A 235,876-nucleotide genomic window follows, 5' to 3' on the forward strand; every position below is an offset into this window, starting at 1 on the left:
GATTGGCATGTCTCTTTTATACAGTAAGTGTAAGACGTCTTCGAATTGAATGCGATCGAAAGCCTTTGTCAGGTAAAACATAGATATGCTGGTTTATTGTACTCGATGGCCTTTTCTGTGGTTTGTCTTAGTACAGAAATAAATAGTACAATACTGGCGTCTACGCTACAAACGCATTCAATATGCTAAGGAAAATGTGGTCTTCACATCAGATGACAATTAAAACCGAAAGACTATTCAACAGCAACGTGAAGACTGTATTACTATATGGAGCAGAAACTTGGAAAGTGTCAAGAAAATGTATTAGACAGATGCAGGTATCCATAAATAAATGCCTAAGGAAGATTCTTAACATTTACTGGCGAAACCGTATATCAAACCAAGAGCTATGGACAAGAACTAACCAGAAACCTATGTATATCTAAGATAATATGCAAAAGGAAATGGAGTTGGATGGAGCACACACTAAGGAGACCTGACACAGACATAGCGAGGCAAGCCCTAGAATATACACCACATGGAAAGAGAAGACCAGGTAGACCCGTAGAAATGTGGAAAAGAAGTGTTGAAAAAGAAATTAATGCTATAGGGCTTTCCATTGATTGTCATTTGCTTCGAGCTGCTGTCATATGTTGTATAATCTGTGTATAATACTAATATACACAGAGATATGTCAACAATAGATCAGGCTAGTCATATGCCACTCAATGCATCGGGGAGTAACGCTGATATCAAGTACGGTGGTCTAGCTATCTTTGTCTGTCGTGCGAGTGTGAGCGTATCTACCAAGAGGTGGGAGTAATGGAACGACAGTTACACAGAGGCGGCAGCCATCATATGCTAGAGAGAGAGAGAGAGCTGAGCGCCAGTAGAGAGAGAAAGATAGACCACCGACCCAAACTGTTCCGCGTTACGCTATTTTTCGAACTGGCCTAATCTATTCTGTTATATCTATGAATATACACGGATTATACGACATATGACAGAAGCTCGAAACAAATGACTGTGAATGAAAAGCCCTATTGGGAAAACCTGGATAGAAATAAAGATCAGTACAAAGGATAAGACAGAATGGAGGCAGACAGTTGACGCCCTATGCTCCGCATGGAGTGAAGAGGAATAAGTAATTAAGTAAGTACTGGCGTAAGTAAGATGTCTTGTCAAAAGGGCTAATGAGAAAACTAATAAGAGGACTTTTCTATAGAGGAAAAAAATAATAATACATTCGAATTATAAATTATATTTTGAGAATTTCAATTTTATAATACCAATTTTATTTTTACAGATATATTCCCTACAAGCATTTCAAATTCATCCTTAAAATAAAGTTTAATAGGTACATAAAATGAACTTACAAATTTCTGTTGAAAGGGTTGTAGATGCTCATCTATACCTACTCAGCATTATATTGAGAAATCACAGAATCGTAAATATACAGTAATGAGCACTCACACTAATAACCGGCAAAATAACGCAAAAGATGGAAAACATATTAACTTGTGAGATAAAAAGAGATGAAACTGGTAGAAGTGGAACTTATCGTTATAAACGAATAAATTAACATAACCTTGGATAAGAGTTTTAACCTGCTAACTCCATTTTTCACTTTGAGTGATATTGGGCTAGTTTCTGGGTCTGTGTATTTTCATACACCACCCCACAAACCCGCCGACACCAATGTAGTTTAGAAATAGCTATCTCTAAACTACAGTGGAACCAGCGGGCTTGTGGGACATGGTATGAAGGTACACAGACCTAGAAACTACCCCAATATCACTCACAGTGAAAAATGGAGTTGGCAGGTTAACACTCTTAGCCGACGATAACATTACATAGTTTCCCACCTTTGTGACAGGAGTATTTTATAAAATTCTCCGTCACAGTGACAGTTCTCATACTCATCTGATACGTCTCAAGGTGGGAAACTATGTAATGTAATGTTAATTTATATGTTTATATCGATAATTTCTCTCAGTTTCATCTCTTTTTACTTCAGAATGCATCCCATGTTTCCCATCTTTGGCGTTATATCCCATATTTTGCCAGTTATTAGCATGCTCATCACTGCATATTGGACTTTTTACACATGGTATCTTAGAATCCCTTGGAAGTAAATAAATCATGTACCTAGTTTTATTTTCATCAATAAATTCATGAAAGTATGACTGATGTTGAAAATTCATTTGACATACTGGCAAATAATTGTAATTCCTTCAGAGGAGATGTCCCTAGAAAGAATAACATATGTTTTATATTAAAATATATCAAAATCATATTGATTAGCAGAATAAATAGAGTTTTTAGGTTTAATTCTCCTCATTCACATAATTTAATACCAGATAATGTCGCCCTACTTCCATATGCTAATGACCTAGTTTTTTATATAACAGCCTAAACCCCATTTTGGACTCCATTCACATTAACCAATATTATCAGATATTCATAGATAGTGTCACCACAATCTTCTTTAACAACATACTATTCTTTCATAGATCTGGTCGTTATCACAATATAATCCCATATATACCAAAAATTCATGCTCGAGTGAGAAATTGGAAAGCCAAGCAAAGGATAGGAAAGAGTGGAAGCTGATTCTGGAACAGGCCAAGACCCACCATGGGCTGTAGAGCCAATGCTGATACCTAAAAATGAACTCAAATATTTAGTGGTCTTTTTATCCCGCAATCTTAACTAGAATAAGCATATTGAAAATATAATTGGAAAAGCTATTAAAGGCATGGCTGTGCTGCCTAGTAAGACCCATAGGTATAGATTTTTGAAGCATCTTTATGAAACCAGCACGTAAACAATTATTATAGATTTAAAAATTAGACTCACTATGGATAGGGTAGTAAGATGATACAACAAATGCAGAGGTAACCGTCTATATTTGTTATCAATGGTTTCTAGGAACATGGTTTTTCAAAACAGATGTCAATGGTTTTTAGAGTTTAGATAAAGACAGTTATGTACCAAATTCATGAAAAAAATTTACACTTTCTCAGAATCATCCAACAATTAATTTGAAACATATACTCATACCTTCAATTATATATGTCATAGATTCCCTTAAGGCACTTTGCCACTGGTTGTAACTTCTCAATAGATGTGCCTAAAGAATTACAAAATTATCATTCCAGTTTAAGGAAGAAAGAACACACCTTCAACTTGAATGTTTAATCTCAAGACATATTTCGTTTATTTTATTTTGCGTTTTTTCAGTATTTCTGCAAAGGCCTGCTCCTCAAGATGTAAAGTGCATATTTAAAAGTTAATGTAACAATATTGAGGACTGTTCATAGAAAGTTTATCACATTGAACAATTTCTTTTCATTCTGCAAACCTAAAACGACAGCAGGTCAAAAATGATATTAAATAGAATTTACGTTCTTACCGATTTTCATCCATGGGCAACAGGAAGAAACTCAAATTTTTATGGTGCCTGGAATTTTGCCACATAAATAAACACACATTGCCTTTGGGTTAAATTCATCATAATCCCAATTCAAAATCACCAACCTTCTTAGAAAACTGGAGAAATACCACAGTAATGCATATTAAATTCGAAGTAAACCAACTTAACAATTGCAAAATATGAGAAAACAATAATAAATAACTCTAAAATAAACAACTGTTTGTTTATAAGGTTATGTTTGGAACACTCTTCTATGGTTTGGAATAAACATACTATTAGGCAATCCAAACAACCACGTGACCTCTGGTTGGCACACAAACTAAAGAAGAGGTTAGGACTTCTGTATGAGCTTTCGTAACGTTCGGTTGTGTGACAGTTCAGTGTGGAAGTGATAATTCAAAAAAAACGCAGGCGACAAAAACAAAATAGGAACTACATAATAGAGGTAACTAACAAATTTCCTATCTGTTGAATTCCTAAATTTCCTGTACTTTCTTTGAATAAAATAAATTATACATTATCTAGTTAGGTAAAAAAGAGACAGCTTTGCATTACACGGTTAATTATGGGGGATACTACCGGGGGTGCTAACCCCCCCGGTGATGAGGAGATGTTAGATAATATAGAAAACACTGAAAATAATAGTAGTTTAAAGAATACACCATTACTTGATAGCAATGCTAATTCAATCACTAATAATAACAATGAAATAAAAAAAGGAAAAAAACATTTCTATTATCAGTACACTGATACCGGTCCCTTTGAGGTATTTATGGAGTCAAAAGGCGATAACGTCGGTAATTATAGTTTTTTGAAATTAGCAAAATACATAAATGACAAAAAAATCGAGAATGTACTTAAACTTAGCAAAAAAGGAAAAAACCGAATTAGCGTTGCTTTCAAGAAATGGGAGGATGCTAATAAATTTGTTTTAAATGACGTGGTCAGAAATGATGGATATGAATTGTTTATTCCGGCAAATAACGTAACATGTAGGGGAGTCGTTAATAATGTAGATACTAGTATATCGGATGCAGATCTAATCAAATTTTCGGGATTGGCTTCGGCCAACATTAAAGTACTAGAAATAAGACGATTTAAACGGAAGTCTAAATATGACACGGAGAAATATATTGATACAGAAACGGTCGCATTTACCTTTTCGGGAAAAGTAATCCCGAAGGAAGTGAATATATATGGGATCCCTTTTAGGGTAAAACCATACATGATACCAGTGGTTCAATGTTATCGGTGTTTTCTTTTTGGACACACAAAAAATCTTTGTAGAGGGGGAGAAAAATGCAAAAACTGCGCGGAAAAAATACATGAAGGGGATTGTTCGATGAAATGTTTACATTGTAATAGCAGCTTTCATATAAGTACCTATGAGGAGTGTCCAGAGTATGTGAGACAGCGGAATATTAAGGCTGTCATGTCTCTGGACAATCTTTCATACTACGAGGCATGCGAGAGATTTCCTTATGTTTCTACTAGAAAATCGCAAGAGAATAATATATTCAGAATGAGCCAGGAGGAATTCCCAACATTACATAAAACTCAAACAAATAATTTAGAGACAATTCCCATCAATATGCGATGGATAGAAAATGTAAAGAGTAACCCTGAACACCTGTTTAGTAGAAAAATTGAGAATAACTCAAACAAAAATAAAAGAAAGGCTAATGAAACAAATAAGACATACAATAAAGAAGTACACAATCAATATTTATTATCTCCAAATGGGAGAAGCGAAGAGAGAGCTCGTGCAGTAAACAATGAGACTCCTGGATGTTCCCGTACAGAGCAACTAGAGAGGGACACAGAAAAAACACTGAATGCGATATTAAAAAAACTAGATTGGAAACATAAGGAACATATAATCAATTACTTGAACCAGCTATTTATACATGAAAGCTCATCGAACCAAAAGTTGCTAGATTTAGATGGATATCAAGAATCCACTTATTATCCAATGGAACATAAAAAGTTTAAGCAGTAACTATAACAGTCTGAAATATTTCATAAGCGAACATAGACCCAAATTAATTCTATTAAATGAAACTTGGCTAAAAAATAATCATCACTTCTATCTAAGAGGATATGAAATACATAGGTTGGATCGAGGGGATGGTTATGGTGGCCTAGCTACTGTGGTTCATAATAGTCTGGATCACAAAATAGTATATAGGTATAATAATAATGTTAGTAAAATTCAAATTTTAGCAATAAAAATAATAGATTGGGACATTACAGTTATTAACATTTATATCCATCCTAGGGCAAAAATAAATTTAAATAGTTGGGTTGGACGCATAAATAAAATCAGGGGAAATAAAATTTTAATGGGGGATATGAATGCACATAATGCACTTTGGGGAAGTCAAGTGTCTGTTAATGTTAATGGAAGAATAATTGCTGAATCCTTAGAGGATTTGGATCTAGTTTGCTGCAATGATGGGAGACCCACGCGGATTACCCTACCTGGACAGAATGCCTCAGCGGTAGACCTAACACTAATTTCCTCGGAAATTGCAAATATATGCCAATGGGATGTGTTAGAGGATTCTGGAGGCAGTGATCATTTTCCAACTTCTTGCAAAATCGCAATTGTAAATGAAAATATAGTAACACAAAAAAGTCATAAAAGAAATACAAAGAATGTCAATTGGGAGAATTATGCTTCAAAAATGGAAGACTTGATGAAGAATGGGTGTGAAGACTATAATTCATTTACACAAATTATGGAAATGGTGAGTGATGAGGAAATACCTCTCTTGAAAACAGAAAAATCTATAAGAAAAAAGAAAAGCCCTCCCTGGTGGGATAAGGAATGCTCTAATTTAATAAAAACAAGAAAAGAAAAAATTAAAAAATATAAGGAAGAAGCAAGCAATGAAAATTATATTGAAATCAAAAAAATATTTGCATACAGTAAAAAAATATTTAAAACAAAAAAAAGAAATAGCTTCAAAAGCTTTTGCAATGGATTGACAAGGGACACTCCTCTATCTGAAATATGGCGAACAGTTAAGCTATTCTCCACATATCAAAATGCTGTAATCCCTGCTAAACTTCCCAACAAAAACATAGCTCAGAACATATTAAATAATTTGGCAATTGACATAACAGATCCTGAGTTCATGGTTACCCTAACTAACGAGGATGTGGAGGACATTTCAAGGCAAGAAATAATAAGTGTCATAAATAAAAAGGATAAGGCTACTGGCTTAGATCTTGTAGCATATAGCATGATAAACAGACTTCCCCTGGTGGCGCTAGATACATTGTCAAAAATATTTAATCAAATAGTTAAAAGAAACACAGGTTTTCCACAAGAATGGAAAAACACCCTTGTCATTCCCTTTTTAAAACCCAATAGAGACCCTTTATGTGAGGATAATTATAGAAACATAGCTCTAGAGTCATGTGTAGGCAAAATTTTGCAAAATATAATTAAATTAAGAATAGAACAAATAACGGAAAAAAAATCGATACTAAGCCCTAAGCAGTTAGGTTTCAGAAGAAACAAAGGGTGCAACGATAACTTAGCTTTAACAATTAATTATATTAGAACTGGATTTAGTAAAAATTTAAATACAATTGGAATTTTTTTGGATATCAGTAGGGCATATGATACAGTCAATATATATTTGCTATATAAATACTTATTAAAGTATGACATCCCAATAACTTATGCAAACTTGATCTTGCAATTTTTGCTCAACAGAAATATCTACGTTAAAGACAAATCAAATAATATATTAGGCCCAATGCAAGCATCCACTGGATTGCCTCAAGGGTCTCCACTCAGTCCAATATTATTTAATCTCTATACTAGATCCCTACATGATTTAATAAACCATGAGATGGAGTGTTTTCAATATGCAGATGATTTTGTAATTCTGGTGCAAGGATCTGATATATACAAGCTAATTAATTCCTTAAATACCCATATAATAAATTTACAGGAGTGGTTTGAGAAACACAACTTTAAAATTTCAGCACACAAATCAAAAGCAATAATATTTAGAAAAAGAAGTCAGGCTTATAACTTCCCACATTTGATATATCAAAATATGGAAATTCCATGGAAAAATGAAATAAAGTATCTGGGATTTCATTTACAGTGCAATTTGAATATGACAATTCAAATTAACGACATGATAACTAAAGCAAACAAAGGAATAAATGTCATGAGAGCAATTTGTGGTACAAAATGGGGAGCTGACCCGAACATTCTTTTGAGTTTATACAAAGGAATAGTTAGATCTCATTTAGATTACGCAGCCAATCTTTTAAACCCCTGCAGTAAAAGTTTGATGATGAGGTTGGAACAAGTACAGAATGTTGCCTTGAGAATCGTAACGGGTTGTCTACGTTCTACACCCATCTTAATATTGCAAGCAGAATGTTCAGTAACAACGTTACAAGTTAGAAGGGAGATACTAGCACATAAATATATACTCAAACAAATGCCGGAAAAAAACAATATCATAGTAAAGAGTCTAAATAAGCTAAACGAAGCAATAAATGCAAACAATAGATTCTGGAGGAACAAGGTCATACCTGATTACTCACTAGCATATACAAATATACTCAAAAAAACAAAAAACATAATTAGATATAAAATCAATCCTATATATGAGGTAGAAAGAAAAACTCTTCTATACCCCATTACAATTAAAAGTCTAGAATTTGAAAAATATGAAATTGAATCGAACGAAAGGTTCATAGCTAAATATGGTGGAATATATAATAATCATACCCACGTATATACAGATGGATCAATAGACCCACAAACAAATCAATCGGGATTTGGAATTTACATCCCAAGCATCAATTATAAATATTCGTCACGACTCCATAACTACACACAAATCTGCACAACTGAAATAATAGCGGTATACAAAGCCATGTCGGTATGTATTGAAAAGGAAATCATGAAAGCAGTGATCTTTGTAGATTCAAAAAGTGCCTTATCCAAAATATCTAGTCACAAATGGGACCAAATGGATTATGTAACTATAATGACCAAAAAACTACTGGTAGATGCAAATAATATGGGATTTTCAATAGGATTAGAATGGGTACCGGGACATCAGGGGATTAAAGGCAACGAGGTGGCAGATAGCTTGGCCAATATTGGGAGAGAATTAAGAGTACCATATGATGTAAAAAACATCAGCACAGATATCTTTTGTGTTACAAAAAAGAACATCTTGACTCAATTTTACAATAACTGGTATTCCCAAATTAAAGGTAAATATCCGGACTATTATGGACTGCAGGATAGTTTCCCTATAAAACCTTGGTATAACAAATGTGGATATTTGGGTAGGAACAATATTACTAACCTTAATCGTTTACGAAGTGGACATTGCAAAACTCCTTGTTATCTCCACAAAATAGGCAAAACGGAAACACCGATATGCGAATGCGGTACTATGGGAACATTGGTACACATCATCTTTGAGTGCCCCATAAATAAACATAAAGATATGGATTTGTATCTAGAACTAATAAAAGCTGGAACAGACAGTCCAATATCTTTACAGAGCATTTTATATAAACCCTCGAATAAAGTTATTAAGATAATCAATAAATTTATCAAATTTTTTCAAGTAGATCTATAGAATTTTGAAAAAATAATAATAATAACAATAACAATAAATAAATACTTCAGAAAATACAGGGAATCTCCTAAAATGTCAAAAATTATATTTGTATCCTTAAAATCCTTAATCCTAACCGAAGGTAGCCAGCCCTAAACCTATGTGAAAATGTTTGGAAGCTACCCCCAAACGAGAAAAGTCTTAAGTTAACCTTAAATGTTGTAACACTTTTCCCCCTCTAGCTACAGAAAAACAAGAAGAAGGACAAGGACCACATAGGACCAAAAAAAAAAAATAGATCTGAAGTTGACAGGACACCTGACACCTGGTTGTGCATTGCCTTGAGCAAGACGCGCATAACCAATAACATGTACTGGGTAAATGACACGGTTATTAGACCTTATTACGGTTGTCTTGTCCGACGGTGGTGGGGAGACTTATATTTTTGACTTTACGTCACAAGAGTTTACATTCCCATATTTTTAAATTATTTTCGATCATTGAATGTGTGTTATTGTGTATATATGTGTATTATTTGTGTTATTATGAAATAATAAGACAAATAGTACACATTTTATCTTATACCGGGTGGTGAATCGTAAAAAGGGCCATAGGAAACTCAATGTAAAATTCTGAATTGTTGAATTCCTGCTTCCCTAATTATTCTACATCAAAAGTCATGAGAGAATACTTGTAGAGAATTAAAATCTGTATTCAAATCAAAAGTTAAAATTGTTCTACGATTTAAATGCATTCCAAAATTTTGAAAAATATGATACATTTGCTACAATAGGTATGCGTGTAAAAGTAAGGCCACACGTTACTATTTAACTGACAGTGCTCACACCATTGACTGAATAAAAAAATCTTTATTATTAATCCTTTCTCCGCAACTGAGGGTATCTTATTTTTTTTTAAACAATAGATGATAAAATAAAAATATTGACAGTTCAAAAATGTGAACATTATTGCATTGTGTGTGGCCTAAGTTTGGACTGAAAACTAAAATGTATTACATTTTTACAAAATTTTGGAATATGTTTAATTACATAGACCAATTTTAACAGTTATTTCCAATACAGATTTCAATCCTCTTCAAATAGTTTCTAATGTCTTTTGATGTAAAATAATTATTAGGGAAGCTGGAATTCAACAGTTCAGAATTTTACATTGAGTTAATGCAAAACCTTGACGCATGTCAAAATTCCCAATGTGTTTTAATTGTATTCATTTTTTTCGAATCCTGAGAAAACTAATAAATATTTTTGAAAAATTTAAACTCAGAATGAAAGACTACATTATTACCGAGGGCTGAAAGTCCCTGAAAACTTCTATAATGTTTATTTTAATAAGTTACAGGGCTGAAAATAAAAGAGAAGTGTGATATTTAATTTCAAATATTTCATTCAATAGAATCTGCTTGTTTATTCTAAGGGGCTTTCCGCCCTCGGTAATAATGTAATCTTGCATCCTGCGTTTAAATTTTTCTAAAATACTTGGTTTCCTCAGGATTCGAAAAAAATCATATTACGATTCAAATGACAGTAAACTCTCGTGACGTAATCTCACCCTTAATGTTCATTGGTTAGTCGATTTAGGCTACCGTAGTAATGTCTAAGAACCGTGGGTAAATGATTAAAAAAAAATCGAAACCCAAAAAAAAGGAAGAAGAAGAAGAAGAAAGAAGAGGTTATGTTTGTATCTATTTTTCAATGATTTTTCATTGTTTATCGTCGTATTTTGGATTCATTTGGATTTCGTTTCCTGTTTTTGTGAACTTTATAAACTTTACCACAATGCGAACTGATTATTTAAGGAAATTATTATTGGAAACTCCAGATGTTGCGAGAAAGGTAGGCGAAACAATGTTTATTTACTGTTCATTTTGCCCCGATATTTATCAATAATGATGAATTTTGCAAGCAATAACATTATTTCTTTTATTGTTTTAGATATTTATTGAAGCTGAAAATAATTGGGGATTTAGATCCATACGGAATTCAGTCAGAATTGGATTTTACAGTAAAGTGCAGTCCATCAAGTTACTATTATAGATATGTATTTATACAGATCTGGTGGAGTCTCACAGTTGCTACTCTAAGCAGCAGATGAAAGCATACAAAAGCCTTCAGGCACATAAATATTTTACAGCTGGATTTGTTTTGAATGGAGTAAAAATTGTTAATGATTTCCTGATTTCCATATTATTGTTGGAAAGGTATGCCTTTATTTTATTTATTCACCATTAAGAAATATATGGATAACAGTATTAGTGTCTTTTGGATAAATTGGTTCTAAATATTAGATTTATTTACGTTTATATATCTGTATGAAACCAGACATATTGTCGTCCTAATCTGTAAACTGCGAACTCCATAATTCTCTGAAAATGATTTATTACTGCCATCTATTTGAATTACTGTCATGATTGTTCTAAAATTATATTATATGAATGTCTGATTTTAAATAAAGTATTCTCAATCATTGTAAAGAACGCAAATACTCTAATAAAAATAAATTTTTGTAGTTGAAGAATTTCCAAAAAAAATAAAATATTTTTTTTAGGTGAAGCATTTCCAAAAAGCTAATGCTAAACGACTAAATGCTTGGGTGGGGTGATAGCCAGTTCTGATGACATAGCAAATGCACATTGTATGCGTATGGCCGGTAATAGTGAAGTCTGCAGCCATATTGCAGCAATCCTATTTTTAGCTGAGTATGCCCAGAGCAAGACAGACGAAGAAGAACCCAATGCATGTACATATGTTACAGCTACATGGTTTGGAGATAGCAACATATGCATTCTCTGATGAAAAACTAATGAGTTTTGAAACTGTTCGGTCAGAGTGCTTGTTGCGCTCACTAAACGAACTGAAATATAAGAAGTCTTTGGCATTGTGTTGCAGCGATATGAAAATGGTTATTCATTTTTAATTATAATCACAAACCATACATACTCATAGACGTTTCACGTAAATTGTCAAGGTCAAGACAGCAAATTAGTTACCATTCCAATCCAGAGATGCCGCTGTCAGTCAATTTTCTTGTCATATTTAACAACTGACAGTTGACAATTAAATTAATTTGTTATTTACTTTTTATTTTACAGTTTGTGGCTTAATTATTTTATTATAGTGGTGTTACGTTTTTAATTAGATTTAATCACAATTTTAATCAATTGTATTAACCTCCTCTCCGTTTTTATGAGTAGCATTTTTAGTTTACATTGATCATCCCGTGTTGTGTTTCTCCACATTTAAAAAAACAATAAATAGATCCTGAAACAGTTTATTCCAATAGACAAGTGTGTCATCAACATTTCGGGCCTATATATTTTTGGAAGTTTGTAAAAGATTATAAGGTAATATTTATCTAAACAATCATCCTACAAAAGATTCTTTCAAAAAATTTTATTCAACTCAATATTACACATCAGTGATTTTACGTGACACATGGCAGTAGTGTTTAGCATTTTGAAAACAAATTGGAATATTTGAAGTTTTCAGTAAAATATTGAATAAATCATTGAATTGTCTTTCTGTTGTTTTAATTTCCTGCGAAATTTCATCAAAAATCCCGCAAAATTTATAATTTGAAATTCCTACGTAACCAAAATTTGTCAATTTAGTTCCCATTCCAATCAAGAGATGGCGTTAATTCGATCCAAAAGATTAACATGGTCGTGAAACGTCTATAGTATGTATGGTTTGTGATTATAATGTACTTCATCATGAGTAATTATGTATTGGTCTTTTAGATGTGTATTTATTTTTGTAATTAGTATCAACTTGTAATGATAATATACATTTATCGTTTAAGGTACGACTATGTTTTGACTCTAAAATAAATGTTTTAAAAATCGAATCCTGCCTCTTTCTGTTAGTAACTACCCATGGATATCACAAATTGTGCTTACTGATAGGTTTGTTCATAGAACGATCAGCAACTCTTGCCAACCATCAGACACATGCGCATTCGTAGTCTATGAATGCTAACTATTAACTGCACAACGCTAACTGTTAACTGCTCATGCATCTGATGGTTGGCAGCAGTTGCTAATCGTTTGTGTCGTACTACGAACAAACCTATTAGGTCTGGATCCTGTGTACCAAAAAAATTGATTAATAGCAAGCTGAAAATTTGTTAATAGTTTAACGGTGTCCAGTTGGACAAACTTTGATGTATTGTGACACTGGAACAGGGGTAGTTTTAATTGTGAAACAGTTTGGAAACTCAGATTTGGAACATCAGATTACGAAAACATCCCATAAATTTTGTCGGACAGAACATCCAATTGATCTGTTACCCTTTCATTAAATTCTCATGCAAAAATCAGACTGCTATTACTAACCAACATGATTCCTGTAGTTTGACATGGTCTTCGTGTTCTACTCATTAAAATGCCCAGTTGGTGATTTTTTCACCAGTCTGGTTTTTGCATGAGAGTTTAATGAATTGGTAGCAAATCAATTGGAAGTTTTATCTGACAAATTACATAAACATTTTCGTAGTTTGACGTTCCAAATTTTTAACCTGTTCTACAGTTAAAACTTCTAGTGTTCCCATACATCAAAGTTTGTCGGACTAGACACTGTTAAGCTATTAATAAATTTTCAGCTTGCTATTAATCAACTTTTTTTTGGTACGCGGGATCCAGGTCTATATGGAATAAATAAATAACAAAACAAATTCCCTGTCAAAACTGCATTTATTTTGAATAGAATGAAAAACAAAATAATATTGTTTTAACAAAATAGGGGATAAATGTTAAAATTTAGTATTAATAAAGTTTGTCACATTGGCCTAAAATTAATGTCACTAGTTACGTTAGTGTCACATATAAATAATTGTAATAATATTAATAAAAACCATAATTCCTAGCATGAGTGCGTCCTGTTTTTTGATAATTTAGTTAGGCGAGGAAACATAAATGAGTTTCTAATAGGGCTTTTCATTGATTGTCATTTGTTTCGAGCTTCCGTTAGATGTTGTATAATTCGTGTATAATATTACTATACACGGATTATAGGACATATGACAGAAGCTCAAAACAAATGACTGTGAATGAAAAGCCCTATAGAGGGAACACAAAAAAAATTAACATTATCCGATCAGCTTGACTTTCACAGTTCACTACTATACAAGTTACAGGCATGTTTTCAGCACTTTTTTTTTATTAATGGCTTTGACATAGCCAATTAGCCATTTTCAGCACTTAAAATCACCAAAAACGAAAAGTTTATAAAATAATCAATCTAATGAATGTCTTTAAATACTATATTAAGCTCAAAATCACGATAAAAAACAAATTAAAATTAACATTATTCTGATCAGTTGGACTTCCACAGTTCACTACTATACAAGTCACAGGCATGTTGTCAGCACTCAAAATCACCAAAAACGTAAAGTTTATAAAATAATTAATCCAATGAATGTCTTTAAATACTATATTAAGCTCAAAATCACGACAAAAAACAAATTAAAATTAACATTATTCTGATCAGTTGGACTTCCACAGTTCACTACTATACAAGTCACAGGCATGTTGTCAGCACTCAAGATCACCAAAAACGTAAAGTTTATAAACTAATTAATCTAATGAATGTCTTTTAATACTAAATTAGCTAAAAAATCACGACGAAAAACAAATACGAAAAATCAAAAATTACATTGAGTTTAGGTTAAGAACGGTTTTGTGTGCCAACCAATGAACTGTCAATACGGATGGAATGGCCATGTTCCATTCAAATAGTGAAGCAAGATTGCAAGATTGACACCAACATACAAGAGAGAGGTCCTAGAGAGAGACAGGCAAGGTGGTGGAGAATTTGACAGGCCGTGTAATTTGAGTTGCCTATATAAATGGACCCGATTGAATCAGTATTTACAGTTCGTTGAATATTTTAACTTATATTTTAACTTGGCTAAGGCCTAATGCTGATTGGCAGTACATATTTCAAAATTTAACCACTTTTTTGTATTTAGGGGATAAATAGAGTACACAGTGCCATACTTGGTGTTTAGATACTTTTCAGAATTGTTATTTGTATTTATCAAAACAAATACCTACTTTCCTAAAGTATTTGGGAGTTAAATAATTTTAAAACTATTTAAATACTAAATTAGTGACTGTTTTATACAAAGTGAAGAAGTCCTTGATTATGTTTTTATGTTACTTTTATATTTAGACTTTTATATTTCCCCGATTTAAGTTGATATAAGCAACTCAAATTACACGGCCTGTCAAAGTTTCCACCACCTTGTCTGTCTCTCTCTAGGACCTCTCTCTTGTATCGTGGCTGCATTAGTTGTCTTTGTGCCTATCACAAACCATACATACTCATAGACGTTTCACGTAAATTGTCAAGGTCAAGACAGCAAATTAGTTACCATTCCAATCCAGAGATGCCGCTGTCAGTCAATTTTCTTGTCATATTTAACAACTGACAGTTGACAATTAAATTAATTTGTTATTTACTTTTTATTTTACAGTTTGTGGCTTAATTATTTTATTATAGTGGTGTTACGTTTTTAATTAGATTTAATCACAATTTTAATCAATTGTATTAACCTCCTCTCCGTTTTTATGAGTAGCATTTTTAGTTTACATTGATCATCCCGTGTTGTGTTTCTCCACATTTAAAAAAACAATAAATAGATCCTGAAACAGTTTATTCCAATAGACAAGTGTGTCATCAACATTTCGGGCCTATATATTTTTGGAAGTTTGTAAAAGATTATAAGGTAATATTTATCTAAACAATCATCCTACAAAAGATTCTTTCAAAAAATTTTATTCAACTCAATATTACACATCAGTGATTTTACGTGACACATGGCAGTAGTGTTTAGCATTTTGAAAACAAATTGGAATATTTGAAGTTTTCAGTAAAATATTGAATAAATCATTGAATTGTCTTTCTGTTGTTTTAATTTCCTGCGAAATTTCATCAAAAATCCCGCAAAATTTATAATTTGAAATTCCTACGTAACCAAAATTTGTCAATTTAGTTCCCATTCCAATCAAGAGATGGCGTTAATTCGATCCAAAAGATTAACATGGTCGTGAAACGTCTATAGTATGTATGGTTTGTGGTGCCTATTCCATCCGTATTGACAGTTCATTGGTGCCAACCAATGTGCCAACCAAAGATCACGTGATTTAACTTTGACAGGTCGATGGATTCCCTAATTTAAATAAACCAGATCTACTCACTGTTGCCAAATGTCACCAATTTAGATAGTTACTTGTGATTAATTGTTTGAATACATTCAATCAATAATTAGAAAATATTATTTTTCAAATTTTATACAAGTGTGTACGTAAAGGATTTTACCATTTATGAATTTAATTTTCAGATTTTTGAAAAAAATCGATAATCATAATTATTTTATTATAATTTTGGAATATTCTTTATCGGAATATTTTAAATCTTGCAACAGCAACAATTTTCACCTAGTCTACTGCGCAGTCTGCTAGGAGTTTCTGCACGCGCAGGAACCGCATAAAAACTAGAGTGAACTAACTGATTCGTATAAGCAAAAAAACTGTGGCCTAGGCACAGTTTTTTTGTTCATACGAATTGTTGTATAAACCTATATACTGTGGCCTAGGAGTAGAGTGTAGAGGTTCAAGAAACTCCAATAATTGCAAATAAAGGTATAAATTGTATAAATATTTTATACAATATAAAATTTGATTAAGGCCCCTTCTTGGAGTGTGCTAGTGTGCTGTAGCTGTGATTTAGTTTAGACACAGAATAACTAACCATACAGAAGCGAAACTGACTGTCGTTTCCATTGATTGTGTGGGAACCGAAATATTTGACCTTGAGCCCTAGTTACAGAATGGAACTTGATGTTCTAAGGAATAGACCAATTCAAATGATGTGATATTTTTGACAAGTAGCTATTAAATAATTTTGAAATATAAAATTTAACTATAAAATATAAATAAACTATAAAATAAAACATATATAAATATAAAATTTAACTAAAAACAACTGTCACTGTCAGTCTAAAAGTGAGGTTATACCAGTTACGTTGACACATGAGCATGAAAATTATGTTACCATTTTGGGCCTGAGTTTCGCTTCTGTATGGTTAGTTATTCTGTGGTTTAGACGTTTAGACCTTTAGACAGAATACACTTACTTGGATGTAAAATTACTATTGTAATTTGGAATTGGAATATGTACATATAAATCAAAACAAGTGTAATAAAATGGAAGTAAAACAAGAAATTAGCGAGGAAACCTGTAAAGTAGAAATAGAGTATAATAATGACTTGGATAATTATCTTTTGAATGGCTTTAAATGTGAAATTCAAGAGCAGTCCAATAGAGAAGTGACTCTGGACAGATATGATTCCTTAGACTTGAAGAAGTGGCACATAAATACTGATATAAAACAACATGGAAATTCATTTGAAGAAAACCAAGAAACTGAAAAAGGTTAGTAACAAAATATTTCCTAGTAGAAGTAGTGTAAATAGGAATAACTTTTTCACAATGATAGAGGGTTTCTTGTTGATTTGAATGTGTTGAGGAAGGCATTAACAGACAATCGAGTTCACTATTTCAGGTATAAAATACAAAAACAAGCTTCTAAAACAATATTATATCTTATACTTACTTATTCCTCTTCACTCCATGCAGAGCTTTGAGCGTCAACTGTCTGCCTCCATTCTGTCCTATCCAGTGATGTGGGTCCTATCCTTTGCACTGATGTTTGTTTCTGCCTAGGTTTTCCCAATAGCATTAATTTCTTTCTTGACACGTTTTTTCCACGTTTCTGTAGGTTTACTTGGTCTTCTCTTTACATGTGGTGTGTATTCTAGGGCTTGCCTCACTATATCTGTGTCAGGCCTCCTTAGTGTGTGCCCCATCCAACTCCATTTCCTTTTACATTAGATATAGATTCCTGGTTCTTTTCCATACCTCTTGGTTTGATATGCGGTTTGGCCAGTAAATGTTAAGAATTTTCCTTAGGCATTTATTTATGAACACCTGCATCTGTCCGATACGTTTTCTTGGCCCTTTCTAAGGTTCTGCTCGGTATAGTAGTATATACTATTACAGTAAAACCTCCATTAACCGAAATAAATGGGGGGGGGGGAGACGGTTTCGGATAACAATAATTTTTCGGTTTTTTGTATTGTTCTTGTATTAACTTACATACATAGTATTGGAGAGATATAGCTGCAAAGCACCATTGTCAAAGGAAAATACAACAGAAAATAGAAGATTCTAAACATGTGCATTTTCCTTAATTTTATTGCTTTCTTTAAATTTTCTTTTTATTGACGAAATTATTGAAACTGTCAGCCATTTTGGTTAAATGATGTTTCTGTTAAAAGGTTTCGGTTAACGGAGGTTTTATTGTATATCACTAGGTATATATTTTATTTTTAGAAAGGCTTTAAAAAAATACTTAATTAAAATCATTTATAAAGGTATGTATATTTAATTTTAAAATCCATTTCCCCTTGAGCCACCAAAATATAGGGGTTAACCCGTTGGAAATGGGTGAAGTATTGGTTGTATCAGTAAAATTTTGTACTCTGAGATCAAACCAGTTGCTCTGTAGTTTATATTCGTTCTCTCCAAGTGGTTGAATTAGTTTTTGGTTGTATTATTTACAATGTCTTGCTTTTTTCCTTATTACAAAAAAAAGCTTCAACAAACACAAACATGAACGATGCAAGTGAGCAAAATGGACAATGTAGTGTAGAACATACTAAACTTACGTGCATAGAAATCGGCCCACTTAAAAATTTGGTCGTTTTTGATGTCTCATATTTTCTAAATCTGTTGGCTGTTTTAAGTGATTTTTTTGAGCATGTTATAGCCCGATTATTTAACAATACCACTGTAATAATATTGTTGCTAAACAGGTAAATCTTCATCATATACCGGGTGTACCAATCAAACTGTGTTTTTTTCTCAAAGTTCACATCACCCTGTGGAATATTGTAGCATTTATAAAATACTGAAATTAAAACCCAACTATAGTCTCACTGAGAAAACCGGAGCGTCATTTGAAATTTTGTTGGGGGGGGGGGGCAAGCACTATATATACAATACATTATATATGATGTTATGATGAATATTGATGTATTTTTTGTAAATTTCAGTCATTTTCAGGGCCAAGGGGGGCAAATGCCCCCCTGGACGCCCAAATGACGCCCCTGAGTCTCAGGTTTTCTTAACATTGTGTTTTTTTATTCATTCGTTCATGTTGGATAATAAAATAGTTATGTACTTTAACAACTAGACATGTTCTTCATCAATACACGGTGTTTCTAAATTAATGCGACAAACTTTAAGGGGTAATTCTGCATGAAAAAATAATGACAGTTGGCTTTATAAACGTATGTCCGCAAATGTTTCGTTTCTGAGATACGGGATGTTGAATTTTTTCTTACAAACTGACGATTTATTTACCTATTGCTTTAAAACCAGTTGAGATATGAAAATGAAATTTGTTAGGTTTTAAGAGATAGTTATTGCGGATTTTTTGACACAAAATTAAGAATTTAATATTCACCATTGGCGTACTTACAGTCAATATGATCGGTCATAATTAATTTTTCTTTTCATCATTAATTTTTCTTTTTTTATCTTGACGTTTTTTAACTATTGGGAAAGGTCTTACATATTGAGTACTTAGAATTTTGCTCGGAACTGTTTTGTCGCTGTCGATCCCCCACTTTTCATTATTATTTTGCACAGAGTCATCAAGGACTGCACTGACACGTTTTGAAGTAGATGGCTGATTATTTATTTCAAAGTCTGCATCTTGATCTGAGATATTTTCACATCTTGATTCATTCTTATAGACCTTAGTGGCCTCAAAATCTGCGTCACTAAATGCTTGTAAATTAAGGGGCCATATTCCTGGTTTTCAAAGGAGCTTGTAATATTTCTAAGGGAAAATACCTCTAAAAATAATTGTTTTGTAATTTTTGGGATATTTTTAACAGCTACAGTTTTCCCCGGATTATTTATCATCCACTTATTTATAGTCCAGGAACCAAAGCTTTTCACCTCGCAATATTTACAGAATGGATCGATTTCCTTGAAAATTTGAGAATAAGTAGTGGATAGTCCAAGGATCAAAATCTATGATTCCGAAAATTTTTTATGATGGAAATTTTTTATTATATTTTGACCGCAAAAGTTGATAAAAACATTCATTCTAAGCAAAAAATGTTCTATACATTTTTTTGATAAAATTAATAGTTTTCGATTTATTCGCTATCAAAAATGTTATTTTTATATCGAAAAAATCAATGTTTTTCGATAATACTCATTTATGATTCACTCAATTTTTGCTGTAGAAAAAATTTTTTCACACCAAGTTCTTGGGAATTAAATAACCTACAATTTCATACTTAATTATTTTGTATCTCTGATGCTAATCTTTCTATTTTGAAGCAGGGTTGCAAAAAAACATGTTTTTTAATTTTACACAAAACACATGTTTTTTTAACGTTTTTTTCTTGTTTTAAACTTGTTTTATTTTGTTTTTTACTTTTACGTTTTAAACAAATAAAAAACATGTTTAAAACACATGTTTTTTTATTTTAAACATTTTTTTTTGTTTTAAACATGCGTTTTTTATTTTAAATTTTATGTTTTAAACAAATAAATCATTGTTTAAATCATATGTTCTAAACATAATATTAATAACTTTGATTTTAACTTTTCTGTAACATAATAGATAAGAAACCCAATTGCAATTAGGAGCTATTGCCTGGGGGAACCCAGACTATTTACTATTTATAAATTCGTATTGCAAGTTGACTATTGCAATAATAACTACTGTAAGTTATTTTGTGGTGTTTAGTGTTTTTTTGAAACATGCAAACAGCGAATTTTTGTACGTGATACGAAGGAGCTTCAAGGAGTGTATGGAAATGGCTTTGACCATTTAAATAAAGAAACAGAAATTATCAGACAATAAATTATCATCCAGAAGCATTGCCAATTATTATTAATTACCAGGCAAAGTGTGTACCCTTTAAATTAAACCATATTATGTTTCCTAAACATTTATGTAATACTATAGCCATGGTGGCGTTCTATGAAAAATATAAATACTACAGGATTGGAATTTGCTTAACAGCTCCACAGAGCTAATGCATCGTCAGCTAACATAGGAAAGACTCTTCTCCTCAACATACGCTTTACCATTCCAAACTACGTAATCGGCTAAGCAATGTCAAAGCTGCTAAGTTGGTTTCAATTTTTAAAGAGCTTAATTGCATCAGTGATGACTTGACTGATCAGATATCAGATCGATAATTTTAGATTACAAGATTACTATGAGACTGGAATAGTTTTGAGAAATTTATTAACTCTTGTACACAAAATGTTTTAAGTTTTCCAATTTTTGTTACATTCCATTTATTAGTTAATAAATAATATGTTTGTTAAAAAGTTTGTATAATGTATTTGAGAATTTTTTTCATATTTATTTATTATTTTAATAAAGAAAACGCTTGTTTAATTTAAGTGTTTTAAACAAAAACTGTTTTAAATATAAGGAAATGTTTAAAACATGTTTAAAGCAGTTGTTTAAAACAAAATGTTTAAAACGAAACAACCCTGTTTTGAAGAAAATGGCATTTTTTACCAAACTTCAATAATTCCTTATTCGCTTTTAGCTCTAGATTTTTAAAAACTAATCATTCTAAGCCAATCAAACTTTTAGGATCTATTTCTAATACATAAATAAAGAAGAATGATAAGGCCAATGACTAAAAACACTGCCAACTTACATTATTATGCTTCCAATTGGATTTCTCCTTATTTTTTCAAAAAAATATATTGATTTTTTAACTAACTTTTTTAATTTTTATCCTAGAAAGTTTGGCAAAAAATAATTTTGTAGATTTTTACAAGATCTATTAATATTCAATCTTTTTAAAATGCTCAGTCGCAAAAAGAGGTGGTCTTGAAAGGGTTGGTAAAGGTGGTTTTTGCATGTTATTACAAGTTTTAATTGTAAATAGTTCACTCAATTTTTACTGTAGAAAAAATTTTTGCAAACCAGGTTCTTGGGAATTAAATAAGCTACAATTTCATATTGAAATATTTTTCGTATCTCTGATGCTAATCTTTCTATTCTGAAGAAAAAGCCATTTTTCCAAACTACAAAAATTTATTCGCTTTTAACTCCATTTTTTAAAAAACTATTCATTCTAAACCAGTCAAACTTCTAGATCCGATTAATAATACATAAATAAAGAAGACCAAATAAGGTCAATGACTAATTTTAATTAGGGTGGTGATAAGGAGGTTGCTTCCGATCACTTTTTCGCTGAAAAAAATAGGGACTGACATTCTTTTCATTATAAGTCACTTAATTTTTAAGCTAGATACTTTTTTTATTTCTGAAGATAGATATTTTAAATTATAATACTTTAAAATTAGGTATAGATGAAAATACTTTAAATTAGTTTCAACAAGTTATCCTTGAAAAATGCATAGTTTTCCCGTCTTTTGACTTTGAAACTACAATATTTAGCATTTGACAAAGGAGAGCTAACATATAATAAATTATATCTCGATTACTGTTGGCCCTAAAGAAAATTAAAAAAAAAAACAGTTTTGTTTATTTTTTCAAAAGGTATATTTTTGTTGGATAAAGTTGTTTTGATAAAACGAAAACTTTTGGAGTTATTAGCAGAAAGCTTATTAAAAACATTGGTTTTTCCGATTAAAAACCAACACTTTCAATAGCGAGTAAATCGAAAACTATTAATTTTACAAAAAAAAAATGTATAGAACGTTTTTTGCTTAGGATGAATGTTTTTACCAACTTTTGTGGTCAAAATATAATAACAAATTTCCACCCCCGAGATGGGGTGGCAACCACCCCCATGGTAAAAGCGCCTTTCGGCATCATATAGTTATTGATCCTTGGACTAACCATTATTTATTCTCAAATTATCAAGCATTTCGATCCTTTCTGTAAAAATTGCGAGGTTTTGTCCTATTTTAAGCTTCATTACTTGGACTATTAAGGCAATGGAGCATTTACTAAAAGGACCATAAACTCCCACATCAAGTGGTTGGAGTTTATGGGAAGTATGTGGAGGAAACGAAAGCATTACTATTCCATTATCTCACCCATGAAGTATTGTGTCTAGGCTGGTGTGCGACTCATGGTTGTCCAGCAGCAATAATATTTTGTTTTCCTTATCACATTTTGTGTATTTGACAACGTGCCTCAGAGTTTTAATAAAATGGTCTTTAGTCATCCACCCAGACTTATTCCCAAATGCTACACTTCGGTGCCTCACATAAATAGTCTTCGTATTTCTTTCTCTGGAAAATATGTAAATCGGTGGTAATGCGTTTCCTACAACGCTTATAACTCCTACAACTGTTGCAAGTTCACCTCTTTTGGCTGACGATACTAGAATTATTTGCTTCTTATCCTTTGGTGCTACAATTTTGGGAGGGGGTAGGACTGTTGTTACACCTGTTTCGTCCAAGTTAAAGTTGATCAGTTTTTTTTCCTGGAAGCCCTCTGTTGTGAACCGGTTGTACTGCACCCTCCTACTCCTCAAAGTTGATCAGTGCTAAAATTATGTTTTTGTAACACTATCTTGCAATTTTGGAAAAATTCCTCCATTCTTGTTTTATTAAATCCGAGACCTCTTTTCATAGAGTGCCTTATCATAAAGCCAAGTAGCCAATCTCTTTCTGCCTTTTAGAAACATAGAGTATTCATTCATCTATGTTTATACAGTGCGGTGGAATAAGTGTTGCCCCCCCCTTTAACTTGCTTATTTTAAGAATATGAGCAAAACGCTCGGACAGGTCGATTTTTAAACTAACCATAGTATATTATAGCATCAATGTTTCAAACTTTACGCGATCCCTCTTCAGGTGACAGCCATAACTTTGATTTTTTTAAATGGGAAAGTACATCATGTGACACCTCATTTCAAAGCTCTTAAAATACTGATTTCAAAAATGTATAATACTTTAATCCTGTTTGAGAGCATAGGTGCAAAATTTCGGTCGAATTCTTTCTAAATGCAATCATTTTTTTTTTCGAAACCTGAAAAGTATTTTTGAAAAATTTAAACGCAGTATGAAATATTACAGTATTCTCGATAGTTCAGAGTCCCTGAGAACTCCTATAATGTTTATTTTAATAAGTCACAGTGGAGAAAAAAGAGAAAATTTAGTGTGATTTTTAATTTCAAATATATCATTCAAAAGAAACTTTTTATTTATTCTAAGGGACTATCAGCCCTCGGTAATAATCTAATCTTTCATTCTGCGTTTAAATTTTTCAAAAATACTCATTAGTTTTCTCAGAATTCTAAAAAAATAAATGCGTTTAGAAAGTGTTCGACCGAAATTTTGCGCCTACGATCTCAAAAAGGATTAAAGTATTATACATTTTTGAAATCAGTATTTCAAAAGCTGTTAAATGGGGTGTCACATGATGTACTTTACCATTTAAAAAATCAACGTTATGGCTGTCACCTGAAGAGGGATCGCGTAAAGTTCGAAACGTTGATGCGATAATATACTATGGTTAGTTTAAAAATCGACCTGTCTGAGCGTTTTGCTTATATTCTTAAAATAAGCAAGTTAACAGTGGGGGGCAACAGTTATTCCACCGCACTGTATGTATGTATGTAAGGATGTGTTTATTTATTTATTTATTTTATTATAATTATTACAAAAGTATATCAAAAAAATATTTAAAACACAAAAACAATCAACTTACCTACTCTTGCATTTTCGCTCTCGTATCCATCATCGTCACACTTTTGTAAAAACTCTTCAGCCGTCATTGTTCTTAATATCCTCCTCTATCTGTTATCCTTCGTAAGGATGTAGTGGCGTCATGTAAGTCGTTTGACTATTTCAATCCAATCCTTTCTCTCCTGTGCGTGTTGTTTTGCTTCGGAGAATGAGTAACCAGTCATGTCCCTTATTTGGTCCGACCATCGTAATGGAGATCTTTCTCTGGATCTTCTGCCCTCTACGTTGCCTTCAACTATCATTCGTTCCATGCCTTCCCTTCTTCTAGTTATATGTCCAAAATATCTCAGTATATTTTGGTTGATAGTTGTGCTGAGTCTAGTTTTTATGTTAAGTTCGGCTAATATTGAATTATTTGTGCGATGTGCGGTCCATGGTATGCGCAACATTCTCCGGTAGACCCACATTTCAAATGCCATTATATATTTTGCATCTGCTTTTTTGACGGTCCAAGTCTCTGAAGTGTAGGTGGCGGTAGGAAATATTAACGCTCGAACAAGGCGTAATTTTGTGTTTTTTGTAATGTCAGTATTCTTCCATATTTTTGTGAGTTTGGCTGTTGCCGATCTGGCCATTATGATGCGCCTACAGGTCTCGTCTTCGCATCCTCCACTGTTAGTAATAACGGAGCCTAAGTAATTAAATTGTCTGACCACTTTGTAACCTGCCAAGTCTCTTATCTCCGGTTGGTTGTTTCGGATTCTATCGATGATCATTACTTTGGTTTTCTGTATATTTATTTTCAACCATATTCTGTACTAACCGTTCCTAGCCTATTCATAATTTCTTCCAGTTCTTCTGGTGAAGACGCCAATATAACAGTGTCATCAGCATAACACAGGTTTTTTATTTTTCTTCCTCCTATCGTTGCTCCACCTTGCCATTCCTCAAAAACTTGACGCATAATGTGTTCACTATATATATTGAATAGAATGGGGATATTATACATCCCTGCCGCACTCCAGATTTTAATTTGAAGTTTTTCGAAAATACATTATTAACTCTTACATTAGCGGTGTTATTTACATAAAGTGCTTGTAATAGATAGATTAGATGTTCTGGTATACCCATTTCTTTAAGTATATGCCACATTTTATCCCATTTTACGTTATCGAAGGCCTTGGAGTAGTCAACAAAGCACAAATATGTTTCTATGTTAAACTCTCGAGATTTTTCGATAATTTGACGAATATTAAGAATGTGTTTTCTTGTTCCCCTACCTGGGACGAATCCGCATTGTTCTTGTGGAATTTGCGGTAAGAGAATGGATTTTAATCTTTCATTGATTATTGTTAGAAGTACTTTGCTCGCGTGAGATATCAACGCTACTGTACGATAATTACTGCAATCTGTCGGAGAACCTTTTTTCTATATGGGGATAAACGTGAGTTTACCCCAGTCATTTGGCCACTTTCCGGTATTCCAGATCTCATTGCAAATTCTAAGCATTACTTATATGTTCTTAATGTAAGTTTGTCTTTTTAAATTAAACGTTCTGGCTGCCCCTCTTTGGGACACATTTCTTGAAAAGACATTTTGTAGAGCATCTTTTATATGCTACTCACTTATATTTGCTCGATCTGTTTTATTTTGGTGATTTCTTACCAACTGCAATACAAAAAAGTATCAAAACAATCACTACTACTAAATTAGTGTGGGACACAATCGGCCACTGCAGAATGTACCCCATTAGGCCGGTCGAAAGTACCCCGTCTGACTTTGCAAGCATGAAAAATTTATTGTGACCTTCTGGTCTGTTCTTAAACCAAGAGGAGTAATTCAAATTTCCCGCGCCGTAAAGCTTGTTTGTAATTGGTCCAACCTCAGGCAAGTTTACTCCACTGTTATCAAATTTTGACACTAATGACCTTTAAAAAATTTTGACACTATTGGCATTTCATAGGTTAATTAAATTATTTTATTATTAAATTATTTTCTGCGTTATTCCTTTAATTGTTAGATTTTTAGTCTGTTTTTATATAAAAAACAGTTGTTTTTAAAACTCTTTAGTGGCGTATTAGTATAATATAATATTTATGGATTACCGTCATAGGCCGATATAATCAACCCAAAAGAAGATGTATTTGTGATATTTCTAGTGACTTTCTTGGGTGTGAATCTGTCTTTTTAGTTTACTCCTCTTGGTTTAAAAACAAAGCTTAGCGATTTTCAATTTAATGTGAGCAAATTTTTACAAAAATATGTGGGCAGCAACAGAAACTCTAAATTACATAAAATATATTTGTTTAAAAACATATCTTTAGCTTGAAAAAACACACTTAAAACAAAACAAATATTTGGACGCTGTTTATTGCAGAAATACCAACAACTAAAGTGAAGATGGATTGTTGCACATTTCTAGAGAAAAATTCTGCTTACTTAAATTATTTGCAGTGACTGAATGTGCTCCCAGGCTGAATGTGCCCCACTCTCCCCTAGGGTCTATAAGAACGAAACTTAAGTACAGGCGAACATATATCTCGTGAAATAAAGTTGTCACTGCGCCGAAACAAATTTGAAAGTGGGTGTTGAGCAAAGCCATTCGTGAGTAGATGTTAAAGAATGATCAGCTCGGAATTTTTAGTGTTGCATTGTTTCCTACTCGCGGTATTTAAATTTGATTTTTTTTATTGTTGTCATTCTACGTTTTGTATTTGTGTATTCTGTTATTATTTTAGTTTTATTCATTTTATGCAAAAGTTCTTTTTCGAACTCTAAAATTAAAAACTGTAAAGGTAAATGAAAAATAATAATTGTAATATAAAAAAGTAGATATATCTAAATATTAGTGTTATTTAATTGTAGTATGCAGCTTAAGATCAAATATCCGGACAACCTATTAATAGTCAAAGTCGAAAAATAATTGCTAATGTGTTAGCTTCATGAAAAAGGAAGCTGAAGAAGGTGTTACAATACTTCATCATAGCATAAAATCGCGTGAGGTAGCAGCGACAGGTGTTTCCGAAAGTACAATAATTTATAGAGTCTCGGTTGAACAAACTAAAATTGAACAAGTTATGTCTTCTAGAAAGCAGTAGTAAACAAATACGTATACCATATTTTATTTGGTATCCATAGCAACTGCTTTATGCTGCCACTAATAGAATATATGTAATTGCAGGACAATGCTCCTCGTTTTCCTCTCCAAGAAAACATATAACAGAAAAAAGAAGCAAACTTTTGAAGACATTGACAAAGAGGCTTATTATTCATATTTGCACACGAGCAATGCAGAAGTACCTTAGCTAAAAAATATTCTGTCTAAATTCAGAGATGCTGGAGGCGGTCAAGGTAGTTTTTAAGAAATTTTAGAAGATTAATTATAAGGGACACTGGTTTCCGTTGGAAAATAACAAATCGAAGACTTCTAATGAAAAGATATGTCATCCAGAAGCTTCGTATACACTACTTAAGTGCTGATAATAAATACCAAGAAGAAGATCGCCCTATAGTGTATAAGAATGAAACATACATTCACTCAACACAGACAATATGCAAAATAACCTTAATTTTCAAATCAAGTACTCAAATAGGCGACTATCACACGATACGTCTTAAAATTTTAAGATGACCTCCATATTTCCCAGATCTTAATCCAATTGAGTGGCAAGGCCGATGCAACTATGCAAAAAATGCCAGCAAGGATTTTTGGTTCAACAAGCAACAACAGAAAATAATATGGAAAAACTTGTCATCACTTTAAAAGTTACAGATTCGGAATGGGATTTTTCTGATGATGAAGAGAAGAATCAGATACCGAGGATTTCTAACCCTCGCGGGTAAAAAATCTGATTTATTTAAACCCCATTTATTTAATAAATGTCTACTACTCATGAATGCTATTATTATTTCAGAATTTTCAGTAATACACTGGCGGGCAAAAAATTAATAGGACACTAGATGAATTATACACGTTTGATGCCTCGAATTTCCTAAACCTGTTGTCCGATTTGAGTGATTTTTTAGTATCTTATAGCTTTATTATTTAAGAATCGCAATCTATTAATATTGTTGCTAGACAAGTAAATGTCATTTTATACCGGGTGTAACAATCATACTGTGTTTTTTCCTTAAAGTTCGGAACACTCGGCTGTGGAATATTATAGCATAAATAAAATAGTGAAATTAAAACTCACTTCTAGCCTTAGACTTTCTTAACATTTTCTTTTTTGATTTATTTGCATATGTTGGATAATAAAAAAGTTAGGTACTTTAACAACTAGCCATGTTCTGCATTAATACAGGGTGTTTCTAAATAAGTGCGACAAACTTTATGGGGTAATTCTGCATGAAAAAATAATGACTGTTTGCTTTATAAAGATATGTCCACAAATGCTTCGTTTTGGTAGGTTTTAAGAGGTAGTTATTGCGCATTTTTGGCATACAAATAAGAATTTTATATTCACCATTGGCGTGCATACGGGTATAAATATTTTAGATACATCCCGTATGCACGCCAATGTTGAATATAAAAATTTTAATTGTATGTCAAAAAATTCTCAATAACTACCTTTTAAAACCTACCAAATTTCAGTTGCACATCTCAACCGAAGTGTGTATTTGGATTCCGGGTAGTAAAGACGTACCACATCGCTCTCGAGATCCAAGTTCCAAGTTTTTGTGCCGGTCTCGGCTATCGGCCGGGACTAGTTTATTTATGGTAATTAGTGAAATAAAAAGTAAAAAACGATTTGAGTGATTAATTCTAAATGACTATTATGTGATTAATTTTGAACTCAGTGGCGTACTATATTAAGGAAATGTACCACCAAAATCAAGTGCCAAATGGGGGATTGTATAATGTGCCCCAAATATATACACAGCCTCAACAATCTCCAGTAATATCGCCCCCATTTTATGAATTCCCGAGCAGCCAACAGACAACAAACCAATATATCCCGCCTACTCCATTCCCAAACAATAATCACCAATATAACCAAAACCTCCCTGTACCTCCAATGGATCAACCGAATACATCAAATGCTTCCCAATACATCCTCAGTGGAGAGGAAGTTGTCATGGAAAACTCAAGCGACGAAGACGACGAAACCATAGAAAATGTCCATGATTGGCCAACAGTCAAAAAAATTACAAAAAAAAGAAAAGCAAACCCCAAAGATGATAACATAACAACAATGCAAGTGAGTACAAACAACAGATTTGAACCATTAGAAAACCTAACTGATAATAATAACACACCAGTAACACCTAAACCTCCACCTATATTTATCTATGGGGTAAATGATATCAAAAAGATGACTGAAAACCTATCGACAGTCATTAAAGCAGAAGACTACCAGTCGAAAGCTCTCCCAAATGACACAATAAAAATAAACACAAAAACTATTGAGTCATACAGAAAACTTATACAGCATTTAAATAGCAGCAAAATAGTTCACCACACATACCAAGCAAAACAAGATAGAGCTTATAGGGTAGTTATAAGAAATTTACACCACTCGATGCCAGTTGAAGAAATAAAAAGTGAACTAGCTAAATCAGGGCATACTGTCCGTAATATTAACGTCTTACACAGAGTCAATAAATCACCACTGTCAATGTTCTATGTGGACCTAGAACCGAAAGAAAACAACAAACACATTTATACACTGGATTCTATCGGCAATATGAAAGTCAGCTTTGAACCTCCTCACAGAAAGAAAAATATAACACAGTGTCAGCGCTGTCAACGTTATGGACACACAAAAGCGTATTGTACTAGACCTTACGCATGCGTGAAATGTGGAGGAAGACATCCAACGCCAGAATGTACAAAACCCAGAAATACACCAGCAAAATATGCCCTGTGTAACACTGCAAACTATAAAGGCTGCGTAATTTACAAGGACTTGCAAAATGTAAGAAATAATAGACAACGCGGAAATCAGACAACCCATAATCAGAACCCACATCAAAATGTTAACCCAGCACCAACTTCACAGTATCAGAGTCAACAATCACAGTACCAACAACAGAATGGAATCCAATCATATGCCCAAGCAGTAAGAGCAGGAAATCAAGAATTTAAAGCAATGTTCACCCAACTAATGAATCAAAACAGCATGATCCTTACCACGCTGACAACATTAATTAATAAAATTCATTAGATCTGTTCGAATAGCCTAGTGGAACGCAAATGGTTTAGCAAACAATAAAGCAGAAGTAATCCATTCATTCGTTTTCCAGCAGTGGAAGTATACGGATGTATGTTTTGATTTGTTTTCTTGTGTTTACAAGTTTTGTTATTTGTTTTGATTTATGTGTTGTGAATACTAGCTGTAAGTGTTTCAATTTTTATTACCATCATCACATCGACCTAGTTAATTTTTGCACATCTAACCTTGAAAATGACGTATACTTGTGAACATTGTCTTACACAATATTCTGACTCTGATAAATACAACCAGTTAAGATGTAATGGAGATTGCCAAAGAAACTTCTGTATGAAATGTACAAAATTAAACAAGACCATCACTAAAGCCCTATTGGACCAAAAGTCTTCTCATCTTAGATTCTTTTGTACCGTATGTGACTCTCCAAGTTTAAATTATTTAAATGACAAAATTACAAATTTATCAAAAAATCAAATACCTTTAGAGAACTTTGAGGCCTTAATTCAAGTTACTAAAAAACTAAATGACAATTTGCCTGTTTTCATCGAGACTTATGACCTATTAACTAAAAAAGACGGCAAACTGGACTATCTTACGAAAAAAATTGACGAGATCCACAAACTAAACAACCTGCTGAATCCTGAAAAGGTTTTAAAATCTGTAAGGCAGATGGAACACGACATTTTTAATATATCGTCAGTTTTTTTCGGCTCTTCTTCAGATGAGACTATCAAGGTTGAAATCCAAGACACAAATTCAACTGAGATTAAGTTGGGATTAGAAAGGCTCTCTTCAAATATCGGTGAAATTTCAAATCAAATGAGCAGTCTTACAAAAAATCTATCTAATATACCAACTAAAAAAGAGATATTGAAGAAAAATACATCTTATGCCACCGCAAGTACCCAAACTAAAGAGCCCCGACATCTCGAACCAAGTCCAGAGCAAAAGCCAAAAATTACAGAAGATAAATGTCACTTTGTAGTTATTAGTAACTTGACCCCAACGTACACCCCCATACAAGTTGTTCACTATATCAAAGAGAGGCTAGGCATTAAGGAATATATTAGATGTTACGCACTCCTTAAAGATGCCGACACAACAACTGGCTCTTCGTTCAAAATAGGTATAAAATCTAGAACAGCTATTAGCCTATTATTTAATAAGGAAATTTGGCCACCTGGTGTTAACATCAAATGGTCTATAGAATCTTCCAATTCTGAACCAACGCTTTCATCTGAGTCACATAAGAATCCGAAGAATCTCAGAAGTCCTGTCACCTTGGAAAATCCAATTACCAATTCTCGCAAGAACAAAGATGAAGTAGAAAATACAAACATACGTACAGACAAGCAGGCCATTGAAGTTTGTAAATCTAAGAATCCGTTCCATTCGCCTGTAAATTTCATTAAGAAGGATACTTTAGAACCTTCGATAAATCTGGATCCTTTGACCCCACCAAGAGTTAGATTAACCAATAACTCGAATAGTCGATATCTTCTAGCCAGATTAAGGGAACCGGATATCTTAAAAGCCATTAAACTTCATCTTGCTTATCTACACGACCAACCAGCTTCAGTGTTTTACGATGGATTTACCAATACAACCGTTAAACTCTTTTTGGCTTCCGAGGGACTTCCACTAAGACTGAAGATCTACGACGAATTCTGCTGGAAATTAACAATGCCTATGGGATTGGTCCAGATGAGGTGGAAGCTGATCTTGATGCTTACAGATCCTTTCTCACTTCTGAAAGAATTATACACCTGCAAAAATCAAGGGAATGTCACCGAAATTACTATTCCGCTGCCTCTCCAAAACGAAATTTTTAAACATCACGACGTGTTCTGAGGGACTAGAATCCTCAAATTGTTTTAGTGATAACAACTTTAGCATGGTTCTGATTAATATTCGTTCTATAAGATACAAAACTGATGAATTATTTTTGTTCCTAGAGGAATTAGGATTTCCCCCGGTAGTTGCGGTTACAGAGCACTGGCTTGAAGTCAACGAGCCTTTTTTTGTAGAAAAATACACCACAGTTGCTAGGTATGATCGTCCAAGCTCAGCTTACGGAGGCACCCTAATTCTATCTACGAGCAATGATTTTTCTTCGGTAACAAAATATGACTTTCTGCTAAGTGAAGCCTTCTTTGAGTTTTCGTTAATTTACAATAAGAATCTTAATCTTTATATTATTTGCATTTATAGATCACCTAACTCTTCCGTGGAACTATTTTTTCAGAACCTGCTAAATTTGTTAGATGACCTGCCCCATAAAAGTAGAAAAATTTTATGCGGGGACTTTAACATTGATTATGCTGCTGCTAGTGCTACACAAATATCCTTGGTCAACATATTTGAATCGTATGGTCTAACAATGCACGTTGATTCTCCTACAAGGATTACAAAAACTTCATCTACCATAATTGATTATACTGTCTCAGATTTTTCACCCCTTGATGTCCACTCTACAATTATTAATGCTGGACTATCTGATCATGAAGCAGTTTATACGAAGTTTAATATCTTGAGCAAACCCTTCTCGAAAACCCGACGTTTAGGTAGGATTTTTTCCACCCGGAACTTTCGTAATTTCCAAAATTTATGCTTAACCTCTCAGTGGCGCTTTCCTGCTATGGACATGGATAATAATTTCAGTGCTTTTTTGGATAAGCTTGTCTGTATCTTCAATAAAGCATTTCCTTTAATTGCAATTAAGCCAAAACATCGCAAACCCTGGACTACTAAAGGTATCTGAATATCTTCCAAGAATATGCGTTCTCTTCTCTATATCAGGAAATTTACTACCAACGTCTCTATCACTGAATATATCACCAAGTACAGGGCAACCTATCTTAAACTTATAAAATCAGCTAAAAAAGACTACTACCATAACCGTTTGGGAAGCTCAAAAAGTGTTGCAAAAGAAACTTGGTCCATAATAAACGATCTTCGAAATAAAACCCACACTGCTAAAACAATTTCCCTTCCAGACCCTGAAAATCTAAATGAATACTTTGTTAATGTGATTCCATTGCTTATCTCCCTAATTCAAGAAAGGTCTCGAATTCATTCTTTATAAAACCAGTCGATAAATCTGAACTGATCCAAACAATCAATAGTATCAAAAGCAAATCCTCCTGTAGTACTGATGGTCTATCGATAAAAATTTTTATCTAATCTCCCAGAAAATGTGTTAGAAGTCCTCATCTCACTAATTAATGATTCCTTTGAGAAAGGTAAATTTCCAGAGTGCCTGAAGACAGCCATCATTATTCCTCTTCATAAGGGTGGTGAAATATCTAATACCTGCAATTATAGACCTATTGCACTACTACCGGTACTCTCCAAAATTATTGAGAGACTCATAAAAGCCCGACTTATGTCCTTTCTAGTTGAAAACAACATTTTATCACAAAATCAGTTCGGCTTTTTAAATAATAAATGCACCACTGATGCCATCTTTTCTGTACTACATGAGGTTTATCAAGCACTGAACAATAATCTTCACACTGCCACCGTTTTTTGTGACTACGCCAAAGCTTTTGATTGTGTAAATCACAACATTTTGATAAGAAAACTAAATTTCTACGGAATTCGAGGTATTTCTTTAGATTGGTTCCAATCTTACTTGGATGATAGGAAACAACTGGTTAGAGCAAATGATACAGACTCTGGTCTCAAAAACATTGTATGTGGGGTACCTCAAGGTTCAGTATTGGGTCCTCTACTTTTCCTTATCTTTATTAATGACATCACTAGTTTAAAAATCGATGGAAAAGTCTTTCTTTTTGCTGATGATACCAGTATCACTTGGAGCAACTCAAATATTGCAACTCTTCATGCTACTATAACTTCTGATCTACTTACAATAAAAACCTGGTCTGACTCTAATTTACTCTCGTTTAACGTAGATAAAACAGTAGCATTGTCTTATAAAGGAGTCCTTCAACCCTTACCTCTTAATAACAGCCAGATCAGTACCGTTAATTCTGTGAAATTTCTTGGTATTTTTTTAGACAGCAACCTTAAATGGTCCCACCATATCGATTTGTTAAGGAAGAAACTATCCTCAGCTTGCTATGCTATAAGATCTGTTTCGAATGAACTCAATTTAGCATCTTCCAAAATAACATATTTTTCTTTGTTCGAGTCACATCTTCGTTATGGTCTTCCTTTTTGGGGTTCTGGTACAGCTGCCCAATTCGATGTTATTTTCAAATTACAAAAAAGAGCAATTAGATATCTGTTTGGCCTCAGAAGAACAACACATTGCAGAAATTACTTCAAAGATCACAGAATTTTAACCCTTCCATCTTTGTATATTTTAGATACTGTTTGCTTAATTCGTAAACATCTACATGTCTTTCCACCAAGACCTAATCATGACTACTTCACGAGAAATTCTACGTTTGACGTCTATATGCCGACCCCGTCCTCTGAGTTAGTAAAGAAATCTATATTATATTCCGCAAAAAAACTTTACAACCATCTCCCTCTACAACTTAAATCTGCAGCATCTTTCCCCAAATTCCGTAAACTGACAAAAGCCTACCTATCTGAAAGACCATATTATTCAGTAGAAGATTTTCTTAATCAATAACTAAGAAATTACAGTACCCTTTGCACAAGTAGTATTTTTATTATCATTTTTTTTTGTCTATATTTGGGTGTCATATGCAGCAGCTTAACTTTTAAACTTATTAATTACTAGGTAGACTATGCATTTGCAATTTACTTAAATTTTGCAATTGATTACTTCTGTTTAACTTCATTATTATTGTTATTATTGTAAATATATTGACGATTTATGTAATTTCAGTAAATTGGATCGTTATTGTTTTGTTTTCTTGACTTTTTATAAGCTTTGTCGATAAAATTGTACAATTTTTCATGACAATAAAGCATATTTCTATTCTATTCTATTCTATAATCCAATTCCTAGAGGACAGCAAAATAGACATCCTCTTTGTATCCGAAACGCATTTCACAGAAAGAAGCGTAATTAAAATACCTCAATACTCAGTCTACCATACTAGTCACCCAGATGGAACAGCCCATGGAGGATCTGCAATAATTGTAAGGAACAATATACAACATCATCAAATGCCGGAACATAAAACAGATAAGCTACAAGCAACAATACTTAATATAAATGCCAGGCCTTGGAACTTCGAAATTGCTGCAATATATAGCCCTCCTAGACATAGAATCACAACTGAAGAATACGAAGAACTATTCAACAAGCTAGGTAACAAATTCATTGTTGGAGGTGATTGGAATGCTAAGCATACGAATTGGGGTTCACGACTCATTACACCAAAAGGCAGAAGCCTACTAGATGCTATCAACAACACAAACTGCACCTACTTATCGACGGGACAACCAACGTACTGGCCGTCCGATACAAATAGACTACCAGATCTACTCGACTTCTTCATCCTAAAAGGAATTGCAGCAAACTACACAAACATAGAAGCAAATTGGGATCTATCGTCTGACCACACACCAATCATAGCAACAATCAGCACCCACATAAGCAAACGACCTGAAATACCCAAGTTGACTTCCCCTAAAACTAATTGGTGGGAATTCAAGTACCAGCTTGACACGAATATAAATCTTGGAATCAGACTCAAAGAAAAAGATGACATAGATAAGGCTATAAACCACTTCACCTGTCAAATTCAGCAAGCTGCATATCGAGCTACACCATCAACTCCAAAGCAAGAAAACAAAAATATCACTTCGAATTATATTAGACAACTAATAGTCGAAAAACGAAGAGCAAGAGGTAGATGGCAAAGAAGCCGCAACATGAATGACAAACGCGAATATAATCGACTAACCAGACAATTAAAAACAGCGCTAAATGAAGCACGCAATGCCACATTTGAACACTGCATTAGTACCTTGTCTAAAGATCACTCAATATGGAAGGCAACAACACTTAAAGAGACCTACAGAACACAACTCGCCAATTAAGAAAGATGATGGTACTTGGGGAAGATCAGACCAGGAAAAAGCTTCAGCATTTGCAGAATACTTAGCTGATATTTTTAAAGAACACCAAGTAGAGAATAATGATAATGGAAACTTAATAAGAGACTTCCTAGATAGTGCTTGCCCTATGACGCTCCCAATAACACATTCAATCCATCAGAAGTTAAACTAGAAATAGAAAAATGCAATAACCACAAAGCACCTGGATTTGACCTAATAACAGGATTAATACTGAAACATCTTCCGAGAAGAGCATTGGTCATGCTAACTACAATATACAATAGTGCGCTCAGACTGACATATTTCCCAATCACATGGAAATTTACGCAAATAATAATGATTCACAAACCGGATAAACCTCCAAATAAAACATCATCATATCGACCAATCAGCTTGTTGTCGACAATGTCTAAGATCTTCGAAAGACTACTACTTGGTAGACTAAAGAATGACATTAACCTAGATGTAGAAATACCCACACACCAGTTTGGTTTTAGAGACACTCCACAACACAACAGACTCATAGAATTATAACAAAAATCCTTACTGCTATTGAGGAAAAAAAATATTGCACAGCGGCATTCTTAGATGTAGAAAAGGCATTTGATAGAGTATGGCATACTGGACTTTTATACAAACTCAAATGTATTCTTCCAACCCCCTACTACCTAATCATGAAATCCTACATTGAAGATCGTTACTTCCAAGTAAAATATAACACAGCAACTTCCACATATTTTCCCATTAAATCAGGCGTACCACAGGGTAGTGTCCTGGGCCTCTCCTTTACCTATTATTTACCGCAGATATCCCAACCACTGAAACAACCCAAATCTCAACATTTGCTGATGACACCACCATAGTCGCTGTCAATGAGGACCCTATTATCGCGTCTGCGCAACTGCAAAACCACCTTGACCAATTGGGAACATGGCTCAACAAATGGAAGGGAAAAGTAAATGAAACGAAGTCAACCCAAGTTACATTTACAAACCGAAGGGATGTATGTCCAACAATAACACTAAATGATACACAGTTACCAGTCAGCACACAAGTCAAATATTTGGGACTAACCCTTGACAAAAGATTAACATGGAAGCCGCACATTCAAGCCAAGAAAACCCAGATCAACATCAAAATACGACAAATGAGCTGGCTTATTGGTCGAAAATCAAAACTCAATATTGAAAATAAACTGCTCCTGTATAAAACTATGATAAAACCAATTTGGACTTATGGTGTTCAACTCTGGGGTTGCTCAAAGCCATCAAATATCAAGATAATACAAAGAGTCCAATCAAAAATATTGAGGATGATATTCAACACACCCTGGTATGTAAGCAATAAAACCCTACACGAGGACTCAGCTACACCCTTGGTAGAGGAAGAAATTCCAAGAATCACAAAGAGCTACCTTGATGGGCTGAGAAGTCATCCAAATGATGAAGCAAGACTGCTGAACACTCCTCCCGAATTCGCAAGACGACTGAAGAAACTATGGCCAACAGATTTAATAAATTAAATATACATATTGTGATCAAATGTAAAAATTATAATAGGAGGGTTGCCACAGGGCAGCTTCTCCCTCATGTATTTAACATTCAAACTATTTGCTTATAGCTTCGATAAAGCAGATTATAAATTAAAATATGTAATAAAAAAAATATCTCAACCGGTTTTAGAGCAACAAATAAACCGTCAGTTTGTAAGAAAAAATTCAACATCCCGTATCTCGGAAATGAAGCATTTGTGGACATATGTTTATAAAGCAAATGGTCATTATTTTTTCATGCAGAATCATCCCTTAAAGTTTGTCGCACTTATTTAGAAACACCCTGTATTGATGAAGAACGTGGCTAGTTGTTAAAGTACCTAACTTTTTATTATCTATCGTAAGCAAATGAATCAAAAAAGAAAATGTTAAGAAAGGCTAAGGCTACAATTGAGTTTTAGTTTCAATATTTTATCTATGCTATAATATTCCACAGAGTGTTCCGAACTTTAAGGAAAAAACACAATATTATTGTTACACCCGGTATAAAATGACATTTACTTGTCCAGCAACAATATTAATAGATTGAGATTCTTAAATAATAAAGCTATAAGATACTAAAAAAATCACTCAAATCGGACAACAGGTTTAGGAAATTCGAGGCATCAAACGTGTATAATTCATCTAGTGACCTAAATTTTTTGACCGCCAATGTATTTTACAATAGATAATGTTATACGTACTTTTTAAATTAAAGAAAATAATTTTGGCGGATTTGTTACTGTTAGATTGTTACACCGGGTGTCCACTAATATTTTCCCCCATTTTAACTGCCTATAACTTCTAAACGACTCAAGATAGAAACATGCGGTTTTCGCTGAAATGTTTTATTTTAGTAAAAGTTTTGTTTGAATGTATTGAATTTTTTATATCGCTTTTAAATAAATAATGGCGGAATTTTCAAAAAAAACGTTGACTTTTTTATTGAAACACCCAGTATATTTTTTGTAAATTGAAAGAACGGTCATTTATCTATCCAGCGATATAAAGTTTTTTAAAATCGATGATCAAATGACTGAGCAATTAATTAATTTTTAAAATGAGAGGTGCAATGTGGAAATCACATAACAAAATCAATTTGCTTATTTAGTTGTTATTTAGTTATGTGATATCCACGTTGCACATCTCATTTTAAAAATTAATTACTCAGTCATTTGACAACCGATTTTAAAAAACTTTATATCGCTGGATAGGTGAACCGTTCTTTCAATTTACAACAAAATATACTGGGTGTTCCATTAAAAAAAAGTCAACAAAGTTTTTTCAAAAATCCGGCCATTTTTTTTCGTAATTGAAAGCGATATAAAAAACTCAATACTACATTCAGAGAAAACTTTTACTAAAATAAAACATTTCAGCGAAAACCGCATATTTCTATCTCGAGATGTTTAGAAGTTATAGGAAGTTAAAATGGGGGAAAATATAAGTGGACACCCGGTATTAAACTATTATATTTTTATATACTGTTCTTTTTAATATACTGTTATATTAAAAAGAATTTAAACTATTAAAATTATAGTAAAAATGCAGGCACTTTTTAAATAAAAGTGCCTTAATAAATATTATATTTTAAACAAATCATTATTTTTGTTTTCCTTTTATTCTAAACATTGTTTTAAAAACTTTACCTGATTATGGATCTACACGTCATGCAGAATGTCAATTATTTGAAACTCATTTTTTTTAGATATACTAACAATACTCAATATTACTGTGGTCATTCACATATTGACAACATTGCGCTACGAACAAAGCTCTAATATTCCGGTATGTTTCATCCTTTTCTGTCCGAAGGTTTTCTCTGTCTGCGCAGTACAAGCCCTGCCCATTTCACGAGATCCCTGTTGAGTACTCCTTGGTAGCGAACATATTAATTTGATTATTGTATTCATTTACCGTTTTAATCAAATGGTTACATTATAGTTGGTTTATATTTTAGGTTATCTCCCAAATGAAACAAAAATGGAAATTATGGAGAAACCAATTGAATATTCATCTTACGAAGGAAATGATATCAGTCTAAACACTGAAGAAAAAACATTAAATAAAAATATGGAAGTTGTGACTGGAAAGAGACCTTATAAATATGAAATTTGTTTAAAACAGTGTAACACTGCAAGTGATTTGACAAGACATTTGAGAGCGCACACTGATGAAAAATCTTACAAGTGTGAGATTTGTTTTAAGCAATTTAGTGAAGCAGGTACTTTGAAAAAACATTTGAGAGTGCACACTGGGGAAAAACCTTACAAGTGTGAGATTTGTTTTAAGCAATTTAGTGAAGCAGGTCATTTGAAAAAACATTTGAGACTGCACACTGGGGAAAAAGCTTACAAGTGTGATATTTGTTTTAAGCAATTTAGTCAAGCAGGTACTTTGAAAAAACATTTGAGAGTGCACACTGGGGAAAAACCTTACAAGTGTGAGATTTGTTGTAAGCAATTTAGTGAAACAGGTCATTTGAAAGTACATTTGAGAGTGCACACTGGGGAAAAACCTCACAAGTGTGAAATTTGTTTGAAACAATTTACTACAAGAAGTGACTTGAAAATACATTTGAGAGTGCACACTGGGGAAAAACCTTACAAGTGTGAGATTTGTTTTAAGCAATTTAGTGTAGCAGGTTATTTGAAAAAACATTTGAGACTGCACACTGGGGAAAAACCTTACAAGTGTGATATTTGTTTTAAGCAATTTAGTCAAGCAGGTACTTTGAAAAAACATTTGAGAGTGCACACTGGGGAAAAACCTTACAAGTGTGAGATTTGTTGTAAGCAATTTAGTGAAACAGGTCCTTTGAAAGTACATTTGAGAGTGCACACTGGGGAAAAACCTCACAAGTGTGAAATTTGTTTTAAGCAATTTAGTGTAGCAGGTGATTTGAAAAAACATTTTAGACTGCACACTGGGGAAAAACCTTACAAGTGTGATATTTGTTTTAAGCAATTTAGTCAAGCAGATACTTTGAAAAAACATTTGAGAGGGCACACTGGGGAAAAACCTTACAAGTGTGATATTTGTTTTAAGCAATTTAGTCAAGCAGATACTTTGAAAAAACATTTGAGAGGGCACACTGGGGAAAAACCTTACAAGTGTGAGATTTGTTTTAAGCAGTTTAGTCTAGCAGATCATTTGAAAATACATTTGAGAGTACACACTGGTGAAAAACCTTACAAGTGTGAAACTTGTTTAAAACAGTTTCGTACTGCAAATGATTTGACAAGACATTTGAGAGTGCATACTGGGGAAAAACCTTACAAGTGTGAGATTTGTTTTAAGCAATTTAGTGAAGCAGGTACTTTGAAAAAACATTTGAGAGTGCACACTGGGGAAAAACCTTACAAGTGTGAAACTTGTTTAAAACAGTTTCGTACTGCAAGTGATTTGACAAGACATTTGAGAGTGCATACTGGGGAAAAACTTTACAAGTGTGAGATTTGTTTTAAGCAGTTTAGTGTAGCAGATCATTTGAAAATACATTTGAGAGTGCATACTGGGGAAAAACCTTACAAGTGTGAGATTTGTTTTAAGCAATTTAATACTCCAGGTAATTTAAAAACACATTTGAGAGTGCACACTGGAGAAAAACCTTACAAGTGTAAGATTTGTTTTAAGCAATTTAGTATAGCATGTAATTTGAAAAAACATTTGAGAGTGCACACTGAGGAAAACACTTAAAAATTTGTGAGATTTGTTTTAAGCAATTTGGTACACCAGGTAAAAGCCGTATCACACTGCGGAAAAACCTTATCAGTTTGAGATTTGTTTTGATTGATTTGCTCAAAAAGTTCAATTAACTTCTCACATGACAGTTCACAATGGAGAGAAACCTCACAAGTGTGAAATTTGTTTAAAACAGTTTAGTACTGCAGGTGATTTGAAAGTACATTTAAGAGTGCACAGTGCACACGGAGAAAAACATTACAAGTGTGAGATTTGTTTTAAGCAATTTAGTCTAGCAAGTACTTTGAAAAACATTGTGATGTCACTTTAATGCCAAGAACGAGACCAAGACCATCTCAACCTGATTGCAACAACCAACACCACCAAGACCGTAGCTGCAGGGACCTGAGGTCACAACATTGCGCAGTTCAAAGTCATACCCCATTGGTCAAATATGCAATTAAGTTAATTGAGATAAAATTTATGATAAAGACTATGAAACCATTTCGTTATTTATCGTATGGAATATTTATTAGGAAAATGGTTTGCTAGCTTGGCTATGCAAATACGTGGGTTCGAGACTTGTTGCTTATCGACTGTGCACCTAGTAGGAAGCAGATTTCATTGCTCACAGTTGCCTAGCTCTAAGCCATACCTTAATTAGTTCAGATGCTGAATCTTTAGGATATAATGTTTAATCATCATTTTAATCATGCACGAGGCATTCTTATTCAATTTTCAGTTTATGATCATTCTGAAGAGACCTAGGTTTAAACTTGTCTGTTTATTGTATACTTATTATTCTTTCGCTTTACTGTTTTGTTGTTCTGATAATAATGGTAACTTCTTGAATATCAGTCCTATGGAAATACAGCTTTTGTATGCACCAAGGGATTATTGTGTTTGAGCATCATCTTTCCGAGGAACTCATTTTTTTTTTGTTTGCATGTAACTTGAGTCAGGATCAATATCCTGTTCTCTGTGAGTAACTAGGGAACATTCTCATAATCTGCAGTTTCTTTAGAAATTGATTTACCTTTTCTCTAGTATTTCCTTGGATTTATTTATAAGAGATTAATATGTGACTTCTTGATTTATTTCATGAGAGATGATTCCGAAATATTGGTTAGCTTTTCCTGACTATTCTCATAAATCTGTTGTAGCTATAGCTATAGTTAGAGAATCCCAGAATGAGTTAACTTCTGTTATGTCAACTATTCAATGGCAGCTAATCTGAAAAGCTCAACGTAGGTGGAGCTCGTGTAGTTGGAGGTCACCTCAACTTACGTCAACACTTTAAATCAATCTATTTCTAAGTAAATATTGCATATTTGTTTCGCTGTGTGAATTAAACTTAGAGCATAAAATCCCTCAATGTTGTGCTGTGCATTTGTGCTCATCAAGAACATCAGGACACAGGTTTCCCAAAGATATTCTGATGAGAAAAAGTGGATTGTAGCAATAAGACGCGATAAATATGTGCTGAAAATAAATGCACGTATCTGCAATAAAAAATTTGTTGAAACAGATTACGTATTGCTCCTAGATTCGACTGTAAAAATAGAATACTTCAGATCAAAATTTATTATAAACGCATGGATTAAAATATGCAATTTTATATACATTCACATCACACTGTTGCCACATCTAAAATCGCTTTTTATGAAGTGACAATATAATAAAAATTATATTTGAAATTATAATACATATACCTAGAAAAATATGAAATAATAATTTAAAATAATTCTCAAGTTCTCAATATTTTTAGTGACTAAAACATATCCTGACCAACCTAGCGTCATCGAAAATAATATAAACAAGGTAATAACTGAAAATTTAAGTGACATATTATCTTTAATGACTAAAACATAACCTGATCAAACCTAACCTAATCAAAAATAACCTAATCAAAAATAATATAAACAAGTAAACAAGTTACTAACTGAAAATTAAAGTGACCTAGTACCATTCAAATATTCTTTAATGACTAAAACCTGATCAAACCTAACCCTAATTTTTTCTAATTTCACCTTAAATTTAAGGTCGCCTTTCACCTAGACGAACACCCAAATAATTATACTTAATTAAATTAACACATTCTATATTTCTATAAGGAATTATAATTTTTTTTAAATAAGGCAACATTGCAGAATCAACTGCGCTCAACCCATGCTTAAACCAACTTTACCCAAATGCGCAACTGTCATATTTTGGCCATATTTTGAAAATATCACATTTTTAAATGAGATAGACACAAAAATTGATGCTGAGCGCACTTATTTGGGAATTTTAAATTGATAAAAAAGTAAGGCAGATATCATATACACACTAGACTCGTGAGGGGAGTGAGTCAGTACCAAATAAATACCCTCTGAGCTATAGAAATCGAACATTGAGACGATGATTAATATAGTTTATCATTCGATAAGGACTTCCTTTTTTCCAGTAACTCTCGTATTCCTTCTCCTCAAATGGTTTTTCAACGCACCAACAGCCCAAGATCCATATTTTTCGGCCATAATTTATTATTTGTTAAATCGTAATCAAAAACACCATATACAAACTTCACGAATTGTCAAAACGTTGACCTCCAACTACACTAGCGCCGCTAAGCGGGATCAAATGCGTACATAGCTGCCATTAGGTACCCTTGGGTAGACTTTTCAGTGCATATGATGCAAATCTGATGATCAGTTGAGTGAGGTTCATGGTGCCCAATGTATAATTATTATTAGTACATTAAGGGCCGGTTGTTCGAACGCTAATCAAAAATAATCATTATCAAATATTTAATTACTGTCACAACTGTCAATGTCTGTTATGTAGATGAAATGTAGAATAAAAGAATGTGTTGATATTTTATGTATTTGTATTTAAACAACTAACAACTCAATAAACGTGATTACATAATTCTACATCGAAGAGGAAAATAATGAATTGACATTTTTCATTCTTACAAAAACCGTTGACAATTGACATAACATAAGCAGTGCTGCCAATCATAGAGCACCAAACGGAACCAAGACAGGTTTGTTCGTTATTCTACAGTAATTATTTAACACCCTCCCTCAAACCTGTCAATATACAAAACTAAAAATTAAACCCTTAAGCCTAACTTATTTACGAAATAATTAAATTTCTCATAGCACAGAGACTTTGTAAATACATCTCCAAGTTGCTCATTAGAACAAATAACTTCATAATACCCTGTGCTATCAGATCCAAAACAAAATGTAATTTCACCTCAATGTGTTTACACCTTTTATTATTTTCAAAGTTTTGTAGTAATTTGATAGTACTTTGATTATCTTCAAATATTGTGATTGGTAATGAAAATTTAATTTCCAAATCTAAAAGTATGTTTTTTATATAAAGTAATTCACATGATGTTGCACAGACTGCTATAAACTCCGATTCTGTACTCGATAGAGTTACCAAACTTTGTTTTTTAGAAGACCATGAAACTAGATTATTAAAAAGTTTAAAACAATATCCACTAATGGATTTTCTATCAGTTATGTCATTAGCCCAATCAGCATCAGTGTAACCAACTAACTCAAAACTAGAAATATCTTCTAAATGATAAAAATACAACTTAAAATTAATACTAGATTTCAAATATTGCAGTACTCTTAATAAATGTTTAAAATGTTCATTAGTAGCACTATCTTGAAATCTCCCAAAATAACTAATGCTGAAACAAATATCAGGTCTAGTACCCATCATAATGTACATGAGACTACCTAACAGTTCTTTGTATGGTAAATTAGTATTAAGATTACAATCAGAATTTTTCACTAGGTTCAAATTCTTTTCAATTGGTGTTTTAAACCTTTTACTATCTTCGACATTATATCGCTTAACAAGATTTTCAATTGCAGGTATTTGGTCAAGAGTTATGATCCTATTCCCAAAATCCCTGTTAATTCTTATTCCCAAAAAGTTAAATTGATTGCTTATTTTGTTCATTTTAAAAGATTCACACAATTTTGTTTTCAAATGATTCAAAAATATATTATTATTACAAGCCACCAAAATATCATCTACATAAAGAAGTAAATAACACATTATATCTTTATTAATAAAACTATACAGACAGTATTCTGTTTTTGAACGTTTAAAATTTAACATTAGCATAAATTCATTAAATTTTTCGTTCCATGCTTTTGGGGATTGCTTGAGACCATAGATTGCCCTATTCAATAAGCACACTTTATTTTGATCCTTATTTGAAACTTTAAGACCTTCAGGTATTTTCATAAAGGTTTTTTCTTTCAGAGAACTATTCAGGAAAGCATTTTTCACATCTAATTGTAACAATAGTAAATTGTAATGATTACAGATAGACAATATTATTCTTAATGTAGATAACTTTGCTACAGGAGCATGTATTTGTGAAAAATCATTAAAATCAATTTGTTCAAAGCCCCGTGCAACTAATCGGGCTTTATACATAGGCTGACCAACACAATTTTCCTTTAATCGAAAAACCCACCTATTACTAATTACCTTTTGATTATATTTCTTCTCAACTAATTCACAAGTATTATTATGTTGCAGTGCATCCAACTCATCATCAATTGCCTGTTGCCATGAACTCCATTCTGAACTCTCTTTTGCTTCTGAGTAGGACTTCGGTGCATTTGTTAGTTCACTAAGTAGTGCCAAACAGCTTATATCTAATTCTTCATCACACTTTGCTGCATCTAATTCATAAATGTCATATTTTCCAGGTAATTTTCTTACTCTTTGTGGCCTGCCATTTTGCGTACTTCCAGAAGACAATTCTTCATTATCCTTTTTATTATCTTCGTCTTTGTCTACTTCACTATCAGACTTCCTTTCTTCATCTCTAATATCATTTCGTATTTCTCTTTCGTCGACTTTATTTTCTTGTATATCATAATTTTCTTCATCTTCTTTTTCTCTGTTTCTTCTCATATCTTCTTCTTTTTTATTCATAAAATTATTTTCATCGAATACTACATTTCTACTGTGAATTAACTTGTTTTCTTCTTCTTGCCATAACTTGTAACCATTCTCAGTATAACCAATAAGTCTGCACATTACTCCTTTATCGTCAAGTTTCTTCCTCAAAGCATCTGGTATTCTGGCATATGCTATGCAACCAAAAATTCGCATATTAGAGACATTTGGCTTTCTACCAAGCCATAATTCAAAAGGACTTTCATCCTGTATTGAGCAAGATTGGGTTCTGTTGTTTATATATGCTGCCATGAGAACTGCATCTTCCCAAAAACATTTGTTTATTCCTGCCTCTTTTATCATACATCTTGCTCTATCCATTAATGTTTGATTCATACGTTCTGCAACTCCATTCATTTGAGGAGTGTAGGGTGGAGTGTATGATATTTGAATTCCCTTTTCTGAGCAAAACTTTAAAATTGCATTAGAACAATACTCACCTCCATTGTCACATTTTAACTTTGAAATAGGTTTATTGCAAAATAATGATGTCACTTTTGCTGTATAATCTTTAAAACAATTGTAAACTTCGTCCTTACCTTTTACAGTATATACCATGACAAACCTAGAAAAATCATCAACAAACGTTATAAAATACTTCTAACCATTACGTGATGTCGGTGCAACCGGGCCGCATACATCCGTATGAACTAATTCAAGAACTCTAGCACTTCTAGATGTTTTTGAATTATATGGAAAACATTTTTGTTTCGATTGTACACAAACATCACAAATTTTATCAACCTTTGATTTGGTAAACTCTAAACCGTTAACTATATTTAAATTTTTAATTTTTGAAATAGAACCATAATTCAAATGACCATACCGTTTATGCCAAACATCTATATTTAAGGCTAAATTTGCAGATTCAACATTGATTTTAAATATAATTTTGTATAAGTTATTAAGACGTTTACCTTCTACAAAAACATTATTATCCTTTTTAATAAAGATCTTACCATCATTACATACAACTTCAAATCCTGCCTTTTCAATGGTAGGTATAGACAACAAATTTGCTCTTAGTTTTGGCACACAAAACACATCTTTCAAAGTAATTTTTACATTTTTATTTTGCACCACACTTATCACCTATACATGTTGCCTCCATACTTTTTCCTTTTTCTGCCAGTTGTATTTCTCTTCTCTCTGCAAATCTTTTCTTGTTGATAAGCACCTCTTCATTGTTTATATAATGGTGTGTAGCCCCCGAATCTGCATACCACTCACTTAAACCCTCTACACTTTCAGATGTTGCACAGAAAGCAACAGCATTATCCTCTTCTCTGTTACATTCATTCATAGCATAATTTGCCCTGTTTCCATTTTTTTGTTTATCACTCACATTCTTCTTTTTGACGAAACATTGACTCGCTCTGTGTCCCATCTTACCACAAGTGAAACATTTAATGCCACATACGCTCTTAACGTGCCCAATTATTCCACACTTAAAACATTTTACTTGCTTTTCTGTTGCACTAAAAGATGAAGGCAAAACTTTTGCGTTTCTTGAATTTTTATTGGAATGAAACTCTAACAACCTACTTTTCACAAATTCTATTTTTAAAGCGTCTTCTGATAAAGTTCTTATCGCTGTTACTATATTTTCAAATTCTTGTGGCATTGACAATAGCAAGAAACAAGACATGATGTCTATTAAGCCAGATCATCCATTTCATAAGTCCATATTTGGAATAGTTTCATATTTTTTTGCTAATTTTTTGCTAATTTATTACCACAAAAACAAATTTTTTGCTCCACCCCTAACCGAGAAACAATGGTTGATGTAGCTTAATATTATGTCACATCATCGATAGCCATATCTCGCGAACCTAAAGAGCTAGAAAATCGTACGACGCGGCATATTTTTTTGCTAATTTATTGCTGTCGATCTGCATATGCAACATACCCCAAAACCACCCCTGCTTCCCTTACAGCTAAACAACACCCCCAAAAAACAACGGAAAATCTTGAAAAATGATTTTTGTGATATAGTTGACGGTTGATATTTAATTGCTAATTTTTTGCTGTCATTAGCCGTAAAAAACAAATTTTTTGCTCCACCCCTAACCGAGAAACAATGGTTGATGTAGCTTAATATTATGTCACATCATCGATAGCCATATCTCGCGAACCTAAAGAGCTAGAAAATCGTACGACGCGGCATATTTTTTTGCTAATTTATTGCTGTCGATCTGCATATGCAACATACCCCAAAACCACCCCTGCTACCCTTACAGCTAAACAAAACCCCCAAAAAACAACGAAAAATCTTGAAAAATGATTCTTGTGATATAGTTGACGGTTGATATTTAATTGCTAATTTTTTGCTGTCATTAGCCGTAAAAACAAATTTTTTGCTCCACCCCTAACCGAGAAACAATGGTTGATGTAGCTTAATATTATGTCACACCATCGATAGCCATATCTCGCGAACCTAAAGAGCTAGAAAATCGTACGACGCGGCATATTTTTTTGCTAAGTTATTGCTGTCGATCTGCATATGCAACATACCCCAAAACCACCCCTGCTTCCCTTACAGCTAAACAACACCCCCAAAAAACAACGAAAAATCTTGAAAAATGATTTTTGTGATATAGTTGACGGTTGATATTTAATTGCTAATTTTTTGCTGTCATTAGCCGTAAAAAACAAATTTTTTGCGCCACCCCTAACCGAGAAACAATGGTTGATGTAGCTTAATATTATGTCACATCATCGATAGCCATATCTCGCGAACCTAAAGAGCTAGAAAATCGTACGACGCGGCATATTTTTTTGCTAATTTATTGCTGTCGATCTGCATATGCAACATACCCCAAAACCACCCCTGCTTCCCTTACAGCTAAACAACACCCCCAAAAAACAACGAAAAATCTTGACAAATGATTTTTGTGATATAGTTGACGGTTGATATTTAATTGCTAATTTTTTGCTGTCATTAGCCGTAAAAAACAAATTTTTTGCTCCACCCCTAACCGAGAAACAATGGTTGATGCAGCTTAATATTATGTCACATCATCGATAGCCATATCTCGCGAACCTAAAGAGCTAGAAAATCGTACGACGCGGCATATTTTTTTGCTAATTTATTGCTGTCGATCTGCATATGCAACATACCCCAAAACCACCCCTGCTTCCCTTACAGCTAAACAAAACCCCCAAAAAACAACGAAAAATCTTGAAAAATGATTTTTGTGATATAGTTGACGGTTGATATTTAATTGCTAATTTTTTGCTGTCATTAGCCGTAAAAAACAATTTTTTTGCTCCACCCCTAACCGAGAACCAATGGTTGATGTAGCTTAATATTATGTCACATCATCGATAGCCATATCTCGCGAACCTAAAGAGCTAGAAGATCGTACGACGCGGCATATTTTTTTGCTAATTTATTGCTGTCGATCTGCATATGCAACATACCCCAAAACCACCCCTGCTTCCCTTACAGCTAAACAACACCCCCAAAAAACAACGAAAAATCTTGAAAAATGATTTTTGTGGTATAGTTGACGGTTGATATTTAATTGCTAATTTTTTGCTGTCATTAGCCGTAAAAAACAAATTTTTTGCTCCACCCTAACCGAGAAACAATGGTTGATGTAGCTTAATATTATGTCACATCATCGATAGCCATATCTCGCGAACCTAAAGAGCTAGAAAATCGTACGACGCGGCATATTTTTTTGCTAATTTATTGCTGTCGATCTGCATATGCAACATACCCCAAAACCACCCCTGCTTCCCTTACAGCTAAACAACACCCCCAAAAAACAACGAAAAATCTTGAAAAATGATTTTTGTGATATAGTTGACGGTTGATATTTAATTGCTAATTTTTTGCTGTCATTAGCCGTAAAAACAAATTTTTTGCTCCACCCCTAACCGAGAAACAATGGTTGATGTAGCTTAATATTATGTCACATCATCGATAGCCATATCTCGCGAACCTAAAGAGCTAGAAAATCATACGACGCGGCATATTTTTTTGCTAATTTATTGCTGTCAATCTGCATATGCAACATACCCCAAAACCACCCCTGCTTCCCTTACAGCTAAACAACACCCCCAAAAAACAACGAAAAATCTTGAAAAATGATTTTTGTGATATAGTTGACGGTTGATATTTAATTGCTAATTTTTTGCTGTCATTAGCCGTAAAAAACAAATTTTTTGCTCCACCCCTAACCGAGAAACAATGATTGATGTAGCTTAATATTATGTCACATCATCGATAGCCATATCTCGCGAACCTAAAGAGCTAGAAAATCGTGCGACGCGGCATATTTTTTGCTAATTTATTGCTGTCGATCTGCATATGCAACATACCCCAAAACCACCCCTGCTTCCCTTACAGCTAAACAACACCCCCAAAAAACAACGAAAAATCTTGAAAAATGATTTTTGTGATATAGTTGACGGTTGATATTTAATTGCTAATTTTTTGCTGTCATTAGCCGTAAAAAACAAATTTTTTGCTCCACCCCTAACCGAGAAACAATGATTGATGTAGCTTAATATTATGTCACATCATCGATAGCCATATCTCGCGAACCTAAAGAGCTAGAAAATCGTGCGACGCGGCATATTTTTTGCTAATTTATTGCTGTCGATCTGCATATGCAACATACCCCAAAACCACCCCTGCTTCCCTTACAGCTAAACAACACCCCCAAAAAACAACGAAAAATCTTGAAAAATGATTTTTGTGATATAGTTGACGGTTGATATTTAATTGCTAATTTTTTGCTGTCATTAGCCGTAAAAAACAAATTTTTTGCTCCACCCCTAACCGAGAAACAATGGTTGATGTAGCTTAATATTATGTCACATCATCGATAGCCATATCTCGCGAACCTAAAGAGCTAGAAAATCGTACGACGCGGCATATTTTTTTGCTAATTTATTGCTGTCGATCTTCATATGCAACATACCCCAAAACCACCCCTGCTTCCCTTACAGCTAAACAACACCCCCAAAAAACAACGAAAAATCCTAAAAAATGATTAGCTCAGATAAATTTATTCAGTTGACTCAGCTAAATCTCATTTAGCAGTCTCAACTAAATCCGACTTAGCTCAAAACCACCACTTTTTTTTCAGTACGTATTTCAACATCCGACAATAGCTTCAGGTTCATAAATTTATCAACATACTGATATGATAAATTTATTATTTCACCATTCAATATGATGAACGTAAATTATAATTTCAAAATAAGTGATATGAAATCAAATAATAATCTCAAGTTTTAATATTCTATTACTCGTATATATTCATTTGTATATTTTATAATTTCTTAAGAGAGTACACTGAAAATGTTTTTCTGCTCTTCCACCTAAATTTTTACAGTTGCATAGATTATTCTGTTATAACAATAAGTTGAAATAATGTTTAAAAAATGTAGATATATATATATATATATATATATATATATATATATATATATATATATATATATATATATATACATATATATAATAAAAAATGAATGCTTAATATAAGTCAACTGAAGTTGGATATAACACCTGAATAGAGAATAGTTATATGCATTCAATTTGATTTATTATTACAAAATCGTTTATCTCCAGCAGCCAAATGAATTTATTAAAATGCTGTTGGGCTGTATTATCTAAAGAAGAGTGAGCTTCCATAGCACAACAAATTGGGGGTTTACCAAATTTTAGTTTTCTTTGTTAAATGACATTTTGAGTGTACATTAGTATGATTGAGTATATAAATAGTCATAAATAAGAATTAAAAAAAAAACTAATACTTCATCGATTTATAAGATTAAGTCCACAGCCGCATTTTGATCCAAGAAAAACGAAGTTTACAGAAACGAAAAATGCAAACGATTTAAGACGGCAAAAATTTAGGATTTTTAATTATTTATTAAAAGTGCTCTTCAGATGTAAGGGTAGCAGGGGACGTTTTGGGGTATGTTGCCTATGCAGATCGACAGCAATAAATTCGCATAACGATATGCAGCGTCGTACAATTTTCTAGCTCTTTTGGTTCGTAACATATGGCTATCGATGATGTGACATAATATTAAGCTACATCAACCATTGTTTCTCGGTTAGGGGTGGAGCAAAAAATTTGTTTTTTACGGCTAATGACAGCAAAAAATTAGCAATTAAATATCAACCGTCAACTATATCACAAAAATCACTTTTCAAGATTTTTCGTTGTTTTTTGGGGGTGTTGTTTAGCTGTAAGGGAAGCAGGGGTGGTTGTGGGGTATGTTGCATATGCAGATCGACAGCAATAAATTAGTAAAAAAATATGCCGCGTCGTACGATTTTCTAGCTCTTTAGGTTCGCGAGATATGGCTATCGATGATGTGACATAATATTAAGCTACATCAACCATTGTTTCTCGGTGAGGGGTGGAGCAAAAAATTTGTTTTTTACGGCTAATGACAGCAAAAAATTAGCAATTAAATATCAACCGTCAACTATATCACAAAAATCATTTTTCAAGATTTTTCGTTGTTTTTTGGGGGTGTTGTTTAGCTGTAAGGGAAGCAGGGGTGGTTTTGGGGTATGTTGCATATGCAGATCGACAGCAATAAATTAGCAAAAAAATATGCCGCGTCGTACGATTTTCTAGCTCTTTAGGTTCGCGGGATATGGCTATCGATGATGTGACATAATATTAAGCTACATCAACCATTGTTTCTCGGTTAGGGGTGGAGCAAAAAATTTGTTTTTTACGGCTAATGACAGCAAAAAATTAGCAATTAAATATCAACCGTCAACTATATCACAAAAATCATTTTTCAAGATTTTTCGTTGTTTTTTGGGGGTGTTGTTTAGCTGTAAGGGAAGCAGGGGTGGTTTTGGGGTATGTTGCATATGCAGATCGACAGCAATAAATTAGCAAAAAAATATGCCGCATCGTACGATTTTCTAGCTCTTTAGGTTCGCGAGATATGGCTATCGATGATGTGACATAATATTAAGCTACATCAACCATTGTTTCTCGGTTAGGGGTGGAGCAAAAAATTTGTTTTTTACGGCTAATGACAGCAAAAAATTAGCAATTAAATATCAACCGTCAACTATATCACAAAAATCATTTTTCAAGATTTTTCGTTGTTTTTTGGGGGTGTTGTTTAGCTGTAAGGGAAGCAGGGGTGGTTTTGGGGTATGTTGCATATGCAGATCGACAGCAATAAATTAGCAAAAAAATATGCCGCGTCGTACGATTTTCTAGCTATTGAGGTTCGCGAGATATGGCTATCGATGATGTGACATAATATTAAGCTACATCAACCATTGTTTCTCGGTTAGGGGTGGAGCAAAAAATTTGTTTTTTACGGCTAATGACAGCAAAAAATTAGCAATTAAATATCAACCGTCAACTATATCACAAAAATCATTTTTCAAGATTTTTCGTTGTTTTTTGGGGGTTTTGTTTAGCTGTAAGGGAAGCAGGGGTGGTTTTGGGGTATGTTGCATATGCAGATCGACAGCAATAAATTAGCAAAAAAATATGCCGCGTCGTACGATTTTCTAGCTCTTTAGGTTCGCGAGATATGGCTATCGATGATGTGACATAATATTAAGCTACATCAACCATTGTTTCTCGGTTAGGGGTGGAGCAAAAAATTTGTTTTTTACGGCTAATGACAGCAAAAATTAGCAATTAAATATCAACCGTCAACTATATCACAAAAATCATTTTTCAAGATTTTCCGTTGTTTTTTGGGGGTGTTGTTTAGCTGTAAGGGAAGCAGGGGTGGTTTTGGGGTATGTTGCATATGCAGATCGACAGCAATAAATTAGCAAAAAAATATGCCGCGTCGTACGATTTTCTAGCTCTTTAGGTTCGCGAGATATGGCTATCGATGATGTGACATAATATTAAGCTACATCAACCATTGTTTCTCGGTTAGGGGTGGAGCAAAAAATTTGTTTTTGTGGTAATAAATTAGCAAAAAATTAGCAAAAAAATATGAAACTATTCCAAATATGGACTTATGAAATGGATGATCTGGCTTAATAGACATCAAGACATGTCAGATTCATCAAAACTACTACCTAGATTTTTTAGTTCTCTAAATAGTCGATCACATTTTGCGAAATGGTCATGAATATCCATGTCATTATTGTACTTTAAGGTTGTTAGTTCTTTTAACAAATAAAACTTGGAACACGTACCTTTCTTATCAAATATTCTTTCCAGTTTTTGTATCATGTCATGAGCTACTTCCACTTCTTTTATATATTCCAAATGTGAGTCAGCAATACTTTGGATGATTACCATACAAGCCTTATTGTTCCTTTTATGCCATTCCTCCCCTCTATCAATCACGGGTACCGGCTTCAAAGCTTCACTACATTCAAGGGCCTTTAGAACTGAGAACAACCTAAACTTCCAGTTATCGAAACTGTTTCCATTAAAAGGTATTATGCCATATTTGTTTTCAGTTGACTTCTCCATTATTTAAACTTTTGCTTGCTTTTACAAACACGTGCCTTTACTAGCCTTTCTTTTCACGTTTTCACCTCTTCCTTCTCAACACATTCTTTGTTCAGCTGGGCCCATAACCATTGTTATGTAGATGAAATGTAGAATAAAAGAATGTGTTGATATTTTATGTATTTGTATTTAAACAACTCAATAAACGTGATTACATAATTCTACATCGAAGAGGAAAATAATGAATTGACATTTTTCATTCTTACAAAAACCGTTGACAGTTGACATAACATAAGCAGTGCTGCCAATCATAGAGCACCAAACGGAACCAAGACAGGTTTGTTCGTTATTCTAGAGTAATTATTTAACAATGTCAACTTTGATTGGGTTGTGAAAAACCATATTCTCAAAAAATTAATTCTGAATTAATTTTATTTTCCATCTTCGACACACCCATAGTGCACCTAATGAAATTTGTGACTTATTCAATAATATGGAAAACTTCACCATCAAGCTTCTTTACATCCCATATTAATTTTTTAAAAAAGAGTTCAGTTTTTTAGAATGATAACTTGTCAACTGATTTATCTTCGACCTTAAGTCTTCTTTTTCATTAATATCTATTTCATTAAGTATAATTTTTAAAAAACTAGATTTATGTAATTACAGACCATTTTGAAAAGTTGTTCAATTCCATTGCTAAAATGTCATATGTCAACTGTCACTGGTTATGAGAAAAGGTGAAAGTACCTTTACCAGCACACACTATCTATGTCAGCTGTCATTAAAAATCCACCAGACTACATGCCGCCATTTGGCCATTCTTCATACTGACACAGCACACATCAGATGGTAAGGTCTCTTGACCTTACTATGAACAAATTTTTGTTATATGTAATGTAGTTTTTCGTGAAAGTCCTTTGTGCTTGTAATATATATGTTTTTTCAACTTTTCCGACTAAGAAACAGCAAGAATTGACCACCTTTTTTCAACAGACAGACAAGGTTTTTTTCTATATTTTTTCCATCATTAAAAAACTGCACAAGTATAGAAGTATTTTTTGTATATCGTTCATGGGATCCATCTCTCTTCATAGTGGTATTTTGAACCTTTTGACGTAAGTTAAACTTTTGAATTCTAGGATCAATTATTCATTAGAGTCCTTTCTATTGTAGCATAGCTCCGAAGATGGCTTTATAAGCCGAAAGCGCTCAGCTAGGAATTATTTGTTTTACACACTTAAAAAGTACACTTTTCCCTGTTCACCTGTTGTCATAAGTGTGTACAAAACTTTTTCGGCCTTTACATTTATTTCAGTCTTTACATTTAATCAATTATGTTAATAATTGTTATGTTAATTGATTAACTAATCTCATAATAATCAATTATGTTTTCAGCAACCCAACCAAAGTTGACATTGACAGTTGTGACAGTAATTAAATATTTGATAGTGATCATTGTTGATTAGCGTTCGAACAACCGGCCCTTAGTGCTAAGTTGTAGCATTGCTCAATTAAATCTGCCTGGTTGTTCCACCTTGGATATGCTTCAATATAAATCTGTTGTCCACTGTCGGATCAATTTAGGATAAAAGGCTTGCTACAATAATTTCTTTTCTTGTCAATAACTCTTATATTTAGTTTAGTTTATACTGTGGTCTATGTTTTGGCTTATCGAGAATCGGCTACGAGATCTACTGATTGTTCACTTTGGATATATTCTATTTAAATCTGTTGTCCATCGATAGAACAATTTTGTACTATTCGTCCCATTCGACATTTTTTTTGATTAGAGTTTATCTGAATTATGGAATTTAGCAAAGGGTTATAATAAACCTTAAGTATGTATGTTGGTACCATATGTGATATATTGGTCATTAAGACAACCCCCATTTACATGACTCATAATTTGCGGTTAGGTATAATCGATCGAGTCAGATGTAAGTGTGCATAAGTTAGTCGTTGTATAGGTTATGTTTAGTTTTGCATTTATGAATATGGTTGTTATGTGTGTTCTTGTTGACTATAATTTGGGGTTTTATTGAAATCTACTAAATCAACTTGGAACACAATTTGGTATTGATGATGTATGTCACCGAGTACTTGTCCTACGAGTTCTGTGTCGCTAATATAGGTTATTTTAGAGTAATGTAGTATTCTTAGGTTCGTAGTATATTTTAGATATTTGGTTTATTCACGCCTGTGTTGGATCCCACAGCGTGTGATTTTTCTCTATGGATACTTGTATTGAGTATTTATAAGTATATATGGAAAAAAATTGTTCATAAGATCAATTTTTTTCCAAGTAATGGGGGAATGTAACGATGAGTAACATCGTTACGAAAATATTTATTCCTTAATAGTATGCAACCAGGGATACGTTCAGTCGCAGGAAAGGTTACCTAAATTTGGGACAATTATAAGGATTTGTTGGTAGTATGTTTGGTGAATTCGAATTTTATCGGTTGGTTCATGTGTCAATGACCGTTTCCGCCTGCGTGATGGGCCAGGAGACAGCAGAACGATTGATAGGCACAGGCACTTAAGCTTCTACCATCATCGGCTCATGACGTTACCCTCCAGCGATCATTGTCCGAAACCATTTTGTTTTATTTCTGAAATTATTATTGAGTTGGAGATTCAAGAATTTAAGTTGGAAGAAAGTTTTTGGTTTATGTTGGAATTGGTGATGAAAGTGACATTTTAGTTTCCATATTGGAATATTCTGGACAGTGGGTAAGCCATTTTTTTTCTTGTCGAGGAAAAAATGACCTTTTCTCCCTTTCAATATCATACTCATATCAATAAAATTGTTATTCTATAACCATTAGGTCTTTAATAGTCCATATTAATATCAAATTTATGTCCCCTACTGAGAAAAATTCTTTAAAAATTATATTTCTAGTTCAAAATAATTTCTGAATTAATGACATTTTCCTTTCTTTTAGTATCTACGTCTGTAAAGAAATCCTTATTGTAACATCCATATTTTACAATCATATTTTGTAACAAGTAATCTTTATCCCTATTATTAGTTGTTCAAAAATATTTCTTCACATGCCTCAAAAATCAAGGTCAATGACACTTCGCATAGATACCTCAGTAATTCAACTTTTTGTTTAAAGTTTTTTCTTCAAACTTTTTATAAGTTTTTACCTTCCTACATGCCCTGTTTCAAGTTACTCAAAAGAAGTACTAGGACTGAAGGATTTTTGTTTTCTTTTAGTCGCTGGAGGAGGAAGAAGATTAAGTAAAAAAAAATCTGATTAAGTTGTTGGTTATGGAATAAAAATAATAAGTTTGGGGAATTATGGAAATTTTGGTATTTATGGAATGTTTTTTTTTTGTTTTCTGGAATATTAGTTGATTTGCCGGTACTGAGAGGTACCTCCTAGTCGGTGACAAGTCTGCCACCCTCCTAAGGTTGGGGAACACCGGAAGACATCTTGCGTGGGCCTCCAATCATCACCCTTGAAGGAGTTTGGAGAAAAAACCATCGTCACTTTGTAGAAGCGACAGGTTTTTATAATTAAATTTACATGTCAGTTTGTTTAATAATATTTTTCACCTTTGCTTATTTTTGTATCAATAACTTTTAAATAATTCTAATAATAATATACCTTCATTTTTCATTAAACATAATTAACATATAATATTCAATAATTTTTCAACACATTTTATATTTCACCGTTATATAATTTATTTAAAATAGTCTGGGGATTATAAACTATCTGGGAAGGTCCTGTGCACAGTATCTCGGTTTATAACCTATTTAATAATATTTATTTCATTGGTCAGGTATTGTCAGGTTTGTTACTTCCGATCAGATGTTAGATTGTCAGCCAATATTGTATTCCTCATTAATAATAAGTTGTACACACATCTTTAGATCAATTAATTGTCTGATATAATAAATTCATTACATATTTTTTTTCATATTGTAAAACCTGCGTCATCGACAGGAGCGTACTAGCCTAGTACGTCCGGTATTTAGCTAGTGTATAAAATTGTATATAGGGTTTATAGGTATTTTTCATTAAAATTGTTGGTTGTACATAAATATATGTTTTATTTCCTATACTTTCTAATATCTATATAAAAGTAATAGTAATATAATAGTAATAATTAAGTGCAGGCAGCAGTATAAGTCACTCGGCGAAGCATTCATTAAATCCTTCCCTGGCGCCCTCAACCGTTCTCCGTAATATCTTCTCGATCAGTAGTTCTCTTTCTTTTCATTACTCCTTACATTAATTTATTTTCGTTAACATTCAACTACTTCATTAGGTACCGTCTTATTAGGGCATGCAAATTGGCCTAATCCTCCCCTGAGCCCTACTGATAAAGTCTCTTAAATATCCAGCTAGCCTAGCTTCATAAAACTTCCATAACTAAGTAAACTATCCCTTCAAAGCTTATATCTATTCTGTTACATCACACACTTGATTCGTTAAAATAGGATAAACACAAATTTTATTTACACCGAAGGAAATAACATACAAACGAATATAATCCATGAACGTTTTAAATAACATAAAGACAAATCTTTATAAAAAGTCTTGTATATTAACTTTGTTAAGTTCCCTTTTGAATTTTTTATCGGAACGATAACTCGATATAAATCCCGGTACGAAGCAAGTTCTTTTAGTGTAAGCTTTCTTGGCACTCATATTTAAATAATATTAACCACCAAAACCAGTAATCTTTTATTAACTAGGAATAATTAATTATTTTCGAAATTTTCACATTTACTCCAATGCAAAACTAGCACCTATATGTACGCCAACGCCGCCCTAGTGACAAACCAAGCAAACAGACAAAATCGTGTACACAAATTTCAAGGTCGTCCTATCTCGATTCCTCTCCTCTGTGTAGGAGTGTAGGGCCCGTATTCATAGTCGAGACTCAAGTCAAGAGTCGATGCTCAAGGTCGACCTTGAAAAAATTTGTATAAGAATTTGTTCAAGGTCGGACTTGAGCATCGACGCTGACTTGAGTCTCGACTATGAATACGGGTATAGGTCTCCATACTCAACCTAAGAATAATAATAAACAAGACGGTGAGTTCCTCAAAGTTCCGTAGCAAGTTTTTTCTTTGTTTTTATCTTCCGCGGCTCCGTACTCAATCCGAAAACTGCCTTGCTATGGACTGTCAAGTTACTCAGCATATTTTCTCTATATACATACATACACATATATACTTTTAATACTTGACACTACAAAAGTATTTTGGTACTTGACCTCTTGTCCATTGGCTAAGGATATTAAACGGAGCTGGTATCTTAAGTATATGTAGCTACTGACAGTGGCGGTGCCTGGTGTAAAATATTGGGGGTGCACACATAATGTTAACATATAAAAAGACCTCGAGACCCTATTTCCGTAGGTAAAGGTTTTTGAGTGTCTTCAAATTGTAAAAATCAAAGGACCTTATCAAAAATTACAATAAATAATGTATTTTATTGACTTAAAATTATAATTTAGTGTTTAAATGTTACAAGCAAGTTTTGTAACGAAAGTCAGTCGCCTGTTATTTTTTAGATAAATTATTCACAAACAAATTCAATAAAATTTGGAATTTCTTGAATCATTTTTTTTTATTGAAAACATTGTGAGTGCATAGTTAATCGATCCTGGCCCATAGCTATTCTAAGGAAAGTTTTGATACGTTTCAATGCAGAGAGACATCGTTCTGTTTCTGCAGTTGTCACTGGCATCGTAGCAAGTACATAATTGGAGAATTCCAATCTGGAATTCCAACTGGATAGTTAAAATCGTATCTTCTATTTTATTCATTATGCTTCCTCTTCTCCAAATATGTGCTTCACACCTACACAATTTGTAAGTTTTTACACAAATCTCCATTTTAAATAATCATTTATAATCCCGACGTTTGCACTTTGGTACATTCTTAATTAACCAATTTGGTTTCGGCATTTTTAATTTTTCTTCTAAATATAATGAAGAAAATTTAATTGATTTTAAATATTCCACGCTAACATTTACGTCCACAAATCCTTCCATTCTTAATATAGTTCCGAAATTCGAACTTCATGAAAGCAAAATTTAAACATACGTGTGACGTGCACGTTGAAAACATCAAAGATCATGCCATAAGATCACATCCAACTTGTGATCCTGTGGCCATCTAAACTTGTTGGCTATAGCGGGTAGCGGGGTGGGTGGTGAGTTGTATTTTGTCGTATGAAAAGTCATTGGGATAGGAACCACTGTGAGAGCGGTGAACGCGGGGTTCTGTCTAAGGCCTCGCATCCGTGAACTCTCTCCTTTGAAATAAAATAAAAATAATTAAATGTTACCTATTAGATATTTATAAACTCCTTGGATCTGTTATTTCGAATTTCAATTACTGTATAGTTAGATTAAAATGTTATTTATGGAATGATAAATATTACATATATGAATGTTGGTGTGAAAATAATTTTGGGGGTTCACGTGCACATGTGCACTTATGGAGAAACCGCCACTGGCTACTGAATGAATCGATCTGTTTCATTCTTATATTTTTGGCATTCAAAAAAAATATGATCTAAATCACCTTTTTTATCACAATTTGGACATCGATCATTTTCGAGAACACGTATTTTATGCAGGTGTGTGGGATAACAGAGGCGTGACCAAAACGAAGACGTGTTATAGTTGTGATGTATTTTCTTGAAAAATTATATGGCTGGAACCACGTTTTATTCGGTATTTTTCATTTTAATATAAGAGACTGCATCACAAAAACTTACAGGTTGTTTATTAGGCAAACCATTTTTTACACTTTTTTTCGACAGCATTAGTCCAGGAACTGAAGCTTTTCACCTCGCAATTTTTACAGAATGAATCGATTTTTTTGAAAATTTGAGAAGAAGTAGTGGATAGTCCAAGGATCAAAATCTATATTATGCCGAAAGGCGCTTTTAGCATGGGGGTGGTTGCCACCCCATCTCGGGGGTGGAAATTTTTTATTATATTTTGACCACAAAAGTTGGTAAAAACATTAATTCTAAGCAAAAAATGCCCTACCTATACATTTTTTGGATAAAATTAATAGTTTTCGATTTATTCGCTATCGAAAGTGTTAGTTTTATATCGAAAAAATCAATGTTTTTAATCAGTTTTCTGCTAATAACTCAAAAAGTTTTCGTTTTATCAAAACAACTTTACTTAACAAAAATGTACCTTTTGAAAAAACAAACAATATAGTTTTTTTTTTAATTTTCTTTAAAACAAAGATTAATCGAGCTATACTTTATTATATGTTAGCTCTTCTGCGTCAAATGCTAAATATTGTAGTTTCAAAGTCAAAAACGGGAAACCTATGCATTTTTCGAGGATAAGTTATATAAACTAATTAAAGTATTTAAAAAGATATATCTCCAAAAATAAACAAAAAGTCTATATCTTAAAAATTAAGTGACTTATAATGAGAAGAATGTCAGTCCCTATTTTTTTCAGAGAAAAAGTGATCAGAAATGAGCCTCTAATTACCACCCTAATTGAAATTAGTCATTACCCTTATTAAGTCTTCTTTATTTATAAATCATTAATAGTGTAACGTGACTATTGTAATTACTTATAATTACAATAAAACTAGCGGTTCGTATTTATATACGACTTTATTTATATTTATACAAGTTTACTTTACAAACTTTAGCTTAAGACTCAACTGTATTTACAAATATGCTCGTATTTATACCCAGTTGTTATTCTGGAACAATCGACGCCCATCTCTAGCTATCAGCGTGTTCCGCCTACGGATCGTACGTTCGAGAAGTCCCTCCTCCTTTCCGCCGAGGCCTAGATCATTCGATGACGTCATTCTCGAGGTGTTTACTGTTATACGGCGGTCGTCCAAGATTTCTCTTTTGTTACACTGCTCCCCTCTTAAGATCTGAGCGTCCCGATCAGCAACTCTAGATGAAGGCCCAGGATGGCGGAATCTACACGACTCTCCAGCTCTGCATACACCCTTCAAGAAGAAATAGCAGTCTACTGTCTTTGAAGGGTATGATATCTTCGGGTTCATGCAACACACAGTAATTCGTACGCCAGTTTCTCTGAAGATCACTTCAAGCATGCTTTTCACAATCTTCCAATCCAGACTTTCTACTGCATGGCCTATTTTTGGTATAGCCAAATCTTTGATGTCATAATTACACACGATTTTCTTCAAATTAGTTAGAGCACGCCATATGTTCTCGTAGCTTGGCGTGTCCGTATAAGACTTCCTGGTCACTATATACAGCAAAGATCGAGGACCATCTTCCAATCGCAATACTCTTCCAATTTTAGGTTGTTGATTCCTTAACTCGTCCAGGCGGCCGAACTTTCTATTGAATACGGACGAGATTCCTTTAGTCATCTCGAGGTCTTGGGCAACACAGTGGGCTAGAGAGACGTTTTCTGGAACACCAAACCGATCTTGCTGAACTTCTGTGGTCACGCCGAATCTAGCACTCTTTCTTTCTGCGTAATTTGACATAAATTCCTTAAAACTTGGCTGTGGTGCATCTTTCATCTCCTGTTGGAGGACTCGGGCTTCCTCTGTTTCATTTGAGCCAGCATATGGTGCGAGACGATTTATGTGAATAACTTTTGGTTTACCGTTTGGCAACTTCTTAATTCTGTATATTACGTCATTTATTTTCTTCTTAACTTCATACGGACCTTCCCATTGTCTTTGTAGTTTAGGACACAAGCCGCGACGACGTTGTGGATTATAAAGCCAGACAAGATCACCTATTTCGAAGCTTTCATTCTTGCAGCGAGAATCATATTGATCTTTCATTCTGTCACTGGCTATCTGGATGTGTTGTCGGGCAAGTTCATGAATGTTGTTCATTCGTAACTTCAGGCGGTCTACGTATTCTTCGCCTGCAACATATTCCTCGGAAGGTCTGCAGCCAAACTCTAGGTCGCAGGGCAAACGAACTTCACGACCCAACATCAGGCAGGTTGGTGTTTGACCTGTAGTTTCATTCACGGCCGAGCGGTAGGCCATCAGGAATAAATGAATGTGTTGATCCCAATCTCGCTGATGTTCAGATACAACTTTGGACAAGTGTTTACCCATCGTTCGGTTCATCCTCTCGACCATTCCATCTGATTGAGGATAGGGGTGTTGTTCTGGTCTTATTGGCACCAATCAATTTACAAACGTTTTGGAAAAGAGCTGACTCAAAGTTTCGCCCTTGGTCGGAGTGGATCTCCAAGGGAACACCAAATCGGCTGAAGAATTCTTTAACAAGTACCTCTGCAACGGTAGCAGCTTCTTGATTCGGTAATGCATAGGCCTCGGTGGCCTCGGTCCATTTCGTAAAATAGTCCATGGCTACCAGAATGTATTTATTTCCAGCATCGGTTTCTGGAAATGGACCTGCAATGTCGATCGCTACTCTTTCCATAGGACATTGTACTGTCTCATGGGTGCTCTCTTTTACCAACTGGACCATTACCGGATGCACACAGTTCACATTTCCGGCACCATCTTCTTACATCATCTTTACAGTTCACCCAATAGAACCGTTCTCGAACCTTTTGCAGAGTCTTCGTAATACCAAAGTGTCCACCTGATGTACCGTCATGCAACTGACGCAATACTTCTGACACTTTACTTTTAGGTACAATCAACTGAAGCTTAGATTCTGTACCATCATCGTTCTCAAAGGTTCTGTACAGAAGATCATCTTTTAGTATCACGCAATTCCATTGGCTCCAGTAGGCCTTGACTTCCGGACTACATGCACTAATGTTTTGCCAACTAGGTCTCTCACCTCGACGCATCCAATCCAATACTCTTTTTATACATGGATCGTCTTCTTGGGCTTCTTGTAACTGTTGTGGCTGCCATTGCTCATTAACGACGGTAGTTCGTCTCACAGGGCAAAGCTGTTCATCTACTTTAAGCCGGTGATTACAACTTTCACTGCATGGCCGTATCGAGGAAGCATCTGTATTTGAACCAACTCTTCCAGCCCTCTTCATGCGTCTCTTCGGCATCGTGTCACGAATCACCCTCCGTACCATTTCCACCAATCTTTTCTCTTATCGCCTTTTTCCACGGTTATTACTCGATTGTTTCGTGAAGCTTGGCTAGCTGCTTCGTGTTCCAAGGCAATAGCAAGTGCTTCATCTAAAACTTTCGGTCTTGCTAGTCGTAAAGCTTTCTGTAGTTCATTATCTTTCAGCCCATTGACGAAGGTATCTACTGCAATTTCTTCTAAAACGCTGTCTGGCACCTCTGGATAAGCCAACCGCACCACACGAGCCACATCTGCTTCAAATTCTTGCAGATTCTCACTTGCTCGTTGACTTCTACTTCGCAGTTGTGCTTTGTATACTTGTTGTAGATGGGCATCTCCATAGCGTTTTTCTAGACGAGTGAACAAGGTCTGGTAACAATTTTCTTGACCCTTAGGAATTGATCTTAATATATCTGCAGCATCACCTCGCAAAGCAGCAGTCAAGGAAACAGCCTTTTCCTGTTCGGTCCAATGATTGGCGGTCGCAATAGCTTCAAATTGTCTAAGATATATGGACCAAGAGGACTTTCCATCGAATGGTGGTAATTTGAATCTCATATTATGCGACGTTTCGTCTCTCGGTAGTTCATCTTTCACTACAGGATCTAACGCTGCTGCATTAACTGATGGTTGTACTTTTGTATCGGTTATCATGCTCTCTAGTTGTTTGATCTTTTCTTCTACGGTCTCTACACTTTTCTGCATCTTATCGAATGTTCTAGAAACTTCTTCAAATTTCTCGTCATTCTGTCTACAAACGTCTTTAATTACTTGAGAAACACTTTCAAATTTTTTAGCAACGTTCTCGAATTTCTCGTCGCTTTTTCTAGAAGTTTCGTCGATCTTGTGAGAAACACTTTCAAATTTCTCGTCGCTTTTTCTAGAAGTTTCATCGATCGTTTCAGAAACAGTTTTTAATTTCGATAAGATTACTTGTTCTGCTGACTGGAAGTGGAACGTCTCTGGGTCATCTCCGTTCTTCGTGAGGACATCCTTGAGTCGTGCTTGTAGGACTATCTTGAGCCCACTGCTGTCCAGATCCCGTTCCTCTAGCTGTTCACGGAGCTGTTTTACTGTAAGTCCTTGTAGCAACATCTTTGGTCGGCACACACGTACTTTCCAAAATGTCTTTTAACAGTCTTTCCGAATACCGAACAATCAACGCACTTTAACTATTCCCGACGAATAAAGTTCAAAAGTCTTTTAAAGTCTCTCTGTAATTCACTTATTTATATCGCACTAAGTTAACCGAACACCGACACCAACTGTAACAAAAACGAGCGTTCGGGTATTTATTTACGACTTTATTATTTATTTATACAAGTTTACTTTACAAACTTTAGCTTAAGACTCAACCGTATTTACAAATATGCTCGTATTTATACCCAGTTGTTATTCTGGAACAATCGACGCCCATCTCTAGCTATCAGCGTGTTCCGCCTACGGATCGTACGTTCGAGAAGTCCCTCCTCCTTTCCGCCGAGGCCTAGATCATTCGATGACGTCATTCTCGAGGTGTTTACTGTTATACGGCGGTCGTCCAAGATTTCTCTTTTGTTACAATAGATTACAGAAGTTTGACCGGCTTAGAGTAATTAGTTTTAAAAAAAATGGAGTTAAAAGCGTGTAACCAATTTTTGTAAATTTACCCGCCGCTCCACACACAGGGGTTGAAGTGTTGGACTTGTTTAGTGTCATCGCATAGATTTTTGAGAAATATTTAATACATATTTTTTAGTTTTTCGATCCGATGTTCATTTCGCGAATTATTCGACCTTTCCGCTACTTTTGGGACATTCGTCATGAAAGATCACCTATTTTTCATTTAAATAAAATTGTTCTGTTCATCATAATGTACACTTTAAAAATAATCTACTTACTAAAAAAATACTTTTGCAAACTAAAATTTGACTAACTATGTTAACTAACTAACTATAAATTTAAAAAATTATTTTTCAATATGAATTTATTTCTGCTTAGGAAGATGGTTCTATTCGGTGTACACAAAACTTAATATAGAAAACAAATAGGTATAATCACTTCACAGATTTTACACTTTATCTTTATAGTGCCAGTCCCAGTTCTCAAAGACAAATGGCTCATTAGTGATGATCGGTCAAATATCGGATTTCTTGCTGATATGAGTTTCTTTGCAGTATTATAAATGATTCATTTAATTTGTAATTTTGGGTGTCGATTACAGTATATGTTATGTTCCCAAGTTTCTAATCTCTTTCAATGTTTTCGTTAATAGCACACCGCGACTGTGCGAAATGTGTATTATGACACACAGACACACAGATTTTCTGTTAAACTATTAATTAGCCAATATTATGTGAATTTTTTTATTAATAAATATGTTGTTTCCAATTGATCTCTCACAATTATCCAATAATTTTTTGACAAAAATACGTTTATGTAATATAAATTTAATTTTTGTTCTTTCCCGAAAAGTTAGGGGGGCCACGCCCCCCCCTGCCCGTGTGAATGGGCGCCTGTGTATGGACATGACTAGAGCCCCTGACTGGATACAAGCTGTCTCTCTTTACATCCAAATTATGATTTGTGGGAAGTTGCTCTGAAACTGGAGACTGAGTTCTATAAAATGCATGGTAACTTTTTATATAAAGACAACATTTTTCACAAATTAGCTGATAAAACAATGTCACAAATAACAACCACATCAGCGCCTTATGAAGTTGTTCTTTACTTCGCTAAAACTCGGACTTATATTAGGCTACGAGAGTTAAATAGAAAAGTTAGTTTTAAAAATGCTCAAAGGAACCTAGAGAAGAAAATGTCAAAAGTTACCAATTTAAAAAAATAATATTTTATTTTGTTCTCTTGCAATAAATTATTCTATAAAATGTCGATAATTCTTCCTTCCTCTTTTTTGGTAGGACGATATATAACTATGTAATAGTATTATTTATATCATCAATGTTTTCTTTTCTTGAAAATATTTTTTACTAATTATTACCTTGTAATTTAAAAGAGAAAACATTTCAACAGGTTATTAAGACAATACTTCAAAAAAGTTTTTATATTATTCTTGAATTAATAATCAAGGCTTATTATTCTTGGACGTATTTCCTCGCCAATAACTTTCAAATACATTTTAATTGAACAATGTTTATGCGAACAAATTATATTAGTACATAAAACTATCTTCTCTTACAATCGGTTTTAATAAAAAATCAGACGCTATCATTTTAAATTCGATAAAACTGAAACGTAATCTTAAAATTATATGTGTCGTAGTTTCTTAGAGAATCAGCCTTTTAGCTAAGAAACCAGTCACTTAGCTAAGAAGCGCTTCTTAGACTAATGAAATTCAATGTCTCCGCCCTCTTTTCTATAAGGCTGAAAAATCCAGCTTCTTAGACAATTTTCGAACGTTTTAGTCTAAAAAGCTAAATTCTTCAGTCACTTAGACTAGCGTCATATAGGGTAAGGTGGGGTAATGGCGTACACTTAAAGATAATTAGAATTTATTTTATTATTAGACGACATTAAAATTTGAAACCTAAGCAAAAATGAAGAACACATGTTAGTCTACAAATTTTGATTAAAAAAACTTTTTAAAATTACAATACAAAATTAAAAATATACATATAAAAAAAGTTGTCACTGTCCGGTATTACCCTCTATGTTGGGGTAATGACGGACACCTTTTACAAACAAAAGTCGCAAATAAATTTTTTGTCTTTTGGAGAGTTAGAACATGCCTTGTGTGCCCAATGACCACAATACACACATCTTAGCCAAAGTTCACTGTTCTTGCCAAATTCTCCACACAAAATGCAAATGTCTTCGGTAATGTTCTTGACCCTAACATCGTCATCATCCTCTATCTCACTTTCTCCTTCTTCACATATTTTATAGTTTAAGGCAATTTTTGTTCGCTTTGATTTTTGTCTTAATGTAGACCCCTCCTGTGTCATAAATACATTTCTTTTAGCCTTATCTGATTTGATTGTTGTCTTTTTATTTTTCTTCTCTTCTTTTTTTTCTAGCTCTTCTTTTAGCGGTGTTGACGTAAATACAATAGAGTGTTGCTTGTTTGCCTTATTTTGTCTCTTTACAACATTTTCGTGAGAACAAGATGGTAGAGGAATTATCTCGGCAAAGGAAACATTTTTTAATTCTGTCTCATTCACACTACTATTTTTTTCAGGGGTAGTCTCATTTGTTTTGAGTAGTTTTTCTGCTTGGGTAGGTTCTTGAAGTGCATCAGAAACAGTGGATTGAAAGGTTTCTGCAGGAGCAAAATCTTCATCTGTGAATACGTCAGGGTTGTAGGGGAAAATACCTGTCTCTTTAAATCCCTTGATAGCCTTTTCCGGGGTTGCCACTCTACTAAATGCTAAATTAAATAATTCAGCAATCTCACTAGGCGTGATTTTCTCCCCTGGATGGCTGGTCAAATATTTGGAACATTCAGAGTTGAATGCGGTCTTTAGAGGAAAGTAAAAGCTCACATCGAGTGGCTGAAGGCGATGTGATGAATGTGGAGGGATTGTCAGAAGAGCAATACCGTTATCTCTACAAAAATTATATGCTTGTAATGTGCAGTGAGTGCTATGATTGTCCATGATTAAAAGAACTGGATCTTCTTTGGATGCTTTTACAAATGCTTGAAAATGTTGTAACCAAGTAAGAAATATGTCCTCTGTAATCCACCCATTTTTTGAGCATGTGTAAAGGGCACCTGGGGGACCGTTTCGTTGAAGATGGGACGCCATTCTTTGGCGTGCAAATATAAACATGGGAGGTATATAGGTTCCTGTAGCGTTGACGGCACACATCGCTGTGGTTGTTTTCCCCCTTTCCCAGCTTGTAACAAATCCAACACGCTTCTGACATTTTTCTGCATATATTTTTGGTGGGCGTTGTACAGTAGTGACCCCAGTTTCATCGCAATTATAAATTTTATTGGGTGAAAATGCATATTTTTCCATAAGTCTGGATAAATTGTTAAAAAAAATGGTAACTTCATTGCGACTAAAAGCTGTAATTCTGTTAATGCTGGTTGCTTCTGGTTTCCTTAACGTAATATTGTGACGAGATATGAAGGCCCTTTCCCAGTCTTTACCAGCCATTTTTCTTTCTTGATTAAAGGGGACTCGGATGTTGTTTGATTGTGCAAATCCAAAAGCACATCTTCTTACTTCCTGGGGAGTTATTCCATAAAAAACTTTTGCCAGCTTCTTAATTTGAACAGCAAGTGCATTTTCGGCTTCAACTGAAAAAACTGGCTTTCGGCCCAAGGAAGGTCCAGAAGGGGCAGTGCCATTTTTAAGTCGTTCGTGTAACGTAGATTTTGGAATTGAAAATTTTATTGCAGCTTTTCTTAACGACATACCATTCTGTATAGCACGGAGTGCTCCTTGCAACTCCTCCTCTCTCCACGAAGCTTTTTCGGTGACTCTTTTATAATTCCGCGGCATCTGTAAATTAAAATAACAGTGTTTACTGTTTTGTATCCAATAATAAATATTATGATGGAATCGCAGAAACTGGATATAAATACTGTAGGTATGTTTGTTGAGTTATTTTTATTGCCAATGTTTTGATCACGAATGGGATCTTCTTCAGGTCTACAAAGAATTAATATGTAAATGTCACATACATGTCATAAACTATATTAGATTTTGTTTTAATTGTAATGGGAAACAAAAACTACAAAAATTTATAAAAAATGTTGACAAATAATTATAAATGTAGGTAATTATGAATTATTACCTATTAACTATATTTATATCCACTTTCCAATATTCCATCATAATAAAACAACAGCAGGTATTTGCATGTACCTATCTCCCAATACAATAATTAGTTCAAACCGGAGCTGGGGTAATGCCGGACACAGTGTCCGGGATTACCCCTAAACGACATATTTATGCATATGTTCGGTAGTAATTATTAGAGGAAGTAATGAATAAAACTACTTAAAGATACGTAAAATACACTGCGTAAGCTATGACTTTGCACGTAATCTCATCAATTTCTTATAATAGAAATGGTCAATACTCACCTTTAAAATCAGTTAATTCATATAATCACACACTAAATTTTGTAATTTTTGTGATAACTCTCTTTGCAAGCACGTGGCAGCGACTAAACTGAGAACTGAGATTCAGATGTCTAACGGTCAGCCTGTGATGAGCGCGAAATTCAATAATATGCCGATACGTGCACAAACAACGCAGTCCGGTATTACCCCGCTGTCCGGTATTACCCCACCTTACCCTAATTGCCCCGCCTCTTCTGTATAAAGCTGAAACCGGAGCAGTTTTATAGAAGAATTAGAAAACATCTGTCAAAAGATGAAATTGTGAGTCTCTAGGTAGGGAGGTATAACGCCAAATGGGATCGGAACTGGAATTTCCGTTATGTCAAATTATATTTTGTTATTTTTTAACGAATAAACCAAAACCATATGATCATATTATTTTAGCATGAGCATTGAATATTATTTAAGGTACTAGTGCACTTTAGAAGACCAAAAAAAGCATTTTTTAAGATTTTTTTTCTCAGAACGTTTGTACAAAATGAATATAATACTTGTTACATAATATTAATATCTAACTGTTAGAGAATACAAAAAATATATCTTTTTTCTTTTATACACATACACTAATATTGTAGAGGGTGCCAAAGTTTAGGCCTCGAAAAAAAAAGTAGTTCTGATGGCGGACAGTTAATCTCAGGATTGGAATCTCTGAAACAAAAAAATCGTACGGCTTTTGAAAAAGGAAGGTCTCTTACGTAAAAAGATTTTACGGAAATTTGAAAAAATTTTGTGAAAAATATTCCCCGTATTCGCCCGTATTCTTTGGTTTGCCATGGTTAAAAAAATATTTATTTTTTATTTTTTGGTCAAATTGTGGTAAACTGTCATATAAGCAACCTTCCTTTTTAAAATGCAGTACGATTTTTTTGTTTCAGATATCCCAATCCTGAGATTAACTGTCCGCCATCATTTCGCCCTGTACAATATTAGTGTACGTGCATAAATGAAAGAAGATATAGGAAAAGGCTAAGTTTTCAATCTAATAGCACATAAAAAAACAATCAAAAAATATTACTCTACATTCTACCAGATTGAAAACAATGGGAACCTTCTCTGGTAATTGAAAATAATTATTCATTTTTTATGAAAAAAGATATTCTTTTTTGTACTCTCTAAGAGTTAGATATTAATATGTAAAAGTTTTGTCCATTTTAATAAAGGTTCTGAGAAAAAAATTCTTGAAAAAAATTATTATTTTTGGTCTTTTAAAGTGTACTAAATAGTAGGTACCTTACAAAAAAATCTATTAGTTCGGCCGACACACACTCACACCTTTGTCCTAAAAGTATACTTTAGTTTTGATAATATAGGAAAAGTAATTATTACAAACTAATGGTTTAAATGCCATAGTTTTATCTCATGTACTCTGTTATTTTTGTACGGATAAACTAAAACCCCTATCCTATGAGTATAATAACGATATAATGTCGATTTGAACCGATCTGTTTAATGAATAAAAATTATTGGATATGTATTTTATAAAGTTAACAATTACAAAAAACAAGGGTTGCCCGATCTAACTTGTTCTAACTATAATTATAATTAGTAATTAAAAATGACATTTTTTTATAAATTAAAAAAAATCGACCCGGGCAGATATTATTTCAGGTTTTTTATGTCATTCTCAACAAAAACGGTCTTTTGTAATTTTTCTCTACAGTTGATCGTTTTCTAGTTATAAACAATTTAAAACTGAAAAAAGAACGAAAGATGACGATTTTCAAGGCTCAAAAACATAAGTATGTATAAAATATCATTTTTGAAATTACGAAGTATCTAAATTCAAGCTTAAACCTTATTCTATCAGTTTTAAATAAGTCTGTTGGACTTATTTCATTATGAAACATTGTTTTTTAGTTGTTACTGCCCGTCTTCCCATAAGAAACCTCCCTCATTAACAATTAAAATAATTTTGTTTTAGAATAAAACATGGCTAAAATTTTCATCAGGACCTGATAGAAAAAGGTTTGAACTTGAATTTATGTACTTGATGATTACCACTGGCGAAGTGTCAATGTAACCACTGTTACCATTGGTAACAGTTAAAAATCTTGCAATAAATATTTTATGACTGTTATGAAATAATTCCATTTATATTTTTTACCAACAGAAATATTTGTTAAAATAGTACCTAATTCCGTAAATAGCCAACTAGACGCACGAAAATATTGGCCAGATATATGTGAATCCATTGCACGTTATTATATGCCGTTACCAATACTGGCAGTGGTAACGTAACGCAGGAGAAACCTCGCTATCGCTCGGGACTAGCTCGTTTCTGAAAATTTTGAAGGAGCGACGGACGGCTCTGTTAGAGACGGCGCGCGGGCACGCTGTGTATATCAGTATTGTCACCATTTTGAGGATTGGTAACATTAGTTTAGTACCTATTACAGATTACAGTGTGCGTGCATTTAAACATGCAAGAGTGCTGCTACGTATTGCGTAATTGATCAACTACTTGAAGAGTTATTCTCCTTGTATATTTTTTTATATATAATTTTGAAGAAAAAAATGATATTATTGAAAGTGGAAGAATTAAAATATGAATAAAAAATAGTTTTCAAAATCTATTCTTTTTCCTACTTGTTCATTTTTTATGTTAATTTTATGGTAGAATATGTTTCGTTTGTTTATTATTTATTGTTATACCTGTTACATATACATAATTACATACATATAATTTGGGAATAGTGATTTGTTTAATTTTACCCCACAGGATTGAAAACAAAAACTTATATTTGGGAGGTTCAAAATAATTTTTTTTAAAAAAGATTTTTTTACATCTGGTTTGGTAACCCTTTAGAAAAAGTCACGCGTCGCCACTGATGATTACAAAAGTGATATTTTTTACTTGTTTTTTTGAGCCTTGAAAATTGCCATATTTCGTTCTTTTTTATTATTGGAAATTATTTATTATTTATTTAATATTAGAAAGTTTATTGAAAGAAAATACATAACAGCTTTTGAAAATATTTGAGGGTAGGGAGGATTTTTATTTAAAAATAATTTACTCACGTAATTTAGAAAGATAAAATTTAATGGTTTTATTGAGTTATTGTGTTTAACGTAAAATATCGAGATATAGATAGCGAGTAGCAGAATATTGGCACCCAGCGCAACGGGGAGTCTAATAGCTTAATCACCCTTCTATTTGTAGGTACACGTATTCATCTCCAATTAGCATAAAAGTACTCGTAGATAGTACAAACTCATCTCTGTCATAAAATTAGGATTTTAAAATATAGCTGAATATTATTACAAAGTGCACGTCTCGTCGGTGTCTGTAAAGACCATAAAATGATTGCAAAGCGCTAAGATTTTTGATAATCAGAAAAATTAATGCAAATCCGGATGAATTATTAAATGCAATGGTTGGTTGGTATTTGAGAATTCCACTAAATTCTATTGATTCTCCAACTATGCGAAATAACAGGTTGCATAGCTAAGTTTTATAAAATTTGGTCACTTGGTTTTAAATGCTCATTGTAATATTGGGAAAGTACCTACTTACAGAGTTTTTTTTGGGTCTAACTTTTGTAATAAATATATATGTAGTATTTAATCTTTAATGAGAATAACAAAATGCAAATTATATTCAAATTTAGTATTGGTATATCTGTTGTTATATCTGTAGGTAAAACTATTCACTTTAAATGAGAAAACACTACGGCCTTTAATCATTAATTATTTATAGGTACACCAAGCAGCAAAATTAACGCACCACCTTAAAAATCGGACATTTTTGATGTCTCGAATTTCCTAAACCTCTTGTCCGATTTTATTGATTTTTTTAATATGGCATAGCCTTATTCTTTAACAATATCCCTGTAATAATTTTGTTGCTAAAAAGGTAAGTTGTTATTATTTACCGGGTTTACCAATCATACTATGATTTTTTCTAAAAGTTCAGAACACCCTGTGGAATATTCTAACAATTATACCATGTTGAAATAAAACTCAATTGTAGTCTTAGGCTTTCTTAACATTTTTTTAAATTCATCCGCTTATGTTCGATAATAAAAGAGATATGTACTTTTATATATTACAAATGAGGCTATGCGAGCTACTGTTTCGACCTCTTGTAAGGTTTTAAGATGTGGCATAAGCTGTCGTAGTCTTCTGCCAATTATGTCCCACAAATTTTTGATTGGGTTAAGATCTGGACTATGCGGTGGCGAATTCAAAATTACGAAGATGTAGGTACCTGTTGTAAATATTCGGTTACAGTTCGTGCAACGTGAGCTCTTGCATTATCGTGCATTAGCAAAAAAATGTTACCAATACAAGGAGACCGCTAGCATGGTAGGTGCGTCCTTCAGTATAGTCACTACTTAAACACACTCATCGTGGGTCAAATTCCTTGCAGCGCGTTTTATTTCCACCAAAAAAAAAAAAAAATAATTACGGACTTAATTGAAACTTTAAATAATAAATCTACTAATTTACACAACAAATCAGACAGTTTTTGACTTTTATCCATTTGACATTTATCAAATTGTTAATTCCTCATAGCCTACTGTAGGCTTGGTTATTAAACTAAGCAGAAAATGAGGATTTATCGACAAAAACATAGCTTGATGTTAAAGTACCTAACTTTTTTATTTTCCAATATAAGCGAATGAATCAAAAAACAGAATATTAAGAAAGCCTAAACCTACAATTGAGTTTTAATTTCAACATATTCAACGCCCGATATACAATGGCAGTTTATCTGTTTACCAGCAATATTATTACAGTGATATTTTTAAAGAATAATCAAAGAAGCCATTTTGGTAGCTTAGCATGTTTGCATCCCGTTCAACACTGACTCTCTTCATATCGAAAACGTTCTGCTATTGTTGTGATGTAGCCCTTTAAGGAATTTAATAAATTATATACCTTTCATAAAGGATTTTACTAAATAGAATTTTTTGTGATAAATGGTATAGAGCCGTCTACAGAAAATCATTTTCTTTGTGGATTTTTAAATTATTTACTTTTCCTATATTATCAAAATTAACCTACACATTTAGGGACAAGACGTGATTCTGTGTAGGCCGATCTAATAGATTTTTTTTTAAATCATGTGCAATGCTACATGCTAAAATAATATGCTCATAGGGTTTTTAGTTTATTCCTTAAAACTTAACAAAAGATCATTTGACCTAACGGGAATACCAGTTCCCATCCCATTTGGCTTTATACCTACAAGATTCACAATTTCATCTTTTGACAGATGTTTTCTAATTCTTCTATAAAACTGTTCCGGTTTCAGCTTTATAGAGAAGAGGCGGGCCAATTCCATGACGCTAGTCTAAGTGACTGAAGAATTTAGCTTTTTAGACTAAAACGTTCGAAAATTGTCTAAGAAGCTGGATTTTTCAGCCTTATAGAAAAGAGGGCGGAGACATTGAATTTCATTAGTCTAAGAAGCGCTTCTTAGCTAAGTGGCTGGTTTCTTAGCTAAAAGGCTGATTATCTAAGAAACTACGACATATGCATTTACAAAAAATTCTCCTCGAGCGTGACGTCACACCTAGAGATTTAAAATTTTCGGAAAAAATGGGTGCTGTTTTTTTCCGAAAAAATAACAAGGAAAAAATGGAAAAATTCGGAAAAATTGAAATTTGTTATATACACGATATCAGTGTTTTAGTTACTGAATTTATCATTAATATGAATCAAACAGAAGTACTTGCAAGGTACGGTTCTGTAGGATTATTAGTTCTCGGTAAATAAAATACCCCTCGATTTTCGGTGATTCCGGGAAAACTATGGTTAATTTCGGAGATTCTTCAAAAATGGCACGTTTTGTTAATTTTATTGACACGTTTTGTTAAAACTATTTTAAAGCACGCATTTTAGTAGTTTAGCCTTATCCGCAGTCAATGCGTGAACAAAGTGAAACTTTGCTGTAAAATAATTGAGTGTCTTTGTTTTGAAAATTGTTAGTTTTTGACCAAAGTGTTTGTTCTGGTTTCTGGTAAGTAAATATTTTATAAATTTGGAATAGCTTTTAGTGTTTTGAAGGTGTGATTTCAGTTTCCATACATTTTCTATTACTATTACTAATTTTGAAGATTTAAATTATCTGTATAACATACTGTATACTCATTCTGTATAATATACTGTATACTCATTCAATTACAATAGTATGGGCGGATTATCGGAGAATAGGCCATTTTTGGGAAAAGTTATTTTTGTAATTTTATTGCTGGAATCGAATCTTATGATCCTATATATTAATAATATGCAAAGTCCGCAGATAGTGTGCTACTTTTTTATAAACAAAATGACGCCCGAAAATCGTGTTTTTTTCAATTCTTGCTCTATAAGCTATAACTCCAAAGATTTTACCTTTACACCAAAAACACCCAAATAAAAATTTACCGTAATTAAATTCTGCATAGAGAAATGTTTTGCCCGATTTACTTCGACAAAAACTTTCCTCGGAAAATGCGGGTTTTTCCAACAAAAACTGTAATTTTCAACTAAAATTTTAAATTAGTAATTATTTATCAATAATTAAATAGCTTCATGATGTAAAAGCTCTTTTGGTATATATTATATTTCCAGAATCTTGCAGAAACAATCTGGTTGTTTTTTCCGTCCAGGATGATGAAGCGGAGATCGAGTCTGAATCAGATGCTTGGTCTATGATTCAGATTCCGACTAAGATGAAAATATACGACTGAGCGCTTTGATTAAATAATGTAGTTAACCTTTGTAGTTTCGGTTTTTATACTTTCCACTATTAGATAAAAATTATAATTTTTGACCCTATAGGTATACATATATATGTACTTATATGTGAGAGATATTATTAAATATTTTTAAAGATATTCCTCCATTTATTTTTACAAAATGTATTTAAAAAACTTTAAAATTTGTATTTTTTCACGTTTCAAATCTCCATTAAAAAATATTCAAATTTTCCCATTTATTCCAATTTTTCCAATGGTCTGGAAAAAAACGGAAAAAACCTGTTTTTCCCGTTTTTTTCCGATATGTTAAATCTCTAGTCACATCAGCGAGAGATGCGCACCTGTATACCGTCTGTACGTGTATCGTGGCATGACCCACAAAACGTACAAGAAAACGTAGCGTGAAAACTAGCGTTAAGGTTTTTCTCCAGTGTGCACTCTCAAATGTCTTTTCAAATCACCTGCAGTGATAAACTGCTTAAAACAAAGTTCACACCTGTGAGGTTTTTCTCCAGTGTGCAATCTCATATGTCTGTTAAAACTACCTGCATCGCTAAACTGTTTAAAACAAATTTCACACTTGTGAGGTTTTTCTCCAGTGTGCACTCTCATATGTCTTTTTAAACTACCTGCTTCGCTAAACTGTTTAAAACAAATGTCACACTCGTAAGGCTTTTCTCCAGTGTGCGTTCTCAAATGTCTTTTTAAATCACCTGTGGAAATGAACTGCTTTAAACAAGTTTCACACTTGTAAGGTTTTTCCTCACTATGAACTCTCAAATGTTTTTTCAAATCACCTTTGCCAGAAAACTGTTTAAAACAAATTTCACACTCGTAAGGCTTTTCTCCAGTGTGCGTTGTCAAATGTCTTTTTAAATCACCTGTACTATTAAACTGCTTTAAACAAGTCTCACACCGGTAAGGCTGTTCTCCAGTATGCACTCTCAAATGTTTGTTCAAACTAGTTTTATAAGAAAACTGTTTAAAACAAACTTCACACTCGTAAGCTTTTTCTCCAGTGTGCACTATTAGTATATGCCTTTTCAAAGTACCTTTTTCAGAAAACTGCTTAAAACAAATGTCGCACACAAAAGGCTTTTCTCCAAAGTGAATTCTCAAATGTCTGTTTAAACTACTTTTAGTAAAACACTGTTTTAAACAGGTTTCACACTTGTAAGGTTTTTCCCCAGTATGACTATTCATGTGCACTTTTAAATTATGTTTTCTGCTAAACTGCTTCTCACAAATTTCACATTTTAATGTTTTTTCTTCTACAGCTTGACTTGTATGTTGTTCTTTATTAGGTGAATGTACTTCTGTTTTCATAATTTCCAAAGTCTCCTTTTCCCGGGGAAAATCTAAAATAAAAACCAAAATGTACAAAAAAGCTTAATGCATAAATTACAGAACAGAAAATTTTCAAATATCAGTACCTATTGGGGGGTTTATTCAATTTAGTATTGTAAATGTTATACTCATACGAATTCTAATTCTCATAAATACCTCATATATTTCAGATTTTAGATATTGACATATAAATCCAAACCATAACAACTTATTAGAGAAGATAATATTTTTGAAAGTATTTTTAACAAATACATATCGCACCCTCAGTGCAAAACTGTTGTAAGTCAATTACAGTAGACTCCCGTACGTTCGGCCTCGGTTAGTTCGGTCTCCGCTTAGTCCGGCCGGCTCTCTAAGCGACACACTTTGCACATCACAAATTATTATTAGAGAAGAAAATCCAGACAAAAAAAATGACTTTTTTAAGTGTTTAAGAAGCCAAACCACCAATGTGCAATAATATTTTTAAATTTTATTAGGCCTAGAGTTCTGTACCTAAGTCTTGTTTTATAGTATTTTTGTAACGGTCTATTTTTTAATATATGTTAAATATATAAATAGAAACAATTTATTTGTTGTTAAATATATGACAGAGTATTCCTCTGTGTTGTCTTCTACTTAATGTACAAGTGTTTTGTTTTTGCTAGATCCATAACAATAAATGGATATTTTTTAGATAAGCATCGGTTAGTTCGGCCACTTTTAAGTTCGGCCTAGGGTCCGGTCCCGAGGTGGCCGAACTTACGGGAGTCTACCGTATAAGTTATTTTGACTTACTGCAGTCTTGCACTGAGGTTGCGATATATCTACAGAGAGTATCTCAGAACAGCCTATCATCAGTAAATTATTATCAGATATTATAAATATTAATCGGTATAGATGATTTTTGTATACAACAATGTCATTACAATGGATTTTGTTATTAAAAACTAAAAATTTAATAGCTAAAAAATTGTGACGATAATATAATTTTATCGTCTAGAGTACGCCAATGATTTAAGTAAAACATGTTTTTGTACTGTTTCGAACGATATAAAAGTCGTACCGAAAGACCTAGTTGAGGATTATTCTTGGAGCGTTGATCGAAGAATAATAAACAACAGCGACGTATAAGAGGTGAGTTTATGTAGGTAGTATTTCCCGAATATTTTCCGCTGTTGTCCTGGTGAGCCGAGCGAATCAAACAGTTTTCTTCTTACCTATCCTTTTACCATTCCTTATATGAGCGCAGCGGCGGCTCGTGGCCTAAAAAAGTGGTGAAGATGAGGAAAGTCTGCCGGACCCAAAAGAAATTTCGGTATACTTATACCTATGACGCGCCCAAATCTCAGTAAAAATTGTTTAAAAAATGTTTACGAGTTTAGGGTTTTAACAACTTGAAAACTTTTTTATGGCACTTATATTAGAGACGAGGATGAAGAGATATTTAAACAAAAAAGCAGTATGTATTAGATAGATTAATAAAACTGACTTAATTAATTTTTATAAATCAAGTCGAGTCTTTGAGCGTTTATGGAAGCAAATCTATCAATGATATCTTGTAGAAAGGATGCTTGTGCATAAGTTTATATAATAGTTTTCTATGAGTGCAATAACAGTTAAACTAAAAGTTTTTAGCCTTTTTAAGCACGAAAAACTTCTCTTTCTACAGATACGGTATTCGATGGAATTGTCAGAATTAAACAAAACAAGTTATAGGCTTCTGTAACAATGTCTTTAATTGGTTGTAATTTTATAACCATTTCTTGCAAATTACCATTTTTTAAATTTCCGTCAGCATAAAAAAGGCAGAGCTCTCTTTTAAGTCTTTGAATTTTAGTAAATATTTGCCAAAAACTCAAAATAAATTTTGAAAAGCGTCGGAAGGAATGATCAAACTGTATGACCCAAACTTTGTTGTATCTTAAGCTTATTCATCACAATCACAATTCACAAAGAATTTTAATTCATCACAATCATGAAAATGTACATCCATTTCCATTAAAATATATATATTAAATAAAAAATTGGGTAGAATTTGCATTCGTGCTCATACCATCATCACACCTGTAGATCTTTTCAAAGTATTAATAACGGTTATTGTGCTTGCTTTGTCAAAAATAAAACTAAAAAATTATTCGCTTCTTTTATCACGTATTAATTGACGAGTCCTTTTTATCTAGTTTAAACAAAAATGAATATCTAGGGACGTTTTTTTTTTAAGAACGTCATATAAAATATCTGTTATAATATCAAAAATGTCGATAAAACTGCTAAAAATGTAAACTCAAAATCATTTAAATCTCATAAAAAGCCTTTAGCCAGCTGAACTGATTTGCGGTCTTCCATCTTCAGAAAAACAAACGAATACTGCCCATCATAGCACGCATCCAACTAAAATTTTACTAGGTGAATACGGCGGACTTATTTTTAAATTCATCTGCACTTGCTAATTTGGGTACTACCAGTGCCAATATGATGACGTCACGTTGCCATGACAACCGTTGACGCTTGTGCAGCCGAGAACCGAAATTTCATCTACGTCTTCATCCTTCATCTAACTCTGCTCGAGTCATAGAAGTAAAATGACATAGGTCAGTATCTGACCGTCAAGGACCTACAGTTTTAATTTTTGGATTAATTAAAAAAAAATAGGTTTATAATTAATTTCAGTATTTAGATATAATAATGCTACTTATATTTTTTTATTTTTTTTGTCTCAATTTGATTATATTTTTTGGTGAAGATCACCTTCACCTACTTCACCTGGCCGGCCGCCGCTGTATGAGCGGTGATCGTATATCCCTAATATGTCTTTTCAATCCGGCGAGCTGAGCGGGATTTCCTTTCTCTCCGTTCCTTATACATTCATGTCGTATTAATAAAAGCAATTCCTATTTCGCGCGATTGTCAAAATCATTCATTCATGTACAAAATATCGTCACATCGTCCGAACAGAAAGCCCGATGCGTAGATTGTAAATATATTTTGTTAACGAAATTAATGAGTAATTAAGGCTAATTACCTTATCTTCTGTATGTTTTGATTCCAAATAAAAATGTCTTAAAAAAAGCGAACTCTTTTTTCTTCGACTGATAGTTACCTGGACCAACGAACGACGCAACGATCTCCTTACAAAATACATTAAAATTTCTTATGCTATAAATATTATAAAATACTAGGTCTGGATCCCGCGTATGAAAAAAAATTGATTAATAGCAAGCTGAAAATTGGTTAATAGCTTAAGGGTGTCCAGTCGGATAAACTTTGATACATGGGAACACTGGAACAAGGGCAGTTTTAATTGTGGAACAGGTTAAAAATTTGGAACGGTCAGACCACGAAAACGGCACATTTAGTTTGTCAGACAGAATAGACTTAAACTCTCCGAACAGAGATTAAGAGGAAACAGTAGCGATCAACAGGTAGCCAAAACGCGTTCCAAGATTGCGGCTCTAATTTTGAATATTTTTTCGAGATATTTGGCACACGTATTCGTAATATAATAAAGAATGGCGGTACAGAGCCCAATTTGAAAAATATATTAATATGTGGAAATTACTCTGTAATTAAATACAATATTAAAAAACAAGCCTGTACCGCCATTAAGAATAACAAAAAAATACACTTTCTTCAAATAAACTTTTTTATCCGATGCCTAGATTTTGTGTCATTTTGGAACTACAAAAATTTTTTATTTCATTAGTAGTTCCAAAATGACACAAAATCTAGGCATCGGATAAAAAAGTTTATTTGAAGAAAGTATATTTTGTTGTTGTTCTTAATGGCGGTACAGGCTCGTTTTTTTAATATTGTATTTAATTAGAGTAATTTCCACATATTAATATATTTTTCAAATTGGGCTCTGTACCGCCATTCTTTATTATATTACGAATACGTGTGCCAAATATCTCGAAAAAATATTCAAAATTACGGCCGCAATCTTGGAACGCGTTTTGGCTACCTGTTGATCGCTACTGTGTCACCTTAAACTCTCATGCAAAAATCAGACTACTATTTATCACCTGTCATAATTCCTGTCATTTGACATATTCTACATGTTCCACTCATTAAAACTTCCACTTGGTGATAAATAGCAGTCTGATTTTTGCATGAGAGTTTTATCTCAGTTCGGAGAGTTTAAGTCTGTTCTGTCGGACAAAATACATGTGCCGTTTTCGTGGTCTGACCGTTCCAAATTTTTAACCTGTTCCACAGTTAAAACTTCCCCTGTTCCAGAGTTCCCATATATCAAAGTTTGTCCGACTAGAAACCCTTAAGCTATTAACAAATTTTCAGCTTGCTATTAATCAACTTTTTTTTCATACGCGGGATGCAGACCTATAGCAAAAAATGTCACAAACATCCTTAGATGTAAAAATACTTATTTTATGCCTATTCTTTTTAATCTTCGGAGGATTGTGTCCCACTCTTCATTTTTATTTTCTTTAATCTCATCTCACTTGTTTTTGTGTCACTTTATAACTGTTCCAATTTTCTTGTGTATTGTCTACTAGCCATTTATTTTATCAATGTGTTTTTATCAATTATGCTGTGTTAAATGTCTTTTCAAGCTAGTTATCTGAAAAAGCACTTAAAACAAATTTCACAGGTGTAACCCTAACAACACAAAACATTTCAGGAATGTACTACGAAAGTTCTATTAATATTTGAATGTCCTGGGCATTCAAGGAACATTCGGTGAACATGTGATTATATTATTCCTGGAATGTTACCATAATATGAACATAGTACCAATGTCCTATATTTTAAGCTGCCAAATAATAAATACTAAACGTTCTATTAGAGGATGCTCTCTCATATTATAGACCTTAGTAGTTAAAATTAAAAAAAAGTAGTTTTAAAATTTACTGTATTGATGGGATTCTCAGTTCTGTTTCTTCTTCTTAGCCTTCTATCGTCCACGTTTGGACATAGGCCTCTCCCAACTCCTTCCATCGGTCTCTATCCTGAGCAACATATTTCCAATTCGTTCCAGCTACTCTTTTAATATCATCAACCCATCTCATCTGTGGTCTTCCTCTCGGTCGTTTACTTTGGTAAGGTCTCCAATGTTGTATCGTTGCATTCCAACGTTGGTCTTTTTGTCTAACAGTGTGGCCTGCGAAGCTCCATTTAAGTTTGGCAACTTTTGTTATGTCCTCGACTTTTGTTTTTGATCTTACCCAGTCGTTCCTCTTTTTATCTGACAGTCGTATATCTAACATTGCTCTTTCCATAGCTCTTTGTGTTGTGGCTAGTTTATTCATATTTGCCTTGGTTAGGGTCCAGGTTTGACACCCATATGTCATGATAGGAAGGATGCACTGGTTGAACACTTTGGTCCTCAAATATTGAGGTATTTTGCGGTTCTTAACTATCCAACCAAGTTTTCTAAATCCTGCCCATGCTAGTCTTGCTCTCCTATTAATTTCCGCACTTTGGTTTTCTTTGTCAAGTTTCAGGATTTGGCCTAGGTAGATATATTCCTGGACTTTTTCTATCTCACTGCCATTTATAGTTATGCGTCTGGGGTCATCTGTGTTTGTCATTATTTCTGTTTTCTTCATGTTCATTTTCAGGCCGACGTATTGGGAGCAGCCTGCGAGTTCCTCTATCATAATTTGCAGTTCCTCGAATGAGCTCGCTATAATCAAAATGTCGTCAGCGAATCTGAGGTGGTTTAGCTTCTTGCCATAGGTTGACCAATTTGTCGTTTTGAAGACGTCTTCTAGTGCTAGGTTGAAAAGCTTTGGCGATATTACGTCTCCTTGTCTCACGCCTCTCTTGATAGGGATGAGATTTGTATTTTCGTCTAGTTGTACTATCATAGTTGCATTTTCATATATATTATGTATTAGTTGTCTATATCTCGAATCTATTCTACAATTATTAATAGCTTGTTCTATGGCCCACATCTCGATACTATCAAACGCCTTTTCATAGTCTACGAAGGCAAGAAATACGGGTAGTTGGTATTCATTTGCCTTCTCTATCAATGTTCTCATTGTCAGCAGATGGTCTGATGTACTATATCCTTTGCGGAAGCCAGCCTGTTCCACTGGTTGGTAATTGTCCATTTTGTAGGTCAACCGGTTGTTAATAATTCTCATGAATAGTTTGTATACTTGACTGAGCATCGATATCGGTCTATAATTCTGTAGGTCACATTTGTCCCCATTTTTGTGTAAAAGTATTACTAGACTTTCGTTCCAGTCTTTAGGGATCTTGCTATTATGGAGACATTTATTAAATAGCTCTGTTAGTATAGGGATTGTTACTGTTTTGCTCGTTTTCAAGAGCTCGGCAATTATACCGTCCTGTCCTGGAGCTTTATTATTTTTTAGTTCTTTTAAAGCTCTTTCTATTTCGAATCCCTTTATATTTGGTAGTACCTCTGATCCCACGTTTTTTATTTTTCTTTTGACGTTCTCCTTTGTTGATTCATTAGGCTGGCTTTGCGAGCTGTACAAGCTTTTGTAGAAGTCTTCGACTATTTTTGTTATTTTATATTTGTCCTTCTCTTCCTTACTGTTGGCGTCTTTAATTTTGATGATTTTTTGAACATCCAGTGCGGGTCTTAAACATTTTAAGCCTCTGTTGTTTTCAATGACTCGCTCTATTAAGTTCTCGTTCCATTTTTGTAAGTCGCGTTTTAGTTCTTTTCTAATTGTTTTATTAAGTTCTATGTATTCTTGAGTATGGCGTTTGTTTTGCGTTAGTAGTTGTCGTCTTTCCGTCATTAGTTGTTTAGTTTCGTTGCTTATGTTATCTTCTTTAGTACTTGTTTTCTTTGAGACCTGTAGTCCGGCTTCGAGAAGGTTGTTATTGATGTTTTTGTTAATTTCGTCAATTTCATCTTGATTATGTGAAGGATCATCAGTTCTGTTTAGCAAATAAAAATAATTTATTATTGCAACTTTTAACCTAAAAATTAAAAAGCAAACAGAACCTGGTGCAAAAACAAAGAGAGGCATTTATAATTCTTAATTACGTTCATTTTCAAATTAACCGCGCGTGTATCTGTGCACGGCGCATGGTGTGGTAATCGTAATATCATAACCTAAAAATTTGTGGTTGGAAATTAGTGGTTTCTGCTGTTCTTTTCGGTCTGTTAGTTTTGCTCTGAATCTACTTTGTGTAAATAATTCTGTAAGTATTATAAAATCCGTTTTTGATTTTCTTTATTCTTTGTTTTCTTGACCTGTGCTAGGTAAACGACGAGATAACGAGAAATAATCTTGGTGAATGAATAACAATAAATGTATCTAGAGTATGAATCGAGTTATTTATGCATATTATTACCTGTAAAAAGTAGGTATTTCTTTTGATTTTTAATTGTAAAAATTACCATTCATTTTATTTTTTTTAGACTCAGTTGACAGAAGTGGTCTACAAAAAACCATGAAGGATAACAGTAGAATGTATTCTGAATTAAATAAATTACATACATTATTCTTTTTGTGTCAATTAATTTAATTAAAACAAATATTTTTGTACACCCTGTATAATTAATACGGAGCGGATTTATATGCGAGCAATTTTGGTGAAGTATGCGCATACATATGCAGTGAATAATTACGAAATATGCGCAAGATATGCACAATAATTTAAAAAAATGCGCATTTTAAGAATCCACATATGTATCTATCTAAAATAAACTAAATGTATACAGGGTGATTGATTAGTGGAGTAAAGTTCAATAGATCCGCTATGGTAATAGATAGCAATAAAAGTTAATAACAAAAATTTTAGACAACTTTGAGATTTATATTACGAAATTAGTTAGAATGTTACAGGGTGTTCGATAACCTCGTGGCAGACCAAACTTATGTTTTTTTAAATGGAACACCCTATATTTTATTTTATATTCGAAATTTTCTTGACTTCCCCATCTCAAAAATATAAACGATTGTTATGTTGTACAGGCTATTTACAAAGTGATAACCAATTTTCTATGAAAATCGTATAAAGTTCAGGTCCCTGTATAAATAAAATTAAGCACAACAGCAGTGGTTTATTGGTGCCATGTTATTTTATTGATTGTGAAAAATTTTAAGAATGATTGATATTGCTATTTTTCTTTATATCGAATACAGGGTAAGTCAAAACGTGAGTACATTATTTTCTCAGTAATTTTAAACGGAACACCCTGTATTTTATGTCACTATCGAAAAGTACCGTTACCGTACATTAATTTTTGTATAATATTCCCTATGTTTAAATTTAATAGTTTTCGAGATATTTTCATTTTTTCAGAGCAAATTATTAATTATGGGTCTAAATCTTTCCAAATTTTAAGTCAGCCATGACTGAATTTTTTCAAACTAATAATTTAAGATTACTGATTATCAATCCGGTAATCAATGTAGGTAACAATGTAGCAAATAAAGAAAGAAAAACAATTTATTAGTAATAAATTTTACAAAAAAATCACAACCACAACGTTTTTGGAGCAATTAAAAACTACTTTTGTAAGTAAATGTAACAAATAAAGAAAGAAAAATAATTAATTAGTTATAAATTTTGCAAAAATAAACCCAAACACAAAACACAACATTTTCTGCAAACAATTAAAAACTACTTTTGTATGTAAATGTAACAATGTAGCAAATAAAGAACAAAAAATAATTTATCAGTAAAAAATTTTACAAAAAAAACATGAACACAAAATACAACAGTTTTGAAGAAATTAAAAGCTACTTTTAGTAAAATATTTTATATATTTAATTACATAATTTGTTCAAAATGAATTGAGTGAATGAGTTACTTACACTAAGAAGCATTTGTAAATTAACACTATGAAATAAACTTTGTATTCTATTTTTCATCTCATCCCTTGTTGTTGGAGGTATTTTATAACCTTCATTCTTAACGTAACCCAAAAAAATCAGTCCAGTTTATTAAATTTTGGTGATCTGGGTAGCCACGCTACTGGTCCAATGGAAAATGAAAATATCTACAAAACCAATAAATTTAAGACATAGGGAATGTTGTATACAAATTAAAGTAGGATAATGGTACTTTTCAATAGTGATATAAAATACAGGGTGTTCCATTTAAAATTACTGAGAAAATAATGTACTTCCGTTTGGACTCGCTCTGTACTCGATATAAAGAAAATTAGCAATGTCAATCGTTTTTAAAGATTTTGACAATAAATAAAAAAAATATGGCATCAATAAACCATTGCCTTTTGTGCTTATTTTTATTTATACAGGGAGCTGAACTTGTTACGATTTTCATAGAAAATTGGTTATAACTTTGTAAATACCCTGTATATCAAAGGAGAACTTTAGATTTTTGCAATGTGGAAGTTAAGAAGATTTAGAATATCATGTAAAATATAGGGTGTTCTATTTAAAAAAAACATAAGTTTGGTCTGCCACGATGTTATCGAACACCCTGTAACATTTTAATTAATTCTAAAATGAGAATATATATAAATGCTCAAAGTTGGCTACGATTTTTGTTATTAACTTTTATCGCTATCTATTACTATAGGGATAGGGGATCTATTGAGCTTTACCCCACTAATCAGTAGATATTTCACTATTTTATTGATTTTTTATGGTGTCGTTGTAAATTTGGGGTACGTAATTTTTTCTCACTGTACACTTTTCTTGGAATATATTTCCAAAAAATTTTTAAACCTAGGATTTTCTAGTTTTTTCAAAGGTATATTTGCACAAATTATCGCCTCGCATAAATCTGAATTAAATTTATATTGTTCATTGTATGAAGTCTTTAACGGTCTACTGCCATTGGGTAACTGATCAAGTTTCTATTCACTCATTTTCTGGCATTTTGACTTAATATGTAGTGCTGTGCCGACGTGTTGTGCAACCGAAAATTTTTGCTGAGATGGTATCTACGACAACAACACATACTTTTTCAAACTGTTTAAACTTAAAATGTTGAGGAAGCAGCCAAATATTTATTTATTAAAGGAAAAAGAGGAAGAAAGCAATCTTAAACTCACCATTTTACTACATGCTTTGCAGAATACTTTTCCATTGGTGTAAAGAAGCTGGGGATAGGTTCTGCTCCGGGAATAAACCAGGCTAGAATCTTTCGGCATATTGCACTATTCACAAAAATAAGTACTTTTCACAATAACTAAACATTCGCATTGACCGACTAAAGGTGATTAATTTTACTGATTTAGGGGATCTTATTTAAATCATATTTAAATTTCCGTTATAGAATCGTAAAACGATGTTTTTGTGGTGTAGATATTCTCTTAATAATAGGGTATTTAATATCCTACAATCATTTTATTTTAAGGGCTTAGGTACTATACGCACTTTGTGGGTAAAGATCGGGTGTTTTCTCAGAAAAACAGAAAAGGTTGCACCGACTTCAGGTAGTTCTCGAAAAGATATGACAGCATTTTGTGTCGAATAAAAAAAATTTAGAACTTTTTCGTTTGAACAAAAATGTTTTTAAATAGACACATAATATGCACGTTTCTTTAAACATATTCAAAATTTGGTAAAGTTCTTAAATATGCGAAACATGCATTTAGCATAAAATCCGCTCCCTAATAATTAATCATGTTAATGCGTATATTACTGAATAGGGAATTGAATAACCTTTCAAATGAGCTAGCCTTCGACCCCTATTCACATTTAAAAAATAGTCGATTCTCATCATGCCCAAATGGATGACGTCACTAGTACGATACATATCAAAAAATTATAATTTAAAAATCGAATAACTTTTGTATTTTACGTTTTTTTCTAATTCTGTAAATACAGCAGTTTACAGGGGGATCAAAATATAGTGAATGACCCTGTACAGTGGAATCTCGATAACTCCGATTAATCGGAACCGCGGTCGATCCGGGTTATCGAAAATCCGTGTTAGCCGGAGAATATGGTAAAAATTATAAAAAATACATACAAATAATAAACAAATACACATTATAATTGCAAAAACATGAAATACATTATGCACAGTACAGCTAAATTACATACAGTTGTCTACAGTATTATTTATTTCTTGGTAAAAAACTCAGTCAAAGTGAAAAAATGTTTATTTTGTCTGATGAAAATCGGTCCGGGTTAGCCGGACTTCCGCGTTATCAGGGGCCGACTTATCGGGGTTCCACTGTACCTGCTGCAAATAAATTTCACAACTTGTGAGTTTTTTTTCCAGTGTGCACTCTCAAATGTACTTTCAACTGACTTGCTGTAGTAAACTGCTTCAAACACACTTCACACTCGTAAGGCTTTTCTCCAGTGTGCAATCTCATATGTCTGCTCAAACTACCTGCTTCGCTAAACTGTTTAAAACAGATTTCACATTTGTGAGGTTTTTCTGCAGTGTGCACTCTCATATGTCTTTTCAAACTACCTGCTTCGCTAAACTGTTTAAAACAAATTTCACACTTGTGAGGTTTTTCTCCAGTGTGCACTATTATGTGACTTTTCAAACTACCTTTTTGAGAAAACTGCCGAAAACAAATTTCACACTCATAAGCTTTTTCTCCAGTGTGCAATAGTATATGACGTTTCAAAGTACTTTTTTCAGAAAACTGCTTAAAACAAATGTCGCACACAAAAGGTTTTTCTGCAAAATGAATTCTCAAATGTCTGTTTAAACTACTTGTAGTAATAAAATGCTTTAAACAGGTTTCACACTTGTAAGGTTTTTCCCCAGTGTGCATTCGCAAATGTGTTTTCAAAATATCTGCTCGAGTAAACTGCTTTAAACAAATCTCACACTTGTAAGGTTTTTCTCCAGTATGAATTTTCATGTGTACATTTAAATTATCTTTTCTGCTAAACTTCTTCTCACAAATTGCACATTTTAATGTTTTTTCTTCTGCAGCTCGACTTGTGTGTTGTTCTTTATTAGATGAATGTACTTCCAATGTTTTCATAATTTCCAAAGTGTCCTTCTCCCAGGGAAAATCTAAAATAAAAACCAAAATATACAAAAAAGCTTAATGCATACACTTGAGTCCACAATTCTTTAACCGTGCGTCATTAATACCTGGCGAGATAAAACACATACTTTTTATCTAGCATCATTCTCCCCCATGAAACTAATGACAAACTGGCTACCGCCTGTTATTAAGTAAAAACACATGTTATTTTCATGAAAGCCCTAGAATCAGTACATTGAAAAGAGATAGGTACAAAAAAGACGATTGGGGATGTTTTCAGATTTTAAGTATTACAATTTGTGACGTTTCTGGTTTATTTACTTTTGTGTCTGTCAGTCTGTTGAATTGTTTGCTGATTTTTGTCGAATTTTTGCATTTTGAAGTTTTTTGTATTACACAAATAGTTGTTTTCACAAATTTTATATTGGAGTTTGAAATTTTATGGTAAGTGTATTATTTTATTTTGCAATTAATTTTTACAACATACAAAGCTAACCGCATTAAATATGTTACTGGATTTTTTTATAAATTGTTTATTTGAGTGGCCTCATATTATTATCAAAGGCGGACATGTGTCATTCGAGAAAAATTGAGATAAATGGGTTTTTTTATAGAATGTAAATCTCACTCCCTATAGTTTTAGTTGATTTGTTGATTTCGCAGTCATGTGATCACAATACAGCATTATCATTGGGATGTAGGGGAGATGTCCGTTTTTGAAATAAACCTTCATAACAGGAGTCCGTTTTTGAAACAAACATTCAACTGTGAAGCTAAAAATAACGTATTTGCGTCCGTATTTGAAGGAAACTATTATCACCGTTGAAAAGAACAGGAAAAATTCTATAAGAAACTACTACTAACTAAATTGTTATTTTTTTACACATGTCGTTGTTTGATATGAGACACTCATTTATTTATTAATCACTAATGATAATAACAGAATTTATTAAGCTACTTCAAATGTAGCTGTAATTCTGCAGAAAAATTTTAAAGCAAAACTTACATTTGCCCTTATATTTATTTGATAACGTCAAATTTAATAATACAACCTGTGATCGGAGCTCTAGCCACTTCTTGTCACTTGCTGTTGCGTTTAGTAAATTTCCGACTTATTTTGTATGCTTTAAATGATGACGCACGGGTATTTATTTTTATTTAGCGTATGGCTATATATCACAATTTTTTTATATAAATAAAAATAAAAATACATTATAAATAATTAATTATAATAAGCAAAAAATTAGTTGGTAACCAGTTGGTTACCCAGTAGATCATAGCCGCAGATTTTTCCTCTTGAAATCAATTGGAATTTGTTTTCTGTGTGTTTCTTGTATTGCAACCAGATCAACATCGTTATATTTTAATAGTCTCTATGGAATTTGTAGTATGATAAAATTGATCCAAATAATAACCCAGACATCCAAAGTGAAAGTTTTCCTCCAACACCAAATTGTTCTATATGGTCCACATACTGTTCAATAAAAAGTCACACCATTTTAAGGTCGGGTTTGGGGGGAAGAGGGGGGAGAAATCGGTAAATTCGTATTTTTTTATGTTTTTCGTCAATATTTCTAAAACTATGCGGTTTAGCATGAACAACCTTCTATACAAACATATTCTATATTAAATTTGAAATAAAAAAGGTCCTATGCATAATCCTTCTAAAATGAACGGTTCCAATGTTATGGAGGTAGTATAGTGTAATTGGTCCAAAAAAACGCCTCACCTAGACATCCAAAGTAAAAGTTTTCCTCCAACACCAAATTGTTCGATATGGTCCACATATTGTTCAGTAGAAAGTTAAATCATTTTGAGCGTCCGGTTTGGGGGGAGATGGGGGAGAAGTCGGTAAATTAGTAGTTTTTTTACGGTTTTCGTCAATAGTTCTAAAACTATGCTTTAGCTTGTAAACAATGTTCTACATAAAATTTAAAACAAAAAAGGTCCTACACATAATTGTTATAAAATCAACGGTTCCAGAGTTACGGAGGGTGAAAAGTGGAGGTTTTCGATACTTTTTATATTATTTGGGCAATTGATGATGATTTTGGGTGGTGAGGTTGACGTTTCTTCAAGGGCTTATCACTAACATAGAATCGGCCACTGAAATAGCAAATTTTATTTACAAAAAAATTTCTTTCGTCAGTAATAATATTATAAATTGCCCAGAAAATATAAAAAGTATATTAAATCTCCACTTTTCACCCTCCGTAACTCTGGAACCGTTGATTTTATGACAATTATGTATTGGACCTTTTTTGTTTTAAATTTTATGTAGAAAATTTTTGTATAGAACATAATTTACGCTAAAGCATAGTTTTAGCAATATTGACGAAAAACGTAAAATAACTATTAATTTACCGACTTCTCCCCCATCTCCCCCCCAAACCGGACGCTCAAATTGGTGTAACTTTTTACTGCACGATATGTGGACCATATAGAACAATTTTGTGTTGGAGGAAAACTTTTACTTTGGATGTCTGGGTTAGGCCTTTATTTGGACCAATTATAATATACTATCTCTGTAACTTTGGAACCGTTCATTTTAGAAGGATTATGCATAGGGCCTTTTTTAATTTCAAATTCAATGTAGAATATTTTTGTATAGAAGGTTGTTCATGCTAAACTGCATAGTTTTACAAATATTGACGAAAAACGTAAAAAACTACGAATTTACCGATTTCTCCCCCTCACCCCCTCCAAACCCGACGCTCAAAATGGTGTGACTTTTTTCTGAACATTATGTGGACCATATAGAACAATTTGGTGTTGCAGGATAACTTTCACTTTGGATGTCTGGGTTTGGGTCTAGTTATACCATACTATTGGCATTTTTTGAACGGGTAAAGAACCCTGGACTCAACTGTACATTACAAAACAAAATTTTCAAATATCTGTACCTACCTATTATGGGGTTTATTTAATTTGGTATTGTAGTAGTTGATATACTCATATGAATTAAGTATATTAGGGATGAAGAACTAGATGCTGCAAAGAGACGAGTTCATATCCGTTATGTCATTAGTCCTAATGATAATACATTTAAACAAGACTATAAAAATGCAAAAAAAGAATTATGAAAGAATTTTGGCACAAAATAAAGCGAAAAAATTTAAACAAAAAACAGATCAATCTGATAGCAAAGTTAAAACAGTATTGTCAATATAATTAATGGCATAAAGGGTGATTCAACAACACAGCAGGAAATTCAGATCCCAGTAGAAGGTACTATAGTAGCAAATAATGTTAACAACTATTTTTTAAATTGTGTGTCACTGTTGGTATCTGAATTTTTCACAGACTGTCATGAATCATCTATAGAACAAGCGAATAGATCTATGTACTTAAGTCCTGTAACTCGGGAAGAAATTGCTTTAATAATAAAAGGTTTGAAAAATAAAGAGAGTAGTGGTGATGATGAAATTTCAACATCAGTCATTAAAAGATGTGTAAATGAGATTGTCATACCAGTAGCATATACAGTAAATACTTCTTTCAAATCAGGTGTGTTCCCTGATATACTAAAATAAGCAGTAATTAGACCTTTACACAAGAAAGGAAGTATGACACAGATGGAGAATTATCAGCCAATTAGCTTGTTGCCAAGTTATCACTGTAGTACCATTAGTAATAACATACACTGACTTAACAATTAGGAAATACTAAGACAACTAAACCACCATCTGAGCTGACGAGTCTATTATCATTGTTTCTTTTTGTGTTCTTTTTTAAACAATGCTATTAGATTATTCGCGGTGTGCAAGTACTTGTAGGGGATACAAGAAACGATCGTGCGCAAATAGCGAAGACATTTTACAACTTTCTTAAATAATTCATATTGTCAATTGAAATTGTCAAATTGACGTATATTTCATACCTACTGTCATTGAAGAAGAAACATTATATATTGCTCACAATATTGATATGATATGCAATTATTATATAAAAGTATATTTCTGTGGATTGGTTCTAAAAGGGCCAATGTCAAAATCTTTACATTTGAGAAAACTGCAGGTGAAGTTTTTGTCAAAAATACTTTTATTTATAGTTTCATTGTAATGCAGGCTGTACTCACCAAATTTTGGCCAGAGGATAATATATTTGAACAGAATAAGCATGTGTTTTTATTTTTTTTCTGGATTTACAAATTTCGAAAAAAAAATGACATTGGCTCTCATTCCCTAAATTTTTTTATTTGTATTTATTTTCTTTTGAGACATTGGCCATTATAACTAGACCAATAATAAACATAGTGGCTTTATACGAATAGTTTATTATGTAGCAACATAGTTAATTGTAGACAAAAATGACAGAAATAAAAATTAATAATAGGAAGATACAAATGGTAGTAAAAGATGCATAAAAATAAAATTATTATTATTAATTTAAAGGGAGAAACTGTTTCAAGAAACTTTCCTTATCCTAAGAAATCACTTTCTTCCTCCTGAGCTTCATCTGGAAAGTATTTCAGTATATTATTATTTGCAATTACACATTTGTTAGTCTGCTTTAGTTTCCTTCATTATGTCTCAACCGTTGGTACTTATTTTTCTGTTCTTCCATAAAATTTTTGAAGTTATACTTCTTTAGGCGCGATTGGGAGTGAATTTTTATTTTTCTGGGCGCATGCGCACACCGACAGTATGGTATTAGTCGTTATACGGGCTCTGAGTGGGTGTTGAAATGATCTGTTAATAATTGTTCAATATGGAGGTTATCAGTAAACAAAAATGTTGTATACTTATATTAGTTTTTATTGTTGTGAGGACAGAAATAAAATTAAATTTATAATTGTAGTGACTTTTTAAATAGTTTTGAAAAGCCACAGGTACGTAATTCTAAATGTTTCAGTTGTATTCCAATAAAAAATTATCTTCAACAGTTTATGGTGTAAACGTTCAGTTTGTGCATATTCCCACATGACGTATACGCGAAGGTGGCGCAGTGGGAAATCGCTTCGACTTTCGTACGACGTGATAGACGGGAAGTGGGTTCAAGCCCCAATGCAAGTTATTATTTTTTTATTTTTTTTATAGATTTTATGACTGTAAGTATATTATTATATAATCTTTTTCAGAAAATACGTATTTAATTAAAATTTTTGGCAACAATTATTGTTCAGAAATAATTTGTGGCATTTTTCAATGTGTTTGTGTGTTTTATTCTTTTATTTTTTAAATTTTTGGTATTGTTTTAATAAAAATTTTTGGAAAGTAGTAGAGAAACTGTTTAAAGTATATTGATTTCTTTGAAATCATCTAATAGAAGTATAACTTCTTACGTGCGTACAAAGTACACACATTCTTTTTTTAGGTTTTCTAGGTTGAGACAACTATGCAAAAATCTGAAGCACGAATGCTATGCTCAATATGTGCACTGTACTGAAACAGTTATTAGCTTTAACATAAAAAAATTTTGGTCATTTGTTAACAATAAAAGGAAAAGCAGTTCTTTTCCAAATACACTTAAATATTTGGATGACTAGTTGTTCTGGGGAGGAAATATCGAACATGTTTGCTGATTATTTTTCGACAATGTGCTCACATGATAATGTTAACATTCCCACTCATGAAATATCCACATCCAATAACCATATTCCACACCTTGATATTAAAATAGATCTATTTAGTAAACTCTCTTCTTTGGATGTTAACAAAGGGCCTGGACCAGATGGGCTACCTACCTTATTCTTAAAAAAATGCTCCTTTATTCTTTCAAGACCATTGTACCACATTTTCAAGCTCTCCCTCCAAACTGGAATCTTCCCTGACTACTGGAAAGACAGCTTTCTAAAGCCCATCTTTAAATCCGGTGACAAAACCTGTGTAACAAACTATCGTCCCATCAGTATAATCAGCGCAATCCCCAAGGTATTTATTTGAAAGTCTGGTATGCGACATTTTAACCCCTCTATTTGAACCTCTACTAGTCCAACAACAGTTTGGGTTTAGACCACGAAAATCTACAGAATTAAATCTTCTTAGTCAGGTGGACTTCTTGCTGGACGTCTTGGAGAAGGGGTATCAAGTGGATACAATATACACTGACTTCTCCAAGGCGTTCGACAGGGTGCCACATAATATTTTGTTGCATAAGTTAAAACTGATTGGGATTGATGAGCCTTTATTGTCATGGTTCCAAAACTACTTATCTGATTGTAGACTGATTGATAAAATTGGCACTTTTCTTTCTAAAATTATCCAAGTTCCATCAGGAGTGCCTCAAGGCTCTCACCTTGGGCCACTCTTGTTTAATATTTTCATAAACGACATAAATGAATGCTTCGCAATCAGTTTATTTTTGATCTTTGCTGATGATCTAAAATTAAGCTGTGTGATTAAATCCCCAGAGGATTGTGAAAAACTACAGTACGATTTAAATGACTTGCTAGAGTGGAACTTAATGCAACTAAATGTAAAACTATGATTTTTTCCCGTTCCAGAAATGCTATTGTTTTTGACTACAATATTGGTCACTATACTCTCGAAAGAACTCCCCTTTTTAAAGACTTGGGGGGTTACCCTTGATACAAACTTACAGCTTTCTCATCATCTGGAGAATGTTGTTCATAAGGCTTTCCAGATGCTTGGTTTTATTAGAAGATGTACCCAGGACTTCACAAATATTACAGCTTTAAAAACCCTCTACTGTGCCTTGGTCCGTCCCCATCTTGAGTATGCCTCCTGTGTATGGTCTTCTTTTTATGGAGTGCATACTAATGCTCTTCAGTTAGTTGAACATAAATTTTTAAAGCAAATTGCATACAGACTTAATATCTTGGACAACTACAATGATGCAGATATTCTTAATACAGTGGAACCTCGAGTATCCATCTCTCCATTAACTGTCACCTCTGTTAACCATCAGGGTACATACAGAAGTTGTATTTACTACATAAGCAAAAATTTCAATGTAAAAAATGAAAAAAAAAGTTGCTGACAGATAAAGAAATCGTTGAAATGGCAACAAAGGCAGACCAAAACAAGCTGACACAGACTTGGAATTTGACTGTAGCTATGTTAATGAACTTATTGTAACTAACAAAGATTTGCGTAAATAATCTAGAAAAGCTGCATCGCATAATATGCAATAATTAATTGAGTGGTATTCTCAAAAAGAAGAAGCCAATAAAGTAGATTGCATGATCATGTGCCGATTAAAAAATTCAGCTGTCGCAAAATGCGAAGCAACAGTAAAACAAACAAAGATTTCAGAATATTTTAAATTGATTCGATTGTATAAATACAAATCTCTCTTATATTGTCAAACAAACCATACAAATGAAATTTGAGAGTCATACTATGAATTTTTAATTTTTTTTTAATGTTCTGTTAACCGTCTTTTCGATTATCCGTCATACCCTTGGTCCGGTGCCCTGACTGATAATTGAGGTTCTACTGTATCCTAAATATGGCACCAATCACTGCTCGTCATAAGAGAAGGGATCTCATCACTTTCCACAACATCCTACATGGAAAAACTGGAACTCCAGAGCTTCTTCAAAAAATTAATATTCATGTCCCACTAAGAACAACCAGGGCTACAGTTGGTTTCCATTACCCAATCCACTGTACTAACTATGGTTTTAACAACTACCTCACTAGAATTGCCAGACTAGCAAACCAACACCTTAACATTGACCTTTTTCAAACTTATAGCAAGTTCCTGAGTCAGGTTTTAGTAAACATTAACTAAGACTTATTGTGCTGTAAAAATAATAATGATAATAATAAACTCAAAAGTGACTTGTCTGCTTATGTCCGCCGACCACACTAATTAATGTCCTTAGGTATGATTATTTGTGTAATTTGTATTGGTATCATATTTATATTGATAATTTGTATTTTTTGTCCTCTTTATTGTATGTAATTTATATTTTAATCTATTGTTTTTTTTTCTATAAATGGTTGTAACTGTATATAAATAAAATAAAATAAAATTTGCTATCGACTTGTTCCAACAGGTGCGCCTTTAGATGCTTAGCTGGTATTGTTTTTCCCGAAACCGACTTAAACCCTTTACCTTCTGATTTTAGTGATTTTCTCACGTTCCATGTCCAATTGGGAGGATTGCGCTTTCATTTTCTTGCAATGTCTTCTTTGTCTTGTTTTCTTCTTCCTCTGTTACTATCTACTAAAGTTATATTGCCAATACCTTCAAACTGCTCGACTACATACTGGTCGTCTGTTGGTACATATTAATCATCACTATCTTCAAACGGTTGTGGATCACTAGAATCTGTATTTTCAGCGAGTCCATTATTTCTGACTGACGCTGATTCTGTATGAATTAATAACCTACCTAATACCTACTCTTTTTTGGCCTTAAATTAATATCTATTTTACTAATTCCAAAACTCACTGACAGCGCCGATATTGCTGATGTCACAACAGGTGTAGATATGTGTCAATTGAAGCTAGAAGCACCAATGTATACATTGACCCACTGAATATTCCACTAAATAATAATGTCAGTCATTGATTAAAGGGCCAATGTATATACTGGCCCACTGAATATTAAAGCTAAATAACAATATCACCAATCAATAAAAGGGCCAATGTCAAGTTTGGCCCCTTTAACCAAAACTGATGTGAATTATTTCATTATGACATTGGCAACGATTACACTAATATTACGGCTTTCTGGTTGAATTTGACATTGGCGTTTTTAGCATATGAAAGTACAGTCCATTCACTTTATAGATTCCCAACTGTAAACAAACGCGCATGGAAGCTAAACAGGGTCGTCCTGAAATGTATCTTAAAAACCAACACGCTACCTACAATTTGAATTTGCAGACTGACCAGTTTAGACCTGTAAAATGAGAATCCGCCTCGTTTAGGGCAATAAATTACATTTAACAGCCTCTTGACGAATGAGACGGCGAATAGTAACACATGCGTTTGTTTATAGTTAGGAATTTGCTATGTGAATGTGGTTTATGTATCAAACATTGTTTAATGCACTGGTCTACTCAAAACAGCAAAAAATTGACATTGGCCCTTTTAGCTCCAAGCCACAGATTTAATTAATTGTATTTTGCTTGCAGTACTGCATTTTAATAATTAATTTTATTTACTACATACAATTGTTTACCTTTTAATAACATAACCTAAATCTTACTTTTTCTTATATTTTTTTTTAGGATATGGCCTTGACAATTATCCACCAACCAGGACTAATATAATTGGCCAATATAATTAAAAGTGAGAAAAATGTTGCCGAGCTATGAAACCAGATGTGGCATTTAAAAACTTGCACAGTCCCAATAGAGGGAGGATAGTTAGGAGACTAGAAGGAACTATTGGGTGTCTAATTTACCAGAGAAAAAGTTGTGTGAAATATTCTGAAACCGTGGGAGAAAGTCTCATATAGCGACCAATTCCGGGTTAAGTAGGTAAATGAATAATAGAAATTCTTATTTCAAAGAAAATTTAAATATAATTTCACAATCCTTTGTATTGTAAACATACATACCATGTTCACTGCTTTGACTTCCTTTAGCAGAAAGCTCTGATTTTATACTATCAACATCACTATTAAAACACTGGAATTGTGCTAAATCATCTTGATCCTGTTCAAATGTCTTACATTCAACTGGTAATTCTGTTTTAAGTTGGTCCAAACTAATATCAGAACCTTCATGTCCACAGTCTTCAACATATTTATCTAGATCAACTGGAAGAGGTTCACTTTTTATTAATTCAGGCTTGACTAAAATACTATTTTCAACCTTGATATCTGTTACCATATCTTCATTTTCATCTTTTCTTTCCATATTATTAATGGAAATCCAAATTTTGTTTACTAAAAAATTAATGGTTTAAATTAGTTTTTAAAGGATATTGTGTGTACCAATGAAATAGTTTTTTTCCTTATATTAATGTGAATAACCTTGTATTTTTTAAATAATCCAATCCAACTAAAAGGTATGGAGCTCAAAATAAATTGGACAAATAACCATAGATTAGGTACCTTTAATAAATTAGTTTTAATGTAATGGTCTTTTTATTAGTTAATCTAAGTTAATTTCCTCTTTTTAAAATAAATAGTACAAATTTTGTACCATGGCCAGTGACACCATAATTTGACAATTAAAACAAATGTCAATATGTCATGTCAAAGTCCAACGTGTCAACTAATAGGGCATTCCAAGACGTTGACGTTTCTGTCACGGCTGGAAGGCAGATAGGTGTAAAGTGCACTTTACATCAACAATAAATTGAACAATAAATTGACCAAGTTATTCAAGGCCAAATTTGACATGTTCTCAAAGCACAATTTGACATCCAAGTTTGTTCGTTATTAACTTGACGCCAATAAATTCGTGAATTTCTTGAAAGCAAAATTTTCTTGTCCTCAAAAAAATTGAAGGAACTTGGAATAAATGTTGTAAAAATGTCAATATTTTCAGTAGTACCAATGCAATGATTTTTTTATTAGAAGCTTTTGAATGTCGTTTGTTTCTTTGTTTGAGTAAAGTGTTTGATTTGAAACAGAATAGAATAGAACAGATTAATAAAATAAATAAAATAGAGAGATAGATTAGAATAGATATATAGTATAAAATAAACTGAAATAGAATAGAGTAGAATATAATAGAATAGATGTAATATATATGTAGATACTTACTAATAAAGTATTTGATTTAAAACAGAATAGAGTAGAATGTAACAGATTAAGGCCCGGTCTTTTCACCTCCGGATAAATAGTTAACGGGAAGTTTATCTGACAGATAAAAAAAGTAGCGTCTTTTCACTCTGGAATAAAGTTATCCGGCAGATAAATTGACGTTAAATATCAAATATTTAACTGCCGAATAAAGTACCGAATAAGAAGTTATCTGGCAGATAAACTTTGATTTTCGTATATTTCATGGTTTCTGATTACCAGGAAACTAAAAATATAACCTAAAATCTTGAGGGTCTGATTGAATTTATTGCAAAAGTAAAATTTTGTTCTTTCTAAAAATTCTCAATCACAAATTTTATGTTATTTTGTTTTTATACATACCTACCTACTGTAATTTTTTAAGCAGAGTTATTAGATATTAAATTAAAGATGGGTTATAATTTGAAAAAATTATAATAGGTATGTATTATTGTATACCTACCCAACTATATTCATTTACAAAGGAAAACAAGTTGTAAAAAATAAAAATAGAATAGTTTCTTATCCCATCATTTCTTTGAATTGCCAAATATTTTACGATTCCAAAATGAAAGGTATTGATATATGTAGGTAGTAACTAGAATTATGTATGCACATGGTTCTCAGAAACAGTAGATGATACCTACCTTGAAAAAAAGCTGCTGTTAAGTATCCAAAACATACTGGGTGTATCATGAAATTCTAAAAAAAATAGAATATAGGAAGACTGATTTTATATTCTGAGAATTTCGTAATACTCCCCGGATATGTTTTAAATAGGTACCTTCTTACTAATATTTTTTTGTGCCAAATATAAGTAATTCTGTATTATTGCTGTTTAAATTCAGATCATAGCAATGGGTTGTTACTTTTTTAATGAGTCCGCAAATACATCCCTTTTTGTATATAGCAGAAAACAAAATGATTACATTGATTCAGTTGTCCTACACTGAAGCAATATATTTATAACATAGAGAGAGATGAAAATGAAGACAATTTTGAAAATGAATTGCTAAGTATAGACCAGGAATAAGCTAAATTATTGAATTTACTGAAGTTATGATGTTTGATAACCTTATAAAAATTTTTGTGTTAAGCTTGTCACGCACGGGGAACTATACTAAAATATATCTCATATCACTCACTATAGTAATGAGTGAGGCTGCATACACGGAACTATACCTAATGTATATTATGGTTCCGTTTATGCAGGCTCACTCATTATTATAGTGAGCAATATGAGATGTAATATATCTATTATAGTATACCTCCTGGTCAGTAACAAGCTTTATGGGGAAATAGAAGGATCATTAATATACATGTATAATTTTTTATTCTTTATTTAATTGTCCTTTGTATAATTTAATTATTAAATTTAATAAATCAATGAATTTTTGTGTCTCTTCTGCCCTTTAATTTTCTCTGGCACGCTTGTGTTCTACCCTTTCCTCCTCTTTTTCTATCTGAAGCAATTGAGCTATGTTGGGTATTAGCGTTGTTCTTTCTTGTAATACATTCTCTAGTTTATTATTGGTAGCTTATTTCTGGAACTAGCTTTTTCTTTGAGAACACAGGATTCCATCTTCTAGGTGTTTGTCATATCTGTAACCAATTTTTTTTATTTAGAAAAGTGAAAGATATCTACTATGGGCCATTCCACGAACATACGCCTGTTTTGGATTATTTCGACAACGAATATTTTACTGTGCAACCTAAGAAGTACGAAAGTAAATGGCACTAATAATTATTCCAATAAATAACAATGTAATTTGCAATTTACTTTTGTTCTTCTTATTTTGCAACGTAAAATATTCGTTGTCGAAGTAATCCAAAACAGGCGTATGTTCGTGGAATGACCCATAACAAATATTAAAATTAGGTTTTATTCTTGTTATTGGGATTCTTCAATTTACCATGTAAATTATCCAATCTTTAAAATATTGTGTTTTGATATACATAGTTGGTTTATCCCTAGTTTACTATTCAATATACCAGTTGGATGGATTATAAATCTGTAGCGTTTTGACAATGATTGATATGTCCATCTAGCCTAATTTTTCAGGAGGGCATTTTGAAAGTTTAAATCATGTTTTGTCAACCCAAAAACGAAAAGTAATCAACATAAGAAATCAAGTAATATATCAAGTTCTGGCCTACCTAATACAGTAGAATCCAGATTATCCGTGCTCCTCGGGACCGAAGGTGGCACTGATAATCCGAACATGTATTTCTTATGTATAATAAGTATGTATACACATACATATTATAATATTATGTACCTACCATAAAAAGATAACAGAAAAAATAAATCTTTCATTATGAGTCTCTCTTTCGTCATATAGAGTTTCCGTTAAGTGATTTACAATGACGCTATGTTGATAAAACCTCAAGTTCTACTGTAAGTTAAAAGGGGACATGTGGGACAAAGGGGGTTTTACCTTCATCATACACATACCAAACTATACCAACTTGAAGAAATGTTACTAAATAGCATATCAAGCAAATAATCTCATTATGGCTAAAATCAGACGTAACATCAAGTTTTGCCATATTGCATGATATTTACAGAAATATAGTATTGAATTTAAATAAAAGTTTTCCCCACATTAACAAATTTTTACATCATTGAACAGTCATTAGGTTTGTTCTAGCATCAGTTTCAAACGGTTTGAAACCATCAGCGAATAGTCGACCAGCGCGAGTTGATAGGGGATAGCACTGGTGACTGTATTATGTTGTCTCACTGAGCAACTAATTGCTGACGGTTTCTGACTAGTTTGACTGTTTGCTAGAACAAACCTAATATTAATAATCATATAATATGTACATATATAATTATGTAAACAAAATTACCACTGCATCTGTTTCATTAGCTAGTTTGTCTTTATTTAAACTTGTCTTTGTCTTCTATTTTACATACAAATCAACAGTTTTCCTCTAATTTAAAATGGATTTACCTCTTGTTCAAGCTCTCCAGTAAACTATTTCAGCATAATCAATGTTTTCCTTCTAAAACAATATTGTTGTCTGATTAAAATATGGAAATGTATTTCTAAACCTTATGACTTTGTATACCTATTTTTTTAAGTTGTAATTCTTTGATTTACTTACATTTCCTTCATTCCTTCTTCCAAAATGGAAATAAAATCGATAAAATCATCTTTGAAATACTTTGAATCTAATTATGTTAGGTTAAGTTAAAGCTGAAATTATAAAAATAAACAAAATAAACATAAAAGTCAGGTGTGTTCGGAATCCAAACTTACTTTTAAGCTTATCTACCGGATAACTAACTGGAACATAAATTGACGTGAAAAGACCGGTACATTTTATCTGGCGAATAAATATTTATCCTCCAGATAGCTAACTGCCAGATAAGAGCATATTTATTCGGAGGTGAAAAGACCGGGCCTAAATGAAATATATAGATAGATTAGAATAGATATATAGTATAGAATAAAGTAAAATATAATATAATATGTGAAATGATTGTGAAAAACAATAGTTTTAAGTACCTAGGATCGGTATTACAGAGTAATGGAGAAATAGATGGAGATGCATGCAGTAGAATTAGGGCTGGATGGATGAAGTGGAAAGAAGCGAGTGGTGTGTTGTGACAGAAAAATTCCAATGAAGCTGAAGGGAAAATTCTATAAAACAGCCACAAGACCGGCTATGATGCGCGGAACTGAATGTTGGGCAGTGAAAAAGAAAGCGGAACAACGAATGCATGTGGTGGAAATGAGAATGCTTAGATGGATGAGTGGAGTGACAAAGAAGGATAAAATTAGATATGAGTATATTAGGGGAAGTCTAGGTGTGGCACCAATTGATGCCAAAATGAGAGAGCATAGGTTAAGATGGTTTGGTCATGTTCAACATCGAGACGTTAATCACCCAATACGAAGAATAGCTGAAGTGCAGATTCCTGAAAGGAGTAGGAGAGGAAGACCAAAGAAGACGATAAGGCAGGACATGTTGGTAAAGGGGATTAACATTGATATGACTCAAGATAGAATTGTGTGGAGAAATGCAATTAGGGAAGCCGACACTGCATAGGGATAAGGCAAAGAGAATGATGATGATGATAATAGGTGTAATGTGTAGATACTTATATAGAATAGGTTTGAAATAGAGTAGAATATAATAGAATAAAGATACTATATACCTACATCCCTAATAGCACAAGGATGTCCTTCACAGACTTTAGGGAGGTCCGTTTTCGTCCAAGGAACGTCCTATTTTGGTCCAAATGTCGCGCTACCGAATGTCTGTTGGACGTCCACTTAAGGTCCGAAGGGACGTACATTGGACCTTAATCGGACGTCCTAGGGGACGTAAATTGGACCTTAACAGGACGTCCTATTTTGGTCCAAATGCCACGTTGCCAAACGTCCAATGGACGTCCACCTAACGTCCGAGGGGACGTTCAGTGAATGTCAATTGGACCTTCATAGGATGTCCCAGTTTGGTCCAATGTCTTGCTGCCGAACGTCCATCTAACGTCCTGAGAGGACCTCCGGTGGACGTCTAGCATCGATATTTAGACCTGTGGAGAATGTATGGTGGGAAATAAAAAATATATTTTTAAGGAACTTATATTACATCTTATATTAAATTACAATTATTGGATATTACATTATTTACATTAAATTACAATACACTTCTCCAAGAAATTAACGCACCACCTTAAAAATAGGGCATTTTTGATGTCTCGAATTTTCTAAACCTGTTGTCTCATCTGAGTGATTTTTTTATAATATAGCCTAGGCTATAGGTTACATCCTTAAGCTTGTCATGCACTGGTAGCTATACTGTAATATATGTATATTATATCATATCGCTCTCTATAGTAATGAGTGAGCCTGCAGACAGGGAACTAATGGTTCCGTATGTGCAGGCTCACTCATTACTATAGAGAGCGACGTGATATAATATATATTACAGTATAGCTCCCCGTGCATGACAAGCATAAGGCAGTAACCTATAGCCTCAGGCTATATTATTATAAAAAAATCACTTAGATGGGACAACAGGTTTAGGAAATTCGAGACATCAAAAATGCCCAATTTTTAAGGTGGTGCGTAATGCACTGTATATATAGGTAAACTTATATACAGGCTGTAACAAAAATAAAATTTTTGTGTTTATTTAGTTGGCTATCTATTATAGTGTACAATCATCTAGAATATTTTGAACAAACTAAAAACATGAATATATCATCGAAAAAATAATAAAAAGGTCTTAAAATGCTTGGTTAGATATTAAGATCTATTTAAAAAGAAACCAAAAACTGTATATTTTCTACAGAACGTAGATTATGAATTTTTAAGCCAGCTAATCCCATTTATTATACAGGGTGTCCCGAAAAGATTGGTCGTAAATTAAATCACATATTCTGGGACCAAAAATAATTTGAATGAACCTAACTTACCTTAGTACAAATATGCACACAAAAAAAGTTACAGCCCTTTGAAGATACAAAATGAAAATTCGATTTTTTCGAATATATCGAAAACTATTAAAGATTTTTTATTGAAAATGGACATGAAGCAATATTATTGCAGTAACATCTTAAAGAAAAATTATAGTGAAATTTGTGCACCCCATAAAAATTTTATGGGGGTTTTGTTCCCTTTAACCCCCCCAAACTTTTGGGTACGTTCCAATTAAATTATTTCTGCGGTACCATTAGTTAAACACTGTGTTTTTAAAACTTTTTTACCTCTTTCTATTTTTTCGATAAAGCTCTTTTTATCAAGATATGGCTTCTTTTTAAAATGGTTCAAAATATACCTAAAAATGTAAATCATAAATAAATTTTCATATTATTAGTCTCTACAATCGTACTTAACCATATACAAATATGTGGTGGATTTGACAAATATTTAAAATATCACGATAAAAACTGACTTCAAAAAAGTACTAAGAGGCAAAAAAGTTTTAAAAACATTGTGTTTAATAGTACCACAATAATAATTCAATTGTAACTTACACAAAAGTTTGGGGGGGGGGGGGGTTTAAACGAACAAAACCCCCATAAAATTTGTATGGGGTGTCGGGTGTCCAAATTTCACTATACAGTGGAACCTCGATTATCTGTCTCTCTATTAACTGTTAACCATTTTGTAAGAGAGACTAAAAACTTTTTTTACAGTCACCTCCTGTTTTCATATGATATTTTTTGACATGTTTTGTAGTAAATTCAATTATCTATTTACTACAAAACATGTCAAAATTTACATGTGAAAACAGATGACCCTAAAAATGGTTTTTCGTCTCCTACAAAATTCATGAAAAAGCAGATAGGAGGTATTGTCACATCACCGACGATATACCAGAAGTATATGTGGCCATACCAAATAATACATCCTTGATAAATATAAACATTTTTATTGCACAAAATATATATATTTCTATATATATATATATATATATATATATATATATATATATATATATATATATATATTTTTTTTTTTCCATAATCATCACTACGATGATGATTCATTTGTATTGAATTGTACATTGCAATTCTCTGATGTTTGGGAAAAAGGGCTTAAGTCAGAATTGCACATCGATAATGTTTTGATGATTTCTGGACCAGAAAAATCGGCTCTTTTTATTGGTACATACAGTTTAAGTCTGCAACACTTTTTTTATGGTCCAGAAATCATCAAAACATTATTGATGTGCAATTCTGACTTCAGCCCTTTTTGCCAAACATCAGAGAATTACAATCTGGTCATAACTGACCAATGAGCAATTTTAATTTAACCTAAATTACTACTGTTCCTTAAAATGAAGAGCTTACCCTATAGCGTCTCTTATCTAATCTAACAAGATCGTGCACTATTCTAACATACACAGGCACACAAGCACTACGCTCTGCTTTTCACTATCACCTATCACTCAAACTAGTTCAAAAGGCTTTGTCCTCTTCAATCTTCTAGTTTGTCCAGTAGTAGATATCGAGGAGCTGGATTTCCTCAATATTCTCATACTTATGAAGTTGTTGTTGCTCATGACCTCCTGCTATCTTCTTGATGACTATATTATCCAGGTTCCATTCCTAGGTCTTGATATTTGTTTATAAAGTAATATCTTATTATGCATCGACAATGTGGAGTTTCTTCCAACTAGTCAATACACTTTTTATAGGTATCTTTCTTTTGCCTTTCATAGCCACAACAAGGCTATAATACGTTTCCTTCCTGGTTTTTTTGTAGACCACTTTCAGCTGATTCTAAAAAATTAAAATGAATGGTAATTTTTCTATTCTTTACAATTAAAAATCAAAAGAAATAGGAAATAGGTACTACTATTTACAGGTAATAATATGCATAAATAATTCGTTTCCTAAAGAATACAGAAAATTGAAAACGTTTTTATAATACTTACATAATTGTTTAAACAAAAGAGACCCAGCCAGAGCAAAACTAACAGACAGAACTGCAAAAAAGCCACTAATTTCCATTTTCCCACCCCCTTATCTTATATGCATTTTCCAATCAAAATTTTTAGGTTGTCATGAACATGAAAGACTCAACCTCAACAAATAATAATAAACAAAAAGCTCTACTTCCACTTCCCGCCAAATGGACACAGGTTGGTGACACTGAATTCACGCCAAATAAATGAAAAAATAGAACAATTTTCTTTTTCGTCAATTTCTTCACGTGAAGTTTATAACGAACAAACTTAAGTGCACTTTACATCAACAATAAATTGAACAATAAATTGACCAAGTTATTCAAGGCCAAATTTGACATGTTCTCAAAGCACAATTTGACATCCAAGTTTGTTCGTTATTAACTTGACGCCAATAAATTCGTGAATTTCTTGAAAGCAAAATTTTCTTGTCCTCAAAAAAATTGAAGGAACTTGGAATAAATGTTGTAAAAATGTCAATATTTTCAGTAGTACCAATGCAATGATTTTTTTATTAGAAGCTTTTGAATGTCGTTTGTTTCTTTGTTTGAGTAAAGTGTTTGATTTGAAACAGAATAGAATAGAACAGATTAATAAAATAAATAAAATAGAGAGATAGATTAGAATAGATATATAGTATAAAATAAACTGAAATAGAATAGAGTAGAATATAATAGAATAGATGTAATATATATGTAGATACTTACTAATAAAGTATTTGATTTAAAACAGAATAGAGTAGAATGTAACAGATTAAATGAAATATATAGATAGATTAGAATAGATATATAGTATAGAATAAAGTAAAATATAATATAATAGGTGAAATGATTGTGAAAAGCAATAGTTTTAAGTACCTAGGATCGGTATTACAGAGTAATGGAGAAATAGATGGAGATGCATGCAGTAGAATTAGGGCTGGATGGATGAAGTGGAAAGAAGCGAGTGGTGTGTTGTGACAGAAAAATTCCAATGAAGCTGAAGGGAAAATTCTATAAAACAGCCACAAGACCGGCTATGATGCGCGGAACTGAATGTTGGGCAGTGAAAAAGAAAGCGGAACAACGAATGCATGTGGTGGAAATGAGAATGCTTAGATGGATGAGTGGAGTGACAAAGAAGGATAAAATTAGATATGAGTATATTAGGGGAAGTCTAGGTGTGGCACCAATTGATGCCAAAATGAGAGAGCATAGGTTAAGATGGTTTGGTCATGTTCAACATCGAGACGTTAATCACCCAATACGAAGAATAGCTGAAGTGCAGATTCCTGGAAGGAGTAGGAGAGGAAGACCAAAGAAGACGATAAGGCAGGACATGTTGGTAAAGGGGATTAACATTGATATGACTCAAGATAGAATTGTGTGGAGAAATGCAATTAGGGAAGCCGACACTGCATAGGGATAAGGCAAAGAGAATGATGATGATGATAATAGGTGTAATGTGTAGATACTTATATAGAATAGGTTTGAAATAGAGTAGAATATAATAGAATAAAGATACTATATACCTACATCCCTAATAGCACAAGGATGTCCTTCACAGACTTTAGGGAGGTCCGTTTTCGTCCAAGGAACGTCCTATTTTGGTCCAAATGTCGCGCTACCGAATGTCTGTTGGACGTCCACTTAAGGTCCGAAGGGACGTACATTGGACCTTAATCGGACGTCCTAGGGGACGTAAATTGGACCTTAACAGGACGTCCTATTTTGGTCCAAATGCCACGTTGCCAAACGTCCAATGGACGTCCACCTAACGTCCGAGGGGACGTTCAGTGAATGTCAATTGGACCTTCATAGGATGTCCCAGTTTGGTCCAATGTCTTGCTGCCGAACGTCCATCTAACGTCCTGAGAGGACCTCCGGTGGACGTCTAGCATCGATATTTAGACCTGTGGAGAATGTATGGTGGGAAATAAAAAATATATTTTTAAGGAACTTATATTACATCTTATATTAAATTACAATTATTGGATATTACATTATTTACATTAAATTACAATACACTTCTCCAAGAAATTAACGCACCACCTTAAAAATAGGGCATTTTTGATGTCTCGAATTTTCTAAACCTGTTGTCTCATCTGAGTGATTTTTTTATAATATAGCCTAGGCTATAGGTTACATCCTTAAGCTTGTCATGCACTGGTAGCTATACTGTAATATATGTATATTATATCATATCGCTCTCTATAGTAATGAGTGAGCCTGTAGACAGGGAACTGATGGTTCCGTATGTGCAGGCTCACTCATTACTATAGAGAGCGACGTGATATAATATATATTACAGTATAGCTCCCCGTACATGACAAGCATAAGGCAGTAACCTATAGCCTCAGGCTATATTATTATAAAAAAATCACTTAGATGGGACAACAGGTTTAGGAAATTCGAGACATCAAAAATGCCCAATTTTTAAGGTGGTGCGTAATGCACTGTATATATAGGTAAACTTATATACAGGCTGTAACAAAAATAAAATTTTTGTGTTTATTTAGTTGGCTATCTATTATAGTGTACAATCATCTAGAATATTTTGAACAAACTAAAAACATGAATATATCATCGAAAAAATAATAAAAAGGTCTTAAAATGCTTGGTTAGATATTAAGATCTAGTTAAAAAGAAACCAAAAACTGTATATTTTCTACAGAACGTAGATTATGAATTTTTAAGCCAGCTAATCCCATTTATTATACAGGGTGTCCCGAAAAGATTGGTCGTAAATTAAATCACATATTCTGGGACCAAAAATAATTTGAATGAACCTAACTTACCTTAGTACAAATATGCACACAAAAAAAGTTACAGCCCTTTGAAGATACAAAATGAAAATTCGATTTTTTCGAATATATCGAAAACTATTAAAGATTTTTTATTGAAAATGGACATGAAGCAATATTATTGCAGTAACATCTTAAAGAAAAATTATAGTGAAATTTGTGCACCCCATAAAAATTTTATGGGGGTTTTGTTCCCTTTAACCCCCCCAAACTTTTGGGTACGTTCCAATTAAATTATTTCTGCGGTACCATTAGTTAAACACTGTGTTTTTAAAACTTTTTTACCTCTTTCTATTTTTTCGATAAAGCTCTTTTTATCAAGATATGGCTTCTTTTTAAAATGGTTCAAAATATACCTAAAAATGTAAATCATAAATAAATTTTCATATTATTAGTCTCTACAATCGTACTTAACCATATACAAATATGTGGTGGATTTGACAAATATTCAAAATATCACGATAAAAACTGACTTCAAAAAAGTACTAAGAGGCAAAAAAGTTTTAAAAACATTGTGTTTAATAGTACCACAATAATAATTCAATTGTAACTTACACAAAAGTTTGGGGGGGGGGGGTTTAAACGAACAAAACCCCCATAAAATTTGTATGGGGTGTCGGGTGTCCAAATTTCACTATACAGTGGAACCTCGATTATCTGTCTCTCTATTAACTGTTAACCATTTTGTAAGAGAGACTAAAAACTTTTTTTACAGTCACCTCCTGTTTTCATATGATATTTTTTGACATGTTTTGTAGTAAATTCAATTATCTATTTACTACAAAACATGTCAAAATTTACATGTGAAAACAGATGACCCTAAAAATGGTTTTTCGTCTCCTACAAAATTCATGAAAAAGCAGATAGGAGGTATTGTCACATCACCGACGATATACCAGAAGTATATGTGGCCATACCAAATAATACATCCTTGATAAATATAAACATTTTTATTGCACAAAATATATATATTTCTATATATATATATATATATATATATATATATATATATATATATATATATATATATATATATATATATATTTTTTTTCCATAATCATCACTACGATGATGATTCATTTGTATTGAATTGTACATTGCAATTCTCTGATGTTTGGGAAAAAGGGCTTAAGTCAGAATTGCACATCGATAATGTTTTGATGATTTCTGGACCAGAAAAATCGGCTCTTTTTATTGGTACATACAGTTTAAGTCTGCAACACTTTTTTTATGGTCCAGAAATCATCAAAACATTATTGATGTGCAATTCTGACTTCAGCCCTTTTTGCCAAACATCAGAGAATTACAATCTGGTCATAACTGACCAATGAGCAATTTTAATTTAACCTAAATTACTACTGTTCCTTAAAATGAAGAGCTTACCCTATAGCGTCTCTTATCTAATCTAACAAGATCGTGCACTATTCTAACATACACAGGCACACAAGCACTACGCTCTGCTTTTCACTATCACCTATCACTCAAACTAGTTCAAAAGGCTTTGTCCTCTTCAATCTTCTAGTTTGTCCAGTAGTAGATATCGAGGAGCTGGATTTCCTCAATATTCTCATACTTATGAAGTTGTTGTTGCTCATGACCTCCTGCTATCTTCTTGATGACTATATTATCCAGGTTCCATTCCTAGGTCTTGATATTTGTTTATAAAGTAATGTCTTATTATGCATCGACAATGTGGAGTTTCTTCCAACTAGTCAATACACTTTTTATAGGTATCTTTCTTTTGCCTTTCATAGCCACAACAAGGCTATAATACGTTTCCTTCCTGGTTTTTTTGTAGACCACTTTCAGCTGATTCTAAAAAATTAAAATGAATGGTAATTTTTCTATTCTTTACAATTAAAAATCAAAAGAAATAGGAAATAGGTACTACTATTTACAGGTAATAATATGCATAAATAATTCGTTTCCTAAAGAATACAGAAAATTGAAAAAGTTTTTATAATAGTTACATAATTGTTTAAACAAAAGAGACCCAGCCAGAGCAAAACTAACAGACAGAACTGCAAAAAAGCCACTAATTTCCATTTTCCCACCCCCTTATCTTATATGCATTTTCCAATCAAAATTTTTAGGTTGTCATGAACATGAAAGACTCAACCTCAACAAATAATAATAAACAAAAAGCTCTACAGCTCTACTTCCACTTCCCGCCAAATGGACACAGGTTGGTGACACTGAATTCACGCCAAATAAATGAAAAAATAGAACAATTTTCTTTTTCGTCAATTTCTTCACGTGAAGTTTATAACGAACAAACTTAGATGCCAAAGTGTGCTTTTACACGTCAAATTTGGCCTTGAATAACTTGGTCAATTTCTTGTCCAATTTATTGTTGATGTAAAGTGGACTTTAGATGTCAAAGTGTGCTTTTACACGTCAAATTTGGCCTTGAATAACTTGGTCAATTTCTTGTCCAATTTATTGTTGATGTAAAGTGGACTTAACCATGGGACTCGCGTCTAGAAATTATAAAATATTTTTGCTCCTTGGCTTTCTCAAGGTCATTCGATTGAAATGTCAAATAAAAATGCAAACAATAATATTATAAGGTTATGTTTTATTTTTATTTGAATTTGAAATTATTATATTATGTATTAATAAATATTATTGGTGCTGATGAAATTACGAATTAATGTTACAAGACAGACATAATATCATAAATTGCTTTCAGAGTAGGTACGTTAGGAAATGTTATTAAAGTATTAATGCCTACAATATTTTCAATATGAATTAAAAAAAAATGAATTAGAATAGGTGAGAAAATCAAACAAATTAATAATGTATACAAATAAAGATTTTATTCTAATTAAAGAGCACCTTATTTACTTGTAGCATTAATTGATTTGCTATCAAATTTGTTTCTTCAGCATCAGGTTTTGATAACAGCTTTTTTTTTGACTTTGTAGTTTTTTCTTGGTGGAAAATAAACGTTTTTGAGCAACTACTTTTTTATTGTGTGGAATGTTTTGTGTGCCATGAGATAGTGCCACAATATTAAGTTCATTTCCAGAATGTTCTGCTAATGTCCTTAATGTAGGCACCAAGGGTGCTGTAATACTTTTAAATGCCTCAAGTTGTTCAAAAGTTGTTATATTTTGAATTATTTGGGTTTGTATTTCTATCAATTTCTGTTTTTCAACTTCCAGTTGTTTGGACGTTTTTCTTGATTGATATTACAAGACTTACTCACAAATTCCACAAATTTAGCTTGCTCTGTAGCTTGTTTAATTTTTACCTCATCTGTATTTATTATATGTTCTTCATCTGCATTAGTATCTTGAATTTGATGGCCTTTCATAAATTGACACACAAGATGTATGTGTTTGCACATATTCCATCTTATACTGTTATCCAAGCATGTACAGGAATATGAATGTAGACAGGATTGGCACAAATCACAGACTAATTGGCAGTCACAACTGGGTTTGTTTTTCTGAACTAAATAGATATCATTGGTTGAACTTGATGGTATCTCCCAGCCCATTTCAGACATGACAATGGTGTCCATATCTAAATTAAGACTTGTTTTGTGCCTTTTCCGTAACTCTCGTAATTTGCTGGATATTTTACCTTTATTCAACGTAATAAGCCGTTCAAACAATTTGTCTTTAATTAATTTAATCAAGATATTGATAGTTTTATCCAGCCTTCGTACTTGTCTTCCATTTAAATACAAATATTTAATCGTTTGATGCATTCGTTCTATGCTCATATTTGTATTTATTCCTGCATGCAAGCGATAACAGTACGCCCAGGATTCCATATTGTGCAGATAATATTTTTGAAAATATTGACCAAATTCTTGGGTATTACCAGAAGATAGAAGAGAAATTTGAAAATTTTGTATCATATCCCTAAATGAAGTAACATCGGTCTCTTGTAATAAGGTACGTAGCTGTTTGTATACGATAACCTAAAAGACGAATGATATGATGAGTGGGCAAAAAAATTAAATATTTAAGTTACCTTTTGCTCTTGACCATCAATTTTATTTAGATTTTACCGCCACGCTTTATCTACGTGCCAGGAACAAAATAGCCTAAAATTTAATATCCATAATATAGATTTAATAAAAAAATTTTTTAAGAAACGCTTTTCTTTAATAACGAGTGACTGAAATTAAAAATATTATAAAAAATCAACATAAAAAAAAATTGAAAAAATCTAACACATTCGTCAAAAAAAAGCGTTGCGCGTCTTCATCGAATAAATGGTTTTCGCCCCACGCTTTTATTTAACGAATGTGTTAGATTTTTTCATTTTTATTTTTTGCTTTTTCGTTGATTTTTTTATATATTTAATTTTAGTCACTCGTAACTAAAGAAAAGCGTTTCTTAAAAATTTTTTTTTTATTTCGTACTTTTTAGTCTTACACTTTTCAAACATTAAAATATATCGTCATGTTTATTAAAATATGTATAAAACATATGATGTATCTACTAACATGAAAAGTAGTTGGAATGGGCAAAAAATTTGAAACTTTGTTGTTTATTTATGAAGCATAACGTAAACAATTAACGCAAAAAGTGAAATTATGTATGATTCATATCATTAGCTACAATCCGTAAAAGTTTCAAGTTTTTACATCGTAAAAAACAAGAGAATTTAAGTACATATTTTCCATTAAAATCGTTTTTTTTATTTAAACAATTAATAAACAAAAAAATTTTTTATTGACTATTCGTAATTACGTATTTTTTATGGGAAATAAGCCACAATTTTACTAAAAAATGAATTTATTAACGTTTCGAAGCCCAAATCGGGTTTCGTTGTCAAAATACAAAATACTATTAAGGCTATGGGTACATAATTCGCAAATATTTTACGTGTATCCCTACTTTTTCTGTCTTTACACGGCAAATTACGTGTAGTAAAATTCACACTGGTGTGGATATGTAAACATTACTAGAATGTCATTCTACTTGAAAATGTCATAATTAATTTAACGAGATGGCTTTTGAATGTTCTTGGATAACTGTTATTTTTATAATTGCAAATTATTAATTCAGTTAATAAATGTGATAATTTTTTCACTAACTATGTTTTCAGTGATTGTAATAATTTATTTGTACAACAAAAACTAATAATCAATCGAGAAAAGAGAAAAAGTGTTAAAGTGATTTTTTAATAATATGTTGTTATTTTGGAACGCTTACAATTTTGAACATCTCTAACAACAAAATACTTGGATCACAGGATATATCAATCTGATGTATTCTCTGCTTGGATCTTCCACAAATAATACACAATAAATAACTTTTTATTAAGTTCACGTCTTAAATCAATTATTTATCAAATACACTATATATCAATAATATTTAATCAATTTCTCAAAATATTCCCGATGCAATGTCAAATATTTAAAATTGTCACTGATTGTCAGTGTCTGACTGACAATATATGCTGACAATATTATATTCGGTTGAGTGCGTTGTAAGACAAAGACAGATTTGGAAAATATTACCACGGCATTGTGTTCATTTTTTTCAAATCCTGAAAATACCAATAAATATTTTTGAAAAATTTAAACGCAGAATGAAAGACTAAATTATTACCGAGGGCCGAAAGTCCCTTAGAATAAATAAAAAGTTTATTTTTAATGAGATATTTGAAATTAAAAATCACACTAAATTTTCTCTTAGTTTTTTCACCCCTGTAACTTATTAAAATAAACATTATAGAAGTTCTCAGGGACTTTCGGCCCTCGCTAATAACGTAACCTTTCATTCTGCGTTTAAATTTTTTAAAAATACTTATTAGTTTTCTCAGGATTTGAAAAAAATTAATCCCCATTTGAATAGCATTGCAGCCGAAAATACGTACCGATCCTCTTAAAATAAAACAAACATGTTGTTGCTAAGTAAAAAAATTCTTCTAATAATTTATTTAATCTGACTCATTTATATTGGCAATTCAGACGTATATTATACATTTTAAAGTAGAAGACTTTAAAATGATATCGCCAATATTTATGAGTTGCGTTCCTGGGACGACTTTACTAAAAGATAGTTCATTCGATTACATGAAATCAATCCCAACTCAAGAATATCCGTCGCAAAAAAAATCATAGCATGTGATCTGTCTTTAAAAAGACAACCAAATGCAACGATGACAGTAAAATTCTCGGGTTAGAGATTCCATAGTAAATCACGAGGGAAAACCAGGAAAAAACCTCGTGATACTATCCCGACATCGTAAGTATTTGGTCTTACATTCAATCTACCTTCAAAAAACTAATACCAAATTCTGACTTTAATATGTTTAAATTATAAATAATATTAATATTACATAGATATACAATAAGTAATACTAAAATATAAAATTTGTACTAACTCGATATGTTATTGACTTACTAATCGTGGTATTTTCTTTCTATTGACTTCCTCTTTCAGTATGGGTAACCACATCCTACTGCATTCTACCGAGGAATTTGCGACACAATTGGTTTCATTTAGCATAATTAGAGCCGCTTCTTTGATTTTTCTCTTTTTACTATCTGATTCTTTCAGGACTATACTTGAATCTCTCCACTGAACTCTATGTTCATTATCCCATGCGTGTTGACATATCTGAGATCTATGAAATTCTCTGTTTTTAATATAAGACTGATGTTCACTTATTCTAACGTTTAATGGTCTTGATGTTTCACCTAAATAAAATTGTTCGCATTCACAAGGTATTCTATAAATGCAATTCTTTGTTCTTTCTTGTTCATTGTTAGGTTTAGTTTTAGATAGAATAGATCTCAATGTGTTTGTTGTTTTGAATGTTGTTGAAATGTTGAATTTATTTCCTATCGTTTTAAGTTTCTCGGATAGTCCTTTTATATATGGTATTGTTATTTTCCTCGTATTATTTCTTGTGAATGTTGTAGGATCCCGTTCTAAGTTGTTCTGTTCCATTCGATCTAATCTTGTCAATTCCTTATTTATAAACGATAAAGGATAATCATTTTTTAATAAAACAGATGTTAACAATTGTTTTTCTTCTAAAAATGAATTTTCGTTAGTAAGTAATTTTGGCTCTATCATATAAGGATTTAATGATTCCCTTTTTAATGTTGATGTTGTGATTTGATTTGTAATTGAGATATCTGTTGGTGTGTGTTGGTTTTCTATACACTTGTGTCTCATATCCAGTATCCTTCTTTGAGACTAAAACATCGAGGAAAGGCAAAGTGTTATTGTATTCCTTTTCCATTGTAAATTTTATTGTCTCTTCTTGATCGTTTATAATATTCAGGAATGTATCCAACAATTCTGATCTATGAGGCCATATTGAAAACACATCATCTACATATCTCCACCATACTGTGGGTTTTAAATTTTGTTTAGAAATGATATTAGTTTCGAAATCCTCCATAAATATATTAGCCAATAATGGAGATAAAGGAGAGCCCATTGCTAGACCAAAATTTTGTTTATAGAATTCATTATTTAGTTGAAAATAGGTATTATTAGTACATACTGTCAATAACTCCATTATAGCTGATACATGTAGTTTTGTCCTAGTTGTCAATGTATTATCATTTTCTAACTTCGTTTTAATTATGTTTAAAGTTTTATCTAATGGTACATTTGTAAATAAACTGTTTATGTCAAAACTTACTAAAATATTATTTGGATTAAATTCAATATTTGTTAATTTGTTTAAAAAATGTTGTGTATTTTTTATAAATGTGTCATTATTATTTGCAAATGGTTTTATAATATTTAATAAAAATTTTGAGAGCTCACTACAAGGAGAATTGATGGTATACTACATTCGCTCTCGCGAGATTTTTTTTGACACTGACGTTAGTAATTTCTTTTTTGAAAAATTCAGTTGTCAGAAGTGACTGGAAATTACTACAAAACCAACGCACCTACTCATATCCAATATTATTAATAGTAAACATACATAAAAATAACATAAACCTTACGCCAATCAATATTTATTTATTTAAACCATTATAATGTATTGATAGCAAATTAGAAAATTATTTATTGTACAAAATAAAAATATTTTGTAGAAATAAACTTCACAAAATTTTATGAGATTAGTAGACACTCCCACTATTTCTAATAATTCTTCTTTTTTTAATGAAAGATTAAGTTGATTTGAGTTGATTTTAGCAGTTAATAGTGTGTGGTAGGAATTTTTGTGTTGTACGTTTCCTATTCCGAATGTCTCAAAAAAAATCTCGCGAGAGCGAATGTAGTATACTACAAATAGGTCTAAGTGGAATATTCGCTTTATGAATTTTCGGTACTCCATAAAAGTGTGGTGTCTTACTGTAATGAGGTGTCATTAATTTTCTTTGATAGTACGTTAGATCATTTTTAAATTTGAATAAAGTTTTATAAATTTTGTTTTCCAGTGTCTTCGTTGGATCCTTCGTTAATTTGGTATAAGGTCCATTTGTAATTAGATCTGTAATTTTGTCCTGATATTGTATTTTATCCATTATTACAGTTGCATTTCCTTTATCTGCTGGTAGGATTGTTATGGAGTCATCATTTTTTAAAGTTTTTAAAGCTTTCATTTCCTCTTTGCTGATGTTCTGTTCAATTTTATTAGATTTTTCCAATTCAAGTTTACATAGTAACCTATATTGTTCTTTTTCATGATTTGGTAAACACTGGGATATTTTTTCCACTGAGCTAATTATGTCTAATTTTGGAATAGATGGATGAGTAACAGCATAGTTTAAACCTTTTGATAATACTAAATTTTCAGTTGTATTTAAATTTCTATTTGATAGATTGACAACTGTCGCTAATATGTCATTATTTCTATTTAGGTTATCAAAAGCATGTAAACTATTTTGTTCTAAAAGAATATTAAATTAATTTAAATGTATATTTCTTTGTTTTTGGTATGAATTTTGATAAATTATTTGTAAACTAAAAGTAATTCGATCAAAATCAGAATTTGATATCATTCCAAAAAGCAAATCTTCAATACTTACGATGTCTTGTTCGATAAAAAATAAATTTGACCTATGAAATTGTAACCTTTCCCGAATCATCGATAAACTGGCTCTATGTAGAATATTTCGAAGTCTTCTGCTTGAATATGCTGGCCGTAACCTCAAGCCCTTTGGTATTAAATTGTTGTTTCTACATCTTCTTAAAAACTTAATTGAATTCTGACAGTGAACTATTCGTGTATTGTTCCCGCAAATGCATATGTCTGCAAATTTTCATTCATTTGCATTGGAGAAAAGGCAGTCAAATTAACGTCTAAAGATTTGACGAAAACTATTGAACTAAATAAAAGCGTTTAAAAATAAGAATATATTGCATAGTTTTCTACCTGAATTTAGCTGGAGTCATAATTTGGAGCCATGCATTATAGTAATATTGGGCCATGTCTGACATGAAAACCATGGGTTTGATTACTCTTCCTAAATTTTCTTTTATCTTCATGAAAAAAATAGTCATTATTTCCTCATCAGACCGATTTCCAATCATAAAACAACAAGGAAATCCCTCCCTCATATCATCCAATATTAACAATGTAGTAAGTTCAAAATCATGAGCATTAAGTCCATGTGTTCCGTCGATACAAATTACATCTTCTGAGTATTTGTCTAACACTTCCAGTTGACCAGGATGCATAACAATTAAAAGAAAATCTTCATTTTTTAAACAAGGAAAATCATTACATAAAGCCCCTTGTGGCTTGTAATATAAAATTATTCCACTATTCTTGGCTTCTTCAATCCAGGATTCAATACTTATAACTTCATTTTTATGGCGAATTCCATCAGAATTTAAATTAAAAGTTTGTGATATATTATGAAGATCTTTTCTTGTTAAGATATGCATCCTTTCCAACTTATTATTAGTTACAGAATCTCTAATCTCATCTAATATGGAAACAAGAGGAATTTTCGAAGCAATTTTACTAGCTATTTCTATTTTTCCATTTTTAGTAATATTCAAATGATCCAAGTCATTGTCATGACCAATGTGAGTTTGTATAAAATTAATTTTAACATTGCCATTTTCTGGTAAAATACAAACTTTCAATCGAGAAGGACATATTCCATTAATTTTTCTGCTTCCTTTGGTTTTTAAATATCGCATATCCTTACCCTTTTTCACATAAAAACCTGAACGATGGCAAATATAACTCTGTTTCTTAATGCCCTCTGCAGTCGTATATGGATGACTGTATGTGACATATGAAGAAAATTCTTTTTTTTCCATGTCAGTTTTCCATTTTTGAAATTCTAGTTCACTAGAAAAGTGAAGATCTTGTTGCTCTATTTTAATGGCATGATATTCTTCGAAATGAAGAATTAAATTGGATTTTATAGAATTTTCGTAGTTACACAAACTGCACTTGAAGTTTTGTTGCTTTTTTCCAATATTACTGTCTTTTGCATGAATTTTTTTATGTTTTCTAAGATTTTGTAAATGTGAAAACTTTTTCTGGCATTCACTGCATTGATATGGGCAAATCTTAGATGAAGTCAGCTCGTTGATATTTTCTGAAATAAAATAAAATATGTTCGCTATTGATTCCTGTATCCGCTGGGAGGGTTGACATGGTGGGGATAAGCATGTCGATCGTCCTTCTCATGGTGGCGAAAATTGGAAGCTCCGTCCCACAAATTAGCGTTGCCAGAGTTCGTACAATTGTACCAATTTGAAACAAATAATATAACAACCAAACTTGTGATACTAGGGCCGATTGTTCAATTGGAGATTATCTTCAGATTAAAAATAATTTTCAATTAAACGTAATATTGCGTTGTTCAATGCAAGTTTAACACTTAACCATCTGTTAACTAGAGATTATCTTAATCGCTCAAAATCGAAGGATTAACGGTGTTAACTAAAGATTTGTAACCTTACTTTCTGGTTTTAAATTAAAGATTTTCAAGAAAATTCCAAATTGGAACAACCATAGTTATTGCACTAGCTAGATATGTATGTATTTTGAATTGTTCTTTCTATAAATTTTCAGTCGTAGATAAGATTTGCAGTAATAATGCAGTAATAATCTATTACAATTTCGTGTCTCTAATAATAATGGTTATTTCTCTTTTATTTTGATGACAGAGATATGACAGAGGACGAATATTTCTTAGCTGTTTTTAATATAATTTTTTTGTCTTCAAAAAAATGTGTTTCTTAAAAAATTTATATTAGTACAAAAATAAATTAGATCTCTCAGTGTATAGGTACTTATGCTTTCTACAAATGTATGCATGATAATTATTAATTATTTATAAATACATATTTCCAGAAGTTTCGCTTTTTTCATTATGTGTAAAAATAAGGTAAAAACAAATTGGAAAAACTTTTAATGAAATTTTTGTGAAGGAATAAGAATATTTTTATAAGCTAAAAAATTAACATTACTATTTAAACATGTTTTTTTACAACCGTGTTAAAAATGCAATTTTTAGCACTCCATACGAGCGTTAAAAATGCTACTTAAGGCACTAGTGCTTTAAAATTTTTATAGCACTGCAGTTCGTATTGACCGTATAGACCGTGTATGAATTTTAAAAACACATATTTTAACTTTTAACTCATAGTAGTTGTAATTTTAATTTTGTATGTATATTAGACACTTATTATTCAATTGTGACAATTTGCTGTAAGTGTGTTGTTTACAATTTTTTTAATAAAAGATATTTTGAATTTGAATTTGAATTTTGATGCAATGTCAAAAAAATATAAAAATGGAATATCAGTCAAGTTCAAGTAAAATTTTTTGTAGATATTGTCCTGTAATTACGTTTGTAGAAAAAATATTGTATGATATGCGTGTTACAAAATAAAAAATTTTAAGGCACTCATGTGAATTGCAGAACTCGCTTCGCAAATTCTGCAAACTTTCACATGCGTGCCTTAAATGTGTACTTTTAACACTTATATCATAAATAACTATTTTTTACGCAAAGTTAGCAGTTGTACTTTTAATACTTTCTTCCATTTTAAATATGTTTAATAATGTAAATTAAAATCTCTGTCAGTAGTAGTTGACATGTACTAAAGACTACATGTCAAAAATCATTAACTTTATAACACAGAACACATTTTTATGTACAATTTTCATGATAAAGTTTGTTCCAAGTCGTTAATTAATAACTGGCAACGTTGTCGCCGCTTCAGTACTCGGGTTTAATAAATCCGAAAGTTAACTAACATTGAACAACTTCTTAAAAAATAATCTTTAGATTAAATTTAATTAAAGTTTACTTAATCCATGAGTTAACTACTGATTGAACAACTGGCCCTAAAGTATCTAAAGTAAAAATCTAAAATTTTGTGATATAAGAAATTTGCTTCAAATAACATTAAATGACGTTTTTTTAAGTTTTTGTACAAAATGTGTTGGTTTAGTACATTTTGTGTCAATATTCCAGTGCATGAGTGAATTTATAAAAATTTCTCTGGCAACACCGTCACCTGCCGTGTACTGCTGGCTTCTGGCTTATCAAAATATTCCGTTAATTTTTTTAAAATGCCACATCACGGTTCTTGTGTCGTTTTTGACTGTCATTTTACATGGAGAAACAGTGGAATGAAATTCTTTCGCTTTCCTACATCCAAATATAGGCAGGATCAAAGAAAAAAATGGATTAATGCTATTCGAAGACAAAAGTATGTTAACCTCACTTTTATACTTTTATCTATAATTATTAAATTAAATCATCATCGGTGAGCACTAGCACTACCAGCCCATGGAGGGCCATGGTCGCCCGTTAGGGTTTCTAGGCTACTAGGCTCTAAAGTTTTGCAAGGCAAAGGCCAGCTACACGCATAACACTTCAAAAGTTCTATAAACGTTATTTATCTAACATAATATATTACTTTCTTTATTCTTTTTTAAGGAGGTCTTTTCGGCGTTATGTGTATTGCTTGCTTGACTACTACAGTTGCCCATGTTTTCCTTTCTTTTGCATTTTTTCCCATTCTCATATTTCTAGGTCTTTCAAATCCTAGTGAATACCATCAATCCATCTCTTTCTAGGCCTACTTCTCGGTCTCTTCCCGTTTATTATTTTCTAAGTACTTTTTGTATTTTTGTTATCATGTACTTTGTCTTTGAGACATTAACTTCTAGCCTATAGTCTGTGCCGCTTCTTTAAAACATGTATAAATTTTTTCTATGTCTTTTAATGCGATTATGTGAACAACTGATTATGTCTATATCATCTGCCTAAGTAACGACTTGATTGAACTTTGTAAATATTGTACCTCTCCTATCTATAGGAGTTTTCCTGATTACTTGTTCCAACGCAAGGTTAAAAAGTATTGTTGACAGCACATCCCCTTGTGTTAGACCTTCATTAATGTTAAATTCATCGGAAAGTTGATTTCGGATCCTTACTTTTGCCTTGGTGTTGGCTAGGCATAGTTTTACTAATCTGATTAGTTTTTTTTGACACATTTACCTCTTGCATTTAGCTATATAATTCCTTTCTAATTACTGAGTCATATGCTTGTTTAAAAGTGATTATGTAGTTCAGTATTCCTCTTGTAGAATTCTTCCAGCATTTGCCTTACTGTAAATATTTGATGTATAGTTGACCTGCCTTTTCTGAATCCTTCTTGATAATCCCCTGTTGTTTGGTCCATTATACTATTTAGTCTTTCTTCCAATATTTTGTATCAAACGTTTAGTAGTGATGTTCCCTAGTGATTATTGCAATCTAACTTATCTCCCTTCTTATTTATAGGGCATATCACTGCAACTTTCCATTGTTCCGGCATTATTTCTGTGGTCCATATCTTTTTTCATTTTTAAAACATGTACATTCTAAATGGCAACTCAAGAGGAGTTCTAATTTTTAGTCTATTTATTTGTGTAGAGTTGTCCATATCTCTAGTATTAACTTTGATATTTCACTCTATATTCTATGTCCTCCATATTTTAATATTTCTACTGTTATTGTATCGCATCCTGGGACCTTGATATTTTTCATTTTTTTATTACATCTTGTATTTTGGTCTTAGTGCATATTGGTCTACTTCAGCCTCTCCGACTAATCTTAGCTCTTCTAGTTGTTATCTTAGTTGTCTATCCAACAGTTCTTTGAAATGTTCTCTCCTTCATTTTAGCACTGCTTTTTTGTCTGCTATTAGGTCACCATTTTTGTCTTTGTATAATTTTGTTCTTGGTTGGAAACCTTTTTTTTTCAAGATTTACTTCCTTATAGAATAGTTTTATTTCATGTTTTGTTCATGTTCTTCTAGTCTTTCAATTTTTTCTATATTTTGTTTCCTCTTTTTAAATTGTAGATGTCTTTTTAATTGTCGTCCTCTTGTAATATATTCTTTGGTTTCTTCTGTACTGTTCTGGTACATCTGGTACTGTCTATTTTGCCATTTTCTTAATTGGTTCATAACTTTTTAACCACACTGTATATTTATTTTATATTTGGCACGCAAATATCGTTTAGGGTGTACAATAAATTAAATTATTTACAATTGTAAAAATCCAAGTCCGGATTAAAAAACATTGGAAAAATATTCCAACCCAAAAACAACACCCTGTACATTAAATTTTTTTAGAATAGATTTTGCATTTGAAAAGAGGATAAAAAACTAAATTTAGTGGTATACTTTGAATTTTTGGCAAAATGATTTTTCTGGTCAAATTTTGAATTTAAATTCTGAAATTATGTGAATTTCGAGAGCTCCAAGTAGAAGAAAATTGAAATACAGCTTAGAACTTGTCAACCGCACTGTATATTCATTTTATATTTAACACGCGAATATTCTTTGTGGTGTCCAGTCAATTAATTTATTTACAAATAAAAAATCCAGGTCCGGATTAAAAAATATTGTATAAATGTTCCGACCCAAAAAAAAACACCCTGTATATTAAATTTTTTTAAAATGGATTTTGCATTTGAAAAGAGGCTGAAAAACTAAATTTAATGGTATACTTTGAATTTTCGGCAAAATAATTTTTCTGGTAAAATTTTTAATTTGAATTTTGAAATTATGTGAATTGCGAAGCTCAAAGTAAAAAAAAAATAAAATATGATTTAATTTTAATTAATACCATTATTTAATCTAAATTGGTAAAATATTAACATTTTGACACATAACAATAATTTTTGATGGTGGTAATTTTGAATAAGTACTTTAGTTTTAAATAGTTATGCTGCACATTTTCTCTGTTTTGTTATAATTTTTAGATACTTTGTTGATTAAAGTGATGTATTCTTTATTGACTCTTTATTATTTATTCATTATTTAAAGATGAATATTCGCCATAAACTATTTGTCACAGATAATAAAAAAACACTGAAATGTTTTAACATTTTACCAATTTAGATTAAATAATGGTATTAATTAAAATTAAGTCGCATTTTAATTTTTTCCACTTAGAGCTTCCCAATTGACATAATTTCAGAATTCAAATTCAAAATTTTATCAGAAAAATCATTTTGCCGAAAATTTAAAGTATACCACTAAATTTAGTTTTTCATCCTCTTATCAAATGCAAAATCCATTTTAAAAAAATTTAATATACAGGGTGTTTTTTTGGGTCGGAACATTTTTGCAATATTTTTTAATCCGGACCTGGTAGTCCTGTCGCCAGGGGGGGTACAACGGGCTCCTTAATTCAGATGGACTTACCCAAGTTTTTTTTTATATATTTTGACCCGTAGAATACGAATTTTTTGGGTAACAGTTGATCCGGATGTCGATAAGATTGTTATAGACAAAGAACTTGAGGAATTACATAACAGTGATTTCTCGCAAAACAAAACATATTTTTGTATTTTTTGGGTCATTTTAAGCAAAAAATATTCCTACAAGTTTTTTCGTAGAATGCATAGTTTTCGAGATAATCGCGGTTGAACTTTCAAAAAATCGAAAAATTGCAATTTTTGAACCCGAATAACTTTTGATTAAAAAATAAAGTAGCAATTCTGCTTACCGCATTTGAAAGTTTAAGTCAAATTATATCGGTTTTGATTATTTGCATTGCTAAAAATTAATTTTTTTATTGTTAAACTAATCTATAAACACATAGGTTTTCCGTGCCTAATACATGCGTTTTACCGCATGCTACGTAGAAATTGCCTCGCTTGCACTTGTAGCTACTCTACCTACTCGTTCGATTTTAAATGAGAAATCATAGAAAACATCACTCACATACTAGGTGTTTACTACAGTTTACAGCTTTGTTTAACAATAAAATAATAAATTTTTAGCAATGCAAATAATCAAAACCGATATAATTTGACTTAAACTTTCAAATGCGGTAAGCAGAATTGCTACTTTATTTTTTAATCAAAAGTTATTCGGGTTTAAAATTTACAATTTTTCGATTTTTTGAAAGTTTAACCGCGGTTATCTCGAAAACTATGCATTCTACGAAAAAACTTGTAGGAATATTTTTTGCTTAAAATGACCCAAAAAATACAAAAAGATGTTTTGTTTTGCGAGAAATCGCTGTTATGTAATTCCTCAAGTTCTTTGTCTATAACAATCTTATCGACATCCGGATCAACTGTTACCCAAAAAATTCGTATTCTGCGGGTCAAAATATATAAAAAAAACTTGGGTAAGTCCATCTGAATTAAGGAGGCCGTTGTACCCCCCCTGGCGACAGGACTATGGATTTTTTATAATTGTAAATAAAATAATTGATTCAACACCTAAAAGAATATTCGCGTGTTAAATATAAAATAAATATACAGTGCGGTTAACAAGTTGTAAGTTGTATTAAATTTTTTTTTGTACTTGAGCTCTCTCAATTCACATAATTTCAGAATTCAAATTCAAAATTTGACCAGAAAAATCATTTTGCCAAAAATTCAAAGTATACCACTGAATTTAGTTTTTCATTCTCTTTTCAACTAAAAAATTTATTTAAAAAAAAATTAATCTACTAATTTAATCTAATTTAAGTCGATTTTGGGTCGTAACATTTTTCTAATATTTTTTAATCCGGGCCTGGATTTTTTACATTTGTAAATAAATTAATTTATTGTACACCTTAAATTATATTTGCCTGCCAAATATCAAATAAATATACAGTGTGGTTAAAAAGTTATGAACCAATTAAGAAAATGGCAAAATAGATAAAACACCCAGTATCTTTGTTATTAATGGAGTAAGACCCATTAAGTATGGTATTTTTGAGACCGCCTAAGTGTCCCCTTTCTACAGTTAACGTATGTTACTTTCCCAATGAAACACCCTGTATAAGCATATAGTAAAATCACATAAGCAATGCAGTAGATGTAAACATAAGTTGACAGCAATGTCGTCATCAGCAATGAATGAGAACTAGATCATATTTCCGTTCAATTTTTGAATAGAAGTTATTTATTTGTAAAATCACGTAAATTATTCATTAATGTAATTAATTTTTTTCACTATCTATGTATTCAGTGATTAGATTAATTTATATACTATACAATAAAAACTAATAATCGAGAAAAGAAAAAATGATAAAAATATTTTAATAATATACCGTTATTGTGGAACGAGTAGATACATTTTGAACATCTTTAACAACTTAAATCATTGTTTACATGCACTGCATTGTTAATTATAAGCTAGCTTTCATACTGACCAGGTAAAATAATGTAGAATTTTGGATATATAATCATTACATCTGGTACTTTACTTAGTTGCTTCATTTCAAGCCCATTATTTAGCTAATTGAAAATTCGTTTTAACTTTGCAATATGTGTTGACACATCATCTTCAACATTCCACAATAAAGAAATGAAATCTGAGCAAAGTTTGAACAACTGATCTTTCGATGAGGCTTCAAACTGTTGCTTCAGAGTGAAATAAATAAATAAAAGACAATAAAGTGATTTAAAAGTAGGTAAAATAAAAGTATATTTCTTTTTATTTTTTCAGAATATAAAGGCCATAAAATTTGGAAAAGAACAAAGAAGAGTCCAAATCATTGGTTAATGATATGTTTTATAGGGACTATATCATATATTTTAATGAAAGAAAAAAAATGAGTACTGAACACAAAGCACAATTATTACAACCAAATTCAAGGCAACTTATAATTAATAAAAAGGAAGGTGTGCCACCTAGTGATCTGGATGCCTTCAGAATCGATCATATATGATGTCGGTATTGAAGAATGCTGGGAACACAATATAAAATGATTAAAAACATTTTATTTGAATAAATAAGTATATACCATTTTTATGTGGAAATAAAGCACTTTACAATTACATTTTTTGTTTATTTTATGTATCTAAACATATACATATTATTGAAGATAGCAAAAATAGAAATTTATTATTTTTATTTTCCCGATTACATGCATAAAATACTTTTGATTTTAAACTGTTACTTGAAACTAATTAACTATATAGCTCATTGAATTAATTCATTCACTCATTTTGATTCTACAATATTTACTTCCATAATGAATGATAAAAAGAAAAATCAAAGAAGTGACTCTAATTATGTTACTGAACCCAATTGGGTTGCAAATTCCTAAGTGGATGTGGTTACCCATATTAAAAGAGTAAATCAATAGAAAGAAAATATGTACCATGATTAGTAAGTCAATAACATATCAAGGATACCTAATTTATATTTTAAAATAACATACATATAAAATCAGACTTTGGTGTTAATTTTGAGAGTAAACTAAATGTAAGATCAAATATGGGCCATTCAACGAATATATGACTCTCTTGGATTATCTCAACAACGAATATTTTACTGTGCGACATAAGTACGAAAGTAAATGGCTCTAGTAATTATTCCCATAAACAACAATGTAATTTTCAATTTACTTTCGTTCTTCATATTTTGTACAGTAAAATATTCGTAATCGAGATAATCCAAGAGAGTTGTATATTCATAGAATGACCCATACTTTCGGGATGGTATAATGGAGTTTTTTCTAGTGATTTACTGTGGGACCACTAACATGAGAATGTTGCTGTAATCATTGCATGTGTTTTTTAAAGTCAAATCATATGCTATGATTTTTCTGACATGTATTCTTCCTTTAGCAATTATTGGTTTGGTGTAAATTGAGCAGTTGTTAGAGGTGGTCTATTTTTTGAACTTACACCTGAAGGAACCAAATGGGAAACCAAAAATCATTTATCAGCAATTATTAAATCACCTGACACCATCTGCTGTAATATACATACTAAATTTTTTACTATCTTCTTGTCAAATAGTGAACCTTACTTGCATAAGTAACTACTCCATTGGGAGCCACTCCAATTAGACATTTTAAAGTATTTATATGATTATATGAGCTATATGTTACTCTATCTGTTTTTCCAATTTTTTGGTTAGTTACAATAGATTTTTGTGCAGTCTAAAATTATTCTACAATTTATAAAATTTTTGAATCATGTTGGCATGCAATAAGTTATTTTTATTCCTGCTGTGAATATCCTTTCATAATATTTTGAAATAATATTTCATGTAGCATGTTTAAACCAGGTTCAGTAGGATGAAATCCTCATTGAAATTTTAAATATAATGCCTAAATCTTCATTCACAAGATTTAGTTTCAATTTCATTAATGTAAATAGAAACGGATCAATTTTAGGTACATTGACCACAGCTCAATCTTGATAACAATTAATTGACATCAGTCTAAACTCATTATAAACACATAAATACATATTTGTATGATAAACCTTGTGTTTTGTACATTTTTTGTTAATGTTTGTTATTTACTTAATGTTCCTAGTTTGTATGATTAAAATTTTTAAATTTACTTTAGGTTAGGTTATAAATCTCCTGTGATTAATGTTTACAATGTATTTTAATTGGGTGATTGCCCGTTGATAAATAAATAAATAAACCAGTATAGTTCGTCCACTCTAACTTTTCCCATGCGTCACGACTTATTTTCAAACAAATTAAGTCAAAACCTAAAGTGAACCGTATGCTGATGTGTGTAGTATATAGTATAAATAATATACAAAATGTATATACACATCGACGTTCGTTTCACTTTAGGTTTCAACTTAATTTGTTTGAAAATTAAGTCAAAACAGAAAAGTTGTGCCGCATGGGAAAAGTTAGAGCGGACAAACTATATAAAGCACAATTTTTTTCATCACTACTTTCAATACATCTAAATGAAAAACAAGAAGACAACTACTTTGCAATATTTACTGCTTCTTGAAGTACTTTGACATTCTACAAAAAGTCATTTTCAGCTTCCATAGTTGCAACCAAAGGAGTAGAAACTGAGTAGCTTCATTGGCAGTGCCGGGTTTACTTTTTTCTTCACTTCTCACTGGAGAAGTAGGTGGATTTGCAACAAGAGGTAATGGGTCCTGGTAAAGGCCTCCTGGAAAGTACTGACTAATGTTTCATTTTTCACATTTTGAATTTGATTTCTACAAAATTTCAATACATTGTCGTGATCATATTGATGATGAGATATTGAATTCATTTCCAAGTGCCAACATTGGACCAAGAAACAAATTCAACATAACACAGCGAGCCTGAGAGACCTTTATGGGTTCTTGTATTCTGCTCCTCTGCATCAGTAAAGTAAAAAGGAATGAAATTCGGTATAAACACTTTATTTTCTCATTTTATTATGGTCACAATTCAAGATCTACATTTTAGAACTAATAAAGTTATTTTATATAAAAATAGTTTGTCTCTGTTTATAGGCAAGCTATAGATTTTAATAAGAAATTTAGCTTGTGGTCTGACGGCTTCTTCCGGTGCTGTCCTGGGTTATTTACACCCCAAGATCTTCTTCAGAGGGTGTCAGATGGTATGTCCAAAAAGAGACAATATGGTCACCTGTGGAACTGTAGAAATGTTGACAATTGCTCTTGCAAGTAGGCAATGGTGAATTAACCCAGCCTGAGAGACTTGCTCACCCCTAGAGAATGACATTCGGGTGATACAATTCATTATGGCCTTAAGATTTTCATTGGATAGTTGCGTAGGGAACTGTTACTTTTTCTACGATTCTCATTGGATGGTTGCCTGGGGAACTGTTAATTTTCTATAATACTCATATTTGAAATAGGGCCATGCCCTTCTCCTGGGTGCCTAAAAGAGAAATTCAGATGTAGAGAACACACAGCATAAATTTATGAAGGGCCCCTACCACCCAAGCCAACAAAACCTTAATATACCCTGTAGGCAGTACAGAAAAATTTACAGGTTACTTTTGAACTAAAAGTTATAACAAATATTTTAATTGAAACACCCCTTAATCAGAAAATAAACTTTTCTGTTAAATTAATTGAATTCCAAATATTTCTATAAAATTAAAAAATTTTTAAACCAATAAATGAAACTTGAGAAATTATTATTTAACATAACTGCTGATATATCAATAAATTAGCATTAACAGAAAATAAATACCCCACAAATATTTTCTTTACCTAATTGGATAAATGAAATTATCAGTAGTAATTGCACAAAAGCTCTAAAATTATTGAATTTTTCCCGAGTGACACTTTGACAGTTTTAATTTCACAAGCCAAAGGCGAGTGAAATTGTGTCACAAGGGCAAAAATTCTATATTAATTTTAGAGTTCGAGTGCAATTTGTTGCGATTATTTCATGAATAAAACTGTTCAAAACCAAAATTTTATTGTAATTTATTTATGTAAGTACAAATTAGTACAATTAAACACAAAGTTTTTATGAATATTTGACGATTGAAAGTTATAACTTTTATCTATCTATCTATAATTTTTAAACCATTAATTGTCATTAATGTCCGTAGCAACGAAGGGCATCTCTGACGTAATATACTTAACAACGGGCAATTATCAAAAATTATCAATTTAATTCAAATTTCTGTAGTTTTCTATTGGTCAGAATCTCCTATGAATGAAATAATCAAACAAATATACAGTAGAACCCCGATTATCCGTGCTCCTCGGGACCAGACCTCGGCACGGATAATTGAAAAGCACGGATAATCCGAACATGCATTACTTATGTAGAATAGATACATATGTATGTACGAGTATATATGTAACTACCATAAAAAGATAACAGAAAAAATAAATCTTTCATTATGAGTAATTTTCTCCGCGTATAGAGGTTCTGTTGAGTGATTTACAGTGACAATATTTTGATAAAAACTCAAAAATACAATTTTTGTAATAAAAAATCATAGCACAGATAATCCGCAGCCCGGATAATCCATACACAGATACTCGGGGTTCTACTGTATTATGCAAATGAGTTAGTCAATTAACAAAAATGTGAACAGAGAATTAAGCAATAAAATCAGAAAACCTACTTACCAACTAGGTTTGTTTAGGTTTCACTTGGCAGAGCCTATACAAATGAACCTGAGTGAGACCAGCACATAACATCGTATTTATATGAGCAAAAGAAATTACCTGAAGGTCAATATTAACAGATAAAGAAGTAGGTATTTCTATTAAGACAAAATTACAAAAAATTAAGCACTTAATAAATATGTTTTGGAATAAAATATCTAAAGAGAATGACTGTTTTACTGGAAATAATTTATAATGAAAATGGCAAGCTAAAATAGTATTTTCTCAATAAATACTATACTAAATTTACAATCAAGATGCAGTAAAAATAAACAAACCAAGACACGTTAAATGCTACAAGGAGCACTTGTGAATTATAATTTACAATGTATAAACTTTGGAAATAATGATTTGGGATTTACAGTGTATATACATTGTAAATTATGATTCAGGAGTGCTCTTATTAGCAGCATTTAACGTGTCTTGGTTTGTTTAATTTTACTGCATCTTAATTGTAAATTTAGTATATTTGAGATAATGGAAATAAATTTTGGAATTTCAATCGGGCATCACTATCTACATCATAAAATTGAGAATTTATGAACTAGGCGGACAAAGAAAATATAAATGGACCAACAAATATATTATCATACTAAAATGAAAATCAACTCAGCGAAATGAGAGGACCTCTATATGCAGAATGGGTCCTTGAAAATAAATTCTATAAAGTAGATTTGCCCTCTACAGCATTGTAACAGATATTTCAACACAGATATTCAAGTAAAATGACTTACTTTACTCATTTAATTTGGATGTAAAAGTTGATTGTCTGTCAAAAAACCTTTGGCTTTGTTGTGCACAAAAATTGTTGGTCAGAATTCACAAAGTGGCAAGAGCAAACCAACAAAGAATAGACAGATTCTTTCCGTGTGTGAATCATATAAAATGATAAATTCAATTCTTCCTCTTCACTATATTTTCTTACCTTAGTAATGAAATTCTTCTTTGCAACCAGATCTTTTGGAACAACAAAGAATCTACATATCCCTCTTTCACAATATTTTGTACAATCCGGGACAAAGCACATTACCATTTTTATTATACAAAATAGAATAGTTCACCAGTTTGTAAACTTTGCTTGGTGAATATCACTAAAAAACTATATTTCATAGAAATTTAAGACCGAATTATGGTGGTATTATGTTAAAAACACTATACTTAAGCAGAAAAAGCTGCAGAGGAAGCAACATTTCAACTTTATAGGAATTAAAAAGGCTTTGAGATTGAGCAAATTCTGGCTTTGCAACTTTTGTTTCCATTTACGAAGTCCTTGACAGTCGTAACCTCACATTACGGCTGTTACTGTTAACCTAAAAATCTCTTCGTAAGTTTGTATATCGAAATTATATTTATGTATTATATCAGACAATTTCTACTATATATAGTATTTATATAAAATTTCTTATGATGTACTGATACAATTGTACAAAATTAATAGTAATATTTTAAATAATCTCTTGTTTTTGGAATTCACCCATAAGGAATACACATAAGATCGTCCCACAAACAGCCACAGTGTACCACGTGACCATGTGTCAAAGTTAACGCTCCCAGCGGATACAATAATAGCCAAAAAGCACTAAATAGAAGTTTTGTCCTCACCTGGATGAAACTTAGTGACATGCCTTTTTAAATTGGAATATTTAGAGAACCTTTTGGGACATTTGTTACAAAGTACAATAGATTTAAATGTTTTGTTGGGTGCAATTATGTCCAGTTTATCTAAAATTACAAGAATTAGGAATCATCAAATTGTAGATATAACAACGAGAAGTCTTCAAGTTTGTAGATTGCATAGATATCCAGTGGATTGTTATTAATCAAAAACAACTTACCAGGATGAAACGTTTTCAGGTGACTTCTTAAATTAGAATGTTTTGAGAATGTGAGCGTACACTCCGTGCATATATGTTCCATTATATATTCCTATTTTAGCCGAAATAGTTTTAAAATAATATGAAGATTTATAGTAAATAATAATCTCAAAATATTGTAGGCCTTATATAGTTTAAGAACATCTACTAGATTACTCTGACAGCAATTTATATTATGAATGTCTTGTAACATTAATTCAGCACAAATATTATTTACTAATAAGACATACAAATTTAATCAGCACAAATATTACATCAATATTTCAAATAATGTCAACAGTTGAAACATAACCTTATTAAACATATTTGAATTTCGCGGCATTTTATTTTACATTCTCATAGAACTGTCACAACTTTGACCTTGTGGAAGCCAAGGAGCCAAAATATTTTATAATTTCTAGACGCGAGTTAACCATGGGTGCGTTCGGACGACCATAGCGGCTGACTGTCAGCAGAAATCGGCTGAGTGGTTGTATCCAGCCGTGATAGGGAAAGCTTAGTAAATCCCTCAGCGGCTGACTTCCAGCGGTGACGTCTGACAGCTACTGCTGACGAAACCTTAATTCGCACACTTGATCCAACGTTGCCAAGTCACTAAAATCTCAATATTTGACACCAATTTGACAATTGACAAATTATCTTTTAAATAAATAAATAAATGTAAATCTAACTGAAAACAAAGTCGGGAGCAATGGATTAATGGAATGGATATGTAAAAGCCATAAGGAGAACAGAACTAAAATTAAAATATGAAAGAATATGCAATAAACATTGTATAAAAGTGGTAAGTAATTCAATTAATAAGGTTTTTAAAAAATGTCTACAATAATAAAGATGTACCTAAGTAATAATTCAAACTTAATTATTAGGAAAGCCAGCCACTTTAAAAAGATATTCCAAACTAAAACATGGGTTACCAAAGCAGGCAATAAAAAGAAAAGGTGATCTAGAATGCAAGAGAAGAGCTGATGAAAGAAGTAAATGTAAAGAAAATAATGAAGAGACTTCTCTGGACCATGTAAGTATAAGATATTAAGATATAGTTTATTACAATATGGTTAGATGCAAAGCTCACCATGTTTTAATGCATATAGCCTAAACTGTCCTTCAATCTTTTTCTAATGCTGCTACAACCCTTTGTGAGTCTTGGTGTGCTTAACAACATTCTGCCCTGCCAGATACTTTTCTGATGTTCATGGTTTTAAGATCCCTGTTTAAACTACTTTATTTAATGGGTTATAAGTCAAACAATCATAGTATTGAGTAAACTTATATATTTTTATAAAACTTACTAAACATCTTACATACAATAAATCATACAAGTGACAACCATGTTGACTGGCTTGAAGTTAGCCATGTCATGTCTAGCACGCAGCCCCTTGCTACGCTGTTACACAGCTATATATATTAAACACCTTCCCCCTAAGATCGATATCTATAAGGGGTCTTTATATTACGACCAACTCTCGTCTTATAACTGTTAAAAGTCTCAATATTTGGGTTGACTTTATGACTCAATGTAGGTACTGATTTTACATTTGGGCTTGGGCAACTAATGGTTTTATTAACACTATCATTTACGTTAATGTGAGTGGTATCTTTATGAACACTTTGTGACTGAATATCAGGGTACAACTCGGGTTCTAAAATGAGTTCTTTTTCAAGTGTTGTGGTGTATGAATGTTTCATTTGGTGTGAATTCCGTCTAATAATTTTATTGTTATCTTCTTTTTTCACCCAATATGATCTAGGTTCATTGGCCTTTTCTAACACAATTGCTTTACGCCAATAATTATCTTTTGAACTTCTTATTACTACCCTATCTCCCTTTCTAAACTCTACTGGTTTTCTTCGTGCTGTCTTATCATAACGTACTTGTAATTTCTCTTTTTCTTTGCATAAATTCTTATATACTTGTTTCTGGATTGTAGGTTCTAATTTATTAGCTGTAGTTGGTAATTGTCCTCTCAGGATCCTGCTCTGTAAAATTTGAGCTGGAGATGCATCAAGATTTATTATGCAGGTATTATTATATTCCATCACCAAATCTCTAAAATCAACATTTTCCTCATTACTCTTTCTTAAAATTTGTTTGCTTATATTGACTGCTTTTTCTGCAAGTCCATTACTCTGGTGGTAATGTGGAGTGCATGTCATAATTGTAATGTCTTTTTCTCTATAATAATTTTTACATTTTACCGAAGTAAATGGTAGATTATCTGCAATTAAAATTTCTGGATATCCAAATCTACTAAAAGTATCTTGAAATGAGTTGATTACTGAACTGGAGGTTTTATCTTTTAATATTGAAATGTCCAACCAATGCGAAAAATAGTCTACAATTACTAAATATGCTTTTGAACCATACTCTAAAATGTCTGTACCAACTTTATTGAATCTTAGTCTGGGAATGTCATGAGGCATCATTGGTTCTTTAAAATTATTTGGTCTGTATTTCTCACATATCCTGCATTTTTTTATATAGTTTGTCACATCATCATTAAGTCCTGGCCAATAATATATACTCCTGGCTTTGTTTATAGTTTTACTGACTCCTATATGGCCTTTGTGAAGCAATTTTATCATGTCAAGCCTAAGTTTTTTCGGAATAATTATTTTGTCATCAATAAATGCGATGCCAGCTTCAAAATACAGTGAATCTCTTATACCATAGTACTTTTTACACACTTGAGGAACATTTTTTTCTTTTGGCCACCCATTATAATAAAAATCAAAAATTACTGCTAATGCCTCATCCTGGCTAGTAGCTAGTCTTAACTCAGATTGCTTTTCCTGGCTCATAGGTAAATGTTTACTCACTGAGTGGACCATTTCAAACATTTCTGGGTCATGTGTCTCTATATTTAAACTGGACCTAGATAGCATATCAGCAAAATGTATGTCTTTCCCAGGAACAAAATATACATTTAATCTGTACTTGAGAAGTTTAAGCCTTAAACGTTGGAGTCTAACTGATCCAATTTTGGAAATTGGCTTCTTCATAATGGAGATTATAGGTTTGTGATCTGATTGAACGTCAACATCAAAATTATAAATAAAATTGTGAAATTTTTGAGTAGCATAATAAATTGCCAATAGTTCCTTCTCAGTCTGACTATAATTTATTTCACTATCATTCATATTTCGTGATGCACAAGCTACTAATTTTAAAATAGAATCATATTTCTGGAACATACAAACACCTAAACCATTTTTAGATGCATCACATTGTAAAATAATTTTTTGATTAGGATCATAAGGGACTAACGCTGGTGATTTACAAATTATGTTCTTTAAATTATCAAAACATTTTTGATGTGACGGGAGCCACACCCATTCTACATTATTTTTAAGTAATTGACAAAGAGGTTGAATATGTTCAGCCATGTTCGGAATGTACCGTCTAACGTAATTAAATGCGCCCAAAATTCTTTGTAATTCTACTTTACTATTTGGTTTTTCAAGTTTACAAAGTGATTCCACTCTGTCAGGATCTATTTGCATCCCTTTATGTGAAAAAACTTGACCCATAAATCTGACCTCTTCTTGACAATATTGAAATTTGTCCCCATTAAACTTTGCTCCTACTTCTTTAGCCCTTTCTAACACTTTTTTAACAGTTGTATCATGTTCTTCTTTTGTTGTTCCCATAACAATCATATCATCATGACAAATCAATAAATTCTCTATACCTTTAAATTTATCTTCTACTACTTCTTGAAACAGATCTTGGGAATTTGATAATCCATATGGCAATACTTTATATCTGAAAATTCCATAAGAAGTTGCAAAACAGCATTTCCATGATGATGTCTCGTCAAGTTCTAAATGATGATACCCTTCAGAGAGATCAAATACAGAAAATATCTTTTTACCTATCATTTGTGCACAAACATCTTCCAATTTATGTACTACTCTTGGTTTGCGGACTATTTGTTTGTTTAGATCTAATGGGTCTAAGCATAAACGTAACTTACCATTTTGCTTTTCCACAATAACAATGCGGTTTATGCTTGCCCTGGGGTCAATTTCGTTAACTTTGACAATTGCCCCTCTTTTTGTCAACTTATCTAATTCATTTTTTAAATTATCTCTAATTGCGACAGGTACATTTACAGGTGGGTAACTTACTGGCTCAAAATTGTCTACTGTAGTGATCCTATGTTTACCACAAAATTTACCATGACCTCTAAAAACTTCAGGGTTAAGGTTTATAAATTTATCCCTTTCTGCTAATTCTAAAGTACCACAACTCTCAATATTGTTGATTCGTTTAACTAACCCCAAATCAATACATAATTTACCACTTAAAAGAACTCGAGTTGCCCCATTAATAATTGTAAAATCCTCGTAAACATACTTATTTTTATGTTTACAAAATAAATTTACGACACCCATTGTTTTAGCCTGAGTACCCTCAAACCCTTTCAGTACATAATGATTATCCCTAATTTTAAATTGTTTATCAATTTTCTTAAAAATTTTTAATGGAATTATACTTACATCTGCACCTGTGTCAAGTTTTACTTTAATTCTCTTGTTTTCAATTTCTATAATTTCATCCCAAATATTTTGACTACTTACATTTTGGTATACTTTATTGACATTTCCTACAAAACTATCAGCTGATCCATCACTGCTATCTTCATCTATGACATCAATATTCTTCACTCTACACGACTTTGCAAAATGGTTTAAAAGCCCACATTTCTTACATTTCTTTCCATACGCTGGACATTCTCTGGCCCCATGAGTTGATTGACATCTTTTACACTTGAATTTTTCATTGGTATTCGCTTTACTTCTAGAGTTATTATAATTTCTATGGCCCTGGTACCTATCTTTACGAACTTCTCCTATGTCTACATCTTTTCTTTCGGTATGAAATTTCAAATTTTGGTTCTTACTTTGTTCACTAGTTCTACAAAATTCGATGGCTTTTTGTAGGGTAAGTTTGTCCACTCTCAATAGAGCTTCTCTAGTAACTGGATCTCTGATGCCCATTAATATTTTGTCTCTCAGAACTTTATCTTCGGCTGTTTGTTCTGGATCAATTTCATTATAATTACATGTTCGAATCAAATGTCTACAACTAGTAAGAAACTGCTCAAACGACTCTCCTTCTTTCTGGACCCTCATGATAAAATTGTATCTTTCAAATGATTCATTCATCCTTGGATTAACATACTTATCGATTAGTGATATCATCAAGTCATACTTGTTATTTTCGGCTTCTGGGATCTCGAATGTGGACATAATTTTGGCAGACTCAGCCCCAATTATATTTCTTAAAATTGATATTTTCATTTTATCTGCTGACTGGTCTTGTCCCGTTGCTAGTAAATAATCTTCGAAACTAGTCTTCCAGAACTTCCATTCGCTTGCAGCATTTTGATCCTGCAGGTCAAAATCTGGTGGTAATTTTACATTTATTCCCATCACTGCCATTGTAGGTTATGTATGGTACCTCGTGTACAAGTTGCTATAAATTTAGCTTTTCGACTGTAAACTGTAACCCAACTAGCTGTTTGACTGCGCCATGTTTAAACTACTTTATTTAATGGGTTATAAGTCAAACAATCATAGTATTGAGTAAACTTATATATTTTTATAAAACTTACTAAACATCTTACATACAATAAATCATACAAGTGACAACCATGTTGACTGGCTTGAAGTTAGCCATGTCATGTCTAGCACGCAGCCCCTTGCTACGCTGTTACACAGCTATATATATATTAAACAATCCCCCTCTATATCGTCTATCCATCTTTTATGGGCCCTTCCTCTTGTTCTATTTCCTTGGGGCTTCCATCTCTGGATTACTTGTACAGCTCGATTATCTGGCATTCTTTCTGAGTGATCAAGCCAATTTAGTCTTTGAGATTGTACAATTCTAACAATATCTGCGCTCTGCATTAGTATTATCCAGCTCGTGGTTCATTTTAATTCTCCACAAACCATCACTGCAATGTGTAGATTTGTTTTGTAGATTCTAATGTTAGACTTAGTAACTTACTTTTCGTCAAGTCTTTGTATGCATAAAATCACTTATTGCTGCTAAGAATCCATGCTTTTCTTGACTGGCGTTGTTGTCATTTATTATTGAGTCTGGGTAGTGAAAATGGGAGGCATATTCGTAGGTATGGTTTTCTACCTTCAGATGTTCATGTTGATTTTACTTTGTGCACTCTATATATTATTTTGTTTTACTTTCATTTATATATAGACTAAACGTAGTAGCTTCCCATTTCAGATCTATAGCTTTTTCTTTTAATACCTTTTTGTTGTGGCTTATTGTGGCAACTGCCCTTATATAAAACTAACTAAACTAACCTAAACCTTATAGGTATAACTGTCCTAATATTAAAATGCAGTTGTCCCTTGATAGTCCGACAGGTATGGGACCAAAAGGTCAGACTACCGAGCATGTCGGAGTATCAAGTGTGTACTGTACTTTTGTGGTACTTTCCACATTTGTATGATTTTTATGGTACACAACGTAAAATTTTTATTTATGTATTTGTTTTTAGGAACAAACACCAGCTATTTTATATATGTAGAAAAAGGAAAAACTGCTGGAACTTTAATTTAAAGGCTTTTGACTAGTGAAGATTTGGATAAACAACAGGAGTTACTTTGGGCTATAGCTACGTGCAAATTTATTTTCTTGTGGCTTCCTATGTTTATTCTTATTAACTATATCTACACTTTGATATGTTTTTAGTCGCATGAAGATTTTATAGTTTATTATTTTATGTATATTGTTATATTTGTGTTGAATAAACATTATTATTATTATTATTACCTTAATTTCCATTAAATAAATTAACTGTAATCAATAAATCGTTTTTAATGTTGATAAATAAATTATCAATAATGATTCCCAAATATTTTATTTGTTTGACAACTTCTACAAAATAATATTTCGTAGTAATAATCAATGCTTGGTTTAAGAAATAGACAACTTAGAATAGAAATATACTTTATTGTCATGGAAAATTGTACAATTTTATAGACAATGCTTACAGAGTCATAAAAAATACAAAACAATAACAAACACAAAAATCAACAAGTTTAACTTGAATTGGTGCTCTACACATATTATTACACATACTACATATTATTGAGTGAAAAACACTTTAACCCATTGATAACAAAAACTTTCCATAGAAGGCCACAATTTTTAAATCATATTTTCTTTTAATTGTAAACGGCGATCATATTCTACTGCTTATTATTTTTTTCTGTTATAACACCCTGTATAGCATATATTCAAGTATTATTATACTTTGTATTAGAGGTATTTTTTTAAACTGTGTAATTGATTGCACTTGACCAACTTCATGTTTGCAAAATAAATTCGGTACGACTATATACGTTCGTTTTATTGTAATCCTTAAGATATTGCTTAGTTTGAAAAACACTATTTTTATATCAACTTTTACTTTTAGAAATTGATATGGCAGCAACACATCACTGCCTATTGATTTCAAAGGCGGTGATTTAGAGGCAAACGCTAAATAAACAGCAAATATGTGTCCGAGTAATATATTAAAGGTCGCTGAGTTAGGTTATCTTTAGCTTAGTCTTTCCATTTCACTCCTCTAATAAAAGTTAATACTTGGTTCTGAATTTACCTGGTATTTACATAGCACCCAGTATCTTACCAAATTCTTTCCCCCTCGAGCCAACAATTTAAAGTAACCCTCTGTTATGGCCCAACAGAACAGGCCATGTCTGAAGTTACCCCTACGAAGCAATCTTAATTGCCGCTACGAAGTGATCTGTTTGTTTTTTTTTCGTAAGCCACTTTCACAAAATTTCTTACAGTTCTTGTACATATATGTATATAGGTCTGGCTCCAGCGTATGAAAAAAAAGTTGATTAAGCAAGCTGAAAATTTGTTAATAGCTTAAGGGTGTCTAGTCGGACAAACTTTGATATATAGGAAAAGGGGTTTTAATTATGGAACAGGTTAAAAATTTGGAACTGTCAGACCACGAAAACGTCACATGTATTTTGTCCGACAGAACTTCCAATTGAATTGTTACCCTTTCATTAAACTCTCATGCAAAAATCAGGTTGCTATTTATCACCAAATGAGAACTATAAATGAGTGGAACACCTAGAATATGTCAAATGACAGGAATTATGACAAGTGATAAATAGCAGTCTGATTTTTGCATGAAAGGGTAACAAATCAATTGGAAGTTCTTTTGGACAAAATACATGTGACGTTTTCGTGGTCTGACCGTTCCAAATTTTTAACCTGTTCCACAATTAAAATTTCCAATGTTCCCATATATCAAAGTTTGTCCGACTAGACACCCTTAACCTATTAAGAAATTTTCAGCTTGCTATTAATCAATTTTTTTTTCATACGCGGGATCCTGACCTAATAGCTTAAACGCTTGAATAAACTTATTTTAGCTTGAGCTTTATCATGTATGTATATTAGTAAGACATAAATTAAACTTGAAAATATAATATGTATTTTGACAACGGCACCCGATTTGGGCGTCGAAACGTTAATAAAAATCATTTTTTAATAATATTGTGGCTTATTTCCCATTATAATTAGTTAAAAATAATATGTATGACGCACGCAGTTACTGACTACCTTTAATAATTAAATTAATATATTACTAATCATTGTGTGCGGGCACAATGCATCGACTTTTTTAAATTTACCGCGCATTGACTGTTACCCGTACAATTGGCAACGTTGGATCAAGTGTGCGAATTAATTGGGTGCGTTCGGACGACCACAGCGGCTGGACAGCTGAGCCAGCAGTAGCTGTCAGACGTCACCGCTGGAAGCCAGCCGCTGAGAGATTTACTAAGCTTTCCCTATCACGGCTGGATGCAACCACTCAGCCGATTTCTGCTGGCAGCCAGCCGCTATGGTCGTCCGAACGCACCCAAGGTTTCGTCTACTGCTGGCTCAGCTGTCCAGCCGCTGTGGTCGTCCGAACGCACCCCATGATACTATAAATAAAGAGATAGTATTTTCCCGCAGCTCAAATACGTCCGAGTTCGCGCATTGATTACGTAACTGGAGACCGGAAGCTGAATTTGAATTCTTGTTAAAGTTAAATGGGATTTGTATGCATTATGTGATGAAATTATTCAATTAGCAAAATAACATTAAACTTCAATGTATTCGAAAAGAATTTAGTGTCGAGATTCCAGGCAAAATAACTGTCAAAGATAAAATATAAAATACAACCGCGAACAATTCAAAGTATTCGGACATTACGAATGATTACGAACCATTACGAACTTGCCGGTCTCCAGTTACGTCACGACTTTCGGATGTACAATATATTATCTTGTTATTCATATGTATGTTATAGTATCATGGGTGTAACCATGATACTATAAATTATAACAAGATAATATATTGCACATCCGGAAGTCGTGACGTAACTGGAGATCGGCAAGTTCCCAAGTTCGTAATGGTTCGTAATCATTCGTAATGTCCGATTACTTTGAATTGTTCGCGGTTGTATTTTCTATTTTATCTTTGACATTTATTTTGACTGGAATCTCGACACTGGAGTTTTTTCGAATACATTGAAGTTTAATTTTATTTTGCTAATTGAATAATTTCATCATATAATGCATACAAATCCCATTTAACTTTAACAAGAATTCAAATTCAACTTCCGGTCTCCAGTTACATCATTAATGGGCGAGCTCGGACGTATTTGCGCTACGGGAAAATACCATCTCTTCATTTATAGTATCATGGGTGTAACCATGATACTATAAATAACAAGATAATATATTGCACATCCGGAAGTTGTGACGTAACTGGAGACCGGTAAATTCGTAATGGTTCGTAATCATTCGTAATGTCCGATTACTTTGAATTGTTCGCGGTTGTATTTTATATTTTATCTCTGACAGTTATTTTGACTGGAATCTCGACACTAAATTCTTTTCGAATACGTTGAAGTTTAATGTTATTTTGCTAATTGAATAATTTCATCAAATAATGCATACAAATCCCATTTAACTTTACCAAGAATTCAAATTCAACTTCCGTTCTCCAGTTACGCAATCAATGCGCGAACTCGGACGTATTTAAGCTACGGGAAAATACTATCTCTTTATTTATAGTATCATGGGTGTAACCACAAAATAAGGAACAAGGGTGTAACCATGAAGGCGGCGCCAGATATGCGGTATTTGGCAAATACTGAACAAGTGCTTGCTAAATATAAAATATTTGAGTGTTCATGAAAGTGTTCCTTAAACGGCAAGCACCTTACACGGCAAGCACCTTACACCACATATTCGAGATTTTTCGTGTATCGAACCACTGTGGGAACAAAAAATATATTCTAAACGAACAAAAAAAGGTACAGAATGGATAGTGATACAGAGCTTCTTATAAATTCAGCTGCTTTTGTCGTTATGTCTGGTGGAAGTTTATTATTAAATAGCAGAAAAAGTAGCAATTTGCATTCCATATTATGGGTTCATTTTCATATGCATCCAAAGATTGTAAAACCCTAATAGCACACGACGTCCTTTGGACGTCCAAAATAGGTCCATTTTTGGTCCTTACGTCCATGGACTATAAACGGACGTCCTTTGGACGTCCTATGTTGGACGTCCTTCGGAAGGAATAAATATAGACGTCCGACGTTGGACGTCCTTCGGACGGAATAAATATGGACGTCCTTTGGACGTCCGACGTTGAACGTCCTTTGGACGTCCATACTGGACGAAATACGGACGTTTTATGAACGCTTATATATTTTATATTGGACACATTATTACGGGATCAAATAGCAAAATAATTCAATAAAATATTAACTTACGCGTTAACTTTACGTTAATGAAATACAATCAAACCTGTCAGTAACGGCCACTAAAATGAAAGAACTATTGGCTGATATAGAAAGGTGGCCGTTATTGCCAGTTTTTGTAGTCTAGATATACAGTAAAACTTGTGTTACTGGCCACCTGATAAAATCGGCCACCTGTACTAACGGCCAGTTTAAAAATTCCCCAAACCAATTATATCTAGACTACAAAAACTGGCAATACCGGTCACCTTTCTATATCGGCCAATAGCTTTTTCATTTTTAGTGGCCGTTACTGACAGGTTTTACTGTAATTGGTTTGGGGAATTTTTAAACTGGCCGTTAGTACAGGTGGCCGGTGTTTGCAGGAGGCCGGTAACACAGGTTTTACTGTAGTTTAAATCGAAAAGATTAAATCTTAATTCAAAATTGTATATACAATTATTACAATTATAAACTATATATAGTTTAATATCCAAAACATGTTTTTGATTTTATGTAATGTAATGAAAATCTTATTTGTAAATTATTGGTTACAAATGTTTAACAATAGGAAATATTCAAGAATAAATAAAATAAAAGTTTAATCCTAACAACACAAAACATTCCAGGAATGTAGGTACTACCGTTCTATTCCGTGAACATCTATCTGATTAAATTATGGGTGGAAAGTTACCACAAGATATTCTATGAACATAGTACAATGTCTTCCTGGAGGGGTAAAATTTTCCATTACAAGATTTTAAGAGAGGCCATTTACTATTCAATTTGCGTTCATTTTCAAATTTGCCGCGCGAGTATCTATGTAGCGTCGCGTGGTCATTGGCATTCATTGGTCATCACATTTCATATATTTATTTCATTTTCATGGATAACCGATAACCTAAAAATTTAGTAAAAATTTTGATTGGAAAAAAATGCATCCATAACTGTCGATAAGGGGGTGTGGGAAATGGAAATTAGTGGCTTTTTTGCTGTACTGTCTGCTAGTTTTTGCTCTGGGCTCTGGCTGGATCTCTTGTTTAAACAATTTTGTAAGTATTATAAAATCCGTTTTCAGTTTTCTTTATTCTTTATGAAACGAATCATTTATGCATGCATATTATTACCTGTAAATAGTACCTATTTCTTTTGATTTTTAATTGTAAAGAATAGAAAAATTACCGTTCTTTTTAATTTTTTTTTAGAATCGGCTGAAAGTGGTCTACAAAAAAACCAAGGAGGAAATGTATAGCCTTGTGGCTATGAAAGGCAAAAGAGAGATATAAAAAGTGTACTGGCTAGTTGGAAGAAAGTCCACATTGTCCATGCATAATAAGTTATTACTTTATCAACAAATATCAAGAAGATAGCAGGAATAAGTCACGAGCAACAACTTCATTAGTTCAAGAATATTGAGGAAATCCAGCTCCTCGATACTACTGGGCAAACTAGAAGATTGAAGAGGACAAAGCCTTTTGAACTAGTTTGAGTGATAGGTGATAGTGACAAACGGAGCATAGTGCTTGTGTGCTGTGCCTGTGTATGTTAGAATAGTGCACGATCTTGTTAGATTAGATAAGAGACGCTATGGGGTAAGCTCTTCATTTTAAGAAACAGTAGTAACTTAGGTTAAATTAAAATTGCTCATTGGTCAGTTATGACCAGATTGTTTTTTTATGTTTGGCAAAAAGGGCTTAAGTCAGAATTGCACATTGATAATCTTTTGATGATTTCTGGACCAGAAAAAAACTGTTGTAGATGTAAACTGTATGTACAGTAGAATCTACTACAGTACTGTAGAAATCATCAAAACATTATCGATGTGCAATTCTGACTTAAGCCCTTTTTCCCAAACATCAGAGAATTGTAATGTACAATAATTCTCCTATCTGCTTTTTCATTAATTTTGTAGGAGACGAAAAACCATTTTTAGGATCATCTGCTTTCACATGTAAATTTTGACATGTTTTGTAGTAAATAGATAGTTGAATTTACTACAAAACATGTCAAAAAATATATGAAAACAGGAGGTGACTATAAAAAAAGTTTTTAGTCTCTCTTACAAAACTCATGAAAAACAAATCGGAGATATGTCACATCGGTGACTATATCCAGGGAATGTCTAAAAAATATACTTTGATGTCCCAAGAACCAAATATAACCTACAGTCCATCTAATTTACTTACTGTTGCACATCATTAGGGAGTTTTTGTTGCTACGTAACGTACGCATCTCCGTATACGTAAAGCCACTAACGTGTCGTAGAGGATGAACGTTAAAATAGGTAGTTTTTGTGACTGCCTTAACGTAACGTAAAGAAAATCGTAAAGTAATTTTTAAATTCCGTTGACATTAAAAAAATAAAACAATGTTCACACAATATACAATTAATATACAAATGTAAAAAAAGATAAATGAACGATGAAATTGTATGGTTTTTATTGCTTCTATTTAAATATAAAAATATTATTTTTCCTTAGGTTAAAATTTTTTTATTTTTGTTTATACCTACTTTTTAGTTGCAAATTATTGTACCTACATCAGAATTCCAGTATAATGTAAATAGTTTGTTCATATTTATTTGAAAATTTTACAGAAATTAGGTCATTTATTTATCAAGTTATTAATTGTGGTGATCACAGTATTTCTTAAATTAATACAAGATTTGTTTGTTTTGCTTTATTAATAGACAACTTGAAAACAATAAAATTTTAAATCTATTATGAAGTTCCAATTTCCAATTACAAACACAGAATAATTTTACTCAATTAGACTAAACCAATAACCAATATAACCTTGAATATTTATAAACGGGTAGTACACACGCTGATGAAATGTTCATTTGGTAGCCATTGGTAGGTAATCGCCAATCGGGCAAGATCCTCGTGTGCATTCGGTGACTTTCGTCTCGATAGGGATGCGTTCTCACGTACGTATCAGAGCGCTACTTTAGGTAATACGCATCGAGATACGGGAGTTCAACCATTAATGCGCAAGCGTATATGTCAAAAAGATGGGTTACGTTTACGTATTTGTGTGCACAAAAACTCCCTATTAGGGAGTTTTTGTTGCTACGTAACGTACGCATCTCCGTATACGTAAAGCCACTAACGTGTCGTAGAGGATGAACGTTAAAATAGGTAGTTTTTGTGACTGCCTTAACGTAACGTAAAGCAAATCGTAAAGTAATTTTTAAATTCCGTTGACATTAAAAAAATAAAACAATGTTCACACAATATACAATTAATATACAAATGTAAAAAAAGATAAATGAATGATGAAATTGTATGGTTTTTATTGCTTCTATTTAAATATAAAAATATTATTTTTCCTTAGGTTAAAATTTTTTAATTTTTGTTTATACCTACTTTTTACTTGTAAATTATTGTACCTACATCAGAATTCCAGTATAATGTAAATAGTTTGTTCATATTTATTTGAAAATTTTACAGAAATTAGGTCATTTATTTATCAAGTTATTAATTGTGGTGATCACAGTATTTCTTAAATTAATACAAGATTTGTTTGTTTTGCTTTATTAATAGACAACTTGAAAACAATAAAATTTTAAATCTATTATGAAGTTCCAATTTCCAATTACAAACACAGAATAATTTTACTCAATTAGACTAAACCAATAACCAATATAACCTTAAATATTTATAAACGGGTAGTACGCTGATGAAATGTTCATTTGGTAGCCATTGGTAGGTAATCGCCAATCGGGCAAGATCCTCGTGTGCATTCGGTGACTTTCGTCTCGATAGGGATGCGTTCTCACGTACGTATCAGAGCGCTACTTTAGGTAATACGCATCGAGATACGGGAGTTCAACCATTAATGCGCAAGCGTATATGTCAAAAAGATGGGTTACGTTTACGTATTTGTGTGCACAAAAACTCCCTATTAGGGAGTTTTTGTGCACACAAATACGTAAACGTAACCCATCTTTTTGACATATACGCTTGCGCATTAATGGTTGAACTCCCGTATCTCGATGCGTATTACCTAAAGTAGCGCTCTGATACGTACGTGAGAACGCATCCCTATCGAGACGAAAGTCACCGAATGCACACGAGGATCTTGCCTGATTGGCGATTACCTACCAATGGCTACCAAATGAACATTTCATCAGCGTACTACCCGTTTATAAATATTTAAGGTTATATTGGTTATTGGTTTAGTCTAATTGAGTAAAATTATTCTGTGTTTGTAATTGGAAATTGGAACTTCATAATAGATTTAAAATTTTATTGTTTTCAAGTTGTCTATTAATAAAGCAAAACAAACAAATCTTGTATTAATTTAAGAAATACTGTGATCACCACAATTAATAACTTGATAAATAAATGACCTAATTTCTGTAAAATTTTCAAATAAATATGAACAAACTATTTACATTATACTGGAATTCTGATGTAGGTACAATAATTTACAACTAAAAAGTAGGTATAAACAAAAATTAAAAAATTTTAACCTAAGGAAAAATAATATTTTTATATTTAAATAGAAGCAATAAAAACCATACAATTTCATCATTCATTTATCTTTTTTTACATTTGTATATTAATTGTATATTGTGTGAACATTGTTTTATTTTTTTAATGTCAACGGAATTTAAAAATTACTTTACGATTTGCTTTACGTTACGTTAAGGCAGTCACAAAAACTACCTATTTTAACGTTCATCCTCTACGACAGGTTAGTGGCTTTACGTATACGGAGATGCGTACGTTACGTAGCAACAAAAACTCCCTATTATCTACGCCAGAGATCTAAGTTGACATAGTTGCCAAAGTATAAAAAGATCCTGAATCCATTTTAAATCAAATTTATCACATAATTATTGTAAACGTGGATTATACAACAAAACAAATTAATATTCAATGTAAATAAGTAAAAACTTAAGAAATAGAGAACAAGAATTAAGTTATAATCTTTTAAGATTTGCAGTGCAAGCGTTTTTGCACTGCATTGTTAATAATTAAAAAACGGCAACTCTTGGCAAAAAGCCGGTAGGTTTCTTTGTATAAGTATGTCTACAATAACAACTAAAAAAGTTGTCAGATACCTCGATTATTCCAAGTCGTTATAAAATTAGGTGAAATTTATATTTTTATAGTAGAGGATCTTTTTATAGTAAAGTAAATAATAAAAACAGTAAATATAATAAATAAAACAGATACTTATAGTAAAGAATATAAACAAATATGAAGTGTCATCACTGATGTCAAATAAATGTTACCAATTTATTCTAAAATGTCACCTTCGTTCGATTACAGTTACAGTGTGATCCGAACAAATCTGCTTCATAAAAACGCTTTATAATCCATTTATACAAATTAAATGAAACATATTATTGTGTATTTCTTTAGGTTAACATTAATAGAAATCTTCAAATATTATTTCTACGCGTATATTAATAAAATATGTCTAGTGGCTGTAATTCCAGTGTAATCGGAAAAGTGATTCTAAAAAAGAACACACCTACCGCCTAAATATTTCGTGTTGGTATCATGCGACGTCACAGGCTACGACGCGGATGACGCGCAACAGTTAGTAAATTAGACGAAGTATGTAGATATTATATATACAGGGTGTAACAAAAATACAGGTCATAAATTTAATCACATATTCTGGGACCAAAAATAGTTTGATTGGACCTAACTTACCTTAGTACAAATGTGCACACAAGAAAAGTTACAGCCCTTTGATATTATATATTATATATAATAGCACTAAGGGCCTTAGAGGCCCATGGCTTGAAAAGCTTGTTTTTTTTTCTTCATTTTCACGTTTCTTTATGTACTGAGATCTTCTCTGGCTTGATATGTGATTTTTCTTCATTCCTTCCTGTTATTCATTTTTCTTTTCTGACCCTTGTAGCACCATTCTTTCCAAATCTTTTTCGACCTCTTGCTTCCATCTATTTTTCGGCCTTCCTCTTCTCTTTCTTGAAGCTGTAGTGTAGTTTAGTACCCTTTTTGGAGTCCTCGTGTTTGGCATCCTTTCAATGTGACCTCGCCATCTAAGTCTCTGTGCCTTTATCCCTCATTTGAAGTTACAAGATGAAGTGATTTTTTCCAATATATCGAAAACTATTAGAGATTTTTTATTGAAAATGGACATGTGGCATTATTATGGCAGCAGTATCTTACGAAAAAACTATAGTAAAATTTGGACACCCCATAAAAATTTGATAGGGGTTTTGTTCCTATAACCCCCCCCAAACTTTTGTGCATGTTTCAATTTAATTATTATTGTAGTACCATTTAAACACAACGTTTTAAAAACTTTTTTGCCTCTTATTGCTTTTTCGAAAAGTCATCGAAATATTTTGAATATTTGTCAAATCCACCACATATTTGTATATGGTTAAGTACGATTATGGAGACTTAATAATAATATGCAGACTTATTTATGCTTTACATTTTTAGGTATATTTTGAACCATAGTAAAAAAGAAGCCAGATCTCGATAAAACGTGCCTTATCGAAAAAATACAAAGAGGCAAAAATGTTTTAAAAACATTCTGTTTAACTAATGGTACCTCAGTAATAGTTTAATTGGAACGTACACAAACATTTGGGGGGTTTAAAGGAACAAAACCCCCATAAAATTTTTATGTAGACATGTTAAAAAAGAAGTCGCAACTCAATAAAAACTGCCTTATCTGAAAAATACTAAGAAACAAAAATATTGAATTTAACTAATGGTACCACAATAATAAAATTGAATTGGAACGTACACAAAAGTTTGGGAGGATCTAAGGGATCAAAACCCCCATAAAATTTTTATGGGGTGCACAAATTTCACCATAATTTTTCTTTAAGATATTCCTGCCATAATAATGCCACATGTCCATTTTCAATAAAAAATCGCTAATAGTTTTCGATATAATCGAAAAAATCTATTTTCATTTTGTAATTTCAAAGGGCTGTAACTTTTTTTATGTGCATATTTGTACTAAGGTAAGTTAGGTTCATTCGAACTATTTTTGGTCCCAGAATATGTGATTTAATTTATGACCTGTATTTTTGTTACACCCTGTATATACAGCCCATTACGCACCACCTTAAAAATTGGGCATTTTTGATGTCTCGAATTTCCTAAACATGTTGTTGTATCTAAGTGATTTTTTTATAATATTCTAGCCTAGGCCCTAGGCTATAGGTTAAGTACCTCCTTATGCTTGTCATGCAAGGGGAGCTATACTGTAATATATATTATATCACATCGCTCTCTATAGTAATGAGTGAGCCTGCACATACGGAACCATTTGTTTCCTGTCTGCAGGCTCACTCATTACTATAGAGAGCGATATGATATAATATATATTACAGTATAGCTCCCCGTGCATGACAAGCTTAAGGAGGTAACCTATAGCCTAGGCTATAATATTATAAAAAAATCACTTAGATGAAACAACAGGTTTAGGAAATACGAGACATCAAAATTACCCCATATTTAAGGTGGTGCGTTAATTTCTTGGTGTATTGTAATTTAATGTAAATAATGTAATATCCAATAATTGTAATTTAATATAAGATGTAATATAAGTTCCTTAAAAAATATATTTTTTATTTCCCAAGACATTAGATGGATGTTCGGCAGCAAGACATTGGACCAAACTGGGACGTCCTATGAAGGCCCAATTGACGTCCACCGAATGTCCCTTCGGATGTTAAGTGGACCTCCATTGAACGTTTGGCAACGTGGCATTTGGACCAAAATTGGACGTCCTGTTAAGGTCCAATTCACGTCCCCTAGGACGTCCGGTTAAGGTCCAATTTACTTCCGATTAAGGTCCAATTTACGTCCGATTAAGGTCCCATTTACGTCCGATTAAGGTCCAATTTACGTCCTATTAAGGTCCAATTTACGTTCGGTTAAGGTCTAATTTACGTCCGATTAAGGTCCAATTTACGTCCTATTAAGGTCCAATTTACGTCCGATTAAGGTCCAATTTACTTCCGATTAAGGTCCAATTTACGTCCGATTAAGGTCCAATTTACGTCCCCTAGGACGTCCGATTAAGGTCCAAATTACGTCCGATTAAGGTCCAATATACGTCCCCTCGGACCTTAGATGGACGTCCAATGGACGTTCGGTAGCGCGACATTTGGACCAAAATAGGACGTATAAAGGACGTTCCTCGGACGAAAACGGACGTCCAATGGACGTCCCTAAAGTTCGTGAAGGACGTCCAATGGACGTCCATTGGACGTCCTTGTGCTATTAGGGAATACTTTCATTGGTCCACTCCATATTTACTATTTTTATTATTTTCTACACTCTGTGACAATAACTAATTTACTTTAATAAACGTTATATAAACTTTAAGTTAACCCAGTGTTTCCCAAAGTGTGGGTCGCGACCCCCTGGGGGGTCGCAATGAGCTACTAGGGGGGTCGCCGGAAATTTCCAAAATAAGACAAAAACACTACTTTGTTAAATCATGTATTTTTATTTTAATAAAGCCGTAAATAAAAATTAACAATTAATCATCAAATGAAACATAAAACTAAATATTAAAAGTCCTTAAAAGTAAAAGAAAAAAATAAAGTCAAATATTACAATGTTAATGAGACACATGCGCCTGTTTTTTTGAAACTAGTCTTTCAAATCTAGGCTGTGTATTTGAGACACACACAATTATATCGTTTTCAAGTACGAGACGATTTCTCACTTTTGTTTTAATGGCAGTCATAGACGAGAAACTTAACTCACATAAATATGATGTTACAAATGGAACCAAACATTTTACAGCTTCATTCGCCAACTGAGGGTATTTCTGCATCTTTTTGGTCCAAAATTCGTTCGGGTTCTGGGAAAAAAATTGGAGCTTCAACATTCCATCACTTGATATTTCAATAAGTTGTTCTTTCATGTTTATTGGTATTTCAGCATGTTGAAAGGAATCGGCTAAAAACGGATTCAGTATCCATCTGCAACTGTCGTAACTGTTTTGAATTTCTTCGGGGAAATAATCACAGAGCTGTTGTTTTAAATTAAGCAAAGTAACTTGCATGCCTGCATAAACTTGTTCAAAATTTGTAGCACTGTAACATACATTTTCTATAATTTCCTGAACGCACTGAAATGAATCGAGCTGCTTTTTGCCAAGTGAAGTTGACCATAAATCGATTTTTCTTATAAACCCCTTAATTTTATTTGTGGCTGTAATTATATTAATGTCGCGGCCTTGCAAATTACTGTTCAAAATATTTAATTGTTCGAATATATCAACAAGGAAACCTCGTTTCAAAAGCCAAATAGGATCGGAAAATTGATTTTCATATGGGGACTTCTCATCTTTCAAATACATTAAAAGCTCTGTTCTTAAGTCAAATACTCTTTTTAAGACGTTGCCCCTTGAAAGCCACCTTACTTCGGTGTGATAAAGAAGATTTTGAAATATAGCACCCATGTCTTCGCAGATTTTTCGAAAAATACGGGTCTGTAAAGCTTTTCCTTTAATGGAATTTACAACTTTAATGATGGATTTCATAACACAGTCCATTTCAGGAGGTAAAGCTTTTGACGCCAGAGCTTCTCGATGTAAAAAACAATGTCTCCATGTGGCATTAGGCATTATTTCTTGTAATCTGACGACAAGACCATATTGATGTCCTGTCATAGCTTTAGCGCCATCTGTGCATATAGCAATACATTTTCCCCAGTCAATAACGTATTTACTTGTACGTTTCACAAAACTGTCGAATAAACATTTTCCAGTGGTATTGGTCTCCAATGGGGAACAAAATAAAATATCTTCTTGAATGCCATTATTTGTATCATATCTTACAAACGTAATAAATTGGGCACAGTTAGATATATCCGTGGATTCGTCCATTTGAAGAGAGAAGTACGTGCATTTATTAAGATTTTCCACAACTTGCGCTTGAATATCTTCTGCCATATCACTAATTCTTCTTTGGATAGTATTATTTGACAGAGGTATTGTTTTTAACTTTGCAGACTCTTTTTCACCAATCATTATATGTACCATTTCAACAGCTGCTGACAAAATCAGATTTTCAGCAATTGTGTGCGGATTACTAGTTTTGGCAACGCGATAAGCAACTTTATAACTTGCTAATAATGCTTTTTCGTTAGTAGTGGTTGCCAATTGAAAAGTATCTTGCTGTTTGTGAAGGACGTTCAGCTTTCTTTCAAAGAATTCTACGGGTTTGTCTTTTTTATCTGGATGTTTGCTATTTAAATGTCGAAGTAACTTTGATGGCTTCATGCTTTCGTTTGACAATACTTCCCCACAAATAACACATTGTGGTTTATTGGAAATAATGGTAAAACCATATTTAAGATATTCATCACTGTAAAGTCTGTTTTTCTTTTTATTACTGCCACTTTCAGACGTAGATGGTTCTGCACTTCTTTTTAAAAACTTATCCATAATTTGTAATTTATCGTAGACGTAAATACGTAAACGGGAATACGTAAGTCGCAAAATATTTACTCATTACTTAATACCGCTGCATTCGCCACAACGTGCTGTTTCGAACTGAGGTCTCACTGCACATCGCCGCTTATATAAAGCCAAAACGAGGCTACGAGAACGTTCCAGAGTGCCATCTAGTAGCGAAGTAAGGAGTAGAGCCTTCGCGAATATCATGGAAAAGTATTGCGATGTAGACACAAAGATGTCGCGGTGTACAATGTGCAGTCGACTTTTTATTATTTATTTTTATTGTAAATGCTAGTCTGGCAGAAGTACTACTAGTGTACTAGTGGGACAGATCGCAATTATTAAAATAATTGTTGAATTTTTTAAATGTATTTAGTTTGAATTTAAACAGTAAAGTAAAATAAAATTTGAGAAACCATCAGTTGTAAATTAGGCACGCTATTTTTGTCGCTATTTTGGTTTGGGTGATGAGTAGGGGGTCGTGAACAATTTTTTTAACAAAAAGGGGTCGCGCTTTAGATAAGTTTGGGAAACACTGACTTAACCTAAAAAAACTTGCTTGTGCTTGCAAGAATATGTGGATGACAATACAAATATTCAAACGGCGAATATCCCAAGTAGCAATTTTACGACCTGCAACCAATTTTGTCCTAATGGGACGTTAAATTTAAGGACAAAATTGGTTCACAATAAGCCTTAACCAAGGACAACGTCTGCTTTTCCTACGGACCAACGTTGCTGCTAATAAGTAATATATGTAATCGACGACAATCCAACGTTGAGAATACTAACGTTAATTATTAGGTTAAGGTTTAACGTTAAGCTGACGTCGGGTATAACCTCTATACTACAATGTAATTTACTGGAAGACATTTAACGACTGCTCAACGTCGGGGATTACAGAGTATTTATTAGTATCGAACCCAACGTTCAGGAGACGTCGGGTGTTTTCTCAGTAGGTATATGGTAGATTGCTGCGTGTACTTGCGGGAAGGTGAGAACGACACTACAACGTAGGTAATAACAACGTAGTACTTAAGTAAAGTTGTATACGTTAACCTGACGTCAAAGTTTTTTTTATAAGATACCTGTAATTTACTAAAAAACGTCGACGACTATCCAACATCGTAAAGTAAATTTTCGACAATTGGTTGTTTAGTTTCCAACTAAAAAACGACGTAAAAATTTGCTGATTAGGGCCTATCTGACTTGACTTATATGACTATAATATGACAGATATTACATTGCATAACATAACCTTACTTTTTTACACTTGGTTTTTCTAGTTTTTCTATAAACAGTATATTAAGGTGAAACAGTAGCGATCAAAAGGTAGAGAAAACGCGTTCCAAGATTGCGGCTGTAATTTTGAATATTTTTTCGAGATATTTGGCACACGTATTCGTAATATAATAAAGAATGGCGGTACAGAGCCCAATTTGAAAAATATATTAATATGTGGAAATTACTCTGTACTCTGTAATTAAATACAATATTTAAAAAAACGAGCCTGTACCGCCATTAAGAAGAACAAAAAAATACACTTTCTTCAAATAAACTTTTTTATCCGATGCCTAGATTTTGTGTCATTTTGGAACCACTAAAATTTTTTATTTCATTAGTAGTTCCAAAATGACACAAAATCTAGGCATCAGATAAAAAAGTTTATTTGAAGAAAGTGTATTTTTTTGTTCTTCTTAATGGCGGTACAGGCTCGTTTTTTTAATTTTGTATTTAATTACAGAGTAATTTCCACTTATTAATATATTTTTCAAATTGGGCTCTGTACCGCCATTCTTTATTATATTACGAATACGTGTGCCAAATATCTCGAAAAAATATTCAAAATTACAGCCGCAATCTTGGAACGCGTTTTCTCTACCTGTTGATCGCTACTGTTTCACCTTAATATACTGTTTATAGAAAAACTAGAAAAACCAAGTGTAAAAAAGTAAGGTTATGTTATGCAATGTAATATCTGTCATATTATAGTCATATAAGTCAAGTCAGATAGGCCCTAATCAGCAAATTTTTACGTCGTTTTTTAGTTGGAAACTAAACAACCAATTGTCGAAAATTTATTTTTGCGGCTGTAATTTTGAATATTTTTTCGAGATTTTTGGCACACGTATTCGTAATATAATAAAGAATGGCGGTACAGCGCCCAATTTGAAAAATATATTAATATGTGGAAATTACTCTGTAATTAAATACAAAATTAAAAAAACGAGCCTGTACCGCCATTAAGAAGAACAAAAAAATACACTTTCTTCAAATAAACTTTTTTATCTGATGCCTAGATTTTGTGTCATTTTGGAACTACTAATGAAATAAAAAATTTTAGTGGTTCCAAAATGACACAAAATCTAGGCATCGGATAAAAAAGTTTATTTGAAGAAAGTGTATTTTTTGTTCTTCTTAATGGCGGTACAGGCTCGTTTTTTTAAATATTGTATTTAATTACAGAGTACAGAGTACAGAGTAATTTCCACATATTAATATATTTTTCAAATTGGGCTCTGTACCGCCATTCTTTATTATATTACGAATACGTGTGCCAAATATCTCGAAAAAATATTCAAAATTACAGCCGCAATCTTGGAACGCGTTTTTGCTACGTGTTGATCGCTACTGTTTCCTCTTCAATAACAATTTATTGAATGAAAAACCTATATACCTAGTTAAAAAAATATATAGTTGTTCGCTGAGAAAAACAATGTCTCAAAATGAAGGGGAAATGCATGGAGAAAAGAAATCAAAAGCTTTTAGACATTCAACATCTTTTTACAGACAAAAAACTAAACTTTTGAAAATGGCACATACAGAACCTGAAGAGCTAATTACTCAAAATGGGACTCAAGATTTTCATGAGGTAAACATATATGCAACAAACAAAAATAACCAAACTATAAGTAGATTAATAAATGTATTCATAAAACCCTTTGGTTTAAGCTGCCTGATGTACATAAACAATCATTTACAGATGATGAGGTCAAACAGGAAGATGTCATTCTGACTTCTGCCAACTTCTAATTCCGGGGTATTAGGGAATATTAAAGCTGATTCACTTGCTAATGTAGGTCGTTGTCTCAATTGTCCAGTAAACATAAAGGTGGAGAAAGATGACTATTTTCCTTTTTTTTTTTAAAATGTACTGGGATAAATTTAAAAAAGAGTAAGGAATCTTTTAGTATTTGGTATCAACCGCTACAACCAGTTTTCACAAATAGTCCTTGGTATCTCAATATCCCTTACATAGATAGAAGACATATATAACAACTATTATCAGAATGCGTACAGTGTAGAGGTCACTGTTTAGTTTCAAATCACCTATTTAAAATGGGGATAGTAGAACATCCTTATTGTGAATGTGGTCAATTAGCAGATTTACAACATGTGATTCTTGAATGCCCTATTAACACTGTTCAAAATTTTGATTTATATACTGAATTAGCTAAAAATGGGTGCCCAACACCCATATCCCTTACAACCCTTCTTTATAAACGGCAGTTGGTTCTTATTAAACTTTTAATTTATTTTTTGAATATACACAAAATTAAGTTATGAGGAAAGTAAAATATTGAAAATAAATAGATAAAATAAATGAATATAAATATATATAATAATAAATAATTTGAAAAATATGTCAAAAGTACACGCGAAAATATAATTCAGATTTAAGTAAACTAATAATATAATATTTTGTTTCTTTATAAACATTCTGTAATCACCAGGGTCTTTCACTATACCTATATGTGGCAACAACATGGGATTGTGTAATGGTCAGGTGTTGCCCCTGTATAAGAGAAAGTTTGTCCCTTTGTTGTATTTATCCCATGGCAACTCAAAAATGCATGTAAACTAAAAAAGACATAGAAGAATAAGATTGCTGTAATGGTGTGCAGTTACCCCTGATATAAAAAAAGTTTGTGTCTTTGTTGTATTTTGTCCCATGCCAACTCAAAAGTGCCAGTAAACTCAAAAAAAGTAGAAGAATAAGATTGTGTAATGGTCGGCAGTTGCCCCTGAGAGCAAAAAGTTTGTATCTTTGTTGTATATTTGTCCCATGCCAACTCAAAATTGCCAGTGAACTAAAAAATAGTATAAGAATAAGATTGTGTAATGGTCGGCAGTTGCCCCTAAAAGCAAAAAGTTTGTGTCTTTGTTGTATTTGTCCCATGCCAACTCAAAATTGCCAGTGAACTAAAAAATAGTATAAGAATAAGATTGTGTAATGGTCGGCAGTGGCCCCTAAAAGCAAAAAGTTTGTGTCTTTGTTGTATTTGTCCCATGCCAACTCAAAATTTCTACTAAATCAAAGAAGAAAAAGAAGATTGTTTATTGATAGACAGTTACCCCTAGCGTGAAATTTTTTTTTATCTTGTCATGTTTTTCCCACACTAACCAAAATTGCCAGTTAACTAAAGAAGAAGAAGAAGAAGAAGAATCAAATTGTACAATATACTAACTCCAAATTGTAAGTGAATAAGGGATTTTTCCCTTATTCCGCGACGATGAGCTGGCCAAATACCCAAGTAGGTGGAGGCCAATAAACTAAAGAAGAAGAAGAAGACTTCTGCCAACACCAACAGACCTGATACTACACCAAAAGGGAATGAATGTGATCTAATCGCTAACGAGTTTGAGCTTACAGATGTCCCGAACCAATAATTTTTCTAAGGTTCATCCCAACTTTCTTCATAAATTCCTCAACATTTAAATTTTCTTCCAATGTTTTCACCTCATCAACTGAAGCCAAAGGAAACAAGTTCAAGTCGGGGGTTTCTTGTAGTGCCGAGCCTTCAATATCTTTTTTTTTATCTCTTTATAATATGTTCCATCTCCAGAGAAAATTGCGTGAACTTGGCATCAAAATGAGATTTAAACTTTTATAATTTCTTCTTTCAAGGTGTGTACTTCAGATTTATCTAAATAGTAAATTAAATATAATTAGTGTAAATATGTATCTTCTTGTATCAACTTCAAAAAAAGGGCTTGTAGAAACACAACCTTAAGGTACTTAAGAAATACAACCTTATGGTACAATCTTCGAGTGCTTTTGTCACATCTCTGACGTCTGTGGCAGATGCGAGAACTAAGCTACTGTCATTGGTAATAGTGATGTCCTCAAATTCTGTGGTGGTTAAACTACCATCATTTAAGTTTTGGCTCCCCTCGATGGGATCAGCCTCCCCACATACATACACTATTGGGGCAGGTTTTGTGGTTCGAGGACTTTTGGCTCGGCTTTTGGTGTCGTAGGGTGTACAATCATAATCTGAATCATATGATAATTTTTTTTTAACACTCTTTGAAGGTGGCATTTCCCCTTCCGATTCTGAGTTGGAAGTAGTGGCTGGTTCTTTACAAAGCTTATTTGCAATATTGTTGGCTTGTTGCCAAGTGGCAATGTCAACTGCCTTGACCTCACAGGTGTATTTGGGCCAGGTTACCTTATTAGGTTTTTTTGATGGGTCACACTGAAATTGTTTGATGTCTCTTTTCTCCAAAAGGAATCAGCAAACACCATCTTCTTCCCATTTATATGGGACTGGCTCCAATTCATGAAGGGACTTAATGTAAATGATTTTGAACGTTGGTTTCTGCGACATTATATAGCCAGAGCTTAGCTTCTATTTTTTATTAAATTTATTGTTGTTATTAAAAACTGGAGAATTAGTTTGTTTTTGTTTATAAAAATCACAAAAGAAAATACAAGTCACCCGTCAACTGTCAAATGTCAATCTCAAATCGTCCACCAGGCGTGCTCACGACGACGACCGGTCGTCGGGAGTCTGTCGTCAAGACCAGTACCCCAGGCTGTGGGTGAAAAAACGTGATATAATTCAGGAATTTTTGAAACCTATCAGATGTTGTAAAGGACGATGCAAGGAATAACTTCTACTAAAATGTAACCAAAAATATTGTGCGCTTTTTTTTTAATTGCGATTTTCATTTGTTAAATTTGCAATTTTTATTGATTTTTAATTTTGTAGCTTAGGATATTGATTTTAGAGAAAAACTTTTTAATAGAAAGTTGTAGCAAATTAAAAAACCTACAATTTGAGCTATTGTAAGTTTAATTTTGTTAATTGGTTATTGCAAAACAGCCTGCGAAAGGTCAAAAATGGCCGTTTTTTACAATTGCATTATTTATTGTACAAATAATTTTTTTTTATTTTTTAAAGCTTTAAATTGAAGATCTTTCAATTCCAAACATAAAAAAAATTGTTAAGCCGGATTAACGAATTTGTTGCTTAGATATTATAAATTGTTTATCCCAAGAGGTCAAATGTCGAAGGCTATAACTTAAAAAAAAAAAAAATCGTAGAAAGTTGGTGAAACATCCAATCTCCTTCTAAAGAGTTATATTTTCATATTCTGATGTAAATAAATGCGTAAAACATTTTTAAACCTCTAATTTTTGGATTTGAAAATAAGGGGGGCAAATTTTGTTATAAACATTTAGAGCTGAAGCGGCCCTGTACATACTATAAGTTTTTAACTTACATATTATTGTTGCTGAAGATGAAATGAAGATTTATAAAAAAATAAAAAATTTCTACGACCAACTGAAGCCGAGATAATTTTTGGGTTTGAAAATAAGGGGGCAAATTTCGTTATAAACATTTAGAGCTGAAGCGGTCCTGTATATTCTATGAGTTTGTAACTTACAGATTATTGTTGCTAAAGACGAAACGAAGATTTATAAAAAAAATTAAATTTTCTACAACCAACTGAAGCCGAGAAAATTGTTTTTTTTTTCTTAAATCATAGTGCCTTTATTTATAACAATTAAGAAATTATTTTACAGTCATTGACTAAAGAAAGACTTATATTATCTTAAAATAAAAATTATTATAAAATATAATTACATTTAATTATTAAAAATTATTTTTTAAATCGGTGCTTTTGCAAGCGGCTTTCAAATCGCCCGGTTCGCTTCAAATCCGCGCACTCGGAAAATTTTTACGTAACTTGTATTAAATTTTGATAGAAAACAATTTAATAAAATTACCATTATAAAATACAGTCTACCACTGTATTTGTTTTTCTTGATAAACTTTTATATGTGAAATCCAAAAAGAATAGTCACTACAAGAAGAAAAAGTTTTATATTGTATATTATAGTAAGAAGTAACATTATTATTATTATATTTATATAACAATGAAAAAATTAAAAATATAGTTATATATTTCATATATGTATCATTTTTGTAATATTATTTCTTCAGAAATGAAATTTCACATATAAAAGTTTATCAAGAAAAACAAATACAGTGGTAAATAGACTGTATATTATAATGGTTATATTATTAAATTGTTTTCTGTCAAAATTTAATACAAGCTACGTAAAAATTTTCCGACCGCGCGGATTTGAAGCGAGCCGGGCGATTTGCAAAATTCGGCCGCTCGCAAAAGCACCGAATTTAAAAATAATTTTTAATAATTAAATGTAATTATATTTTATAATAATTTTTATTTTAAGATAATATAAGTCTTTCTTTAGTCAATAACTGTAAAATAATTTCTTAATTGTTATAAATAAAGGCACTACGACTTAAGAAAAAAAAAAAACAATTATCTCGGCTTCAGTTGGTTGTAGAAAATTTTTATTTTTTTATAAATCTAGCAACAATAATCTGTAAGTCAGAAATTCATATGATGTACAGCGCCGCTTCAGCTCTAAATGTTTATAACGAAATTTGCCCCCTTATTTCCAAACCCAAAAATTATCTCGGCTTCAGTTGGTCCTAGAAATTTTTTATTTTTTTATAAATCTTTGTTTCATCTTCAGCAACAATAATCTGTACGTTAAAAACTCATAGGATGTACAGGGCCGCTTCAGCTCTAAATGTTTATATCAAAATTTGCCCCCTTATTTTCAAACCCAAAAATTAGAGGTTTAAAAATGTTTTACGCATTTATTTACATCAGAATATGAAAATATAACTCTTTAGAAGGAGATTAGATGTTTCACCAACTCTATACGATTTTTTTTCAAAAAGTTATAGCTTTCGACATTTGACCTCTTGGGATAAACAATTTATAATATCTAAGCAACAAATTCGTTAATCTGGCTTTACCATTTTTTTTATGTTTGGAATTGAAAGGTCTTCATTTTAAAGCTTTAAAAAATAAAAAAAAAATATTTGTACAATAAATAATGTAATTGTGAAAAACGGCCATTTTGGATTTTCGCAGGCTGTTTTGCAATAACCAATTAACAAAATTAAACATACCATAGCTCAAATTGTAGGTTTTTTAATTTACTACAACTTTCTATTTAAAAGTTTTTGAAGTTATACTTCTTTACCGGCGATAGAGGGTAAATTTTTATATGGGAAAACCTAGCGACCGGGCGCATGCGCATTATAACTTTGTTCTGATTGGATGTTCAAATGACATGTCAAAAATTATTCAATATGGTGGCTGTGGCACAGCTGTAGTTAGATTATTTATGGTTGTTGCGTTTTAAAATTTGTGTGAAAAGAAACAACAAACAAAAGTTAGTTAATAGTTATACTGCCTTTTTAAATAGTTTTCATATACCTATATTTTTGGACTTTTGGACTATTTTGGACAAGGAAAACTCATTCTAATTTGGTAAGTACCTAGTTTTTATTATAATCATATCCACAGAGAACGGCAGTTCTCACCAGTGGCGCACAAAACCCCCTACATGCGACACTATATATACACGAAATTTTCGATTTTCTAAACCTGACTGAATTAAAAATTGGGCCAAATCCCATCTTAAAGTTTAGGAAAAGACTCGTCCATCCATATGTTACTTCTCCATTTTGGTCCAAGGGTGTGGATTTTACGGACCTTCCCATTTAAAGCCTGTTTTTCGTTCTCGTCCCCAAAACTCCCAAAAATTTCAAAAATTTAAGCCCGACCTTTGCGGCTTCTGATAGCACAGATCATTTCCTTTCCAACGCATGTTTAATTTTGAAAATCGGTTATACCATTCAAAAGTTATCGAGCTCAGAAATATGACTCAATTTTTATTTAAAAAATGGAAAATGTTTGTGGATATGTATGTATGTATGTATGTATGTATGTGTGTGGAAAAGTTAAACCGATCTGAATTTACTTTTCTGTGTTTCAAGAGGGTGTGAGGGCCGATTCAGAACCGGTTTAATTTTTGACTTCTGACTACCCGTAAGTCAGCTAGAGGGCTAGGTAGATACAAAATAGCATATTTTTTGGGCGTATATATCTAAGGATCAACGAAAGACAGGAAAACCGCAAATACACCAAATCAATAGGGATGAGTAAAGCTTTCAAATGGTGCCTAAGCGATCAAGCTGAGACATACACACTGCTCACCATAGCCAAAAAACTGAAAAATTAAACATTGAAAATTTTGGTTTTTCGACAATCACTCAAAATTTCAACCTACGAATTGCGCCAATAACTGAACGTTTGTAGAAGGACTCAGGACGCGTCTAATGGTGTATACCTTATATCTGGGAAAATTCGAATTTTTAAGTTATATGCTTTATAAATATGATCAAATCTATTTCTTATGGGAAAAACGGTTTTTCAAGCTCAATAATTCCTATAATACGTTCAGTTATCATACTCGATCTTAGACGCATCAGATACTACTTGTCAATACGTTTCAAATTCATGTTTAATGATCAAAATCAGGTAAGCCGTTCAGAAGTTATAGAGATCCAAAAGTATAATTAGTCCAGGAACTGAAATTTTTCACTTCGCAATTTTTACAGAATGGATAGAGTTGCTTGAAAATTTGACAATAAGTAGTGGATAGTCCAAGGATCAAAATCTATATGATGCCGAAAGACGCTTTTACCATGGGGTGGTTGTCACCTCATCTCGAGGGTGGAATTTTTTTTATATTTTGGCCGCAAATGCTGGTAAAAATATTAGGTAATTATAAGCAAAAAATGTTCATTATAAATTTTTTTGATAAAATTAATAGTTTTCGATTTATTAGTTATCGAAGCTGTTAGTTTTATATCGAAAACATTACCAGATAACGGCAGTTCTCGCCAGTGGCGCACACCCACACCCCCCTACACGCGATATTATATATACACAAAATTTTCGATTTTCTAAATCTGACTGAATTGAAAATTGTGCCAACTCCCATCTTCAAGTTCAGAAAAAGACTCACCCATTCATATTATGTCATTCATATGAATGGGTGCCATTCACACATTCATATCTAAACCATCCATTTTGATCCAAGGGTGTCGATTTTACGGCCCTTCCTATTTAGGGTCTGTTTTTCGTTCTGGTCCCCAAAACTCCCAAAAACTTCGAAAATTTAAGTCCGACCTTTGCGGCTTCTAACAGTACTGATCATTACCTTTCCAACGCATGTCTAATTTTGAACATTACCAGAGAACGGCAGTTCTCGCCAGTGGCGCACACCCACACCCCCCTACACGCGATATTATATATACACAAAATTTTCGATTTTCTAAATCTGACTGAATTGAAAATTGGGCCAACTCCCATCTTAAAGTTCAGAAAAAGACTTACCCATTTATATGTCAACCATCGATTTTGGTACAAGGGTGTAGATTTTAAGGCCCTTCCTATTTAGGGTCTGTTTTTCGTTCTCGTCCCCAAAACTCCCAAAAAGTTTAAAAATTTAAGTCCAACCTTTATGGCTTTTAATAGAACTGATCATTACCTTTCCAACGCATGTCTAATTTTGAAAATCGGTTATACCATTCAAAAGTTATAGAGCTTAGAAATGTCACTCAATTTGTATTTAAAAAAGGGAAAATGTTTGTGTATTTTTGCTACAAAAGCGATATTACGTAGGTCAAAATTTTTGACGTAAGAGAACTGTCAAAACCTTAGAATGTGACTTTTCATTATTGCCATGTTTATAATAAAAGTCACATTCTAATGTTTTGACAGTTCTCTTACGTCAAAAATTTTGACCTACGTAATATCGCTTTTGTAGTAAAAATATTATATGTATGTATGTGTGTTTGAAAGTTAAACCGATTTGATATTTTTTCTATGTGTTTAAAGAGGCGATCAGGGCCGATTTAGAACCGGTGTAGTTTGTGACTTTTGACCGCCCATAAGCTAGCTATAGGACTTGGTAGGTACAAAACGGCATATTTTTTGGGGGTATATATATTCGGATCAAGAAGAGGTAGGAGAACCGCAAATACATCAAATCAATAGTGTTGACTTAAGCTTTCAAATGGTGTTTAAGCTGTCAGGATCAGACAAACACAAGGCTCAGTATAGCCGAAAAACTGAAAAACTAAACTTTGGGTTTTTCGATAATTACTCAACATTTCAACCTACGAATTGCGCCAATAACTTAGCGTTTGTAGAAGGACTCAAGACGAATCTAACGGTGTATACCTCATATCCGGGAAAATTCGAATTTTTAGGTTATAGGCTTCATAAATATGATAAAATCTATTTCCTGTAGGAAAAACGGTTTCTCAAGCTCAATAATTTCTGTAATAGCTTCAGTTATTATACTTGACTTTAGATTCATCAGATACTACTGGTCAATACGTTTCAAACTTATGTTTACTGATCAAAATAGGTTAAGCCGTTTAGAAGTTATTAAGATACAAAAGTATAATCCAATTAACGATTATTCCCCAAATGGTTTATGTAGTTGTAGTTGTTACGACGCTAAATTTGATCTGGCAACGGGCAATCCGACTTCATTTACCGGCCATCTCAATATATTTTTTTTCAATCTATTTCGAATAGAAAAAAATCTAGTGTACATTCGATGGACACTAGATCATTTGGGAGATAATGCAACCAAGGTGACCATTTATAAAGCTTGACGTGTAATAGAGGAACATTGCATTCAACTTCATACATTTAATTTATAAATAACTTTGAAAAACTCCTGATACAAGAATAAAAAACCGCTAAACGCCGTAAAAATGAGTGGCGCATAAAATATTCCATCTACAAAAGATCTGATATGAATGTTACGTGGCGCGAAAATGGATTTTCATTTGATGCAAAACAAAATTCTAGTTTTATTTTAAAATATTTTTCCATAATATTTGCTAAATTTGAAGTAAACGCGCCACAAAAGAGTTTCAAAATTAAAACTGTATCAAAGTTACTCTTTTGTGGCGCGTTTACTTCAAATTTAGCAAATATTATGGAAAAATCTTTTAAAATAAAACTAGAATTTTGTTTTGCATCAAATGAAAATCCATTTTCGCGCCACGTAACATTCATATCAGATCTTTTGTAGATGGAATATTTTATGCGCCACTCATTTTTACGGCGTTTAGCGGTTTTTTATTCTTGTTGTAATTATACATTTGGATTAGGTTGAAATACATACATTTATTTTCTCAAGAATGCGGATTTTAGAGAGAAATCCCAAATTAGGTTCGATTTTTATTTTTAAATTATGATTTTTTCGCGTAGATTTATTTATCTAGTAGGTATGTAATGCTTTGATTTACATACTTAATTTGATTACCAACAAAAGTTCTACTGTTTGGTTATATTTTTATATTTTCTTCCACAAAATTTAAACTACATAATTTTCAAAACAATTGTCAAACAGTAAAACGTTCAGTTACCGTATTTTTCCACATGATAAATAATGTGCGATTGGACGAGTGAGTCTACGCTTCGATTACGAGTCAAAGCGGCACGAAATTCAAGGGTTCAATTCCCGATGCAAGTTTTGTTTTTTTATTTTTTTATGCATATTATGATTGTAAGTATATTTGTTATAAAATTTTTTTTTTCAGCAAATGCGTATTTAAAATTTTTGCCAACAATTATTATCGTCCAGAAATCATTTTTTCTTTGTGGCATTTTTCAATGTGTTTGTGTGCGTTTTATTCTTTTATTTTTTTAAATTTTTGGTATAGTCTTAAAAATCACATAATATGTAGTAGAAGTATAACTTCTTACGTGCGTACAAAGTACACACACATTCTTGTTTTCTAAAACCAATATCCTAAGCTACAAAATTAAAAATCAATAAAAGTTGCAAATTTAACAAATGAAAATCGCAATTAAAAAAAAAGCGCCCAATATTTTTGGTTACATTTTAGTAGAAGTTATTCCTGGCATCGTCCTTTACAACACCTGATAGGTTTCAAAAATTCCTGAATTATATCCTGAAATCGACCTATTTTTCACCCACAGCCTGGGGTACAGGTTGTTTGCGCTTACTTTAGGACGTATTAGGTATACCAATATAGACCGGGCAGTATCGTCGCCACCGCTAGCGAAATGATTCCGATTCGATTTTTTTGCACAAACTTACTCAAAAAGAGGTCCTTATAACATATCCACAGGGTGCCGGGCGGTGCCGTGGTCAAAAACTGTTTAAACAGTTTTTTTTAAACAAATTCACAAAAATAATTTTTTCATTTCGAACAAAAAATTTTTAGATACATTGGCTTATTCTGAGCAGAAAAGGTCTCTTGTCATTTTTTTCTAAAATTAATTGAAGCTATTAGTGCATGAAGGTGTCAAGTCTTTTTTTAGTAATTTTGAGATATTAAGGGTTAACACCTTCTTGCTCGGACTACTTTAGACAAAATTGACTTGACGTGTTTTTAACATTGGATTTTAGGGTCTCTAGCGACATCTATGTACCAAAGTCTTTACTAATGCAAGGAAATGAGTTAACACTTTCATGCATACCACTATTGGCATCTTTGAAAAAAATTAGTTAACACCTTCATGCACTAATAGCTTCAATTGGTCTCGAGTTATATGCGATTAAAAATTTGAAAAATGCGAAAATGGCCATTTTCAAGGCTTAATAACTCGATTAAACATTATTATTATGAGATTCAAAAAGTCACCAAATCGAGGTTCAAATCGCTTCTTCAAGGTCCTGAAGAAATTTTTGTCATTATTTTACTAGAAAGTTGTTATTTTTAATTATTAACAATTAGCGTTATAGTCCAGGATTTATCGTCGCCCCCGTTAGTGAAATTATTCCGATTCCATTTTTTTGCAGAAACTTACTCAAAACTAGATCCTTATAACATATCCACAGGGTGGCGGGCGGTGATGTGGTCGAAAATTTAAACAATTTTTTTTAAACAAATTCACAAAAATAATTTTTTCACTTTGAACAAATTTTTTTTAGATAATTTGGGACATTCTGAGCAAAAAATGTCTCTTGTGATTTTTTTCTAAAATTGATTGTTGTCGAATTATACGCGATTTATAATTTGAAAAATGCGAAAATGGCCATATAACTCGACAACAATCAATTTTAGAGAAAAATCACAAGAAACCTTTTTGGCTCAGAATAACCCAAATTATCTAAAAAAATCGTTCGCAATAAAAAAAATATTTTTGTGAATTTGTTTAAAAAAAATTGTTTAAACAATTTTTCGACCAAGGCACCGCCCGGCACCCTATGGATATGTTATAAGGACCTTGTTTTGAGTAAGTTTCTGCAAAAAAATGGAATCGGAATAATTTCACTAACGGGGGCGACGGATACATCCTGGACTATAGCGCTAATTGTTAATAATTAAAATAACAGCTTTATAATAAAATAATCACAAAGATCTCTTCAGAACCTTGAAGAAGGTGTTTGAAACTTGATTTGGTCACTTTTTGAATTTCATAATAATAATGTTTACTCGAGTTATTAAGCCTTGAAAATGGCCATTTTCGCATTTTTCAAATTTTTAATCGCATATAACTCGACAACAATCAATTTTAGAAAAAAATGACAAGAGACCTTTTTTGCTCAGAATAAGCCAATTTTAATGAATATTTGATTTTAATTAACGAATTTTGTTTATATATAAATCAAGGATAATTTTGTATGGGTCTAGACATAATAATATGTTTTTTTTAATTACTATGGTTATTTCTATTTTTACCGTTTTGTTCGACTTAACCTGTAAATTTCTGAGGCGCTTTCAGTTTTTAGCAATTTTTATACCTGGTTTAACAGTACACTCCTTTGCGTTTGTAAATTTTTGACCGCATTATGCAATGAGGCAGATGATTTATAAAATAATTATACAAGTCACTTAGGTTATATTCTGAATAGAGGAGGAACCTACTTAAATAAGTATCAACAGGCCGTCATGCATCTTAGTTTCTGATGATTTAATATCCTCCAAGATTATTAACCTATTTGGTAAAAATGAACTGTGTCGACCGTACTTCTGTGGTAGAGAATTTTATACTATTACTTTACAAGACCAAAGTCCTAAAAACTAACATAATTTGACGATAAAATATCTCGAGCTGAGAAGTCGAGAGGGGGACGTCGAGGCAACACGTATTTCTATTCCCCACTTAGATGCAAATAGCGGTTTTCTGACCGTCGTCGCAACGTCGCGTATTAACGTTGGGGCATTTAATCCAACGTTAAGACGTCGTAATATTACGTCCAATTGCTTCTTGGGATTTGTTTACTTTGAAGTGTTGAAAAGACCGACAACGTACGGGAACACGACAAATATTCGACACACACTAAAATTGGTCAATGCCAGATAGCAAGCAACCCCTCCACACTAATAGGCAAATAGCAAGCATTTCTTCGGTATTTGCGAAATACCGCATATCTGGCGCCGCCTTGAGGTTTGTTCCAACACTACTGAGAACCGTACATGTAACGATCACCGTCCTGTGCAGTACCATGGAACGTTAATTATATAGTAATGTGATCGTTACATGACGGTTCTCAGTCGTGTTGGAACAAACCTATGATACTATAAATAACAAGATAATGCATTGCGCATCTCGAAGAGAAGGGAGTCGTGACGTAAAGAGAGATGTAAGTATTTTGACAACGACACCCGACTTGGGCGTCGAAACGTTAATAAATTCATTTTTTTGGTAAAATTGTGGCTTATTTCCCATCAAAAATACTTAATTATAAAAATGCCACAAGGAAATAGCTTCAGAACAACATTCCAGGCAACCAAACGACGTTTTTATAACGTAGATAACACGTCATAAAAATGACCAATTGATGTGTTTCTATGACGTAGTGTTGACGTTGAAAATCACGTGTATTTGTCTCATCGATTTGACTCATATTTGTGAGGATTTTAAAACGTAATCGTATCTACGTTTTTTTTTCACGTCGAGATCGTGACGATTTTCAAACGTCAAAAAGATGACGACCTTTATACGTCGGTAAAATCACGTCTTTAATACTTTCAAAAAGTGACCTCTTTCAGATGTTTCAAAATAGTATAAAAAATGGGTAACATAAAACATATAGGCCTACTTCCCATGCGTCGAAGATATACTACCACTTGTTTAAGATCGCTTGTGCGCTATAGAAGCAACATTGATTCTGCATGATTGTACCAGCCCTCACATTATAGAATTTTCACTAGTTATATATACCTTACTGTGTCAAAACTGAAACAACATATATATGAAACTAATAAATAATTTATTAACAAATTATCCAGCATACTTAATACCTTAATTTAACGCTGTCTTAATATCTTCATTTAACGCTTAATTTAAAACAGAGAAACATAACCTCAAATAGTTGTCAAGAAGAATTACTGCATTAAACTAACTCACTGAGCAAAAACGCATAAAAATCTCTTAATTAACACGTTTCTTCAACTAAATATCTAAATGAAAAGTCTTATTTTATCACACAAGACACAAACCGCGTAAACAATAAATAAGAAATTTCTTATGAACATTTAGCGTTATACCTAAACGAAATTATTGTTTGGAGTCAATGTCAATACAACAAGCAAGCTCCTCCCAATTTTGTGACGTCAGACTTAGGCTGTCTGAAATTAAAACGTTTTTTAAACGTAATTTTAACGTCGTTATTCTTACGTATTTAAAATCACCTACAAAAGACGTCTATATGACGTAATGTTCAAACACGTGTTATATTCAACTAAAAAATGACGTTTCATCAACGTTATATGACGTTACTTGTATGACACTATGCATTTTCTTGTATCATTTCTAATATCGTTTCTGACATGTCAAAAAAATGCATAGTGTCATACACAGATACAAGAAACGATATCAAAAACGATACAAGAATTTGTGTCTGTCACAGATTCTTGTACAAGAACTGCGCCAATTTCTGCGCAAAGAGCAAAAACGTAAAACCTGCTGGTAAAACTTCTAAATGTCATAATGGCGGCTGAAAATGAGATCATATGATTTATGTCTTGATGAATTTATTTGTGTTTTTGTAGGTATTATTTATAAATCTTTTATTGATACTTAATATACCGTTTGGTATGGACTACTGTTCTACTAATAACCATATATTTAGCTCCTAATAAAGTTCAAACTATGTATAACTTTGGGTTTCATATTGCATAATTTTTTAATAGAGGAAAATATAGTTCCTAATTTGGATCAAAGTGAAGATAATTCGAATGCAAATATTTTAGCACAAATATCAAAACAAAATAAAAAACACAAATAATCAACAGTCAACGTAAAAATTCTAGTTAGCATTAAAATATTTGTTTTAAAGATTATAAATTTTATAAAATCCTTAAAATCAGCTGTAGACCCAGTATGATACTACCATACTAATATGTAACGTGACACAGGGTGACAAACAAAATTTCGACCAATCACGTGCCGAATTTCATATAATTTTCGATACAAGAACTTGCATAGTGTCATACAGGGCACAAATGTACGTACAAGAAACGATACAAAAAAATATATATCAGAAACGATATTAGAAATGATACAAGAAAATGCATAGTGTCATACAGCCTTGATGTCCGAATGATGTCCGATTAGTTTGAATTGCTCGCGGTCCAGGCTGTAAAGACTGATTTATAAACTCGACGTTGACGTTAATGTTGCCGTTCGACGTTGACCTTGACGTTCGACGTTCTAGAGTGCATTTGTAAACTTTTAGTTGACGGTGCCGTAGCAGTTAGGCGTAATGTCATGTCACATTTAAATTTCTTTCTAACTTAAAAAATATTTTTTTTGGAATCTGGAAAGGTTTTAGAAAGTTGGAAGTGTTGAAGGTAGAATGTTTATAACTGCAAATGAATATGAAAACATGTACTGTTCAGATTAACCAAATGGAGAAAAGATCAGGCATTATTAGAATCAGTTTGAAGAGCAATGCAAAAAGGCTCCTATATTCTGTTAGATATAGTTTATGTGAATATTGTTCATCTAACAAAAATCATATAGAGAGATATCTAAAATAAATATCAACAATATTGTGATGAAACTAATGGTGTACATAATTTTTGTATGCATGAAATTGAAAATGAACATGAAAATATGTATGGTATGTACTGTTCAGATCAATCAAATGGATTTATTGAGAAAAGACCAGGGATCAACAGAATCATTTGGAAGAATGTTGCAAAAAGATTCTATATTCTGTTTCTGGGATACTTTATACAGAGGTGTAACCAGGATGATCCTAAAGGGGGGTTACATCTACTTGAAGGTCTCTGGGGGATATGGAATAATAATGGTGTTAAGCGTATAGAGCTCAAAGTACATTCAAAAGGGGGAGTTATAACCCCCAAAACCACCCTCTGGTTACGCCTATGACTTTATATATTTTTATTCTTCTGGCAATGTTGTACACAGATAATTTTAAAAATAAATAAATCAAATAAATTTTATTTGCTTCCTTTCTGCTACTTTCAACATTAATATAATGTATATGCCTTTTATAATGCTGGGGCCACAGTAACGTCTAATGCCGTTAATTATCGCATTATTTGCCATCTATGTAATGTAAATAATGCGTTAATTAACGGCATTAGATGTTACCATTGATTATAGACACGGATCTATAATCCGTGTCTATAATCAATGATGTTACTCTTACCCCAGCATAAGAGAAAATTGTGATAAACTGTGAATTCCTCTATTTCATAACGTTTTGGCTTTCTGTTTCTCAGGTAGGACTGTATAGTCACCTTGAAAAGCACGCACGGCGTGCGTGAAAGTAAATTTTCCCGCACGGCGTGCGGGAAAGTAGAATACCTTCTAATATGGCATTATATCATACTAGAGTACATGCAATAAACTAATATTTAGATATTATTTACTAATTTATTTCAAATGTACCTATCTTATTTTGTTCATGTTTAAATGAAATTAACGCAATAATTCGATGAAATAAAATTATCCTGACATAATATTTAAAAGTCAAATCAGTAGACAATTACAATGGTTTTAAATCGTCGTCATGGAAACCAATGTCGTCGTCGTGGTAACCCATTATATTGAAAGTTTGGTTTTGACAACCTTGTCAAAGAATTAATTTGTGTACATAGAAAAAAGTGTTGTGTGATTGGGTAGAATGCGAGCTTACCCTTCAAAAAATATGTCACGTATTTCAGCACCTGGTTAATTGGAAGGATACTACAAATCTGGCCTCCACATAAGTGGTCTGTAGCTTCGACATGATAGGTGTGAAATTTTAAACGTTCTTGTTGTTGATTGGATAGGAAGGGTGCCATAATCTAGCCTTCATGCTAGGTACATAGCCTCCATACGGTACTTCCAATATTTAATATTTTATTCAAGTGGACAATAAAGGTAAAACACAAACAACTTTTGTTTCTTACTTATTTATTTATACAATAATGTGACATTTTACATAGAAATATGAGTATTTAATTTGGATTAAATAAATGTTTACTTGTTGAATTTTTCCACCGTCTGCACACAACAGCTGAACGGAGCCCTTAGACCTAACAACAAAACGCGAAATAAAAATGTGTATTTTAAAACTGTTGGATAAACAGTACCGACAATCAGAAAATCTCTACCTTACAATCAAAAAAACTTACCTTTAAAAAGGTACTCGATTACTAAATAACAAAAATATCAAAAAACACGACTGAATATCAGCTTTTTATGGTGACACAATCACATAACCGACCATATAAAATAACTGAACGACAACGAACGAACGAACACGATCACTGAACACAGATCACAGATTACAGATTCACAGATAGCGCAGGATTTGTCAAAAGTCATGTTCCACCAATCACAATGCCAACATCAGCGCCTCTAACAAAATGGAAGGAAAACAAATACGATTACATGTTTTTTATTAGAGTGAGCGGGGCATGTTTGTGTATTTTCACTCATAAATAAAAATTATTGGTATTACTCTATTTTTTGTGACTTTTTCCAAACGTACGGCCCTAGAAAAAATATTGTTCCTAACTGACGCCGAAAGTGTCTTCCCCGCAAAGTGTCTCGTGCGTGAATGTATCACTCTCCGCACTAGTTAGGAAAATAACTAATTTGTATATTATCCACCATCAATTAAACACCAACACAACGAGAAACCGTCCATGTAACGATCACCGTTCTGCGCAGTACCATGAAACGTATTAATTCGTTCCCATGAAATTTTATAGTAACGTGATCTTTACATCGTCGTATCAAAGCAACAGTAGGATATGTCAAATAATGTAGTTTCGAGAAAAACGCAATTGAAAATTTTACGAAAATTCAGTACTTAATAAATTTTTTATACTTGAATGGATTTGCATGGAATTTTGTTCGAGTACGTAACTTTACAGACGTCACATAGCCCGCTCTATAAATTCATAAAAAAGTGAAAAATAATTGGAAAAAAAGTTACTTGTCCTACTGTTGCACTAAAAGATAATCTGTTTTTTAACGATATCCGTAAATTTTTGCTGTATAAACTTATATTGCACTGAAGTTTTGTTTAAAATTTTACACATTTCAAGACAAAAAAAAAGAATGTGTGTACTTTGTACGCACGTAAGAAGTTATACTTCTATTATATGATTTCAACGAAATCAATATACTTTAAACAGTTTCTCTACTACTTTCCAAAAATTTTTATTAAAACAATACCAAAAATTAAAAAAATAAAAGAATAAAACACACACAAACACATTGAAAAATGCCACAAATGATTTCTGAACAACAATATAATTGTTGCCAAAAATTTTAATTAAATACGTATTTTCTGAAAAAAATTATATAATAATATACTTACAATCATAAAATCTATAAAAAAAATAAAAAATAACAACTTGCTTGGGGCTTGAACCCACTTCACGTCTATCCCGCCGTACGAAAGTCGAAGCGATTTCCTACTGCACCACCTTCGCGTATACGTCATGTGGGAATATACACAAACTAAACGTTTACATCATAAACTTTTTGACATTTTGTTTATTTATATGAATTTAATCAAATTATTAGTTTGATTTTTGTCGAATTAAAATACAACAAAATATAGAGTAAGAAAACGATGTATTAGATGAAGATTTGTAGAAAGTTTGTTCGTAATCAGATTATGTAAATTAAAGCATTGCCTACTAATAGGTAACTTTATTTTTTTTACATTTTCCAAATAGATAGGTATGAAGATAATTTTTTATTGGAATACAACTGAAACATTTAGAATTACGTACCTGCGGCTTTTTTTACGGCTCAGAAACCTGGACACTCACTAAAAGAGAGGAAACATTGCTAGCCACCTTTGAAAGAAAAATCTTGCGACACATATATAAGGGCACAAAAGAAAATGGAATTTGGCGAAGAAGGTACAACTTTGAACTATACGAAATATACGACGATCCGGATATCATAACATTCATTAAAATAGGACGGCTGCGTTGGATGGGACATGTAGAAAGAATGGAATAAGGCGAAATACCAAACAAAATATTCAAACAGATGCCAGTAGGAAAAAGAACAAGAGGAAGACCGAAGCTGAGATATTTAGAACAAATAGAAAATTATATAAGAACCTTAAAAATAAAAAACTGGAGAAAAAAAGCACGAAACAGATCAGAGTGGAGAAAAATCTTGGAACAGGCCAAGACCCAGAAAGGGCTGTCGAGCCAATGATGATGATGGTGACCTGCGGCTTTTCAAAACTATTTAAAAAGTCACTACACTATAATTATAATTTTGACTTTATTTCTGTCCTCACAACAATAAAAACTAATATATACAATATTTTTGTTTACCGATAACCTCCATATTGAACAATTATTGACAGATCATTTCAACACCCAATCAGAGCCCGTATAACGACTAATACCATACTGTCGGTGTGCGCATGCGCGCAGATTAATAAAATTTCACCCTCAATGAAATCGCGCCTAAAGAAGTATAACTTCAAAAACAAAATAATTTTGTTGTTCAAACATTTTATTACAGAAATAATTATAACATGAACATACTTGTTTTCCAAAAATGTAAAAATTTTACATTCAGCATCAGCGGTATGAAGTAATAACGGATGTTGAAAGTTGGGAAAGCAAAAGCTTATTGCATTATTTTCTTAAATCAGTGCGACATTTCTAAAGGGGAATTTATCCTGTAATGACACTATCTCTAAACAATCAATATATTAACTTACCTTTTTCCTGTGCTTGATAAATTCCAGATATCACCGGAGGGACCGCAGACGTTCGGATACAATTAGCGTCTCTTTGCAAAGACAATGACGCCGACTTTGCAAAGTAACAAGACACTTACTCAACACACACACTACACATGACACTAGGTACCTAACTGCAAAAATTCACCGTACCTACCATGCCAATAGCCATTAGTTGTCGAGGCATTAGCTAAATAAAAAAAATCCAGATAGCAAATCAGAACCAGTATTATTTTTCTTCACTAAATACACTAAATACTGACTTCTAGATACCTCAGAATTTTTACAATTTAAATTGGTTTAGTTATTCATTTTTAGTCTTAACATACACCTTTTAAAATGAATTAGTGTAAGAACTATTATTGTTTAAGAGCCCAGTAAATGAACGGGAAATACCGCGATACCGTGTAATTTTAAGGGGCAGCACCGAATTGCATGAAAATTAGGATTTAGGCTCTACTGACCCTCCACTTCAAAGTTGAATTTTTGTCGTTGGTTGCTTTTTTTTAGGGGAGGAAACAACCCCTATTATAAAAAAATCGTATAATTGTAAATTAAAGCGGGTAATTGATTCAAATCATATTTTAATAAAATGAATGAATGTCAATTAACATGAAATAACATAGTTTAAGATTTTATCATAGTTTAACCCTTAAATTTCACCCCCTAGAATAGTTATAATTCAAACAAACAATGTAATTGAATACCATGTCGTTACTGATTTGCATTCAAATTTGGATTTAGGTTATACTTACCTTTTATTTCAAAATTTGAATACTGCCGTTAGTTGATTTTAATTTTTTAGGGGTGAAAACTACCCCTATGATAAAAAAATCATATAATTGTAAATTCAAGCAATTTGGAATTATCTAATTATACGGTCACATTTAACTTAGATTCCTTTACTGATTAAATTTTTTGCCACATACTTTCTACCGTTATAAAATGACCCATTGCGAAGAAATTCGAATAGTTGCATTGTGTATACAGTGTGGGCCAAAGAAAACAGTCCACCTCGATATTTGGCAGTATTTATTAGATTTTAACGAAATGACGAAACAGTTTGATTTTTGATCTAATGGTGACACATTTTTACGGTACATACATCTGTCATTTGTCAACCCCCTCCCTTCCACTTACCCCACCCCTTATCTTTAAATATGGAATAGGACTCGTGTGGTAGCGCATTTGAAAGGTTATTCAACTCTCCATTCAGCAATGTTAACATTAACATAATTACGGAGTTCAATTGCTTGAATTATACATGATAAATTCGATGACTAAAATGATACTGCCAATTTTTATGAGTTGCGTTGCTTCGACAACTTTATTGGAAGATAGTCCTTTCCTATGTAAATCAACTTTAACTTTTGTAGTAAAAATTGTAGTATTTGATCAAAATTCTCGTGTTACTGATCTCATAATAAGTCACGAGGAATAAACCAGGAAAATAAACCCTATTATACTAACCCGGCATGGTAAGTATTTGGCCTTACATTTAGTTTACTCTCAAAATTCACTACAAACTCTGATTTTATATGTAAGTTATTTTAAAATATAAATGTATCCTCGATATGTTATGGACTTACAGCGAAATGACAAAAACCATAGTTAAATATCTTTTAAACTATCTCATATAATAGTACAAAATCCTTTACTTTAAGAGAAAAAACATCAAGGAGAATCAAAAATGCAAAAATATACAGAGTATTCCATTTAAAAAAACATAAGTTTGTGTCACCCTGTCAATACGAGTGGCCCTGTATATTTGAAAATATATTTAGGGTATGGTCCTATCTGTGCCCCATCTTTATCTAAATAACTTTTTTCGTATCTCTTACTAAAAACGAGTAATTGGACTTCCTCGCACTAATGCCCCATCCTGTATGTGGTTGGTTTTTTACTCATAACTAGGTTACTTTTTAAGCTATAAAGTGCTAAAAAAAACCAATTTGTAGGTTTTTCTAAGGGCAATAAGAGTACTTAAATATATTTTTTTAATCCCTTATTTTTTAAAAGAGTTTGAGTTATAGCCACATGGTTGAGCCATATCTTATCCAATTTTTATCTTACATAAAATTAAAAAAAAACGGAGTGTTTATGCGAGTAAAAACTATATTTTTTTACTGTTTGAGATTTTTCGTAACACTAATACTTTTGAAGTTATTTTGAAAAGAGTGTAATTTTTCCAAAATTAAAAAAAAAGTTTTTTTAATATAAAACCAAATTTTTCCAAAAATAAGCACTTCAAACCGGTCAAACTTACAGATCATATTAGCAATACATATATAAAGTAAATGGTAAAGCAGTAACGATTAATTTCATTTGGCATGTTAAATAGGGGGAAATTTTCACGACTTATTATATATAAAAAAAACGGGCCAACTTTATTTTGAGCGTAACTCGCATAATTTTGATGCTACAAACTTTTATGAAAAATAAAAATAAATATATTTTTAGACGCTCTAAAAGAATATTTACGAGTTTTCTGCGCAAAGTGCTTCATTTTTTGGTTACTTCAGCTTGAAAGATTCGATTCGGAATTTTACGAGTAAGAACGTATTTTTCATGATATACAACTTTGCTTTTTCTGGGTTTATAGTCCAAGTGAATACACCATTTTGTTCCTTTTTTTACAGGCTACATTTTTTCTAAGAATATTTTTTTCGATAAAGTACTTACTTTTTTAGTTATTTGCGAAACACTGCCAGAAAACGTGTTTTTTTTGTTGAAAAATGCACATTTTTACTCGCAAATAACTCGAAAAGTATTAAAGCAGTTAAAAAACCTTATAGAACAAAAGTTGCTTAGAATTAGTCAATTTATCCATTTTCAGACTTATTTTAAACATATGTTTTTTCACCCCCGAGAAGGGGTAAATTTCACCCCCCAAGTAAAAGCAACCAACGGCACAATTTCAACTTTGAAATATAGGGTAAGTAGAACCTAAATGCAAATTTTCAAGCAAATCCGTCTTGCCCCTGAAAATTACACGCCAAACCGGTCAATTACTGGGCTACTACTACAGTTTGTGACCGCAAGCCGGATAATATAAACAAAGACATATTCGCAATTCAGCAATAACTACATGGCAACAGTAGGATATGTGCGTAAGATAACTTGTTGTTGGATTAATATTTGTAACCAAAATGGGTAAACAACAAAATCTAACAGCGTGATATTTATGTAGTCTTAGTGTTGCACTATAGACTATAGAATTGGGGTTAAAGGGAATTAAGCTACATAAGGATATGTAATATTATGAAAAAAATATTTCACTTTTTATTTAGTGTTACACTCAACAGAAGGGTTTATTTCGAATCATTTGACATGGAGATCACAAAAGTCATTTCTTTTACATATCCTACTGTTGCTTTGAGGCGACTACATGACGGTTCTTCGTCGTATTAAAACAAACCTTAATATGGTTCGCATAGACAGTGTTGCCAGAGAAATTTTGTAAATGCACCGAAATGACTGGAATAGTGACACAATAGTTACTAAACCAACACATTTTGTACAAAAACTTAAAAAACGTCGTTTAGGGCCGTTTGCACCGACTATATTAAGGCTAGCTTAAAATTCAGGCCCGCTTAAAGTAAATATTTTGGTTGCACCTTATAGACCAGGGTAATAAGACAAAAATATACCCTGTTCGTGACACTTCAGCAGCCAGGGTACTGAAGCGTTTTTTCGACAAGTAATACCTATAGGAACAAATTGTAACTATTTCCTGCGTAGGATCTGGCGGCCATTTTTATTTATAAACAATTAACTGTCAAAAAATGGCATTTTCCCCTTTTTTTTCAAATCGATTGAAAACAATGAAACTTATGATTTCTTTAGTACAAATATCTTTGAGATTATGGAAAAAGCTTTAAAATGACATATTGCAAAGTTTGATAATACTCATTTATTGTTAATATAATTGAGAAAAAAGGTCGGAATTGCAAAAAAAAATTATTTTCGCAATAACTGCTGTAAAAATTAGTGTACAGGTTTGAAATTTTTGTCAAGTGAGGGTTCTTTGGTGCTTAATATGTGATAAAAATTTCAAAGCGATTCATTCAATTGTTTAAATTTTATTCGAATTGTTTATCTCAGAGAGCATTTTTTTCTGCAATAACATAAGTCAGAAAAAAATGACGTTAGCACCATTCCACAGGTGTCAAATGGAAGAGCATGAGCTATATTTTCAACTTGGTTTAGAGAAAGCGAATAAAAAATGCATTTATCAGTAATAAATAATTATGCAAAAGTATGTAAATCTTCCCTTATAAACTTTTTGAATAACTTTTTCCAAAAAAATATGTTTTTTTACCCTGTTTTAAGTGCACAACTACCAAGTAATGTTATTTATATCATACTTGATTAAAAATTGTAATAAATATATATAATTTCCTATATAACAAAATAAAATGTTTATAAGGAAAGATTTACGATACTTTTGCATAATTATTTATTACTAATAAATGCATTTTTTATTTACTTTTTTTAAACCAATTTGAAAATATAGCTCATGCTCTTTCATTTGACACCTGTGGAATGGTTCTAACTTCATTTTTTTCTGACTTATGTTATTGCAAACAAAATGCTCTCTGGGATAAACAATTTGAATAAAATTTAAACTATTGAATGAATCGCTTTGAAATTTTTATCACATATTAAGCACCAAAGAACCCTTATATGACAAAAATTTCAAAGCTGTACACTAATTTTTATAATAGATATTGCGAAATTAATTTTTTTTGCAATTCCGACCTTTTTTCTCAATTATATTAACAATAAATGAGTATATCAAACTTTGTAATATGTCATTTTAAAGCTTTTTCCATAATCTCAAAGATATTTGTACTAAAAAAACCATAAGTTTCACCGTTTTCCATTGATTTGAAAAAATAGGGAAAAATGCCATTTTTTGACAGTTAATTGTTTATAAATAAAAATGGCCGCCAGATCCTACGCAGGAAATAGTTACAATTTGTTCTTATAGGTATTACCTGTCGAAAAAACGCTTCAATACCCTGGCTGCTCGAGTGTCATGGAAAAAACCTTATTACCCTGGACTATTATGTCAAACTCGATTAAAACCTCACTTAATTTAAGCCGTCAAATTCGGCGGCTTAAGAACACTTAAATTAAGTGAGGTTTAAATCGAGTTTGACATAAGGTGCAACATAAATATCTACTTTAAACGGGCTTTAATTTTAAGCTAGCCTTAATATAGCCGGTGCAAAAGGCCCTTAATGTCATTTGAAGCAAATTTCTTATATCACAAAATTTTAGGTTTTTACTTTAGGATACTTTAAATCAAAAGTTTGGTTGTTAATTGTATCAAATTGGTACAATTTTAACAACTCTGGCAACGCTGCGCATAGACACGTCAGGGACTTGTTTGCCACCGTTGTCAGATTGATTTAAAATTGACAGCATGTTATAATGGCCTATGTACCTTTGTTTTTGTTTTGAGTTTTTGAATTTTGTCAACATAATTATAATCCGGTTAATAATTCAATGGGCCGGCGTAGCGCAGGTGGTAGTGTGCTTGCCTCGCATGCCGGTGGTCCGGAGTTCAAATCCTACCGCCGGCAAGAACAACTAGACATTTTTAAAGTGTCTATAGGCCCCAGGTCGACTCAGCCTGAATAAAATGAGTACCTTGGGTAAAACCAGGGGTAATAATAGGCGGTTGAAGCGTAGCACTGGCCCTGTTACCTTCCTTGTATACCGTTGGCCCTAGATATAGCAGATTACCCTGCTATACTCCCAAAGCCGCGTGCGGTATAAAACGGGAGATTATTATTATTATTAATAATTCAATAAGGGCTGGTTGTTCGAACGCTAATCAAGAAGAAGATTATAATTAAGTCCCCTTAACAACTATCAAATAACAACATCCCTCATCCATACGTCAATCAGTTGATTGTAATCAATTATGTTAATTATAATTATGATAATTAACATAATTGATTGATTAATTAATTATTAATTAACACAGCAATTATTGACATAATTGATTAATAAATCTCATAATTGTAATCAATTATGTTTTTAGCAACCCAAACAAATAGCCGAATAAATGACCGTTTTGGAGTGTAATTTCCAGGGGCAACTCCGAATTGCATGAAAATTTGGATTTAGGTTCTACTTACTCTCCACTTCAATTTGTGCCGTTGGTTGCTTTTACTTGGGGGGTGACATTTACCCCTGCTCGGGGGTGAAAAACGCGTGTTTAAAATACGGCCGGAAATTGATAAATTGACTGATTTTAAGCACCTTTTGTTCTATAAAGTTCTTTACGTAAGTCAATACTTTTCGAGTTATTCGCGATTTAAAATGTTGATTTTTCGACAAAAAAACTACGTTTTCAGACCGTTTTTCCCAAATAACTCAAAAAGTAAATATTTTATCGAAAAAATATTTTTAGCAAAAGTGTAGCTTATAAAAAAAAACGAAAAAAATGGTGTACCAGCAAAGTCTACAAATTGAGTAGAAGCAAAGTTGTAGCTCATGAAAAATACGTTTTTATTCGTCTAATTCCAAATCGAATAATTCAACGCGAAATCACCGAAGAAAGAAGCACTTTTCGGGAAAACCTTATTAACATTTTTAAAGTATCTAAAAAAGCTTATTATTTGCTTTCTAAAAAAGTTTACAGCGTCAAAAATAAACGAGTTACACTGAAAAAAAAGTTGACCCCTTTTTTGGAAAAAAAAATCGAGAAAACCTCCCTCTATTTAGCACCCTAAATGAAATTAATTGTTTGGCTTTACCATTTATTTTAATCGTATGTGTATTGTTTATATGATCTGTAAGTTTGATTGGTTGGAAGTGCTTATTTCTGAAAACATTTGGTTTTATAGTAAAAAAAAAATTTCTAAAAATTTTTGAAAATTTTCATTTTTTCAAAATAACTTAAAAAGTATTAGTGATAAGAAAAATCTTTAAAAGTAAAAAATGTAGGTTTTGCTATTGTAAATATGCTAGTTTCATTTTGTTTATCCGCAAGACAAAAATTGGTTAAGATATGGCTGTTCAAAATTTGCATACACTCGTGATTAGTGACCCATTCAAGCTTTCTCAACTATAACCCTTTCAAAAATAAACACTTTAAACCGGTGAGATTGACAGATCATATAAAAAATAGATAGGTTACCTAGTAAATTGTTTGTAAAGTGGTAGCGATTAGTTTCATTTGGGGAGCTAAACACGGGGAGATATTCATGACTTTTTACAAAAAAAAAGAGGGCCAACTTTATTTTGAGCGTAACTCGCTTATTTTTAATGCTAAAAACTTTTGTTAACAATTAAAACAAAGTTTTTTATAAACACTTTAAAAAAGTTTAAATGGGTTTTCCCGAAAAGTGCTTAATTTTTCGGTGATTTCACCTTGAAATATTCGATTTGGAATTAGACGAATAAGAACATTTCTTTCATGAGCTACAACTTTGTTTTTATTTAATTAACAGACTTTACTGATACACCTTTTTTTTTCGGTTTTTTATAAGCTACACTTTCTAATAATATTTTCTTCGATAAAATATTTACTTTTTGAGTTATTTGCGAAAAACCGTCTGAAAACGTAATTTTTTTGTCGAAAAATCAACATTTTCAATGGCAAATAACTCGAAAAGTATTGACTTACGTAAAAAACTCTATAGAACAAAAGTTGCTTAAAATCAGTCAATTTATCCATTTACGGTCTTATCTTAAACGTATGTTTTTTCACCCCCGAGAAGGGGTGACTGTCACCCCCAAGTAGAAGCAACCAACGGCACAATTTCAACTTTGAAGTGGAGGGTAAGTAGAACCTAAATCCAAATTTTCATGCAATTCGGAGTTGCCCCTGAAAATTACACGATATCATCGCATTTCCCGTTCATTTACTGGGCTAAAAGTTAACATTGACAGTTGGTGACAGTAATTAAATATTTGATAATGATCAGTTGATTCCATTTTTGATAAGCTTTCGAACAACAGGCCGTTATTATGTCAACATAAATATTATTCATTATTCTAATGAAGAGGCTTTTTCGTTTTTCTTATTACATCTCGTTGATTGTCAGAAAGTATGGTACTAAAACAGTTATCTATTGATAAGATAATAATATGAAGCAAGTACAATAATCACTATATTTACTAATCTCTAGAGGGTTAGTGTGAGTGTGATATTAACAATGAATGAAATAGTATGTGTTACAGTTGGTGATAAATCAGTTGGATTAAAAAGCCTTCTTATAACATATACAACGAAAGTATATCCTGCAGATTATGTACCTAGTGTTTTCGATAGTTATACACAAAATATTGTTCTGGATGGTGAATTTATAAATTTATCATTAAATACTGTGGCGTGTCAAGACGATTATAAAAAATTCCGACAACTCACTTATCAGAAAGCTAATGTATTCCTCTTAGGATTTTCTATTGGGCATCCAGGAAGTTTGGAGAATCTTCAGAAAGTTTGGGTACCGGAAATAAGGGAAACATGCCCAAGTACACCTATAGTGATAGTTGGACTACAAAAAGATCTTCGAAATGACCCTTATTATATTAAGGCATTAGAGCAGAAACATCTTAAATCTATATCTTATTCTGATGGGGTAGAAACAGCTAAACGATTAGGGGCAGCTAGTTATATTGAATGTTCTGCTTTAAAACAGGAAGGAGTTAAAGAAGTATTTGAGGATGTAATCAAAGCCTTTAAAGCCGATCAAAGCAGAAAAAACAAATGTATTAGGGTCACCTAGGGTTAGTGTGATGTAAAAATATGTAAATTTGATTTTAAAATAAAAAAAAATATATTTGTTTTTAATTGAACAGTCTCAGATTTTTAATGAAGACTTTCTGGTTAATTGTCACAATCATTGCACAGTGAATAGGCATGTTGCATTTTAAAAATTCCTTTTATATTATGTTTTATTTAAGAGGGTAAGGTGTCACACTACTCCTTCATTATGGTGTTAGTGTGACTAGGATTAGGGACAGTGTGACAACTAGCTTTTTAGCCATTTAAAAGCACCTAGGATTGAGTGTGCCTTGGTGTGACAAAGAAAGACATTACAAAAATATTGTAATAAGTTTTGGCATTTAAAAATTCGACAATTTTAGAAAAACATGTGAACATGTGAGACAAAATGTGAAATGTGAAAATATTTAAAACACCAATTATTAAACGTAGGTATTTTATTGTGAGCCTTTTATTATTTTACACAGTAACATCTAACATTCAAAAACGTCAACTTTTCCATTAAAAGTATTCGAGGTGTGCAAGTACTTGGAAGGGAAACAAGAAACGGCCGTGCGCGAGTCGCGGAGAAATATTGTAACTATCTTAAATAATTCATATTGTCAATTGAAATTGTCAAATTGACGTATATTTCATACCTTCTGTCATTGAACCAGAAAAATTATATATTGCTCCACAATATTGATATGATATGCAATTATTATATAAAGGCAAATTTAATTAATTGTATTTTGCTTGCAGTACTGCATTTTAATAACTAATTTTATTTACTACATACAATTGTTTACGTTTGCATAACATAACCTGCATCTTATTTTTTCTTCTTATTATTTTTTTAGACTATGGCCTTGACAATTATCCAGTAACCAGGACTAATATAATTGGCCAATATAATTAAAAGTGCGAATAAAAGTACAGGGCGTAGAAATAGGGGTCGCTTTGCCGAACTTGCACGGTCCCAATACCGAATTATTTCACCATTAAGGGATAATATTGGATCCATCAATATTCCTATAATCTGAGACATTCTAATAAATGAACTGTCTTTTTCATTAACAACAAAACTCTTTTTATCCTTATCAATATCAACACTTCTTAATCCAACAACTTCTATTTCATCCTTAGTGTCATCAAAGCTTTCAATTACACACACATACCTAAAAGCAGTTGTACCACGCTTCTCACCCATAAAAGTTACAACTATAAAAGAGCCTTGTTTAATATCTTCCTTGTTTACAGGTTTTATGGTCGCAGTTTCCTCTAAGAATTCCTGTTTTGCTTCATCACTTTCCCCTAAAGACATATCTTCTATCTCCTCATCACTATCTGATTCATTGATTTTTTGATTTTTTCTTGATTGTTTTTTGTCTTTAACTCAGCCTTTTTTGTCTTTAAAAAACTGATGTATTCTTCTTTTGTTATTATTTCTACAGTATCAATTCTTCGTTTAACTTTCTTTTTTACGCTAGGTTGAACTATCTTTTCCAGAAGCATATGCTCAAACATTTTACCTGGTGTTTCTTGCCCAACAGAAAGTTCGGTGATTTGACACCCTTGTAATGGACAGGAAGATTTACCAGTGATTTGATGCTCTTTTAATAGAGTGATAGATGATGAACCAGCGATCCCTTGCTCTTTTGATGGACTGGAGGTTGGGCGAGTAACAGCATCCTCTCTTATCGTCTCGGTTATGGGGTTGCCGATTATTGAATGTTTTTGGACTTTGCATTTGATATACTCTTTATATCTCTTTACTTTATCAGGATGATAATTTTCTTCTTTAATGGCTAATCAGTTAACTCGTGATAAGATATCTGGATCATAAATGCCCGTTTTCTTAAAACCACTTACAAGCCATGATGAGTCTATTGCTTTCCATGCCAGTCCTAAAACATTTGAAAATTCACTTTTAGATAACTTCTGCCCAATATGATGCCGAACCCAATTGGTTAAAAGTTGATCCCACATAATTTTTAATCCTCTGAAGACACCAACGTCTAATGGTTGTAAGATATGAGAAGTAGTAAGTGGTGATAGTGTGACATGTCACACTATACTCATGTTTCACTGTCACAGAGACCCCACAGTGTGAAAATCTGTGGGGTTATTGTGACATACATAAAAAAAATAATAGATAAAGACAATTAGGCCTTTAAAATAAGTTTAAATGTTTAAAATAAGTGATGCAATACCATGCGGAGAAAAAAAACTATAATTAAATAGAAATAATTTTGAAGAAATCCAAAATTTGTCTAATATATCAGAATTTCAAATTCGAATTAAAATACATACATAAATAAATACTATGATTTTAACCTAAAAAAACAGAAGGGACCGAAATCATTTTTTTTTTAAATAATCTGTTAAAATGCAATAGAAGTGTAATATAACATCATATGTAATATAAAAGCACAATATAAATTAGTATTTAATGTTGTCACAGTCACACTAACACCGCTGTCATACTAACCCTAGGTGACCCTATATCATAGTATACAGGGTGTTTGGTAAAGAATGGGCCATAGCTTAACCTTATATTCCCGAGGTTAAAATAGGTCGATATAAACTAACTTACCTTAGTACAAAACTTGATAATAACCGAAATACAGGGTGTTAAAGTTAAACTTTTATTTTATTTATTTTTGAAAATTTCCTGACAGGCATAGGAGAACAACACGAAATTTGGTAAGTGGTGCTGGTACTGTACAACCTACTAAATTATGTTAAACAAACGTTTCTGGCTACTACCAGTGGCGTACGACGGGGGAACGTGAATGGTTAACCCTTCCCAAATTGTACGCCACTGGCGGAATTGCTATTTTAGTGCAATTTTTTGATTCTCCAATACTTTCTATGTAAATAACATACTCTTCATTCGCAACGATAAAGTCATTACTAATGACTCATTAGTTTTCGAGATATTTGAAGCTAAAAACGAAGGAGTATAATACACTAACCAAAATAAGTGTGCCTTTTCATCTTTAACTTCAAATATCTCGAAAACTAATGACTTTATCGTTACGAATTAAGAGTATAATATTTGCATAGAAAGTATTGGAGAATCTAAAAATTATGCTAAAATAGCAGTTTTATCAGAGGCGTAGAATTTGGGAAGGGTCAACCATTCACTTTCCCCTGTCGTACGCCTCTGGTAGTAGCCAGAAACGATTATTTGACATAATTTAGTAGAGTGTACAGTGCCTACACTTTCTGCCAAGTATGACACGGATATGTCATATTATTTTAAAGTATTAATTTTTTTAAATAATTTATTTTTTATTTAAAATGTTAAGAATTATGTGTGCCCGGTACTAATAAAACTATTTAACATATCCTTATGATACTTGGCAGAAAGTGTAGGTACTGTACACCCTACTAAATTATGTTAAATAATCGTTTCTGGTTAATACCAGAGGCGTACGACAGGGGAAAGTGAATGGTTGACCCTTCCCAATTTCTACGCCACTGATAAAACTGCTATTTAGCATAATTTTTAGATTCTCCAATACTTTATATGAAAATAATATACTTTTCCTTCGTAACGATAAAGTCATTAGTTTTCGAGATATTTGAAGTTAAAAATGAAAAGGCACACTTATTTTGATTAATGTATTATGCTCCTTCGTTTTTAGCTTCAAATATCTCGAAAACTAATGACTTTATCGTTACGAATGAAGAGTACATTTTTTACATAGAAAGTCAAACATTCACATTCCCCCGTCGTACGCCTCTGGTAGTAGCCAGAAACGTTTGTTTAACATAGTTTAATAGGGTGTACAGTACCAGCACCACTTACCAAATTTCGTGTTGTTGTTCCATGTCTGTCAGGAAATATTCAAAAATAAATAAAATAAAAGTTTAACTTTGACACCCTGTATTTTGGTTATTATCAACTTTTGTACTAAAGTAAGTTAGCTTAAATCGACCTATTTTAACCTCAGGAATCTGAGTTAAGCTATGGACCATTCTTTACCAAACACCCTGTATATTGAATCATATATTTTATTTTTAAAATTAATACATGCATACATACATAATCGAAAACCTCTTATACCCATAATTTCGAGGTGTACAAGCTCTCTTAAATTTTTTCTATAAATTTACGCTATTCTTTTCTGTCTCTAGCTAGTTCCTTCGCATCACTTCATGTCTTCCCTCTTTCTTCGAGAATCTCGTTTACGCTATTGTTCCATGGTTTTCGTGGTCATCATCTACCGTTTTTTCCTATTTTTCTCGCTTCCCATATCTTCTTCACCGGTCTAGTTTCGTTCATTCTGATCATGTGTCCCCACCATTTGTTTCTTTTCTTCTGCTTTAACCTTTAGTGGTATCATTCCTAGTTCTTATCTAATGTCTTCGTTTCTTCTTCTGTCTGTTCTTCTAACACCCATTACTTTCCTCAAGTATTTCATTTCACTTGCTTGCAGTCCCTTTGTTTGTTTTTCGTCGATGTTGTGTATTTAGGCCAGTAAAACACAGATTTAAGTTGGATTTGTAGTTTGACGTAGCGTAGACGTAGACGCAACGGAGACGTAAGAAACGGACTGGAGACGGAAGAAAATAATATGCCAATTTATAAATCGACGTAGCGGAATTTTTGCGCATGAGTAGAAAGAGTAAACAATGACTTAATTCTAATTCAACAACAGCCTATAAATTATACGAACAGTAAACAAACTTTTAGTATGGTATAGTTTAGACCCAAACCCAGACATCCAAAGTGAAAGTTATCCTCCAACACCAAATTGTTCTATATGGTCCACATAATGTTCAGAAAAAAGTCACACCATTTTGAGCGTCGGGTTTGGGGAGGAGAGGGGGGAGAAGTCTGCAAATTCGTAGTTTTTTACGTTTTTCTTCAATATTTCTAAAACTAAGCGGTTTAGCATGAACAACCCTCTACTCAAAATTGTTCTACATTAAATTTGAAATAAAAAAGGCCCTATGCATAACCCTTCTAAAATGAACGGTTCCGAAGTTACGGAGGTAGTATAGTATAATTGGTCCAAAAAAGCCTAACCCAGACATCCAAAGTAAAAGTTTTCCTTCAACACCAAATTCTTCTATATGGTCCACATATTGCTCAGTAAAAAGTTACACCATTTTGAGTATCCGGTTTGGGGAGGAGATGGGGGAGAAGTCGGTAAATTAGTAGTTTTTTTTTTAAGTTTTTCGTCAATATTTCTAAAACTGTGCTTTAGCGTAAGGAATGTTCTATAGAAAAATATTCTACATAAAATTTAAAACAAAAAAGGTTCTATACATAATTGTTATAAAATTAACGGTTCCAGAGTTACGGAGGGTGAAAAGTGGAGGTTTTTGATACTTTTTATATATACCGATTTCTCCCACCTCTCCCCCCCTCAAACCCGACGCTCAAAATAGTGTGACTTTTTTCTGAACATTATGTGGACCATATAGAACAATTTGGTGTTGAAGGATAACTTTCACTTTTGATGTCTGGGTTTTTGGTATAGTTATATCATAAATATTGCCCAAAAAATATAAAAAGTATCGAAAATCTCGAATTTCACCCTCCGTAACTCTGGAACCGTTGATTTTATAACAATTATGTATAGAACATTTTTTGTTTTGAATTCCATGTAGAATATTTTTTATATAACATTGTTTACGCTAAAGGATAGTTTTAGAAATATTGACGAAAAACGTAAAAAAATTCTAATTTACCGGTTTCTCTTCCATCTCCCTCTAAAACCGGACGCTCAAAATGGTGTAACTTTTTACTGAACAATATGTGGACCATATAGAACATTTTGGTGTTGGAGGAAAACTTTTACTTTGGATGTTTGGGTTAGGCCAAGACCAGTTATACTATACTACCTCCGTAACTTTGGAACCATTCATTTTAGAAAGATTATGCATAGGGCCTTTTTTATTTCAAATTTAATGTAGAACAATTTTTTATAGGAGGTTGTTCATGCTAAACGGCATAGTTTTAGAAATATTGGCGAAAAACTTAAAAAAGTACGAATTTACCGAATTCTCCCCCCTCTCCCCCCAAACCCGACGCTCAAAATGGTGTGACTTTTTTCTGGACATTGTGTGGACCATATAGAACAATTTGGTGTTGAAGGATAACTTTCACTTTGGATGTCTGGGTTATGCCATCTTTTGGATCAACTATACTATACTATTTGTGTTTATTTTATTTATATTTATAATATTATTTATTATAATATTTATCTGTTTTGTGTGTTACATTGATTAGGAAATAAACGAAGGTATGCTCATTGGTGCCGCATGCCGTGGGATTTCCAACTTTTTGTTTCATTTCCTGGTCTTTAAAATGTTTATTAGATTTACCTATCGTATAATATGTGTGGATAACCCCGAATTAGGCTAATAAACAACATATTTATCTGAAATATTGAAATGACTCTATGATATATTTTTATTAAATTAATAACTTAACATCCATTGTATTAACAAATAATTAAAAAAATTCGAATATATTGATAAACAACTTTAACTTGACAAAAATTGATGAGGGCGTGTCCACTTTGGGTGACAGAAAAAAATTCTTAATTTTGGTTGGCCAGACGCAAGAAACGCACTGTAAAAGATTAAAGTTGGTGAACTCTTCCATTCCGTTTACGTTTCTCTCACGTTCCGTCAGGCGCTTGCGTTCATTTATAAACACGAGTACACAAAATTCGGTGTTGATCTTTTCCAGTGCGTCTCCGTTACGTCTACGTCTACGCTACGTCAAACTATAAATTCAACTTTACACTAAAACATAACTATTTATTATTGACTTAAACACGAGGGCCCATTACAATGACAATGCATTTTCCCAGTGCCTTATGACAAGTCATGACACAAATTAGACATACAACAATGACAAGTGACATGACATAATTTAGACATAGAACATAATATACAACATTTCCCCCCCCCCCCTTACAATAAATGTTCACTTATAAGTCTAACCTGGATGCTGGTTTAGACACTCTACCAGAACGAGTTGTACAGTTATATTCAAAAAAAGGGTACAAGTATTAGAAAGGGAAGTTAACGTCATCCTATTTGTGTACAACCGGCTGGGATTTTTGGAGGTTATCAAATGTCATAAGTGATCAAAAATGCAACTCATAGACGTCAAAGACGTTTAATTTGATAGAAGGTTTAACGTTACGTACAATAAAAAATTAATATGCCTCGTCATTTAAGTGAGATTAAAAAGGCTCAAATAATTACGAAAATGATAGAAGGATGGTCAATTCGTGCGCTAGCAAATTTCTATAATAGAAATTTGAAAACAATCTTCAGAATTAAGCAACGATGGGTCCAACAACAATCATTAAAAAGAAAAGTTGGTTCAGGGCGTTCCAAAGTATCCACTCCTCAACAAGATGCTGTTTTAGTTCAATTCTTAAGAGATAATCCATTTGCGACGTCGAAGGATTCAAGGATTCATACGGGATTTCCTGGTGCCCAACCTACTGTAAGCAGAAGGATCAATGAATCTGAATTAAAAAACCGACCAGCTGCTAAAAAACAATTAGTAACTGTTGAACATCGGCAAGCAAGAGTAATATTTGCACTAAACTATATTTACCGCAACCCACAATTTTGGAACAACGTCATTTTTACTGATGAAAAGACTTTTCAGTCGACCTATAACGGTCAAATCCGTGTTTATCGTCCAGCCAATACTAGGTTTGAAGAACGATATATTCACTCTCATAATAAATCTGGACGTTTTTCTGTAAATGTATGGGGTTGGATTAGTATACATGGACCTGGTGTTTGTTGGCGATTAGAGGGAAGATTTACTGCCGACAATTACATTAACGTTTTGGAACACGTAATGCTCCCTTCTATTGAGCAATTGTATCCTAATAATACTTTTATATATCAACAAGATAATTGTTCAGTCCACACTGCCCATGCCGTAAGGAATTGGTTTCAAACGCAAAACCTGGAAGTATTGCCATGGCCTGCGCACAGTCCAGATATAAATCCAATTGAAAACATTTGGGGCATAATTGTTAAAAAAATATATAAAAGAAATTTTATGCCACAAAATTCAGATCAATTGTGGGATACAATCTTAGAGTGCTGGGAAGATCTTGATCCAAATATGATATCTAATATAATTCAAAGTATGCCAAATAGACTAAATAAAGTTATAGAAGCAGACGGTTCTATCACCAAATACTAAATTCTATTTGTAACAGTCATTAAAATTATTCTTTATATAATTGTTGAATAAATGGTTTCGTCTAATTAATGCTCAACGCCAATGATTTATATTTTTAATAACCTGTGACATTTGATAACCTCCAAAAATCCCAGCCGGTTTTACACAAATAGGATGACGTTAACTTCTCTTTCTAATACTTGTACCCTTTTTTTTTGAATATAACTGTAATCCCTGACGTGAAAGCAACACTAGCATCTTTAACAGGATAGTTATCGCTTACTGTTAACTCTACTGGTCCCTCCACGACCTCTGTGAGTTTTGCTTTATCCAGCCCAGAATCAGATATAACTTTATCGTTACCTAAATCAGAAACAGGAAGAATCTGTACTGTGGGAGAAGCTATATTTATATTTTCTGTTGATGAAATATCAGGTACTTCTCGAAAGGAATCTGCATGAACATGACTAATTTTAAGTCCAATTTGCACCAAATAAGTGCAATGACTCAAGATTTTAATGATTTTTCCTTTCTCCCACAGTTTAGTAGAAATATTCTTAACAAAGACTAGTTGATTCATTTTAAACAATTTTGTTTGCCTTGGAGCTAATGAGTCAAACCTGGTTTTAGTTATATTGTACTGAGTTGGCTTCAGAAAGTCATAACGTGTCCGGTGTCCGTGGTCTTTGCTTTAATAATGCTTGGGCTGGTGATACACCTGTGACAGTAGATGGGGTATTTCTATATGCGAACAAAAAATTAATAAGTTTATTTAGGATAGTGACCTTATTTATATCCCGAATATCTAAAAAATAGTGCTTTCTTTAAACCCATTTTTACAGCTTGTACCCCTCTTTCAGCCATACCGTTACTCTGTGGGTGGTACGGAGGTGATTTAATCGGTTTTATACCATTTTATACTGAAATGATGGCATCCCCTGAGGTAAAATATACCGGAAGTAAAATAAGCCTCCGTTCGGATCTCCGGGTGAGGACTATCTCAGGGGGAGGGGGAACACCATTGTGTTAGAAAAATCAGGATAGGGTCGTGGAATCTTAGTAGTCTTACAGGTAAGAGTCTGGAGTTAGGGGATGCGCTCAAACGAAGGAGAGTTCAAATTGCTTGTATTCAAGAAACTAGGTGGAAAGGAAAAAGGGCGAAAGAACTAGGTGAAGGATACAAATTGTGGTATGAAGGGAGTAGTAACACTAGAAATGGAGTTGGTATAATTGCTGATAGTGAAATGAAAGATAACGTAGTGGAAGTTGTAAGAACGAGTGATAGAATGATGTCAGTGAAATTTGTAATTGATAAAGAGGTATTGAATGTTGTGTGCAGCGCGGATCCAGCATCGTTAAGAGGGGTCCGATTGGCTAAAATGAAAATCGGATCGAAGAACTGAAAAATACCTGTTCAGTAATTTTTAAAAATCTATCAAATGACACCAAATACGATCCCCTACTCCAACCCCTAGAGGTGGGGTGGGGCTCAATTTAAAATCGTAAATGGAAACCCCCAGTTTTTATTGCACATTTGGATTCCTTACGTAAAAGTAAGCAACTTTTTTTCGAGACATTTTTTCTATTCTATAGAAATAGAACAATATAGAAATAGTCAGTCTCGAGAAATACATTTCCAAATAAAAAACTAAAAAACATGTGTTTAATATTTTTCAAAAACCTATCGAATGACACCGTGTCGTGTTTGGTGGCATTCGATTCGATAGGATTTTGAAAAATATTCAACTTGTGTTTTTTGATTTTTCATTTGAGAATGTGTTTCTAAAGATATGAAACAATTTCTATAAATTACCCATGGTATCACGATAAATCGTTTTTCCGATTATAGTGCCATCTATCCAGAATTCGAAAAAGTGTCTCGAATAAAAGTTGCTTACTTTTAGGTAAGGAATCCAAATCTGCAATTAAAACTGGGGGTCTCCATTAAATATTTTAAAGTTACCCCCATCCCACATAGGGGGTCGTGTTTGGTATCATTTGATAGATTTTTAAAAATTATTGAACACATATTTTTCATTTCTTCGACCCGATGTTCATTTCGCGAAATATTCAACGGTTCCGCTACTTTTGGGTTGGGACACCCTATATATAAAATTGACGAAATAAAAATAAATATATGTAGTGAACTTTCATTAAAATTTAAAAACCTACAAAATGAGACTTTATAAGTTAACAATTTACAGTAGTTTCGGAAATGTAATAATGAATTAAGCGAATGTAATTTTAAAAAAATCAAAGTACTTTACTTTTTAAAGGCAAAAAAATTCATGTCGAAATAGTTTTAATTTTATTTCGTAATGGGAAAGTACATCATGTGACACCTCATTTAAAATCGTTTGAAATACTGATTACAAACATGTGTAATACGTACATGCGCAAAATTTTGGTCAAATGCTTTTTGAACGCATTAATTTTTTTTTCGAATCCTGAGAAAACTAATACGAGAATCTTTGAAAAATTTAAACGCAGAATAAAATATTACATTATTACCGAGGGCCGAAAGTCCATTAGAATAAACAAAAAGTTTCGTTTGAATGATATATTTGAAATTAACACGCTGACGTACAGAACGTTTATAGACGTCTAATTTCCATTGATGTAATGTGACACAACGTCTATAGACGTTTCATTTTCCCCTATTCTACTTTGCAAAATACAATATAGTGTAACAACACTTGCTTATACATTTGACGCACTGTCCGTCAACGTGTTAAAAATCATACTTAATTTTCTCTTTTTTCACCCCTGTAACTTAAAATAAATATTATAGAAGTTTTCAGGGCTTTCGACCCTCGGTAATAAGGTAATCTTGCATTTTGCGTTTAAATTTTTCAAAAATATTTATTAGTTTTCTCAGGATTATAAAAAAAATGAATGCATTTAAAAAGCATTGGACCGACATTTTGCACAAGTATTGCCTATACATTTTTGTAATCAGTCTCTCAAAAGCTTTTAAATGAGGTATCACATGATGTACTTTCCCATATGAAGTTTAAAATTTAATTTATTACCATAATTTTATATATTATATGGATGATTGCATCCCGCGACATACATGACTATCTATCGTACTCGTGGAGAAATACTCACTTCTGTCAAACGTGATATAAAATAAACTTATATAATATATACTTTCTATACTTTCATGCATATGACATACCTTTTTCCGTAAAATTCTCGAAAGTAGAATTGGTATTTACTGCATGACTTGAATAAATCGCATGACTTGTTTTGAATGCTCTCAGAAATTAAATTTGATCCAAGATCAGTAGGTCTCATAATATGATCTATCTGATAAGATGTACCTTGTACATATTTATTATCATCATTACTATTAATATTATCACCCAAATTACGTTGATTTTTAAAAAATAATCACTTATATTGCGACATTTGAATTTTTTACTTTTTAAGTTCTCGGTAGAAGCTTCTGATTCCTTTCGTTTATTTGACATCTTATAACTCTTCGTAAATCACAAACTATATTAATATAAAAAAAGAAGAATAAACTCAAAATACTATTAATCACGCTAACAATTTACAAACTAAAATCTGTACGAATCAGTATTAGAGATGTTACTTGCATCGAGACCCAAAATGCACTAATTACTAATAATTAATAAGTGTGTTCTTTTTTCGTGGTCAGCTATCGGCGTGTGAGCATATTATTTATATTTTCGGCGAATTAATATAGTTTTTGCTAGGCGCGCAATTTTCGAGAGATTTTCGGCGAATCTGTTATCTGCAAACGATTTTATAATTATACGTGGAGAGTGGAGATGCTTAAGTTGCGTTCATAGTACATAGGATTACATATTTTTTAAATATGCTTATTGTGACCATTTTTAATTTTTAATTTATAAGGATTATAAATTACTCATTTCCAAATACACTGGCGTCACTGGCCCGTTTTAACCAAGTCCCATACTAATAAAATATTTATATGTAATTCATAATTCATAATATAATATTGTAATTTTGACTAATTATTTATATGGGAAATAAGCCACAATTAAAATGAAAAAAATAATTTTATTAACGTTTCGACGCCCAAATCGGGTGCACTTTTAAAATAAACAACACTTTTGTTTATTTTAGTAATATTTTGTATTTTGAAAACGGCACCCGATTTGGGCGTCGAAACGTTAATAAAATTATTTTTTTCATTTTAATTGTGGCTTATTTCCCATATAAATAATTAATCATAAAAATGCCACAAGGAAATAGCTTCAGAACAACTGTAATTTTGACATGTATAATTAATTATCCATTTGAAAAAATAAATAAATGTTTTTGTAATCTTTATATTATAATTAAAAAAACATAAATCACTGAAACCAATTACAAAAAACTCGAAGATGTACCACAAGGTTATTTATTATTGTTAAAAATAACCTTGTGGTACATCTTCGAGTTTTTTGTAATTGGTTTACCTCGAGATCACATTTGAGTAAGTATGGATACTTCTCTTCATAAATCACTTAGGTTGAGAGGGGGGGGGGCGATCGCCCCCATCGCCTCCCCCTGGATCCGCCACTGGTTGTGTGTGTATGCTCCTCAAACAGGTCTGGTTGAGAATGAAAAAAGAGCTTTCTATGACCAATTAGGAGACGTCCTGAGTGATATTCCGTCAGAGGAGAAAGTTATAATAGGAGGTGATTTCAATGCACATGTGGGCCAAGCCAAGGAACGAAGACATAGAGCACAAAGAGGACTTTTAGGGGAAAACTCATTAAAACTTTTTAAAGCGTTTAAAAAAAGGTTTATTTTTGTTTTTTTAAAAAAACTTGAATATTAAAAGTGAGTTACGCTCAAAATATTGTTGCTTCTTGTTATTTTTTGTTAAAAAAATCGCGAAAATCACCCCCTAATTAGCATCCCAAATAAAAGTAATCATTACCGCTTCACAAATGACTTTGCTTTTGTGTTCTATATATGATCTGTAAGTTTCATCGGTTCAAAGTGCTTATTTTTGAAAAGACTGTAGTTAAAATGGCTTGAACGAGCCACTAATCACGAATTTATTCAAATTTTGAACAGCCATATCATAACCAATTTTTGTCTACCAGGAAAACAAAAAATCCGACATATTCAGAAAAGCAAAACGTACATTTTATTACTCTTTGAGATTTTTGGTAGTATTAATAATTTTTAAGCTACCTATTTTGAAAGAAAAATGGAATTGTTTTCAAAATAAAAAAAACATTATTTTACAGCCAAATTTTTTCAAAAAGGAGCATTTTAAACCAATGAAACTTATAGATCATATTTATAAAGAATACAAAAGCAAAGTAATTTGTGAAGCGGTAACGATTAATTTTATTTGAGATTCAAATTATGGGGTGATTTTCGCGATTTTTTACCAAAAAATATCAGGGACCAACAATATTTTGAGCATAACTCACTTACTTTTAATGTTACAAGTTTTTTTTAAACAAAAATAAACCTTTTTTTAAACCTTTTAAAAAGTTATAATGAGTTTTCCCCGAAAAGTGCTCCGTTTTTTGGTTATTTCACGTTGAAATATTTGATGTGAAATTTGACGAAGAAATACCTACTTCTCACTAGCTACAACTCTGCTTCTACTGGGCCAACAGACTTTATGCATACACCATATTTTCACTTTTTTATAAGCTATCTTTTTGCTAAGAATATTATTTTCGGTAAAATACTTACTTTTTAAGTTATTTACGAAAAACCGTCCAAAAACATTTTTTTTCTTAAAAATAAACATATTCACTCGCAAATAACTGAAACAGTATTGACTTAGTGAAAAAACTCTATAGAACAAAAGTTGCTTAGAATTAGTCATTTTATCCAATTCCGCACTTATTTTGAATGTATATTTTTTACCCCCGAGAAGGGGGTATTCCCCTCCATTTTACAAAATCCTTTGTAAAATGGAGGGGATGTAGAATTGTAAACTTTTTCTTATATAATAATAGACAATTTCAACTACTACCTATTCCCAAATTTTCATCCTTCCTTTATTTTTTTGGGTGTCAGATTGTTCATTGAGCGGGCTACTATGTACATGTACATATATTGCGTGTTGTAGGATTGCCTGGGAAATAAACGTGCAAACAGTTTATTTTAGGTTTAATATATTTGTGTGAGACGTGTTGATTTGTGTCTAACAACTATTGTAAAAGTAACAAGTAATATTTAAAAAAGTCTAGGCGTGACCAAGCATCTTCATAACCTCTCTCCCCGAAGTTAGCTGCCGAACTCGAACTGTCACTAATTCAGTTAACGTATGTCTACACCTATTAGGTAAAGGCACGCGCACACTTATTCTTCTTGCTAGATACTCCCCCTTGGATCACAAAACCGACCCGGGTGTGATATAACAAAACCAGCAAGAAGGAGTTACAGGTCCAAAAAGTGACGTTTTGGACAGGGCACTCGCGAAGAACGACGCACTTCCGAAACTGGTGTATCAGACGCACTATCGTTAGTCTTCGGGACATCTGAACAGGGCATTCGCGAAGGATGTCGCACTTCCGAAACTGGTGTACCGGATGTACCATCGTGAGTCTTCGGGACATCTGGATTCGAAATGGGCGTTGCAGGAACCTGTCTGGGACGTCCACGACGTCGAATGGGATGCTCCGCTCTTGGAAGAGGCGCATCAGGTTCACTGGCAATGTATCTGGTTAAATCAGACACATGATAAATACCTAAAGGTACGGACAGACTATCTGGATTCACAATTTTATATAAAGTAGGACTTATAACTCTGGAGATCATATAAGGTCCATCTCTGCGAGGTGCAAACTTAGAAGTTATACCAGCTTTAGCTTTACTTAATACATGGGTCTTCAGCAATACTAAATCTGATACTTGGAATGTCTTATCTAGACGTTTACCATCAGCATATTTTTTCCTAACATCTTGTTGTCTCCCATGAGTTTCCTTTGCTTGACTTAAGGTATCAGAAAGTAAACGTAGGTAAGGCGTAATCTGAGGTACGAAGTTATCACTTTCAATTATGGCTCGAAAATCTCGCTGAACATCATCTGGGGTACGCAGTTCCCGTCCGAATGTAAGATAAGCAGGTGTGAAACCAGTAGACTGACAAACAGTAGTATTCATAGCAAAACGAACACAGGGTAGCTTTTCTTTCCAGCTAGTATGGTCAGTTGAAGTCAATATAGCCAATTGAGTTTTCTGGTCACGGTTCTTGCGTTCAACAGGATTTGCAGCAGGGTGATAAACAGGAATTAGACTCTGACTAAATCCTAAAGCTTCAGCTACATGTTGCATAACATCACTGACGAACTGTACTCCATTATCGCTGATAACTTTCCTGGGAGTACCAAATCGTAATACAATCTCAACAATGAGGCATCTGGCGTAGGATTTAGCAGTCACATCCTTAAGGGGAAACATTTCCGTCCATCTAGTGGAGGTCTCTTCAACAATAAAAATCCATCTTTCTCCAGTTGGTGTTTCTGGTAATGGACCAAAAAGGTCAATAGCAATAGTTTCAAAGCGCTGACTTTGAATTGGGGTTTGAAGTAATCCAGCAGGTTTCAGATTAGTTGCTTTGTATCTTTGGTACTCGATACATTTTGACACATAATCAGTTACATCTTTGCGCATACCTATCCAAAAGTAGCGTGGTTTAAGTTTCTGTAAGGTGCGCTCTACACCGTAATGGCCGGCGAGAGGCGAGTCGTGATTTTCTTGTAATACTTCTTTGATGGAACATGATGGCACAACTTGCTGAGCTTCCTCTCCATCATGGTCAGGCGAATAACGATATAGGATACCATTCATCATAACATATCCTCTCTCACTCGATCTTTTTATTTCAACAGCATTACTCTCAGGAGTCTCAAAAGACTTGATGATAGAGGCCACATCTGTATCAGTTAACTGTTTTTCGAATTTCTCTAGCTTCAGCTGTAGGCAAGTTAACAGTTACAAAACAAATATTACATGAATCCTCCTTGTCAATTTTATGACAAATAGGCCGAGATAGAGTAGCTGCTAAGGAATTTTGTTTTCCTGGTACATATTCAATTTTTAAATCATATGCTTGTAATGACAAAGCCCATCTAGCAAGTCTTCCTGATGGGGACTGTAATGACATAAGCCAGCGTAAAGGCTGGTGATCACTCTTAACAATGACAGGGGATGACTCTATGTATCCACGAAATTTCGAAAAAGCCCATACCACTGCTAGAGCCTCACGTTCTGTGGTATGATAATTCTTCTGTGCATCAGTGAGCAAACAACTTGCATATTCTATTGGTCTTTCTTCAGGACCCTCCCCCTGGAGTAAAGCTGCTCCTAAGGTATATGAACTAGCATCAATTCTAATGATAAATGGTTTAGTAGGGTCAGCCTGACACAGTATAGGGGAGTGAGTCAATAGCCGTTTCAATTCGGTGATGGCATTTTCTTGGGAGGGACCCCATTCCCAAGTAAATCTCTTGCGAGTAAGTTGGCTTAAAGGTCTGGAAATTTCTGCAAAATTTGGCACAAATCTTCGAAACCAAGAGCAGGTCTGTAGAAAGCTAAGGACCTGTTTTACATTTTGTGGAACACGAATGTACTTAATAGCAGCTATCTTGTCTGGGCAGGGGGTGAAACCATCCTGATTAACAATATGTCCAAGATATTTTACCTTTTCGGTGCTGAAAACACATTTGGCACGATTAACGTGAAGTTTAAAATTTTTAGGCTTCAAAGAACCTCATCCAAATCTTTGAGATGCCTTTCAAAAGTAGGAGACATTATTATGAGGTCATCCAAATAAGCAAGCATATGTGGTAAGCCTGATTTGAAACGTTCCATAAGACGCTGAGATGTAGCTGGTGCTGTCCTTAATCCAAAGGGCATAGCATTATACCTATATGTACCAAAAGGAGTGATAAATTATGTTTTATCTCTGTCTTCCTTCTTCATTGGTATCTGGTGATATCCACTTCTTAAATCTAACGTGGTATGAAAACGGCCTTGGCAGTAGAATGAGGTAAATCATCAATTCTAGGTAACGGGTATTGAATAGGTACAGTAATACTGTTCAAATGCCTATAATAAACACAAAGTCTCATTTTTCCATCAGGTTTTGGAACTAAAACCACTGGAAATGCATAAGGTGACTCACATTCTTCGATGATTCCATCTTCTAGGAGTTCGTCTAGTAAAGAACGCAGAATTTCCTTCTGAGCAGGTGCAAGACGATAAGGAGGTTGCAAAATCGGCTTATCATCTGTCAACTGGATACTATGTTCAGCATGCGGGGTTTGTTCTTTGCTCTTTTCAAAAGCTGAAGAATGTGTTTGAATTAACTGCTCCAATTGAAGTCTTTCATTGGGATTTAAATTTTTACCATCAGTATAGTCCTATCGCCAGGGGGGGTACAACGGCCTCCTTAATTTAGATGGACTTACCCAAGTTTTTTTATATATTTTGACCCGTAGAATACGAATTTTTTGGGTAACAGTTGATCCGGATGCCGATAAGATTGTTATAGACAAAGAACTTGAGGAATTACATAACAGCGATTTCTCGCAAAACAAAACATATTTTTGTATTTTTTGGGTCATTTTAAGCAAAAAATATTCCTACAAGTTTTTTCGTAGAATGCATAGTTTTCGAGATAACCGCGGCTGAACTTTCAAAAAGTCGAAAAATGGCAATTTTTGAACCCGAATAACTTTTGATTAAAAAATAAAGTAGCAATTCTGCTTACCGCATTTGAAAGTTTAAGTCAAATTATATCGGTATTGATTATTTGCATTGCTAAAAATTAATTTTTTTACTGCTGAACAAAGCTATAAACACATAGTGTTTCCCGTGCCTAATACATGCGTTTTAACGCATGCTACGTAGAAATTGCCTCGCTTGCACTTGTAGCTACTCTACCTACTCGTTAGATTTTAAATGAGAAATCATTGAAAACATCACTCACGCACTAGGTGTTTATAGCTTTGTTTACCAATAAAATAATAAATTTTTAGCAATGCAAATAATCAAAACCGATATAATTTGACTTAAACTTTCAAATGCGGTAAGCAGAATTGCTACTTTATTTTTTAATCAAAAGTTATTCGGGTTCAAAAATTGCAATTTTTCGATTTTTTGAAAGTTCAACCGCGGTTATCTCGAAAACTATGCATCCTACGAAAAAACTTTTCAGAGCATTTTTTGCCTACAATGACCCAAAAAATACAAAAAGATGTTTTGTTTTGCGAGAAATCACTGTTATGTAATTCCTCAAGTTCTTTGTCTATAACAATCTTATCGACATCCGGATCAACTGTTACCCAAAAAATTCGTATTCTACGGGTCAAAATAAATAAAAAAAACTTGGGTAACTCCATCTGAATTAAGGAGGCCGTTGTACCCCCCCTGGCGACAGGACTAGTAGGCTCAAATTGTAGTTCTGTCTGAGAAATTGCACAAGAGGTAAAAAAATCAAAAGTTTGTAAGGGGTCATTCTCAAAGAACCACTGCCATTTAGGTATATTTAACACCATTTGAGCATCTGAAATAAAATCTGTACCAAAGAGTGTTTTACTATTTTCATGCTCAGGTATTGCAAGGAAAGTAGTGGGAATTTTCCTTCCTCGTAGATCTACAATAGCATTATAAATTCTAGCCTGTACTTGGCGTACATGTCCGTCTGCTAAAGTAATATTTAGTTTGGTCTTTTCGTAGGGTAAATTTATTCAACAAAAATGTTTAAATAAAAGATTACCTGCAATTGTATTTCTAGCGCCAGAATCGATATATACTAACCCATGTCTTCCAATAATACTAACTTCGATCAACGGTCTAGACATGAGGGATACTGCACATACATCTGTGTAAAGCACATCTAGACTTGAAGTGTGAGTGGTAGTAGCTGAATTTGGAGAGGTGGGCTGATTGCTCGAACTTCGACAAGTAGGACATTGGGACCTCATATAACCAGGTGCTCCGCATCCATAGCATGTAACTCTAGATCCATTTGAAACTTGAGAAGTGCTGGATTGACTTCTTTGTTGAGTTGCAGCAAATTTACGACAATTTTCTTGCACATGCACAAAATTATTACAAAACTGACATTTTGGTCTTGATCTGGTAGATTTGCTGTCATTATTTCCAGAGGGTTTGTTTCCAACCAGTGTATTACCTTTATCTTTAGGCTTTTCTTCAAAACTATCTTCAATCGCTCTTGATTTTTCAATACGATCAGCAAAAGATTTAATTTGATCTCTCGGAAATCTATTTGTAATTCTACGATTGAGTAAAGCATATACCATGTCAATTTGATGAGTTATGTGTAGCTCAGGTGGTTTTGACAACCTAGCAATGAGTGCACGACAAGAATTAACAAAAATATCTGTCGGTTCTCTCTCACCTTGATCACGGGAAAACAGTTCTTTGAAAGTTTTATATGGTGGCATGTTCAAATCATAAGAGTGTCTTAACGCCTTTAATACATCATTCCAACTAAGGATTGTCGAGTGGATACCGTGCCACCAAGTTGCAGCATGATGATCTAATAACATCGGCAAACCTTTTATTGCATTTTCATCTGAAATGTTAACACAATCTTTAAAAATGGTTATGGCACTTATAAATGCTTCTACATCTTTATTTTTATTGCCAGAAAATCTGGAAGAAGAGTTTGAAAAGTTTCCACTTTTAGTAATGCTTTGGGCCTGATTTTGGACAATTACTTTTGTCATGCTAGCAATTAAACTTTGAAATTGTTCATTGGTCATCATTATAGGAGCAGGGGGAATAGCAGACTCGTCATGTTGCATGGTAGCGGGAACAGCAGACTCGTCTTGTTGCATGGTAACAGATGATTCACTATCAAGTAAGCAGTTTTTGGATTCTGAGCTAAGTTCTGAAATTTCTGTGAACTTAGAAGCACTTCTGAGGTAATAGTTGCTCATTAGACGATATCCAAATCATAGGATAGTCCAAACTGACATTCATACAGCACAATTAAACCAAAGCGTTGGTATTTTAGCACAACAATGCAGTTTAAAAGGATATTCAACAGCAAAGAGTATACACACTTTTGAATCTGGTCACTGTAAGTTACCTTTAAGAACTTATATTCGAAAATAACAGTCTCAGAAAGCCTTTTTGTTAGTTCTTTTCCTTCGCACAAAAGGTATTGGTTCACTTTTTGTGTTGAAAAGGGCCTATATAACGTTGGGTCGCCATCAGTAGTTTCAAATAAATAAAATTAGGTCTTGTTCAATAATCATTATAAATAATAATTGTATCTTGAAAATTTGATAGGGAAGGGGTCGTTAAAGGTTTGTCGCGGATTTCAAATAGGGAATATGTCTTGTAGGTTTTTACATTGTATATTAAGAGTCTGACCAGCTCATTTATATAAATCAATTATATAATAATTAGTATTTTTGCTAGATGAGATACTTAATTTTTGGTAACCGTAGCGTTCTTGTCGTGTACGTATCTCACTAGACGAGTTCAATTTAGGAAATAATTAATAACTTTTTAGTTGTAAGGACTTAGTGCTATTCACACGGACTTTTTGCTTTGGATTTTCTACTAATACATTTACTTAGCGCAGTGTGTAGTGGTTAATTGTAAGTTAGTGGCTTTTTGGTCCTGTTTGACCGTTATACCACCCACTACTACTGTTATTGTGTTTTGATTTATATATTACATTGTCAATGTATGTATAATATAGTTATTATTGTTAATATATTTGTTATTAGAAAGGTTGAGGTTTTATTTCAGTCTGTATTACCAGTATACAATATAGCAAGACAAGATTAGTATTTAGTATTTTGTATTTCAGGTGGTTGTAATCAGTGTCATAGAACTCCTATTGTTCGTTACTTCAAAAATCTCGAACCTGTCCAACTTCTTGGTTCTGAGAGCCGAGTTGTTCGTTCGAGTTGGCGCCCTTTGTTCTTCTTCTTTCTTTGTTGTATCTCGATATTATTTATCTCTAGCATTCTTATCTATTTTTCTTCCATTTTTGTGTTTGCAGGTCTCATTTTCTTCCTAGTTGCTATAATTTCATTATCAAACCTTTCCTTTTTGTATCTCTAATAAAGCCAATATTCGGTGTATAGAAGCTAGCCCGAATACCCACTTGAGATTTAGTGTCTCTCTGCCCATTTAATTTGTCCTTCTGAGCTAAGCCCCTCTTCTTTTTGTCTTAAATCTCTTCTCATTTATTTTCCCACTATTTCGTCAGGTTTTTTCTTCAAAATTTCTATACCCAGAGTATAGAGGTTTCAATTGTAGGATTGCCTGGGAAATAAACGTGCAAACAGTTTATTTTAGGTTTAATATATTTGTGTGAGACGTGTTGATTTGTGTCTAACAACTATTGTAAAAGTAACAAGTAATATTTAAAAAAAGTCTAGGCGTGACCAAGCATATTCATAACCTCTCTCCCCGAAGTTAGCTGCCGAACTCGAATTGTCACTAATTCAGTTAACGTACGTCTACACCTATTAGGTAAAGGCACGCGCACATTTATTCTTCTTGCTACAGTGTGCAATTATTAAACATTAAAATAATGTGGATAGATTGGTATATTAAAGTTTATTTTTATATTTAAATATCACAAAAAATATTAAACAAATTAAAAAATATTTTATTTTATAATAGGTATACTTATGAATTAAATACAAATTTTATTTTATATTCAGTTGTACTGGTGGTTCTGGAACTAAAAAAAAATAATAAAAACGTTATGAAAAAATGACTATGTGCATATAAAATTAATTTATTATAAAGGAAGAGAACCTTATAGTCCAGAAAGCCACTGCGCATCCGCTAGGAAAAATATTCTAATTCGGATTTTTTGCACAATCTTACTCAAAAAGGACCCCTTTTAACAAATTTGCATGTTGCCAGGACCAAAAGTTGGTCAAAAGTTTATTAAACGTTTTTTTTTGTTTTTTCCTAAAATTGTTTTTTTTTGCATGCAACAATTTTTTTTAGGTTTTTTGGATCGTTCCAAACAGAAAAGGTCTTTAGTGACTTTTCTCTAAAGTTGATAGTTTTTGACATACAGGGTGGTGAATCGGAAAACGGGCCATAGGAAACTCAATGTAAAATTTTAAACTGTTGAATTCCTGCTTCCCTAATTATGTTACATCAAAAGTCATGAGAAGTTATTTGTAGAGGATTGAAATCTGTATTAAAACAGATAGTCCAGAGAAATAAGGTTTTTCTCGTGACACATCCCCCTCCAGGCCGAAACCAAATTTTTTGAGTAGTATGGACATCTATATTATTAACCTATATGTTTCCTGCAGCCGATTTTGATGATATACATAGTTATAAACAAATGAAGATCGAAAAACGGTAAATTATCGCTTTTTTCGTCTATTACCAAAAAGTTAAGCACTTTAAACAAATTTGAGAGTAAGAAACTCATAAATCGTATAAAAAACTTCAATATGGCATTCGCTGAATATGTCCAACCTTATTGGTTGCTTAGAAAATTGCAAAATAAATCATAAATATTGAGTTTTTATAAATATTCGTAACTTAGGTAAAAATTAACTTAGAATCTTCTTATTACGCGGAATGCCGAGACTTCTTGTACTTAAATTATATTTTAAATTTCAAAGCAATTGGTCAAATAGTTTAAAAGTTATTTAATTTATTTTTCCCAAATTCATTTTTTTTGCAACACTGTAAGTCAGAAAATTATGAGGTTACAATAATACTTCGGACAGTTTATGAAAGAAGAACATTTATACTATTACCTTAATTAAAAATAAATGACAAAAAATAATTTTAAACAGTGTAAAATTATTTTGCAAAAACATGTCCATTTTTTGCTTACTTATAAACAATTAGAATAACTTTTTAACCGTTACCCGTAGAAAAATTAGTTTTTCATATTTAGAAAGACTGAATTTTTATACACATTTAGAAAGAAAAACAACTGTTCTAGGACATTTAGGGACAAAGTTAGCCCCCCCATTTTTTTAATTCACATGTTTTTGCAAAATTATTTTGCAATATCTATAATTATTTTTTGTCATTTTTTTTAAATTAAATTAATACTGTAAATTTTCTTCTTTCATAAACTATCCAAAATATTACTGTAACTTCATCATTTTCTGACTTACAGTGTTGCAAAAAAAATTAATTTTGGATAAACAAATTAAATAACTTTTAAACTATTTGACCAATTGCTTTGGAATTTAGGGTGTAATTTAAGCACCATAAGTCTCAGCATTCCATGTAATAAGAAGGTTCTAAGTTAATTTTTACATAAGTTATGAATATTTAAAAAAACTCAAAATTTATTATTTATTTGGCAATTTTCTAAGTAACCAATAAGGATAGACATATTCAGCGAACGCCATATTGAAGTTTTTTATACGGTTTATGAGTTTATTACTCTCAAATTTGTTTAAAATGCCCAATTTTTTAGTAAGAGACGAAAAAAGCGAAAATTTACCGTTTTTTGATCTTCATTTGTTTATAACTATGTATATCATCAAAATCGGCTGCAGGAAACATATAGGTTATTATTATAGATGACCATATTACTCGAAAAATTTGGTTTCAGCCTGGAGGGGGATGTGTCACCAACACGATATTTTTTTTCCTTATTTCTCTGAACTAAGAAGTTACAATCGTTCTACGATTTAAACACATTCCAAAATTTTGAAGAATATAATGTATTTACCGCAGTAGGTATGTGTGGGCATGTTAGGCCACACGTTACTATTTAACTGACAGTGAGCACATTATTGACTGAAGAAAATATCTTTATTATTAATACTTTCTCCTCAACTGAGGGTATCTGATCAACTTTATTGTGTTTTAAACAATAAATGATAAAATAAATAAAGAAATTGACAGTTCAAATTGTTAAAATAATAAATTCATTGTCACCGAATGCAATCTTATACACATTATTGCACTGTGTGTGGCGTAACTTTGGCGTATTTCTCTGAAAATTGTATTATATTTTTACAAAATTTTGAATAATTATTGTTCGTAGAACAATATTAACAGTTGTTTTCAATACAGATTTCAATTCTCTACAAATAGTTTCTTATGACTTTTGATGTAAAATAATTAGGGAAGCAGGAATTCAACAGTTTAGATTTTTACATTGAGTTTCCTATGGCCCGTGTTCCAATTCACCACCCGGTATAAGCGATTAAAAATTGAAAAATTGCGAAATCGGCCATTTTTAACCCTCAAAAACTATGTGAAAAACTGAAAATTTGAATGTTGCCAAGGTAGGTGGATATTCTTTAAACATCGATTGATGAAATTCCGAAGAGTTTTTTGCAATACAATATCAAAAACCCCTTTGTTTTTTAATTGCCAATCAAGCGTGCGCGACACTATTTTTCACCGTTGCATGTGTATACAGTATGGTGCAAATGAAAGGAATAAATTCGTTATTTCGTAAACCGGTGACTTTAAGGAAAAATCCCGAAATAAGTCGGTTTTTATTTTTAAGTTATGATATTGTGGCATATATAGTATACTAGTGACGTCATCCATCTGGGCGTGATGACGTAATCGATGATTTTTTTAAATGAGAATACGGGTCGTGTGCTGGCTCATTTGAAAAGTTCTTCAATTTTATATTCAGTTATATAAACACGTACATAATTATTTATACAGGGTGTCCAAAAATTTTTTATTAAATTAAATCATTTGGCAAATTGAAAAAAAAATTAAATTATTGGACACCCTGTATAAGTAATTATGTAAATGTTTATATTACTGAATAGAGAATTAAAGAACCTTTCAAATGAGCTAACACACGACCCCTATTCTCATTTAAAAAAATCATCGATTACGTCATCCCGCCCAGATGGGTGACGTCACTAGTATACCATATATGTCACAATATCATAACTTAAAAACAAAAATCGACCTGTTTCGGGATTTTTCCTTAAAGTCGCCGATTTACGAAATAACGAATTTATTCCTTTCATATTCACCATAGACACCATAGATACACATGCAACGGTGGAAAATTGTGTCGCGCACGCTTGATTGGCAATTAAAAAACAAAGGGGTTTTTGATATTGTATTGCAAAGAACTCTTCGGAATTTCATCAATCGATGTTTAAAGAATATCTACCTACCTTGGAAACATTCAAATTTTCAGTTTTTCACATAGTTTTTGAGGGTTAAAAATGGCCGATTTCGCAATTTTTCAATTTTTAATCGCTTATATGTCAAAAAGTATCAACTTTAGAGAAAAGTCACTAAAGACCTTTTCTGTTTGAAATGATCCAAAAAACCTAAAAAAATTTTGTTACATGCAAAAAAAAATAATTTTACAAAAAAACAAAAAAAAAAAAATGTTAAAAAAATGTTAAAAATTGTTTGACTAACTTTTGGTCCTGGCAACATGCAAATTTGTTAAAAGGGGTCCTCTTTGAGTAAGATTGTGCAAAAAATCATCCGAATTAGAATATTTTTCCTAGCGGATGCGCAGTGGCTTTCTGGACTATTACAATATAGTCCGTTCGCTAATCTAAGACTGTCTAGTTTTAGCAATTATTTTTTTGCGAAGTCAGATTTTTTAAGGGTATAGGCGCAAAATGTCGCTTCTCAAGATGTTTAATGTGTTTTAAATGTATTAATTTTTTTTGAATCCTGAGAAAACTAATAAATATTTTTGAAAAATTTAAACGGAGAATGAAAGATTACATTATTACTGCGGGGGTCGAAAATCACTGAAAACCTCTATATCTAATGTTTATTTTAATAAGTTACAGGGGTGAAAATAAAAGAGACAATTTAGTGGGATTTTTAATTGCAAATATTTCATTCAAACGAAACTTTGTTTTAATGAAACTGTCGACCCTGTGTTTAAATTTTTCAAAAATACTTATTAGTTTTCTCAGGAGTTGGGAAAATGAATACATTTAAAACACGTTGAAAATTTTGACAGGCGACATTTTGCGCCTGTCCCCTTAATGCATAGGTAGATATTAATCATTAAGTCAGTTGCAAACATATTATAGTAATGCGTAGTGTGTGTGTGTGTTGAGTAAATGTCTTGTTACTTATAGTTTGTTACTTACTAAACTCAACTTCATTGTCTTTACAAAGAGACACTTATTGCATTAGAATGTCAGCGGTTACTCCAAGTGAATACTGATCCCACAAGGAAAGAAATTATTTTTATTTATTAGATTTTTAATAAAGAACAATTTCCTACCCAGCTGAGATTTGAACTTACAACCCTTGTGTCTAAAGCTAGACTCTCTTAACACCAGAAATTATTAAACAATTTTTTAAACAAATTTAAAAGGTCACTTTTCTGCCCTACAATAGTTATTTCCCTAACTAGTGCGGAAAGTGATTCTTTCACGCACGAGACTGCCGTTGACCCGAACGACGCGATAGCGGTCGAGTGCGTAGAAGACACTTTCTGCATGAGTTAGGAGCAATATTTTTTCTAGGACTGTACTTTTGGAAAAAAGCCATGAGAGTTATATAAATTTTTATATAGAAGTGAAAATACACAAATTAATTCTTTGACAAGGTGGTCAAAACCAAACTTTCAATATAATGGGTTACCACAACGACGATATTGGTTTCCATGACGACGATTCAAAACCATTGTAATTGTCTACTGATCTGACTTTTAAATATTACGTCAAAATAATTTTATTTCATCGAATTATCAGTAATAATTGCACAAGAGCTCTAAAATTATATATTAATTTTGGAGGTCGAGTGCAATTTCTTGCGATTATTTCATGAATAAAACTGTTCAAAACCAAAATTTTATTGTAATTTATTTATGTAAGTACAAATTAGTACAATTAAACACACAGTTTTTATAAATATTTTACGGTTGAAAGTCATCACTTTTATAATTTTTAAAACATTAATTGTCATTAATGTCACTGAATGTATTTTTTAATAGCAACGAAGGGCATCTGACGTAATATACTTGACGACGGGAAATTATCAAAAATTTTCAGTTTAATTTAGATTTCTGTAGCTTTCTATTGGTCAGAATCTCCTATGAATGAAATAATCGCGCTAATTTCATTAAAACATGAACACAATAAGATAAATTTGAAATAAATTAGTAAATAATATCTAAATATTAAACCATACAGAAGTAAAAACTTCTTTTGTATATTGGTATAAAAAGTTTTATTAAAAAACATAAAAGTCCTCCAAAAGGATTTGCAAAACGTTTTCAATCTGAATCAGATCATCCTCAGTGCGTTCTGCTTCGTAAAAGAAACTAGCAACTTTTTGAAAAAGGTTACATCGATATTAATGGTTTACATAATACTTAAATGATATTTGTAGCACTCCAAGTCGATGTTACAAGATGAAATGTGCTAGGAGTGCTCAAAGGGCAACATGGTTCCCTGCTCGTTAAGAACTTGTGGTTCTTGCCAGTTCAATGGACACAGACCAACAAAAAAAAGTTGCTAGTTTCTTTTACGAAGCAGAACGCACTGAGGATGATCTGATTCAGATTGAAAACGTTTTGCAAATCCTTTTGGAGGACTTTTATGTTTTTTAATAAAACTTTTTATACCAATATACAAAAGAAGTTTTTACTTCTGTATGGTTTTTTTAACTATGGTATACAGCCAGCTACGGGGACTTTCCCATTGATTTTATCTAAATATTAGTTTATTGCATGTATTATAATATATTATAATGACATATTACCAGGTATTTTATTTTCCCGCACGCCGTCCGGGAAAATTTACTTTCACGCACGCCGTGCGGAAAATGTATTTTTCGTAGCAACGAAGGGCATCTGACGTAATATAATTGACGACGGGATATTATCAAAAATTATCACCTTAATTTGCATTTCTGTAGCTTTCTATTGGTCAGAATCTCCTATGAATGAAATAATCGCGCTAATTTCATTTCAACATGAACACTGGACAACTTCGATAGAATGGACTGTAATAATAATCAAAACTTCTTATATTTAGCTAAAAAAAGTAATTATAATTGCTAAAATGTGAATTATAATAATGGCAATCAATCTGACAAATATATGTTGTGTATTTTTTGATGCTTGTTTTTTCCCGTCATTGAGCAATGGCGCAACTGTCTATCCAATAATAATTAATACTTTTTGTCCATACTCTCATAGGAACACTAGAAACAAGTCTCAGCTAATGGTAATGGACAAATTTTAGTTATTCCTCGTTTATAAAGTCCATGAGCGGTTTTAACAGTTACCACTCGAATTTCACCATCATCACCAGGGTGAACAGACACTATTCTTCCTAACTGCCACTGACAAGTGGGCAAATTGTCGTCAGATTTTAAGAGCACTAAAAATCCAACTTGAATCGTGGAAGTACTGCTTCTCCATTTATGACGTTGTTGGAGATCATTCAGGTAAATCTTTGACCAGTGCTTCCAAAAGTCTTGCAAAAATTTCTGAATCAGTTGGAATCTGGACAATTGGTTTATTTTTATCTCTCCTTGAAACGTATGATCAGGGACAGCGGTCATCGGTCTTTCGATTAAAAAATGTGAGGGAGTTAAAGGAGTGTAATCGTTAGGATGGTTCGAGAGTGGTTCGGTTGCAGCTCATTAGAATTATTAAGAAGTGCGGCCAATAAAATTAAAATAGCAATGATGATTTCCAAGCTCCGATAGGGGAAGAAACCTGAAGAAGAATCGTTAGGATCAGATGATAGAGCATATAAAGGACGTGAATTCAAAGTGCCTTCAATCTAAATTAAAAATGTACAGAATTCTTCATAAGTTAGAAGAGTTTGACCAATAATACGAGATAAATAATATTTTATTTTATTTTACCCCCTTTATATTACTTTCCCATAATCCCCTGAAATTTGAAGTACTAGGAGGAATGAAATGCCATAATATAATATTCTGAGCTACGCAAGAGGCGACAATTTCATCCTCTGATTTTCTAATGAAATCATACAAAATTTTTAGTTCATTTTTGGCACCTACAAAACTTGCACCGTTATCTGAATACAGATGCCTGCCATAAAAGCTTCAGAAGTCAAATAACTAATTAATTCTAAATATACTGCTTTCGTGGCAAAGCAAATAAATAAACATATGTACGCTTTATACGTTTTACATCCGCGACCTTTTCTATTCTTTAATGTAACTGGCCCTGCGTAATCTAATCCAGTTATGAAAAAAGGTTGTGATATATTAACACGATGTTCTGGCAAATCAGCCATAATAGTAGAACCAGGTTTGGGTTTAAACCGATAGCATCTAATGCAATTCCTTACAACTGTTTTAGCTTGGGACATCCACGCAATTATCCAAAATTTTTGACGAACTGTCGCTAACAAGAGTTGTGGACCTGCATGCTGAAGTTGCACATGCTCATGTCTCAATATTAGTTTGCTTAAAACATGAATCTTATCTAATAGTAAGGGATGTTTCCCATCATAATTCCTAGAAGATTTTCTAAGACGTCCTCCTACTCTCAATAATCCAGTGTCATCTAGAAAAGGCGTTAACGGTAATAATCTACTCCTTGACGGAAGGTCTTTACCGTTATTTAATAATGAAATTTTTTCAACAAAACTTTCTGTCTGAGCTAATCTAACAAGAAAAACCTCTGAATCAGTAAATTCGATTGCTGAAATCGGTCCATACCTTTTACTAATAGACTTTGACTTTGAATTATTAACAAATCTTCTACAATAAGCCATAATTCTAATTAATTTGTTCAGATTCGAGTATTTATAAAAAAGTGAATTAAAATCATTTATTATAGAAACTGATGCCTTAGATTTCTTTCTCATTTCATGAAGGTTTGATATATCTAGTAAATCACAGAACTTGGTTTTATCAAAAGTTTCCAACAAAAACTTGAAGGTTTGCTGGGTCATTATTGAGCCAATGCAAAACAATTTGTGAATCACACCAATAATATGGGATGTACTGAAAAGTAACAGAATCTGAAACAGCTTGCATAAGTTGGACCAATAATAAGCTACCACACAATTCTAATCGAGGAATAGTCAATATTTTGACTGGGGCGACTTTAGTCTTAGCACATAACAAGCGAACATTTAGAGAACCTTGTGATAAATTTGAAATAAATTAGTAAATAATATCTATTAGTTTATTGCATGTATTATAATATATTATAATGCCATATTACAAGGTATTTTACTTTCCCGCACGCCGTGCGGGAAAATTTGCTTTCACGCACGCCGTGCGGGAAAGTGCAACTTTCGCAAACAAAATGCGTTCGTGAAAGTGGCTCTTTTAGCACGGCCGTAGAAAAAATATTTTTAGGTTATTCTAATTAAAAAAATTCTCTTGTCAATTTTCGCAAAAGTTGATTGGGTGTAGTAGGTATAGCTACACTCCCACTATTTCTAATAGTTATCCTTCTTTTTTCAATGAAAGAATTTGCAATGGTAAAAGTTTATTTTGAGCTTTGGTTTATTTTATTGGTTTATTTTAATACTGTGAGGTAGGAATTTTTGGAATATCCGCTGTGAGGTCGTAGGTAGAGGAAATATTTAAAAGTTCGTGAGCGCCATGTCAGTATAGTGACAAATCAGTGAACTTTGGTTGGAAATTTGACATAAATGTCGAAGTGGTTAATTTAAAGCATTGAAATTAAAAAATTAATAGGAAAAAATATTAGTTAGCCAAAGCTGTGGCATATATTTTTACCTTTAATATATTTATAAGAGTAGTTTCATACTTCTTATTCTTGTAAGAGATAGCCGTATGAATTCATCTAAAAAGAGTTTATTTACAATACCTATGTACAATAAACATTATAAACATTAATATAAAATAACTAAAATAACTTAAAAATACAAACCTAAAAAGAGAATCAAGAACAATGCTATTTCTTACGCTATGAGTTTTTGACAACTATCAAATAATTTACAAATGTCATTGAAACTAAAATTACACAGTCATGCCACCTAAAACTATAAATAACTTAAAATAACTAAATGTGGTTTTGTTGAAAATAAACTTAGTTTTATTTTTACATCCCCCCACCAACAGGTATGACAAATCATGAAAGTCTATGGTTGGTCACAAGGCAACAATTTTGAAATGTGAAAATAATTCATATCGTTCCTTTTGTATCCAATATCTATTTCATGTAAAGTATTTGAAATTTGTTTTTTTATTTGAAATGGGCCTAGTCTTACTTCATCAAGTTTTTTTCTATTTAGTTTGGATTTATTTTCTACATATGCCCAATCTCCTTCTTTAAATTCATGGAATTTTCTATTTTTGTCATACAGCTTTTTATTATATTCATGATGTCGTACTGAATTTTTATAAGCTATTTGCTTATCTTTTGATACATTTCTTGTTTCACAAAGTTCCTCGGGAACAATCGGATCCGCTTTTACAAAAAGCAAATATTCTGGGCTGTATCCGGTTACGGAATGATCTGTTCTATTATATTCATCTATACATTCTTCAGCTATTTTTGTCCATGCTCTACTTCTACTTTCATTTAGTTTACATCTTATTCTATTAACTAATGTTTGATTAAGTCTTTCATTGAAACCATTCGAAAATGGGCAGTCCACTGCTGTAAAAACCAGTTGAATATTTAACTGTTTCATATTATTTCTAAATATTTTGGAATTAATTCCCGGATACTGATCTGTTAATAATGTTTTTATGGGGTGTTTATCTTGAATTTTAGATATTAGTTTAATAAAATCACCTGTCGTCTGATTTTTGGAAGTAACTGCAAATGCATATCTGGTAAAATGATCTACAAGTAAGTGGAGGTATTTTTTTGTTGAACGATTGCCAGCAAATCCTCCTATTGTATCTAGGGATATTATCTCGAAAGGTTCTTTTGCCGGACCTAATTGTGACAAGAGACCATATTTTGGACCTACTCTTGTTTTATTTTTACAGCAGATCTCGCATTTCTGGCAGATATCTTTTGCCAATAAATCCAAATTCTTAATGTAGTAAAAATTCCTAATTTTGTTAATTACTTTACCAGCACAAATATGACCATAAAATTTGTGAATTTTTGTTATTAACTCCACTCCAAAATCTTTGGATAATATTATTTTTTTCTGTTTCTTCCTTAATTTATAGAATACATCTTGGTTGGAAATTGTTCCTATCATTTTATCTATAGCTTGTCGATTATTATTCTGGTCTTGTTTTATCTCAGTTAATGTCACTAGGTTCACTGTTTTTATAAATGTTTCTGCATTTTCTATATTTTTGAAAACTGGGTTTCTAGAAAGGCAGTCTGCTTCTACATTTTCTTTTCCAGGTTCATATTTAATGTCGAAATCAAATTGTGAAAGAAAATGAGTCATAACTCCTAATTCTTCATCTGGTCTTGTACGAAGTTCTCTTCCCTCAAGGGGCTTATGATCAGTAATAACGACAAATTTTCTTCCCATTAGCCAGTATTGCCAAAATTTTAATGCTTCTTTAATTGCCAGGCATTCTAAAAAAATTGCTTTTTTGTTTTTCTGATATTTGTTCAATTTTTTTGAAAAGTAAGCCACAGGTTTCATTTCTCCATCTTCTTGTTTTTGTTTGAGAACTGCACCAACTCCTAAACTACTAGCATCGGAATATATAACTGTAGGAGCATTTGGGTCAAAAATAGCTAGAATAGGTTCAGAGCAGAGGATACTCTTTACCTTATCAAAGGCTGTTTGGCAGCTTAAAGACCAGTGAAATTTAATATCTTTTCTAAGTAAATTATGTAATGGCTCTAATAACCTAGCTGAATCTTTTATATATTTGTGGTAAAAATTTACTTTTCCCAAAAACTGTCGTATTTTTTTTCTGGTATCTGGTGCTGGAAAATTTCTGATCGATATTAAATTATCATGTAAAGGACGAACTGAATTGTTTCCCACAATGTGTCCCAAATATTTTACCTCTTCTCTTGCAAAATTACATTTCAGAAGTTTAAGCCTAAATCCCTCTTCAAGGATGGCTTCCATGAGTCTTTCAATGTGCTCTAAGTGTTCTTCAAATGATACTGAAAATATTAAAATATCATCTATGTAATTTATACAAAATGGGTTTAAATTATGTTTTCTGATAATATTACTTAAAATTCTTTGAAATATTGCTGGTGATGTTTTAAGCTCAAAAGGTAAGCATTTCCATTGCCAATGACCATCTTGTGTAACAAAAGCTGTCTTATATTTATCTTTATTCCGAACTGGAATACACCAAAAAGCAGAATTTATATCTAAAGTAGTAAAGAATTTAGCATTCCTTGTTTTGGTCAAAATCTCGTCAATTAATGGAAAAGGTTGTGGTTCGGGAACAATTAATTTATTTAATTCACGAAAATCAATGCATAATCTTGTTTTAGATCCTTCATCTTTTTTAAGAGCCAATATAACGGGTGCTGCAAAGGGCGAAGATGATTCTTCTATTAAATTTGCTTTAAACAATTGTCCAATTTGAAATTCTATCTCTTTTTGGTCCTCTAGTGAGCATCTGTATGGCTTCTTTCCGACAAATTTATGTTCTAAAAGTTTAATTTGAACTTCATTATTTTGAACTTGCCCAATATCAAATTTATGTTTTGCAAAAATATTGTCATATTTATTTAGTAATATTTCTATTTTACTTTTCTGCTCTGGCTTTAAATGTTCTAATTTTGCTTCAAAAAGCTCTGTGGGAATTCCTTCATTAAAGTTTATTGAATATTCTGTCAAATTAACATTGTGATTAAACTTTTCAATCTTCTCTTCAATATCTAGATCTAATCTTTGATAAATTTCTAAATCAAAATCTTGTTTCATTTGAAAATTCAAAATAGAATCCAATCCAAGTAGAATATCATACTCGAAATATTCATCATTAATTACAAAAAGATTAACATTTTTCTCAATTTTATTAATTTTCATTTTTGCAATTAGTTTTCCTGTAAAATTTGTTCTGCCATTTACCGTTTTAAACATATTCCTATCTTCATGAATAACTAATCCCAACTTACCTGCTACCTTCGAATTCAGAAGAGTAACATTTGAACCTGGGTAATAGATTCCACATAATTCTCTATTATTTAGGAATACTTTTAATTTGATCAATGGCAGCAAATTCAGTTTTTTTGGTCGGTTCATTTAATGTCTCCTGTATAGCAATATTATTAACATATTGAATATCATTTGATTTGTTTTCTTGTATTGTCCTTCTATCTTTTTGCTTTAAACGACACATTGCCTCTGGATAAAACCTCCCAGGGAATCCTTTTTTATCACAATATTGACAACTATTTTTTTCTTTTGGTATTATTGTATTTAATTTGGTAGGTATTTGTACAAAATTTTCTGATTTATTCTTCTTGCTTATAACTGAACTCTCCAATTTTCGTAACTCACCTATCAATTTTTCCATTGTTGTAACCTCAACTTTATTAATATTATTTTGTATATGAATTGGCAAATTTGTCACAATTAAATCAATTAATATATCAATAGGAAAATCATTTTTGATATTTAGCAATAAATTTTCTTTGCGAAATGCATAATCAACAAGACTACCACCTATATACTTAAAAGAATAAGCTTTTCTATGATTATCCCAACCTGTTTCACAAAAACTATCAAAAAAATTAACTTTCCATACCTCAAAACTGTTATCTAAGCCTAATGTTATTATTTTTGATTCAAACCATTCCTTTGCTATTCCATCAAGAAACAGACGTAGAATCAAAATCTTGTCTTTATCAGTATCCACCTCACATCACCAACATTCTGATTCGAAGGTCTTGAGCCATGAATTCATTGGAACATTTTTACCATCAAAATTTCGAAGTACGAAATCATCTTTTATTTTTTTGTAATTTTTCTTTTCAACTTTAGGTATACTAGTATCACCAAGTTTCTGGAGCAACTCGACTAATGGTGGAGATTGTTCAATCGCTTATTTCTTCTCATACACTGGTAATAAGGTCTGTTGTAGGTACTCATTTTGATAAACCACATCACCATCTGAATCAAAATAAATCACTTTTAAATTATCATCTAAGGTAATGGTACATGTTCTAAAGCATCCTCTTTATTTCATAGATGCTAAAACATTTTTTACTTTTTTCAGACGAAATAGTTCAGAATGATAATCTTGAAGTTGCTTTTCAGCAGGCATTTCATAATAGAAACGGGACTCTGTTGGCTGCAACCACTTAAATTTACATACATTATTCTTACTATCACTACTGCTTGCTTCTATAGCAATACAAATTTTCATTGATGTAATATTCATCCTTAATTTGTACAAATAACGGTTTGAAAATCTATTTTTATCACTATTTTTGCTTGATCAGCTTAAGTTCTTGATTTATAAGAGTAGTTTCATACTTCTTATTCTTGTAAGAGATAGCCGTATGAATTCATCTAAAAAGAGTTTATTTACAATACCTATGTACAATAAAGATTATAAACATTAATATAAAATAACTAAAATAACTTGAAAATACAAACCTAAAAAGAGAATCAAGAACAATGCTATTTCTTACGCTATGAGTTTTTGACAACTATCAAATAATTTACAAATGTCATTGAAACTAAAATTACACAGTCATGCCACCTAAAACTATAAATAACTTAAAATAACTAAATGTGGTTTTATTGAAAATAAACATAGTTTTATTTTTACATTTTACATTTTAAATACTGAAATTTGGTTTTTCATACACTTTAAAACACTTTATAATATAATTAATCTATTAGTCTTAGCGTCGCATCTACACGATAATTGTGAAAGTATCGGAAGTAGGGAAGAAAGAAACTAATATTCGCAGTCAATATGTCAAAATGATAAGGAAAATCTTAAAAATAATCATATTGAATCATAACTTTTGTACTTACTGATATTAACTATCGATTACAATCTAATTAAATAAATAGTTTGAAACAAATATTTGCTATTATTCGCAATACGTCATTAAATTTCCAACTGAAGTTGCACTAGTAATCCGCTAGTTGGCGATACCAGCGGAGCTCACAGCGTATAGGTTTACAACTATGAATCTGTCAAAATTGATCTGAGATGAGCGAATTAACTTTTTTATATATAATTATTTATAATACTTACTTAAACAATCATCACTAATCTGTTCCCCAGATATTCGAAATTTGAAATCTCCATATTTATTTTGTAAATTACTTCTATAAACGATAGTAACCAGCTCATTATAATCATCAAAGTTTACGGAAACTAAAAAAGCAAAACAAAAAAATTTAATCATAAAAATTATTCACCTTCTTTTTAACAGAATGGACCGTGATAGTGTGACGTCAAACGTCAAAAAGGTTTCCAAATATTGATATAAAATACCAAACAAAGCAACTGTCAGTTCATTATACACGTGATTTGTGTAATCATTTTTAGTTTTATTTTATTTTAACAATCATCTGCACATTTTTTCTAAAGACACAATCCTTGTTAGTCATATCAATCATATTGCTTTTAATTTTATAAATGACCCTACACAAAATCAAGGGTTTACACACTGCATAGTACTTACTGCGTTTCTTTAGGTTCTTAACTTGTGTTATTTGGAAATATGGTGGGAAATATGCTATGAGCATTGATCACAATCGCGGGTACCCAACATTACCATTTTGTAAAAATTAAAGATCCTACAAGCAATATTAGTCCATTCATTAACGGTAAAATATTGCAAAACCTTTAAATTTTAAAGAACCGCTTGGACTGACATGAAATTTGGCATACACACAGCTAACAAGTCAAAGAAAAAAAGTTATATTGTGCCGATATGTGCTTTTGCCCTGGGGGTGGTTTTCACCCCCTCTTGGGGGTTAAAAAATATTCGTCCAAACAAAGTCAGGAAATGGGTAAACTGGCTAATTTAAAGTAACTTTTGTTCTATAGAGTTTTTTCACTAAGTCAATACTTTTCGAGTTATTTGGCAGTGAATATGTTCATTTTTTCAACAAAATAACCACGCGTTTAGACGGTTTTTCGCAAATAACTCAAATTGTAAGTATTTTGTCGAAAAAGCATTCTTAGCAAAAACATAGCCCATAAAAAATTAAAAAAAATAGTGAATATATCACGTTTTTTTATTTAGTAGAAGCAGAGTTATAGCTAATGAAATATATGTTCATATTCGTCAAATTCCAAGTGGAATAATTTAACGTGAAATAACCAAAAATGAAGCACATTTCGGGGAAAACTGATTTAAACTTATTTAAAGTGTTTAAAAAAAGCTTCATTTTTGTTTTATAAAAAAAATTTCTAGCATCAAAATTAAACAAGTTACGCTCAAAATAAAGTTAGTCCCTTTTGGTTTTGGTAAAAAAATCGAGAAAATCACCCCCTAATTAGTATCTTAAATGAACTTAATCGTAACGACTTCACAAGTTTCTTGACTCGTGTATATATTGTTTATATGATCTGTAAGTTTCATCGGTTCAAAGTCCTTATTATTGAAACGGCTGTAGTTAAAAGGGGTTGAACGAGTCACTGACCACGAATGTATGCAAATTTAGAAACACCAAATCTTGATCAATTTTTGTCTAACAGAAAAACAAAAAAATACATGATATTCAGAAAAGCAAATCTGACTTTTTTTGTATTTCGAGACTTTTGGTATCTCTAACAATTTTTAAATTTTTAAAAATTTTACTTTGAAACCAAATTTTTTCAAAAATAAACACTTTGAATCGATGAAACTTACAGATCATATAAACACAATATAAGTAAAATAATTTATGGAGCGGCAACGATTAATTTCATTTAAGTTGCTAATTAGGGGGTGGTCTTCCCGATTTTTTTTTGCAAAAACAAAAGGGACCAACTTTATTTTGAGCGTAACTTGCTTAAATTTAATGCTAAAAACTTTTCGTAAAAACAGAAATAAAGCATTTTTTAAACACTTTAAAAAAGTTAAAATGGGTTTTCCCCAAAAAGTGCTTAATTTTTTGGATATTTCACGTCGAAATATTCTATTTGAAATTTGGTGAATATGAATCTATATTTCATTGGCTATAACTCTGGTTCTACGCGATCCAGAGACCTAACGCGTACACCATTTTTTTTTACTTTTTTATAGACTATATTTTTGCTAAGAACGATGTTTTCGACAAAATACTTACTTTTTGAGTTATTTGCGAAAAACCGTCTAAAAATGTGGTAATTTGGTTGAAAAATGAACATATTCACTCGCAAATAACTCGAGAAGTGTCGACTTGGCGAAAAAGCTCTATAGAACAAAAGTTACTTAAAATTAGTCAGTTTACCCATTTCCGGAGTTGTTTTGGACATATATTTTTTCACCCCAAGAGGGGGTGAAAGTCACCCCCAGGGCAAAAGCACACGTCGGCACAATATCACTTTTTTTCTTTGACATGTAAGCTATGCGTATGCCAAATTTCATGTCAATCCAAGCGGTTCTTTAAAATTTAGAGCAAAAACCGTGAAAGAATGGACTATATATTCCAATTATAAAAATGAAAATAAACACCACGTGTGAATTGTTGACAGATTTTTGTTTTGTTTGGAAAAAATTTCAGAGTAGCCAACATTGATTTGACGTCACGACTATCACGGTCCATTCAAATTTAGTTTCGATCTGATATTGCCACCTATCCATAATTGAGCGAAACTCACAAGAAGTAAAATAGATTGTTCTAAAAACACAATTTTCTTTTGTACATGAGGTCTTTACGTGCAAGTATAAACATCCAACGATAGGTGACAGCACTGATTGCTAATAGTTAGACATTTCTTAATTTTTTGTATCAAAAATATATTATTTAGGTTAAATCTTCACAAAATAAACTTAGTCCAGACTGTATGCTCGCTTCCGTTAGGCAAATTATGTTCGTTTTTTTCCACAAACTTACTCAAAAAGAGGTCCTGATAACAAATCCTCAGGGTGCCGGGAGGTACCGCGGTCGGATTTTAAACAAATTCAAAAAATCAATTTTTTAAATTCGTACAATTTGTTGTTAGATTCTTTGGGTCATTATGAGCAAAAAAGGTCTCTTGTGATTTTTTTCTTGAATTGATTGTTGAAAATAGCCATTTTCAAGGTTTAATAACTCAGTTAAAAATTATTTTTATGAAAGTCAGGAAGTGACCAAATCAAAGTTTAAAGACTACCCTACAAGATCCTAAAGAAATTTGTGTCTTTATACTAAGTTGTGTATTACTAAGCGGTGAATTTTAATTATTGACAATGCCCGCCATTCCGGCCGTCCAATGGTGAATCTCACTCGCACTCACATTGACGGCCGCCTCAATACGCTCTTAGCGCTTATTGTTAATAAATAAATATAACAGCTTAGTAATAAAATAATGACAACAGTTTCTACAGTATGTTGTAGGGGGGCTTTAAACTTTGATTTGGCCGCTTTCTGACTTTCACAATAATAATTTTTAACTGAGTTATTACACCTTGAAAATGGTCATTTTGGCATTTTTCAAATTTTAAATCGCGTGTATAACTCGACAACAATCAATTTTACAGAAAAATCACAAGAGACCTTTTGTGCTCCGAATGAACCAAACGATCTAAAAAATCTATTTTATCCGAAGTAAAAAAATTGTTTTTGTGAATTTGTTTAAAAAAATTGTTTAAACAATTTTTCGACCACGGTACCGCCTGACATCTTGTGGATTTGTTATAAGGACCTATTTTTGACTAAGTTTGTGCAAAAAGATCGAATTGGAATAATTTACCTAAAGGGGGAGATACAGCCTGGGCTATAAATCTTCACAAAATAAACTCCTTAGTTGAAAATGACTTCCGATTTGAAGGCATATCTCAAATAAAATGATTATTTTATAACTTTTGATTATTATTTTCAACAACGTCGGTATTTAAAAGAAGTCGGAAGTCACAAGAATTTGTTTGTAGGTACCTAATGTTTAAAAATAAATGAGAGACTTATGCCTGGTTGCACCAACAGATCTTAAGCTAAAAAATTTAAGATCTTAAGCATTGAGTTTTAGATCAATTTCAATCCTAAGCCACAGTATATAGAGGTTCCACACTAAAACCACTCCTCTGTTGACGCTTTGATCTCAAGAAGTAATACCGGCAGTGCGCACTTGGTAATTCACCAGTGGTGGATGCGGGTTTTCCCTGTTAAAATCAGTACGTTTTTATGCGACTAGCAATGCGAGAGTGGGGCAAAAGCGACAAAGAACATTGCGCGGTCGTCATGCGCGACCACAGATTTTACTTCCAATTTTTCGGAGAGTGGTTCTACTGTCCCTCTTTATACTGTGCCTAAGCGCTCGTACATATGATGGCGGTTTGCCAGCGGTTGACGCTGCGGTTAGCCAAAGTATGTACCGTACATATGACAGCGTTTGACTGGCGGTACCATTTCTCCCCTAGTAACTTACAACCGCGCCGGTTTGACGACGTTGGACGGTTGCATGTGTACACATGTTGAGCGGTTACATTTGTTCCTATGTTAACATGAACCGCGGCGTTTGGGGTTTTCAGGCAGTGGCGTAGCTGAAGATTGTCCAGATTGGCGTAGTCCTCATCGGTTCGTGTTAATAGTTTTTTTGGGAATAGACATGAAAACCTATTATACCTTCATGTCTCTTAATCCGACAAACCTAAACCTATTAGTAACTTGTTGCAATAGTACATCTAAATTTACATTGAAAACATTAACTTCAAAACTTTTTTTGCTACAAGTTATTTTTCGTCGCATCTGAGCTCATCGTAAATTTTTTAATACGTTTTTCCGTTTATTTTTAAATTCCGGTTTAATCTCCACTATTCTGCTATTCCTGCTGCTTCTGCTAAGATTTCGGATAACGAATTTTTCATTTCTCGAAGATTATCACGAGTTTTTTCAAAAAGTTGAAAAACAATAAACTCTGCCGTTTCAGATTGCAGAAGTTTTGATGTTAGTTGAATAAAGTTAAGTATTTTATGTTGAATAGTAATGTTAACGGCTAATTTAAAATTATTCATATGCTCTAATAATGCATTAGTTTCTAATTTTTCATAGTTTTACTTTATCGTACTACATACGTAGTATAGTATAATAGATAAAGTTATAGGATCGTGCAAAAAATTTTTTTTCAGATTTCACTTTTTTTTGACGTTTTGAGTCCACCTGAGTCTAAAAAGCAAATAAAAAAAACATGTCGGAAGTATGTACGTACGTATGTACGTACGTATGTCGCCACCGCCCAGCAAAAACTACCGGACCGATTTCGATGAAATTCGGTATGAGTAAGTATAAGAGAATTTTGTCGAGAAACTAAGCTTTTAAAAAAAGACTCTCAAAGGAGGGCCGAAATAGGGGGGTTATTTAGGGCCCATTTTTGCAAATTTTGACCAAAACGAATGAAATTTAACTCAAAGTTAGCTCATTGACAGGTAAATAGAAATACGGAATGTGACATTTCCAAATTTAAAATGGCGGCCAACACGGCCGACCGCCCACCCGACACATTTCCATACCTATCTAAAAACTTGTTTAAGATAAGTTTAATTTGAAAAAGTCGTTATATAGCCTAAAGATGGGGCTATAAGAAAAATATTATCCTTTTTCAGAAATAGGTTATGGGTTGCCTATATTTAAGGGGTCAAAATTTGACATAAATTTGAACTAGATTTTCTCAAAAATGGCTCCAAGAAATTTGTTTATTTTTTGATATATTTTTGATATCCTATCGGTAAATTGAATGACATTAGTCAGATTTCTTAACTCCCCATAGGAGGGGAGTTACGAATTTTTTATAAAAAAATATTCGAGTGCACGTAACTTTCTTTGTAATAGAAACTAAAATTTGAAATTTTGCAGACATATATGGTATTTTATTATCTATTATCACAAAAGATGTTACCCAAAGAATGGCTTCCGGTTGAACCGGAAATGAAAAAAAATCTTAATTTTTTTTAAAAACGCCCTGTATAGTTTTACGGATTTTGAAAGAACGAAAAATTACCTTTCCAATGACATAAAACTCGTTGCTGTAGCTCAAAAACTCGAAAAGTTACAGTAAATAGACATTTTGCTATAATCTTGTGTGTGTCCTCTCTCAGGCGATCATAGCCGAGCATTATTATAGGGCAGTCAATGAAGGTATTTGGCTCCGAATTCTATCTTACTACATCGATGTACTTGATATTTTCACAGTATGTAGGGAATAGCTCAAGAAACAAAATCTACCCTATATACTATGGCGCTTTAATCTTGGGGCGGTTCCCCCCCCTTTAAGGGGGGTGGAAAATTTGTTGGTCAAAATAAGCACGGAAGTGGCTAGAGAACCTATTTCTAAGCAAAAACTGGTCTATACTTTTTTTTGAGAAATCAATACTTTTTGAGTTATTCGTAGTTGAAAATTGGCCATTTTCATTGAAAAATGACACCTTTCGAACGGTTTTTTGTGAATACCTTAAAAACTATGTATCGAACTAAAAACACTATATAAAACATTTTTTAGATTATAAATAACAAAGAGATTCGTTTCTTCGCAAATGTTCTATTTATAATATAAAAAGAGATATGGTAGGTGAAAAGAGTTTGTTTTTTGGTGTATGCTCAAATTGGTGTATTCAACTTGAAATAACAGAGGAACGGTAGGTTTTAGGTGTATAATGCTACCAACGCCTTTTGTAGTGTTTGAAAAGTCATTTAAAACGAGCACCGTTAAATGTCGGTTACATTCAAACTAAGCGAGATATTGTTCTGAAGCTATTTCCTTGTGGCATTTTTATAATCAACTCTTTATTATGGCAAATTAGCCGCAATTTCACCAAACGAAATATTCTAACGAAACGTTAATAAAATCCTTTTTTGGTGAAATTGTGGCTTATTTCCCATAATAAAGAGTTGATTATAAGCGAGATATGGTGCAAAAAAAATATATGACTAATGTTCTTTAAGGAAAAATAAGAAGTACATACATTTAACCCCTCATCCACCAAAATTTACATGCATTGTTTTACTTCTGCAATACCTTTTAATATAGTGTTATTTCCACTTTCAAAAAGTTGAACGGGTTTAAAATGAATGGTTTTTGTAAAAAATTTGATCAAATTATACAATGCATTTTAAAATTTTCTTAAAAATCTTCCTTTTTCTCCATGTAATTCGAAAATAAAAATGTTCCACCCCCGAGAAGTGGTGGGAACCGCCCCCATGATAAAAGCGCCATAGTATATAGGATATACATTGAATTAGGAGATTGGGCTACTCCCAAAATTTCATTAAAATCCATGCAGTAGGATAGAATTCGTAGGTAATATCTTGTTCTTAATCTCGCGCATTAACTGGCGCAATAGAAATAGAATGAAATGCAAATATTTTAAACTATTAATTTCTCAGAAAAATGAACTAATTTGAAATGAAAGTATGACTATAATGTTCTATTGATTTATGAAATAATCTATACATCTATAGTGTGTCCCCGAAATATGGCATCGAACATTTTCTCAAACGCAGGAATTAATGATGCGTAGAACCATAAAATATTTTCAAGTATACAAGGTGTTTCTAAAATATCAAAATAACGAGTAACTTTGTTATTTTTATAGAATGCCAGTATCTAGTACGATAACGATAATAGATCGGTACGATAAAGTTCTCGGGCGGCCCTTCCGTCCAGCGTTGTTTGATAGTAACGAAATTTTCGTTAAAGATTTCATTACTTGTCAGAAAGCTCGACGCAAAGCCATAACAGCATCATGTCTGGATGACCACCGGGTTTCACATAACATTTTTAAGGTTGGCAAACGCGATGAATCCAAAGTGATAATAGTACATACGTAGTATATTCCATCTTTTAATACTTGCACTAAAAAAACATATAATCTCTTAATTATGTCGTAAAAAACCAACTCCTGTACACCAGCAACGGCATCATTCAACACTAGGTTCAGACTATGGGATGCACATGAAGATAGGAAACTCTTTTTTCAATGTCAGTTATGCGCCTTTGTACGCCTGAATATACACCACTCATAACGCTTGCCCCATCATACTGATTTCCTCTGCAGTTGTGTACGGAAAGGTGCTTTGATTGTATAAATTTTAAAATTTCATTTACAGGACCTTCTGCACTTTGGTCTAATATGCAAATAAATCCCAAAAAACTTTCAACAACTGCTGCTTTGGAAGGTAAATTATTTTCATCGCAAGTTTTTTTACATATCGGAAAATAAAACTAAGCTGATCGTGCTTTGAAATATCTTGAGCATTATCAAGAATTATTGAATAAAAACAAATTTTTTTAATTAAATTAATAAATTTGTTTTCAGTTTTTTCAGGCCAGCAAATTTATAACTACGTTTTGTATTTGGTGGCTCAAGTAATTTGTTTAAGTTATTGTTTTTATCGGTTAATTTAGCTAAAACAGGATCATATTTAGCTAGTAAAAGATCTACCCACAAAAAATTACCTTTTCGGGATTCACTGTCATCTAAACTACCAACATGCCTACGAAACGCTAAATTGCACCTTGCACCCGGAAAGAGTAAGAGTTACGTCATCATTACTTTCTTCCAAATTCCCTATTTCGATGCTTATTAGGAAAATATGTTTTGGTCTCCAATTTAAAGAAAGAAGAATTATTAAGCTTGAAGGCTTGAAGGCTTTAAGGGGCCCCTCCTAACGTCTAACCACCTGCATGTGTATGAGTGCTTAGATCAATTTTCAGCTTGCCACAATGGATTGCCACGTGGATTGCATAGATAAGAATTGAAAATTATGGTGCAACGTAAGTGAAACTTAAAGAGGTCCTATCTATAAGCTGGACTGGACTAAGCTAGAACTTAAGATTTGTTGGTGCAACCAGGTATTAGTCATTTATCTTTTTTTGGTAATTTTTCTTTTAAATGGGAGCTCACCTACATTTCTTGTAGCTGGTATTTTTATCTAGATACGTCTTCTCAGATCTGTTTAGCAATAGAGACAAGAACCCATCTGGCAAACTGAGCCAAAAAGGGACTAATCTGAAATTATTAGTAGGTAGGTATTGAAAATACCTAGGTAGGTATCTGTAATCTAAGGTACTTCAAAGGTACAAAGGTATATGCAATTATATTGTCGCAGGCTTCAGTGCATACCAACTGATTTCCGATACACCTACTTACTTAAATTAATTTTGTAAATTTTTGAAGATGTATGAGAGGGGGCATTATTTCTACCACTTGCTTCACAATGCCGTTTTTAGCTTCCTAATATCTGTTTGCATTGGCCGTTTGGTCAATGTTTAACACTAGAAGCACCAGCATTTTTGCATACCTAGAAGCACCAGAGCGGTCAAGCTGGTCAAAATGACGGTTATTAAAATTTTCTATCGCCAGCCGTTTTTGCATTCTTGTTTACTTGAAAAAAGCTTATATTGAGTTAATACCTACTAAAAAAGACATTATTTAATTACTTTACACGAATTATTTATTTCAAGCACAAATTTATGCACCAGCAAAACTTTTTAATTATTTTGCTTGTACAAGACCTACATACAAATTTTTTACATATACTTATGACAAATTTCAAATGATTTTTTTTGTTGAAGTTCCCTTTATAGCATAGTCTATGTTTATTTGGTTGCTTTTTTGTATCCCTTGGATTTGTATTAGTTGATGTTATTCTGGCTTTAGTTCTCTTGTAGCTGATTTGGTTGAATACTGCCTGGTCATCTGATCTCTAACTTCTAATCCGCATTTTTGTGGTTGTAGTAGGTAACGGTTTCCTGTTTCTTCTTTTATTTGTGCTTATTTATTATTTGAGTGTAGAGAACTCACCACTAAAACATCTTTGTTCGTTTTCCCCTGGTACACCGATAGGATAGCGCCAAGTCTTCGTATTTGAACATTTTTGTTTTGTACAGTTCCATATTTTCGTTTTTTTTATGGATGGCGAAATATCATTTCTTGCTCGGTTTATTGTTCCAACAATGCTGGTAGCCTTCTTTCGTAATTATTTTGCCAAATTTATAGACGTAAATATATTATCCGTCGTGACATATCTTCCTTTATTTATAAATGGCCCCATTAGACTGCTACTACATGTTCTCCTAGAAGTTGATTGGCTAGTCGGTGCTCAATTGTCCCCAGGTAAGTAAATCCGTTCGATATTATTCGATTTATGTAAATCTCTTTCTAGAAATCTTGAAAACAATTTGGACCCCAAGTACCAGACCACAGCATCTTTATCATCACAGAATCGCTGCCCAATGAATGTCCTTGATCAACTGTATCAGACACATACTCGTCATCTTCGTTATCGGATACATCATCATCACATAACTCTATTTCAGATTCATTATCTGATAAATTCTGTAAATACTCCAAAAGTTCCAGCTCTGTCAAATACGAGTATCGACGAGACATGATAAGAGGTGATAAGAGGAGAAAGGAGAAAAATCACAATGGAAAGTCGAAATATTGAATACTTGTAAAGAACATACTCAAACTAACTAACAATAATTTTCGATACATGTTTTACAAAAAATAAGTAAAAACTTCCAACAAATGTAGAATAATACGCCGTCATAAGAACCGATTTTTTCTAGGTTGACATCAACATATTCAAAAAGTAATTACACTAAGTACTTACATCTAAAAGAAAAATTGTAATCTTCAAATAGATCTGGGAAAGTCCTAAATTATCAATTTTGTAAAATAAACATGAATGAGTAATACAGAGGGTCCAAAATAAAAAGCAGTCAAAATGACTGCATCCGGTGCTTCTAGGTAGAGATCAATATATCTCAAAAAGTACTTACACAAAGTACATATAAAAGACAAAATTATAATCCTTAAATAGATCTAGAAAAACTCCTAAATTATCAAGTTTCTAAAATAAC

At 32.5% G+C, this 235,876-nt stretch overlaps 7 protein-coding genes and 4 long non-coding RNA genes across 21 annotated transcripts in view; 5 read left to right on the plus strand and 6 right to left on the minus strand.

Moving 5' to 3' along the window:
• The first annotated feature begins 3,703 nt into the window (after positions 1-3,703).
• LOC126890775 (uncharacterized) lies at positions 3,704-12,891 on the plus strand. The gene is made up of 4 exons (XR_007700456.1): positions 3,704-3,745; positions 10,717-10,880; positions 10,980-11,245; positions 11,593-12,891. It is a non-coding gene; the product is annotated as an uncharacterized LOC126890775 (long non-coding RNA).
• A 3,695-nt stretch (positions 12,892-16,586) lies between these two features.
• Positions 16,587-45,015, plus strand: LOC126890592 (zinc finger protein 271-like). Of its 6 annotated transcripts, none has more exons than XM_050659659.1 (3): positions 16,587-17,480; positions 40,435-42,042; positions 42,213-45,015. In XM_050659659.1, the coding sequence occupies exons 1-3, from the start codon at positions 17,252-17,254 to the stop codon at positions 42,290-42,292; spliced, it is 1,917 nt and encodes a 638-aa protein (XP_050515616.1). In that variant the 5' UTR covers positions 16,587-17,251; the 3' UTR covers positions 42,293-45,015. The 6 variants fall into 6 exon arrangements, with proteins under 6 accessions (XP_050515616.1, XP_050515618.1, XP_050515617.1 ...); XM_050659661.1 differs by having other exon boundaries at positions 40,435-41,118; positions 41,371-45,015; XM_050659660.1 differs by having other exon boundaries at positions 40,435-40,782; positions 40,867-45,015.
• Positions 45,016-67,935: 22,920 nt separating this feature from the next.
• Positions 67,936-74,255, minus strand: LOC126890593 (tigger transposable element-derived protein 4-like). The gene is made up of 2 exons (XM_050659664.1): positions 71,642-74,255; positions 67,936-71,054 (listed from the first exon to the last, which is right to left on the minus strand). The coding sequence occupies exon 2, from the start codon at positions 71,052-71,054 to the stop codon at positions 69,279-69,281; it is 1,776 nt and encodes a 591-aa protein (XP_050515621.1). The 5' UTR covers positions 71,642-74,255; the 3' UTR covers positions 67,936-69,278.
• Positions 74,256-78,367: 4,112 nt separating this feature from the next.
• Positions 78,368-101,687, minus strand: LOC126890595 (zinc finger protein 239-like). 2 transcript variants are annotated; one of them, XM_050659665.1, is made up of 3 exons: positions 101,564-101,687; positions 101,066-101,395; positions 78,368-79,724 (listed from the first exon to the last, which is right to left on the minus strand). In XM_050659665.1, the coding sequence occupies exons 2-3, from the start codon at positions 101,364-101,366 to the stop codon at positions 78,781-78,783; spliced, it is 1,245 nt and encodes a 414-aa protein (XP_050515622.1). In that variant the 5' UTR covers positions 101,367-101,395; positions 101,564-101,687; the 3' UTR covers positions 78,368-78,780. The 2 variants fall into 2 exon arrangements, with proteins under 2 accessions (XP_050515622.1, XP_050515623.1); XM_050659666.1 differs by lacking the exon at positions 78,368-79,724 and adding an exon at positions 90,601-91,611 and having other exon boundaries at positions 101,564-101,685.
• Positions 101,688-103,562: 1,875 nt separating this feature from the next.
• On the minus strand, positions 103,563-105,343 carry LOC126889355 (uncharacterized). Its single transcript, XR_007700004.1, has 2 exons — positions 105,092-105,343; positions 103,563-103,840 (listed from the first exon to the last, which is right to left on the minus strand). It is a non-coding gene; the product is annotated as an uncharacterized LOC126889355 (long non-coding RNA).
• Positions 105,344-115,106: 9,763 nt separating this feature from the next.
• On the minus strand, positions 115,107-116,465 carry LOC126889821 (uncharacterized). The gene has a single exon (XM_050658496.1). It carries the CDS (start codon positions 116,320-116,322, stop codon positions 115,594-115,596), a length of 729 nt encoding a protein of 242 aa, XP_050514453.1. The 5' UTR covers positions 116,323-116,465; the 3' UTR covers positions 115,107-115,593.
• Positions 116,466-121,320: 4,855 nt separating this feature from the next.
• Positions 121,321-137,022, minus strand: LOC126890736 (uncharacterized). Of its 5 annotated transcripts, none has more exons than XM_050659909.1 (3): positions 136,563-137,022; positions 136,330-136,449; positions 121,321-122,952 (listed from the first exon to the last, which is right to left on the minus strand). In XM_050659909.1, the coding sequence occupies exons 1-3, from the start codon at positions 136,642-136,644 to the stop codon at positions 121,766-121,768; spliced, it is 1,389 nt and encodes a 462-aa protein (XP_050515866.1). In that variant the 5' UTR covers positions 136,645-137,022; the 3' UTR covers positions 121,321-121,765. The 5 variants fall into 5 exon arrangements, 1 of the variants encoding a protein (XP_050515866.1); XR_007700437.1 differs by lacking the exon at positions 121,321-122,952 and adding an exon at positions 132,975-133,474 and having other exon boundaries at positions 133,813-136,449; positions 136,563-136,573; XR_007700440.1 differs by lacking the exons at positions 121,321-122,952; positions 136,563-137,022 and adding exons at positions 132,975-133,474; positions 134,689-134,787 and having other exon boundaries at positions 135,653-136,446.
• LOC126890738 (uncharacterized) lies at positions 124,721-130,650 on the plus strand. Its single transcript, XR_007700442.1, has 2 exons — positions 124,721-125,080; positions 130,319-130,650. It is a non-coding gene; the product is annotated as an uncharacterized LOC126890738 (long non-coding RNA).
• A 146-nt stretch (positions 137,023-137,168) lies between the features above and the next one.
• LOC126890737 (uncharacterized) lies at positions 137,169-143,405 on the plus strand. The gene is made up of 3 exons (XR_007700441.1): positions 137,169-137,385; positions 137,471-137,619; positions 143,135-143,405. It is a non-coding gene; the product is annotated as an uncharacterized LOC126890737 (long non-coding RNA).
• A 44,933-nt stretch (positions 143,406-188,338) lies between these two features.
• On the plus strand, positions 188,339-189,020 carry LOC126889426 (ras-related C3 botulinum toxin substrate 1-like). Its single transcript, XM_050657731.1, has one exon. The coding sequence runs from the start codon at positions 188,378-188,380 to the stop codon at positions 188,948-188,950; it is 573 nt and encodes a 190-aa protein (XP_050513688.1). The 5' UTR covers positions 188,339-188,377; the 3' UTR covers positions 188,951-189,020.
• Positions 189,021-210,660: 21,640 nt separating this feature from the next.
• LOC126890730 (uncharacterized) overlaps positions 210,661-235,876 on the minus strand; it is a 101,563-nt gene continuing 76,347 nt past the window's right edge. The window contains exons 6-7 of the mRNA XM_050659900.1: positions 225,155-225,277; positions 210,661-210,806 (exon numbers count right to left, since the gene is read on the minus strand). Of these exons, the coding sequence (XP_050515857.1) occupies positions 210,772-210,806; positions 225,155-225,277 (158 nt within the window). The 3' untranslated portion in view covers positions 210,661-210,771. The remainder of the gene's footprint in view (positions 210,807-225,154; positions 225,278-235,876) is intronic.

This window comes from Diabrotica virgifera, chromosome 8 (genome assembly GCF_917563875.1).
Source record: "Diabrotica virgifera virgifera chromosome 8, PGI_DIABVI_V3a".
Classification (NCBI taxonomy): domain Eukaryota; kingdom Metazoa; phylum Arthropoda; class Insecta; order Coleoptera; family Chrysomelidae; genus Diabrotica; species Diabrotica virgifera.

What these genes read in the sequence shown, in the direction of transcription:
- LOC126889426 (XM_050657731.1), top strand. Translation starts at nt 188,378, where the DNA reads ATGAATGAAATAGTATGTGTTACAGTTGGTGATAAATCAGTTGGATTA.
- LOC126890736 (XM_050659909.1), bottom strand. Translation starts at nt 136,644, where the DNA reads ATGGAACATATATGCACGGAGTGTACGCTCACATTCTCAAAACATTCT. An exon ending in CCTGAAAACGTTTCATCCTG is followed by an intron (nt 136,450 to 136,562) that starts GTAAGTTGTTTT and finishes TTGTAATTTTAG; the next exon opens with ATAAACTGGACATAATTGCA. An exon ending in TGTCACTAAGTTTCATCCAG is followed by an intron (nt 122,953 to 136,329) that starts GTGAGGACAAAA and finishes ATTTTATTTCAG; the next exon opens with AAAATATCAACGAGCTGACT.
- LOC126889821 (XM_050658496.1), bottom strand. Translation starts at nt 116,322, where the DNA reads ATGATACAAAATTTTCAAATTTCTCTTCTATCTTCTGGTAATACCCAA.
- LOC126890593 (XM_050659664.1), bottom strand. Translation starts at nt 71,054, where the DNA reads ATGCCGCGGAATTATAAAAGAGTCACCGAAAAAGCTTCGTGGAGAGAG.
- LOC126890592 (XM_050659658.1), top strand. Translation starts at nt 17,252, where the DNA reads ATGGAAGTAAAACAAGAAATTAGCGAGGAAACCTGTAAAGTAGAAATA. An exon ending in AAACCAAGAAACTGAAAAAG is followed by an intron (nt 17,481 to 40,434) that starts GTTAGTAACAAA and finishes TTTATATTTTAG; the next exon opens with GTTATCTCCCAAATGAAACA.
- LOC126890595 (XM_050659665.1), bottom strand. Translation starts at nt 101,366, where the DNA reads ATGGAAAGAAAAGATGAAAATGAAGATATGGTAACAGATATCAAGGTT. An exon ending in AAGTCAAAGCAGTGAACATG is followed by an intron (nt 79,725 to 101,065) that starts GTATGTATGTTT and finishes TTTTTATTTTAG; the next exon opens with ATTTTCCCCGGGAAAAGGAG.